The following is a 217,775-nucleotide window of genomic DNA, read 5'->3' on the forward strand; positions in this document are numbered from 1 at the left end:
ACATTAAAGCGCGTATTAATGAATTACAAAGAATAATTTCCGATGAGATAACTCTGTGGAGGGACAGCCAATGGGAGGCTAAAGTCTCCCAGTTCCAGGTGCAAGATGGTAGAGCCTGGAGTATGACAAAGCGGTTACTTCACAAGACAGATAAAATTCCTCTATTACTAACCCACACTGGAGTCGCTTATATACCGATAGATAAAGCTCAGGCATTCGCGGACACATTAGAAGAAGCATTTAAACCTAATATCGAGCCTTGCGACCCAATATTTAATGCAAAGATATATAGGAAATTAAGAATAAAACTAAATCAGCCTATAACTTCAGAGCCTTGCCTAACTCAATCGCAGGAATTTAAGCAGGCTATTAAAACGTATGAAACCGCGTAAAGCTCTGGGAATAGATGGCATACAGGCAGTTGCCCTTAAGAAACTGCCTGATGAAATTCTAGAGTACTTAGCTGAATTAATAAATGCCATGTTTAAATGGCAATATTTCCCTTCACAATGGAAACAGGCCTACGTAATTGTATTTCATAAGCCTGGTAAAGATAAAACAATGCCACAAAACAATCGGCCAATTAGCTTATTAAGTATAATGTGAAAGGTAGCTGAGTACATAATTTTGCAACGACTCTATACTCATATTAAAGAACACAACATATTGCCGAATGAACAATTCGGATTTCGCAGCGCGCATTCCACTACGCAACAACTAGTACACATGACGGAAGAAATAGTAACAGCGTTTACATGGAACAGTTATAATGTAGCAACGTTTCTAGATGTAGAGAAAGCTTTTGATATAGTCTTCCACGCAGGCTTAATCTATAAACTATACCAAGCCGATTTCCCAGACTGCTATATAAAATTATTAGCCTCGTATTTAGCCAATCGCTCGATGACAATACGGTGTCTTCTTCTGCAAATGTAGACGCACTAAAGCGTCATAACGAGAAAGGATTTCAGTGCTGCCAACAGCACGAAATTTCAATGCGTACTCTTAGCCACCCACGTACTCTTACCCACCGTTATCCTATGCTCCTCAGCAGAGAACTCTAGTGAAATAATCACAAGCTTTTTGTATACTCTGGTGTGTTCTGGTGGATTCTGTTGGATTTGAGTGATTCTGATTGCTTTTGTTGTTTCCTGGAGTTCTCTTATCACGTAATTACACCAGTCCGTGATAACGTTAGTTCGACCACAGACAACAATACTAGCGCTTTCCAGCAGTGACCTTGAACCGAGCCCTTAAATTAGTGACATTGTTGACGTGAAGCAGAAGCCGCGGCCTTGTAACGCTTGCTCCAGTCCTGTGCGACCCACCGGCGAGCTCAGACCTAGTCTCATGGAGCGGCCATCATTGTCTTGCCTAAACTGATTAGTAATTGCCTTAGATTTTTTCTTATTTCTGGAATCCGACGCGAAACTCGCAGTGTTCTTTTTGGAGTTCTTCGCCACGCACCGTAGGGCTTGACAGAAAAGTACCACGCTTATGTGATTGGTGATTGGCCAACATCGGTGTGTGTGTGTTCCCAAGTGTTTCACCAGCACGGACGCATGCCACGCGTGCCGGCCACAAAGTGCCATCGTAACCATCCAAATTATCTACAGTTTTATCTAAGCGTGAGGAAATTTTTGCAGTTGTACTTGTAAGTAAGTACATGTGGGCACTGTCAGGTAGTAGTGATTATTCGCATAGGTAATATCTTTATAAACATTATGGGAATCTATATTTTATCACATGTTAAAAAAAAAAAAAAAAAAACAATATTAATGCTCAAGTCCTGTCGCACACACCGCTTTGAAGAAGGCTTCCTTATGTTTAGTAATGATATTTAACTTAATGGGGCTTATAACTATAATTATTTCTACAATGGTAAAACCATAAGTAATCTTTATTTTACAACAAAAAAACTATCATTTGGGTTGTACTTAATGTATGATAGGTGGGCCATGTCTTAAAAAGAGTTTTGGTAACACATAAAAATTTAAAATTTTCAGCTTTTGTATAAAAGTTCAAAGTTTTAAAATGTTTATGAAACCCTAAAAAACTTAAGTTAACCACGAATTTATGATTCTGGCAAATGCAGCTCAAAACCGTTAATGCGTATGAATTGCACATATCACATAAATTTAATCTCGACAAACGATCACTATAATAGCACACTAGCAAACAAAAAAAAATGAAGGCAGCCAATATGGATATCGAGACATCAAACTGGTAGGAGTAATATTTATCTTGTTATTAGGAGTTGGGATCTGTCTGATGGTAGTTACTATGGAGAAAGGATATGATGACTTTTTTTTAGAAAGTGCATTCAACTGGAATCTAACCGAGTAGCCTACTCCAAAATCCATGGAATATTTTTTTTATTAAATGTTTTTATTTTTTTACTGTTTTTTTTTCATTCGCCTCGATGGGCTTGAAAAGGGACTACGAACATAATGGCCATCTAAATTTTTATTTAAAATGTTTTCCCCCATTTTCAAATCAATTTTTTAAACATTTTTCACGGTGTTATGATTCAACTATAAGATGATCTCAATTCTTTACTATTCTAAGACAGGGTGATAGGGGGCTCAAGACTAAGAATGAAAGACAATTCAATATAGAGACTTGATTTACTGTCAAGTACCGTTACAGTGTTAGCTGTCACCTAATTCCGACAATGATCGGGGAGCCTCGCTACCACACCTCGGCAGGTTCCTTACCCACGCTGTGCTGGGTCGCGCTCGCGGCAGGTTCTCGACGATGGACTGCGGCGGCCGAGGACCACGGCGCTCCGTGGTTCCGATGTCACGACTTCAGCCGTCCAGTCGCCGGTGACCAGAAGAAGCCCCTTCTCGACGGTGGCTGTCGTTTTTATCCTTCTGTCCGCGTCCGTGTTGATGTTCCGTGTTGTCCCTCTTTTCTCTCGCAGCGGCGGTCGGCCTTCGGCGACCCGCGCCGCTGTTTCGCTGGCGGTGTTGAAATTGCTGACACCTCGTGTTTGACTCAGGGCGAGCCTCGAAGCCGCTTGCCAGAGTGCTCAGAGCGAGTCATAACGGATAATTTTTTGTTCAATTACCATCATTATCGAATCGTATACTAAGAACGCGATGACGGAAGACAGGTTTTTACTATGCCGTTATTACCATTTTATTATAATTTTTGTACACTTTACATTTATTATATATAAATTTTTTAAACTCAAAATGTGACTCATATGTCGGCTGTTTTCTGGTAACATGTGGATTTTTGAATTTTTTATGCGTTTAGATGAGACATTTTCTCTCGTAAAGGGAATTTATCCCTTGAAAATGGCGCAGTTTGAACATTTAAGTTTAACTCACTTTAACTCAATTTAAGTCACTATTTGGGGTATTTCGAAAGTCAAGGTCATCCAGGTGACTTTCACTTCAGGCGAACTCTTGGCACTTGAAGTTGTCAAGTCAATTTGTGGAATATTGTGGCTTTTTAAAGTGGATTTCATTGGTTAGTAGGAAGAATATTTGTCCGCTTTGTGGATTTTTCAAACTACCTGCATATTTGTGGAATATAACGGGATATTTCCCTCGACGATGGAATATTTCCTCAGAAAGGGAACTTTTCCCTTGAAAATAGGACATTTTGTGATATAATGAGAAATTTTAAGGTGTTTTACTTTGTTCCCTTTGCTAATTAGCATATTTCCTACACACTTCAGCGCCTGTTATCAAACATACAATTTCTTACTACTGATACGATGATAATGATAGTGACGTAAAAGCCGGTTATAAAACAGAAAACAAAAATTTCCTAAATATTGGCAGTAAAAGTGTAAAGAATCTACAGCAGCAGAAACATATTACACATCGAGAGACAATCCAAATGGATTAGTTGATAGGCTAACTTGTAAGACATTTGCTTCTCTATTTGCAGGAGACTATTCTTGCACAGACGAGATATCCTCCATGCTTGAAGTCCTGAGAAAAAACGGGATACATAGAATAAAATTTTTAATTTGTTTGATCTAATGCTTATTTTTTGAAAAACTTAATAAAATAATTTAAGATAAAATATTTATGACTTGTATTTAATATCTAGCATTCTTGGTACCTAAAGCGGCCATGGAATATATGAAACATTAGCATACCTGGTTCTTCGAGTTAACAATATATTGTAAAGTTTAAACTTGATGTAGCAAAATTCAATGTTGGAAAAAAATAGTGCTATGCATGTTTGCAATAATCAGTCCTGCTTGTAATTACTGTGATTTAATTAAATATATTTTATGATTATATAAATATTTGTTGGATACTCTGGTTGAACGAGATTAGTGGGTTACAATCATATGAGGATTGTCGGGATACACTGATTGGCTGTCACAAGTAGGATATTTCAAGAGAAGATCAGAAGGATACGTTGCTGGCTTGAGCTCAGTAAGATATTAGAAAAGGAACACTGGGATATCCTGCTTCGTCGATGTCAACGGGATACGGTTGGTATGATACAGTAGGATTTAATTGGCAGGATACAATAGGATACGATAGCATACAGTAGTGTACGATCGGCAAGATACGATTGGCAGATTACAATAAGATGTGATTGGTAAAATAGGATTGGTAGGGTACTATTGTTTCAAGCGCAAGCAGGGCCGCGATGCGCCCCGGGTTTCGATGCTGGCTGGTGTCAGGCGCGTGTCAAGTAGCCCCCACTGACGTGGGACAGGCTACGCATTCCTGGCCGGATTACAAGAGTCGTCGCTACCCCCTCCTCCTCTCCGCTCCCCGCGCGGAGCCCTGCCTCGGCGCCGGACAGCCTTTGGGAATTTCGGATACCATCGCGCGAGCTGCCGATGCCCTTCTCGACGCTTCGGGCGTCGGGTCAGCGCAGGATGACGCGACTGACCCCAGCCGCGCTCGTTACTTCTAGAAGGGCGCCAGGGTCTATATAAGCCCGGACACCGGCCTCCGCGACAGTTGTTCGGAGAGTTGGAGTGAGCTCCTCGGCGAGGAGAGTTTTGGGTGGCGAGAGTTCCGAGCGAAGCGTCGAGCGGATCCTCGGCGAAGGTAAATGCGACGGCGGCGACGAGAGTTCGGCGACGGAGGTTCACGAGGAGTGCTGCGGCGAGAGTTGCGCGAGGGGTGCGGCCCAGCGAGGTGTGCGGTGTGTAAGGACTTGAGCTACTGAGTGCGAGTTATTGATTAGTAGGCGTTTTAAGTAAGATTATTTATTAGTGGGTTAAGTATTAGCAGCCAATATAACTGTGCAATAAAAAAATATTTGAGCTATCTCTATACGAACCCAGTTCTTCTCACTCAACGATTATTATTAAAATCTATCAATTGCCAGCATACGATAGGATACGTGTAGTAGGATACGATCGGTAGGATACTTTTGGCATGATTTGACAGGTTACGGTTGACAGGATACGATAGGATACGATTGGCAAGATACGAGGATAGAATCAATGATACGTAGATTTATGCTAAGTAATGTGCCTATAATTATTAATTGTTCGGTGGAATCTTTTTAGGTTTTTAATAGTTTCTATATTAAGCTTAAGCATGTTCACTGTAAGACTCTTTGTTCGAATATAATTGGTGTATAATCAAATTTTTTTTTCTGTAATTCGAAGATTTTTAAGGTAAATACTTGCAATACACCTTATAGTAATCGTCAAGTATATCAGGTTTACGCCTTAGTATTTGAAAGATGTATTTTAGTAAGTGTTTGTCATTGGTTTTTACTTGTATGTATTGCATATGTAGTTAGTATTGGCAAAGAAGACCTTGTGGTTCGTGGATGCTTTCCCTATATGCTTGTAGTAATAAGAGCACAGAATATGGCCTACATTATAGGCATAGTGATATTGTGTAGCATATTTATTCAGCTGGTCAGATGTTTAGTAAAGAATCCTTGTTTGTGCTGATTATTTTTTTTTTTTTTGCATCGAAGAGGATTGAACCAAGGACGGGAATCGATTGAGTGATTAATATATCAATAAATATTGTTTTTCTTAATTAGAATTTTTTCATATTTCTAGATTAATAATGTATTTCAAAATAATGAGGGCTGACAAGATAGCAGATGCTACAACGGTTTGGTTGTTAACTTTACTCCAATATAGTGGGTAAAAATTAAACCAATATGGTGACAGTGCATTCTAGGAGACTACATGTACGATACATGACACTAGTGCTTCTAGTAGCAAGTATTTAAAACAAAATTGGCGGCTCGGCCTCCAACAGGTGCTGCTATCATTCCTTCATATAAAGAAATTACAAGTCCGAATATGTGTTATTTTTAGACAAGTCTCATTTAACTTTCTATATACGTCTCGATGGCCGTGTGGTCAAAGGCTTATGTTTTCTATAGCAGAGTTCCAACCGGTAATGGTTCGAATCCGAATCCAATTTATTTTGTATAAAAAAATAAATATTTATAACAACACTGTTATGAAATGTAACATCGACTGTTACATGCATAAGACAGAGCGACACTTGCGCTCTCTAAGAAAAAAATAACAGAAACAAAGATGGCGAACAATACATGATCCAATATGGCGATATCCTGCAGAAAAACCAATACAATGAAATTATGTAATCCAAGATGGTGGTTGTATCATAATAATTCAAAATGGCAGAATCCCAAACACACATATGTGGTATCTGTGCATAGACATATGTTTTCTGTTGAAATCACATTTCTTATAATTTTTTCCTGATATCCGGAGTACTTTTTTATAATATACGGTGTACTTAACACTTATTTTTTATTGAAATTAAATATATAATTTAGATGTGCAGATTTATAAATGTATATCCGCAGACACAAGTGCATGCCATCCGCTTCAAAAAATTGGTAGCAATGCCGCCACTTCAAAAAGGAAACTAACCATAGTAAATAATATAGTTCCCTTTACAAAAATAGAACGCTTAGTTAAAAATAGACTATGTTATTTGATTTATGACGGAATATAAATCAAATGCATAGAACCGAACATGGCTCTTACGTATTTCTTTTTATATAAGAAAATAAATTTTTAAATATTAATTAAAACATATTGCAATTTTTTTAATATTCAGGTCCAAATTAGGTAATAATGAATTTTTGCATAAAAAATAAGGTATAAAATTATTCCTTCGTGAAGCCTTCGGAGACTTTGAGATTTACAAATAAATTCCAGCTGGGGGATACACATTTTCGAAATACGATGGTACTAATGCAAGCATTATGTGCTAATATACACGCAAGTGAAATGACAAACTGAGCCTTGTCAACAATGTGCAACTAACTTTTTTTTTTTTTTTTTTTTACAGATATTTAGAAAAACTGGAATCGAATCGAAAAATATTTAAGCTATCATTAACCCTAAATGCCATTCATAGATTCCACTGAAATCATTTACACTAGTAAATAAAGATATATTTACCATTCATAATTTTATGAGTTTCAAATATTTGTGTACCCTCAAGTTTCCTATCCCTCCATTTGTGAAGTTTCACGTCTACCGCCCGTGGAGTTTTTTTAAACAATAAAATCACTTTTTTGCCTTGCTACTTGAGCTTTGGAAACAATAATGCTGTCTTTTGGACATGACTCGGTGTTTATGCTTCTATTAATTCGGAAGAAGAGGGGAGAGATGAATACCATGCGGTTAAGAACAGACTGGCAATATGTCTGAACGTCCATACAATGAATCGTCACATATTGGTTTACGTATACTTACTGTCCCGCGAATAAGTAACCTCTTGGCACAAATTACCGTTTTACCTAGTTTTTATATTATTTATGAACTGATGGGTTTACCTAATTTAAATTTATTTTCCTTTCTGTACTCTCCAACTTAAACTTTTTTGGACTGGTTTCCGTTTGTGTTCCCAGCACCTCGAGCGCATGATACAGGCGTATCTTGTTTGGTCAGCAAGGCTCGTCGATTTTACCTCGCTTCTTGGCTCCACTTCAGATGTAATATCTCTAATGTAGAGTAGGTATTTTACTATCAGAATAATGTAAGTCAAACATTATTATTTTACAAAAATAATTTATAATTAAAAATATTTCAATTTTTCTACCTGTGGAATAGTCAATGTTTAGTTAAGAAAACTACTTAAATAGCACCCTTTTGTACCTTGAAATCCATATTTTCCCGGGGGAGGGCCCCCGGACCCCCCCCCCCCCCCCGATAAAGTTTTAGGGTGAACGGAGTTGTTGCTTCCCCTCACGTAAACCTCACGCCTCGCCCCTGCTCTAGCCCGCCGTGCCACGGCCGAGACTTGTTCTTAGAGTTACTACACTTGTCAGCCTCGTCTAAGGCACGAGCTTTCTAAGATGTCGGCAGGAGTCGGCGATTTTCAGTCAGGTGTGGAAGATCTTGTTCGCCATCACCAGGACACGCCGGAGAGGCCAGTTTCGCCAAGTTCCAACTACCCCAGCATCCCCCCTTGCCACCTGTGTTTTTTGCTGTGCTTCCTAGAACCAAGTGTGACTTAATCAGTACTGCTGATGCCTACCCCAATCTACCACTCCATTCTACGTTCTAATTTTTGCGGCACAAATTATCTCTATCCGAGCACTAATTATTTACAAATTATTATGTTGAATTTCGAAAGTGTGGTCGCCAGCTGTCAGTTTGCTACAAACATATCAAGGGCTATATCTCCTTTGTTTACATAGCACAAACTTTGAAATTTTAGCATTGAGCAGCACAAATTGAGCACTAATTCGGGATATTAAATTGATTCCAGAATTTTTGTATTTTCGAAGAATGGTCGCCAACTTGACGTCAAGTTGGCGACCACCTTACAATATGCTATAACTTTTTATGTAATGTAGCACAAATTCCGTTTATAACGGCAAAAATTATAGCACAAATTGAGCACTAATTGTGGACATATTTTGAACGCCAAATTCAAAAGTGTGGTCACCAACTTGACATACGTCTCCGTTCTGGGACCACCGAGTCACCCAGGTTAAACTCGTGATCTGGTGGCGGCATATCCAGCCTCTCCTAGCTGTTTCACAAAGCAAGGAAGATAAAAGAGACACAACTGAATGCTATAATTAACACACTTTTTTTTTAATCAGTGAATTTTGCTGTATTTTTCGGCAAACTAACTACCTAAAAGTCGTTAAAATTTTGAAAGAAAATGTTGGCTACCTTGATTTTTTTTTCGTTTGTTGCTGGGAATATTCACCATAAATGTTTCAGATTATTTATTTTCCAATACCAAACAACCAAAACACAATGTTCAAGTGCTTTATCTTTTGTTTCAAAACATAAAAACTCCATAGCCGCAAAGTATGAGTGATGAAAATCATAACTTCAGTTTCAGTTGCAAAAAAATACATACGTTCACACGTCTGCACAGGTGCACACGGCCACCATGCTTATTTCATTGCTGCCAAGATAATTCAACACTGTCACAAATTATTTCAAAGTAAAATTGTTTGCAATTATAGCTACTCAGTACGCCACTCCGTTTATACACCATTCCATAAATTCTGAACTAATACTGTCTGTTAAATTACTTTTTTTTTATTTAAGTCATTATGTTTTTGTTTTATTTATATTTAATACTTAATTTTTGATGTTGGCATTTCTCAACCGTACGATTTTTTTAATGGCCATATTTCGCCTGTACAGTTGCACCCCCTGAGCTGTCCGGACTAGCACCGGAGCTGTATCGCCGCTCACCAAGTGCAAGAAAATGGCGCCTTATCAAGGGCGTAGAAACCAGGGGGGGGGGGGGGACAGGGGGGACGTGTCCCCCTGAACTTTTTTGGTGGAGGGGACTGTCCCCCCCAACTTTCTAGACCGTGATATTTTTATTTTATATTATTCTCCCCAACTTTATTTGTAATTTCTTCACTCATCAAATTTTATCTTAAGGAAACAATAAAATTAACATCGATGTATCCAATGGTTAGATACAAAAACTGCTTAAAAAGCGGTATTTTGCACTTTTAAAATCAAAATTTTCCGGTGGAGGACCCCCGGGGGAATTTTACATGACATCAAAATCATTGTTTGTCCCCCCCAACATTATGAACACAGCTACGCCAATGCGCCTTATACATTACTGCTGCTTTTCGGAACGGGCAATAAATAACAGCACTAATCACTAAATGGAATTGACCGCCATGTCTGAGAATATACGATACGCGGAATTACCCGCCACGCGATGATGAATTAATCACTAAGAAATCGTCCAACATTTTTATATGCAACCACTAAATGATCCATATATTATAGAATAAGTGATTAAACGATTTATTAGGCATCTGTATCGCATGTACATTAACTTTGCAGATTTTCTGCCGAATAGCCATAAAATATTACTGGCGTTCGATAGTCCGCCAGAATTTCTTACCCGTCACGGTCAGGTACCGAGAGTATGGTTTTTAAAAAACCAACGATAGGCGAATTAAGTTGTTTAGTGCAGGAATGGCTAAGAAAATTATTATTTAGGTTCTAAATAATATTTTTATATGATTTGCAAAACGGATCATAATGTTATCCATACAATTGATATGATTTGATATGTAAAAAAAAAGTCTAGTTTTCTTATTTTGGCACTTTAGAGTTGTACATAATTTTTTTGTTTTCAGTTGACACATTTTAATGTGATGATTGGTCCGCTGTGAGTTATTAATTGTAGTTAAAATTCTTAAGGGCATCTTAGCTTCTAAGTTGGAGCAATTTATTGGCAATTATTTCATGACGTTTAAGTTTATTTTGTTGCAGCTATTCAAGTGGCTTACCTCTACACAGAAGTCTAATGGCTCCACCAAAGCCACCAGTCTAGGTTGGATACGTTGCTCAGTTACATTTAATAACTGTACTAACACATCAACCAAGTAAGAGGATCACGATATTCTCTTATCTAAATATCTAATTACCCTAATTACAAACTTAATATAGTCCCCCACACACTTTCTAAAGTATACTACTACACCTCAAATCGATTTATTGAAGTTTAAAGATTGTGTAGATTCATAAGAACACTTATGAAAATTTTAAAATAAAAACCACATACCTACCGATATATTTTAACTAAACGTAATGTTTCGTTAATCATAAAAAATGATATGCAACTGTTTATGTAATTCAAGAATTAGTTTATATGATAAATTTGTAACTGCCTTGTTTGCAGTTTTTAAGTGGCAGTTTGCTACGATATACATGGCTACATAATTTATAAAACACAGTGTGATTGGTGATTTTCAAAACAGTGACCCTAAGTGTCTTTTGGTGTGGTGTGAATGATTTATCAGCCAAATTTTTTTTTTAAAATTTTACTTAAGTTTAGAGATTGACGCAAATAAACCATAAAGTAGTTGAGAATAGTAAAATTGTTGGCTGCAGAACCATTCTATTCTGATTTATGCATTAAGTTACAATTTATATCTAGCTTAAATCTGCATAATTATAGCAATCACTTATAACTTCTCTGACTTGTTTTGTCACGCGTATTCTTCTCTTGAGACTTGTTTTTTGACGAGACGCGAATTTCCCCCCCCCCCCCCCCCAAAAGGTAGTAATGAACACATCACACAATAAAAAAAAAACGGGAAGCTTGCAAGCTTTTGAATAAATCTGAAATTTTAAATCTATATTTCAATTATCACGAAATATGTGTAGTAAATTATCACCTTAATAATATATTACGTTTAACTGAATACATAATATTTATGTACAACAATATTAAGGAATTCATTAAAACCCTCAGAAGTTTCCTTTCTTTTCGAGCATCAGTGACTTAATTTTCAGCATTAATTTCATCCATCTCGACAGCTTCACGCAGAAGCTTAACGCAGAATTACATTTTTTTGTGGAGGGGGAGGGGAGGAGGAAATATAACTACTTTGCCCACTGTTTGCTTTCAAATTATTTTCTTTTGTTATTGGGAGTGTAGGTTTTTATAATGTTTTATTTCTGAAAAAATGGGGGGGGGGGGGGAAGTTAATATATTTTCCTTCCTTGCGTACGCCCTGGCTTTGCGTAACAAACAACACAAATACCACCTCCATGCATTGTCCATTTGTTTTTAGTGTTGATAGCTTCATCATAATTATATTCTAATTACAAAATGACATCGAGGAAGATTTTACAGAAAAACTTGGCATACGAAACTGTCGAGAATGAACGATAATCGATATGTAACGGAAATTTAAGCACGTAGAAAAAAAAAGATTTTTCTATCTTCACTTCTTTAAGCTATGCGTTTGCATTGTGTAGGCTATTTGGTAGTTAAAGTCACTGATCAAAACTTAGAGTGATGAAGTTGTAAGTGTGCGAAGGCCTTGGGCAGGTCCGTTAATAACCGCTATCTGCTCGCTCTGTCCAAAGATATCGCGACACTGTAAACACAGGAAGACATAACGTCCGCCCAGCGCCGGCTTCAAGGAGTAGTGGTCGCGAGGAAGGGGCCCCTCTCCCTCCCCTCCACAACCCTACTCCCCTCACCGGACGGACGGGGTGAAAACAGGAAGTGACGCTCGCGCGGCCGAGAGGGGGGTTTTGATCGCAGTTTTAGTGGCGCGTGCGAAACCGGAAGCGGCGAAGTGTCCGCTCGCGCCGCTGCAGTTTCCGGGCGCTGCCGCTGCGCTGCCAAGGAGGAGGACTATTTGCGGATGCGTTGAGTCGAGGATGTTTTTTTTCTGGCCGCAGTTTCCCGCGCGAACCAAACGATCAGCTCTAATGGCCGATCCACGCCGGAGCCCGTTATTTCAACTGTATGGTATCGATACGTTCAGCTATGGGTCTCCCATTAACTCGTGTGGCGTCAAGCTCTACTTAACGTAATTAGAATAGTTAATCCAACTTCAGTGTAAGGTAAAGGTGACTTGCGATAAACAATAATAGATTAGGTGAGATTTTTTTCATTTGTTTTCATATTTATTTTAATTTTAACCAATGTCCCCTGGTAGGTACTTGCTATGATGTAGTTTGAAGGTAAAGTTTCATATTTTTGTAAATATTATTTTTTTATGCTAGACAGTATGAATAGGTCAAAATACTAACCGAAACTAATAAAAAAAATATCTATGGTTTCTAAAAAAAGGTACAAAATAAGGTGTAAACGGTTAAAGATATGGGTGTATTGCGAGGTTGTGTATGGAGAAGCTACAATGCAAATGTAAAAACTGAATACATTTAAACTACGCATTTTCAAAAAAAACATCCGGAATTGACACTTGAATTCACTGTGATTTGAGTAATGATTTCGATTAAAAATCTACGCAAAGTTAACAAAAAATTAACATAACTGTTCTATTTGGTGAACTTCATTGTGAATCACCCTACCTCGGGGGCTGGTTTTACCTTCCCCAGTCCCCCTCCCATTCCTATCTCAATGGGCCGGTGTCAACATATGTACAACCTTTCGGTAACCAAAAAGTAAAATCACTCACATATTGCTCTTACTTCTCAGAGCCTACGAGTTAATTATGGAAGAATGTGTTGTATAATTGTGGTCCATAGATCACGTGCTCAGAATATCTTATGATGTTATGTTTTATGGCACGTATAAGTTGTAACTGATTCCCCACGTGTTCCTTATCCAGGCATAGGTTGGGATAGGAATAATCATTGTTTGGTATGCATTTTGTTGAAGGAGCTTACAGGAATCGCTGAGCGTAAGTGTCATGTGTGCACGATCTTTTGTTTGATCTACCTCTACTGCTGTAAAGAAATTTACATCTATTTTGTGGTTACCACCAATCATCTTTGGCGATTGACATCAAACAGTTTTTGTAATCTCCATTAGTAGGCTTATCAGTGACAGCAAGATACTTCTGTCACTAATAAATGTGTTTGTTGAGGCACAAAATTACTTTGCAGGGGTGACAAAATATTTGGTAGGGTCTTTCTTAATAAAAAAAATGTAATGGCGGTACAAAACTGACTTCTCAGTGATGCAATGTTAAAAAAAATAATGGATTTTAAACTAAGCATGCTTCTACATAAACGAAAGTTTCTTCGTGGTACCACACAATTGGATCTTCGTGGAAACTATGCCGGATCCCAGCTTCACAGTTATGTGTTTAGTTGTAAACGGGGTAAACAAGTTCGTGGAAGGAAGAAAATAACTTTTGGCTGCAGTCGTAACATGTTTTGAATTAAAAAATATATAATATGCGAATTTTTGCGAGTTCATGTGCATCGTAATTTAACTCAGCACACTTAAATTTACGAAGATCCCTGGATAATTTGTAATCTGTAGTTTTCAATAATTCGAGGTAGAAACCTTTTAAAGTGTGCTGTAAGCTATTATAATGATTCTTAGATTACTCTGTATTTTGATCTGTAGATGATCATCGGATAATTGACCTATATTTAGTAAAATTTAAGAATTGGCTTCCAAGATTTTCGCACAATGTCCTGACTACATGCACTCTGCAGGTCATATCAAGCTTGAATCAAACATTTTTGAGGTTTAACTTTTACTTACACTCGCAATCTTAACAATAAGTTGCACTAGGCTCACCAAGTTGACTTGCCATTGATTTTTAAAATTTAAAGTTTGATGCAACCTCTATTCAAGATTGCATGAGTCTGCACGCTTGCAGCAAGCTGGACGCATGGAGATTAATAAGCTTGATTCAAGTTTGATCCAAGATTATAGCAGGCTGGTAGAAGTAGGTTTTCTGCAAGTTTAATCTATTTATCTTAGTACTGTAAAAGAGCGTAAGATAATAAACTAAGTCATATTACTTTCAAAACAATATTACAAAAAGTAAATTTCTTAAATCGTATTCTAATTCAACATACCCAATTATGTCGTTGATTATACCACAACACCGACGTTTATTTTACGATCAACCTCACAGAAATTTGACATCGCCTGAGCACATTTAGCAAAAGCAGTTACCATTGAATGCATTAGTCAAATATAATAGCAACTGGATTATCTTAAAGGCAGCTACAATATACGAATTTCAGTGGACCAAGTAATAAGATGAATGGTGTGAGGCAGAATATAACTATAATGAAATTGGTATCGAGTGAGAATGCGAGACTTAAATAAAGTGTGACAGCTTCCTTTAAAGCTGAATGAGTGCCCTTTGGCCTTCTTATTTGTCCTCGTGACTTGAGAGGTAGCTTCTCCTCTCAAGGCCACGAGCCTAGATAAATTAAGCAGGAATCAGTCTTCCGACCGTCCGTCAAATCACGTGACCTAAAGTAAATGCGAACTCCTGAATAATTATGTCCGTCCGTCAAAAGCTCACCAATATTCAACTTCCGACGAAGGTATATATTTGCGAATTTATGCTTGTCAACGTTCAGTATCTTAGAAGGTTTTGAAGTTTGTTTTTTTTTTTTTCAAACTGTTTCCATAATATTTTAGCTTGGTAGGGCGTGATTGCAACTTTAAGGTGCACACGTGTTCTGTGCAGGTACGTATAGGTATTCACCTTAAAAGCTGATGTGATGCACTATTTTGTTCTACAACACTTTCCTTCATATTGCACGTTTCCAAACACAAATATTTCTAATATCATAAGAAATATTTACATACTATTTTGATAAACACATATAAATATACATGCTAATTCAAGAGATATATTGCCAACCTCGATGTTTTTAAAATGTGTGCATTACGAAGTCGACGACAAGGTCACGAGAGAAGTAAACACCAACAGCGCAAATTAGGAGAATTGAGAAAGGTAATTTTGTACGCATTGAGTAAGATACATTTTTTACATCTGCCAGAAGTTAGGCCTATAAATGGACAACCGAAAAGCAATGAGCCAGACAGGTATTCGAACTCGCGATCCCCGAAATGACACCTCACTCTGCAACCTCAAAATTTGTAAGTTACCAACACTCAGTCTAAATTCCGTCAACCTAAACGTTAATGATGATGATGGTGATGATGATGATGATGATGATGATGATGATGACGATGACGGTGACCCCAGGCAACGCCGTGGTGTTGGAGGCCGAAGTGCACCTGAGGTTTTCATGGCAGAGTGCCTTCCGGGTCAACACAACACTCAGTCCTCACACTAAAAGTAAAACTACCTTTTAACACTTATTTGAAAACACCAACCGAAACCATCCAGCCCAGAATATTTCAGTCAAAGATAAACCAGCTATAATATTTCAAGCCTAAAACTACACAGCCAAAATTAGGTAACCTGAAATCATCCAGTATAGTTTTGAGCTAATACGTTTAGGCGTAGTAACATATACCACGAATTCTAAACCAAACGACTTACGTCAAGATGTTCATTAGTATATGAATAATGCAACAAAGAGAACAGGGACAGGGTGGTGGTACTCACACGAGGTGATTGACTAATGGCCTTTTTGCACGCCGCACTTGTTGAACTGCGCACGCTGGAGTCTCGCTAAATGATTCTCGCAGTGCGATTGAGCCGCGCGCTGTCAAAGCCTAGTGAAGAACTCCACTCTTACGAGTCCTCTCGCAGTAGTAAGTCACAACTACAGCCCATAAGGCTTCGGCACTCCGGTCAATATTTTTGACCCCTGTTAACAATATTACTGTTGGAGCGTTCAACACCCATATGGTACGCAACATAACACATACCTCATTGTTTTATAACGCAGTTGTGAAACGTATACATTAAAACAATATTTATTTTGTTAGGTTACCTGACAAGTAATTACGAAATTAATATCTCAAATTCAATGCGAATGAATATACTTCATAAATACCCTAAGAAAATGTTTTAACATTTTATAACTTTTTTTATTACTGCTAAGTATTCGGTCACAAGAAATCTGTACCGAATAGTTTCTTCCTTCTGATTTTGCAGATTGTGTTTTAAAAATGCCGCTCTTTTAATAGTTTTTTAAATTTAATTTTAAGACTTTAACTTTGTTACATAAATCATGTAAGTATGAAATAATAAAGTGTAATGAATTATTACTGAAAGGACGTCCAGCCGGGTATAATGCACAGAAAATGAAGATATCTTACTTGACGCGTGAGTACGGCGCGCGGAGAGGAGTATCTGCTCTAATGAAGCTCTTTGGACGCTCCCTACCGGGACAGAGTCTAAGTTCCTTGACAAGTTTGGCGGGCGGGCAGCACAAACCGGTGTCAGTGCCGTACTCTCTTCCTTCCTCTTCATTCTAAGCGCATACGCCGGCTAACTCAGGTGAGGAAGTGATTACAGACAGGTGTGCGTTGAAAGATTTCCGCCAGCAATTTCTCGCCGGTGCGCGCTTCGATTGTAACCTGCGTATAGTTGTCGGCATCCGGTTATTCAAATACACGTTCGCTATGGACGGGACAAGAAGAGCTCGTATCATTCAGAATCGATAACATTTGAATACGAACAGTTCTTAACTGTGTAGGGGTAGTGCTCAAGGACTTTTACCTGCATGACGGGTAAGTGTATTTAAATATTTTTCCCACGTGGAAATTTAATTATTTTGCATGGTGGTTGTGGTTCATAATCATTATTAATCTGTATGCAGCTTAGCTAATTAAAAATATAATTAAAAAAAAAACAGGGAACAGGCTATTTAAAAATGCCTTGTTAAAATAATGCCATATTAAATTTTGGCTTAGCTAGTTTGAATAACATTGTGAAGCATCCTTCCTTGCACGGATTCTACGGCGTTCTAAATGTTATGGTTAAGGCTTCATTGAAATTTTCTTTTAAATACTAGTTGTTGAACTCATCTCGGTATGTAGCGTTTCAAAGGGTTATCATACACTGAGTCTCGTAGTTTCATATTACTGTATGTATATGACGCTACTTAAAATAACCGATACCCGCTAGTAAGAACCATTGATAGGGAGTCTGACGTCAAAAATACATGCTCTACATACTCGCGTAAATTATAGCTGAGTTTCAAAAAGAATTAATTTTAATTTTTTATTTTTGGGGTTGATGTGTTATTTCGTTTTTCAGATACCAAACATACACCTTTGGACAATTATGTACACTGTTATTTTCTTGCACTATAGTATTCATAGTAAAAACAAAATAAAAATGAATGTAAGAGAAAAATATAATTTCATGAAATTTTTTAACATAATTAATTAACTTCCTTTATTGAATAATAATAATAATTTTAGATGGATTCTGTAGTATATTTTAGAAAGTTTTAAAATTCGATATGGAAAATATTTTCATTTTACATACCAAAATAGTACATCTAATGATTGTAATAATCATGAAGTGAGTTAAAAAAAACAAACGCTAAAATTAAAACAATGATTATTTTAGTAAAATATATATTATTAAATATCAATCCACATTTTATATTTTAGATGACTTGTACTGACATGCTCCGTACCTTTGATGTTAAAGTACCTACACATAGAAACGCTTTCCAAATGCAATATTTTCTGTTTCTGTTGTATGAACCAGCTTGTTAGTAAATTATTTTGGGACGTTCTAAAATTCCGTACGTAATTTCCAAAAACTTGAGCGTCGACTCATCCTCAGTTGGAAGTAGGAAGGAAGACGAGACGTTCGAAGTTATGTACGGTTGTTGCACAGGCAGCAGTATTTTTTTTTTTGCTCCTGAGAACCGAGGGTGTAGGCGGCCAGGCTGCTCAGGTAGAGCCGCAGTCATAAAGCCAAGCTGGAGCGGTCTTTTGTGCGGCGCTCCACCAGGACACCTCGAACACAGGTGGTGTCGCGTTACGCCGCGCGCAGCCGTAGCCGTAGCCGTAGCCGTAGCCGTAGCCGTAGCCGTAGCCGTGGGACTTGATGCCCTCGGCCCACCTAGGGCAGATCCAGGGGAAGAACTAATTAAATTTTATGATACAATTGTAGTTCATTTACAATTTAAATATTTAGTACGGTTTACTTGTGGTTGTAAAAGTCTTATTATATCTATAACACTGCAGTAAGTTTGGTAAACTATAATAAGGAATTAGGAGAAAATCTGAAAATTATTCACGTTTCGAGGGGCCGGGGGGGGGGGATGCCGCTCTGAACCCTCCCCCTTTTCAGGATCCACCGTCATTTTATATTTACGTTGAACACATTTAAAACTTTAAACGTTTTGATTGGCTGAAATTAAAAATAAAAGCGTGGTAATATATATAGCATACATTTTGCGTTATATTAGTTGCCAAAATTGCATTTTAAACGTTTTTTTTTTTGCAGAATGGATATTAAGAATAAAAAGGCGTAAATAACAGAAACTTTATAGGTTTAAAGGAAATGTTACTGGATACTTGCTATTATGGTTTAAAATTTTTTGTAATATTATCTAGCATTTTAAATAGGTACTCGAAATATGTGCAAGTGGCATTATATTTAAACCTGAAACGTTTCAGTTATTTATTCCATTTTATTCTCCTTGTTGGTGATGTCCCTAAATATATATAATTTCGTGAGAGCTCAGCCACTCAGAGAGTCTACAAATTTAACCGTGTTTGACGTTAACATAAAACAATGATCTCAGACGGGACAAACCCCCTTAATATGCAAACATACTCCATGGTTTAACACTAGAATGTTCGCTTTTGGGGATGAGTGTACGGAGGATGTGAGATTGCGAGAGTGTGAGATGGCGCGACGGTGAAAGGCTGGACTCGCGCACTCTGGAGGGACCGGGTTCGAATCCCTGCCTATCCACACTGGTATATTTTCCCCTGCCCTCCCTGACATCACGCCAGGTTGGGTAAGTTCCTTACAATACGCCAAGACCGATCACTGCGCCAGTTTCCCTTACTTGCACGTCGCCCGCGTTCAATTGCAATGCATTAAAAAAAAAATTATAATTCATTTGTGAGCTGTCACCCTCTTCGCACTACAGTATACACTGACAACACTGACACCTGGGCTATTGGTTCACGCTGTAAATTTCAAAAGTTGTTTATCATATTGTTTGCGTGAGTGTGAGTGGGGCTAGTTGTATTTCGGCGAATATTGCAGAACCAATTTGATTTAAATATTATAAAATTAAAACATGCACTGATACGTTTTATATTTACTTCTAATTTGGAATATCACTTACGTGATAAAATAAACATTTAAAAATTACTTGATTTTGGGTGTTTAATGTCTCTAGCCAAAGTAATTTGAGCAAACTAGTATTTCGAAATGTATTCCGCTCTTTAGTTCTTGGCACAGAACGAACTATATTTTAAAACGAATCAAAGATGTATTTCAATGGAATAATTTTTCCTGAGTCTTCGAACCACTTGATGTACATACATGTGAGTCATGCCGGGGGTTTGCGGTTGGGATCGCAAATGAATACCCTGAACAACTGCTCCTGCGAGATTCTGTAGACGCCATTCGTCAAACTTGAAGAACTGTGGGCTGAAATAATAGGTACGTAAACATTGATGCTACTTTGAGGGCTTGTCAACGTCTTCGATTTTTTGACATGAATTTCCGACAGGAATATGAATGGCTTTAATCTTGGATTGGGTTTCACTTCGGCCGAGGATTCGACACCGCTTAAAACCCGTAAACTATGAAAGCTGCAGAGTTGAAGTTAGTATATCTTAGTAGAACAGACTTTGCCAGTGGTCAATACACATTAATCACCTGGTTTAACATTCGCAGTGATGATGCAATGAGCATTGGAGGAAAGCGTCGAATTGAAATCAGTGAGAGCTGTGACTCCAAAAGTAATAGACTGATTTGCGTGATTTAAACTTTAATTTGTTCGTGAGTGAGCACTGAGTGATGCTAACTATAAATTTACTAACTTTGGTTTTGGAACCATCAATCGCAAAATGCCTAAGCGAAAATGGGTTGTTGGAGAAAAGAAAGAAATCCAGCGAAGTAGTCCGAAAAGAAGCAATTAAAAATGCAGACAAGTGTCGTAGGTATCGAATGAGGCAAAAAGCAGCCGAGAGAAATGAGCCAGTGGGGCAAAACGAGCCCCCGAACAATATGCGCAATTTGCGCTCGAGCGAGTCTCAGCCGTCTAACTCGCGAGAAGCTACGGGGAATGCAGACAATTTGTTTGGTAATGGAAGTGAATAATCTCTCAAATTATTCGGATGTGTATATGAAGTCAGTTGAGCGAGTTGTGAACGATGGGCCGAGTTTGTCGCGGTTTGGATGTCGCAATTTTTGGTGTTGCAATTTTTCTGGCGTGCACGCCCGACCGTCAAGTAAGACGCTCATCGAATTTACGGCGAAAAATAAAGCAACATTATTTGCGTTAAATTATTTTATTTATTTCATACCCAACATTCCCATCCAGCGCGATGGAAATTCAAGAAACAAACCCCTGGCGGCTGTAGTCCAGAATACAACCTACCCATAATTTTTCGACGACAGCATTTTAGTGGGGCACGAATCATGCACGTGGCCTGGCAAAGCTGACCCAGCCAGCCTGGAGACAGGTGGAATGGCTTCTTGTTCCTGCGAGTATCGAACCCACCGAGCGGGCTCGACCTAGTGGCGTAGCTGAGAAGATAGTCCGGGAGAGACCCAACCGGTGTGAAGCATTACAAACCTCGTAATCTCATTAAAAATAATGAGACCACATATTAATATAAGAGCCTAATATATTTAAATTGGGATGGCTTTTTGATAAAAATATTCTCTATGTCTAAATATTTGAACCTTTTAGGAGAATTTTAAGTGTTTTTTGTTTTGTTTTAATAAATAAATATTGGGTCTCATGGGAATAAATGCCTTAGCTTTGCTGCAATTTACATTCCCTAAGAGTGTAACATGTCAAATTAAATATCTCACTCAATAGATTTATTTGTTGTACACTCGGAAAAGGACTAAGCCACTCGCTCCACCCGCCCCGACCTCGGGCTGTGAAGTCAGAGTGGAACTGTTTCCACTGGTTCTCACACGAATTCCAATTCAATGATGAGGCGACATAGTCGCTTTTTCTACGCACGGAAACTCGGCTACATCCCGTCCCGGACCGGCCAGAAAACACGACCAAGGCGCCGGGACGACGCTCATTGGCCGAAGGCTCGACCGGGGAAGCGGCTGCATGATCTGGCGCCAACATCAGCCCGAATCGATTTGTTATTTTCCCCTCCACACAGAGTTATATCAGCCCTCGCTCAGCCAATCAAATTATTAATTTTCTGACTGCTCTGGTGCAACTTATTTTAACTTTCAGTTTTTTTTACAACGATCAAAAATTTCAAAATATTGAACGGCTGGAGGCTGTCGGTTGGCATTTATCCGTCGCGTGGGACTGCGTGGGCCCGCGGTTCGACAGCTCTGTAGTGGTTTGCAGCACTCGACCATTGTTCGCTCTGAGAGGGGTGGGGGCGGGAGAATGCGCGGGAAAACCACTCCCACCGCTGCAGGCAGGGGATCGAACCCTCGCCTTCCCACGCGACTTACGAACCCCTCTCGCGAGAGCTGTTGCTCATTAGGTTGATTTTGTCTTTCCTTTTATCACTATCGTTACTAGGGCTATTGAAAAGGAGAGGGGGGGGGGGGGGGGGTGCGCAAAATTTTTGGGACCCGGGCTTCGGGGTGTCCCGGTTGAGTTTCGAGATTAGTTTTAATTCTTTTGTTTACTCCGATATCACAAGTATGATGATAGTATTTATGGGAAACCTTACAAGTTGTGCAATACACGCATACAACGTTTACATCTGTGGCCACGGTAAGGTTTACAATTTTAAAAAAAATATGTTTATTAAATTGTGGAGTTTCAAAAGTTGTAAATTAAATAATAAAAGGAGAGGGATGAGGTGGGGAGGGACAAAATTATTTGCCCCAAGCCCTTAGTTTATCACGTCGGCCCTGATTGTTACCAATGGTTAAACTCATCGGTAGTCTGAAACGTGAACAATAAAATTAAGGTGATGAATGCTATGATAAATTTTCTGCATTGTATTCGGTATGCTTACTGTCGTCGTTATTTTGGCTTCTTTACAGCATTAGTTGCGGTAGCCCAGTCGGGTTAGCATTTAACTTTACAAAAATTCTAAGCTAAAATTTTATCACACTACCCTTTAGAGGGTCAGATGTAGTCTAAATTCAAAATGGCGACCAAATTTGGCCTGTGCGTTAGCCGCCATTTTGAATTTAAGTGGGAATTGTTTTTGCTTTATATCTCGGCCAACTTTGCAACAAAAATGATAAAGACTTAAATGGTTGTTAATTCCATTCTTTACATTTTATTCTTTGCAATTTTTATTGTGCGATCAGTATTTTCCGAACTAAGAGGGAAAAACGTGGCAAAGTGTAGTTATGGATTTATCTCGTTTATTACTATCTTTATGTCCTAAATGTAGACAAAGAAAGTTGTATGGAATTATAATTCTTACAATTTAAATCTCTACGATATTTTTCCTCGAACCAATATTTAAAGTTCTAAGTCTGCGGTAAAGGCACAGAGCGACGTAACAATTGTATTTTGCGAACTAACACCACAGGGGCAGATTTCTGGGCGCGTTTTTTTACGTGCTATCTCCAGTAGGCCTAATCCACGTTTCATAGCTTGCAAGTTCTTTGCATTTTTTCCATAACTGGATCGCATCTCTCATTACATATGGAGCAATAGTATTTAAAATCGAACGTTGGCAGTACCTGCAATGCAACTGATGATGTCGTTGATGACGATAATGTTGGTGATGGTAATCGAGATGCGTCGGTGTTTCGTCTACGTATGTCCGCTAGCCTTTTGTTCGCGTAACTAATTTGGCACGCTGGGTGCATGACAACACTGTCAACAGTTTCAAGCATACGCTCGTGTTGTTCATCACCGCGAATAATACTTGCTTATAAAAGTGACTGAAAAACACGGCGTTTCACTGTTACGACATTATTTTCACTAGTGGTTTCTCCACACACAAAACAAATCTCCATTTTGCTTGCAATACGTCTACTCAGTGGAGCATCGATCGACAAACTAAACCTTTTTGGGTCGAAGGGTCCCTGAAAGCTCATTCTTGTTTGTCGCACACCTGCTGGTGACATCAGCGTCTAGGGTAAGCTGGTCGCTCAAGTCCCGTTAGGGTTGCCATAGGCGTAGGACCTCAAATATGTACTGGTTCTAGGAAAACAAATTTTGAAATCAAAATTGTAGGAATTCTAGTTTGTATATGTACATTTAGGTCCTAAAATTAATAATAAACGAGATTATTCGATAACTACACTTTGCCACGTTTCTCTCCCTTAGTTCGAAAAATATTGATCTCACGATAAAAATCGCAAAGAATAAAATGTAGAGAATGGAATTAACAACAATTTAAGTTCTTACTATTTTTGTTTAAAAGTGGAAAATGGTCAAGATATTAAGCAAAAACAATTTCCCCTTGAATTCAAAATGGCGGTTAACGCACCGGCCGAATTAGGTCACCATTTTGAATTTAGACTACCAATGACTCCCTAGGATGGTGAAATAAAATTTTGGCTTAGAATTTTTTAAAGGTAAAGCCCTTTTTTTTTTCTAACCCGACTGGGCTAAATGTCAAACACACCCACACACCCACACAAACCACACACTCACATACACACAAACACACAAACACTAATATATGCCTAGTGAAGAAACGCAGAAGAAAATAAAATATTGGACTACTTAGGTACTTGAAGAACTTCTCGCGTAGCTGTTTGGCTATCCTGATTTCGGTTTCTGGGAATGTATACATGGAAACGGAATGTTTTCTCACTTTAGGTGGCTGTTGCTGGTTGGATTCCATATTTCCTGAAATTGATTGTTTTTGAGGAGACGTGAAACCAAAATTAAATACTTCAGCAGGTCATTCAGTACTCGCCAGTGATGTGTAACATCTAAACTATCGTGACAAACTTTGTATTAACATACCACACGTATTTTATTTAATACAAACACTTGTAAAATTATTGATTTATATTATACGGTATTATTTTACAACATATTTATAATGTATTAAAAAAGCCTCATGGCAAGGCCCGGCGTTGTTAATGACTATTGTTAGCGGAACGAACGGTAAACAGCTGTTTTCTTTCTCTTTCTCCCCCTTTCTCTCTTCTTAAGCGCCATGAAGTGTTTGCGCTCTCTGACTCGCTGCAGCACAGGCGCCAACTGTAGGCCGTTTCTCCCTGCTTCCTGTTACACGTTTCCGTCGCATTCACTGAATTACTCCCACAGACTGTCGTATACCGAGAGCTAAAATATTACACTTAAAAAAACTAACGCCACTATAAAACAGCAGTGACACTTTATCACTCTATACGTGCTAAGTCGAGCTCCTTACTTGGGTACAGGCTATAAATGGTCTTCATTATGGTGTGTTAAATAATTAAGTATATATATATATATATATATATATATATATATCACACAGTTGTACTATATAAAACCATCAGTATTTATATTACACTATTACTGTACATATATAATAACTCGACATATCCCAAACACCACCAAAACCTTTAAATGCTCTTATATTCTAAAGTTTTAGTAGTAGGGAAAATACTGGGAAACTATTTCCCTGTTTAAAACAGAACTATATTGGTTGTTAAATATAGAACTAAAATCACTTTTGCATTGGAGTGATTCATTGGTTCTTTGATACCATTTTGGTAATGGGCACACTACAGAGGAGTATTTTAAAAATCTTAAAATTGCTGTAACTTTTTAAGGATTCATTTACGTGATAAACTGTAAAAATATTGTATTACATGTTGTTTGTTACGGTTATTGTGCTGATATTTGTTTTTAAGTATTAATTATAATTATTGTAATGTTTCATACTAAAGTTGTCCCAGTGTTATAGCGAGCTACCCATCATTAAGAGTGTTGATTTAACCTAATTTGCAGTTTAACTTCTCCTAGTTGTTTCATTATATTTTGGTAATAATTCAATCATTCCTTCTTTGTGATGGGCCTGCACTAGGCACACATTCTTCTTGAATTTACTCCTGAACACAGTTCGACAGGTAGAAATTATTTCATCCAATATTTTTCATGGAACTGTTTCTCTTTGGTGCCGTACTCAGTTTTCAATTAGAAGTTTCTAGTAATAGTGCAGTTTAAGGAAGCGTAGAAAATAGTCGCTTCTTAGCCAAGGACATCGGGCAAGACGTCTCCCGTGTGTGGGGCGGTCCCGATTCCCACGGCACCAAACACAGGAGTCAAGCAGATCACACAACAAATGAAAATTAATTATTTGTCTTCAACATAAGTTAAATTACAGGACTTCTGTCATTAGAAGCTACATATTTAGGGCGTAACAACGTTGTTGTAGTGAACTTCCGCGTCTGGAGTTTACGATACTCCAGTCTGTAATGCTCATCCTGTCGACGAAGATTTCACAGCTCTGCCGAATCCTGAGTATTTTGCAGCACGTTTGTGTGTTGGAAGTGTTTTCCAGTGTTGATCCATACAACTCAGAAATTCACACGCAAATCTTGAAGTATTACTAAGCATTCCAGGATAGCTCACTTAAATACTATATCTTAAATAAACTGAAATTTCAGTTATTTGCATGAATTAATATAAACTTATTGCTACTTAAATTAAATAATTCTAATATTGTAAGAAACTATGTGTGTGTTTTCTATGCACTTTCAAAGTAAATGTTTGTTTCAACTGAAATAATAATAGTTATTATTTGTCACATTTACTTCATTTATTACTATATTCATAATGATTTAAATAAATGTGATTTTGATTTCTTGGGTTTTTATGAGTTCATTATGTGGTATTGTAATTAATACTGCAAAAACTATACTCAACACATCACCTTACTTTCAGCACTTTATTACAACGATACATTTTGTGGGCTGGCATAGGCACATTGGTAAGAGATTCTTCATATAGCACGCATATTTCTGCCAGTTACCGCGCAAGTTAGGCTAATTTTTATTTATGTCCTAAAATTTTTCTCAAAGTCTGTGTATTTGATGTATTTAGGGTAGTTTCGGAACAGTTACGATGCTTTGGTGTGAACCGAACCATATCCAATCCAACCCAGGTTAGGCTAGGCTGATCTTTATTTTTTTCCTACAATTTTTCTCAAAGTTGGTGCATATGATGCGCTTCTGGTTGTTTCGGAACAGTTATGTTGCAGTTCGTGAGCTGGTGTAGGTAGGGTCGCTTAAAAGAACAAAAAGTAAAGCACTTGATGCGTTAAAGGTGGTTTTGGAACGGCTATACCTAATGCTTTGGTACGCATGGTTTAGGCAATTTGATTAGCAAAGATGGTTTCATTCTGTTATTCCATGCAATAAGACACTCTACTCAAAAATGTACCAAAGGTCGGTGAAAAAAAAACTTATGATATTGCTAAGCGAAAATGAATCAAAGCACGGTATTTTTCATGCAAACAAATGACAAATAAATATGAAATAATAAATGAAACATGCATATCAATGTCAGAGTCTAAAAGAATAAATAAAATTTACTCGTGACCCAAAAAGGAATATAGGAACGATATGTTCAAATCAATGTCATATAGATAGGTCTGGCAACTTACTTTCATTCTCTATCCGCTTAGTGAAGCTTACGTTGGCCCGAGAGCTAACGGCACTAGTAGTAGTTGAACCCACTATTGACATTGTGTTAAATGGGAGTTTTGTATAAAAATGGGAATTCAAACCGTGTTTAAATATAGGTTAGGTCTAACTTGTAAATCTTGGTCTACACACAAAACAACATCTATGGTAACAACACACGAGCTAAAACTTCAACACGCAATCATTAGAAATATATTCCAGGGTAGTTTTACTATCATTAAGTTTAATTTGGCACACCAATACTTTAGGTATATAGGAACCCTAATTTTTTTAGAATGTGACTAAATATAGATTTATGTTGCTACACGTGAGTTCGCCATTTTGTCCCATATTTACGCTATTTGGGGAAACATTTTCCCTTTTTAAAACCGAACTATATTTATGTTTCAGAGAATGGCTTTATTAGTTGTTAAAAATAAGAACTTAAATCACTTTTTCACTGGAGTGATTTATTGGTTCGTTGATATTATTGAATGTACTTATATACTTTTTACTACTGGGACCACTTTAGAGAAGGAATTATTTTAAATCTTAAAATGGCTGTTCCCTACTTCCATTCCATTTTCACGAAATTATCCCTACCAAATGTCGTATACAGAGAGATAAGATGTAAACTAATATAAAAAAAAAGGGGCGAATCTTTCAGTTCTCGTTAAAGATGTGGCACATTTAACCTCGGTAACGAGCAAATTCATGTGTTCTCATGTTGAAAATACACCTATAATACGAAACTCAGGCACTAAATTTTAACGTAGAATTCTTTAAAATAATACTTAGCGTGATAAATATACACAAATTGTGTTTTCAACTACATTTCTGGACACGAATCACAAATAGTTTCCGCACCCGCCGCTAGAATTCGCTGCCGAAATAGCTACGCCGACTATCGAATCATTCCATTTGCAGAGCGAAATTTTAATCTGTGTAACACAGGCCAACAAGATTTTATATTTGGTGCCTAGGATTTTGGAACTGATTTTAGGTATATCTGGGGCACTGAATCAAAACATGAAATTGGGGGTTTTCCCCATCAAATCTAGTTTTTGAGATAAGCAAACCAAGATGGCGGGCGTAATGAAACATGCAACATTTATAAAATCCAAGATGGCGATCATAACAATAAGTGCAACAGTGGTTTTAAAATAATATTTTATTAAATTTTTATTATTTAATTTGATTTATTAACTTTTTAATGATTTTTAAAATGTTTCCCAATTTTCTAGAATAAAATTTACGGATTTTCAAGATGGCGGACATGACGTCATACTAGGTGACAAAATATATACTTTGAAAAAAAATTGGTGGGGGTCAGTCTGCCTGCAGCCACCATGAGGGAAGGATTGGTAGCCATTTTTATTTTGTTTTTGACCTCACCGGGTTTGAACCGAGGTCTCCGATCTCCATGCCGAAAAAGTATATTTGTTAAATATATATATATTTTAAATTTTATTAATTGAATTGTTTTATAAATTTAAAAAAAATCATTAAAATCGGATAATAAATAAAGATTTTCAAGATGGCGGAAATTGAAACGGTGACGTAATAATCCTAGATGACGTCATAGGCTTATCGGAGGCTGTAGACATGTATGCTTAATCCTCTTTTAGGATTTTGTGTTCTTTCTAAGGCAAAAGACTTTTGAGGTTTTTCGAATTCGCAATTTTTGAATTTTTTTTAGTAAGAAAACGAGAAATTTTTTCCTCAAAACGGTAATTTTTGAGTCATTTTTGAGGAATTTTGTGGATCTTTTGATTCCAATATGGCCGCCGTGACGTCAGAGCAATCGTCAAACTCCACGGCACCGGCGCCACAGCCTGAAGCCTTGCGCAGGACATACCAAGACATACCAAAACATACTACTGCCCCATAGCTTTGGTCTTGGAAGGAGATCGTGAACGTCAAAGGGTGATTTGTGCGGACTTAAAAGTGGTAAACTTTCTCTTCGGACAGCAAAGTGGCCCCACCATATATCGTTGTTTCTTGTGGCTCTGGGATGGCAGAGACAAAACACACCACTGGGTCAGACAAGAGTGGCCTAAGAGAGAATACATGGTCGATGGAGAGAAAAAAAAACCGTTTTTAACGAACCCATAGTTGAAAGAGAGAAAATTATCTTTCCTCCACTGCATATCAAGCTGGGCTCTTGATAAGAACGTATAATGCTTTGCATTTATAAAAAAAAGAGGGGGGGGGGGGAAATTCCTCACTTGAATAAGGAAATAATTAAAGCAGGATTATTTAACGGCCCATAAATAAGAAGATTAATAAAGGACCAAGCCTTCGTAAATTCCATGAATGAGGCTGAGCGAAATCTTCATTTGTTGCAGTTGTCGGAAATTTTCTGGGCCAACGAAAAGCAGAAAACCATGCTGAACTTGTAAACGATTTGCTTAAAAATTTCAAATCCCTTGGGTGCAACATGAATATTAAGGTGCACTATTGACGCAGTCACCTGGACTGTTTTCCTGAAAATTTAGGAGATAGCAGTGAGGAGCAAGGTGAAAGATTTCATCAGGATATAACAATTATGGAGGAGCGCTATCAAGGAAGATGGGATACGCACATGATGGCAGATTATTTCTGGATTTTAAAAAGGGACTGTTTCATGATATATTCAAGAAGTTCACAAAAAAGAAGCTTCCGAAGTGTTTAGTGACTAGTTGGATCCATAGATTAATTGGTACTATCTTTTTATATATAATATTAGTATAGACTAATAATATTTGGTTAATATAATTATATTTGTAAACTATAATGATTTTTGTATTGTATAATGATATTTGTACAGTATAATAATATTTGTGTAATTTAATAAAAAAAATCATGTTTATTTTTTAGATTTGATTCATGGATTTAACTTAAAATAACGAAAATGTACATTTCACTAAAACGCTATATCTTAGAAATTTGACCTCCTAGGCAAAAACTAATGCCATATTTAAAATCAGAGCACCAAATTCATATGGAATCAGCTCCAAATACTCCGGCACCAAAACTATTGTTGGCCTGTTTAATAAAACGGGTCGGATAAAAGCAAAAAAAAATACTTAAAAAAATACTAACCCCGGCTTTGGACCTGATTTTCAACAAGGTATTGTATTAAAATTCTGGTCATCTTGTTAAATCATTAAACAGTTAATACTATAAAGTTTCCCCTTGTATGTTGTGAACTTTGGTTTGCGTCATCCGCCACGGATGGCAGCACCGAGTTTTCACATTTCCGTTCCATGCGACTTCCGTTCCATTCACGAAGTTATTCCAACCAAATGTAGTATGCCGAGAGCTAAGATGTTACACAAAAAAAAAAATGTAGCCTGGGTGTATCTTGGCACTAATCTGAAACGGCATTTAAAAACAAACGGCTGTCGTATCCGAGTAATGAGATGACTCACATCCGGACAGAGAAGCACTCGACTAAATAGTTCTGCGGCTGCCGCTAGATGACACCACAGAGCGTGAGTCCACGCGCGAGTTTCATTGTCAAATAATGTCTCGCTCCTTTGCGTAAATGTCGACAGCAAAAACCTACCCAACTGTACAGTTTCCCTCACCCACCCTCGTCCAAAAATGAGTCGATGGGTCGGGGGGGGGGGGGGGGCTGAATTCTCCAGCTCTTCCCGCTCTCGCTCTCTCTCTCTGTCTACCCCCCTCCCCCCCACCTTACCAAAATCTCGACTTCAGGGCCATTAGCACTCACTCAGGGCTTTGAATATATATACTGTATAGAAGTCGCCAGCCCAGGTTAAAATTTCTAATACGGTTTTGAGGTAGTTGGTTAATTCACCGCCGCAATCGCCACCATCTCTAGGGCATCGACTTGTGGTGGTCCCTAGCGGACAAGTCTCGAACTCTTCAAACACCCCTTCCCCCTCACGTTGAACGACCATGAGCTGCAGTGAATGATGGGTGGGGGGTGCGGGGAAAGACAGCAGGCGACAGTGCTGAGTTCTAACGTGTAAATAACAACTAAGACGATACAGGGCGTTACGGCAGCGCATTGCAGCGGTGAAGTTCCCAAGCTGCTCATCATACGCTTCTGAAAAACGTAGAGTAAATCCTATCCACTCGCGACTTCTATACAGTATATATATTCAAAGCTCAGGGTCTGTAAGCAGATCAAGATGGACATTACAGAGGTAAACAGCCATGAAGTACCTTCATGTATAGGTATGATCGGGAGGGGGAAGCAATCGCAAAACAATCTAAGCTTTTTGGCTATAGTGTGTTCAAAAAATTTTTTACAGTTGTATTTAAATTTTTGCCGTACGTTCTAGAAAGTGAAGCCTTTTGCATCAATTAGCAATTTATAATACGACTTTTAACGTGCAAGCGATCATGCTATCACTTAATTTTTTTTTCTCAAGGGTTTATATTTACAAATTTTAAACAATTATTTGTAATAAAAATCTCATCGTCGTTACTCTAAACTTGATTTTAACTTGAAGTCTTCGTAAAAAAAAAAAAAAACAGTTTGAAAAGCATTGCAGAGGTTGTTTTTAAAGGAATTCTACCAATCACAATGCAGTTCATGTCACGTGTCGGGCTCTTGTGTGGTCACACTCAGCGCTGCCAGGTCACACGCAATACCCAAGTGCCTTTGCGAGCGTCGCGTGACTTCACTGCCAACGACGGGTCTTCCGTTTTACTGCCGCAGTACCCTGTCATGGATTGTGTGTGCGAGTCTGTATGTGGAGTGAATACAGAGGCATGGAACGCAGTATTTGTGGCCGACATCTACCGTGCCTGCCAACACGTGACTCGTGTCAAGGATGTATGCCGATAAATAGAACGGCGGGAAAAGGGACTTTTCTTTTGCATGTAAACATTACCACTGCGACACCATTCAACCATAGTTCTTGTCACTACTTTTTAATGTAATTTAGCAAAACATTTTCTTCAGAATCAGAACATATTTTTTTCTTATGACGAGGTTAGGTTTGTATTGAAAGGTCTCACTCCAGAATTCAGGAATTGCGAAATTTGTCTTGAAAAAAAAAATAGCGAATTAAAACTTGCATACTTTGCAGGCTTCTCTAACTGATATTTTCGTTTCAGGAGGTGCCAAAACCGCTTCTACAGCCTTTCTCATAGCATCTCGATCAATCAGAGTTCTCTTAATGCCACGCCTACTGCTTGGCATAGCGATCTGCAGCAAATAAAAGGACAGCATTGTACCTTGCAACTTGTTCAATGGTACATGATGATGTGTGTGCCCAGGTACTAGATGTTGCGAAAAACTTTAATTATATTGTATGAATCTACTCACCTCAAGTTCAGTAGCATACTCTGTGTGATTATGTTTTCAAACAAATATTTGTTTTCGGTAATAAAATTGAAGAACGACGCAGGAAATATTTACTTTTGATACTTCAAAAACTGTTTCAGCAACACAACGCATTATTTTCCTGTAAAATGAAACAGAATTGCCCTCAGAGACACCTAGCATCATTCTTCACAACCTACTAATGGATATGGCTGGCTAGGTTGCAGCACTTCCTACAATCCGCAAATGTTCCAAGATTCGCTATGGTTAATGTACAACAGTCTCCCGTACTACTTCAGGTAGTTAAAAGAATCGTTTCCAAAAATTAACTTAAAAAGCAATGTTACACGTCACTACCATAAATTAACTAAAGACAAAATGTATTTTAATTATAATTTTTTTTAAAAATCTAATAGCGTTTGAAATTATTTTAATACAAAATATTTAAATAAATAACAAATACTAAAGGTATATATGATGTTATTTTACTGTGTAGGAAGAGTCATAATTGACGTCGGATAATGGGGTTTAAAATCATAGAAAACGAACAACAGGAAACGTTAAAGTAATTGATTCATTTGTTTATTATTTTGCAGAAAAAGTAACGTACTTATGTTGAAAGTTTGAGGAAAAAATTGGTATAAATTAATTTTCATTTTGGTTTATTACAAAATTTTAGTAAATTATAAAAAAAAAAGTGCGCCAGTTATTACTAACAGTATATATACTGAAACATTATGCACTACGCGGCTGACTGCATGATTGCGCTTTAAATGACATTTGAAAGCTAAACAAACGACACGGGTACCATAGCTAATAAAGAAATAAAATCAGTGCTGATCCTACGTTTGAGATGAAACAGCGGAACGTTTTCTCACGTAATATATTTGAATAGCTGGTTTTACCTTCGCTTTTATGATGGCGGGAGAAAATTTAAATCAGGGAGTTTTGGGTGTTAAAACCTGTAGTTGAAATTAAAAATGGCGCACACATTCATGTCGGACCAGTTATTCGTATACCCAACATACCCTGGCTCTAAAGTTTCCTGACGGTTAAAAATCTGTACCATGGAAGAAAGTGTTTCCCTCCATGGGAAATTTCATTTTATAATTAACTATTAAAGTCAAAAGAGTTGCCTGTTTTTTGTAATAACAGGCTGTATTTGAAACGCTTATGTTACGTCACTTCTCATATTAGAGCACTTTATTTAAGCGCTGTAATTCTCGGGAATGCCTGAGCCAGCACTTGAAGAGTGAGGGATGGAGTCATGAACACACTCGTCACTCATTAAGAGAACGGTCTTCTCTATAAGTAAGAAAAACTGTTGCAAATGTACAGAGCTCCTGGAAAGTCAGAACCGCTAACTTCTCGCTTCCTGTTTAATACGAAAGAACTATGAGTCAAACTAAACTGTAGCATCTGTTAAATATTCTTGTACTAGTACTACACGCAGTAAAAACCTTCTGTGCTGTTACAAACAAAATATATGAAAGCGAGTTACTAACATATTGTTCAAAAAATTACAAGTATAATAAAGTAATTTTTTTTTCAATTCGTTGCTAAATGAATTACTTAAAATTATATTTTATCTACACAAACTGTATTATAGTCTTATACAGTCCAAAAGAGTACAATGAAAAAAAAAATTATATTTAGCGTCCCAAAAAAAAATTAGGGTAGCAAATTCCAAATAATTTGTTAGTACAAAAATTTTAAATGGATGTAGTACGAACTGTTAAAAAATTTACAGCATATTCTTCTCTGCTTAAAAATGTTTGGAGACTTGCTTTTTTGTTTGCGAAATTTACAAAATGTATGTACTAACTCACAACCTTCAGACTGTGAGAAAGGCTCTTACCGCATAAACAAAAGCGTTCGCAATGAGATAAATAATTCTTTAAGTTTCAAACAGTTTGTTTAGAACGTCCCGAACTTAAAAAAAATAAAATCGGACGAGATTTTTTTCACGCAACAAAATATGAACTTAAATAAGATATTTGATTCAAACCGTCAACTGCTTGTGGAATTGGCACTGTTAAAAGAAACGATGGTTGCGTCACTCACTATTTTCTTTAAATATAGTAACCGTACTCGCCTGGAAATTTCTCTGACCAAAAAAGACCAAGACAAGAAGAGACAATGGTCAGAGCTTCGTATGCAAAATGGCTTCCAGTGCACCGATACCACACCAATGCAACGCTAAAATGGCGCAGAGCCCATTGTAATGCTTACATATTTTTATTTTGAAACTTTTTCCTGGCAAGTTGGTTGATAGTCCCGGGGGGGGGGGGGGGGGGGGAGAAATTTGCCTTGGCCTGTGTTCAGAAACCGTTCTATAAGTTTTTGGGAGAGATTTGGGAAGTAATTTGGAAAAGAAAACCAGTTTTTCAAGTGCCGGGATTCGAATACGAGCTCTCTGGTTTGCGAGTCCAGTGTGTTATCACTGCGCCACCTCGCTTTGATCCATTATTTCGTTTAAGTCTTCACCGTTAGTTAATTCTTTGGATGCACAGACATGTCTGTGACGTCACGGTAGAGGCGGAGCTCATTTATGATAAAAGAAAATACAAGGAAACCCTAAAAATACGCGCGTCACTAGAAAGTACTTCACTGTTCGGACGTCGTAGAAGTGACTTTCTCGGATAATGTCCTTTACTTTTTTTTATTTTAGGAAAGACTCATAATTGGGATCCTAGAAGCTGCTAAAAAAAAAAAAAGTAACAACTGTTTCTTTTCATTACGTAAAATAAAACATGGCCTTATGAAAGAACGCGAATAATCAGACTTAGAACAGAGAAGTTGTTATATTGACTTTTCCGAATAAAGGACACATTTATTTTGAATAACAGTTTAAAATTTTTGTAAAAAATTAAAAGATTTCGCATCCGCTCTAAATGTTAATAATGACGGGTGAAATAAAGTAGAAAATAATGATGGGAACTACTAATACATACCTCTGACCTCTGAAGAAATTTTCCTGACTTTTTTTATCTATCTAAGTAGACATTCAATGATTTTAAAACTATATTTTCTCACTTTAAAGTTTAAGGTAATGTTAAGTATTTTTATGATACACTTCTTCGTTTGCACTAAAAAAGGTATTAAAAATAAATAAAAATAAAGGAACCATTATTTTGCAACTACAGCCCTTCCGTAGTGTGAATATCGGGACGAAAATATCCTGGGTCCCAGAATAAAAATAACCAGGGTCCCAGGTACCAACAACAATAACCTGAGACCTAGGTATCAACTACAACTTGTATCATAGGTACCATACAAAAAATCCTGTGTCCTAAGTACAAATAACAATAAACTGGGCCATAGGCACCAATAACAATAACCTGGGTCCTGGGTACCACCACCACCACCACCACCACCACCACCACCACCACCACCACCACCACCAACAACAACAACAACAACAACAACAACAACAACAACAACAACAACAACAACAACATATGCCCTAGGTATCAACAACAAAAACCTGGGTCCTAGGTTCCAACAAAATAACCTGTGTCCCACGCATAACTGTTCTTGTAGTACACGGAACCATTATTAACAATGGTTTACAAACTTTCTGTTTACAAATAACTTTGGTGCTGGTACTGGTGTTTGGTTACTGCCACAAAGTATTTTAGTAAAACGACGTGTATTTCTCAGTTAATTAAGTACTTTAGCTTCATATCACTCATTAAGGCAGCTTATGTAAAGATCAAGGATGTAAACGAAAATATGCCTATATTACAAAAGCATATAGGAGCACACATACTATGTATGCGCGTGTGTTTGATTTTAAAAAAAAGTTGCAAGGGTTGTTGGAATTACCTACATGCCTTCGGCCAATCGATTGAAAACACTAACCAGCCTTGTTTATCAGAGCCACAGGAACATTGCTAATTTGTGAGAGGAACCAATTCATGAGGGCTATTCTTTCTTTCGAAAAAAAAACAAATGTCATAAACTGGTTATTTCAGTGGATTAGTCTAATGATTTATTGAAGCATTACCTAGCGAGTGATTTATTAAATTAATTTTTATAGTTACACGTCCTGTTTTATCACATGTAGCCTCTACATTTTGGTTCACTTTTTACCATACAGAGCATAAACATATTTTTGAGCATATATAGAAGATGGAGTTATGCTCTATCTTTGTTTCATTACCATTGGAAATAATATCATTGTTACATATAATTCTATGAACTGAAATTATTTATGTTCTTCTATAAAACATATTAATTTTGTAGATCTATTGGGTGGGTTGGTTTTAATACAATGGGTAGTCAAGCAGCAGGGGTGTATTTGGAAATGGAAGGCAGAACACATTACCACCCCATCTCTTAGATCAAATTTTGAACGAGATGTACACGATCATTTGATTGCATTGTTTCTCGAACAGAATCTATGCTTTTCTGAAAATTATTTTAAAACAATTTGCCATTTTATGTTTTTAATAATGTGACATGGCATTCACGAACTCAATCACGCTATGTAGCGAAAATATGATGTAAAAATAATCCACTATACTTCATAAAACAATAGTATGCAAATTGCTTTCATCGATTTGTTTTTGCAGTTCTAATTCGTTCTATGTTGGGACCACTCTACTTTATTTGACCACTACGCTGCTATAAATTTCAGTATATGTATGGATTTTTTAACGAAGAATATATCTTAATTAAACCATGTGTTATTCGCAGTTCTAGATAACTAGAGAACTAGATTAGTCGGATTCCGATTAAGGATTTCTGTGTTTCATTGTGAACATAGAATACATGCGCGTGGAAGGGAAAGTTTTTTTTACTATTATTTAAGTATTTTCAGATGTTTTGTTAAGGGAGCCGCCTGGTCGGGTGCACGTGGCGCTAAGGGCGACACTGGCTCGCGCACTACACACCACTTCGCCTCTACGTGCCAGGCACCGAACTGGCCTGCAGTTTTCGGGTCGGTAACACGCGCCTCTTTGGGACTTTAACCTGTTACCCTGTAATTTTGTGCTGGAATATTTAAGATAAAAGCTTCCTGAACTTATGTGTACCAATTACATTAATATGTTAAAAAAAAAAAAATGCCCTACCTTGAAACGCCCGTGAAAAACTGTCCAAAAACTCTTTTTTTAAAATTAAACAATGAAACTAAACTTTATGGACAGACAAGTACAATGCCCCTTAAATGCTATTCGTAATCAGAAACGAAATATTGAGCAATTTGTAAATGGCGCGTAACACCTTGAGTTCTGCCCACCGTTAAGTGTTTACAGGGAGCACAACGTTTCCCCTAAAAATATCAGGAGTACTTCGTCGATATAGAAAGACATTTGCCCTGAACTTCGTTCGCCCTAAAGACGTTTGGCCTTCAGTATGTTTAGCTTGCTGCCTGTTTTCCTAAAGTCTTTTAAAGCTTTAGCTTTCCTATGTTGATTTTCGTTACCATCGAAATCCAATTGTCGCCTTAGAGGCGTTTGCTGTAATATTTATTTCGTAGCCTAAAATTTGCTCTAACGACGTTTATCTGGATAATCAGGTTTCTTTTAACCAACCCGGAAATCTATTCTATCACGCATTCGCTTTAAATAGGTGTGACGTAAAGTGTTCTGCGTTGAACATCATTTGCCCCAAAAGGCGTATCTGAAAAATGGTTAAAACCTTAGAGGACCCGCTAAGTCAGGGGTGTATCAGTTTTAATGAGCCGGGATGGTAAGTGCGACACTTGCTGGTGCTTCTAGCGCGTTATCGCCTCTAAGCGCAATATCTGAACTGGCGCACAGTCTTCTCGTCATGCATAGGGCGACTATGAAAACTGAGTGGTAACCATGGAATTATATGGCGGAGAAATGAAGATACAGATGTAAAGCAAGACCATTGAGTGCTTTCAAAAATCTGTTTTAGATGTTTCACACTTAAAATGTATTCCGAAAATACGCGTTTTAGTTATATTCACTCTTCGAAAAAAAAAATATGTGCGTGGAGTCCACGTGTGACAGAAGTGAAACTTCTTGCTTATTATGTTATTACGTAGAGACATGCAAAATTCGCGGATTCATTTCGCGATAGGCTAGCATCAAAACAACTATACATTCGTACAGCTTCTGCGATTGGTCCACATTTTATCCGGGGAACTGTGAGCCAATGGGAAACACTAAACCAAGAAAGTGCCGAATTACGGACAGCCTAGTTGAGACGTCTCACGCGTCAGTAGCCAATGAACAGGTGTCATTTCCGCGAGTATTTAAAGGACTGTGGAGATCTATCCTAGAGGTCAATGAATCCGCGAATTTTGCAGGTCTCTAGTAATTAGGTATAGGAAACGTAAATCTTTTTGGTGGAGGTCGCATAAAAATTGCAAGTATGCGAGCGCTAAATTATGCTATTGCCGAAGTAAGCAAGTTTAGAAAATATGCAAGTATGAAAGTGTTCAAGTTGCAAGTGTGCAATTATGCTACTTTATTTCTACCTCTCCTGCCGTCTCCTCCTCTACCGGTTCCCCCGCCACGTACCGAACTATTCCCCTCATGCGATCGGATTTATCGTAACTCGAAAATTGTAGCCCCCTCAGCAAAGACGTTTCACTTAAAAACTAAATACGTAAACGGAACTACCCATCCGCCCTCAGCGTATAAATGTTCTGCACGTTGAGTGTGCGCCCGGGGAACTTGGTCGCACCATTGAATATATATAATGTAAGTTATATATATTCAATGGTCGCACTAAGGCCCTTTCTACCATGGCACGGAAACGGAGACGAATCACGTAAACTGAAACGGATATCCACGTAACAGAATCCCCACAACAGCACGCAGATTGAGACGGAACCGTATGGATTAGCTCGGCGATGCTGAGCTCTTCAGTTTACTTTGCTCCGTGCGAGCAATAGAAATCTATTATGTACTTGCCATGTTCGTGTTCTAAATACGTTGAAATTTTTTTCAATTACAAGAATATCTACGTGTTCTATTATAACTTTGTCGTTTATTTTTGACGTGACGTCTAATAAATCGATGAACGCCGGCTGCACGCACGAAAAAGGATGACTCATTGTCACGTTACGCACATTGTCCCGTTACGCTTTTTCCCGTCACGCTCATTGTACGCTTGCGCCGCATGTATCTCTCTACCACTCGATTGGAACAACCATCGATTTGACTTTTTCGAGACACATTAAACTTGATCACTCCCATTCGTTTCTTACTTTTCATCGTCCTATCCTTAACAGAATAACACAGATTGGAAGAAGTTAAATAGCAAACATGTATAAAAGTTATAGTTAAAATAATCTCTTCGTTAAAGTAATAAACATATTTGAATTATGGGTGCAAATAAAAGTAAATTTATCAATAATTTTAGATTTCATTTCACTTCTTCTTTGTATCCATACAAAATAGTGATAATTCAATACAAATTATTCAAGTTTATTCATAAAAGTATGCAATCATTTCATTAATGTTTTGTCATGACGTTGTCACGTTAAACTATCGTCCGTAAACCGACTTTACAGACAACCGATTTTTTTTTTACTATGTAAGTAAATTCAGTCAGCGACAAGATCTCAGAACATAATATATTTTGTAATTGAAATTAACGTTTCGTAATAACCTTGAAAATTCTTAACATCCTCAATTAGAAATGGCCATGCAAAATGTAAAGCAATCTTCTTCAATGTTTTTGCCCACCTCAAATGTCCTCCAAACACCGAAGAATGGAAATACTTCAACACAACCGATCGTAACGATAAGGGAACTAGCACCTTTTTTGCTCGTCCTGTCTTCCCCGTATAACAGATTAGCCCATTATGCATACAATAAGGAATGGTATCACCATTAGAAAATTTTTTGGGACAATTCTACACAAAAGGGGTCCTGCGCTTGAGCCTCTTTCAAGTTGACGAAAGTTTCCGGAATAACCCGCAAGGCCGACACCTCCGCTACATTGACATCATTGGCAGAGTCAACCTGGTAATCTTCCGGCTGATACATGCGCGAAAGTGCATCTGCAACCACATTATCAGCTCCACGGAATATGATGAATTTTGTACCGAAAACGAGAGAGACATTCGTCAGGATCCCGTGGCATCGCGGAACGGGCCGGAGGGAGAGTGTTAGTGCACGAAGTGGACACAGGCCGGGCGGGTGGCGCCACCGCGCGCGTGCGGACCGGCACGTCTCGTGCCGGGGTCGTCGGCCCCTGGGCGGGGGGTTTCGGGACCAGAGGCGCCGCGGCCCGCATGACTGATCGCAATCCTCCCCCCCCTCCCCCCCCCTCCCCCCCCCCTCCCATCATCCTCCCACCCCTCCCATCCTCCTCCCACCCCTCCCCGGGCCCATCAGCACACACGAGCACACTCGCTCGCGACCGACACCTTTTAAATCATCTCAGCGTTTCATCGTCCATAGGCGCCAAGAGTGGCGGTGCTGACATTGTAACTATAAAATTGTTTGAAGTACCGGTAAAAACTCTTCAAATTCTAAGATACTTAACTTTAATTATCCTCATTTACAATATAATATGACTATAACATAAAGTAATCTCAAAAATCTAGAGTTTTTTTTAAGATGTGTAAATGTTTTAGCTCTCGGTGTACACAGCATTTTCAGGAGTAATTTCATGAAAGTGGAACGGAAGTTGTTGAACGGAAACGTGGCAAAAACATGGTGGACCCACGTGTAGCAACAAACACTCCCCCCCCCCCCCCCCCCCCATTTGGCACTTTCGTAAACATTGGGGTACATACCAGACGTATTGGTGTGTCAAATGAAACTACCCTGGATTATATTTTGGTAAACTAAAATAGTGGTAGTAAAAAGTAATCAAAAAATTTAAATTACCCAATAAAGTTGCCATTACAACTATTATAAAACGTATTATCCTTGATTATTCTCGACGGACTTGCTAGCCGAGGGGCAAAACGCGCTCTTTGTAGGTTTAAAGGACGAGGTTCAGATTTCGTCAGTGGAAATTTCGTTAAAACTTTTTAAATGTCTTATAATATAATATAATATAATATAATAATTTTGAATCAACTCAATAAAGTGAACGTTATTTGTAGGATGTATTTACAGACTGATTTCAGTCGTTTAAGCAAAATAAAATTTACAGGAATGTATGTACTTAATGTTATAATAGGTTGTTTAAAATGCTTCAGGTTAGTACTTTAGTAATGTCATAGAAGTATTAATTCTAACGTGTGCGGAAACTTTATAGTATTAACTGTTTAATGAATTTTAATATTATAGACAGTGTTTTTTAAAAAAAAACTTTGTCGAAAATGAAGTCCAAATCCGGGATTTTACCTTTTTTTTCTTGATTAATCTTAAACGTTGAATCAGCTAAGTAAGGTTAAGGTTTGTTTGTAGAAAGTATTTCAGACTGATTTATGCCGTTTAAGCAAAAACATATATGCATACGTATACTTAGTGCTGTAAACTATATTTTAAAATGTGTTTTAAAATGTTTAAAATTAATTCTGTTTTTAAGTATCTATTGGACTGCAACTTTTAATTTGAAAAAATCTAAAGATAGCACCATGTTTGTAATGCTTTAGAGAACCAACAAAATGTTTAATATCTTTGACGCCATGTTCGTCACAACACAATTTTCCTGGCTAGTAAATTATATGTATTTTTGAAGTTGCTACTATATTCAAGTTTAGAACATGAATTCCAGGAAAGTTTCACTCTCATAAAGATTTACTTTGACATACCAAAATGCTTAGTACATCCCCAGATGATCGCGAAACATGGGAGGGGGGGGAGAGGGGGGGAGAGGGGGGGAGAGGGGGGAGAGGGGGAGGGAGGGAGGGAGAGGGGGAGAGGGGGAGGGAGGGAGGGGGGGAGAGGGGGAGAGGGGGAGAGGGGGAGAGAGGGGGAGGGAGGGAGGGAGGGAGAGAGGGAGAGAGGGAGAGGGGGAGAGGGGGGGAGGGGGAGAGAGGGAGAGGGGGAGGGAGAGAGGGAGAGGGGGGAGGGAGAGAGGGAGAGGGGGGAGGGAGAGAGGGAGAGGGGGGAGAGAGAGAGGGAGAGGGGGAGAGAGGGGGAGGGGGAGAGGGGGAGAGAGGGGGAGGGGGAGAGAGGGGGAGAGGGAGAGGGGGGGAGAGAGGGAGAGGGAGAGGGGGGGAGAGAGGGAGAGGGAGAGGGGGGGAGAGAGGGAGAGGGAGAGGGGGGGAGAGAGGGAGAGGGAGAGAGGGAGAGGGAGAGGGAGAGGGAGGAGACACCTATTCAATGTCTATAAAACTAAGTTTTTTATGAGAGCAGATTTTCATGAAATATATCATGAAATCATTCAACGATAAAACCTGTTTATTTAATTAAGCGGACGGGTTCGCCCCAAGGAGAAATTAACGCGGCGAGACCTCGTGGACATAGAGAAATGACACACTCACTATTTATGTGTCTATGAAACATGATGTTTTTCTGCAATTTAAATTGTAATATACATAAACGGTATTGAAAATTGAAACAAATATGGCGACACTACAAACTGTCAAGAGCTTTTTTTTCTTACTCTCTACTTAGTTCCTTACAATAGCAAAACGTAACGTAATGGCTTGAAAGATATTGCTCGGCAGACATAGAGGAATGACACTAACAGTTTGTATATCTATGACACACATTACATTTTTTAGTTTTTTCTTAACTCAGAATCGAGATAAAATATCCAATTGTGAATCTAAACCATCCTCGAATCCCCGTGAACTCACACAAAAAATTTCATCAAAATCGGTCCAGCCGTCTAGGAGGAGTTCAGTGACATACACACGCACACAAGAAATATATATATATATATATATATATATATATATATATAAAGATATACTGATTGGGTTGATTAGTTACCGTATTTGGTTCGATTCCTGGGCGATGCAAAATAATTTAATTTTATGTAAAAAATAATAAATTCAATAAAATATGGTGAAAAGTCCTAATAGAAGCATATTTTCCTAGCCAACCAGCCTCCAATAACCCCACATGTCCACCATATTGAAAATTCATAATAATTAAAATATAAATTCGGGTAAAAGTTCAGAATTCATCAAAAAAAAAATCACTTATTAATTTACTGATTGAATTATGGATCTCTGTCCGTGCTTCGATCCTTGACCGATGCAAATATTTTAATTTTATGTAAATATACTTATTTTATAAATCAGGTTCAAAATCCTAAAAGCAGCATAGATACCTTGTCTACCAGCCTTCAGTAAGTCGTTATGTAAGCCATCTTGGAAATCGTTTCCAATGAATTCACACTTCTTTTGTAGATATTGGTCATCTTTTGTGTTTATTGAATACATAACCTCAAACATTCTGATCAAATTGATTGAAACATTTCTTGGGGCACATGGGTTACAAGAATATAATGCAAACTAAGGCACGTGTAGTTATTTATGTTGAACTTTCATAAACTTTATGTAACAGCAAAACACATACCTATGCTAATACATATTTTATAGCTCAGTAGCAAATATGTAACAAAGCAAAGTAACATCTCGTTTTAAATTGATGGCGGATTTTAATGATTTACAAAACCATAAATATGCCTATTTCATGAACCTGCATGGTGTTTAAACACCTCTAGCTCAATGCTACTTCATACCATGACCAATGTATTCAAGGCATATCACTTTTGATTTCTTAATAATATTTCACTTGCAACAGTCTGGTTCACTCACTCCTTTCTTCCGCTTCATTAATGAGTCTCTGTGTCTGTTTCACTCAAATTTTATAAGTGTGAGAAACAACTTTATGCTCTACCACTGCAGTATTATTTAATAACTCTTAACTTTATAAAACTTTAGCTTACCAACTTTTTTGTGAGCTGTTTGTAATACTCCAGAAAATATACGGGGACAAGAACGAAATACCTTAGAATATTTATACAGCTTTAATGTCCAACAGGAATTGGCAGAATATCGCGGAATATATTAACATTGAATTCCAGCTGTACTTTCTAGCATTTTTCATAACCGTTTCATGTTACTATCCTATAAATGTTCCGAAATGAGGAAATTTACAGATATTATGATATTTATAACTAAAGACTGCCGAAGTGTAACATCACTAGAAATCATAGAACATACTAAACGTTACCTGTCAAAGATTTAAGATACATTAAAGGTAAAGGTTGTAATGTACATCAAACAAATGTTTTATCACTAAAACTGGGCCAACTTTGACCCACTTTTTTCAATTTTTCAAGTTTGATGCTTCTGATCTTTTGCATTAGTACCTAAAGTAAAATTTTCCAAAACATTTTTGGTGTAAAGGTGAAAGTATTGGGGATAAGTAGTTATGTCGGTTTGGAGTATTATAAAATTTTATTTTTAGTATACATATTATTTTTTCAGTGGGTTAAAGTTGTCCCATCATATGACAACTTTAGCCCACTATCATTTTTACTGAAGCAGTGAGTGTATTTTTATTAGAGTTAATGTTGTACAAATGGGGTTATGGGACAATGTTATTTAGAGTTATACTGAGAATATAAAACCAAATAAATGACAAAAAAATTTTTTTTGTTCAACATTTTATTAAGAAAAAACTGTGATTATCTAAAGAATACAAAAATCACATTAAAACATTAATTATTTTAAGTATACCTGTACCTTCTATTGATAACTAATGCAAACATATATCCAAGCACACTTGTTAGTCACCATGAAAAATTATTAGGTAACATATGATAAACACTTTTACATAGGCAGTCAGAGTCAATATGAGGACAAAACTCTTTATGAAGTGAAAGTGTTTAGTTGAGGTACAGAAAAATATCCCCTCCTTATTGGCACAGGCTCACGTATTTTCAATATTATGTCATCAAAATCATAAATCATTATGTCCTCTTTACCATTGACTGGCCATTTCCAAAATTTCATAGTTTTTTCCATACACGTCACCTTAACTTTCATGATTCTACTGGCATCTTCTATGGGAAAACCAACAATCCTGCCAGGATAGAGTTCTCCATTGTATGTGACTGCAACATAGTCACACTCACTTAGTTCTTCCTTCCATGATTAATTTTTGTGTGGAGTTAGGCACTCAGAATCGGAATTAGGGTTTTAAGATTCCAGATCGTCACTTGTGGAATCGGAAATGTCAAAACTGGATCCCTCATCAGATGAGGTAGAAATGTCTTTCCTTGGCCTTCCCCTCTTTCTCTTTTGTTTAGGTTCTGAGGCGACTTGTGTACCATTACCCACGTCTGTTGGAGTGATTCCTTTACCAGGTTCAATGTTTACAAGTTTTCTTTTCTTTCGAATCGAAGGTGTGGCGTCTGATCCCTTACTGATTACTGTTTTGAGGAATGCTTCAGTGAAAATCTCAACATTCACAGAACTTTCATCACCTGGCAATCGTTTCAAAACATTGGTGGCATCAAGAGGATGAATGCCGCAACTTTTGAAACCTGAGACTAAATTTTGCCCCTTGTCTTGAACAGAGACTCCCAAAAGTTTATTCAGCAATCTAGGGAATACATCCTTCGGTAGAGTTTTGAAACGCTCTCCACTAGGAGTTTTACGCCATTCATGTAGAATTTTCCTCCATTCTGTCTTCAGTGGATGAAAGAACGCCACATCAAGTGCCTGTGTCAGATGGGTGGAGTGTGGGAGCAGGCAAACAAAGACAATGTCATTTTCTTGGCAAGCTGAAATGACTTCCTTGCTAATGTGAGATGCTAAGTTGTCTCCTATCAGTAACTTTTTTCCTTCTTGTCTTTTGAGTCTAGGGAGCACAAGATTGAAAAACCAGTCTTCAAATGATCCCGAGTAAAACCATCCACTCTTCGACCTATTAAATCGTGCACCTTTCGGACCCCCTTCCATCCATGTGTCCCATAACTTTTCTGCCTTGTAGACAACATATACGGGCAGAAGTTCCCCATTAGCATTTCCACATAACATAACTGAGATGGACGTTTTGGAAGAATCCACTACTTGCTCAACATGTTTCATTCCGCGCCTTGACAAAACTTTTCTGCTTCCTGGGTCATCAGTCAGGTTGGTTTCATCGTAATTCCACATATTTTCAGGTGGAATGCCTTCAGCACTTTTCTCCAGATTTGAAAAAAAAAAAGAGTAATGTCTCCTTATCTATACCAGCCCGGTCTCGCTTCATGTTTGAGGATATGCGGCACGTTAACTCGGGGTGACGTTCCAGAAAGTGCCTTCCCCAGTCATAACCTGGTAGGTTGTCACGGAACTCACAAACATTTCGACCCATTTTGTATAAATAAAGTTTGACAACACATCTTAGAGCATATTCTGTAATGGGAAACCCAAAATCACATAAAATCGTAGTATGTTCAACGAGTGTTTCTTCCTCTTCTTCGGTTAGTATTGGCTGCCTGCCTGGTTTTTTAATGTGCAGACCTTTCAGTTTGTTTTTAATTGTGCTGCGGGAGATGTTCCAAAACTTCTCTGCTGCCCTCTGAAAAAGTCTACCTTCCCTAATATCTTCCAAACACTTATGTAAAGTATCTTCTGTATAGTCCTGATATCTACGACTCCCTATCTTTCATCTACTTCCTTTTCTCGCTGTTCTCTTAGTGCTGCTTGTTTGACTCCCTGAAACATCTAAAAAAGCAAAACTTATTTAGCATAGTTTGGCCTCAATGTAATATAAAGTTTTCTGAAACATTAAAACAGGAAGAGTGACAGATGAGCTAATTTTTTTTCAAAGGTGCAACTTTAACCCGGGACAAAGTTGCCAAAACTAACCTCTAAATTGACATTTGATATTACTATGAGCAAAGTTGAAAAAAATTTGTACAATTAAGCTGATATTGAAATGTTCCTGTAAGGACATATGTATAACGAAAATAATCTTACACTTACCAGAATTTTCAGACTAAAATCAAAATACGCATACCACAAAGTTGTGCACTAAATAATTCTTCATGAAACAGCTGATTCTTTTGTAACAGTGCTACCACCTCAATTGAAGTGGTACAAAAATTTCCTACCTACATATTTTAAACAGTAACATAATGGGAAAGAAGTCTAACTAATGTTGGACCTGTTATTTTGAAAAACATTTGTAAAACAAAATAATCAATCTTTTTTCTCTGTGTGGGAAAAAGTTGACCTCAAGGGCCAAAGTTGGCCCAGTTTATGGTATATTAAGTTTGGAATGTCATGGATTCAAACTTTTAGTCCCTAAACCTTATTTATTTGCTAAAACATTTATATTATACCTCCAAGCTAGCTTTCTGTTTTTCCTGGTACCTCTGATCTTCTTTATGTTTATCCGTATGTTAAAAGTCTTTCAGAATTATTGGTATACGTAATTATGGCTCCAACAAACTTTTTTATTAGCAGGAACAGTTTTTCGATTCAGCAAATCAAATTAACTACTACCCCATTATTCACAGCCTTGAAGAGTTGTGGGAAGCCGACGTAATTTCAGTTTTCTCAGTCATATTTATTTGTTGAAACAGTTTAAATTTCTTCTTAAATTAAAACTTTTGGAGCCTCGTGGGTACATGGTTTTGGTTGAACCAAATAAATTTATTTGAAGGAAGAGTCATGTAGCATTTCCAACCCCGCTCACTAATGTCTGCAGTCTGGGAGGGCCATAATTGTGGCTCCTTCAGAGGTATTCACACTGTGGAAAATTTTCACCTTCAAATCACTAAGAACGCTGGTTACAAATTATCCAGGGATCTTCATAAATTTACAGCTATCTTTGAAAATATGCGGACACTGAGTTCACTTACTTTTAATATAGATCCAAACGAACAGTCTTCTTTTGTCCACCTTTCTTCAGAACGAGTCAAATAACCCAGGAGTCGGAAAAGGCGTAGTTTGAATACGGAGATTCAGTTATCTGAAACTGCTGCGAGTTGTGAGAGCGCGCGTGTGAGTCGGGGCGCGGCGCGTGTGTGTGTCGCAGGAGATGATGCTGGTGGCAGTGCTGGTGGTGCTGGCATGGCCGTCGCGCGCCAGCCTCGAGTGCCGCGCCAGCCGCCAGTTCTGGGACCCGGCGCGCCAGCTGTGCCGCGACTGTCGCCTCTGCGCCCCGCCCGCCGTGGTGCTGCGGCCCTGCGGCGTGCAGCGAGACGCCGTCTGCGGCCCCGTCGCCGACCTGCGCATCCGCTGGCCGCGCCCTGAGACCTCCCGCCAAAGGCCGCCCGAGCGCCCTGAGACCTCCCGCCAGAGGCCGCCCGAGCGCCCCGAGACCTCCCGCCAAAGGCCGCCCGAGCGCCCCGAGACCTCCCGCCAGAGGCCGCCCGAGCGCCCCGAGACCTCCCGCCAGAGGCCGCCCGAGCGCCCCGAGACCTCCCGCCAGAGGCCGCCCGAGCGCCCCGAGACCTCCCGCCAGAGGCCGCCCGAGCGCCCCGAGACCTCCCGCCAGAGGTCGCCCGAGCGCCCCGAGACCTCCCGCCAGAGGCCGCCCGAGCGCCCCGAGACCTCCCGCCAGAGGCCGCCCGAGCGCCCTGAGACCTCCCGCCAGAGGCCGCCCGAGCGCCCCGAGACCTCCCGCCAAAGGCCGCCCGAGCGCCCCGAGACCTCCCGCCAGAGGCCGCCCGAGCGCCCCGAGACCTCCCGCCAGAGGCCGCCCGAGCGCCCCGAGACCTCCCGCCAGAGGCCGCCCGAGCGCCCCGAGACCTCCCGCCAGAGGCCGCCCGAGCGCCCCGAGACCTCCCGCCAGAGGCCTCCCGAGCGCCGCGGGAAGACGGGGGACGCGCCCTCGACGGTGCCGTGGTCCGCGGGCAGAAGGAGGAAGAGGAAGCACTCCGCGGACGGGAAGACCCACGGCAAGCGCAAGCCGCACCGGAGGAAGCACAAGAGCCGCGCCGGCGCCCCGGAGGCCTCGTTCCTCAGGACCCCGGAGGCGGCGGCGCGCCCGGAGGAGGACCCCGGGAGGCGGCCGCCCCCGGACGCGGCGCGCCGGACCGAGCGCCTCTCGGCCGCTGAGGCGCTCGTGTGGGACGGCCAGGCCTTCGCGCTGGCGCTCGCCGTGTTCGCGTGCCTCTTCTTCTTCCTGGTGGCGGCCGTGTACTCGCTGTGCCAGGCGCGCCACTGGCGGCGCCTCAAGAGCAACTTCGAGGCAGGTGAGTCCGTCAACGCGCTCATGTACACTCAAGTAATTCTTTCGAAACTTGTTGCCCAACATGTTTATGCAATCCTTTTTTTAACATTTTTTTTACTTACCATATTCATGCTGCATTCTCGTATCTATAAAGTATAATTTAAACTGTTTTATGTGTAGGTGTTTGGTTTAACCACTTAACCTGTTCAAAGATTACAATCAAATATTTATTTTTTTACTACAATCCAGTATAAATATATATAAGTAGTATGTGAATGACGGTCCTGAAACAGGCGTCAGGCGGTGGATTGTGATTGTCGGTCCGCCATCTTGGATTGTGATGTCACAGTGGCCATTTTTGACTCAAAATTCCTCAAAATTCATAAAAATTGACTCAAAATGACTCAAAATTTCCCGTTTTCGAGGGAAAAATTCCCATAGTGCAGTAATCAATTATTATTATGGAGGCATCCGCCATCTTAGAATTTGGTCGCCATCTTTAAATCGTGTAATTATTTAGCTCGAAACTCGGCAAAAATTCCAAAATTCACCAAAAAAATCGGCAATCATTTTACAGAATGATTCGATCAGTTCCAGTCCTTGGTTCGATACTCGAACAATGTAATAATGTTTAATTTTATGTAAAAAATAATAATTTCAATAAACCATTTTCAAAATTCTAAAAGAGACTTTTAATCCTCTACTACCATCATCCTATAAGACATCAAGACCATCATCTTGGAAATTCGTAATTATTATCCTACAAATTCAGGTAAAAGTTCAGAATTCATAAAATAAATTTCCAATCAATATCCTGATAAATTAGATCGATTATGGTTCTTGGTACGATCTTGGATAATGCAAAAAAAATTAAATAAAACATCAATTTAACATAATAGTGACAGGTTCGAGGAATTAAACACCGCAAGTTCTTTTACAAACATAATATTTATTACATAACTAGCTAAACCCGGCCACGCTTTGCTGTGGCACAGTTTAATATTAATTCATTGTTTAATTTAATATTTTACTGTGCATGGCTGTGGAATGTAATAGAAGAAATAAAAATGTGTTTAGCTTAAATATTTTTATTGTAAAGCTAATGGAAGGACTACATTCCTTGTTTTCCCATTTTTTGCATAAACATATAGATCAGATGGTTTACCGACTCTGGAGCACCCGACATATAACTGTCCATGAGAGAAGCATTCATTTTCTAAATTCAAACCGCACACTTGCAAAGATTGTCCTTGTGCTTTATTGATGGTCATAGCGAACGCAAGGCGTATTGGAAATTGAAGTCGTTTGAACTCGAACGCCATATCTGTCGGAATAAGTGGCATTCGTGGAAGTAATACGTCTTCACCTTTATGAAGTCCAATCAAAATTGTTGCTTCAATAAGATTATCCATTAATTTTTTAACTACTAATCGTGTACCATTACATATTTTAGGCTGACAGATATTTCGAAGCAATATAATTGGCACACCAATTTTCAAATTCAAAATATGTGGTGGTAATCCTGGAACATCGAGTGAATTGAGAAATTCCGTTGGAAAGTTCACTGCTTCATTTTGGTGCACTACTGAATCAATAGATTTGTATGTCATTGTTTCACCTTCGATTCTGTTTATAATACTATTGTTCATATCGTGTACGTCAACATTTTTAGCCGCTAGAATGGCTCTTTCGCTCAACCATGCATGATTTTTGAATTTTGTTTCGATGTTTTGGAATACCTTGTCTACTAATTCCTCTTTTGAATCTACGATGTTGCATAAATCAGATGATAAGCTGATTTTTCCTGTTTCTGGATTTGTAGGTACAGTGCCGTTACCAACTTCAATTAATTGTCTTGAAAATATGACTGCTGTTGGATCGTTCTGAAGTTTAACTCGCATATTCGTGGTTAAATGCATTTTTTTTACTGTGCTCCAAAAATTTGAATATTTTTTAATTTAAACGTATTTTTATCAATAGAGTCGAAAGAATATACTTTCAAATTAAATAAAGTTTTTTATTCTTTCTTGAAATATATATATATATATATACATATTTGTGTAAATTATAGTCGTAAAGGGACAATGGTCGAGTAGCCTGATGTGCTTGAACTTCGACAATATGGTACAGCATCGTCGAGCGTGGTCACAACTAAGTTAGGTGACCATGATATTTAGTTATAGAAACTTTTTTTTCCGACTTTTCCGGTGGATTTTCCCAAACTTTTATTTCATATAAACACTCTTCTGTTAAGATGCAATGTTCTGTAAAAATTTCAATCCAAACCATCGTATACTTTCCGAGTTTTGCGGCCAAATACATACGGAAGCTAAATTTTTATATATATAGATTTCTATTCTACTACAGGAACACTTACGAAATCTAACAATCTTATAATCAATCATTTAGTTCCGCATCGGTGTGAAATGACTAATTCTTAGCTCCAAGCGGTTTATACTAGACAGAGACCAACCAGAACCTTTACTGACATAGTTCTCCTCTTCTTGACAGAGTTTCTGGATACCGTTTTTAACAGTTGCTTCACATCGTCAGAACTGTAAATTACTGCAGCCGATGTCTTGAATGCACATTTCTTCAATTTGTCATATAACGGATATGGCTTTCCATATATACAGTCAAACCACAAGTTATATTTCAAAGGTCCGTTTGTTGCTACGTCATCAGTAAGCTGATTGATTATGTCCTGTCTGATATAATCAAGAAAATTACAAATGTCTTTCGTCTCACCTAACGTATTTAAATAATAGTAGTCTTTCAACGTTCCACGAAATGCAGACTGCGCCAAGTAGAAGCCATTATCGTTTACTTCTAATGCCCCTAACACAGTCTTAGGTTTAGTTCCATGTTCAGACGTCATAGCAATCGGTTGCTGCGCATCTGTTTTTTTGGTTGTACGCTTCCGTGTCTCCAATCTAAAGCAAGGAGTCGAAATGTCGGCAAGTAGTTCAGCAGTAGGCGCACGGACTTCACCTTTACATTTTTTCGCATGTCGGCGCAAATTATCAATTTGAGTAAACCATTTAAAGCACTCATCACAGCGAAACTTCATGCGAGAAGGATTCTTCATACATTCACTCCTCTCATGTCTACGTGCATCATGGTAAAATGCGAACGACGCATCACAGTATCTGCAAGGATGCCAAGTTGAAGACAAACCCGAACCAGTTGACGATGTAACTGTGGTTGTACCATTTCCAGGCATACTCTTATGCACATCGATGCATCGTTGTTGCACCGATACCTTTACTTTCTGACGCTCTGCAGGACCTTTACATGTCGCCCAGTGTTGCTTCAAATTAGCATTTCTTGTAAATTGCTTGCGACACTTAATACAGCCAAACATTTTACGATAAGGGTTCTTAGCACATTCTCTCTTCTCATGTCGACGAGCATTGCTGATGTTTGAGAAAATCTTGTCACAGTAACGACATAATTGTTCATTAGTTGTTGAGGATTCGTCATCCATTGAAGTCTCCATCGAGAGCGAAACAGCGTTCGTTGAGGTTTCCTGTACTCACAGCACTACCGGTATTAAAGTCTCTTCTGCTGGTGGTATCATGTCTGTCGAAGTCTCCTCCAGTATCGTCGTCGCTGACGTCAAGGTTCCCGTAAACGATGGTACAACGTCCATCGAGTTCGTTGTTAAAGATGGTAAATATGCCATCGAGTTCTCAAGAACAGGTATTTCACACGACTTATGCACCAGCTGAATCAAACTAGGTGATCCTTACACAGTCGACGACAATAACAAACTGAGCGGTCTGCTGTCTAGGACTCGCTTAAATAAATGCACCGGATGGAATAATACGCTAGTCAAATCAAGAATCATTTACTATAATACTAGAGTCAAAACAACATTTAAAATAGAAGCACCGACAACGAAAAGGCAGCACAGTCATCGAAAAGGCAGCACATTTGGAAGCACCGACAACAAAAAGGCAGCACAATCAACGAAAAGACAGCACATTTGGAAGTACCGACAACGAAAAGGCAGCACCGTCAACAAAGGGGCAGCTCATTTGGAAGCACCGACAACGTAAAGGCAGCACCGCCAACGAAATGCAGCACCTCCAACGAAAAGGTAGCACATATGGAAGCACCGCCAACGAAAAGGCAGCACATTTGTCATTGGCTCCAATATTCATGGGCTCCAATATCAATTGGCTCCAATTGCTCCAACTGCACCAGCAGCGTTATGTTATAAGATTACAATGCTACTTGCTTACGTAGCTTCAAGTCTACGAGGATACTTGGATACGTGGCTACAATTCTACGAGGTCCCAAGACATAATTACTACACGACTTCGAGTCATGAGGTTACGATACGTGACTACGAATCTTCACGTTTACGAGACTGCGAGGCTACAGAGCTACGAAGCTTCTAGAACACAAGTTTATGTGACTGCGTGTTAACAGGAATACAAGTCTGCATGAGTTCTTGACTACGAAGCTACTCGTCTACAAGGCTCCAATTGCCGCATCTGTCTTCGACGGAATTTTCTCTTTTGCTACATCTGTACCATCAGCATTATATTATATGATTACAAAGCTACTTGCTTTCTTAGCTTCAAGTCTACGAGGCTCCAATCCATCATGACTACGAGACTACGAGCCATGGGGTTACGAGACTATGCGATTGCAAGTCTTCAAGGTTACCTGATCGCGAGGCTATAGGACTACGAAGCTTCCATAACACGTGGTTACGAGACTGCATGACTAATTGGCCACGTGGCTACGAAACTTCATGTCTCTAAATGACTACAATAGCACCATTCAGTGGACTACGTGACTACGAATATTCAAGTTTACGTACCTGCGAAGCTACAGAGCTACGAAGCCTCTAGAAATCGAGTTTACGTGACTGCGAGGATACAGTACTACAAGTCTGCATGAGCACTTGACTACGAAGCTACTCGACTACAAGGCTCCAATTGACGTATCTGTCTTCGTCGAAATTTTCTCTTTTGTTCCAACTGCACCAGCAGCATTATGTTATGAGATTACAAGGCTACTTGCTTACGTAGCTTCAAGTCTACGAGGCTACTTGGATACGTAGCTACAATTCTACGAGGTCCCAAGACTTCATGACTACCCGACTTCAAGCCATGAGGTTACGAGATTACGTGACTACGAATCTTCAAGGTTACGAGACTGCGAGGCCACAGAGCTACGAAGCTTCTAGAACACAAGTTTACGTGACTGCGTGGATACAGGAATACAAGTCTGCATGAGTTATTGACTATGAAGCTACTCGTCTACAAGGCTCCAATTGCCGCATCTGTCTTCGACGGAATTTTCTCTTTTGCTACATCTGTACCATTAGCATTATGTTATAAGATTATTAGGCTACTTGCTTACGTAGCTTCAAGTCTACGAGGTTCCAATGCATCATGACTACGAGACTACGAGCCATGAGGTTACGAGTCTATGCGAATGCAAGTCTTCAAGCTTACGTTATCGCGAGGCTATAGGACTACGAAGCTTCCATAACGCATGGTTACGAGACTGCATGACTAATTGGCCACGTGGCTACGAAACTTCATGTCTCTAACTGACTACAACAGCACTATTCAGTGGTGAGAGTTAATTTATCTCATGCAAAGGTACTTGCTGCAAGTAGTTCCGCTTTTCAACATCAGATGACGTCACATGTTGCTTGCAGGTAAATAATATTTATTTCTTTTATGCGGGATGCGGGATGCTCACTATCGATCACATAAGAAGGATGGCTTCGATAGTCTCCAAAGAAGGAAGTTCATCCTTCCTGTTAGTGCTTCTCAGATTTCACACGGTCCGACATCTTGGATTGCGACGTCACGGCTGCCATCTTGGATGGCTGTGACCTTGAACTTTGACCGAAACCGCGGGAATGATCGCAAGTACATGGATTAACCATCAAAATATTGATAAGAATAATCAGAAGCACACGGAGAAAACCACCATAATATTGACATGAATAATCAAATGCACTCGGAGAAATCCGCTACACGTTTTCTTTGATATCAAAAACTTACAGGGGAAAAAAGATTTAAAAATAAAAATAATAAAAAATTTAAAATTACTAACATACATAAAATTTTGGCTTGTACTAAAACTTTATATTTGTTCAACAATGAGAAGTTCACAAGCTAGCAGAATCTGTTAATGGATTTTTGTAATTTTAAATTTTTTATTATTTTTATTTTTAAATATTTTTTCCCCTGTAATTTTATGATATCAAAGAAAACGTGTGGCGGATTTCTCCGAGTGCATTTGATTATTCATGTCAATATTATGGTGGTTTTCTCCGTGTGCTCCTGATTATTCTTATCAATATTTTGAATGTTAACCCATGTACTTGCGATCATTCCTGCGGATTCGGTCAAAGGTCAAGGTCACACCCATCATAAATGGCAGCCGTGACGTCGCAATCCAAGATGTCGGACCGTGTGAAATCTGAGAAGCACTAACAGGAAGGATGAACCTTCTTTGGAGACTATCGAAGCCATCCTTCTTATGTGATCGATAGTGAGCATCCCGCATCCCGCATAAAATAAATAAATATTATTTACCTGCAAACAACACGTGACGTCATCTGATGTTGAAAAGCGGAACTACTTGCAGCAAGTACCTTTGCATGAGATAAATTAACTCTCACCACTGAATAGTGCTGTTGTAGTCAGTTAGAGACATGAAGTTTCGTAGCCATGCGGCCAATTAGTCATGCAGTCTCGTAACCATGCGTTCTGGAAGCTTCGTAGTCCTATAGCCTCGCGATAACGTAAGCTTGAAGACTTGCATTCGCATAGACTCGTAACCTCATGGCTCGTAGTCTCGTAGTCATGATGCATTGGAACCTCGTAGACTTGAAGCTACGTAAGCAAGTAGCCTAATAATCTTATAACATAATACTGATGGTACAGATGTAGCAAAAGAGAAAATTCCGTCTAAGACAGATGCGGCAATTGGAGCCTTGTAGACAAGTAGCTTCATAGTCAATAACTCATGCAGACTTGTATTCCTGTATCCATGCAGTCACGTAAACTTGTGTTCTAGAAGCTTCGTAGCTTTGTGGCCTCGCAGTCTCGTAAACTTGAATTCTAGAGACTTCGTAGATCTGTAGCTTCGCAGTAACGTAAACTTGAGTCACGTAGTCCACTGAATGGTGCTATTGTAGTCATTTAGAGACATGAAGTTTCGTAGCCACGTGGCCAATTAGTCATGCAGTCTTGTAACCACGCGTTATGGAAGCTTCGTAGTCCTATAGCCTCGCGATCAGGTAACCTTGAAGACTTGCAATCGCATAGTCTCGTAACCCCATGGCTCGTAGTCTCGTAGTCATGATGGATTGGAGCCTCGTAGACTTGAAGCTAAGTAAGCAAGTAGCCTTGTAATCATATAACATAATGCTGTTGGTACAGATGCAGCAAAAGAGAAAATTCCGTCGAAGACAGATGCGGCAATTGGAGCCTTGTAAACGAGTAGCTTCGTAGTCAAGAACTCATGCAGACTTGTATTCCTGTTAACACGCAGTCACATAAACTTGTGTTCTAGAAGCTTCGTAGCTCTGTAGCCTCGCAGTCTCGTAAACGTAAAGATTCGTAGTCACGTATCGTAACCTCATGGCTCGAAGTCGTGTAGTAATTAAGTCTTGGGACCTCGTAGAATTGTAGCCACGTATTTTTTTTCCTCGTAGACTTGAAGCTACGTAAGCAAGTAGCCTTGTAATCTTATAACATAACGCTGCTGGTGCAGTTGGAGCAATTGGAGCCAATTGATATTGGAACCCATGAATATTGGAGCCAATGACAAATGTGCTGCCTTTTCGTTGGCGGTGCTTCCAAATGTGCTACCTTTTCGTTGGCGGTGCTGCCTTTTCGTTGTCGGTGCTTCTAAATGAGCTGCCTTTTCGTTGGCGGTGCTGCCTTTACGTTGTCGGTGCTTCCAAATGATTTGCCCCTTTGTTGACTTTGCTGCCTTTTCGTTGTCGGTACTTCCAAATGTGCTGTCTTTTCGTTGATGGTGCTGCCGTTTTGTTGTCGGTGCTTCCAAATGTGCTGCCTTTTCGATGCATGTGCTGCCTTTTCGTTGTCGGTGCTTCTATTTTAAATGTTGTTTTGACTCTAGTATTATAGTAAATGATTCTTGATTAGACTAGCGTATTATTCCATCCGGTGCATGTATTTAAGCGAGTCCTAGACAGCAGACCGCTCAGTTTGTTACTGTCGTCGACTGTGTAAGGATCACCTAGTTTGATTCAGCTGGTGCATAAGTCGTGTGAAATACCTGTTCTTGAGAACTCGATGGCATATTTACCATCTTTAACGACGAACTCGATGGACGTTGTACCATCGTTTACGGGAACCTTGACGTCAGCGACGACGATACTGGAGGAGACTTCGACAGACATGATACCACCAGCAGAAGAGACTTTAATACCGGTAGTGCTATCTGTACAGGAAACCTCAACGAACGCTGTTTCGCTCTCGATGGAGACTTCAATGGATGACGAATCCTCAACAACTAATGAACAATTATGTCGTTACTGTGACAAGATTTTCTCAAACATCAGCAATGCTCGTCGACATGAGAAGAGAGAATGTGCTAAGAACCCTTATCGTAAAATGTTTGGCTGTATTAAGTGTCGCAAGCAATTTACAAGAAATGCTAATTTGAAGCAACACTGGGCGACATGTAAAGGTCCTGCAGAGCGTCAGAAAGTAAAGGTATCGGTGCAACAACGATGCATCGATGTGCATAAGAGTATGCCTGGAAATGGTACAACCACAGTTACATCGTCAACTGGTTCGGGTTTGTCTTCAACTAGGCATCCTTGCAGCTACTGTGATACGTTGTTCGCATTTTACCATGATGCACGAAGACATGAGAGGAGTAGATGTATGAAGAATCCTTCTCGCATGAAGTTTCGCTGTGATGAGTGCCTTAAATGGTTTACTCGAATTGATAATTTGCGCCGACATGCGAAAAAATGTAAAGGTGAAGTCCGTGAGCCTACTGCTGAACTACTTGCCGACATTTCGACTCCTCGCTTTAGTTTGGAGACACGGAAGCGTACAACCAAAAAAACAGATGCGCAGCAACCGATTGCTATGACGTCTGAACATGGAACTAAACCTAAGACTGTGTTAGGGGCATTAGAAGTAAACGATAATGGCTTCTACTTGGCGCAGTCTGCATTTCGTGGAACGTTGAAAGACTACTATTATTTAAATACGTTAGGTGAGACGAAGGACATTTGTAATTTTCTTGATTATACCAGACAGGACATAATCAATCAGCTTACTGATGACGTAGCAACAAACGGACCTTTGAAATATAACTTGTGGTTGGACTGTATATATGGAAAGCCATATCTGTTATATGACAAATTGAAGAAATGTGCATTCAAGACATCGGCTGCAGTAATTTACAGTTCTGACGATGTGAAGCAAACTGTTAAAAACGGTATCCAGAAACTCTGTCAAGAAGAGGAGAACTATGTCAGTAAAGGTTCTGGTTGGTCTCTGTCTAGTATAAACCGCTTGGAGCTAAGAATTAGTCATTTCACACCGATGCGGAACTAAATGATTGATTATAAGATTGTTAGATTTCGTAAGTGTTCCTGTAGTAGAATAGAAATTATGTAATAAATATTATGTTTGTAAAAGAACTTGCGGTGTTTAATTCCTCGAACCTGTCACTATTATGTTAAATTGATGTTTTATTTAATTTTTTTTGCATCATCCAAGATCGTACCAAGAACCATACTCGATTGAATTTATCAGGATATTGATTGGATATTTATTTTATGAATTCTGAACTTTTACCTGAATATTGTAGGATAATAATTACGAATTTCCAAGATGATGGTCTTGATGGCTTATAGGATGATGGTAGTAGAGGATAAAAAGTCTCTTTAAGAATTTTGAAAATGGTTTATTGAAATTATTATTTTTTACATAAAATAAAACATTATTACATTGTTCGAGTATCGAACCAAGGACTGGAACTGATTGAATCATTCTGTAAGATGATTGCCGATTTTTTTGGTGAATTTTGGAATATTTGCCGAATTTCGAGCTAAATAATTACACGATTCAAAGATGGCGACCAAATTCTAAGATGGTGGATGCCTCCTTAATAATAAATGATTTCTGCACTCTAGCGGGTTGGAATTCAACTAACATGTCGTCAGCGCACTCTAGCAGGCGATAACAAGATGGTGTCTTCCAGCAGACGAAGACAAGATGGCGGACATGACATCATACTAGTTGATGATATATACCTTGTTATTGGTGGAAGGTCAGTCTGTAGGTGGCTTCTGTGGAGGAAGTAACGTTCGCCTTTTTTTTTTTTTTGCCCTCACCGGGTTCGAACCGAGGATACCGAGCTCTGTGCCGTAAATGTTTTTTTTTAAAATTTTTTTATTAAATTTTTAATAATTGAATTTTATTATTAATTTTAATTTTTTTCATTAAAATCGAATAATAATTTTAAGATGGCGGGCGTAACGGAAACTGCAACGGTGACATCATTATCCATGATGACGTCAGAGGCTTATCGGAGGCTGTAGACATGGATGCTTAAGCCTACATATGGACATTTCGTGGTTTTTAAGGCAAAACGACTTTTGTGGTTTTTCGAAATCCTAATTTTCCCTCGAAACGGGAATTTTTCCCCCGAAAACGGGAAATTTTGAGTCATTTTGAGTCATTTTTGAGGAATTTTGAGTAAAAAATGGCCGCCGTGACGTCACAATCCAAGATGGCGGACCGACAATCACAATCCACCGCCTGACGCCTGTTTCAGGACCGTCATTCAAATACTACTTATATACATATATATATATATATATATATATATATACATATATATATATATATATATATATATATATATATATATATACATATATATATATATATATATATAAAATACAGCCTTGCTTAATATTCGCAATTTGCTTCGACATCACGAGTATTTTAAACATTCAACTAATTTTTTTTAATTGCCCTATTAAGCGTTAGTATGATATTATATTGCTGTGGCCCGAACTGATGCCTCAACGCTAAGACGCAGAGCGGAGCCATGGGTCTTGGATTCGATTTCCACCACAGAATCATTTCATTTACACGACCCAGTCACGCCATGGTCGTCTTTCCACGGCGATGTCTGGGAATCCAACCAGCCTAAGAGCCGATCAGACTATCATTTAAGTGTTTTATAGCAGGGTTGGCTGTTTTAAACCACAATGGCTTAAACAATGGTTTGAACCATGGTTTAAATAAAGTGGTTTTTATCAAAAAAGCCAAATGTTTTTAAAAAATTATTTTTAAGTATATCTTAATACATTTTAATGAAAGGTTGAATTCCACTCTAAAAATAAAAATAGTTTGATCATTAATGTTTATTGTTATTTACGGGAACAAATAATTAATACTAATTAAGATCTTATAATTTAAATATCTGAATAAGTTGTGATTATACCCAGCTAAAAACTTGCCTAAAATTAAATTAATTATTAAATTGTAGGCAAAGGTTTAAAACGGTAAGAAATTTATAATTAAAGAAAGTTATATTTTGTGGGAAATCCCTGATACTACTGCAAATACCCTTTCTGTGGAAAACACCCCTTCTATGAAGAATCCACCTCCTGGTGAAAATACTCTTTCTGTTGTTAAGTCCCAGTCAGATGTGCAGATTTGCTGGACTTCAGTTCTTTTATGTTAGATATAACTTTTCTGGTTCAATATGAGTGGCAGAATGCGGCTTTCATTTGAACGTGCTGAGAACCAAAATAACTAATGTAATAAAAATATCTGGTTCTAACCAAAAATAACCTGGTTTAAACAAAAAATGGTGTTTGTTTTTTGACGTGACAACGTCTAATAAATCTATGAACGCCGGCAGCACGCACGAAAAAATGTCCCACTACGGATGTCCCACTACGGATGTGTCCTATTTGCTCATTGTACGCATGCGTGGCATCTCTCTTCATGCTCATTGTAGGGCCTACGCATGCGTGGCATCTCTCTTCCACTTGATTGGAACGACCATCGATTTGACTTTCAATCATATTTTCGTCGTTATATTATTAATATTATGTAATTTAACGATTGACCACCGATTTTCAGCACAATCGGTACAGTTATTTAAAAGTAATGTTGAATATTCAAATACGTTTTGAACCAACAATGGTGTTTTACAGTTACACATAATAATTCAAATTACAACCGGGATCTTTTGCACAATGTTTTAATAAATATTGTAACACATTATAAATAAGTTTGGTGTATTTGGGATGCGTATTTGTTATAAAATCGAGTTATAAAAACGAAATAATATTTTTCCCCTACTGTGAACAAAATTTTTATAAATTTATTTATAACATCTGAAACTATTAATTATCGAATATGGCCTCGTGGGTGAGCGATAAGCGGCGCTAGCTTCTAATTGTAAGGTTGTCGGTTGGAATCCCGGCAGGTGCGTAATTTTTTTTGTACTTGTAAAAATAAATACGGGACACGTAACATTTCAAAAGTAATAAATATATTTGAATAATTAATGAAAATAAAAGTAAATTTATTAATTAAATTGTACATTTCATTCCACTCCTTTGTATCCATACAAAATAGTGATATATCAATAAAAATGATTAAATTTTATTCATAAAAGTATGCAGAGGTAGATTTTATCATACAAAAGATAAAAAATTTAAAAAAAAATTCTTTCTCAAAGAGTATAATATTTTTAATGCCTAAATGGTTTGGTTGCAAAAACCTATTACGGCTCAGTCTCAGGACGAATATATTTCCCTTTCTTCTGGATCAATCATTTCATCAATGTTTTGTTATGACGTTGTCACGTTAAACTATCGTCCGTAAACCGACTTTACAGACAACCAATTTTTTTCTAAAAATTTTTTTTTCTTCAACTCTGTTTTAAAAACATATTTTTAAAAATAGGCATCAGTTATATTTGTAAATTTTCATATTATTGTTTTGTACTATGTACTTTATTTTAGTTGAAAATTGATTTTCTTCAGTAGTCATTAAAATAATATGATATAAAGTAATTTAATTTGACTCGGTCACAAACAGGGTTCAGGGTGAGGTGCCGGTCCGATGGATGACCATCTTGAATGACATCGAAATTGAACTTCGACTTTGATTCCGGCAGCCATATTGCATCCACAATCTTGGATTGAATAAAACTGTAAGGGGCCGGCAATTTCATTTTGCAAGCTTTAGGTTATTTATCTCGTTTCAGCCAGTTAGTGTGGTCACCAGTTGTTATAGTCCGCTAGTGGTTGACATCTTCGTTTATAGTTGTTTGTTCGTAGAGTTTGTAGCTTCGCTCTGGTCACATGTACGCAGTGTTGATACTTCATTACCTCACGAGCCTTAAAATGTACACTGTATTTAATATTTTGCATTAGAATATATCGGAAGCTAGGAGACTAGACCACAACAGATTGGACATTTGGTGTGAAAAAGTGACGCCGTTAACCACTCGGCGGGTCACCTACCTGCAAGAGCCGCGCCTTCTGATTGGCTACTGGCCTCGCGCTCTCGTCTGTCTGCCACTAGTGTTCCGCCGCGGGTCTGACGTCACACTCCTTGACAGTAGCGGATCCAGAGGGGGGGCTAAGGGGCTCAAGCCCCCTCCAAAAGCATCTGGGTCCACTATTGTTTTAGTGTTTGCCTTGATAAAGCCTAGCCTCAGCTGGGTCAAGCCCCTCCCAAACCAAAATCCTGGATCCGCCACTGCTCCTTGACGACACCGCGATGTCGCGTGCGGATCTGCTGTCGCAGCAGTGAGCTACCGGAGCCGTTCCGAGCCGCTTTGTCTAATAAGCCTTGTTTCATTATGTTAAACTTAATTTAATGTAGGTATAAATAACGTGCATAATAATACAATGCCTACTTTAAATCAGTGTTAGAAAGCAAAAATATATACTATATATAATTGTACTATTGTGCCAAATTGGTACTATTGTGTTTGGCCAGAAGTATCAAATAATTACTATTATATAATAATAAAACGGTGAATCACGTAGTTTTTATCAGCTAGTTGTTGCGCCACATTTGTTAAACACCCAAAACATTGGCGGAAGTGTAGTGTTTTGCATCGTGAAAATAGTTGTAGATGGCGAAGATTGTAATTCATTCTGTACTAACCATCATCAGACGTTTTCAATCACCATTTACGCAATTTTTTTGGGTGGAACAATATGGCGATGACGAGGTTAAAAAGTGACTTCAACTACATCACCAGCATGTCGTCTCCTGACTATTCCTATCTCCATGGTTATGAGTGCCTTTAACATGCGATATTCATCTGCCTTACACTATTAAAATATTTGTACTTTTTTACCAGAATAATCCTTGGAAACACATTTGCCAAAGATGTATATTTAAAACTGCAAGGCAGAGCTTTGTAAAATGGCCAATGGTACAAAGCTCTGCCTTAAAATTTTAAAAGTGATATCGTTGGCAACTGGGTTTCCAAGGACTTTCTTTGTGTAAAATGGCCAATGGTACAAAGATATGCCTTGCAATTTTAAAAGTGATATCGTTGGCAACTGGATTTCCAAGGACTATCTTTGTAAAAGTACAAACAATTTTTTTTAGAGTCTAGCTTTATTTTTTTTAGTGACCCTTGATAGAGACACCTATATGTTTCTCTTGCGAGAAGAACTTGTTGAATGATTAAAACAAATGATGGACGCGCAGGTTAAACATTGTCGGTTGTACTCACAGTGACGCTTACAAAGGCCCTCGACGCAAAACCGCGCGACTCGTTGTTCTGTCCCCGCGGGTCGCGACTCGTTGTTCTGTCCCATTGGCGTAGCTGTGTTCATAAAGTTGGGGGGGGGGGGGGGCATATGATGATCTTGATGCCATGTAAACCCATTCCTCTCCTACTAAGACGGGGGGTCCCGGGGTCCTCCACCGGAAAATTTTGACTTTAAAAGTGCAAAATAGCGCTTTTTAAGCAGTTTTTGTATCTATACATTGGATACATCGATGTTAAAATTATTATTGTTTCCTTAAGATAAAACTTGAGAGTGAAGTAATTACAAATAAAGTTGGGCAGAATAATATTATAAAATAAAAGTATCACGGTATAGAAAGTTGGGGGGGACAGTCCCCTCCACCCAAAACGTTCAGGGGGACACGTCCCCCCTGTCCCCCCTGGTTCCTACGCCCTTGTTCTGTCCCCGCGGGTCTGGAGCCGCGCCACCGAATTGGCGCGGTGTTGTCAGGTGCCGACGACAGGGGCTTAGCCAGGGGGGGGGGGGTTTAGGGGTCCAACCCCCCCCCCCCTTAGCCCCAAATCTTTAATTAAATTTCTTATTCATCACTCAAACAAATTTCATATTAAAAATTAATAAAATTTTTACCATTACAATATTTAAATTTAAGTACCGAAAACTGCTAAAATAGCACTATTTTACACCTTAAAATCCAAATTTTCCCGGGGGAGGACCCCCGGACCCCCCGCTTTAATACGGGGAGGGGGGGCGCATGCTTCTTAACACCCCCTCATACACAAATCCTGGCTACGCCACTGACCGACGAGCACGTCTCTCGCGGTTCTGACGGCCGGAAGTAGATCTCCGCGGGCACATCGATCAGAGCTTCCTCCGCGCCGCGATCTTCATTCCCGTCACGGGACCGCGGGACGCGGAGTGAGCGGGGAAAGCTCATCGCCCACTTACAGCGCGCCGCGCCGCGCAGCCCCGCGGAAGTTTCCGAAGGTTCCGCTCGTGGGGGTCGCACACTACAGACGCCGTTTCATGATTCTTCCGAACGCTCAGCTCCTTCAGTGTTGACCTAGTGCACAGGTGTATCACGTGACTGGTTTTTGTTTTAGATTTAGTTTTGTTATTTGTTTGCATGTTAGGTTTTGTTAATTTTAACGTCATGAGCAGAGGAGGAAGATTTGTTTTTTTATAATGTTTACTGGAATCGGAAGAGGAGAACAGACAAAGGCAGATGTGGATTCACCCGATTAACGAGAAGTGAGAAATAATACGGGGGATTCCATCACCTGTTTCCCGAATTTACTTAAAAGATCAGCGCACACTGTAGCAAGCCGCCGCGCCGCGCAGAAATATTCCGCTCCGAATTCTCCCGAGAGTTCCGGCGCCGGAACAATTCCGCGGCGGACATGTTTCTTGGCTGTCAAGATCATAAAAATTTTGAGAATTTTGAAATGTCAGGTAAAATTAATTAATATTTTCTGAAAGAAATGCAAACCATTTCTTGAAGTAGCTAGTGGCATTGCAGTTAATCCTAAAAAGTTTCAATTCTGCAATAAATTAAATTCTCCTTATTTGTACAATCCAAAAAGGTTAAAAATGTACCTTTGGCAGCTAATTATGCAAAAAGTATGCAACTATATATATTTTTCATTTCGTGAAAGTTAAACGATTGAAAATGTCTAAAAGTTGATCAGTGATTAATATAAATCTAAAATAATGACCTGGAACGGGACATACGCCCTTAAATACATGCAAACTGTTAAGCCGGTATTCTTTCCGGGGCTGCGCGGCGCGGCGCGGCGCGCTGCAGTGGGCGATGAGCTGAAGACGTCTGGGCGTCAGCCACCGGCACTGGCAGGGAGCATATCCCGGGTGTCCGCCGCGAGGGACAGTCCCTGGTCGGTCGTCTGTAAGGGAGCTCCATTCAACAGCTAATTGGAACACGTTATGCTAAAAAAAAAAGATCCACTTTTCAAATGATTCCCACTTCGGCGAGAGGTTATCTTCGATAACGTGTAATTTTTTCTTTCTTTCTTTCAAGACTGTGTATTTGCATCCCAGAGGACTCGGGTTCGAATCTGGGTTCGGCCATATTGATAACTGTTTCCCCCGTAGTTTTCCCCTGAATCACTCCAGGCAAATGCTGGCACTGTTCCATCACAACAGGCCATGTTATAGTCCATCTGCGACATCTCTGTTCTGTGAAGTTGTGTACTACCGTCTCCACAGACCTCGCCTGAACATTAGACGAACTAAAAATATTTCAATTTGCCCATGACTTCTTATAGTTGGTTTATAACTACCCAGGTTGCGTCTAAATCAGACTTTTCCAAGTGTTCCAACCTCAGAAATGAGAACAGCAGGAATTTTGTACCTTGGGTGTGACCGAATCGTTGAGTGAACTGAGCAATTTGATTGGAGAAAGGAATGGTTAATGTCAACATCATTATACAGTTAAATATTGAAATCAAATTAAGAAAGTTGTTTCAGTCAAATATTTTCTATGACACGTTTTTATTTTGGCAAAATATTTAATCGTCTTAACATGTTTACTTGGTAGAAGAAAAATAAAATAACGGCCATATTTAGTTTATTCGAATTACATTTATGTCTGTCTTCCAGAACTTAAACTAGCTTAGACAAGGGTCTATTTATGTTAGTGATGCGGAATCATACGTGCGATGCTCGCTGGTGGTTCTAGCGTGGTATCGCCTCTAAGCGCAGGGCTTTTAACTAGCAACGCAGTCTTTACGTCGTGCATAGGGTAACTACAAGATTTGTTCGGTAATCATAACATTATATGGCGAAGAAATGAAGGCAAAAGTATAATGCAAGGCCATTAGTGCTTTCAAGAATCAGTACCGGTTACTTCACAACTAAAAATTATTCTGAAAACGTGTTTTAGCCATTTTCACTCTTTTAAAAATACAGTTTAAAAACGAAATACGGAAACAGAACTACCCATCCCCCCTCAGCTTTTCGTAAACAGACCTCACTCGGATATCTTGAGCAGTTTTTAAATTGCGTGATTTTCTTCTTCTGAAACTCTTCACAACGCAAGAGTTTCTGAGTAGGCAGGGCCCTTAGAAAACCCCGGTTCGCAAAAATAGGTGAATTTAGAAAAAAAACTGAATAGACTAAGGACAACATAGCAGTTGTGTGACAGGTTTACGAGGTAGCACTTACCAAACTTCAGTATCAGCTACGGAATGATCCGCGTACAGGACATTCTGAACCATTGCTTGTAATGGCTCCATGTGTTGCAGTGAGTTGCGTGCCTCCTTCAATCCGGATTCTTGTTGTCCCTACGTTAGCGCACTGCAAGCGTCGTGAAAACGGACTTTTGGTTCCCACAACAATTTTTTTTTCCCTCAAAAGGTTCCTTGTCTGGTGGAATGTCGCCCTAGTGTTGTCTCACTCGAATGAGTGAAGAAGTGAAAGTCACTGTGAACCAGGCGAAGAAGCGTGGTCGAGGCACTCACAAGCGAGTTAGGATAAACGGTGGGCCGATGTTACTGCTGCTGCTTTTGAGACTGGATCGGTTTGTGCAGAAATGGTTACAGTCACTAGACGTTCTATTGGCTTGGAGGGAAAGAGTGAACTTCTAAATGATGTATGTCAGAATAACACTTGCTAATAATAGCATTTTAAACACCCAATGCGTGTCAAAAATTGAACTGGGGTCAAGTTAATTTCTCACATAAACCACATTTTAACATAAAACATATTTCGAAGCTATCTACATTTGGCCAAATTATTTAGGCTGAAGACTTTGCTACAATACTGAGCATATCTGGGACGAACTTTTAGTTTGTTCCAGAAGTTTATATACAGCACATCAATATTATGGTAATCGTTAGCTCCAGTGAGACGCAACACGTTTTAAAGAGAGTTTCTGTTTCTGTTTCTGTTCAAGTTATCGTTGCCCGGACCGGTCTAATGCAACTACCCTGTGTTGATCATTTCTCCCTACCAAAACTAGCATACCATTAATATAGCCCATATCAACCCAATTCTGCTTCACATTTTAAAGCTATTGCCTACCTTTAAAGATCTTCTTACCGGTTACTTAAGGAAAATACCCCGGCATGAATTAAAAATTGTCCAGATAGTTAATGCCTACCTCTTTTTCCCTGTAAACATCGCCAGAAACTTATTGTACCCTCTTCACCATATTTCATTACTTCTTTTCAAAACAAAACTAACCTATCCAAAATGTATTCTTATCCTTCCCTTCCACTAATCCTAGCTACGATCATGGTCGAGTCTTTCATTTATGCAACTAACTACACACTAAATTATTCTATTAAATCATTCTCGTACTCCTACATTTATGTAAGATCAAATATATTTTCCTTGGAGGAGCGCTTTATGTAAGTAGTATATAATAGCCGGTCCGAGATCAGGCCTCAGGCGGTGGAGCCGGGAGCCGGTGTCCGCCATCTTGGATTGTGACGTCACGGCGGAAAAAATTCCTCAAAATTCCTCAAAAATGACTCAAAATGACTCAAAATTTCCCGTTTTAAGAAAAAATTTCCCGTTTTCGAGGGAAAAATTCCCGTTTCGAGGGAAAATTTCCCGTTTTAGTCCTTAAAAATCCCAGCAGCTAGAAATGTCCTGATAGAGGCTTAAGCATCCTTAACTCAAGCCTCAGTTAAGCCTCTATCAGGATGTGACCTTGACCTTTGACCTTGACCCCGACGTCCATCTTGGATCCACCATCTTGGATGACGTCATTACGTTTTCTCGAACATTCCGGCATTGTGTTATCCGCCATTTTGAATTATGACGTCACCGTTGCAATTTCCGTTACGGCCGCCATCTTTAAATTTATTATCCGATTTTAATGAAAATAATGTAAAAATTATAAAAAAATTAAATAATAAAATTTTTAATAAAATATTAAAAAAACAAACATTTACGACACGGAGCTCGGAGTCCTCGGTTCAAACCCGACGAGTGCAAAAAAAATAAAAATGGCGACCGATCCTTCCCCCGCGGTGGCTGCAGGCATACTGACTCCCTCCACTTTTTTTCAAAAGCATATATATATATATATCGTCAGGTAGTATTACGTCATGTCCGCCATCTTGTCCTCGTCTGCTGGAAGCCATCATCAGTGTATCGTCGGCGAGAGTGCGCTGATGACATGTTAGTTTAGTTCTTATCCGCTAGAGTGCAGTAATCATTTATTATTGCTGTGACACCAGACATCTTGTCATTTGGCCGCCATCTTGAAAATCCATTATTATTTAGCTAGAAATTCGGGAAAAATTCCAAAATTCATTAAATAAATTTGTAATCTATATACTGATCGATTAGGTCGACTAAGGTCCTTGGTACGATCTAGGACGATGCAAAAAAATTAAATATAACATCAATTTAACATAATAGTAACAGGTTCGAGGAATTAAACACCACAAGTTCTTTTACAAACATAATATTTATTACATAATTTCTATTCTACTACAGGATCATTTGCGAAAGCCAGCAATCTTATAATCATTTAGTTCCGCAGCGGTGTGAAATGACTAATTCTTAGCTCCAATCGGTTGCTGCACATCGGTTTTCTTGCTTGTACGCTCACGAGCCTTCAACCTAAACCGAGGAGTCGAAATTTCTGCAGGTAGTTCAGCAGTAGGCACACGGACTTCACCTTTACAGTTTTTCGCATGTCGTCGCAAATTATCAATTCTAGTAAACCATTCATGACACTCATCACATCGAAACTTCATGCGAGATGGATTCTTCGTGCATTTGCTCCGCTCATGTCTTCGTGCATCATGAGCAAATGCGAACGACGTATCACAGTAGCTGCAAGGATACCGTGGTGATGAAGACAAACCTTTCAGACCCGATCCAGATACTGACGTTGCCGCAGTTGCACCATCTCCAGGCATACTCTTATGAACATCAATGCATCGTTGTTGCGCCGAAACCTTTACTTTCTGCCGAACAGCAGGACCTTTGCATGCCTTCATGTGCGTTTTCGTATTATCTTTTCTGGCAAACTGCTTATGACATTTCTCACAAACAAACATTTTACGATATAGGTTCTTGGCACATTCTCTATTCTCATGTCGTCCAGCATTGCTGTTGTTTAAGAAAATCTTGTCGCAGTAACAGCACCGATGTTCGTTAGTTGTTGTCGATTCGGCATCCATTGAAGTCTCCATTGATGTCGAACCAGCGTTCGCCGAGTTTCCCTGTGCAGCCAGCACTAGCGGCATTAAAGTCTCTTCTGCTGGCGGTACCACATCTGTTGAAGTCTCCTCCAGTGTTGACATCGACGTTGCCAACGGGATCTGCTCCACCATCGTCGACGCTGACGTCAAGGTTCCCGCAGTCGATGGTACAACCTCCATCGAGTTCGTCGTTAAAGTCGGTAAAGATGCCATCGAGTTCGCAAGAACAGGTAATTACGTGATTAATGCACCAGAAGAAACAAACTAGGTGATACTTACACCGACGACGTCAGTAACAAACTGAGCGACCTGCTGTCTAGGACTCACTTATATACATGCACCATATGGAATAATACGCTAGTCAAATCAAGAACCATTTACAATAATACTAGAGTAAAAAAAACATTAAAAATAGAAGGACCATCAACGAAAAGGCAGCACATTTGGAAGCACCGACAACGAAAAGGCAGCACATTTGGAAGCACCGACAACGAAAAGGCAGCACATTTGGAAGCATCGACAACGAAAAGGCAGCACATTTGGAAGCACCGACAACGAAAAGGCAGCACATTTGGAAGCACCGACAACGAAAAGGCAGCACATTTGGAAGCACCGACAACGAAAAGGCAGCACATTTGGAAGCACCGACATCGAAAAGGCAGCACATTTGGAAGCACCGACAACGAAAAGGCAGCACATTAGGAAGCACCGACAACGAAAAGGCAGCACATTTGGAAGCACCGACAACGAAAAGGCAGCACATTTGGAAGCACCGACAACGAAAAGGCAGCACATTTGGAAGCACCGACAACGAAAAGGCAGCACATTTGGAAGCACCGACAACGTAAAGGCAGCACATTTGGAAGCACCGACATGGTAAAGGCAGCACATTTGGAAGCACCGACAACGTAAAGGCAGCACATTTGGAAGCACCGACAACGAAAAGGCAGCACATTTGGAAGCACCGACAACGAAAAGGCAGCACATTTGGAAGCACCGACAACGAAAAGGCAGCACATTTGGAAGCACCGACAACGAAAAGGCAGCACATTTGGAAGCACTGACAACGTAAAGGCAACACATTTGGAAGCACCGACAACGAAAAGGCAGCACATTTGGAAGCACCGACAACGAAAAGGCAGCACATTTGGAAGCACCGACAACGAAAAGGCAGCACATTTGGAAGCACCGACAACGAAAAGGCAGCACATTTGGAAGCACCGACAACGAAAAGGCAGCACATTTGGAAGCACCGCCAACGAAAAGGCAGCACATTTGGAAGCACCGACAACGAAAAGGCAGCACATTTTAAAGCACCGACAGCGAAAAGGCAGCACATTTGGAAGCACCGACAACGAAAAGGCAGCACATTTGGAAGCACCGACAACGAAAAGGCAGCACATTTGGAAGCACCGACAACGAAAAGGCAGCACATTTGGAAGCACCGACAACGAAAAGGCAGCACCGACAACGAAAAGGCAGCACATTTGGAAGCACCGACAAAGAAAAGGCAGCACCACCAACGAAAAGGAAGCACATTTGGAAGCACCGACAAAGAAAAGGCAGCATCGCCAACGAAAAGGAAGCACATTTGGAAGCACCGACAACGAAAAGGCAGCACCGCCAAAGAAAAGACAGCACATTTGGAAGCACCGACAACGAAAAGGCAGCACCGCCAACGATAAGGCAGCACATTTGGAAGCACCGACAACGAAAAGGAAGCACCATCAACGAAAAGGCCGCACCGCCAACGAAAAGGAAGCACATATGGAAGCACCGACAAAGAAAAGGCAGCACCGCCAACAAAAAGGTAGCACATTTGGAAGCACCGACAACGAAAAGCAGCACCATCGACGAAAAGGAAGCACATTAATATATCATTGACTCCAATATTCATTGGCTCCAATATTCATTGGCTCCAATATTCATTGGCTCCAATATTCATTGGCTCCAATATTCATTGACTCCAAATATCCATGAGCTCCAATATAAATTGGCTCGAATAGCTCCAAAAGGTTCCATCAGCCTTTTGGCTCCAACAGTCTTTTGGCTCCGATAGTCATTGGCTCCAATAGTCATTGGCTACAATATTCATTGGCTCCAATATTCATTGGTTCCAATATTCATTGGCTTCAATATTCATTGGCTCCAATATTCATTGGCTCCAATATTCAATGGTCCAATATTCATTGACTCCAATATTCATTGGCTCCATCAGTCATTGACAACTACAGTCTTTTGGTCCCAAAAGTCTTTTGGCTCCAAATATATTAGGCTAGAATTCTTCGAGTCTAAGAGACTATGAGACCACATGGCTACGAGTCTAAAATGATCTAGCTGGTTACGAGTTATACATGGCTTGCGAGGCTACAGAGCTACGAAGTTTCTAGTACACAGGTTTACATGACTGCGAGGATACAGGACTACAAGTCTGCAAGAGTACTTGACTACGAAGGTACTCGTCTACATGACTCCAGTTATCGCATCTGTCTTAGATGGAATTTTCTCTTTTGCTACATCTACACCATCAGCATTATGTTATAAGATTACAAAACTACTTGCTTACGTAGCTTCAAGTCTACGAGGCTCCAATACATCATGACTACGAGACTACGAGCCATGAGGTTACGAGACTATGCGATTGCAAGTCTTCAAGGTTACGTCATCGCGAGGCTATAGGACTACGAAGCTTCCAGAACGCATGGTTACGAGAATGCATGACTAATTAGCCGCATGGCTACGAAACTTTATGTCTCTAACTGACTACAATAGCACTATTCAGTGGTGAGAGTTAATTTATTTCATGCAAAGGTACTTGCTGCAAGCAGTTCCACTTTTCAACATCAGATGACGTCATCTGATGTTGAAAAGCGGAACTGCTTGCAGGTAAAATAATATTTATTTCATGCGGGATGCAGGTTGTTCACTATCGATCGCATAAGAAGAATGGCATCGATAGTCTTCAAGGAGAAGGAAGTTCATCCTTCCTGCTAGTGCTTCTCAGATTTCTCACGGTCCGCCATCTTGGATTGCGACGTCACGGCTGCCATCTTGGATGGGTGTGACTTTGACCTTTGACCGAAACCGCAGGAATGATCGCAAGCACACGGATTAACCATCATAATATTGACAAGAATAATCAGGAGCACACGGAGAAAAACGACACATGGTTTCTTTGATATCATAAAATTACAGAAAAAAATATTTAAAAATAATAAATTAATAAAAAAATTTAAAATAAAAACAAAAAATACATAAACAGATTCTACTAGCTTGTAAACTTATCATTGTTGAGCAAAGATAGAGTTCTAGTACAAGCCAGAATTTTATGTATTTTTTGTTTTTATTTTAAATTTTTTTATTAATTTATTTTTATTTTTAAATATTTTTTTCTGTAATTTTATGATATCAAAGAAACCATGTGTCGTTTTTCTCCGTGTGCTCCTGATTATTCTTGTCAATATTATGATGGTTAATCCGTGTGCTTGCGATCATTCCTGTGGTTTCGGTCAAAGGTCAAAGTCACACCCATCCAAGATGGCAGCTGTGACGTCGCAATCCAAGATGGCGGACCGTGAGAAATCTGAGAAGCACTAGCAGGAAGGATGAACTTCCTTCTCCTTGAAGACTATCGATGCCATTCTTCTTATGCGATCGATAGTGAACAACCCGCATCCCGCATAAAATAAATATTATTTTACCTGCAAGCAGTTCCGCTTTTCAACATCAGATGACGTCATCTGATGTTGAAAAGCGGAACTGCTTGCAGCAAGTACCTTTGCATGAAATAAATTAACTCTCACCACTGAATAGTGCTATTGTAGTCAGTTAGAGACATAAAGTTTCGTAGCCATGCGGCTAATTAGTCATGCATTCTCGTAACCATGCGTTCTGGAAGCTTCGTAGTCCTATAGCCTCGCGATGACGTAACCTTGAAGACTTGCAATCGCATAGTCTCGTAACCTCATGGCTCGTAGTCTCGTAGTCATGATGTATTGGAGCCTCGTAGACTTGAAGCTACGTAAGCAAGTAGTTTTGTAATCTTATAACATAATGCTGATGGTGTAGATGTAGCAAAAGAGAAAATTCCATCTAAGACAGATGCGATAACTGGAGTCATGTAGACGAGTACCTTCGTAGTCAAGTACTCTTGCAGACTTGTAGTCCTGTATCCTCGCAGTCATGTAAACCTGTGTACTAGAAACTTCGTAGCTCTGTAGCCTCGCAAGCCATGTATAACTCGTAACCAGCTAGATCATTTTAGACTCGTAGCCATGTGGTCTCATAGTCTCTTAGACTCGAAGAATTCTAGCCTAATATATTTGGAGCCAAAAGACTTTTGGGACCAAAAGACTGTAGTTGTCAATGACTGATGGAGCCAATGAATATTGGAGTCAATGAATATTGGAGCCATTGAATATTAAAGCCAATGAATATTGGAGCCAATGAATATTGGAACCAATGAATATTGCAGGCAATGATTATTGGAGCCAATGAATATTGTAGCCAATGACTATTGGAGCCAATGACTATCGGAGCCAAAAGACTGTTGGAGCCAAAAGGCTGATGGAACCTTTTGGAGCTATTCGAGCCAATTGATATTGGAGCTCATGGATATTTGGAGTCAATGAATATTGGAGCCAATGAATATTGGAGCCAATGAATATTGGAGCCAATTAATATTGGAGCCAATGAATATTGGAGTCAATGATAAATTAATGTGCTTCCTTTTCGTCGATGGTGCTGCCTTTTCGTTGTCGGTGCTTCCAAATGTGCTTCCTTTTCGTTGGCGGTGCTGCCTTTTCTTTGTCGGTGCTTCCAAATGTGCTTCCTTTTCGTTGGCGGTGCGGCCTTTTCGTTGATGGTGCTTCCTTTTCGTTGTCGGTGCTTCCAAATGTGCTGCCTTTTCGTTGGCGGTGCTGCCTTTTCGTTGTCGGTGCTTCCAAATGTGCTGTCTTTTCTTTGGCGGTGCTGCCTTTTCGTTGTCGGTGCTTCCAAATGTGCTTCCTTTTCGTTGGCGGTGCTGCCTTTTCTTTGTCGGTGCTTCCAAATGTGCTTCCTTTTCGTTGGTGGTGCTGCCTTTTCTTTGTCGGTGCTTCCAAATGTGCTGCCTTTTCGTTGTCGGTGCTGCCTTTTCGTTGTCGGTGCTTCCAAATGTGCTGCCTTTTCGTTGTCGGTGCTTCCAAATGTGCTGCCTTTTCGTTGTCGGTGCTTCCAAATGTGCTGCCTTTTCGTTGTCGGTGCTTCCAAATGTGCTGCCTTTTCGTTGTCGGTGCTTCCAAATGTGCTGCCTTTTCGTTGTCGGTGCTTCCAAATGTGCTGCCTTTTCGTTGTCGGTGCTTCCAAATGTGCTGCCTTTTCGTTGTCGGTGCTTCCAAATGTGCTGCCTTTTCGTTGTCGGTGCTTCCAAATATGCTGCCTTTTCGTTGTCGGTGCTTCCAAATGTGCTGCCTTTTCGTTGTCGGTGCTTCCAAATGTGCTGCCTTTTCGTTGTCGGTGCTTCCAAATGTGCTGCCTTTTCGTTGTCGGTGCTTCCAAATGTGCTGCCTTTTCGTTGTCGGTGCTTCCAAATGTGCTGCCTTTTCGCTGTCGGTGCTTCCAAATGTGCTGCTTTTTCGTTGTCGGTGCTTCCAAATGTCCGGCCTTTTCGTTGATGGTCCTTCTATTTTTAATGTTGTTTTGACTCTAGTATTATAGTAAATGGTTCTTGATTTGATTTGCGTATTATTCCATCCGGTGCATGTATATAAGCGAGTCCTAGACAGCAGGTCGCTCAGTTTGTTACTGTCGTCGACGGTGTAAGGATCACCTAGATTATTTCATTTGGTGCATAAGTCGCGTAATTACCTGTTCTTGAGAACTCGATGGCATCTTTACCGACTTTAACGCTGAACTCGATGGACGTTGTACCATCGTCTACGGGAACCTTGACGTCAGCGACGACAATGGTAGAGCAGATCCCGTTGGCAACGACGACGACGACGTCAACATTGGAGGAGATTTCAACAGATGTGATACCACCAGCAGAAGATAGCTTAATGACTACTGAGCTGGATGTGCAGGAAACCACGACGATCGACGATACGACCTCGATGGACACTTCAATGGATGCTGATTTGACAACTAGCGAACATCGGTGCTGTTACTGCAACAAGATTTTCTCAAACAACAGCAATGCTCGCCGGCACGAGAGGAGCAAATGTGCCAAGAACCTATATCGTAAAATGTTTGTTTGTGAGAAATGTCATAAGCAGTTTGCCAGAAAAGATAATATGAAAACGCACATGAAGGCATGCAAAGGTCCTGCTGTGCGGCAGAAAGTAAAGGTTTCGGCGTAACAACGATGCATCGATGTGCATAAGAGAATGTCTGGAAATGGTACTACTGTTGCAACTCCTGTATCTGGATCGGGTATGAAAGGATCGTCTTCATCACCACGGTATCCTTGCAGCTACTGTGATACGTCGTTCGCATTTTCCCATGATGCATGAAGACATGAGCGAAGCAAAAACGAAGAATCCTTCTCGCATGAAGTTTCGATGTGATGAGTGCCTTAAATGGTTTACTCGAATTGACAGTTTGCGACATCATGCGAAAAAATGTAAAGGTGGAGTCTGTGCTCCTACTGCTGAACTACCTGCCGACATTTAGACTCCTCGCTTTAGATTGGAGACACGAAAGCGTACAACCAAAAAAACAGATGCCCGGCAACCGATTGTTATGACGTCTGCACATGGAACTAAACCTAAGACTGTGTTCAGAGCATTACAAGTGAACGATAATGGCTTCTACTTGGCGCAGTCTGCATTTCGTGGAACGTTGAAAGACTTCTATTATCTAAATACGTTCGGTGAGTCGAAGGACATTTGTAATTTTCTTGACGATATCAGACAGAAGATAATCAATCAGCTTACTGATGATGTAGCAACAAACGGACCTTTGAAATATAACTTGTGGTTGGACTGTATATATGGAAAGCCATATCCGTTCGATGACAAAGTGGAGAAGTGTGCATTCAAGACATCGGCTGCAGTAATTTACAGTTCTAACGATGTGAAGCAAACTTTTAAAAACGGTATCCAGAAACTCTGTCAAGAAGAGGTGGACTATGTCTGTAAAGGTTCTGGCTGGACTCTGTCTAGTATAAACCGATTGGAGCTAAGAATTAGTCATTTCACACCGCTGTGGAACTAAATGATTATAAGATTGCTGGCTTTCGTAAGTGATCCTGTAGTAAAATAGAATTTATGTAATAAATATTATGTTTGTAAAAGAACTTGCGGTGTTTAATTCCTCGAAACTGTTACTATTATGTTAAATTGATGTTATATTTAATTTTTTTGCATCATCCTTGATCGTACCAAGGACCTTAGTCGATCTAATTAATCAGTATATTGATCGGAAATTTATTTAATGATTTCTGAACTTTTTTCCCGGATCTCTAGCATTAAAATTACACATTTCCAATATGGTGGTCTTGATGTCTGATAGGATGGTGGTCGTAGAGGATTTAGAGACTCTTTACGAATGTTGAACATGGTATATTGAAATTATTATTTTTTAAATAAGATTAAACATTATTGCATCGATCGGGTATCGAACCGAGGACGGGAATCGATCGAATCAATATGTAAATTAATGAGTGATTTATTTAATGAATTTTGGAACTTTTCCCGAATTTCTAGCTAAATAATTACGGATTTTCAAGATGGCGGCCAAATGACAAGATGGCTGGTGTCACAGTAATAAATGATTACTGCACTCTAGCGGATACGAATTAAACTAACATGTCATCGGCGCACTCTGGCCGACGATACAATGATGATGGCTTCCAGCATCGAATACAAGATGGCGGCCATGACGTCATACTAGATGATGATAAAAAGTGGCGGGAGTCAGTCTGCCAGCACCCACCACGAGGGAAGGATCGGTCGCCATTTTTATTTTTTTTGCACTCGTCGGGTTCGAACCGAGGACTCCGAACTCCGTGTTGTAAATGTTTGTTTTTTAAATATGTTATTAAAAAAAATTTTATTTGATTTTTATATAATTTTAAAATTTTTTTTCATTAAAATCGGATAATAAATTTAAAGATGGCGGCCGTAACGGAAATTGCAACGGTGACGTCATAATTTAAAATGGCTGATAACACAATGCCGGAATGTTCGAGAAAACGAAATGACGTCATCCAAGATGGTGGATCCAAGATGGCCGTCGGGGTCAAGGTCAAAGGTCAAGGTCACATCCTGATAGAGGCTTAACTGAGGCTTGAGTTAAGGATGCTTAAGCCTCTATCAGGACATTTCTAGCCGTTGGGATTTTTAAGGACTAAATCGGGAAATTTTCCCTCGAAACGGGAATTTTTCCCTCGAAAACGGGAATTTTTTTCTTAAAACGGGAAATTTTGAGTCATTTTGAGTCATTTTTGAGGAATTTTGAGGAATTTTTGCCGCCGTGACGTCACAATCCAAGATGGCGGACACCGGCACCGGCACCACCGCCTGGCGCCTGATCTAGTACCGGCTATTGTATACTACTTATGTAATTATTATTTTAGAGTATAGCAAGGTTTTTTTTTTAATTTAACGAATAAAAAAATATTTAATATCATTAGCTGTTCTCGTGCTAATGTTTTCGCCCGTGTTTCACAAGGCACTAGGTTATCTGTTTAGTTGGTTTTCCTTGAATGTCGCGAGGCGGGAAGAGTGGTCGCACATCGGCCAACAGTAGGCGTCACTCATGCGGCGGCGACAAGACAACCACAGAACAAGGAGGGAGAGGTACCAGCGTGACTTACAGAGGAAACCGAAACAACGTTTACGTGACATGTGACGCTATCTGTTGGGTGGAACCATAACTACTAGCGACAAAGAACAAACAAAGAAGAATCTAAAATGTTAGGTTTATAATGTTTATTTAACTACTTGAAGACTAATTCCTTAGTAACAGAAATTTAAATTGTGCGAGAAACGGTTAGTGATGTTTTGTAATAAAAAAAAGTACGTTCTTTATAAATTAGTAGGAGATTAAAAATTTCTGGTACGCCACAGCACAAAATATGTGGTTACCAAAATAAGGTGAATTAATTTTCACAGGTTTGTTTGCCTGATAAATAGCTGATGCATTACGTACTTCTCACAATCGGTGTAGCTATTATGTATGTTATATATTATGACTGCTGCTATCTAGCGGATGGTTCCAAAACTTCATAAACAAGGTCTCAGTCTCGACAGATATAGTTTCTCCTCCGTGAGGACAACTAAGAATATTTTGATCTTACTCATAAATCATTAATCATGTTTTCAATGAAGATCTGTGTTACTCAGGTTCTAGTATTTGCGCGGCATGCAAAACAAATTACCCCTTGGTGCATTTATAGCTTTTTTTTTGGGGGGGGGGGGGGGGGGGGATTGGGTTGCTACCCACGTCTGCCCCGGGCGAAGGACAGACTACACTGTAAAAAAATGCGTAAATTTACATATTTAGTGTTAGTGTATTTTTAAATTTTTGTTGTGTAATTCGGGAAAAATCACATAACGTTAGTGTATTTTTATTCATTTCTTGTGCAAAATTACTATTACACCAAATGTAGGATAGTATTTTAAAAACTAAACATTGGCGTAATAATACACATTTGCCATGTAAATCAACGATTCATGTGGCAGTTTTACAAATACAATGTTTCAGTAAATATTTATTCATATAAATTAAAATAACACATTATGTTGTGATAATAACACATCAACGGGGTATGTAGTATGTAGTTTTACACAATCAATATGCATTTTAAAATATTATTAGGAAATATAAAATTTACTTACTTTTATTCCTGTGTGCCTATCGGGCAACATTCCTAGTAAAAAATTACCACCACATGATCACGCTGGCCGGAAGATGGCGTTCCTTCTAATGCAAGACCAAAGATGGCGGCCATGAATACCCAGTTTTTTTTTAGTGTATCTCATCCTTAGATTACAGTATGAAATTTAAAGAGCATTTAACCTCTCTTTCCAATGCACGACATCTGCTGCTAACGCTGTCCTTTCCTGTTGCCAAATATATAAAAAAACATAAGAATTTCAAACTCAACATTAAAATGTTACAAAAAAAATATTTTTTAAGGAAAATTTTGGAATGATAACTTTGGGAGTACATTTTTTCCGTTGTATTTTATCAAGTAAATCACCTGATAATATTTAATTCTTGCTTCTAAGAAACGTAACTAATGACGCCATCTTGGCTTCAAACGTTCCCATTTTTGTCATCATTTATGCTATACCTTTCAATTTAAAAAGAAATTGGCTCTGTTTGACCATTTGACACAATGTATTGAATGCCTTGTTATTTATTGAAACCGACTGCTACAAATCGTTTCCCCTGTGAAATAATAATATTGACATATATGAGTAATATTTGTTTAATATGTATACAACTGTAGTAATATATCAAAATACGACACTATTTAAAGGTCTGGTAAATATTAAAAAAAGTAAAATTAAACAAAAAATTCTGACACCCGTGGGCGCCATTTTTTCTGACTGCAATCTGAAGCCTGTGTCACGATGGAAGGTTTCGTGCAGGCTCCGCTAGAAGCTTCCGGCAAATCTGCCAGCCAGGCCTCAATAGCAGCAGGCTGGGCGTTTCTATGGTTCAATTACCTGTCACACAATGTTTCCCTTTCAATCCACAAGCATCTACAATAAACAAGTGACTTTCATTTATTTTGGGAATGTGAAGATACTTTTTTTTTGTACGAAAACATAAATATTTACGAAAAAAAAGTACAGATTTACGTATTTTGGAATTTATAAACACTTGAATCATTCATTTTAAAGCTTACTGCTTGTTAAGCTCAATCTTTATATACGTTTTTGTGTTCAGTATGTAAAAATGAATTTTGTGTGGTGCTTGTTCATTCAAAAAGTCTGTTATGAATTTGAAAATTGAGTCTTATAATCACTATAGCACATAAAAAAAAAAACCTTTTAACGGAACAAAGCCTGAGTAAACATTAATTAGAGAAGAAAATAAATTGGTAAACATTTCTAGAGTAGTGGCTTCTGGGACTACATACAGCAACTATAATTTTTTGTAGAATTGTTTATTTAAAAACATTTTTGGTGTGCGTTATTTTCAAGTTTAAAGTTTGTATACCTCCATGGCAAGCTTTATTTGTTTCAATTTGAATACACACACATGTTCGCTTTTTTTCAAAACAATAATCAAAACATCTCAATCCCTCCAAAATAAATTACTGTTTTTAACAACACTGCGGCACACACTACCACACTTCATTCTGATACAGAAACTTCCTTTAAAACGGCCAGCCAACACTGTGCTAATTCTTCCACAGAACCATCCATTCATTCATACCAGCTGCCATGGACTACCATGCAAGGACACATCCATCGTGTGATAGGGCTTTAAGCGTGAAACAGACTAAATAGTACAGAATTCATTAACTCTACAGCGTATAAAAAAATTTAATTAAAAAAAAAAAAAAATTGGTTGTCTGTAAAGTCGGTTTACGGACGATAGTTTAACGTGACAACGTCATAACAAAACATTGATGAAATTATTGATCCAGAAGAAAAGGAAATATCATATTCGGCCTGAGACTGAGCCGTAATAGTTTTTTGCAACCAAACCATTTAGGCATTAAAAATATTATATTCTTTGAGGAATAATTTTTTTAATGTTTCTATCTTTTGTATGATAAAATCTACCTCTGCATACTGTTATGAATAAAATCGAATAATTTTTATTGAATTATCACTATTTTGTATGGATACAAAGAAGTGAAATGAAATGTACAATTTAATTAATAAATTTACTTTTATTTGCATTCATTATTCAAATATATTTATTACTTTTGAAATGTTACGTGCGCCGTATTTATTTTTACAAGTTCAAAAAAAATTTCGCACCTGCCGGGATTCGAACCGACAATCTTACGATTAGAAAATAGCGCTGCTGACTGCTCAGCCACGAAGCCATATTTAATAGTTGATAGTTTCAGATGTTAAACACACACACACATATATATATATATATAATTATATATATATATATATAAATTTTGTTCACGGTAGGGGAATAATATTATTTCATTTTAATAACTCGATTTTATAACAAATACGCATCCCAAATACACCAAACTTATTTATAAGGTGTTACAATATTTTTTAAAACATTGTGCAAAAGATCCCGGTTGTAATTTGAATTATTATGTGTAACTGTAAAACACCATTGTTGGTTCAAAACGTATTTGGATATTCAACATTACTTTTAAATAACCGTACAGATTGTGCTGAAAATCGGTGGACGATCGTTAAATTACATAATTTTAATAATTCAAACGACGAAAATATAATTGAAAAGTCAAATCGATGGTTGTTCCAATCGAGTGGAAGAGAGATGCCACGCATGCGTACAATAAGCAAACAGGAACATAATGTCCAGTGGGACATCCGTAGTGGGACACTTTTTCGTGCGTGCAGTCGGCGTTCATCGATTTATTAGACGTTGTCACGTCAAAAAAAAAAAAAAAGATTTGGGCTCGGTTCGTCATAGTAAAAAAATTGTATTAAAAACAAAATTAAAAAAATACTTAAATTTTTCTTACCCAGACATTGATTAACTAAGCGAAATAGAAAGCGGAAAAAGGAGGCGTGCAGCAACAAAAAAGAAGCAAACAAACAAACGAGCGAGCGGCAAGGTGGTGCGGCAGAAGCAAGCAGGTCCAAGTGCCACAGTAAGTATCAGGCGGCCAGAATATGAAAGGAGGTTGTGTGAACTGGTTTGCGCCGTACCTCCGCGCGTTTCATGAGCGCCTAATAGCCCTCCTAGGGCGGAGGCAGCGATGACGACGGACGAAACGAAGCGAACGAACGAACGAACAACGAACACTTTTTATTACTTGTCGATTCAAAATTAGATAAAGCATTCGTTATTTTAATATGAGTTGATTTAAATACATAAGCAATTTCTCCTTATTTTCCATAGGGCTTTGGCAAGCTCCATAGTGCTAAGAAAATTCTATTTTCCGTAAAACCTTTGATCTGTTTTTCCCCCCTAGTAACTCAACTATTTATTTATTTATTTGCATTGCGGATACCATCCATCATGCATAAATATAATAAACTAGAGACCCTAATATCGCTTTTAATCGTGAATGTTCAAAAATAAAAAATCTAATTTTGTTTTTATTTGTATTGAAATTATGACACAAAAAAAAAAAACAATTCTGTGATCCGATCGCTACCAAAACTTCATAGGATCACCTGCTGGGCTAATCTGAAGATTGACGGAAAATTTCATCAAAATCGGTCCAGCCGTTTTGGAGTAAGTACTTAGGAACATACATACACACATTGATATATATATATATATGTGTGTGTGTGTGTTTGTGTGTGTGTGTGTGTGTGTGTGTGTGTGTGTGTGTGTGCGCGCGCGCGTGCGCGCGCGCGACTTTCGGATATAAATATAAAAATCGTTTTTATGTCCATACAAAATACACAAAATCTCTTCTTTAAAGACTTACAAACATTATTAAAATTGAAAACAGTAATTTTATAAAATGTAAGTGAAAAAATGATATAATATTACGTATACAGTACACTCCCGATTATCCGCGAAATTAAGTGGCAGGGTCACCGCGGATAGTGAAAATCGCGGATAATCCGCAAAAGAGCCGAAAATGGGAAACAAAAAAGGAAACATTAATTTCAACTTAAAAATCTAAACATTTATGTACCTTAAAAGTTACAATTAGCAGTTAATTTTTGTATTTTACTGAATAATTAACATACAATACATTTCAATAATGTAAACATATAAGTGCTCAACCATACGACTAGAAACAAAGTGCGACAGAGACAAAAATAGCAACGCATGCCAGCCTACTGCGTGAGTTCCGAGAGGGCCTGTGGCGTTTTACTGTATACTGCACACAATACACTCGTCAGTAGAGTTCAAATTTGCTCACTTGTAATAAAATACAGATTTACATATGTGCCGTATTTTTTTCGTTGCATGCGCGGATAATAGGGAGTTTACTTACTGTATTGTGAAAATGGATCTTATATTTTTAATACAAAACCTTGCATTGTATTTTACGTGTCCATTAACGATACGTTCCGCAGTTCAAAACCCAATAGAGTAAACTTAATTTCATCATAAATATCATAATATTTCGAGTTTTTTCTTTGTGTCTAATTGAATATTTAATTTTATTTCAGCAGTGTGTTTTCTAGTGAAGGCCTCGGACTTTGCTGGGCCCTGGGCCAATTAATTTTGCGAGGCGCTAATCTTTTTGAGAAAGTCTTACCTACCCGAAAGAAAAGGTGTGATTGGCAAAGAGATAATTGGGTTGGGGGGGGGGGGGGGGGGGAAAGGGTCGAGAAAAGTACAAATAAAAGTGTGTTTGTTTTGAATTAGCCATACCGGAACTTATATTTCGAAATGTATCCAATTAATTTCACTATCCAAGTGCGCATACATTCATCCGACATTTTAAATTTATAATAAATCACAGGATATGTTGATATTGTTTCCTGATAAATTGTACTCGATTTATTTTTAATAAAATTTGCTGTTCAAATTCTAGTGTAAACGCGTCATCAGACCTGTATGAGTCAGTCTTGAAAGTTTTTCTAATACGAAATCATGAAAACTCAATTGAAATAACAAAAAAAAAAGTATTGTGCAGCACATTAAATTAATTGTTAATCTATATGTATATAAATGGATGTTGATATATGTGAGATCAATAAAATCCGACCTCATTTGAAAGTTGGCATAAAATAAGTGTTTTTTTTCATGGATACGGTTTTTATTCTATCCATTTTTTTGTAACTCTCCACTAGATGGCGATGCAGCGCATGAAATTCTGACAATATATCATTCTGTGTTCAGCCCGGGCAACGCCCAGTATTACAGATTTAATTCTTCATGTTACCATTAATATCCACATTTCTCCAAAGAAACCAGACAAACCAGGCCAATTAAAGTAAAAGGTCTCGGCACCGCCAGTAGTTAGGTTATGTCGGTCCGAGCGCAGTGGCTGGTGGCATAGGATTCAGGATTGGTGACCTTTGACCCCTGACGTCATTTCCAGCCGCCATCTTGGATTACATCATTTACAGGACCTCCTTCACCTCCACCACCACCTCCTCCTCCTCCTCCTCCTCCTCCTCCTCCTCCTCCTCCTCCTCCTCCTCCTCCTCCTCCTCCTCCTCCTCCTCCTCATCCTCCTCCTCCACGTACCGGTAATGTTATATCTTGCTGAACTACTTGTATATCGCTATATTGAGAAGTAGATACATTGTTACATACGACGTACGGGTAATTGGAGGAGGTGGAGGAGGAGGAGGAGGTGGAGGAGGAGGAGGTGGAGGAGGAGGAGGAGGTGGAGGTGGAGGAGATCCTGGAAATGATGCAATCCAAGATGGCGGCTGGAAATGACGTCAGGGGTCAAAGGTCATAACAGTGACGTCAGGGGTCAAAGGTCACCAATCCTGAATCCTATGCCACCAGCCACTGCGCTCGGACCGACATAACATAACTACTACCGCCCCTGGACTGTTAACAATAAATGTCAAGAAGCCACAAAGTATACGTAATATTATCATTTTTTAACTTAAATTTCACAAAACAACTTATTTTTCAGTATCAATAGTATTTTTTTTAGATATTTAAAGAAGATTTTTTGTCAAGTTGCATGGATATTGTTCCTCTAATGTTTTTAAAAACCTGATTTATGTATTTGAACCAAAAGTGACTACATGTAATGGTATCCGCAATTCAAATAGTCATATTCGGTTGTTTTTTTCCAGCGCTACGGCACGTGCCAGGGAACTATGGAAAGTCAGGGAAAATTGCTTATGAATTAAATCACATACAGCGTGCAAAAATAATGTTCTAATTTTGATTCAATAACATGAGCTCTCTTTTTTTCATGTGTTGTTTTCAAATGTTTGAACTTAAACGATTGAGTCATTTCATTAACTGTTAAAATGTTTCGTCGGCGACTGTCGGTTCCGGGGCACATGACGGCCCGCAGCAGAGGGCGTGTGAGCGCAGTTCTCGGAAGTAGCGGTGCGCGGCGTCTGGCGGCGCGAGGCAGTCTGGACGTAACCGCCATTGTCTCGCAAGGTCGGAATCCGGGCGGCCGAGCCTGGAGGTGTGTCCGGCGGCATTAAGGCCCTGCCACACTGTCAAACCCTCCCCTCGCTTACAACACATTCCACAACTTGCCGTGTCAAACAAGTCTGGAACGTCACTGGCGCATGGCGATTTTCCATCCGATATTTTGAATACAAGACGGGTTCTAACATGTATTGGATGCAATCAACCAAATTTAAACCGTGCCCAGCGAAAAAACGGAAATCACACCCGTTTCCGCCACAATGAATATTTAAAATGGCGAATAACACATGGGCGATTGAAGAAGTTATAAACGTGAAATAACTACAATTAGGTTAATATAAATGCTGTATACGAAAAAAAAAATTACGTGTAAAAGAGAAATTAAGTTTCTGTAACTCTATAAAATCACTGAAGATTTATTTTATTCTTTAACGAATATTACTATCGGTTAAATTCATACAATTTTTTTGAATATACAAATAGCATAACAATTTTAAAAACTTCCATCGAAAACTGTGATTAATAATTTAATTTAAATATTAATTTAATTCTGAAAAGTTTTAGGTAACTCATATCAAATAAAAACTTTGTTAGAGTGACGTGATAAAAAATATATGAGGTTATCTGTCCAAATTTAATTGATGGAGAAAATTGGAAGCCATTTGCCATCCAATACTACCCCTCCAACTCTATTGTCAAATATAGTTGTAGACGAATACAGTACGTCCATAAAAGAATGTCCCGGTTATAAAATTTAATAGTATCAACTGTAAGCGTTGTAGTGTGTTCGTTCAAAATTAAAGAGTAACTTAAACAATTTTAGATAAGCGCATGCGCGAATACTCCTTTGTTGTTTTCTCGTTTTCAGTGTGAAAGAATGACTCTTTCCCCAATTAGTAGAGGTTGAACCTGTAAACTTTATTTGGCCACAGGATGGAGCCAATCACCATAGCAATCTCTTTGTACGAGAGTGGTTGAACGTCTAAGTCCCTGATCGTTGGATTGGTCGTGATGGTCGAGACTTCAGAGCTCTTTTTTCACTGGCCTCCATGTTCACCTAGACATAACACCATGCGATTTTTTCTTTCCTTTGGGGCTTTATAAAAGATCGTGTCTACGTTCCGCCGCCACCTAATTAATGATTTGCCAGAGTTGAGACACATAATTGAACAGGCTATTGCTTCAAATACTCCGGACGTGTTAACCAAAGTGTGGGAAGAATTGGATTTTAAGTTGGATGTGTGTGTCGTATAGCTAAAGGTGCACATTTGTAAAAAAAAAAAAAAAAAGGGCTAGGTTAGTTTTAGTTTACTTCCAATTGGATGTATGATTTATTGTAAACAGTCTAAATCAAATTGTTATAATATACCATTGAAACTGGGACGGACAGGGAAGAACCGATCCAGAAGTGCGCTCCGACTGATCTGAACACATTTTGTAATCAAACGTGTCAGTCAATCTCGTCAACAACTGCACATAACTGTACTTAAAAGAAGTAGCCTGTCTCATACCTTTTTAAAATTAACAACATGCTAAGATTGCGACAACAAGAAACATATTTAAAAACTTGTACAAATCTATTTCGATCAGGTGGAATACACGAATGCTTAAAAAAAAAAAAAAAAAAAAAAAAAATATATATATATATATATTATACCCTTGGGTAAAAGGAAGGGCATAAAGGTCTGTTCAGCAGAAGAGAAAAAACTAAAAAGACCCTCTTTTATCGTTGAATGAACCAAGAATTAAAAAATATTTAAAATTAAGCTTTTCTCTAACAGTCGAGGAATGCACCACACACAACTCAGTATAACTAAAAGCGTGGGGTGCTCTCTTCTTTAATTTTCGAAATGACTTTATCCTAAAACTGTCGTAGTGACTACATCCTAATATTTTCGTAATAACTATATCCTAAAATTAGTAATACAAATTTAAGATAAATGATATCCAGTATTCCATTACTAATTTTAAGTTCATTATTGTTTTTAATTTTATATAATAATTTTCGTAATAACTATATCCTAAAATTTTAGAAAAGACTATATCCTAAAATTGTCGTATTGAGTATACCCTAAAATTAGTGATAGAAAATATATTACAAATTATTTTATTAGTGATAAAAAATTTAAGATAAATTATATCAAGCACCCAAACACTACTTTTTAATATCATATTGTTTTTAATTTCATATATTCATTTTCGTAATGACTACATCATAAAAATAGTGAAAGAAGATTTAAGAGAAATGATACCAAGCACCTCACGCTTTTAGTTACTCAGATTTGTGATGCATTATTCGGCTGTTGGACACAATCTTAATTAAAAATTTTATTTTTTAATTGTTTGCTTATTCAATGATAAAAGTTTTTTTAGTTTTCTTAACTGTAAGTTTATTTGATAATTTTTAGTCTCAAAATAAAATGTCGCCATGTTTGATACAGTCGTCAATACCCATTTAGTAGTAGTACTTCATTGATTACCACAGCACATTAGTACTACCATAGAAATTCAGACATTAATAAATTAATAAAAATTAACAACCATTTTTTTAGCTTACCAGTTAAAATATATATCACGAGATTAAATATGAAACGTTTATGGTTTTGAAAAACTAATTTAAAGGAAGATTTATCTAAATTTGTGAGTTCTAGGAAAAATGAAATCTCTTGACCGTCTTTCAAGTATATGTCTATAGGCTTGAAACGCGGCAGAGATGTCTTTATATTATATACACAGTAACTGAGCACGGAGTTTTCCTATTCTCAGCCTCCAAGGCGGGTTACGGGAGCGTTAAAGATTTTAGGGCTTGAACACCTCCCCCGACCTATTGGATCGGAAACACTCCAAACCAAAAAAAGAATACATTTTTTAAATGTTCGAAATTTAGGGTCATTAACCCCTCCGAGGGGGAGAAATTCAAAACCCGGGCATATTTTCCACCATAACCCGACTTCTAAATCGAAAAGAATATATTTTTGAAATTCTCGTAGCTAATTTAAGGTTCTTACCACCCCCCCCCCCCCCCCACCCCCACCCGCCATCACCACAACCCCGGGCACATTTCCCACCATGACCCAACCTTTTGGATCAGAAACACGCCAAACCAAAAAAATAATACTTTTTTAAAAAATGTATATTTAGGGTTATTAATCTTTCCTCCCTAGGGGCACAGTTGACCCCGAGGCAAATTACCACCATGTCCCGACCTCATGAATACACAAAAAGCATGGTTATTACCCATAGCTCGAAATTAGGTTTTTTTGACCCCCTGACCCTCCCCCCTCCAACTCCGCCTGAACTCTTAGGTCTTAAGTTATCAAAATATTATATTGGCAGAAGTTCTTTATATGTGTGCAAAATTTCAACACAGTGGGATGTCAAAAAGTGGGTAAAAATTGAATGGAAATATTTTATTACCTAGTATATTCATTCATCATTCATATATACAGGTCAAGCTAATAAAAGCATGATAAAAATACTTCGTTTCTCCATACACACGATACCTAGAATGCTAACAGAAAACTAGACAACGCAGTTGCCGACAAAAGCAAGCATATCGGGGTAGAAAACAAATGTTGTCCATTTAACCAAATACTGAAAATACATTAAAATTGAAGCTGTTTATTTTAATAGTTATGTAACCTGGTGAATAATTTTTAAAAAATATTTTATCCTCTATACTTCACTTAAAGAAGTTGGTTTAGTATTTACAAACAAATACAGAGCGAAATTAACTAGATTGAATTTTCCTTTCGTTGGTTAGTTTCAAAATCTAGTAATTTAAAGTAAAAATGATACCAGAGATTTTAGGTTTGCTTTAATGAACTTTATTAATTACATATTTATAATATTTCTTTAATCAGACTGCTCACATAGGTAAACCACATTATTAATTGTGCTAATTTCATTGTAATATTTCAAAAATTTACATATGTTAATTGATTTCTAACTTATTATACTAGTTTGAGAAATTGTAACTAACAGTTTATTTTACCAAGTGATACAAGTAAACATGTATAGCATAAGATTGTAATAGTTCCCATTGTAAACTTAAATCAGAAGTAAAGAAAAACCGTCTCGCATATTCGACACACCAATACGTCCCATAAAAATTACAAATATTAATATATACGGGGTTATATTGTGACACGCGTATCTACCATCTTGACGGCTTTGGCTCGTGGATATAACAGAAAAATAGAAAACGTACAAATACGGGCTTGGCTAAGACTTCGGGTAAAAAAACTTTTATACCCTTGGAAGGTATTTGGAGGTATATTTAACCTTGATAAAATTAAACTCACTCCTTTCTACTTCAATGTAGAACGTATTATTAAAATTTGTGAAATATGCACAAATATTTTTTTAGTGAAGTTTATGCCAGCTTTCAAAATTCTTGTTTCATTAAATTTAGTTATAATTATGGACTTCATGAAACCAGACATTCCCGTTTTTACTTTATAATAAATACAAATGTTATATTTTTTGAGACATTTCCTTTATTAAGAATGTATCTTACGGATATAAAATTTCCTGTCTTCCATTTTTGTCGATTCAAACAACTTAATGAAATCAAACTCATTTAAGTGCAACAAAAAAGTTACATCAAAATATTTTAAGTATTTTTTTTAATTGATGCCGGAACAATCAAACAAAAAATATATTAAAAAATTTCTAAATTAGATAAATAATCATTTAAGTTCCAAATAATGTTGATATCCGTTTCCATTATTTTTTTTTAATCCATGCAATTTACAGACTGTTTACACTAAACGATCATATTATTAGTATTGATTACAATTCTTGCATAGTCATTTACTCAGACAGAATGGTAGTTGATAGTGTTCTACATGTATTCTATAAACATAATTTTTTTACATAAATTATGTTTTAACTTAATATATTCTTCTTACATTTAAGGTCTAGGTAACGTTTTAGTTGGTTGTGAATGATCTTGGTTGTAATTTAAATTTTTGTGTAGTGCTACTAAGTATTACGCACTTTCAGTAATCATTAGTGATTTAGATGTACACTTATGGAATTAATTAATTTTATTTATGTATTACGGAAACATAGAACCTTTATGATCTGTTGGTTCTATATCTATAGCAGATTTTTTAAACCCTGTTTGTTTTGATCCAGATTAGGTGTGATAAAGAAACAAAGCATGCAAAGGTTCCATGCAGTATCAAAAATATAAATTCTGGTATATATTTTAGAGCTTTTTTTTCACATTACTTTTAACGTGAGCATTTTTAAAAATAAGTATTTAATGAATGGTTAAGCTAATTACTGTATAAGCTTGTAAAATATACTTAGTATTACGTGTAACCTTCTTCGTGTTTACTTTACACGTGTCTTATTGCCTGCATAAATGTGATTACTGATGGGCGTGTCTGGCTGTTCGCATCACTGTTTGTGACATAATTTCTCCAAGCAAATGATGAGATACTGCTAAATTAATATTTTTTTTTTTTGGTACGAATGATGTTCAAATACTTCTTTTGCAAGAAAAGAATGTTTTTCATAGGGTATATTAAGAACTGCAGTATGAACTTGCGGACTTTCATTCTCGGATTTATTTTATTTTATTTTTTTACTTATATATTATATAGTCTTATGTTTCGATTCTGTCTTTTATATCAGACGATACATTTTCTCTCAAATGATAAGGCTTTGTGTGCTAACTAAAGTAATATAATGAAGGGTATATATATTTGACTAGAGAAACATACGTTTTCATGTAGCCCAGGAATATTGATGTATACAACTCGTTAAGAAACATATACATGCTGGTTTGTATTAAAGTTACTGTAAGGCCACCGGAAAAAAAATCACCCATTCTTTATTTTATTCCATGCCACAAGTCTTCTGGTATCAGCTTATTTTGAATTTTCTTCTAGCTCTTAAATTTCAAAATGTTGTACGTAACTAGCTATATGTATATTAGTTACTGAAATTAAATGTTTTGCCTTTTTATTTCATGATATTTCAATGATAATTCAGTGGCTTGGGGCTTTCCTGAAACAGAAAACAAAATATTTACCTTTATGTAGTTACAAAAATTCTCAGACATAAAAATGTGGTTTTGTGCTTAAAGAAACACATAAATCAATCATTTTTGAAGTTAAACACTCAAAAAGGGCAAATATTACACAAGCTGTTTACGTAATGTTTATTAATAACATTGGATCTCTTCTGCCTCTTTCTCACTCATTACGTAATTGGCTTACGTCAATACATGTGATTCTCTTCAATATCATAATGATTTTTTGATAATTATATGGTAATCAATTATTTTCTTTGCTTGTCTGATGTACTTATTTATTTTTAGCTCAAACCGAGCGTTATGTAATTTTTGAAGTTTGATGTACTGCTTGAGATGCGAAGCTTCACTAAGTCTTTTTTGAACCATCAATCGAGATTCACCCCCAGAAATAAAAAGAAAGTGATAAAAACTTTCCAACCTAATAATAATCACCAAATTACAAAATAAATCATAACCTTTGTATTTACAGTCAAAAAGATTAATTCCTGATTACATGATAAAGCAATAATTCATTATGACAAGAAAATAAATAAACTAAAGACATTTTAACATTAAATGAAAAAAAAAACAATATGGTTTAGGTTCAGAATTGCAGTACAACTTTAACATACTCGAAAAAAAAGTGTGTATAACTTAACCATAACACAACATTAGACAAAAATCACGTGGCAACAAATGCAAGGTCGAAGCATTAAGATCCAGGCAACTGATAGGCGTAAAAACAGGATAGTGGTTGTACAAAACTAAGAAGCTACTACGACCGCAAAGAAGACAATCACGACGAATAGTGAATAAAACTAAGTTTCAGGAACTGTTAACTGACCCTGTAGCGCATCCCGTGGCAAGAAAATTGGGATTAAGGATGTTTTGCGCCTGTTTTCCAGAATTACTCATAACTGTACCGAGTTGATTTTGGATTCACTTGTGATTGAACTTCAAGTTTAAAAGAGTGCGTGGAATCTGACTATAGATCTACATATTCAGGAATGAAAAAAAAAAAAAAAAAATACGCGAGAAAAAATTAAGATCTGAAAACACATTCCACAAACTTAATATTTAAGTTTTATAATCAAATAAGCATATTTACATGTTTAGGATATGGGCAAGTGCTAAAGAAACATATCCAGAGCAGTGTAGCTGGGTGGCACACACAGACATTCTTTCGATAGCTTCTGTAGAGATAAACACTATATAGTCCTTGTCGACTAAACAGGGGCCATTGTTTGAATTTTCTTTCCTCAAATATTTTTTTCCCCCCTTAGAATATATTTCCTCGAGTACCAAATATTTCGAGTTCTTAATATGTGATGGTAGATGGGTACGTAGATGATGGTTTGAGGGTGCAATTAATTGGTTCGTACCGACCATGAACCATTAGCAGGGGCAGGCATTTTTCACGAAAAGATCTGAACACTTATTAGACTGCAACAAGGTATACCCGAACCTGTGGATTCGTCCTTGTGATTGGCGGTCGTCTGCGAGAAAAAGTCGTTGACTTATCCGACCGAGCCACTCAGGACGCGTTTGCTTCCGCACTGAATCACTGTGATTGGTGTTGTTACAATCGGTATGTACCTAAGAGAAACTCACCCTATCACGAAACACAGACGATGCTACAGTGTTTTAACTTTCATCTAGTCTCGAAATCTGTTCGCGAAATCTGCATGGCCCTAACCATTGGCGTAGCTGTGTTCATAAAGTTGGGGGGGACAAATAATGATTTTGATATCATGTAAACCCATTCCCCTCTTACTAAGTCCGGGGGTCCTCCACCGGAAAATTGTTATATTAAAAGTGCAAAATAGCACTTTTTAAGCAGTTTTTGTATCTAACCATAGGATACATCGATGTTAAAATTATTATTGTTTCCTTAAGATAAAATTTGATGAGTGAAGAAATCACAAATAAAGTTGGGCAGAATAATTATATAAAATAAAAATATCACGGTCTAGAAAGTTGGGGAGGACAGTCCCTTCCACCCAAAAAGTTCAGGGGGACACGTCCCCCATGTCCCCCCCCGGTTCCTACGCCCCTGGCCCTAGCCATTAGTTACAACGCACCACGTGGCTGTGGTGTTTTGGATCGCCCGGTGGATGTGCGCGGTGGTTAATATGCACGGGTCGCTCGCGGTTGGCTCGGGCGGGCCTGCGAGGGGCAGACGTGCCTGCAATCCAGGCCATGGTCGCTCTCCCGCGGAACCACGAGCCATTGTGCTGCCTGTGAGGGAGAGGGGACGAGGGAGAGAGAACTGATTGGGATGTCACGCGCTCGACACACTACGCTTCTGCTAGTGCGAGCATTGTTCGGAATCAACCTTCACAAAATCACTGGTCAGCAAAAAAAAAATTTTTTTCGACGTCCTGTTCGCCCATTACAGTTTACGATAGTCGGTCGAACTCTCTTTAAGTGTGACAAAATAACACGTCAGGTTTGAACCGCTTGTAACTACGAGACAAAATGATGCTTTAACCAAATTTTTGGTTGTGCCCACAGCGGATAGTTTGTCGCGCAGTATTTTGTTTTGCCTGTGACGTCATCGTACCAGTGTCAGGAGCATGCGCGTGATTGTTAAGTTTTAGCTTTGCAGAGAGTTATAAATCGGCGTAGCGTGCGGAAACGCGTCTAGCTAGGACAGTGCATCAAGGAGATTGATTTAAGTTACGTATTAATACGATTGTTTTGATTTTGTCCCGACGTTTTCACGAAAAACCTACGGCGTGGAATATAATTTTGCCCCCCCCCCCCTTTTTTTTTCCACGTAAACTATACTTGTTGTAGGCCCTCTATCTATACTGTAAAGTTGGAAACGAATTGTGATAAGTCCTGCGGAAGTTCCATGTATCAATCATGATTCGGCTGATTGACCAGGAGATGGCGTGACTAGGACGCACTAGGCGAGAGCATTCTGCGATGGTTCACCGTTGCCTTCAGCGATTTGGAGGAGAAAGATGACGCAACACTCTGTCATGGACCCTGAAAGGGAATTACCCGAAAGTGAAATTTCCAGACGCGACTCTGGTAGCTGGGACCCTGGATTCAAAAGAATGGAAAGAAAAGAAAAAAGAAAAACTAACTAGAATTAAAAAATTAACAGCAATTTAGCTACTTAAGTTTAGAAATATTTTGGATTTTTTTTATTGTAATCCATACTGGGAAACAATGGTGTATTTCCTCCATATTACAGCCCCCCTACTCAGAAGCGGCAAGAATTGTGTTTCCAAGTTCATTCTAGGTTTCATGCCTGTTTGCACATGTGTTACTGTAAGTATGTTTTTCATACAAACTTAAAATGTGTATTTCCTGTATTTATTAACATTAATAATACATATTTATGCCTTGTCTTAACTAAATCATCAAACAATGGACTTAAGGACGAAGTTTTAACACAATTGAATAAAAATAAACAAAGTATAAGATGTCCAGTTTTCTTTTCTCAAGCAAAATCATTACTTGAAAATTTTTGTGTAAGTTGTAGTACTAAAAGTCTACTAGTCCCTGAGATTTCAGTGTGATAAAAAATTTTCTTTCAAAAATTCCATTATAAAGAATACTTACTCGTAAACTATGAGGTAATGGTTTCACTGGACCTCCTTCACAAGATCCTGGCTACGGCATTGCTCGACCACCGGGCGAACATGTCGGACAGTATTACTTCACACACTCAATAGCAGCTGTAAGTCAGTGCGACGACGACCTAAACACATGGGTATAAATAATTAGTAGATTCCCGGAAATTTCGTGGATTCCTCTGGCCTCAGGATAGAATTCAAAGTTATAGGTGTGCTCGACCCATGTTTACTTTCCCATTGGTTGATTTCTTAGCGAGAATATTTTTATCCTTGTTATTTGGCACTACCTGATTCGTTACTTCTCTCCTAGCTGGACATCGTTGGCTCACGGTCGTAAAGGGGCGTGTCCAGATAACTGCGGTCCAATCATGAACACAGTGCGACTGTGTGGAGGTTTGCATTCTAGCTTGCGACTAAATGAATGCGCGAAAATTCCGTGGCTGTAATAATTAGGGAATCCGACATGCGTAGGGCCAGGAAAATTTCGCGAAAAAATCTGAACGCCTACTAGACTGCAACAAGGTATACCCAAACCAGCGGTTTATTCCTTGTGATTGGCGGCCGTCTGCGAGAGAAGTCGTTGCCTTGTTTCCACGAGCCACTAAGGACGAGTTTGCTTCCACACTGAATTAGTGTGATTGGTTGTTGTAACAATAGACATGCACCCCAAAGTAACTCACCCAATCACGAAACACAGACGATGCTACAGTGTTTTAACTTCCAGCTACTCTCGGGATCTTTTCGCGAAATTTTCATGGCCCTAGACATGCGTAATTAGGGTGTCCGACGAAAAGGATTATGGGTTCAGACAGGATGTGTTTCCAGCATCAGTAGGAGCTACAAGCAGTGTCTGTTGGACAGCCCGTCGGGAACAGTGCTGAAATGTGCCTTCTAAAACAGCAACAGGACTTAGTTTGTAATTTCCTACTGTCCGTCATCGTCTTCGTGCAGGCGGCCTCTGCGCACGTAGGCCCGTGGCACGTGTCTCTTCAACAAGTCCGTGAAACACCGGGCGGAGGAACATCGTGGACGGTGGCACGCCGAATTCATATTGCGCGAAAAGATTCCGAGAGTAGCTGGAAGTTGTAACACTGTCGCATCGTCTTGTGTTTCGTGATTGGGTCAGTTTATTCCAGGTACATGTCTACTCTGTTGCAACACCAATCACTATACCGGCAAAATTCGCGGATTCAGTGACCTCCAGGATAGACTCTACTACACTCTACACACTCGGGCAAATGCCACCTTTTCATTGGCTGCTGACTTGTGAGTCGTCTCGACTGAGTGTCTGTGATTGGACACTTCTTTGAGCGAGGGTCTCTAATTGGCCCTCATTACTCCAGATTAACAGTGAACCAGTGGTAGAAGCAGCGCTAAGTATAATTATTTGAATTGTAGCATATCACGAAATGAATCCGCGAATTTTGCAGGTCTCTACCAATCACAGTAGTTCAGTGCGGAAGCAAACCGTCCTGAGTGGCTCGGTCAAACAAGGCAACGACATCTCTCTGACGGCTGCCACTCACAAGGAAGAAACCGCTGGTGCGGATATACCTTGTTGCAGTCTAATAAGCGTTCAGTTTTTTTCCCCACGAAAAAATGCCTGACCCCTACCGACGAGTCGCGATTCAGCTTGGAATTTGGTAATCGATGTGTTCTTGTCTGGAGGGAACTTGGAACACGAAACAACCCAGCAAGGATCTTTTATTGACCTTCTAATTATTCCCGTCTGATCCCCTAATTATCAAAGGTCCAATGGCACAGTAAAATACAGAAACGTACAGCTATTTATGTCGAGATAACACATATAATTGTATAGATGACAATTACACGTTATTGATGCCTGTTTACGAATTGTTATTCCCTGCAAACATTGGCATGAATGGCATAACAGTATTTTGATTCATTACTTTATCGTGACATTTTATCCACATTATATAGTCTCTCTCTGAAAAAAGCATCGTTAAATTCTTTAGAGAGCAAAATGTATCCAGGCAAAAATAAGTATACATATATCATTTTTAATTGTCTCGTGTTCCAGAGTGCTGATATCAAGCGACGTGCGTGATGTGTTGCGACTCGGGGTCGATGTGGCAACCGCGCTTAACTTGGGACGAGGTTTTTGTGTTACCAGATAAATGTTAGGCTCTATTTGGTTATAAATTGCATGCGTACAGACACTGTATTTTTATCACGCCTTGTAAGGATATCAGTACAACTACTATTCACCGCGACAAGCAGAACAAGATCCCTATAAACGCTACACATGTTGACTTGTTCTCCTAGGAGCATCATCATAGTGAAGAAATAATTTGTTCAAATAATCATGGATCGTTTTGAGTTTGAGTTTATCGGAACAGCCTCGGCTGCTGTAGTTAGTACTATGCTCAAAGGGCGTGTCCGACTGCAGGGCCAACCCGCGTTTGTAAATATACTCAGCGGTGCTTGTTTTCCTTGCTGATCATAAACCTTTATTGATAAATAGTTGTAAAATGGGGAAAATGGGGCCATACCAGTAACTTATGAAAAGTAAAAAAGAGTCAGGAAAAATTCAGGGAGGCCAGAATTAGTCACAAAAGGAAAGGAAATTTACTTTACATCTTGGAAAAGTCATGAAAATATACCAGTGATAGTAATTATATGCAAAATGTCATGCTCCAGTCTGCCATCACCTAGCAGAATTTAAAAGTTTTTTTTTCCAGATGGTATGATATTGCATAGTCATCAAATCTATAAAATGGCGTATGACATGGTTCTGTTTGAAACAAAGAAAGTGTAGAGAGACCTAAGCCAGGTGAAGGCTGGATTTTCTTTATTTCGTTGATTAAATTGAAAAAAAAAATTGTCAGAGAAACTTCAGTTTTGTCAGGGAAAGTCAGGGAAAAATCAGGGGGAATTTTATTAAAGATATGCGTGGAAATTCTCTGTATGTATTATTAAGTTGTGTACGCACACAAAAGGAACTTATAGTGGATATATATTTAGCAATTTATTCAGGCAAAAAATTTGACTATGAAAATTTTCCTGGCATTTTGTGAATAGCAGAAATAATCATGGAATACATCTAGTAAAATAATTTTTAACACCAACAAGCAATATGATAAGCTTATATAATGAATCACCTGTGGGAAAATAAATTACAAAAATAGTAACGTAATATTTCAATAACCTGTTTTGAGAATACTCAGCTTTGGAAATGGAATACTCAGGTGAAAAATAAACCAATTTTCTTTAATGGTGTGCAATAATTGAGGAAGGTAGGTATAACATTTTTCGTGTACTAACATACCTTTGTCCATAAAATAATGTCTCAGTTTTAATGGGATATAATAAAAGTTTAATTTAGACTATTTACAACAAATCAGAATCAAATTGAGGGTAAAGTTACCTAGTTTATAGTAAAAATATTAAAAATGTTCAATATGTGCACCTTGGTTATGTGACACACATCCAAACTAAAGTCCAATTCATCCCACACTTTGCTTAACAAATCCGGAGTAATGGAATTCTGTGTCTCAACTTCGGTAGATTATTAGGTAGCGGCGGGTCGTAGACACGATCTATCATAAAGCCCCAAAGGAAAAAAAAAATCTCATGGCGTTATGTCAGGGGAACGCGGAGGCCAGTGATAAAGAGCTCCGTCGTCTCGACCATTACGACCAATCCAACACGGTCAGGGACTTCGACGTTCAACCACTATCGTTCAAACGAAACGTACGTTGAACTAAAATTACAGATTCAGTCTTAGCAAATTAAAAAAAAAAGAAGCTTTACGCTTAGGAGTCGCAATTTCGCGTAGGTGGCGCTGCGAGCGAGAAAACAACTAAGCCGTACATGGCTCGCGCACGCGATTATCTAAAACCGTTTTAGTTTCTCTTTAATCGTGATCTGGAACCAATACCTACTCTACAAACGCTTACGGTTGATAGTATTAAAATTTTTTTTTTTAACTGGTACATTATTTTATGGACGTACTGAACTATTTTTTTTTTTTCGTTTAACGTCCCTTTTGGGCAAGATGGTTGGGACGGAACATGGAAGATGAAGAAAGTCCCGTGACAGGAAAACATCCCATTACCTGCAGGAGGTGATCTCAGGAGTCAGGTTGAGCGGACAGGGATTCGAACCCGGAGCCCGAGGGTCTGCCCACTGTGCCACTGGAGAGCCCGGAACTGACACGAGATGAAAAGAACCAGGTGGCACTTGGAAACTCTCTCTCTCCCCCCCCCCCCACCCTTCCCCCAACCATCACCCCTTCCTCAATCACGCGCACACATTCGATCGGAATCTCACAGGCGACTTCCCGGATGCCGACAGTACGCCGCCCGCCTTACCAACCAGCGCGATGAGGAAAGTGAGCCGCACTGGTTCATACCTCGTACAGTCGCGCTCAAACAGAAACGTACCTCGAGTAGTGGGTCGTTGACTGATGGCCTCGTGTCCCCCCCTCCCCCCTCCCGCCTTCCTTGGTTCTCCTTCAGCCCCGTACAGACTGTTCCACTAATCATCAGTAGGGACACCTGTATTTCACGATTTTTTTTCATGTCAAGGTATTTCACAAAACACTGTAGCTTTTTCTAAGAGTCATAGCAAATTGTGAAGGTGCAGCAGTACGGTGACCACATTCTCATTGGCCCTGTCAAAAGCGGGACGACACCTCTCACCGACCTCAGCCAATAACCACAGGAGAAAAGCTACAGTATTTTGTGAAATACCTTGACACGAAAAAAAATCGCGAAATACAGGTGTCCCTAATCATCAGCCTGCCAGCCACTGCTGAAGATGATAGGAGAGGTCGCATCGTGCACGAGAGTCGAGAATATTAAAACAATAATAGAATTCGACGGGTTTTTTTTTTTTTTAGGCTAGATATGTTCATTACGAAGACTTGAATGTACAGGAATAGTCAATAAAATGTACAGTTAAAAAAAAATAATATTGCAAACTGTTTTTCATTAAATAAGGGCTTTAAAGAAAAAAAAATTATGAAAAATACATTTGGCTCTAGAATTATAAATATCTTAGAAACGAAATATATTTAAATTTTAAGCTAATTTTAATTTATTGAAACATTATACTATGCAATTGTAAATCAAATCATTCAAATATATTATGTTTTAAGATTGGGTTATTATATAGGGTTTTCTTGTGTAATTTTAATAATTACAGCCAAATTACTTGTTTTCATATTTGTTTAATTTTTTTTCAAGACCTTATTTGATGAAAAAAACCGTTTGCAATTATTTCTTTAACTATACGCCGTATTCAGTATTTCTGTAATCCAGGTGAAAAATATCTAGCCGACAAAACCAACCCCATCCAATTCCGTCTAGTCTTTCAGATTCTATTATTGTTGTAGTATCCTCGTCACTCACGCGCGATGCGGTCCCACTGTACCGGCTACTGGGAGGAGACTGGCCACCCCAGTGTACCGGCCACTGGGAGGAGACTGGCCACTCGGCCACCCTGTTAGTGGCTTAGCGCCTCTCCTTGGTGCTAGACACGGCTCCTGGCCTGCTCCGAACTTTCGGGCGGCGTCGTACTTCCAGAGGCCGCCACACGTGATCAGTCGGGACTGTCAGTTAGGGCTCATCATTTGGAACTAGCTGCACAGTCGGAACTGCCGTGTGTGGACTGGTCAGTGGGAACTGGTGGCTTCCCTTCAAAACTGCCGTGGCGAGGGAACAGTCCAGACTGCCAGTCAAAAAAAAAAAAAAAAATCACTAATCTGCTGAACGTCGTGGCAGACGTTTTTTTAAAATATACTCTTAGGCTTTGCTATTCCCCCCTTTTTTTTCTAAATAAAAGTGCAACTGCAATTGCAACATCTAAACTTTCTTCCATGTTCTACGATAAAAACTACGCATCCAGCAGCAACAACGGCAACCACGAGACAGATTGGTGCGAGAGCAAGCTTCAGTCCGATACAAACTGTCGGTTCGGGCTGTGTTCGGTCCGAACTGATCGAGTGCGTAGGGGCCTTTATGCTGGAACCACGATAGCCGCGAAGGGACACGATGCGATTGGACGCGAAAATTTTCTCTAACCAATCACGGTCGACGCACACTTGAAGTCGGCGCGAAGGACGCGACAGACTTCCCGGTTAGAAATATTTTCTGTTTTCCGTCGCATCACGGGCGCGTCCTTATTCAAATGATCGTCCGGAATGTTGTTTTCGAAAGGTGGTTAGACTGGTGCGTTGGTAATGTTGTTATTGTTTGCGCATTTATAAAAGTTCTGTTCACTAAATTTATTTGTGAAATATCAGATTTATGTTCACCCAATGTGAATATTCCATAAAAAAAAAATTTACTTCAAAGCCTTTAAAACAAGACGATTAAAAGAAAATCGAGTGCGTCGAGTGTAACTTCTTACCTATCGCATCACTAACACGTAGTTTAATACAACACTTATTAAATAATTGAATATATTTTACACATTATTATTTCACAACGTATTTATAACGTATTAGAAATGCCACATAGCAATGCGTCGCGTTGTTCAAGACTACTGTTAGTAGTGGGACGAAAGGTAAACAGCTCTCTCTTATTTCTCTTTCTCCCTTTCTCTCTCTCTCTTTTCAAACACCATGGAAGTGTTTGCGCTCGCTGATACGCTGCAGCAAAGCGCCAACTGTAGGCCGCTTCTCCCTGCTTCCTGTTACACAATTCCGTCGCATTCGCTAAATTATTCCCACAAATTCCCGTTTACAGAGAGTCAAGATGTTACACATCACAAAACCTGCAAGCTTTGATGGCTGTTCTATGTTTGTAGCATATGTAAAGACAAAGAAAAACATTTTATAATTGATCATCAGTTTTTGTTTGTCCTGTGGGTAAGAACCGCATGTTACATTAACGCATCGTGCCCTTTGCATGTAACTATTTAATAGACGTGGTGCAAATGTCATGACAACGAATAAACTTTCTTTTCTTAAAAAAATTGGTTGTCTGTAAAGTCGGTTTACGGACGATAGTTTAACGTGACGTCATAACAAAACATTGATGAAATGATTGATCCAGAAGAAAAGGAAATATCATATTCGGCCTGAGACTGAGCCGTAATAGGTTTTTGCAACCAATTAAAAATATTATATTCTTTGAGGAAGAATTTTTTTTTAATTTTTCAATCTTTTGCATGATAAAATCTACCTCTGCATACTTTTATGAATAAAATTGAATAATTTTTATTGAATTATCACTATTTTTATGGATACAAAGGAGTGAAATGAAATGTGCAATTGAATTAATAAATTTACTTTTATTTGCATTCATTAATTCAAATATATTTATTATGTATTTATAAAAACTTTGTTCACGGTAGGGGTATAATATTAACACGATTTTATAACAAAAAATACGCATCCCAAATACACCAAACTTATTTATAATGTGTTACAATATTTATTAAAACATTGTGCAAAAGATCCTGGATGTAATTTGAATTATTATGTGTAACTGTAAAACACCATTGTTGGTTGAAAACGTATTTGAATTTTCAACATTACTTTTAAATAACCGTACCGATTGTGCTGAAAATCGGTGGACGATCGTTAAATTACATAATTTTAATAATTCAAACGACGAAAATATGATTGAAAAGTCAAATCGATGGTCGTTCCAATCGAGTGGAAGAGAGATGCCACGCATGCGTAGGCCCTACAATGAGCATGAAGAGAGATGCCACGCATGCGTACAATGAGCGAACAGAACACATCCGTAGTGGGACATCCGTAGTGGGACACTTTTTCGTGCGTGCAGCCGGCGTTCATCGATTTATTAGACGTTGTCACGTCAAAAACTCTATTCAGACTCACGAGGAAAAATAAACCTCCAGTGCATCAAATAAAAAAAAAGTTAATAAGTGTAACACCAGATAAAATAATATATTATACAATTTTTTCTATAAAAATTATTTTTTAGTCATCTCTCGTGCCGCCTGGTTGTCCCCCCCCCCCTTCCCGACCGTGTTGCCATGTATGGCTGTCCGTGGTAGCCTCAGTGTGTTTGGTGTTAGTTAGCTATGCATATGGACGCGACAGCTGTGTTGCCGGACGAGCTGTGGTCTGCGGCAGACGTCCTCGTTCAGGCGTCAGTCACACTCGGCGATTTCACTCTGCACCCGCCTCTGCAAGTTCACTCCTCGTGAACAGACTGGCTCAGTTCATCGGGCTGCTCGTTCGGCACCTACCCTCGGCTCTTCACTCTCACTCGCTAGGGGTGATGCGATGTGATTCGATTATCTCTTAAGTTTCTTTGAAATGTTGCGGCACAAAACAAAAAATGAATTTTTTTTATTTAAATAAAGTTATAATAAAAAAAAACGTCGGACAGAAAAGAGATGCGGGAATAAAATTTTGACCACACGTATAGTGCACACTCGTAAATTTAGTTACATTGCGATTAGTGAGGCAGAATGATAAGTGCATGGTGGAGAAAAGAGATAAAGTTGTGTGTTCCTGTTGTAAGTCCCTTGATTTCTTTCAGAATCTGTACCGGATATATAAGGCCTGAAAATTAGTGTGAAAACACGCGATTAAGCCATTTTCATTCTTTAAAAAATACGGTTGAAAAAAAAACTTGTGAGCGAGTCTTTCATTACTCGCCAGAGATTTGTAACATCTAACCTCGCTAACGAGCAAATTAATGTGTTTTCATGTTGCAAATACACTTATAATACGAAACTCGGACACCAATTTTTAACTTAGAATACTTAAAAATAATGCCGAGCGTAATAAATTACAAAAAAGTGTTTTCAACTACATTATTTATGGAAGCAAATCTAACGTAGTTTCTGCACCCACCGCTAGAATTCGTTGCCGGAGCAGCTACGTCGACTATTGAATCATTTGATTGGCAGACCGAAATAAATTTTATAATGGAAATAAACTAAAAAAATATTAACCCCTGGCCTTGTACCTGTTTTTGACATGAATTTTTTAAAATTAAATTACTGGCCAGCTGGTTAAAATTCATCAAACATTTAATACCTACTTTAAAGTTTCCCTTTGGCCTTGTGAACTTTGATTCGCGCCATCCCCCGTAGACGTCAGCACCGCGGCTACACGTTTCCCGTTCCATGCAGCTTCCGTTGCATTCACGAAATATTGCTCCTACCGAATGCCGCGTGTAGCGAGAGCAAAGACGTCGCACATCGAAACGAATTACGGAAACAGAACTACGCATCCACCCCAGCGCATTCTGAAAATGCTTTACGTGAACGGACTCAACTGTGAAGCTCTGCGCCAGGCGTGCGTGTGTGCCCGGGCGGGGGTGCGATTGGCAGGTGAGGTCGCAGCTGAGGGAAACCCCCCCCCCCCCCCCCCCGTAGCTCCACGGGCGGGCAGGAAGTGACGTTGAGGGCTCCCGGCCCGCCCCAGATACACAGCAGCTCCCGCCGAGCGGTAGCCTACAACTCACGTAGTTTCGGTTCCCTACCACGTTCGTGCAACTTCGGATTTCTCTCAAAAATTGAAATTAAAAAAAATCGAAGGGTTGGGTAAAGTTAGGTTAGGTCAGTCACAACATGCTTGAACTTCTGATTTAGCGGCTGAAGTGGCGTTAATACCAAAACGCCAAAACTTCGGAAATCTTCGGGAAATTCTTGCAGGGAACCGAAACTACGTGAGTTGTATGTTCCCCCCCCCCCTCCTCAACACCGAGAGCACCGTGGCTCGCCCACTGCCGGAGCGTCCAGGCGCTGCGTCTCGCTACGTGCACCGTTCCACTTGCACACGGGCGACCTTCTGTCGCGGCGACTGCACGACTGTCGCGTCACTTCTGTCGCAGTATCGAGATTTATTCCGTACAGTTGGCATGCCTCCCCGCACTCCTTGTTCGGAACGCACGTGCTCAAAGAAAAACAAATGAAGACAGCAATAGGTGTTTTCAGCGACTTATTAAAACCTTTTTGATAAATAAAATGATCTCTTTCTTCTCTTTTACACCCTGGTCATCTCAGTTTGTGAGAACACTCTTACATATATCTGCAACGGGTTGAAAAAATGAGGGTTGAAATTAAAAAATGAATATTAACTCCCTTAGTACGTACACTATCAAATACGTTCAAATTGTTTGTTATTCATTTGATTTTTAACTGAAACTTTTGCCTGAAACCATTTTTTTTAAGGCGAACCATTGTTACAGGATTTAAAAAAAAAAATAAAGGGTCAAAATTAAAAAAAAAATACGTAAAATGTTTACTATTAAATCCTTTCAGTTTCATTGTTAAATCTTACACTATTATCTACAACATTTGTTTGAAATAATCTTTTATACGCCCAACCATTACTGCAAGGGGTGGAATGAACAGGGGTTGAATAACAACAAATTCATAACTCCCTTAGTAGGCACACTATAAATGAGTTAAAATTGTTGGTAAAACTTATAAATATTATTAAAACTTTTGTCTAAAAATTTTTTTAATACAACGAACCACTGCTGTAAAGGGTGGATAAAGAGGGGTTAAAATATACAAATAAATTAATAAATACCTTAGTAGGTATACCATAAATTCCGTTCACACTGTTTATAAATCCTATAATTTTTATCTAAAACTTTTGTCTGAAACATTTTTTGATAATACAAACCATTCCTGCAAGGGATTGAAAAAACCTGAGTTTGAATAAGAAAATAAATAAAACTTCCCTACCGTGTAGTCTATCGAATTAATGTTTATATTTGTTTAACTTTTTAAATATTGTTGAAAACTTTTGCATAAAGTATATTTTATGTAAGAAACCATTACTGCAAGGGGTCGAAATAACAAGGGTAGAAAAAAAAATCATAATTTTTGAAAATAGATGTAACATCAAATCTATCATAATTTATTGTAACACTCTTTAACTTTTTCTAAAACCTTGGGCAAAAACAGTTTTTGATTAAACAAAATATTACCTTAAAAACAGGGGTTAAAAATAAAAATAAAAACATAAAACTTCCTTACTATAAAATTCATCGAACTTTAATTTTAACCATCTTAATATTACCTTAAACCTTTGTCAAAAAAATTATACGACCACGTATTTGTGTAAGGGGAAAAATAGTGTTTGACAGTCAGAACTAATTGCACAACTATCTTAGTACGTATAAAATTAAATCGTTAAGACATTCAATGCTGGACGCAATACGTTAAAAAACGTTCAAAATATTTTTGCTGCGTGGAATGTGAGAAAATGTTAAATCGATATTTTTTTGAATATTGGCGAACATATAGAATGTTAATTTACATTAAGTTTTGGAAATGTTCCAGGAGTTTATATAAATTTATAGAAGTTACCAAAACATTTCCAGAAGAAATAGGTACTAAAAAATCTACCAACGCCTGTAGGCTGTGCTGAAAAGGATTTTTTTTGTATGTAGCCTCTTTATTTTCATCCTGAATTTCTTTGCATGGTGCACGCGCATCGTAAAAATTTATTCCCATCAATTTTTCATAACTTCACAAAGGTATAAACTGAACATCTAACTATAATTTATTAGTTATTGAAATTAGTATGCAGAATATAGGCACTAATACATATTAACAATGCTAATGTTCTTAATGTTATTTGATGGTTTTGATTTTTCTTGTTTGTTGACTGAGGCTGGTATGTATAAGAGACCCACTACCTCCAACAGATACTGTACAATAAGGAACTTGGCCAACCTGGGAGTGACGTCTCTGGTCTCTGTTCCTCCTGACTTATGTGTGGAGACCACGTCTCGAATGCTTTGCTGCAGCCACCTGTAAGGGTGGCTAACAGCGGACTTGGGAGATTAGGCCCCGCCATCTTGGAATATTTATATATTTATTTTATAAAATTCTAACTTTGAATTAATTATCCAAATTTTGGCATGCCAAAGCATAAATCATATCTCCCAGACATTATATACCTTGTTGTGACCACATATTTACGAACAGGTTCTAGCCTGTAAGCGCCGCGAGGAAATAACGCATTACTTCACGCGGGCGACTACAAGTGTCATGATAATTCCACCAGTTCACAGGTGCTGACTTCAACAATAGCCAAAGATAAGTCCTATACCATGTCAAAAAAAAAAGCAATGAACCTTTATAGCTAGCGTTATCAAAATAGTTTGGATTGCAAGATGGCGAGCCATAATCCTCTTAACTAAAAACTATAATGTAAGTATTTTAAGAAGGTATTCAGGTGGAGGGAGGAACCTTAAGTGCTTATGAGGCTTGAGCCTGAAGTATACTCTTATAGGTACTTGTCCCTTGAAGTTATATCACGAGGGTTGACTGAACTGGAAGTGAAGAATGCAAGTATACAAGTAAACGAACATGTGAACCTTCTAGCTTACTTTGCGTGAAAGAAACTTGCCATTTTGAAAAAAAAAATAATTGTTAGTTACATTTGATTAATTATTCATGCAACGAAACACTTATTTTTTTACTTTGTATTTGACTGGTTACTTATAAATAAAATGAATTAATGAATAATATTTTTAACATTTTTTATAAGAAAGGTTCAACAAACGCATGCACATAAATACCGATCACAACACTAACAAAGGTAGAATCAGTAAGTTAAATTTTTGTCGATTCGTGTGGCGCTAATGAAGTGTTAAGGAACAACAGTTTTTAGTTAAACATTGTTTTTCCAATAAAACTTATTTGTTGGAAAAACTAAAGTAAGCAAGCTGTTTGGATGGCTAGTAGCGTTCGAAGCAAATCACTGAAACCATCAGGATTCGTCAAGTACACCACAAGGGCATTATATTTACTTACGTGATTTTTTTACACCCATGATATTACACTGACGCCGTTTTTACAAGACACAAAAAATAAGGGTTTAGGTGCTGAATATGCTACACCTACCTTAACCGTATACCTAGTGCACAAAACCGTTCCCAAACCCTTATATAAAACACGGCCTGTCCCTTATTTTTAGGAAACTGGTTTTGGTGTGAAAATTCCCCTCACTATGGGGGCGCCCTTGAGCTTCCAAAATGGTAACTATGGAAAACGAGAATGTTGAATAATGAACGTATTTCCACGCCCCCCTCCCTTGGGATTCCTAACGATTTCCTCCCGAGTCTTAAGACTCGATTTTACACGTCAATTTGGTTATTTAATTTTTTTTACACTTACTACTGACGTGTATCATCATGATGACTGCTAACATATATTCTTGTTAATTTATTCCGATAGCTATCTTGCGGTGCTTTATGGGTCAGAAATTTTCACAAAGAATAACTTGGCTACTAAAAATATTTTATTCGAGCTGTGAAATACCACGCAAGTGGTGATAACTATTGCTATATGACACGCACGCAGCGCTGCGAAGTCAACACAACAGCGTCGTGAGCGCAAAAACAAGAGGGACCGCGCTTCGTCGCGAGGCCGACCTCCGGCGCTGTAGGTAAAGAGGGTGGGTGCGAGGTTTGGCAACACACCGCCGCGGACCCCACGTCCAAGAAGGGGGTCTTGGAGAGGCCGAGACGACGGAGCTAGCCCACTCCCGCCTCGTCGAGAGCCAGCCGCGACCGCGAGAGAACAGCGCGATAGCAGAAAAATATAACACGTTCTAGTACGGTTTTGGCTAAGACTTCGGGTATGAAAATTTTTATACCCAGAGCCAGACCCCTTGGAAGGGTGCTGGAAAGTTACCCACATGGGAGCAGGCGCGCTAGCATAAAAATAACATGAAAACTGCTAAGAAAATGGGTATCGTGTGGGGCGGGCTTTAGGATCTTTTAAGCATGTGTGCTAGGCAGTACCAGACGGGTGACGAATTCGGCTCATGTAATTAATGTGTGTCAAAATCCTACAGCAAAGTTATTGTTGAGCCTTTATTTAACAGTCTTTGATGCCCCTCGAGGCCCCAGTAGGAAGAGAGGGTATAATACCAACAAGGTCAAGGCAGCGAAATGAATCTATGAATACTTGCGTGACTTTTTGCCGCGTTTGGATATAATAGTGATGAGAAGAAAATGGAATTAAGCGTATTAGAGAGTCTTGAGGCAAAGGGATGCACGTTCCCAGATCGCAGTGGACCCCAAGCCACTCAGGTATCGACATAGAGCTCACAATGAGTCATGCCGGGATGTTGGTATCCAACTCTTGGCCTTCACCCAAGGGGCGGCCACGTCGGCATGATTTCATGGTAACGAGTGAATCCGTATTTTAAATCAGTTCATGGCCTGCGCCATGTTGGTTGGACACCCGAAACATTGGCTGATGTTTAAAGTTCGCATTGTGGGAACAGTTTGAAATGACTGTGTTTTATATGGAAGTGATTGTGTTTGACGACGGAGATTCTGATGCGTACTTGCTAACCATCCTCAGGCATTATTTCCGAAATGTTTTTGGGCGTGGTAAAAATTGCAATGGCGAGGTTATGAAGTGACTTAAATTACGGCACGGCATGCCTACGGGAGCATGACCCGTCAGACGAGGACATGCTTCAGGCGCTGAATAAACCACGAGACCACACAACTTGCGAGTTCTTCCTGGCTCTCCGTACTGGACATCCGGGGCGGACTCGTCAGGGCTTCGCTCTCTGAAGACTTGGCGCCCCCTTGCTCGTCGCGCGGGACGACTTACACTCGCCGAGCAGTCCCCGCGCGCGACGACCAGAGGAACATGCCAGGAGCACGGATCTGCGAACGCCGGAAGTTAGCTGGAGCGCGCCTACCTGGGAGCCGCGCAGGTGTTGCGCACGGGGCACTTCCGGCGCGGTCCTTTTGTCGTGACCACCGAGACCTCCTGCGCTTCCCGTCGCCAATCGCCATGCCTTCTGGAACTGGATATCCTTCCTCCCTCCCTTCCCTTGTTCCTTCGTGCCTCCCAGGCCCAGCTGGCTGGAGATGGAAATAGAGGCGAAGAGAATGGATAGGAAGTGGGTAGATATTGAACCTAAAATTTGTTTCTCGGCTATTTATTAAAATAAAAAAAAATGTTTCTCTTAAGCAGAGATCACACATTAATACATTTTCAAAGACCAATTATTTTATATTCTATTGACAGTAATAACAGTAGTGAAGTCATTCTCGAAAATGAGCTGAATATTTAAAGGCAATGAATGAGTTCGGCCTCATATGTATTTTTTTTTTCCCTGCATCCTGACACCAATGAATACGCAGAGTGAGAAAGATAAAGTATCAGTCAAATACAAAGCACATTACCAGAATAGGTGTATGGTGGAATCGGGCAGCCACGTTCAGATCGTGACGTGTAGGCGTGAGTGTAAATGTCGGTGGGGAGGAAGGAGGGAGGGGGTGTGGTTTTTGCCCTCTGGAATTAAAATTTCCCTCATTGTGGTGGCCCCCCTGACCCTGCAAAATGAGAATGGTGAAGTTTGATAATAAGGCAGCTTACATTACGAGCCAAGGAAATGAAAGTTGGACCCAAAAACAAAGGCATATCCACACCCATTAGATTGTTTAAGAATCCGTTTCTACAATCTAAATAATAAAATCAGCTGTTTTTTTTTTTCCTTCAAGGTAGACTTAGATCAGATCCAACCACCAAACTTTCCCACTCTTTGATGGAAAGTGACTTAAAAGTTAACTTACAGAATTTTACCGAGTAATTCGAACTCCGAAATCACTCAAACAGAAAGTCACGCTGTAGTAAGCTCGGCACTGAGTTCGCCTTCTAGAAATCACGTGGAAGCAGTAAAACGTTTTATTGTCTCAGTAGGTAGGCGTTTGAAACAGTGGAATTGTTATCGTCGCAATAAAGTGTACCCTTTGCTGCCGGTGACGCAGTCATAGGTCAATAAAGGGGGAACACGGGTTTTATTGCAGGTACTTATTATTTATTGATGTTGATTGAGGCGTTAATGTGACTTACTGGCGCAGCAGCAATCGGAAGATTCCAATCAATATTTCTCAATCCTTGAGTCTTCTTCGAACCACAAGTCTGCGCACTGAATGGCGTGAAAATGTGTAAAAGATCATTAAAAAAAGGGACACTATTAGTTAAAAATTATTTAAATCATCACAAAAAAATATTAAAAATTGTTATAGTTTTCAAACAATATTCAATAATTTATAATTCAGCAAAACACACAATTTTCTCAGCCACTAAATTTTCCAGAATCATTCGAGATTAAAAGAGACTCCATTTTGTGACAATAAATACATTTAAACGATTTAAAAGTAATTCTAATTTTTGCTTACTTGAAAAACATTTCACTTCGTTCCAATCGTGTACAGCTACAAACACCTACATTTTTCGAAACACCCCCCCTCCCTTACATTAACATAATAGACCCTACTTACAAAAGTGTTTTACTGTTTTGGACTTCTTATCAATTTTTCAAGCGACGCTCACACATTTGCAAGCGTCGGTGAGGGTGGGGGAAGTGAAAATATGCATCTTGAATTCACTGAAAGATTAAAATTAATATGTACATCACACATTAACTAATTCATGCAACGCCACGATAACATATTACGTATTAACAAAAAGTTAAATATATCTGCATGTCTCCTGCGAATTCAAATACAATATTTAATTGAATTAAAATATTAAGACTATTAACAACAAAAAAAGTAGTTCTTTAACATCTTAAAAGTGAGCGATGATTGGAACATAGGATAGTAAAAAAGTAATAAATACAAATGTATATTCCCACGTATAAAATATATGAATACATTTTTACGTTAAAATATTGTACAATTCTATTACTAACAGCTTGGTAGGTACAATGGTAAGCATAATTAACTCATTTAATAATTAAAGTTGCAGTCGTTTTTTAGTGTAAATCGTTTAAATTAACCTTATGTATAGGGTACAAATAAAAAAAACTGTTCGAGGTAAAAAGTTTGTACATTATATATAATGTTATCACTGCTCTGGATTTTCGCCATTTACCTGACGTACATGGTATGGCTGTTTACATTATTTAAAAATCAAAAATATTGTTTTTAAAATTTTTATCTTCTTGTTTGTTCTTTTGTATATTCCAGAATCAATCGAAATATACTTAACGGCTTTTTATGAAAATCTAATTTTTATTAGTAGGTCTTTGGCTGACTTAAATCTAGGGTGTATATAATTACAGATTTCCACCCATAACGGTGCGAAAAATGGGTGAATATGTTTTAAAGGTAAATATCTAAATCTAATCAAGCACAAAAAATGATATTCGGCACCAAATATAAGCATACAAAAACTACTTACTATAAGTTTACCATTTTGCGAAATTCCAACCCCTAAAATGTGAAAAAAGGGGGGTAAATATGGTTTTAAGTCAATAATTGTTTCACTGAATATAGCCAAGCATTGGTAAACTGCTAAAAAATTTTTTTCCTTCAGAAAAGTGGTTTGCTTTCAGAATTACCAATGTTTTAACCAATCAACCAAATACAGCACATACGCTATAAATGGAATTTAAAGTTCAGCTCCAAGACTTTTTAATTTAGGGCAAATAGAGAGAAAATAAAACGACAGATTCTGATTTTAATGTTGCTGTCATTAGTGTAGTAAGCTGTTTGCAAGCACAGTAAGGACGCATTAAAAAAAAGTCCGTGTTACTCGAAGGTTAATATTCGTGTGTGGCGAAAAGCGTTGTAGACTCTCCGTTACCACCCGCGCGGTATTTCCCCCTCTCTCACCATTACTTCAGGCGAATTCGGACACGGCTTAGGTCAGAGGTCGGCAGACTTTAGAGTCAGCTGAGCCAAATATCAAGTAAACAGATTCTCCAAATTTTTAATAAGCAGCAACATATTATATTTTTCGGTAAGTACATGGGGTTTTAAGACGATAAAAAAAGAGTTTAAAAAATATTTTATTTACAAATTCAACATAGAGTATTAAAAATAAAGACTGTTGAGGAAAAAAAATGTAAATGTAAAAAAAAATATATGGAAGTCATTAGTAGAACTCTACTGAAAAAACAAGAATAACTAATTTTTTTTAAAATTAATTATTAAAAAGAAGCACCTGGGTGAGAGCGGTGGCGGGTGGTGCGACGGTAGGCGCGAGCGTAGGTTGTGGACATGCGCCGTGATTGGGCCGTTTCATTTGGTTCGTGTGATGCGGCAGCGCAGTGAGTCGTAGAGCCGCGGTGTGGCTACACGCAATCAGGAGCTGCAAGCGCAAGGGCGAGCGGAGTGGCCTCGCGGGCGGAGGCGAGTGCAAGCGCGCGGAGGAAGTGGCGGCGGCCTCAGGCAGGTCAGGTGCGGCGGAGGTCGTCCCCGGCGAGAGAGAGGTTCGCAATGGAGGCGGCGTGATGGCACGTAGCGCCCGTTCGCCCGAGGAAATAACCCGGCACGCCCCTCCATCGCCCGAGGCGTGTGCTGAGCGCCAAACACGGCCGGCTCTGCTCTCTCACGCCCGCCTCCTTCCTGCCCGCGGGCTCGTGCTGACCTTGGCACCGGCGCGTCAGCTCGTGCTCCGAGACCTCGCGGCTCTTGAAGTCCTTTCACACCTGGTATGGGGGTCTTGAAGTCCAGCTCACACTTTGTATGGGGTCTTGAGGTCCAGTTCATACTTTGTACGTGGTATTGAATTCCAGCCCACACTTTGTATGTTTGTATGGAGTCTTGAAGTCCAGCTCACACTTTGTACGTGGTCTTGAGGTCCAGTTCATACTTTGTACGTGATATTGAATTCCAGCCCACACTTTGTATGTTTCTATGGGGTCTTGAAGTCCAGCTCACACTTTGTATGGGGTCTTGAGGTCCAGTTCATACTTTGTACGTGGTATTGAATTCCAGCCCACACTTTGTATGTTTGTATGGGGTCTTGAAGTCCAGCTCACACTTTGTACGTGGTCTTGAGGTCCAGTTCATACTTTGTACGTGATATTGAATTCCAGCCCACACTTTGTATGTTTCTATGGGGTCTTGAAGTCCAGCTCACACTTTGTATGGGGTCTTCAGGTCCAGTTCATACTTTGTACGTGGTCTTGAGGTCCAGTTCATACTTTGTACGTGGTATTGAATTCCAGCCCACATTTTGTATGTTTGTATCGGGTCTTGAAGTCCAGCTCACACTTTGTACGTGGTCTTGAGGTACAGTTCATACTTTGTACGTGATATTGAATTCCAGCCCACACTTTGTATGTTTCTATGGGGTCTTGAAGTCCAGCTCACACTTTGTATGGGGTCTTGAAGTCCAGTTCACACTTTGTACGTCGTCTTGAAGTCCAGCTCACAATTTGTATGTTGTCTTGAAGTACATTTCACACTTTGTATGGGGTCCTGAAGTCCAGTTCATACTTTGTATGTTTGTATGGGGTCTTGAAGTCCAGCTCACACTTTGTACGTGGTCTTGAGGTCCAGTTCATACTTTGTACGTGATATTGAATTCCAGCCCACACTTTGTATGTTTCTATGGGGTCTTGAAGTCCAGCTCACACTTTGAATGGGGTCTTGAAGTCCAGTTCACACTTTGTATGGGGTCTTGAAGTCCAGTTCACACTTTGTACGTCGTCTTGAAGTCCAGCTCACAATTTGTATGTGGTCTTGAAGTACATTTCACACTTTGTATGGTGTCCTGAAGTCCAGTTCATACTTTGTATGTTTGTATGGGGTCTTGAAGTCCAGCTCACACTTTGTACGTGGTCTTGAGGTCCAGTTCATACTTTGTACGTGATATTGAATTCCAGCCCACACTTTGTATGTTTGTATGGGGTCTTGAAGTCCAGCTCACACTTTGTACGTGGTATTGAAGTCCAGTTCACACTTTGTACGTGGTCTAGAGGTCCAGTTCATACTTTGTACGTGATATTGAATTCCAGCCCACACTTTGTATGTTTGTATGTGGTCCTGAAGTACAGTTAACACTTTGTATGTTTTTATGGGGTCTTGAAGTCCAGCTCACACATTGTATGTGACCTTGAAGTCCAGTTCACACTTTGTGTGTGGTCTTGAAGTCCAGTTCACACTTTGTATAAGATCTTGAAGTCCTATTCACACTTTGCATGTGGTTTTGAAGTCAAGTTTGGTTCGAAACGAATTCACCACCCACATCTTCCCTTGTGGTGAGACCCATGGGAACTTGCAATAAATACCGCAATAAACTGTCCTGGAAACTCGGACTAGCTTGTTATCACTACTCTGAAGTTAGTGATATCCGCCGTGTACCTGTCGTACAGCAGCATCTCTTCTGAGTGGTGTCTCGCCCCCCCCCCTCCCCCGAGGCTCGGACGCACGCTGCCCACACAGTCGCGAGACGACAAAGGTGGTCTGTGAGGCACGCCGCGCCTCTTTGGCATGCATCTGCGGTGGCATCTCGCCCGTGTGTTGCTCCTCGCACAGTATCCAGCCTCCGGCGTGGCCTTGGCGCCGTGGGAGCTCCGCTTGGCCGTTAGGTCTGGAGGCGTGCCTTGGGTCATAACGCTCTTTCCAAACTCCTTTATTTCTCACTAGCCTATGTAGTTAGAAATAATTGTTTTCAGTATTGAAAAGAACATCGAATTTTTAATTTATGGATCACAACGCAAGTTCTGAACCTGCGCTTGCACCCTACCATCACACCGCCACACCACCACACACGCCGAAGTGTTATTTTATTTTAATAATTAAATAAAATAATTTAAGTTTTCTTGTTTTATCGGTAGAGCTCTACTAATGACTACCATTTTTTTTACATTATGTGTTATTACTTAGCTTTAATTTTTAAGACTGAATGTTGAATTTGTGATTAAAATATTTAAATTTTATCTTGTTTTTGTTATCGTCTTAATATTCCGTGTAGATACTGAGGAAATATATGTTGCGGCTCTCTAAAAAAAAAAATGTAGAATATGTTTACTTAATATTTGGCTCATCTCACTCGAAAGTCTGTCGACCCCTGATCTAGGGCCACACACACCTTCAGAGTGATTTACGCTTCATGGAGCTGATTTTGTTCGCTTTGAGCAGGCCTATTTATTCGCCAGTAGATTCACCAGTGAACTGCAAAAAAAAAAGCTTCGTATTTTATTCGTTTGCATCTAAACGAGGGAAGTCGCTGCGGTAGAATTAAACATGTAAAACTATACCGCCAGCGTAAACCGATTGAGTGGCTGATATCATCACTAGCTACACTAGAAGTGCTATGTCTACACGGTAGCTATTGAAACAGACTGCAACTGTGTCATCAAGCTAGGAACTGTGTAAATTTAAGAAATGCCCAGCTGTACATTTAATATTCTTGTTTCTTGTTTCTGAATTCGGAATGCCTCCAAAACTTCCACGTCCAAACCCATTTTGTTTTGTCCAAGAATCAAGAATTTGAGCTTGAAGAATGCAATCACGAAGCACAACAGTGGTATCATCATGGGAAGCCACCATACTATGATCATCTGTCCCCACTAAAACCTTTTTTTGAATGCGGACATCTTCTTACATTTGTAGCAGCACCGTCAAATGTTTCAAAGTTAGTGGCTTTATTTGCCAGTAATTCGCTCTAGGAGAGCGGTAAAAGAAGCCAGTGACCAGCGTCTAAAGCAGTACCGTATAAACCACCCTTCAGCGAGTCATTCCTCTTATTCTTCTGGCGAACTTGGAGCGTAATTCGCGCTGGTAGATGCTGGTTCTATCAAGCTGGTGAAGTAGGAAGTGTCTCACACATACAGGCACAACTAGCACTTATGTGTGCCATTTAAATGGTTTCATGCTTAACACCATACATAATTTTTTATTCATTATGATAACATTTGCGTTTTGTATTTTAACAGGATTTTTTTATTCTGGATATTGCTCATGGCCTCAAGCTGCCTATTAAAGATCATTCAGTTGGTATATTTTTTAAATTTAGTTTTACTATAAACATCTGTAAACTATCTTGCTTTGGACCTTCTCATAATTTCAAGAAAAGGGAAGGACGGGGAAAGTAGTAATACCAAAGTAAAAAATTAGTGTAAAGACTAGTTAGCTTTATTGGCTTTTTCTCAAAGTCTTATTATCTCTGAAATCAACAAAATGAAAACACTTCATGAAATTGTTAACATTTACTTTCAAGCAAAAATACTAAACTCACCAAATGCAAATGTGCTATTAAATAACTCAGATAATTTATCATTAAAACAGAGAATTCTAAAAATTACTTGGCATTTACAGGTAATTTTTCTGCGTCACTGTGCAACACACTTAATATTCTGCACATTTTAATCATACCCATCAATAACCATTAATTGCAAGTAGTTATATATATACATATATATTTACAAAGTTGCCTTTCAAGCACCAAGCCACTGTATGAAACACTATTGCTTGGCCAACTCACGCTGTACCCAAATAACATTATGTAAATATAAATAATGTCATGTATAAATATAAATACATTAAATCAGGAATTGATTAAAAATTGAATATTAAAATTAATAATAACAATCTCAATTGCCAGCCCTTGTACCAAACAATTCTTTTTTAGTCCTCTTTTTTACTTTATCGCCATAAATATTAATGAGCTCATGATATAGGTAAACCTCACTATAATGTCTTTCCAATAAGCTTTTACTTTATCACAAGACATATTAGAGAGCCCAAAATATAATGAATTCTCATAATACTGTCTTTCAAACGAATTAAAACGTTATTAGAATAAATATTATTGAGCTCTAGAAATTGGAAATTCTCACTGTAATTTCTTTCAAACAAATCATTAAAAAGCCTATAGTCTTGTTTGTGAGCACTTACTACTGGATAATTTCCACTCAAAAAATTTATTCTTTACCCATACTTCACTTTTAAACTGTTGTTCACAACAACCTTCTCATTAGCTTGCATTTTATAACCAACCATCAGAAAACGAAATATTGTATTTAACTAACATTTTTATTATTCAGCATAATTTTGAATCAAACCTTGCATGATAGCACAGATTTAAATATTAGTGCCAGCAGGCATTTATCTTTGTTTGACACGATATTCATGGCAGACATTAATTTTTGCAAACCAAATGCGATTGTTTCCTTTGATTGCAAAACTCAATGTCCTAACCACCAAAAATGTTTTGAGAAACCGACATAAACACATGGGGAGGGAAACTTACAGTTTAAATCGCTCGACAAAGTATCTCGCATGAAAAAAAATCATGCATGCATAATTATTCATTAGCTGTAGCTAGTGAACATGAGATGGTGGACACTGCAGCTTGCCATTTCGTTCCATCACCAACATGGTCAGCTGTTGGACACCACACTGCAACATTCCCTTTCGACGAAAACTCGAAGATGTCACAGCGACAAATAATCGGTGGACGATATTACTACAGCCCATTCTGAATTAATCCTGGACGCAGTAGCTATCACCATCCTTGAATCACGAACATTGTTGCCACGCCCAACTCACATGTTTTACCATACGACACTCCTATGTACAGCTTAACAATCTTCCACAGCATGTCACGCACATATTCCAGTGAAATTGCAATATGACAACAATTGAGCTTTGTGCGGACACATCCACACTCTTCGAGTCGTAGTCATCCAGTGTCTGCCCGAAGCAAAGCGCTTCCTCCGAAGCTCACTCGAAGACAAACCGCTTCACACTCACTGCAGCTGGTTGCGTTAAAGCACATCAGACACGCACCAAGATACGGAGAGCGCTCTATCGACCGTCAGGAAAACTACCAGAAAAACTTACACACCATCAAGTGGCACACCTCGCGGCAGTTAGCTCAACTAACAGGCCTGCCCGAGACCAGGCGCTTTCCGAAAAGTATTAAAATCCTTAATAAATCTATAAAAACACTAAATAAACGAGTTATAAAATCTGTTATTGTGAAATTGCTTAAAATGCAAATATCAGCGTCCAGCAGCATTATAAGAATGCCCCCAAGACGCTGGCAAAAGCTGGTGTAGAAGCTGGTAGCAGGTTCATTGTGAGGCAGGCCTTGGCTGCACACACAATAAGGTTGCCACGGCCAGTTGACTTTGACAAGTTTCACTGAGGCTTATTTCAAGCAAGTCAAGTTGGTGTTGCATGACTCACGGAGCTTGTCACTCCGAGAGCTAGTCGTGAGCGAGAATGCCGCGTGGCTGCACGCGAGCGAGTGGTCTCGTCGACATCGGGGTCATTAGAGACAACGAGGGTAGATGAGGACGGGGGCAGTGACGTCACGCATGGGTGCAGCAAGGGTCGGCGGGAGCATCACCCTTGCGGGAAATATGGTCTTGATCGACCACGACGGGAGTCAAGTCCGGATCGCCTTGGCGGGATAAGTTTTTTTTCTCCTAATCTAACTAAAATCTAAGTGTATCTGGGTTAGGGAAGGCTCTAGGTGCTTCCCAGGCCGAAGACTATGCGCCTAATCTTGTTGGGTTTCAGCCATTCAGAAAGGGCAGCATGCATCGTGTGCTTTGTTCGGGGATTGGCCAGCCGTGGCAACAATTGATGCCACGACCAGGGACGTCGGAACAGGGGGGCAGCAGGGGCGAGTCGCCCCCGTGCTGTTATGCATGGAGGGGGGGAGGGCGAGAGTAGCATTTCGCCTCCCTCCTTTTCCCAGAATAAATGTTTGGTCCTAGTAGTATTTTTCTCTTTTCTCAACCAGTAGTTACAAACGTTGCACTGGTGATCACATTGATTAGAAAATCAAATTTATAATCGTCAATATACTGTAAAATGATTGCAAATTCCTAGATGGTATTTTATTTAAATTGTACTACATCTACTGTCAGAGTAGTATTTAATACAACCTACGTCATCAAATTCTTGGAATGGTATATTTAATATTTTGGTTCGGAAACTCATTAAATAGCACAATTATGCATCTAAAATTCCCAATTTTTCCGGGGGAGGGCCGGACCCCCCGCTCTAGGACTGAGGTAAGTGTGATACATCTTTTCGCCCCCCCCCCCCCCCCACTCATGAAAACGTTCCAACGTCCCTGGCCACGACTAACTTCCCTATTTTAAACTCTACGCTATAACTAGTAAAGTTGGGCCCATGTAAAACCTGCATAGACACACAGGAAGGGAAATCCTGGGCTCATTCGCGCGGGTTTAAATATTGCAAGTATTAAGTAGGCAGGTTCAGTACAGGACCAGAAGAATGGTGCAGGAAGAAGAGTTAGTCAGGGCTGGGGTCGGGAGCTTAGGCCTTGCGCCCCCTCATTCGTGTTTGTGCGCGTCAGATTGGTACCAGTGGCGTACGCGGAGTGGCATAATGTGTCCGTGCTGTCAAGAAAAGTCACGTGTTTATAAACTATTGGAAAAGTTTTTATGCTTGTGGTGCATGAAGATTGAGATTGTGATTGTGATTGTTGGCTGGAAGCACATTGACATAGTTTTACTTGCAAAATTATTTTTAATTGACATTTGTTTCTCGAAATACAGAATTTTCTTTGTACTAACTACATATTTTCTTGCAGCTATTCGAACAAGCATGTTTTCCACAGCGTGCTTACGAACACACGCCACGTTGGTTATTTCCTTTTATTATTAATACTAAGTTGTAATTAAGAGCTATCAGAATAAGTTTATCACCGTAACTCTATCACATTGATTTTTTTTGGTAGCAAATTTCGTCTCCAGATATTTACTTAACATTGTTCTCGATCTGCAAAACGTCACGCAAGTAATCATAGTTACACTGTAAAATTTATATCGTACTTTCGTAAAACTGCAAAGCTGAGCATTGTACCATTTTTAGTTTTACAAATGATATCGTTGGCAACTGAGTTTCCAAGGATTTTCCTTGTAAAAGTACAAAATATTTCTAAGACGTACAATCACTTGCATGATTTTCAGATGCCATCAAACAACAGTGAACATCTGTTGTGATGAAACATAAAATGCAAAAGAGCTATCGTGATAAATTTTCCAGGAATAGTCCTTAAATTCTAAATATTTATTTTGACAAGTTGTAAATATAAAAAATTCACAAATATATCACATTGTAAACGGTTACATTTCCTATACACCTACAAAAGTTTCAGTTATTTATTCCATTTGTTTATTATTATTGGTACTACACATAACGTTAGAAATTAAACTTTGGCAGCTATTTTTGCAAACCGTCTACTGTATATACTATACACTATGTTTACTATATACTGCATTATATATATACTATATACGAGTAAAAGTATATGCATTTTTGGAAAGTGCAGCCTATTAAAAAAGTCTTAAGTTTAGCCGCGTTCAACGTAAATATAAAATAATGACCTGTAACGGGACTTAAACCCCTTAAAAATAGCAACAAGAAGACAATAAATTGACCAACATGGCGCGTCAGCAAAGTGCACTTGTTCGTGAGTTCCACAGTACTGTACTGCTAGCATAGCCACGAGGTGTCGAAGAGAAGGGACTAGGCGGAGACGACAAATATCCAGGAAACGAAGACCCACAAATCGCACAAGCCTGTGAAAAATTAGTCCAAAGCTGAATTTTTGCACAGTGCTAGATAGTCAACTGTACAGTGTGTACCGCGCGCCGTAGACCTTGTGCGTCACACAGGAAACATGTCATAAGTTCTAGATGACAGCATCTTACAGGCATCCATTAAAATGATTCCCATTAACCAAATTTTTACCTTCAACAATAAATATAGAAATTTTGTTCTACATGACCACGATGAAAATATTTTAAAGTTTATTACTAAATATGAAATATAAATCGATGCTTTTATTAATTATTATTGTTTTTTAAACCAGTCACGAACGTAAAATGCTGATTTACGTAAAATTGAAGGGCCCAAAGTGAAAACCATCTGAATGTTTTTGATTATTCCTTAAGCTTTAAGGCTGTGTAATTATAAAGAGTGTAGCGCAATTAGTTGTATCGCTGGAGCAGTCCGGACGCCAGAGTGTGTAGTCCTGTGGCGGAGCATCGGTCACAGCAAGCCGGCGAGACGTGCTCACACGCTGCCTTATGGCCAACTCCACGAGTTAGTGTATTTATTTGGTTTAGGGAATGCCGCAAGAATGAAAGTCTATTTTATTTAGCATATTCAAGTCAGATTAAGGCAACTATGGTAGTATTTTGATCAGTTGTCTCTTGTGAATAATTTTTGATAGCCTTTGCCTCCATGAAATTGCAATGCACTTTTTTTCTTTCAAAAAATTGTCAAGAAGAATACCCTGGAATCCATACATCACAATTATGTATAAAACTTAGGTAGGCTTTCCTTCTCATAAAGCACGATTTAAGGTATTATTAATTTGACTAATATCTGTTTGGAATGGGAAAACAGAATCACTAATGAGGTTTAAAGTCATACACTATATGGATTGACCATATGAACTTACATTGAGAATGAGGCATGATATCATATAAGACTAAGTTTTAAGTATGTAAATAATAAAAAATATATAGCTATATTAGAGACTAAAAACCATGATTGAAAAAAAACTACTTAAATTAATTCAAATTCTAATCAACACAATTAATCGGAAAGTTACTGACTAATACTATCACTTCAGTAACGTAGTCGGCTTGTAATTTATCTAGGCTATGTGGTCGATTAGAAAATCAAAAAACTGATAGTTCTCATAGGACCAACGAAGATATGTATAGCTTAACAAAAGAAAATACTGTTATTCTGGTGTAATGTGATAAAAATCAAACCTGCTTTTGCATCTCTTAAAATACCTAGTTGAAGCAATTTACTAACGATTTTCGACGTGCAGACTCATAAGTTTGTTTCCTGGGATCAAAACGCTCCAACACAAGCGACTGTAGCACGGCGACGTTCCAACAGTTCTTGCGATCCAAGCGATTATTGTGGACTATTAGCAGATTTCAAAGCCTGAGAAATATGCAGCAACTTCTTTTCAGTGACTTTTACGTCCAGCCATTTATGTTTATGTATTTAGCACTTTTATACTCGCAAATATGTAAAAAAAAACATATAAAACTTTATTGATTCATATTGCTCATTTCTCATACATTTTATAACTTTAACTCGAAGAGTAGTGCCTGAACAATATTTTTTTTATTGATTAACAGAGAAGTTACTATAGTAACTGCGTTTGCAGAATTCATATTTACAGCATGCTGTAAGGACCTACAATTTAGGAACTTGAACTGCATGTTTTCTGAGTTGCGCACAAGGTCTACGGTGGTAAACGTTTGATATGTTGCTAAGAATGGGCGTAAATCCGTGAAGTGGTGGCAAATAAAGGAAGGGGGGATCCACCCTGGAGCTAAGCAGAGCTTCTTACTGAGAGGGCTCTCCTGCGCTTGCAAAAGCGTGACTAAGAAATGTAGTTGATAAACATTAACATAGAAAATATTTTTTCAATGGAAAACCTTCTGTAAATATGATAGTTTTCTACTGATTGCATGAATTTAGGTCAAAACATGGGAATTGTACAACATACAAGCACCCTATCTGGAGATGATTCTAGGATCGCCAACTAGCATGATGGTAAATAACTATAAGACGAGTACACACACAAGATGGTGTCCTCCAGCAGACGAAAACAAGATGGTGGCAATGTCCTCTAGCATGTGGTAGCTACTGGTAGCATGCACTGAACACAAAATGTGTGATACATGATGGTCGTCAAGGTCAAAGTCAAATTTCAGGGTCAAAGTCAAATTTCAAGATAAAGGTCAAATCTCAAGGTCAAGGTCAAAGTTCAATGTGAACAGTCGAGGACAAAGGTATGGTGAACAGAAAATTATACTTACATGTCGTCAGCACACTATAGCAGACGAAAACAAGATGGTGGACTCCAGCAGACGAAGGCAAGATGGTGGTCATGACGTCATACTAGCTGACGATATATACCTTAGTATTGGTGGTGTGAGGTCAGTCTAGGTGGCTTCCGTGGAGGTAGGATATGTAGTTTTTTTAATTTTGCTCTTACCGGTTTCGAACCAAGGACGGTTATCGATCTAATCAATCAGTATTCTGATAAGTTAATTTTTTGATGAATTTTGAACTCTTTTTCATTAAAATCAGATAATAAATAAAGATTTTCAAGATGGCGTCCGTAACAATAACGATACAGTGGTGACATAATTCAAAATGACGGATGTGTTGTAAGACGTTTTTATTACTTTTGATTGTGAATTTCTTAAATATATTAATAAATTACTGGTTTACTCTCGTCGGGAATCGAACTGAGGACCGAAATCGTTTAAATAACTACACATTTGAAGTAGGCAACTTTTAAAATAATTTTTGGAATTGTTTCGGAATTTAAAGCATTGAAATTACGGATTTTCAAGATGTCAGTCGTATCGAAACATACATCGTTTTTTTAAAGATTTAATTAAAAATTTATTTAATTTTTTATAAATTTTAAAACTTTTTTCATTTAATCGGATAATAAATATATTTTTTCAAGATGGCGGACATGACGTAATACTTGCTGACGATATATATACCTTGACATAAGGGGTGGGAGGTCAGTCTGCCAGCGGCTTCCGTGGAGGAAGGATCGGTCGTCATTTTTTTATTTTTGACCTCACCGGGTTTGAACCGAGGACTCCGAGCTCCATGGTGTAAGTGTACATTAAATTTTTTAAAATAATTTTTTATAAAATTTTTATTATTCAATTAGATTGATTACTTATGTTTTTTAAAACTTTTCCCGATTTTCTAACATAAAAATTACGGATTTTCAAGATGGCGACCGTAACGGAAATTTCAACGGTGACGTCATAATCCATGATGGCTGTCATGGTATCATTATTTCTAGAAATGGCTTATCGGAGGCTTTAGACATGGATGCTTAAGCCGTTTTTAGGACATTGTGTTCTTTCTAAGGCAAAAATTATTTTGAGTTTTTTAGAAATCCTAATTTTTGAACTGTGGAATTTTTTTGAGAATTTTTGGCGGGGTTGTTTTCCAAAAAAATTGAAATTTGGGATAATTTTGGCGATTTTGGCTAAATTTGGGCTAATATTGGCTAATTTTGAAGGTCAAAGGTCAAGGTCATCCAATATGGCCGCCAAGGTCAAATTAATTCAAGATGGCTCTCGTGACGTCACAAATCCAAGATGGCGGTCGGCACCACGCGCCAGTGCCATGTCCCAGGCCATACCAAAATACACTACAACACATAACTCTTTCGGAAAACAAAACACCATCTTACCCAGCCCAATGTCATCATAACTATCTGTACAAAACTTCACAAGGTCCAGTCACTTCCCTTACACAGCAACATTCAACCAATTTGAAACAGAGAGTATTTACACAGACTAAAAATTACCAGAATCAAACTGTACATTTTTATACAGCCCTACAAGCAGCCAATTATCTGTAGATTCTGAAGATTCGGGTCTTTTACTTCTTTTTATTCAATAATTCCTTAATGATACCTAATTTTATTTTGCAATGTTTTGTAATAAGAATTTTTCTTAGGAGTTATATAAAAAAAACATTTACCTTTCTTTTTACCAAACCTGTTTTACATTTTTGTTTTCTTCACTTTTGTATTTGTTTATAAATAAATACCTAATTGCATTTTTTAATGTATACCTAAATGTCTTAAATACACTGTTTCTAATAGAAAACTGTTTCCTTACTTATTTTTCATTTTTATACCACTACATGGTAATAATTATGTCTGTGAAATGATGTACCTAGTACAAAATGAATTGACGTTTAAGTTAATTGGTATTTATATAGCTATGATGTTCACAAATTATTCTTGATATATTTAGCTCATGAAATTCCATAAAAAGCATGTTCATTAATTTTGCACATTTGTCTAGTCATTTTCTAATGCCATAACATTAATTCAATAAATACCTGATTGCGAGTGCAACCCGTTCCTCAACAGGTGTATATCGACGCATGCTGGTATTTTATACTTCAACATCACTCTTCAAAATCTGACACAGTTCTTTGAACGATGCTAATGACATTCTAATGCAGTTGAAAAAATTTTTTTATCGTCAGTTAAAAGTTGAGGAAATAAGGTAGAGAAAGCTCCTTCCGTCAGTCTGGCAGCTTTGATAAGATGCGTCCATAACTTCCTTTTCCTTGGTTTATTTTTCTTTTTACGGACACATCCCCCCACTATCAGTACAATCCAAATGGCCTCGAATTACACAGCGCAAGGGTGATGTGCTCGCTTCAACGAACATTTGGACCCTGGGTAATATCGAGTGTGACCTCCTCAGCAATCGGGCAACTATATAGTTGCTTTTCAGCGATATATATATATAGCATATAGCTATATCATATTGTATCCAGCGCGGCAACTGCAGTTGCCAGGTCTCGGCAACTCGTGACCGACCGATCGCTGGCAACTCAGTTGCCCGCGTGAAAGGGCTCTAGCGCTGCGAACTCATTTACAAATCATGAAATAGTGAACAAAAACAATCGAAAAACAATTACTTTTCCGCTACATATTTACTGCGCTCTGGTGAAGACTTTGAAAATCAGTAGATTCGGACATCGGACGACAGAGCTGTGAGACAGTGTGACGTCATTCACCGCCCGCAGATTCGGGCTGTTGTAGACGGGCCTTTACAGGCTCGTAACAACACGTCTACTCACCTACATCGTGGTTCTGCCTCATGAGATGCAGTTGAGGAGACCAAGACCGAGCTAAAATAATTTTTTTTTCCGACAGCCCTAAAATCGTTAATTTGCATTTTTAAATATTGGTAAAATTCTATGTCGCATATTTTCCGTAATATATAAAAAAATAAAATTCAGAATTGTTTTCGAACTCTAAATCTTTACACTATTTACCTTGTAAACGCGTTCTTACTGTATTCGGAGAAATTACCGTTTATAGGTTTAAGATCTTTAGGTAGCGTGTGAATTGATTAGGCCACCGCCATTTTTTGATTTAATTGCGTTGCCAATCATGTGGTTCTCTATGTATAAGTACGAGCATTTATATTTTGGATTTGAAATTTGTGACGCAGTTTAAGGTAAATAAAAATAAACACAAGCTTCAACCCTTCACAGGAATAATTTTAGCTGTAAGTTATAGAGGCGCGAAGTACTGACATTTAAGTGATATTTAACCTGTAACCAAAAAGGATTTGTCACTGTGTATTTCTAACTTAATAATTCCCTTTTCACGTCAGGTCTGCACGTAACAAGTCGGCACTCCACGCCTTAATATTGCTAAAACAATCCATGTCAAAGGTTGACACTTAGGTTTAGCTGTACAATATGGACCCACATATTTGTTTTAGATTTTAATTACCTTACCTACACTCAGTCGGAAAATCCAAATACAAGATATACAAGTAGTATATGAATGTATTTCCGGCGGCTGGCTTCTGGCTGTGGTGACTGTGGTGACACCCGCCATCTTGTATTTTGACGTCACGGCGGCCATCTTGGACGAGCGTAACGTGACAATGTGCGTAACGTGACACTTTTTCGTGCGTGCAGCCGGCGTAACGGGACACAGCGTAACGGGTCAACCCGTAACGGGACATAACGTAACGGGACACGTATATCACGGCGGCCATCTTGGATCAGCCATCTTGGATCCGCCATTTTGGATGATGTCATTTTGTTTTCTCGAACATTCCGGCGATGTGTTTTCCGCCATTTTGAATCATGACGTCACCGCTGCAATTTCCGTTACGGCCGCCATCTTTAACTTTTTTATTTATTATCCGATTTTAATGAAATTTTTTAAAAAAATTATAAAAAAAAATTAAATAATATAAATTTAATAAAATATTTATAAAAAACAAACATTATCGACACGGAGCTCGGAGTCCTCGGTTCGAACCCGACGGGTGCAAAAAAATTAAAAATGGCGACCGATCCTTCCCCCCACGGTGTGTGCTGGAATACTGACCCCCACCACTTATGTCAAAGTATACATATCTTCACCTAGTATGATGTCATGTCCGCCATCTTTAAATCTGGACGCCATCTTGAAAATCTTTATTTATTATCCGATTTTAATGAAAAAAATTCCAAAATTCATCAAAAAATTAATGTATTTGAATTCTGTATGATTATATCGATGTACGTCCTTGGTTCGATTCCCGACGAGAGTAAACGGTCGATCCTTCCTCCATGAAAGCTACCTAGACTGATCTACCACCAACAGTACCAAGGTTTATATCATCAACTGGTATGACATCATGTCCGCCATCTTGTCTTCATCCGCTGGAGTCCACCATCTTGTTTTCGTCTGCTAGAGTGTGCCGATACCATGTAGTATAATTATCTGGTCACCATACTTTTGTCCTCAACTGTTGACATTGATCATTGACCTTGGCCTTTGACCTTGACCTTGAAATTTGACCTTGACCTTGAAATTTGACCTTGACCTTGAAATTTGACCTTGACCTTGAAATTTGACCTTGACCTTGAAATTTGACTTTGTCCTCGAAATTTGACTTTGTCCTTGTCGACCATCATGGATCATACATTTTATGTTCAGTAGATGATACCAGGAGCTACCACCTGCTGGAGTATGCCATCTTGTGTGTGTGTACTCGTATTATAGAGTACATTTCCATCTGAATAATTTTATTCTAACCCGCTACAGTGCAGTAATCATTTATTACTGTGACACACGCCATCTTGAAATTTGGACGCCATCTTGAAAATCCGTAATTTTAATGCTAGAGATTCGGGAAAAAGTTCAAAATTCATTAAATAATTCACTCATTAAAGTAATGATTGATTAGATCGATTCCCGTTCTTGGTTCGACCCCTGACCGATACCAATCAACTTTAATTTTAAAAAATACCACAAAAGCGACAGGTTTGAGAAAATAAAAAACAACACAAGTTCTTTTAAAAACTTTTATTACATACATTCTAATCTACTACAAGTACATAATAAACACAGACAAAGTACTAAAGTCTTGTGAATTCCTCGATTCAAACAGTCTTCTTATTGTACGGACAAAGCCTTTTACATGACTTTAAATGTCTATCCGATCCGTTCATCACCGCAGCCAGAGACGGACTGAAGTTCATATCACCAGGGTCCCACTTATATATTCTCATTTGCTGGTACAACACACGAGTCAAAACAATAACCATGTTCATTATACTTCTCGGAGCATTTTTTATAATGAAGATGTAAGCTATCAAGACGTGAAATTAGTTTTTTGCACTTATTGCACTGAAATTGTATTCTTTTAACATTATTAGAACAACTGCTTCTTTCATGTCTGCGAGCATTTGAGGTAATAGTAAATGATGCGTCACAGTATTTGCACCGACGCAATGTATGCTTTTCATTAGTGGAAGAATCCATTGCTGACGATGAAACTTCGGATGATGGCGGTATCACATCTGTTGAAATCTCCTCCAATGTTGACGTCGTCGTTGCCAACGGGATCTGCACCTTCTCCATCGAAGCTGTCGTCAAGGTTCCCGTAGACGATGGTACAACCTCCGAGTTCGACGTTAAAGACGGTAAAGATGCCATCGAGGTCTCAAGAACAGCTAATTGACACGTCTTATGCACCAGAAGAAACAAACTAGGTGATCCTTACACCGCCGACGTCAGTAACTAACTGAGCGTCCTGCTGTCTAGGACTCGCTTATATACATGCACCGGATGGAATAATACGCTAGTCAAATCAAGATCCATTTACAATAATACTAGAGTCAAATCTACAAATTAAAAAAGAGGATCATTTGATCGAAAAAAAAAATTCGATCTCTCCAATATACGCCAGGCTCCAAGAGCTACAATTCACGTCATCAGATCCATCTAAATTTTGCTCCTATGCTTCAATTGACCATTAGCTACAAGTGCTCCAACAGATCCATCAGCTCCAACACGTAATGTACGCAATGTACGCACAATACATGCAATTTACATGCAATAAATGTAATGATCACTCAGTACACACAGGAAACGGAACGTACACACAGTACACACAGGAGACGGAACGTACACACAATACACACAGGAAACGAAACGTACACACAGTACACACAGGAAACGGAACGTACACACAATACACACAGGAAACGGAACGTACACACAGGAAACGGAACGTACACACAGGAAACGGAACGTACACACAGTACACACAGGAAACGAAACGTACACACAATACACACAGGAAACGAAACGTACACACAGTACACACAGGAAACGAAACGTATACACACAGTACACACAGGAAACGGAACGTACACACAGTACACACAGGAAAAGGAACGTACACACAGTACACACAGGAAACGGAACGTACACACAGTACACACAGGAAACGGATCGTATACACAGTACACACAGGAAACAGAACGTACACACAGGAAACGAAACGTACACACAGTACACACAGAAAACGGAACGTACACACAGTACACACAGAAAACGGAACGTACACACAGGAAACGAAACGTACACACAGTACACACAGAAAACGGAACGTACACACAGTACACACAGAAAACGGAACGTACACACAGGAAACGAAACGTACACACAGTACACACAGGAAAGGAAACGTATACACACATTACACACATGAAACGGAATGATCACACATACATTAGCGGAAACACACAGGCTTAGTTGGAAATCAGAATACAAGAAATAAAAACATTAAATTTTTACTTTCAATATTTAATTACTTCTCAACATTACACAAATACAAGTAAAAGAAACCATTATTGTATGTAGCCAGCTTTCCTCAGTTCTTTGAGTATGAAGGATATTTCTTTGATGCACGAATAGTTTTCTGCACAAAGCGAGTCATGTAGAAGTCTTAGTCGGTCAACCAATATGTTTGGATCTTTCCATGATGTGTAATCAATCTCTTCTACCACCATCTTACTTGCTTGTTTATTATAAATACTGTTAATATCACAATCGTCCCAGTGATCATAATAAGCATTATCAGATTTATTTTTTATAACACGACGTTTCCATCGTTTCGGTCTCAGGACTTCGCCACATTCTTCGATCTTGTCAGCTCTAGGTGCTTCATCACAGTCTATGCCTTTGTCAACAGCCTCAGAGTCACTGTAACAATCACTGTAGAAGACATCCTCTTCACCCATATTACCGTATGAATTCGCTATCGATGATGTCGAAGTGTCTTCATCGTCTTCATGCTTCCTTTTTAGGAGTCCATCATTTTTACAAAGAATGGAGGATCTACTGAATATAGGCTTGAATGTATTCTCACTTTTCACGGTGTTGATACTTCCATTAGTTTCAGTCTTCCCGAAGCCATTAGCATCCTTCAATTTATGTTCTTCCTCACAATCGGGTGAGCTAATACCATCACGCTCAGGACAAGGAAAATTATTGTCGTAATGCAGATCACTCTTCTTTAGTCTAGTGGATCCATCGGTGTCCTCTATGCCGTAAGTAGTCTTGACTTTACATGTTCTACCATGTCTTTTTAAGCTGTCAATTCGTGTTAACAACCTGCTACAACGATTACAGCTTAACATGTTGCGTACTGGGTTTCTAGCACAATCATTCTTCTCATGACGTCTAGCATTCCTTCTCATGGCAAAATACTTGCCACAGTATCTACAGCGGCTTCCTTCCGATTCAGCTGCAGATAACAAACCACGATCCATGGTAGCTTCTGTGACTAATGTTAGATACAAACTGTCAGTTTTCTCCAATTGGAACCATTTCTTAAATAGAGTTTTTGAAATGTTTCATCAGCGAAAGTTAAGTTATATAATGCAAAGAAAATTGATGCAAGTAGTTCTGGCTGTCGTCAACAGATGTCGCTACGTGTTGCTTGTAGGTAAATAATATCTATTTCATTAATGTGGGATGCGTAACGCTCACTATCGATCGCAAAGGGAGGTTGGCTTCGATAGTATCCAAGGAGAAAAAAAGTTCGTCCTTCCTGCTAGTGCTTCTCAGATTTCTCACGGTCCGCCATCTTGGATTGTGACGTCACGGCTGCCATCTTGGATGGGTGTGACCTTGACCTTTGACCGAAACATCAGGAATGATCGCAAGCACACGGATTAACCATCAAAATATTGATAAGAATAATCAGGAGCACACGGAGAAAACCATCATAATATTGGCAAGAATAATCAGGAGCACACGGAGAAAACCGTCACAAGTTTTCTTTGATATCATAAAAATATTAAAAATAAATTAATAAAAAATTAAAAATAAAAACGAAAAAAAAAAATCAAACATTCTGGCTTGTACTAGAACTCTATCTTTGCTCAACAATGAGAAGTTCACAAGCTATTTTATTTTATAAAAGAAAAAATCATAGGTCATAGACATACAAATAGTGAGTGAGTGTCATTTCTCTATGTCTGGACACACGATCATACACATAGTAAGGTCTGGCAAATTAATATTTTTCTCCTTGGTGAGACCAGTCCGCTTAGTGGAGCTCGCAGCGGCTAGCAAAATAAAGGCGCTAATAACAGTTTTGTTCTTAACTTCGTCAAAAGATAGAGTTGCCTTGAATTTTAAACGTACCATCGTTTGATGCGTTTGTCATGTCTTTAATTTTCGTTTGTTTGTGCCGTATGCGTTCCTATACCATTCATCCAATTGCGATGAAATTTTGGTGATTTGTTATGCGCATGCCCATGAAGGTTACTGAGACGGTACAACTATTTTTCAATAGTTGGAGCACGAATCTTGTCAAAATATGTGTTTATTTCATTTTATATATCGGCACTTCGTCTGTTTTTGTTGTATAAGTGCGCACGCATGACAAAATTTATTTAAATATAAAAGAGAGACAGAGATAGAGTGATATATATAGAGTGCGATAGAGACGGAGAGATAAGTTGAGATAGAGCGAGGTATAAACAATGAAATGGGTTAGATAAAGAGATATACCTATAGATGTATAGAGCTATATACAGACTTATATAGAAGATATAGAGATAGTGGGAAGTATATATGTAGATATAAATAGATAAATAGAGATAGAGAGATACATAGATGTATATAGATGAAGATAGAGATAAATATATATAGAGAGATGGATAGATTATTTGTAGGTTTATGTGGAACTACTTCAAACATATTACAAAACAAAACTGAATGAGGCATTGCAATGCAGGCCGAGCATTTGCTAGATAATGGAATCTTTTCAATATTAGTAATCTCTTATTTTTTAGCTTTTTTCTATATTGCTTTATAAAGTCTAAATTACATACAGACCAGCTAAATAACTATAAACTGGCAGAACGTCTGTCGGGATCTGAAAGTGATATAAATTAATTTTCACACTTGACATTCAAATTAAGAAGACAGTTACTAACTACATCTGATTTCGAAAAAGGTCCCCTTCACCCTGTGTTCAGCCCGGGCAACGCCGGGTATTGCAGCTAGTTAGTAATAAATAAAACTTAATAAAAAATTAATTGGACTATCCTTACGAACCCGTTAATCCCCCACTCGTAACATTTGGTGTCAGAAGTGGGATATCCCTTATTAATGAACTTAGCTTTTAAGTTGAAATTCAAAAATTTTAGAATTTTATAAATAAAGTAAGTGTAATGTAGTAAGTGTAATTTTAAATGTAATACATATATTTATTGCTAGTTTTTATTAGAAATTAAGGCTAGGTCATAAATGAAAATTAAGAGCAGTATTATTAATAAGTTATTATTTAGGATATTTAATTAGTGAAAATGGTAGAAAGAGAAAGCTGCTGAAGAGGTAAGTGTTGAGTGTTGCCATAGAAGTATTTAGAATGACATGAGAGCAATGAAAACCAGTTTAAAGATCTTCGGGAAAGAAATGAAGAACGGAATGTATATTAAAAGATAGAACTGCTGTGAAGAAACGAAGAGTGTGAAAAAGTGCTGTTTAGAAACGAGTGAGACGAAAAACTGCCTAGAAGAGTCGAAGGATGCCCGCCTTTTTATCTGTTCTTGGTGTCTTTACATTTCTTCTTGGCTATTCGTTTCTTGACTTTTCTTCTTCTCTTGATTGTTCATCTCTTATTTTTCTTTGTTAGTCTCCTGTTGGCCTTTCTTCACTTCAAGTTTCAGCTCCATGGCATTTTCCAAATCCTCTTGAGGGCTTTTCGTTTCATTTTTCATTTCATTCTTCCCCTCTTCTTGATTGCAAACACTCTTCATGAGCATGATTTAGGTAAACTGTATCTTGGGCCGATTTATTTTTATTTGATAGGCATTCATTAGAGTAACATTGATCAGACTACATAATCATAAATTCCACAGTCAAACATAGGTGGAGGAAAAATTCGTTTATCATCTGGCGTCTGGATTGTTGTGACGTCTTCAGATGGTTGGCGTGCTCTGAAGCCCGCTTTCGCTACGGTAGTGAAGGTAAAATCTCGAATTTCACTTTCCCGTAATTCGCATGTATTTTTTTAAATGTGTTTATTTATATTTACATATATTTAAAACGTTTAAATGGCCATTTTGGAATTCTCGCTAAAAAATTTAAAAAAAAAACATCAGCTAAAATCATAGAACCCAAGACGTAAACAGCTAGGCGTGCAGTCAGAACAATACGCGAACCAACACAGCTGCTGACCAGCTCGTTCGGCGTGATTCGTAAGCGTCCGTGTGCGCGTGTGTGCCGTTACGCGGACAATTTCGTGTTATTTATTCATCCGCGAGCGTGACCCGCCGCGACTTCCGCGTCGCTGCTGAACAGGTGGGTCCGTGGACGCTGCCGGTTTGGGTTGGGGGGGGGGGGGGGTCCTGGGTCCGGACCCTCACGCCCAGGATTTAAAAAAGTTGTTTAACTACGTATGTACGCGCGTTAGAGGTTATACTTCTTTTTTTGATTTAAAAGACACTGAATCATTTTGAAATTTACTGTAAAAAAATTAATTAAATTAGTACTCAGCATTTAATATTAATTAAGACATTTGTATAAAATAATATTTTAGCAATACGATAAACAAATAAAATGTATATAATTGCTTAAAGCATATAATCCATTAAAATGTAATTAAAAAAAGTAATAAATTTTTCCACTCCCGAGTTTTGAATCATAATCCTTGTTCTCGATATCCGCGCACTATAATAAATTTTTATTTTTTTTTTCTTATTTTGAATGTTTTGCTGGCTCGTAATTTTTTATCATCAGCCAGCCAACCATCCCCCTTTTTTACTCATGATTTCTTAAAGTTTGTTAGTTATATTGACTTTAACAAATTGGTGTCAAATTGTAATAATTGCAGATGTACACCCATTCCTTCCTCGATGCTCGAACCCAGAACCCTTCGCACCGCCAGCCGGCGTGCATCCGATTGCGCTACGAAGCCTGACGGAAGAATCTAATGAGAATATGTATCATAATTGTTGTAGTAAAAATACCACTCAGTTTTTTTTAAACTTGAAATTACTTTTCACTGAGACTATTTTCGTTTGCTAAACATATTCCGGGTAGTTTCACAATCATAATGTTTCATTTGACACACCAATAAGTTTGGTATATTCCCTATTTTTTATGAATATGACTATGTATATATGTGCGTTTATGTTCATACAGGTGGGTCCGCCATCTTCCTGTGAAAATTTCGTTGCATGGTGCGCGCGTATCGTAAAAATTCACTGTCATCATTTTTCCATAACTTCAAAAATAAGCTAATACAGAATATCACAATTGTAGCAACCTAGCTACATAAAGTTACAGAGACATTATTTTGGAAGGATTTTTTTTATCCTTAGTGGACTGCAATAATGTATACCCTCCCCATTATAGCTCAAGATGCCTGACACACGTAAAAGTGGTATGGATTATGTTTCCAAGTAGACTATACTGAATTGCAATGTGCACAAGGATTGGGTTAGAATTTATTTCATACAAACTTGTAATGGGTGTTTCATGTATTTTATGACAATATTATATATGAGTTACTTTAAATGAATTCTTCAACTTAAAACTAACGTATTAAAACAATTAAAAAAAAATTAAATTATAAAATGGCCTGTTACCTTTTCTGTAACCAAATCATTCCTTAAATTTCTATGTGTAAACGTTAAAGTTATAAAAGTCGTCTATTCCCGGGATTTTAGTGTGAAAATCCCATTTTCTTTAAAAGATCACCTATAAAGAAAACTTACTCATAAAAAATGATATAATAGTTAAACCGGACCCGCTCCTTCACACGATCCTGGCTACGGCCTCGGTGGGTCCGACAGCCAACACGACCCCGGAGACCCCTGCCTGTCTCTTACGTCATGCTGGGATCACGAGCAACACGACAGACCAGAGGCGGCTTCAGGAAGACTTTACTGGAAGGGCTGTATTTCAAAGAAGTAGACCTATGCAGTTATAAAAAAAAATACGTCAAATAATTCACAAAATTGATGGTCTCAGATACTGAACTTATTTTGTTTAATACAACTTTTGATGGAATAACATGTCAACAAATGAATATTTAAATAAACATAATTATGGCCTCTAAAATACAAAAATAATAAAGTAATTGGAGCTCGGGAAGGTCTATCGCCCATGCCTAACCCCCCCCCCCCCCTAAATTGTTCAAAATTTTGAGACTCACTTGCGACGAGAGAATGAAGCATCTGTGCTGCCAGTGCGAAAATAGCTTGTGTGTGTGACAGTATCTCCACTTTCTTTTCTATCTGTTTGTCTGTTCCGTTCAAATTTTTCAATCTATTTTAAGCTAATTTCCCGATGAGCTAGAGACTAGAAAACATTAATCATAGTTGAGAACTGGATGGAAATGCACACACAAAACTATAAAGCGAAAATAATTATTGAAAAAAGATTTTTTTTTAATTAACACGTTTTTAAAACGGACTAAAAAGGACAAATAAATTATCCTACCCCCATACAGATTTATAATACTTAACAGATTCCTAACCTCATACAGATTTATAATCCCATATAGATTGTCCTGAAAATTTTTGAATGTGAATTTTTAATACCTATGAAAATACTTGTAAAGTTAAAAACGAAAATCCTGGGGCACATGCGATCGGTAATAATAAAGAGTATAGTATGTAGCTTTCGTTGAGAAAACTCACACAAAAGTTCATATCATTTTCGGAGCAACAAAATTGTTAGTGACTTGGCTGAACTATTCATGCATCAGTTATTTGCTGCCCTCTTATGTTTGATAATGTGAACCAGACGCATCAGACACGTAATATGTCACGCTGCTACAAAAAAAAAAAATAATCAGCCGACATGTACATGGACATCGCGGTCAGACTGCTCGGACAGACGCGAGTGTAGCAGGGCCTTAACTCCTGTGTGATGGAAACCCAAAGCGCTGGCCGCTGGGTGTGCGGGAACAGGAAAGGGAAGGAAGGGGTGAGTGGGAGGCTGAGGCGTGGGTTCCGATTTCCCGTGGGAGCAGATGTTGGTGGACCTGTACCGTTCCGAACCTAGGGTTGGCAAAAAGATGTTGGTGGACCTGTACCGTTCCGAACCTAGGGTTGGCAAAAAGATGTTGGTGGACCTGTACCGTTCCGAACCTAGGGTTGGCAAAAATTTTTAACACATCGATATACCGGTATTTCGATATATCGCTTGAATTATATCGATACCGATAAAATACAGGCCTGAAAATATCGATATTTTCGATATATCGGTCTATTATAGTTTACAAACCTTTACCCACACTTTACTTATTAAAAAATTATTGTTTGGATACATGTTGTATTGAGTTCTTGATACATCTAAGCTTATAAAGGAATTACTTCATAAATGTTTAGCTATTTAGCACCACCATTTTATTATTTTTACCCAATTAATTTAAAGATAATTTTAATAACTTTCTTACTTGAAAAATATTTTATTATATTTTTTTATATTATCGGAAACAAATATCAATATGAAAAAAATTCTGCTCTAAAATATCGATACCAAATTATGCACATAAAATATAGATATTTCCGATATATCGTTGTCATTCCTATTCGAACCACAGAGAAAGTTTAGAGAGACAGAGACGGCACTTCCATGTTGTGTGAAGTTTCTTATTGGATAGTATCTTTTGGGAATGATGGAAGGGTGGTAGGTCTCCGTATACGAAGTCAGTCAATAAAAACTAAAAACAAATTCATTAAATAATATCTAAAATTGAAGCATTTTGAGATGTAGTCGATTGTATCTATATACAGAATTTTGTCCCAATTACTGTCAAAATCGCTATAATGTTTCATTGCCTTCCTTTTGTCATAGTAATACATAAAATTTCTACATTCTCGAAAGATTTATACTTACGGCCATGCAGGGTGGCATTTTTTTTTATTTTACATAGGATAATTATTTTATCAATAGTCCCTCGATTTGGGAATATTTTTATTTATAACTCACCCCCTAAATCTTTTCCGACCTAATTTCCAGTTTTTAAACTAATTCAATTTGAAGGTTTTAAACGTGCGCCAGTCTGTAAACATCTCTCACAGAACTTTAATTAAATTGTAAATATGTGACCATTATTTTGCATTGTTGTATAAATGTCCAAAACATAGGTGTTAACTTTGATACACTAAAAGTGAATATATTTATAACCATTAAATATTTAGGTAAAATTCTTACGTCGATGCTTTTCCGTACAAAAAAAAAATCCGGAAATGGTGTCATTCAGTACTATAGGCGTTCATAAATCCCTACTAATTTCTGAGAAATTACTGTTAATTATTCACATAAAAAATCCTGTGCATTTAGGTAGCCGCTGCCATTTTGTGCTTTAACTGCGTTGTCGATCATATGGTCTCCACATGTAAGAGCGTGTATAAGTAGTATATGAATGTATTTCCGGCGGCTGGCTTCTGGCTGTGGTGACTGTGGTGACACCCGCCATCTTGTATTTTGACGTCACGGCGGCCATCTTGGACGAGCGTAACGTGACAATGTGCGTAACGTGACACTTTTTCGTGCGTGCAGCCGGCGTAACGGGACACAGCGTAACGGGTCACAACGTAACGGGACATAACGTAACGGGACACGTATATCACGGCGGCCATCTTGGATCAGCCATCTTGGATCCGCCATTTTGGATGATGTCATTTTGTTTTCTCGAACATTCCGGCGATGTGTTTTCCGCCATTTTAAATCATGACGTCACCGTTGCAATTTCCGTTACGGCCGCCATCTTTAACTTTTTTATTTATTATCCGATTTTAATGAAATTTTTTAAAAAAATTATAAAAAAAAATTAAATAATATAAATTTAATAAAATATTTATAAAAAACAAACATTATCGACACGGAGCTCGGAGTCCTCGGTTCGAACCCGACGGGTGCAAAAAAATTAAAAATGGCGACCGATCCTTCCCCCCACGGTGTGTGCTGGAATACTGACCCCCACCACTTATGTCAAAGTATACATATCTTCACCTAGTATGATGTCATGTCCGCCATCTTTAAATCTGGACGCCATCTTGAAAATCTTTATTTATTATCCGATTTTAATGAAAAAAATTCCAAAATTCATCAAAAAATTAATGTATTTGAATTCTGTATGATTATATCGATGTACGTCCTTGGTTCGATTCCCGACGAGAGTAAACGGTCGATCCTTCCTCCATGAAAGCTACCTAGACTGATCTACCACCAACAGTACCAAGGTTTATATCATCAACTGGTATGACATCATGTCCGCCATCTTGTCTTCATCCGCTGGAGTCCACCATCTTGTTTTCGTCTGCTAGAGTGTGCCGATACCATGTAGTATAATTATCTGGTCACCATACTTTTGTCCTCAACTGTTGACATTGATCATTGACCTTGGCCTTTGACCTTGACCTTGAAATTTGACCTTGACCTTGAAATTTGACCTTGACCTTGAAATTTGACCTTGACCTTGAAATTTGACCTTGACCTTGAAATTTGACCTTGACCTTGAAATTTGACCTTGACCTTGAAATTTGACCTTGACCTTGAAATTTGACCTTGACCTTGAAATTTGACCTTGACCTTGAAATTTGACTTTGTCCTCGAAATTTGACTTTGTCCTTGTCGACCATCATGGATCATACATTTTATGTTCAGTAGATGATACCAGGAGCTACCACCTGCTGGAGTATGCCATCTTGTGTGTGTGTACTCGTATTATAGAGTACATTTCCATCTGGATAATTTTATTCTAACCCGCTACAGTGCAGTAATCATTTATTACTGTGACACACGCCATCTTGAAATTTGGACGCCATCTTGAAAATCCGTAATTTTAATGCTAGAGATTCGGGAAAAAGTTCAAAATTCATTAAATAATTCACTCATTAAAGTAATGATTGATTAGATCAATTCCCGTTCTTGGTTCGACCCCTGACCGATACCAATCAACTTTAATTTTAAAAAATACCACAAAAGCGACAGGTTTGAGAAAATAAAAAACAACACAAGTTCTTTTAAAAACTTTTATTACATACATTCTAATCTACTACAAGTACATAATAAACACAGACAAAGTACTAAAGTCTTGTGAATTCCTCGATTCAAACAGTCTTCTTATTGTACGGACAAAGCCTTTTACATGACTTTAAATGTCTATCCGATCCGTTCATCACCGCAGCCAGAGACGGACTGAAGTTCATATCACCAGGGTCCCACTTATATATTCTCATTTGCTGGTACAACACACGAGTCAAAACAATAACCATGTTCATTATACTTCTCGGAGCATTTTTTATAATGAAGATGTAAGCTATCAAGACGTGAAATTAGTTTTTTGCACTTATTGCACTGAAATTGTATTCTTTTAACATTATTAGAACAACTGCTTCTTTCATGTCTGCGAGCATTTGAGGTAATAGTAAATGATGCGTCACAGTATTTGCACCGACGCAATGTATGCTTTTCATTAGTGGAAGAATCCATTGCTGACGATGAAACTTCGGATGATGGCGGTATCACATCTGTTGAAATCTCCTCCAATGTTGACGTCGTCGTTGCCAACGGGATCTGCACCTTCTCCATCGAAGCTGTCGTCAAGGTTCCCGTAGACGATGGTACAACCTCCGAGTTCGACGTTAAAGACGGTAAAGATGCCATCGAGGTCTCAAGAACAGCTAATTGACACGTCTTATGCACCAGAAGAAACAAACTAGGTGATCCTTACACCGCCGACGTCAGTAACTAACTGAGCGTCCTGCTGTCTAGGACTCGCTTATATACATGCACCGGATGGAATAATACGCTAGTCAAATCAAGATCCATTTACAATAATACTAGAGTCAAATCTACAAATTAAAAAAGAGGATCATTTGATCGAAAAAAAAAATTCGATCTCTCCAATATACGCCAGGCTCCAAGAGCTACAATTCACGTCATCAGATCCATCTAAATTTTGCTCCTATGCTTCAATTGACCATTAGCTACAAGTGCTCCAACAGATCCATCAGCTCCAACACGTAATGTACGCAATGTACGCACAATACATGCAATTTACATGCAATAAATGTAATGATCACTCAGTACACACAGGAAACGGAACGTACACACAGTACACACAGGAGACGGAACGTACACACAATACACACAGGAAACGAAACGTACACACAGTACACACAGGAAACGGAACGTACACACAATACACACAGGAAACGGAACGTACACACAGGAAACGGAACGTACACACAGGAAACGGAACGTACACACAGTACACACAGGAAACGAAACGTACACACAATACACACAGGAAACGAAACGTACACACAGTACACACAGGAAACGAAACGTATACACACAGTACACACAGGAAACGGAACGTACACACAGTACACACAGGAAAAGGAACGTACACACAGTACACACAGGAAACGGAACGTACACACAGTACACACAGGAAACGGATCGTATACACAGTACACACAGGAAACAGAACGTACACACAGGAAACGAAACGTACACACAGTACACACAGAAAACGGAACGTACACACAGTACACACAGAAAACGGAACGTACACACAGGAAACGAAACGTACACACAGTACACACAGAAAACGGAACGTACACACAGTACACACAGAAAACGGAACGTACACACAGGAAACGAAACGTACACACAGTACACACAGGAAAGGAAACGTATACACACATTACACACATGAAACGGAATGATCACACATACATTAGCGGAAACACACAGGCTTAGTTGGAAATCAGAATACAAGAAATAAAAACATTAAATTTTTACTTTCAATATTTAATTACTTCTCAACATTACACAAATACAAGTAAAAGAAACCATTATTGTATGTAGCCAGCTTTCCTCAGTTCTTTGAGTATGAAGGATATTTCTTTGATGCACGAATAGTTTTCTGCACAAAGCGAGTCATGTAGAAGTCTTAGTCGGTCAACCAATATGTTTGGATCTTTCCATGATGTGTAATCAATCTCTTCTACCACCATCTTACTTGCTTGTTTATTATAAATACTGTTAATATCACAATCGTCCCAGTGATCATAATAAGCATTATCAGATTTATTTTTTATAACACGACGTTTCCATCGTTTCGGTCTCAGGACTTCGCCACATTCTTCGATCTTGTCAGCTCTAGGTGCTTCATCACAGTCTATGCCTTTGTCAACAGCCTCAGAGTCACTGTAACAATCACTGTAGAAGACATCCTCTTCACCCATATTACCGTATGAATTCGCTATCGATGATGTCGAAGTGTCTTCATCGTCTTCATGCTTCCTTTTTAGGAGTCCATCATTTTTACAAAGAATGGAGGATCTACTGAATATAGGCTTGAATGTATTCTCACTTTTCACGGTGTTGATACTTCCATTAGTTTCAGTCTTCCCGAAGCCATTAGCATCCTTCAATTTATGTTCTTCCTCACAATCGGGTGAGCTAATACCATCACGCTCAGGACAAGGAAAATTATTGTCGTAATGCAGATCACTCTTCTTTAGTCTAGTGGATCCATCGGTGTCCTCTATGCCGTAAGTAGTCTTGACTTTACATGTTCTACCATGTCTTTTTAAGCTGTCAATTCGTGTTAACAACCTGCTACAACGATTACAGCTTAACATGTTGCGTACTGGGTTTCTAGCACAATCATTCTTCTCATGACGTCTAGCATTCCTTCTCATGGCAAAATACTTGCCACAGTATCTACAGCGGCTTCCTTCCGATTCAGCTGCAGATAACAAACCACGATCCATGGTAGCTTCTGTGACTAATGTTAGATACAAACTGTCAGTTTTCTCCAATTGGAACCATTTCTTAAATAGAGTTTTTGAAATGTTTCATCAGCGAAAGTTAAGTTATATAATGCAAAGAAAATTGATGCAAGTAGTTCTGGCTGTCGTCAACAGATGTCGCTACGTGTTGCTTGTAGGTAAATAATATCTATTTCATTAATGTGGGATGCGTAACGCTCACTATCGATCGCAAAGGGAGGTTGGCTTCGATAGTATCCAAGGAGAAAAAAAGTTCGTCCTTCCTGCTAGTGCTTCTCAGATTTCTCACGGTCCGCCATCTTGGATTGTGACGTCACGGCTGCCATCTTGGATGGGTGTGACCTTGACCTTTGACCGAAACATCAGGAATGATCGCAAGCACACGGATTAACCATCAAAATATTGATAAGAATAATCAGGAGCACACGGAGAAAACCATCATAATATTGGCAAGAATAATCAGGAGCACACGGAGAAAACCGTCACAAGTTTTCTTTGATATCATAAAAATATTAAAAATAAATTAATAAAAAATTAAAAATAAAAACGAAAAAAAAAAATCAAACATTCTGGCTTGTACTAGAACTCTATCTTTGCTCAACAATGAGAAGTTCACAAGCTATTTTATTTTATAAAAGAAAAAATCATAGGTCATAGACATACAAATAGTGAGTGAGTGTCATTTCTCTATGTCTGGACACACGATCATACACATAGTAAGGTCTGGCAAATTAATATTTTTCTCCTTGGTGAGACCAGTCCGCTTAGTGGAGCTCGCAGCGGCTAGCAAAATAAAGGCGCTAATAACAGTTTTGTTCTTAACTTCGTCAAAAGATAGAGTTGCCTTGAATTTTAAACGTACCATCGTTTGATGCGTTTGTCATGTCTTTAATTTTCGTTTGTTTGTGCCGTATGCGTTCCTATACCATTCATCCAATTGCGATGAAATTTTGGTGATTTGTTATGCGCATGCCCATGAAGGTTACTGAGACGGTACAACTATTTTTCAATAGTTGGAGCACGAATCTTGTCAAAATATGTGTTTATTTCATTTTATATATCGGCACTTCGTCTGTTTTTGTTGTATAAGTGCGCACGCATGACAAAATTTATTTAAATATAAAAGAGAGACAGAGATAGAGTGATATATATAGAGTGCGATAGAGACGGAGAGATAAGTTGAGATAGAGCGAGGTATAAACAATGAAATGGGTTAGATAAAGAGATATACCTATAGATGTATAGAGCTATATACAGACTTATATAGAAGATATAGAGATAGTGGGAAGTATATATGTAGATATAAATAGATAAATAGAGATAGAGAGATACATAGATGTATATAGATGAAGATAGAGATAAATATATATAGAGAGATGGATAGATTATTTGTAGGTTTATGTGGAACTACTTCAAACATATTACAAAACAAAACTGAATGAGGCATTGCAATGCAGGCCGAGCATTTGCTAGATAATGGAATCTTTTCAATATTAGTAATCTCTTATTTTTTAGCTTTTTTCTATATTGCTTTATAAAGTCTAAATTACATACAGACCAGCTAAATAACTATAAACTGGCAGAACGTCTGTCGGGATCTGAAAGTGATATAAATTAATTTTCACACTTGACATTCAAATTAAGAAGACAGTTACTAACTACATCTGATTTCGAAAAAGGTCCCCTTCACCCTGTGTTCAGCCCGGGCAACGCCGGGTATTGCAGCTAGTTAGTAATAAATAAAACTTAATAAAAAATTAATTGGACTATCCTTACGAACCCGTTAATCCCCCACTCGTAACATTTGGTGTCAGAAGTGGGATATCCCTTATTAATGAACTTAGCTTTTAAGTTGAAATTCAAAAATTTTAGAATTTTATAAATAAAGTAAGTGTAATGTAGTAAGTGTAATTTTAAATGTAATACATATATTTATTGCTAGTTTTTATTAGAAATTAAGGCTAGGTCATAAATGAAAATTAAGAGCAGTATTATTAATAAGTTATTATTTAGGATATTTAATTAGTGAAAATGGTAGAAAGAGAAAGCTGCTGAAGAGGTAAGTGTTGAGTGTTGCCATAGAAGTATTTAGAATGACATGAGAGCAATGAAAACCAGTTTAAAGATCTTCGGGAAAGAAATGAAGAACGGAATGTATATTAAAAGATAGAACTGCTGTGAAGAAACGAAGAGTGTGAAAAAGTGCTGTTTAGAAACGAGTGAGACGAAAAACTGCCTAGAAGAGTCGAAGGATGCCCGCCTTTTTATCTGTTCTTGGTGTCTTTACATTTCTTCTTGGCTATTCGTTTCTTGACTTTTCTTCTTCTCTTGATTGTTCATCTCTTATTTTTCTTTGTTAGTCTCCTGTTGGCCTTTCTTCACTTCAAGTTTCAGCTCCATGGCATTTTCCAAATCCTCTTGAGGGCTTTTCGTTTCATTTTTCATTTCATTCTTCCCCTCTTCTTGATTGCAAACACTCTTCATGAGCATGATTTAGGTAAACTGTATCTTGGGCCGATTTATTTTTATTTGATAGGCATTCATTAGAGTAACATTGATCAGACTACATAATCATAAATTCCACAGTCAAACATAGGTGGAGGAAAAATTCGTTTATCATCTGGCGTCTGGATTGTTGTGACGTCTTCAGATGGTTGGCGTGCTCTGAAGCCCGCTTTCGCTACGGTAGTGAAGGTAAAATCTCGAATTTCACTTTCCCGTAATTCGCATGTATTTTTTTAAATGTGTTTATTTATATTTACATATATTTAAAACGTTTAAATGGCCATTTTGGAATTCTCGCTAAAAAATTTTAAAAAAAAACATCAGCTAAAATCATAGAACCCAAGACGTAAACAGCTAGGCGTGCAGTCAGAACAATACGCGAACCAACACAGCTGCTGACCAGCTCGTTCGGCGTGATTCGTAAGCGTCCGTGTGCGCGTGTGTGCCGTTACGCGGACAATTTCGTGTTATTTATTCATCCGCGAGCGTGACCCGCCGCGACTTCCGCGTCGCTGCTGAACAGGTGGGTCCGTGGACGCTGCCGGTTTGGGTTGGGGGGGGGGGGGGGTCCTGGGTCCGGACCCTCACGCCCAGGATTTAAAAAAGTTGTTTAACTACGTATGTACGCGCGTTAGAGGTTATACTTCTTTTTTTGATTTAAAAGACACTGAATCATTTTGAAATTTACTGTAAAAAAATTAATTAAATTAGTACTCAGCATTTAATATTAATTAAGACATTTGTATAAAATAATATTTTAGCAATACGATAAACAAATAAAATGTATATAATTGCTTAAAGCATATAATCCATTAAAATGTAATTAAAAAAAGTAATAAATTTTTCCACTCCCGAGTTTTGAATCATAATCCTTGTTCTCGATATCCGCGCACTATAATAAATTTTTATTTTTTTTTTCTTATTTTGAATGTTTTGCTGGCTCGTAATTTTTTATCATCAGCCAGCCAACCATCCCCCTTTTTTACTCATGATTTCTTAAAGTTTGTTAGTTATATTGACTTTAACAAATTGGTGTCAAATTGTAATAATTGCAGATGTACACCCATTCCTTCCTCGATGCTCGAACCCAGAACCCTTCGCACCGCCAGCCGGCGTGCATCCGATTGCGCTACGAAGCCTGACGGAAGAATCTAATGAGAATATGTATCATAATTGTTGTAGTAAAAATACCACTCAGTTTTTTTTAAACTTGAAATTACTTTTCACTGAGACTATTTTCGTTTGCTAAACATATTCCGGGTAGTTTCACAATCATAATGTTTCATTTGACACACCAATAAGTTTGGTATATTCCCTATTTTTTATGAATATGACTATGTATATATGTGCGTTTATGTTCATACAGGTGGGTCCGCCATCTTCCTGTGAAAATTTCGTTGCATGGTGCGCGCGTATCGTAAAAATTCACTGTCATCATTTTTCCATAACTTCAAAAATAAGCTAATACAGAATATCACAATTGTAGCAACCTAGCTACATAAAGTTACAGAGACATTATTTTGGAAGGATTTTTTTTATCCTTAGTGGACTGCAATAATGTATACCCTCCCCATTATAGCTCAAGATGCCTGACACACGTAAAAGTGGTATGGATTATGTTTCCAAGTAGACTATACTGAATTGCAATGTGCACAAGGATTGGGTTAGAATTTATTTCATACAAACTTGTAATGGGTGTTTCATGTATTTTATGACAATATTATATATGAGTTACTTTAAATGAATTCTTCAACTTAAAACTAACGTATTAAAACAATTAAAAAAAAATTAAATTATAAAATGGCCTGTTACCTTTTCTGTAACCAAATCATTCCTTAAATTTCTATGTGTAAACGTTAAAGTTATAAAAGTCGTCTATTCCCGGGATTTTAGTGTGAAAATCCCATTTTCTTTAAAAGATCACCTATAAAGAAAACTTACTCATAAAAAATGATATAATAGTTAAACCGGACCCGCTCCTTCACACGATCCTGGCTACGGCCTCGGTGGGTCCGACAGCCAACACGACCCCGGAGACCCCTGCCTGTCTCTTACGTCATGCTGGGATCACGAGCAACACGACAGACCAGAGGCGGCTTCAGGAAGACTTTACTGGAAGGGCTGTATTTCAAAGAAGTAGACCTATGCAGTTATAAAAAAAAATACGTCAAATAATTCACAAAATTGATGGTCTCAGATACTGAACTTATTTTGTTTAATACAACTTTTGATGGAATAACATGTCAACAAATGAATATTTAAATAAACATAATTATGGCCTCTAAAATACAAAAATAATAAAGTAATTGGAGCTCGGGAAGGTCTATCGCCCATGCCTAACCCCCCCCCCCCCCTAAATTGTTCAAAATTTTGAGACTCACTTGCGACGAGAGAATGAAGCATCTGTGCTGCCAGTGCGAAAATAGCTTGTGTGTGTGACAGTATCTCCACTTTCTTTTCTATCTGTTTGTCTGTTCCGTTCAAATTTTTCAATCTATTTTAAGCTAATTTCCCGATGAGCTAGAGACTAGAAAACATTAATCATAGTTGAGAACTGGATGGAAATGCACACACAAAACTATAAAGCGAAAATAATTATTGAAAAAAGATTTTTTTTTAATTAACACGTTTTTAAAACGGACTAAAAAGGACAAATAAATTATCCTACCCCCATACAGATTTATAATACTTAACAGATTCCTAACCTCATACAGATTTATAATCCCATATAGATTGTCCTGAAAATTTTTGAATGTGAATTTTTAATACCTATGAAAATACTTGTAAAGTTAAAAACGAAAATCCTGGGGCACATGCGATCGGTAATAATAAAGAGTATAGTATGTAGCTTTCGTTGAGAAAACTCACACAAAAGTTCATATCATTTTCGGAGCAACAAAATTGTTAGTGACTTGGCTGAACTATTCATGCATCAGTTATTTGCTGCCCTCTTATGTTTGATAATGTGAACCAGACGCATCAGACACGTAATATGTCACGCTGCTACAAAAAAAAAAAATAATCAGCCGACATGTACATGGACATCGCGGTCAGACTGCTCGGACAGACGCGAGTGTAGCAGGGCCTTAACTCCTGTGTGATGGAAACCCAAAGCGCTGGCCGCTGGGTGTGCGGGAACAGGAAAGGGAAGGAAGGGGTGAGTGGGAGGCTGAGGCGTGGGTTCCGATTTCCCGTGGGAGCAGATGTTGGTGGACCTGTACCGTTCCGAACCTAGGGTTGGCAAAAAGATGTTGGTGGACCTGTACCGTTCCGAACCTAGGGTTGGCAAAAAGATGTTGGTGGACCTGTACCGTTCCGAACCTAGGGTTGGCAAAAATTTTTAACACATCGATATACCGGTATTTCGATATATCGCTTGAATTATATCGATACCGATAAAATACAGGCCTGAAAATATCGATATTTTCGATATATCGGTCTATTATAGTTTACAAACCTTTACCCACACTTTACTTATTAAAAAATTATTGTTTGGATACATGTTGTATTGAGTTCTTGATACATCTAAGCTTATAAAGGAATTACTTCATAAATGTTTAGCTATTTAGCACCACCATTTTATTATTTTTACCCAATTAATTTAAAGATAATTTTAATAACTTTCTTACTTGAAAAATATTTTATTATATTTTTTTATATTATCGGAAACAAATATCAATATGAAAAAAATTCTGCTCTAAAATATCGATACCAAATTATGCACATAAAATATAGATATTTCCGATATATCGTTGTCATTCCTATTCGAACCACAGAGAAAGTTTAGAGAGACAGAGACGGCACTTCCATGTTGTGTGAAGTTTCTTATTGGATAGTATCTTTTGGGAATGATGGAAGGGTGGTAGGTCTCCGTATACGAAGTCAGTCAATAAAAACTAAAAACAAATTCATTAAATAATATCTAAAATTGAAGCATTTTGAGATGTAGTCGATTGTATCTATATACAGAATTTTGTCCCAATTACTGTCAAAATCGCTATAATGTTTCATTGCCTTCCTTTTGTCATAGTAATACATAAAATTTCTACATTCTCGAAAGATTTATACTTACGGCCATGCAGGGTGGCATTTTTTTTTATTTTACATAGGATAATTATTTTATCAATAGTCCCTCGATTTGGGAATATTTTTATTTATAACTCACCCCCTAAATCTTTTCCGACCTAATTTCCAGTTTTTAAACTAATTCAATTTGAAGGTTTTAAACGTGCGCCAGTCTGTAAACATCTCTCACAGAACTTTAATTAAATTGTAAATATGTGACCATTATTTTGCATTGTTGTATAAATGTCCAAAACATAGGTGTTAACTTTGATACACTAAAAGTGAATATATTTATAACCATTAAATATTTAGGTAAAATTCTTACGTCGATGCTTTTCCGTACAAAAAAAAAATCCGGAAATGGTGTCATTCAGTACTATAGGCGTTCATAAATCCCTACTAATTTCTGAGAAATTACTGTTAATTATTCACATAAAAAATCCTGTGCATTTAGGTAGCCGCTGCCATTTTGTGCTTTAACTGCGTTGTCGATCATATGGTCTCCACATGTAAGAGCGTGTATAAGTAGTATATGAATGTATTTCCGGCGGCTGGCTTCTGGCTGTGGTGACTGTGGTGACACCCGCCATCTTGTATTTTGACGTCACGGCGGCCATCTTGGACGAGCGTAACGTGACAATGTGCGTAACGTGACACTTTTTCGTGCGTGCAGCCGGCGTAACGGGACACAGCGTAACGGGTCACAACGTAACGGGACATAACGTAACGGGACACGTATATCACGGCGGCCATCTTGGATCAGCCATCTTGGATCCGCCATTTTGGATGATGTCATTTTGTTTTCTCGAACATTCCGGCGATGTGTTTTCCGCCATTTTAAATCATGACGTCACCGTTGCAATTTCCGTTACGGCCGCCATCTTTAACTTTTTTATTTATTATCCGATTTTAATGAAATTTTTTAAAAAAATTATAAAAAAAAATTAAATAATATAAATTTAATAAAATATTTATAAAAAACAAACATTATCGACACGGAGCTCGGAGTCCTCGGTTCGAACCCGACGGGTGCAAAAAAATTAAAAATGGCGACCGATCCTTCCCCCCACGGTGTGTGCTGGAATACTGACCCCCACCACTTATGTCAAAGTATACATATCTTCACCTAGTATGATGTCATGTCCGCCATCTTTAAATCTGGACGCCATCTTGAAAATCTTTATTTATTATCCGATTTTAATGAAAAAAATTCCAAAATTCATCAAAAAATTAATGTATTTGAATTCTGTATGATTATATCGATGTACGTCCTTGGTTCGATTCCCGACGAGAGTAAACGGTCGATCCTTCCTCCATGAAAGCTACCTAGACTGATCTACCACCAACAGTACCAAGGTTTATATCATCAACTGGTATGACATCATGTCCGCCATCTTGTCTTCATCCGCTGGAGTCCACCATCTTGTTTTCGTCTGCTAGAGTGTGCCGATACCATGTAGTATAATTATCTGGTCACCATACTTTTGTCCTCAACTGTTGACATTGATCATTGACCTTGGCCTTTGACCTTGACCTTGAAATTTGACCTTGACCTTGAAATTTGACCTTGACCTTGAAATTTGACCTTGACCTTGAAATTTGACCTTGACCTTGAAATTTGACCTTGACCTTGAAATTTGACCTTGACCTTGAAATTTGACCTTGACCTTGAAATTTGACCTTGACCTTGAAATTTGACCTTGACCTTGAAATTTGACTTTGTCCTCGAAATTTGACTTTGTCCTTGTCGACCATCATGGATCATACATTTTATGTTCAGTAGATGATACCAGGAGCTACCACCTGCTGGAGTATGCCATCTTGTGTGTGTGTACTCGTATTATAGAGTACATTTCCATCTGGATAATTTTATTCTAACCCGCTACAGTGCAGTAATCATTTATTACTGTGACACACGCCATCTTGAAATTTGGACGCCATCTTGAAAATCCGTAATTTTAATGCTAGAGATTCGGGAAAAAGTTCAAAATTCATTAAATAATTCACTCATTAAAGTAATGATTGATTAGATCAATTCCCGTTCTTGGTTCGACCCCTGACCGATACCAATCAACTTTAATTTTAAAAAATACCACAAAAGCGACAGGTTTGAGAAAATAAAAAACAACACAAGTTCTTTTAAAAACTTTTATTACATACATTCTAATCTACTACAAGTACATAATAAACACAGACAAAGTACTAAAGTCTTGTGAATTCCTCGATTCAAACAGTCTTCTTATTGTACGGACAAAGCCTTTTACATGACTTTAAATGTCTATCCGATCCGTTCATCACCGCAGCCAGAGACGGACTGAAGTTCATATCACCAGGGTCCCACTTATATATTCTCATTTGCTGGTACAACACACGAGTCAAAACAATAACCATGTTCATTATACTTCTCGGAGCATTTTTTATAATGAAGATGTAAGCTATCAAGACGTGAAATTAGTTTTTTGCACTTATTGCACTGAAATTGTATTCTTTTAACATTATTAGAACAACTGCTTCTTTCATGTCTGCGAGCATTTGAGGTAATAGTAAATGATGCGTCACAGTATTTGCACCGACGCAATGTATGCTTTTCATTAGTGGAAGAATCCATTGCTGACGATGAAACTTCGGATGATGGCGGTATCACATCTGTTGAAATCTCCTCCAATGTTGACGTCGTCGTTGCCAACGGGATCTGCACCTTCTCCATCGAAGCTGTCGTCAAGGTTCCCGTAGACGATGGTACAACCTCCGAGTTCGACGTTAAAGACGGTAAAGATGCCATCGAGGTCTCAAGAACAGCTAATTGACACGTCTTATGCACCAGAAGAAACAAACTAGGTGATCCTTACACCGCCGACGTCAGTAACTAACTGAGCGTCCTGCTGTCTAGGACTCGCTTATATACATGCACCGGATGGAATAATACGCTAGTCAAATCAAGATCCATTTACAATAATACTAGAGTCAAATCTACAAATTAAAAAAGAGGATCATTTGATCGAAAAAAAAAATTCGATCTCTCCAATATACGCCAGGCTCCAAGAGCTACAATTCACGTCATCAGATCCATCTAAATTTTGCTCCTATGCTTCAATTGACCATTAGCTACAAGTGCTCCAACAGATCCATCAGCTCCAACACGTAATGTACGCAATGTAGGCACAATACATGCAATTTACATGCAATAAATGTAATGATCACTCAGTACACACAGGAAACGGAACGTACACACAGTACACACAGGAGACGGAACGTACACACAATACACACAGGAAACGAAACGTACACACAGTACACACAGGAAACGGAACGTACACACAATACACACAGGAAACGGAACGTACACACAGTACACACAGGAAACGGAACGTACACACAGTACACACAGGAAACGAAACGTACACACAATACACACAGGAAACGAAACGTACACACAGTACACACAGGAAACGAAACGTATACACACAGTACACACAGGAAACGGAACGTACACACAGTACACACAGGAAAAGGAACGTACACACAGTACACACAGGAAACGGAACGTACACACAGTACACACAGGAAACGGATCGTATACACAGTACACACAGGAAACAGAACGTACACACAGGAAACGAAACGTACACACAGTACACACAGAAAACGGAACGTACACACAGTACACACAGAAAACGGAACGTACACACAGGAAACGAAACGTACACACAGTACACACAGAAAACGGAACGTACACACAGTACACACAGAAAACGGAACGTACACACAGGAAACGAAACGTACACACAGTACACACAGGAAAGGAAACGTATACACACATTACACACATGAAACGGAATGATCACACATACATTAGCGGAAACACACAGGCTTAGTTGGAAATCAGAATACAAGAAATAAAAACATTAAATTTTTACTTTCAATATTTAATTACTTCTCAACATTACACAAATACAAGTAAAAGAAACCATTATTGTATGTAGCCAGCTTTCCTCAGTTCTTTGAGTATGAAGGATATTTCTTTGATGCACGAATAGTTTTCTGCACAAAGCGAGTCATGTAGAAGTCTTAGTCGGTCAACCAATATGTTTGGATCTTTCCATGATGTGTAATCAATCTCTTCTACCACCATCTTACTTGCTTGTTTATTATAAATACTGTTAATATCACAATCGTCCCAGTGATCATAATAAGCATTATCAGATTTATTTTTTATAACACGACGTTTCCATCGTTTCGGTCTCAGGACTTCGCCACATTCTTCGATCTTGTCAGCTCTAGGTGCTTCATCACAGTCTATGCCTTTGTCAACAGCCTCAGAGTCACTGTAACAATCACTGTAGAAGACATCCTCTTCACCCATATTACCGTATGAATTCGCTATCGATGATGTCGAAGTGTCTTCATCGTCTTCATGCTTCCTTTTTAGGAGTCCATCATTTTTACAAAGAATGGAGGATCTACTGAATATAGGCTTGAATGTATTCTCACTTTTCACGGTGTTGATACTTCCATTAGTTTCAGTCTTCCCGAAGCCATTAGCATCCTTCAATTTATGTTCTTCCTCACAATCGGGTGAGCTAATACCATCACGCTCAGGACAAGGAAAATTATTGTCGTAATGCAGATCACTCTTCTTTAGTCTAGTGGATCCATCGGTGTCCTCTATGCCGTAAGTAGTCTTGATGGAATTTCATATTAATATGGGGTTTATATATTAATCCAGGTTATAAGCTAGCTGTATGCCAAATTTCATTCAAATCCATTCAGTAGTTTTTACGTGAAAGAGTAACAAACATCCATCCATACTTACAAACTTTTGCGTTTATAATATTAGTAGGATAAATACAGCTTGAATTTAATCTAGGTCTCTTAGTCCAATCTCTATCCGTAAAACCAGTATCTCGTCGATCAATCACACACTAGCCTGCACGCTGGAGCTCAGCTCGACAGTGGCTCGCTCTGCCAGTCTCTGTCCGCTCACCACAGTCCTCGACGACTACCTCACCACTCACCCACACCGCGCCGCATCACCGTCCCGGACAGTCGCTACTGTCGCCCCGACAGTAGAGGCTCTCGAGACTCATGGGTGGGTCGCCCTCGCTGGTACCGCTACCAGAGAGACTCTTCCCCGGTAGCCAGACCTTCAGCCGTCCAACAGTCGCTCCGTTTGAACGTTTGAACGTTTATTAACGAGTAGTCATTGTACGTGAATACATAAACAAGATTTCACAGACTAAACTGTAAACTAAATATCATAAATATACGAAATATAATTATATTATATACCAATGCACCAGTTTAACAACAGTAGAAAAATTATATTGCTCATGGAAATTGAAATACTTTCTAATCAAGAAGTCTGTTGAGTCCACGGATTTGGTCGCTGACGTCACGGTTTGGGTAGAGAAATATTGTGTTAGCGTCGCATCCACCGTGTCGTGTCCGTGGACGTCGCTTCCAGCGTTACCCGAAAAAGTTACTTAATATTTACTATTTACTTACTCGCTCCTATCGTTACGTTACCGGCCAACGCGGGGTGGTAGTAACAAAAGAATAACCCGCCCTATTGCAGGTGAGGGCTCCAGGAGCCGTATCGCACGGGTCTGTCGCCCTGTGCGGCGTGCATTCTTACTCGTCGCAACAAGCAATCACTTGCATCGGTAGCGGACGGCTTCAGGAAACCGTACCTGGAAGCCTTTAAACAAATCTTCGCGCGCCGCACCTAATAAACATCATCACGTTTCGCGAGTCCAGTAACGAACGAATTCGAAAACAAAATTCAAAAAGACTACAAATGTACACTTATCATCCAAGGCTGATGCACACTCTCTTCCATAATCAGTCTGCAAACTCTGCCAATTAGAGCAACGGGCAGGCAGTAAGACTGAAAACTGCTTACACTGGGATTCGAGCCTGTTTTCCAAATCTCGCTCATTTTATTTCCTCCCACTTCTCAGCAGCGAGCGCATGGGTTCGAGTCCCGACCGCGACCTCGCCGAAGAAACCATTTCAACAACACTTTAGAAGTAGCTCAATATCGTCCTTTTTCTCGGACATCCACTCATAGACTTTACTTGACAACAAGAGGCAGTGGGCGGCTCTCCGCGGCCTGCAACTCCTCCCGGGTCCTTGGTTCGATTCTCAATTCTAGCACACGGACCACGAGGTAGCACTAGCTATGGTAACAATACAGTTGGTGGCACACTGTGTCTCAGTGTTGTGTGATCAAGCAAACAGTCTGAGAGATCTCCTCGAAGATCAGTTTGCGGAGAGCAAACGATTGTCTCGACACGGCCTCGGACTACTAACGTGTCCGGCCTTCGAAGGGCCACGGCACCGATTAGAATTTGATCCAGTTATGAGGGCCTGAAGAGTAAACGCTGACCACAGACAGTTTTATCGGTCTGTGGAGGGCACGAGATAGTTTGATTGTTGAATCTAAGTCCGTCCGTGGTTTACGAAAGAATCCAAATTATGTAAAATTAGTCACAAATTAAACCTCCAGCAGCCAAGTTTTACGAGCGGCCATTTTTAAATTCAAATGTGGTTCATCTCGCAACCACAGTCTTGTGATTTTACCCTGTCCTAGCCGGAGCAAAGAGTAGAGTAGGTCAAATGACGTAACTGACGGCATTCCTTAGGAAAGGATGGGTTACAGTTTATGACAGTTCCATGAGTCGAAGGAAGAGTTATTGTAGTTTTTCCATTAACAGTCTGGAAAGGTTGCGGGTGAAGAATTCCGTGTGCTGTGACAGTATATTTTCCTTGGTTTCATTACTCAGTTCGAACACTCGGTGGAGACGCAAAGATTTCTAACCAATCACGTTAGACACATTTACGACGTCTCTCGAGAAAAGTGACGGGCGCGACAGAATTCCAGATTAGAAATATTTTCTGTTTTCATCTCATCGCGGGCGCAGCGTTACTGAAATGCGTGACAGAATTATTTTCCTCGTAAGATGGTTCAACTGGAGCGTTCTTACTGATTTTATTATTTTAATGATATTTTAAAAGTTGTTTTACGTGAAACTTTTTTCCTGCGAGGGTTATAATTTTCAAACGTTACGAAGATTCCGATCGCATGAGGGGAATTGTTAGTTATGAGGTGGGGGAACCGGTAAAGGAGGAGAGTGCGTCAGCGGCGACGCCACTCCAACGCATGAACTAGCGGTCGAATGGGTGTTAGCAAGGGAATATGTACACAGCGTAGCATGCTGTTTGATAGTTGTAACGGCCGGATGGGGAGACGGCAGGGCAGAGGTAGAAATGACGCAGCAGTGAAGCCACGGAATTCTCGTAACGCTGCTTATGTTTGTCTATCCTCAGTTTTCGTAACAGCTAACGATTGTCGCTGCATATTGCTTTTATTTAATTTAAAGTATCTACAATTCATTTATTAGTGTGGAAAAGAGTTATTGATTTGTGCAATTAACTTAATAAGTATAATTCCTTTTTATGTAAATAGTGTGACTGAAAATGTAAAAAAGACGCATGGACTTAAGAGGTTATCTTTATAAGTGTAATTTATTTTTGGTATGCGAACACTGTGATTTGAAAAATCCAAAGGACTTATAGACTTGTGAGATAGATTTGCAAAGTGTAATTTATTTTCGATGGGGATTTTTTTGTTCTTTCATTTTATTCTGCGGGAGATCGTGATTTAACATTTTACTTAAAAAATAATTAAATAACTGAATCAGATAAAATATATTATCAAAGCCACATTGGAATAAACCGCCAAAAGAGGCGCCAAAAAGTGCCAGTGAACATATGCCAGAGTACAGGGCACGAAAAAAAAAACAAAAAAAAAAACAAAGCATTTTGTTTTCATTTGAGGTCATCCTCTCATCCTTACTGTTCTCTATTATATCTTGTTCAATAAAAAAATACTAATATGTTTTTCTCTATATCTTTACCTAATAAGCAAGACGTTTTACTTCTGCATTGCGTGGACTTCACGCACACTTTTTTTAAAAATAAATATATCTGTGAAATTTTAAAAAAAAGTTTTTTTACAGTTAAATTTTTATTAAATAAGTTACTCTCTCAAACATATCTATTAATACAAACCTACAAGTCTTGAACGGCTGTCGTATGTTTTGGATGCGAATGTACAAGCAATAAACATTTTGACTTGATGTAAGTTTTTGGACATACGCCATTGCTAAGCAATGGCGTATGTCCAAAAACTTACATCAAGTCATGCACTCCCATTGCACAAATCTTTTAAAGATAACAATAAACATTTTAATGTAAAATCGTATGGTTTTGTTTGTCGTGCGGGTGGAAACCATAATTTGGCTGTCGCATCGCCATCTTCGCATCGCGCCGTCGCGTCGTTGTTATTCAGGCATGGACTCCCCCCCCCCCCCCCCCCCTCTTTCTACCTGTGTCGACGACCGCTCCATCGCCGTCTGGACGAGGGATAAACTCTCTCGGCGGGCGGTAAATCACGCGGGTGGCACCCACGCCTTGCCGGTGTCAGGCTGGGTTCACACTTGAAAGACCTAGACCTTGCGCACGACTAGTGCCAGGTCGGTTCACATTTGAAATCTTACTGTTAGTTTCAACCAATGAAATTTTGCGATGCATCCGATATTGTTGCCAGTTTTAGTAAGTAACTACATTAACTATCAAATGGATATCCCATGAATTCTGACCAGCAATTTGTGAGCACATTTTTTTTTTCATCACATAAATAATGGTTTTGTAAAAGTTTTAGTTAACCATTCTAACCATAAAACCTTTTTTTATTTACAATTTTTGCAATTGACTTATAAGTAATAGAATTAATTATTTTTTTAAATATGGAATTACCCCTGAGCACTGTATTACCTCTATAATTTCTTGCCACAATTATGATTGATGAATGTAAACAGTTCTCTCGTCCCGCCAAAAAGGCTTCCTAATCTACCCTCATTGGTTGTTGCTCCATGCGTCGTAACATAAATAAAATTTATTAATTTCCCTTCAAGGCGCGTCTTCCGTGCACACGACCGTCCTATGCGCTTTTGTGAATAAGTAGGTTCGAAAACATGGCGGTCAAATCTTGTGCGCATGACCTACTGATACTGTTACTGTTATTTTGACATGAAATTCCGACATCGGCTGAAGATTCACATCGGCTGAAGATTCGACACCGCTTAAAACTCGTAAACTACTAAAGCAACAGAGTTGAAGCAAACATATCTTAGTAGAGCATTCTTTGCTCGTGGTCGTTAAGTATGACTCGCCCGGTTAACATTTGCAGTGATGACGTAATGAGCGTTCGTGGGGAGCGTCGAATTGAAGTCAGTGAGAGCTGTGACTCCGGGCGTAATAGACCGATCTGCTTGATTTAAACTTTAAGTTGCTCGTGAGTGAGCACTGAATGGTTCCAGTTGAGTATAATAACTATTAAAATACAAACTTTGGTTTTGTAGCCATTAATCGCGAAATGCATAAGCGAAAATGGGTTAAGCTGTAGAAGAGAAAGAAAACAAGCAAAATTGCCCGAACTGAAGCAATTAAAATGCAGAGAACTGTCGTAGCTCGTAGGGAGGCAAACAGTAGTGGAGAGAAATGAACCAGTGGGGCAAAACGAGCCCCCGAACGAGGCGTTCAATGTGCGCTCGAGCGAGCCTTAGTCGTCTGCATCTCGAGAAGCGACGGGGAATGCAGACAACTGTTTGGTAATGGACGTGGATATGCTCTCAGATGATTCCGACGTTGATATGGAGTCAGTTGAGCCAGTGGTTCTAAACGATAGGCCGAAATTTTCGTTGTTTGGTGTCGCAATTTCCGATGTCCCAATTTTTATGGTGTGGCTGCCAAACCGTCAATAGAACGTTCATCGAGTTGACGTAAAAAAAAAAGCAACATTAATAATTTTTTATAATTATTTTAATTATTACATACATAATATGCACGTTCGGCGAGATGTAAATTAAAACAAAACACTGGCGACTGTAGTCCAAATTACAATCAACTCAAAATATATTCAGTTGTGCGCCCGGCTTATCGCCAGGCCGAGGCGAGGTCCAGGTACTCGCTCCAGCTGTGTTCTGCGCGCAGGCAAGGTGAAGGGTCGGGAGAAGGACGCTGCTCTCGTGGCGCTGTTCCGCGCCTGCGGGCAGAGGCCTCCTACACCTTCACAACACTCCCACACCACGCCTCCTACACATTCACAACACACCCACACCACGCCTCCTACACCGTCACATCACTCCCACACAACGCCTTATACACCGTCACATCACTCCCACACAACGCCTTATACACCGTCACATCACTCCCACACCACGCCTTTTACACCGTCACATCACTCCCACACCACGCCTTTTACACCGTCACATCACTCCCACTAAACGCCTTTTACACCGTCACATCACTCCCACACCAGGCCTCCTACACCTTCACATCACACCACACCAGGCCTCCTACACCGTCACATCACTCCCACACCAGGCCTCCTACACCGTCACATCACTCCTACACCAAGCCTCCTACACCGTCACATCACTCCCACACAACGCCTTATACACCGTCACATCACTCCCACACCACGCCTTTTACACCGTCACATCACTCCCACACCACGCCTTTTACACCGTCACATCACTCCCACAAAACGCCTTTTACACCGTCACATCACTCCCACACCAGGCCTCCTACACCTTCACATCACACCACACCAGGCCTCCTACACCGTCACATCACTCCCACAAAACGCCTTATACACCGTCACATCACTCCCACACCACGCCTTATACACCGTCACATCACTCCCACACCACGCCTTTTACACCGTCACATCACTCCCACACCACGCCTTTTACACCGTCACATCACTCCCACAAAACGCCTTTTACACCGTCACATCACTCCCACACCAGGCCTCCTACACCTTCACATCACACCACACCAGGCCTCCTACACCGTCACATCACTCCCACACCAAGCCTCCTACACCGTCACATCACTCCCACACAACGCCTTATACACCGTCACATCACTCCCACACCACGCCTTTTACACCGTCACATCACTCCTACACCAAGCCTCCTACACCGTCACATCACTCCCACACAACGCCTTATACACCGTCACATCACTCCCACACCACGCCTTTTACACCGTCACATCACTCCCACACCACGCCTTTTACACCGTCACATCACTCCCACAAAACTCCTTTTACACCGTCACATCACTCCCACACCAGGCCTCCTACACCATCACATCACACCACACCAGGCCTCCTACACCGTCACATCACTCCTACACCCAGCCTCCTACACCGTCACATCACTCCCACAAAACGCCTTGTACACCGTCACAACACTCCCACACCAGGCCTCCTACACATTCACAACACACCCACACCAGGCCTCCTACACCGTCACATCACTCCCACACAACGCCTTATACACCGTCACATCACTCCCACACCACGCCTTTTACACCGTCACATCACTCCCACAAAACGCCTTTTACACCGTCACATCACTCCCACAAAACGCCTTTTACACCGTCACATCACTCCCACAAAACGCCTTTTACACCGTCACAACACTCCCACACCAGGCCTCCTACACCTTCACATCACTCCCACACCAGGCCTCCTACACCGTCACATCACTCCTACACCAAGCCTCCTACACCGTCACATCACTCCCACACAGGCCTCCTACACCGATTTAGTGTAAGGTTATTTTTCGGTATCTGTCAGAAGGAGGAGAAAAAAAGGGCACTTTATCGGATTCCGACAGAATGGGAGGAAAATGTTTTAACTGGCATGATTGAATTCGAAGTAATTCATGCTATCACTAACACGTCATTACATTTACACCATCTTCGAAAGGACAAACAAATTGTGTTACTAATTAAAAGTGTTGTATAGATGTGCAACGTGAACCGTCACACACAGTAATAATTGTTCAACAACAGACCGTGACATTACATCACATGGTAATGCACGTGCGTTCTTGCACGGAATCACTCGGGGTATCGACTGAGTTATCATTAATTTGATTCATGCCATGGTGCTGGGGTGATTCCTATAGCTTCCAAAATATATCTAACCTATTCGCAGTTTTGTTTCGTTGTAGTCGCAGGTCCGTCGGAGGAAATAAGGGCCCAAAGGCAAATTAATTTTGCGGTCATCCATCGCCGTTACTTAATGAAAAAATTTTCAAACACCACGAGTCTTTCAGTTCTTGCCGGAGATATGTAAACATCTTAACATCGGTAACGAGCAAATCCATTTGGTCTCATCTTGCAAATACACTTATATTTCGAAAATAGGACACGACGTTTAACGTAGAAAGCTTTGTAATAATGCCGAGCGTGATAAATATATACGTAAATTGTGTTTTTAACCACATTTTTGGACGCGAATCACACTTAAGTTTCCGCACCCGAAGCTAGAATTCGCTGTCGGATAAACTACGTTGGTTATCGAATCATTTAACTGTAATATTTAACTGTACTTTGAAACGGCTTCAACAAAAGCGATAAAGACTTTACAAATTTCTAAATATTTTATTCAAATACTATCCATCTTGTTAAAAGGTATTAAACAATTAATATTTGTAGGTATTATTTTGTTTTTGTGAAATTTGGTTGGCGAAATCCGCCACAGATGGCAGCACCATGGTTAAAATTTTTCGATCCTTGACTTCCGTCGTATTCACGAAATTACTCCCACCAAATTCTATAATGAGAGCTAAGATGTTACACATCAAAAAGATCTTAAGACTACAAACGTTACCATGGCCATGACTGTAAAGGTGATCTGCGCCCTTTGCATAACTAGTGAGGTTTCCTATGGATTATATCAGCAGTAAACTTGTGATGTTCGTCCTATCATAGTTAAGTATCAGGTGAAACAGAGATGTCATTCCCATGTTGTCGAGAGTTCCTTATTTGAAAATCTCTTTCGGAGGTGGTGGGTCTCTGTATAATACTTACCAACCTGAGTCAGCAAAGATGAGAACCAAATCTACAATTAAGTTGTGGGAAAATAAGCATTTTAAGTAAGTATGAAGCTTTGTCTGTATTCTTCTCATTTATGCCAGTTACTGTCGTATTCGTGTTAAATCTTCAGTGTTTCCTTTTTTTTCATAATACATATATATGCATATGCTCAAAAATATTTATTTACTGCCAAGTAGGGCGGCATTTAATTCGTTTTAAAAATATCTTTTAATTCATTTATAAAATATCTTTTTAATAAATAGTCCCTCGTTTTGGGGACATTTTTTGTTTATGACACGTACCCAACATCTTTTTCGTTCCAATTTAGATTTTCTAAACGAATTCAATAAGTACTTTTATGTTTCTAGTTACAATACCTTCAAACGTATAGACTTGCGTTAGAATATAAGCACCTATCACAAAAACAAAAACGTAAAAAAAATAAGGTGTAACAGCGAGACCTCTGTTTACAACGGTTTTACATATTTTCACAACAGAGATACAACGTAAAGAATTTTTGGTTGTCGGAAAGCAATTATTTTCGCAATAAAAGTTGGTATTTAGGAATTTACTTCAAATGAGAGCTTCATAATCCCTATCTAGCAGGAGCTTACGGGGGGGGGGGGGGGGGGGCTAAATTGTATCCCCTTGGAAAGGGTACCTTTCAGACTATGGTGGCGGTAGTGTAGCTGGGTAGGAACTGGAAAGGTACCCTTTCCAAATTCTTAAAATGTTTCGGTTTTAATGCAAATATGCACTGGAAAGGTATCCCCTCGGAAAGGGTACCTTTCAAGATTTTCTGTACAATGACACAGCAGAAAAAAAACTGGAAAGGTACCCTTTCTGATTTCCTAAAATGCATATTATTTTCTGCTTTAAAATTCTGAAAGTTATCCCCTTGGAAAGGTAACCTTTCCAGTTTGCGACATTTTTGTGCTCGGAATGGTTAGGTTAGGTTAGTTTAGTTTAGTTTAGTTTAGTTTAGGTTAGTTTAGTTTAGGTTAGTTTAGGTAAGGTTAGGTTAGGTTAGATTAGGTTAGATTAGGTTAGATTAGATTAGGTTAGGTGAGGTTAGGTTAGAGGGGATAACTTTCACGATTTTAAAGCAGAAAATAATATGCATTTTAAGAAATCGGAAAGGGTACCTTTCCGGTTTATTTTCTGCTGTGTCATTGTACAGAAATTCCTGAAAGGTACCCTTTCCGAGGGGATACCTTTCCAGTGCATATTTGCATTAAAACCGAAACATTTTAAGAAATCGGAAAGTGTACCTTTCCAGTTTCTACCCAGCTACACTACAGCCACCATAAGTCTGAAAGGTACCCTTTCCAAGGGGATACAATTCTGTCGTCCCGAGCTTACGAAGAACTAAAAAAGGCGGGAGGGGATAGAATGACTATCCGCGTTGTATTGCATTAAAATGGTTTTCTTTTGTTGGAGAGCATGATAGGTATTGTTAGGAGGGGTTTGGGGGTAAATGCATCCCCCGTATAATCACCCCCTCCCTGCATACTCCGTTACTACCTAGTGTCAGTTCCTCAGCCCCGTGCTGTTGATGGCCCTGCGTTGCCGTACCACAATAGCGGTACGAAAGGCTCGCGCATGGTACAGGTACCACAATAGCGACACGCGTGACAGCCACTGCGTGACTCGCGCGGTAAGCGAGCCTCGTCCCTTATGTGGTGCAGAGCGCGCTCGCAGCGACGTGCGCCGGCAGCGGCGGTCGAGTCAACTACCCGGCCGGACCGCTGCTCGAACAGCGACCACGAGTGTTTTCCAAGCGTCGCGGCTTGTCTCCTGCGAGAAGCGACCACACCGTGCTGTGAGGAGCAGCCTTATTCCAGGAACCGATAACAATCAGTCTGTGGAGGTTGGCGCCTCCCTGTAGCTGACAAGATGACAGCAATCTGTGTGCACATACTGTTAACAGAGCTTCAGAAGAACCTACGTGATTTAAAAACTAATGAAGGTTTTTTTAATGGGGCATATATAAAAGGTCTATTTTTTTGAAAAGCATTTAAGCTCGTGTCGAGGTTAGATTGGTAGTACTGTGCGTGTATTTGATTTTCGATCTGTTACTTTTAAAGAGTTAAATTGGTTGAAAAGGCTGCTTTCAGAACAACAATTAGGTATGAATCTCCCGCTAGTGATTCTTGAAAATACTAAAGGTACTTTAAATACACAAGTATCTTCATTTCATCGGCATAAAATTGAATGGTTACCACTCAGATACCACACAGTTTCCCTATGAAAGACGTGAAGAATACGCGCCTGTTATTCAGAGCCTTGCGCTTAGAGGCGATACCGCGTTAGAAGCACCAGCGAGCATTGCACTTATCATTCCGCCTTACTAAAACCAATACAACCCTCGCTAGGTGGACCCCAAAGTTTCCAATCCAAATTAAATTTTCTTAGCTGTTATATATATATATGTATATGTATATGCATATATGTGTGTGTGTGGATTTGTTTGTGTGTGTGTGTTTGTTTTTGTGCGCGCGCGCGTTATGCCTTTATAGTTACGCTTTTCGAAAATAATAAAGAATCTATTTATGATGGAACACCAAACGTCTGGGCAATGCCTAATTGAAGAATGGTCTACAAACACTGCAAATCTTGTCGCCGAAGTAAAATAATTTAGGGTAACAGCCTTATTTCCCATACATTTTTGTTATGCGGAGGGATAATGTTTTTAAAATACTATTATTAATATACATGTCAAAAGTAACGAAAAATTTCGCTTTGTTGTTCTAATCTATAACCCACCGGTTCCACGAAAAACAAGTATAGGTAAAGTTAGAACGTAATATTTCGACATCTTGCAGATATGCAACACTCACAATACTCAGTTTAAATAGCTGCCTAAAATGAGGGATACTGACTGTTCAGTGATATACTCGCCAATGAAGTTATTTCGAAGAAAAAATTGAACTAATAATTAAACTGAAACACTTGCAGACGTAACTTATAGCCCCTTAACATGAATGCTCAACAAAACCATACGTGTAATCAAAAATCATACTTGAACACTTCATTTGTGAGAAAATATTTTGTCATAAAACATAACTTTTTAATTAAAGGATTCAGGTACCACAGTTCACAAAACTCTACACGTAAAATGTGATAATGCATTCAAATTCTGGAAGTTACTACGTCACAAGACACAGTCCCTGGAAACAGATGTCCCATTTACTGCCGGAACTTGTACATATATGATAGCACTGACGGGCACTGAGAAGTTGTGTTTATGTTGTAATTGCGCGCAGGTGTTAAACGTGCTGCCCGACTTACATGTTTAAAACGCAATCTTCACTAATGGCAACTTGGTGACATATTCATATCAGGTTTCTATATAAGTTAAGAATTTATTCTGTTCGCAGATTTAAAGATTACACAAACGCCTTCCGCTAGTTCTTAAAAATAATAACTTGAAGCTATTTCAGCTAAAAATAAATTTTCGAACCTTCCTAAAATATGATTTCTTGTATGGCAAAATATGCAGCACTGTATTTGTGCGTTTTCTTATGGAAATGTGTGTTAGAACCTTTTGCAGCGATGTTCGCATCTCAGACAGGCGACACTGCAAAGAAAATGTTTTAGGAGATAGTTTAGAAGCGCCCGCCATTTTTCGAGTTAACGGGAGGAACGTTTCACAAACTAATGATCTGTAGGAGGCGTTTCGTTGTCTAAATAACGGCGCCGTTGCTGCCATCTGTCTGCGGGTAATGGCTGACCCACTTCAATTTAGACAAGTGAGAGCGTTTTATTCCCGAACACAGGCTGGGCAAGTAACAAGTGACTGTGAGATATTGTCCAGTTAGGTTCTTTTTCTTTTGCCTTCCGTATAGTTGGTAGCAAGGTCATTAAAGACGAACACTTACTTTCAAGTCATGGGAGAACTATAAGCCATTGCATATGGCATATATTAGGGTCCAGCCTTCCCGGAAACACGTACCATGCTCAAAGCTTCAGAAAAAAACCACGTGATTTGAAATATGACTAATTTATCCGAGTCGTGTTTGTTTATGTAAAGCATTTAAGAATTCGCGGAGGGCGATTAGTAGTTCTGTTTATTTTTTTCGTTTCTAAACATATTTTTAGGGAAGTGAAATGGCTAAAGTGAGTGTGTTTTAATATACTTTTTAGTTCTCAAGGGCCTTTGCATTACACATTTAATTTTCATTTCTCCGTGATATAATTTTATGGTTACCACTCAAATCTTATAACTATTCTTCGGACGATGAGAAGACTGAGTGTCAGCCTTGCGCTTAGAGGCGATACCTAACTAGACGCCCCAGCGAGCGTCGCACTTATCAGCCCACCTCACGAACACACATACACCCAGCACTTGTATGGAGTGAGTTAGGAAACCACGAGACAGAATCAGGATGAATAACCGAGATTATAATACGAGAGTAATTTTTTAACGCTGCGCCACCTCACTCATTTTTAAGTCTTTACTATAAAAAAGAATTTACATAAATAATTAAATTAATGACTGACAAACTTAAATAGATTTGTTAAATGTTAAATAGCTATGTTTTATGCATTCTTACAAGCTGATGCATAATGGATTCATCAATAATTATATAAATAATGAAAAAAAATAATTCTGTTAAATTTCGCTTAAAGCTTGGGAAGATCTTTGTTATCTCAATATAACACGTATTCCTGAAGAAAATAATGTGTGTGTAATTTAAACTGGCTCTTCACACGTTGTGTTTTTTTTAGTGTCTATTATCTGGACAGTGAAAAATGGTTAAAACGGGATGTCTGTGCAAACCTTTTTAGTCAGGAAAAAGGTCATATACAGTATTCGAAGTTGTTTACATGGATGCAAGGTGCAGATAAATTAGTTTTACCCGTTATTACATAGCAATAAAATGTCAGAGTCCTTCTTAGAGTCTCACACAGGCGTGCCACGGCGCCGGAATCCAGGCGAATCGGAGTTGTTGTACCTTTTGAAACAAACTATTTGAAAATCCTGAAATACATGATGCCCATAAAAATTTTCCAGTTTAAATGGTATATTATAAGAGTTTAATTTAAACTGTTTACATTTAATCATACATCAAATTGAAGGTCAACTAACTTAATTTTTCTTACAAATGTTCAATATGTGCACTTTCAGTTGTAAGGCAAACATCCAACCTAAAGTGCAATTCTTCCCATTCTTTGGTTAAAAAGTCCGGAGTAATGGAAGCAATAGGTTTTTCAATTCTGTGTTTCAACTCTGGCAAATCATTAGGTAGCGGTGGAACGTAGACACGATCTTTTATCAAACCCAAAAAAAAAAAAATCTCTTGGCGTTATGTCAGGCCAGCGAAAAAGAGCTCTGTAGTCTCGACTATTACGACCACCACACGATCAAGAAAGTCATTATCACGCTCAAACACTTGAAGTATAAAGTTAAAACGAACATCTTAGTCATTTGGCCTTAAAGCATGCATTAACTGTAACCGTTATGGACTATGCGTAAACAACGTGTTCTTTAAACTTTCCACATGGTCATCTGTAGCAACTGAAATTCAAGACATACTTTCCAAACAGATTTCTTAGGACTACGCAGGTATGATGCTCTGACACGGTCAACATCCTGTACAGACACGTTTGGTAGTCCCGGGATTTTCCCTTTACAAACACATCCGGTTTTTCTAATTTGACTATACCATCGGCGAATGTTTTTGCCACTTGGGGGATCACTGTTAAACTTTAAACGAAACTAAGTTGAACTGAAATAATAGTCTACTCTTAGAAAAGGCTATATACTGGGGCCAGCATATAAATTGTTGGAGCTGCTACAACCTAGGAATTTGAAGTACTTCGTTTTTAAAGTGTCGTTATCCCGGATTTAAAACCTTCCTTCAGGTATGAAAAAAAGACTCCTGAATTAGGTCGAGTCCGAACTGACACAGTTATAGAAATATTTGCCGACCAAAAATGGTCTTCACGCGAGTCCATCCAGTTCTTTGCACGTAGAGGCGAAGAGGCGTGTGGTTCGTTGGCCACTGTCGCCTTTAGCGTTTCCTCGATTCTAGACTTCAAACGCTCGGCCAGACGCTTTATGCTTATTTATTTACATGACTCGTCCGGCCAACCAACGAGACACGAAATTTCGATAAGCATGTCTCCGGTCAAAGACTCGCGGAAACAAACATGCTAGAATAAAAGGGATTTGGTTATTTAAAATGGGTTCAAGATCGATTTCTGGCAGAAGGATAAACACCGCAGAATCGAAATAAACCTTGGTGGCACGACGTGGAAACAAAACCCAACAGTTTGTTCCCAAGGGAAAGTGATTTCGTTCGCGCAACCGACGTTCGTAACGGGATTGGTTCTCCATACGTCGACGCCCCGCGTAGTCTCAACAAGAGTGCGGTTAAATAAGCAGAGCGTACAAAACATTTGTCCGCAGGCTTCATCCTCATCGAACTGGCGTCAGATTGTTCATACGGGTGTACAATAACGATGTGTGAAACGGCGCTCACTTTATAAATAAACAGAACCACTGAATTATTCCTCTCCTTCGCTTGAGTGTTGACCACGCGCTGAACATATCAACACGCTGAGCAAGTCGCTAAATTATTTCATCAATGCTGTCATTGTTTTGTCCACATGATCGGTTTAGTCCATCATTGGGTTCTTATGTTTGTCGCTGTGTTTCTTTATTATCTGTTCCTGATGCAACTGTCTCGTCGTTGTTAGCCTGTTGTGTCCGACTGTGTTGTAATTTTATCTGACTGATTCCTTCTACGGAATTTTCTGTACTATGATTAAAGTTTGCTGACATCGGCTGATTTTGGCTTGTTTTCTGCGTTTTTGCATATTAATTTTTTTGTGTGTCCGTTATTGGGGTTTCTTATGACATAAAATATAACCAGCAATCGCGTTTGTCCGAAACGAAATCTTAAGCCAATCTTCCCCATTGCAATAACCATCCAAAGAACGTGCCTTTGTTCCAGTCAATTTAAGTTCGATTTATTTTGAAAATTTTCCGCACATCTGGCTGTTTTAAAATGTTTTAACTGTACTTCTTACCTATGCGTCTTTCGCTAGCAACAGTAAAACAGACGAGAACGACTGGGAACAAAAGTTCATTACTTTGAATGGATGATATCGGAAGTTCTCGTGGCCAGAATCATTAAGTCTATCCGTGCTCCAACGTACTATATCCCAAGCACACTCAAAATTATAATACATAACATCTAGACCTACTATGTTAGAGCCATTTCTCATGGCATTATTTTTTTGAAATTTTGTCCCTCACAGCCAGTTTACCTTCAAAACAGGCAACAAAATAACATGTCAAAATGTCAGAAAATAATTATTTGCAGGATAAATGTCTTTAACTTATTATATATGTTCTAAATTTATCTATAAAATATTTTAAACAGAGAGTTTGAAATTGTTTTTTTTTGTTTGTTTTTTTGCTAAAAGTTAACACCCAGCCCCCTTGTCCGATTTCAAACATAATTTTGATGTTTTAAAAATAAATCATTCCAGATAGACATATTTATATTATGTGAGATATAGCTATATTTGTAAATAAAAAATAGATAAACCGCCACCAAAATTAAATACTTTCTTAGCTTACGTTGAGAAAATAGTTACAGATATATTTACGACATCATAATGGTAAAGGCTGAGCCTACACCATTAGTCCCAGTACCTTGTAATGTGGACGAAACCTTCCTTACATTATGTTTACGGCCATTAATAAGAACGTTTTCATAATTATATCCCGAAATTGGTTAAATGAGGGGGCGGAGCTCAACTCCTAACATTGGCAGTTAGTCCTAGAGCATCTAAATCTGGAGGACATATTTATTATATAAATAATATAATTTTGTTAGCATTAAAAATATTTTTTTTAAAAAATTCACCCCTTTAAAAGGTGAAATGGGAGTTTCAAAGTTTGTATGGAGGAAAAAAATATGGTCCTATAGACTTGAAACTTTATAAAAATACTGTAGAAATAGATACATTATAAGCCTACATGTTATCTAGTTTTGAGAAATGAACCCCTTAAGGGGTGAAATAAGTGTTAAAAGTCTGTAGGGAGAGACGAATAATTTGGTCCTGCAACTCAAAACTTAGTGAAAGTAGGTAAAAAAAAAAAAAAATTATTTACTAGTTTGTTTCGAAATCAAGTTGTTTGAATGTTGGTGCAATATTTATAATGGTTGAAATATTAAATGGTACTATACTAATGAAATTCGGAAAAAAAATATATAAAAAATAATTAAATATTAAGTTTAGAACAGCTTGTTTTAAGCATCATTTGTAAAGAAACGCATACATTGTATATAGTTCACATCAGCTGATTACGATAGTTCCATTGACACATCTTCAAGCCTTTGATGGAACAAAGTGCAGAAGACAAAAATAAATCTATGCAAATTATTCCCAACTTCACAATTTTCAAGGCCCAGATATATTTTTTTGAAACTTATCCGAGGGACAGACACGCACGAAGAAATATAATATTTTTTTTGTTACAAAATTCTGTATATTTTATTTTTCTGTAAAATAAACAATCATTACGATATTTGACTTGTGATGAAGTAAAGATATTTATTTATTTATAAGAATATTATTTTATCTAAAAATAATATCTTGGATCTAGAGAATTATTTCTGTGAAAGAACGGCTAACGTGTGTGTATATATAACTATAGGCCTATATACAAACACATACACACATTATATTTTTTAATGTTTCTTTGAGAACCGTGTGGTTTCTGAACACTGTCGATGGCAACTTGTTCCATAGGTACGGACACAAAGACGGCTAATACACAATAGATTACCTAATTATATTTCTTTGTTGAAAGATAGTTTAGGTGGAACGTAGGCAATGTGGCGGGCCACCCGCTGATCGCCATTGCCCTCTGCTTCAGATGGAAGCGTGACGGATTAGGAACGCACACAACGTTCTTATTGCGCTGAGCGTAGCTGGAGGCCACTCGCAGCTGGTCCATGACCCCCTCCCCTCTACCCCCGCCCGTCATCCACAGCAGGGTTAGGGCTCAATTACTCCCTGAGCGGACCGGATGTGGACAGAGCGGCTACAACTTGACCCAGCCAATCAGCTGGCCGGGCAAAAAAAAAAATTCTCGTTAACGAGTGGTAGCAGATCTCGACTGCTGGCGCACGCGCGTGATGAGTGTGTGTGTGTGTGTGCGCGCGCGCATGAAAGGGAAGCGCTGCCACTAGTTAGTTGGCTAGTAAGAGAGATAGTCGCTTGTAGCAACATACATACCGTGTTCATTCGCGTTTGGTGAAGTGGGTCTACTGTTTATCCACACAAATAATAAAGTGGTGACGAGGATATTGTTCGTATGATGTGTAATTTACCAAGTAGTTTCTGCAATAAAAAAAAAAAAACACCCCAACACGAAATATCGTTTCTAAGGCAAAGAACGTGTCAGTATTTCTGTCTGAAATACCTCATAACCATAGATATGCCGTAGCGTATCATACTAATTATCTGAGCTATAGTACCTAAACGTCATTGTCTACACGAAAGAGAAAATGTTGTTTGAATCTTAGTAATGTTGTTTTTAATTTTCAGTTAATTTTTTTGATAACTTTTATTTAATTTTTACAAACTAGAGTTTCCCACGACTGTGTTCACGTATAATTTAGAATTAGATGTTGATTCATAGATATATGATCATCAAGTACATTTGTAAAAATAAGTCAACTTTGCAAAATTCCAAAACTAATTAGTCGCAGGAATATTAAGGAGTTTCTATATGCACGTTTTCATAAATAACGCAAGTTTTTCTAGATCAAGACCAATGAATTACAAAAAAAAAAAAAAAAAAAAAAACGAAAACAGTTTCTGCCATCTTTTGAACTTTTTATTTTTTTCAGCAAGGATAGAGTTTTAACAAAAGCCAGAATTTTTTGTAATTTTTATTTTTTTTTTTAATTTTTTGCATTTTTTTGTATTTTTTTTGGTTGTGATTCACTAATCTTGATTTAGGAAAACGTGATTTAATTTCTTCCGTGTGTTCCTAATTAGTCTTCTCAATATTTGGTTGGTTTTATCCATGTGTTCGTGATTATTTCTGCCAATATTTGGTTGGTTTCTCCAAGTTCTTCTGGTCATTCATGACGACTCTTCTGTTGGTTTTCTCCGTTTGCTCCTGGTTATTTCTGATGAATCAATCTCTGTATGAAACATTTTTTACTTAATGAGATATGTAGTTTTATTCAGAGTTACATTTAATTAGTGAACTTCTGTTACCAAAACAGAACTTACAATCACTTTATCAGGTGTAATTCAAACAAAAAATAATCATGGATCCTGGTTCGTTGCCGGCAGTCGTATCAAAAGGACACCGCTGTAGATTCTGCAGCAAGAACTTTTTCCTGAGAAAGAATGCCAGACAACACGAGAAGAATGACTGTGTAAAAAACCCATTACGCAAAATGATAAGTTGTGTTCGATGTAACAAGTCGTTTACGCGAAGAGAGAGCTTGAAAAGACACGGCCGGACATGTTAAATAGAGCCCGCTTACAAGATACAGTACAACGTTGGATCTACTATTCAAAAGAAGAATATGCTACATGAAAACAATAATTTTCCTTATCTTGAACATGAATTAGCTCTCCTGATCTAGACAAAGAATTTAAATTGAAAGATGCTGATGGTTTAAGGAACACTGAAACCAACTGAAGTATCATCACCGTGAAAAGTGAGAATACATTCAAGCCCATATCAAGTAGATCCTCCATATTTTGGAATAAGAATGGACACAACAAGGAAGCTTTTAGACGATGAAGAAGCTTCGACGTCATTGAATTCGAATTCTTACAGTAATCCAGGTGATGACTTCTACGATGATGTTGGTGACAAGACCAAACACTGTGATGAAGCACCTAAAGCGGACAAGATCGGAGACTGCGATGAAGATTATTATTATTATTATTATTATTATTATTATTATTATTACTATCAGGCTTACGATGATTACTGGGACAGCAGTGATCTTAAAATTTTTAATAATAAACATTTCAGGAAGATGACAGCAGCAAAATAGATCGATTACACATCACGGGAAAACAACATATTGGTCTATCGTTCGAGACTACTGATGGCTTCGCTTGGGGTAGGAAACTACTCTCATCATCTCAATGAGGTAGCCTTCATAAGAACTGAGGGATTTTGCTTCCAAATGTGCTTCCTTTTTTTTTTAAATATGCTTCCAAATGTGCTTCTTTTTTGAATGTGCTTTCTTATTTTGGATGTGCATTGACAAGACTATAGTGAAGGTATGATTGGTTTCGTGGTTCAGAGATGCCTGGTCTATAAGCCTGACATTTAACATGAACTGTTTAAAATTCTCGCCACGTATCGAAGAAAAATACCTCTTGGCTGCTATTGGGATGTGTTTGACCACATACTGGATGCACCTGGCTACCAACTGGTTGTGGCTGGCCACCTTCTGGAGGTGTCTAGTCAACAATTGGATGTGTCTGGCCACTGACTGGAGGTGTCCAGCCAACATCTGGATGTACCTGGTTAATCGACTGCCATGTATAACTGCCCTGAAAACGTGCAAAACACTCTCTTTGCCTTCTAAGAGGACTGTAAAAAACGAGAAACGCTTATAAATTGCTTGTTTTTATACTAGTAATAATAATATATTAATATGTTTTATTTGTAATTTAGTTTTTTATTCCTCCAACCTGCCGTTTTTTGGTCATTTTACTTTTTTTGCATTGATCAAAGATCGAAATAAGGTGATCGATTTTTTGATTTTTTTTTTTTAATTTTTCCGAATTTCAAGCATAATAATTATAGATTTATAATATGGCAGACAAATGTCAAGATGGCGGTTGTCACAATAATAAAAATGATTCCTCACTCTAGCGGGTAAAAATTAAAATAATATGGTGACAAAGCACTCTAGCAGATGACGTGTGTACTCAGTGACACTAGCACTCCTATTAACAAGAATTGACAAAAAAAAGATGGTGGCAGCACTCTCTAGAAGAAGCCGTGTTTACTGCATGACACTAGCGCTCTTGGTAGCGAGTATAGAAAACAAGATGCGGTTCTGTCTCGAACAGGAGATGCTATTATTTCTTCAAATTAAAAAAATTACAAGTTCGAAGGTATGTTATTATTTAATATACCTTAATTAATTCTCAATCTGGTAAATGAATCGATGGCCGTGAGGTTAACGGCGTACGTTTCCAAACCTACAGATATTAACTGAGTAGGTTCGAATCACAGCACTTCCATTGTGTTTTGCATAAAAAATTAAATTTAATAAGTCGATAAGGACCACAACAGCTCTGACAGCTCTGGTAGGTCATGGAACATCGATCATATGTAATGAGACAGAGCGATGCTGGCGCTCTCTAGGAGTAAACAACAGAAACAAAGATGTTGTTATCCAATATAGCAGCCTCCAGCAGAACAGAAAAAAATATGGCGGAAATGACATAATTCAAGATGGCGGCCTCCAGCAGACGAAAACAAAATGTTGGACATGTCAATTGAATAAGTCTGTGACATCAGGTCCATGATGGCAGCTAGAACTAAAATTTCAATGTTCTAGAATCAAAAATGGCGGCCTCCAGCAGACAAAAACAAAATGGCGGACATGATGTGAGAATTCAAAAAAGTGGCTGTGAAATCAGATCCAAGATGGCGGACATGTTATTAGAATTCAATATGGCGGCCGTATCGCAAATTGAAACGTTCTAAAATACAATATGGTGGCCGTAACGAAAAGTGCAACTATTACATCATACAAGTCCAACATGGCATGCATAACGAAAAGTGCAATGGCGGATCTAATATGGCCGTCGAGGTAAAGGTTGGAAGTCAAGGTCGAAATTATCCAAGATGGCCGCCGTGACGTCAGGGGGGTCGTTATTGACCCCACCACACACTATGCTCCAGCTCCAGCAGCAGTATGCCCATTTACATATTACTCTGGTTAATCCACTGTCATATGGTGATGCCCTGAAAACACTTGTCAAGGCATGTTAAGGACTCGCTTTGCATTCTAAGAAGACTGTAGAAATCAAGAAATGCTTGAAATTTGCTTATTTTTCGTAGTTGTGTAATTTACATAATAAATATTTTATTTATAATTTGTTTTTCACGAAACTGTAATCTTTTTGGTAAATTGATGTGATATTTAAATAAAATACATGTTTGTATTCTCGAATGATTGAAATAAGCACTGTAATCTATCGAATCAATAACTATATTAAGAAGCGATTTATTTTACATATTTTTTAAAAATATTTTCCGAATTTTCTATGTCAGTAATTATAAAATTTCAAGATGGTGGCCAAGACATCTGATACGATGTTGGATGTCTAGGTAATAAATAATTACTGCACTTTATCGGGTAAAAAATTAAACTACTATGGCGGCAGCGCAACCTAGCAGATGGCATGGATACTAGGTTGACACTAGCACTCCTTGTATCGATTACTGAAAAACAATATGGCGGACCAAATATGGCTGCCATGACATCGTACTGACAAACATAATATCTATCTTGGCATTAGTGGTGTGAGGTCCGTCTACCGGTGGCTTCTCCATTTTAAATCGAATGACCACACCAGGTCAAACCGAGGGCTCCATGACATAAGTACGTTTTTTAAATTGCATTTTTTTAAATTATTCATATGAATTTTAAAACTCTTTCAAATTTATTGGATTTAAATTACGGATGTTCAAGATGGTGGACGTGACGTCACTATTCAAATAACGGAAGTTTCTAGAATTTTATTTAAATTGTAATTTGGTATTTTTTGAAATTTTTTATTAATAATTTACTTGTTTACTCTCGTCGTGAATCGAAACGAGGACTGGAATTGATATAAGAATATGAAGTAAGCAATTTTTTAAATATAATTTTTGGGATTTTTTTTTAGAATTTTTTGGTCAAAAATGAAAGAATTTCAAGCTTACGGTCAAGGTTAAGATCATGACTTCGGTGGCTTAGGATGGCTTGTAGGTGGGGATTTTAAGCCGCTTTTAGGAATTTTCGTTTTTCGAAAAGCAAAAATATTTGAGTCATTTCATATTTCAAATTTTTGAAGAATAAAACGTGAAAATGTTACCTAATGACGTGAATTTTTCGCTATACATAGGGAAAGTTTGTGTAATTGAGAGGAAATTTGTAGAAATTTGACACCAAGATGGCCATCGTAACGTCAGAATTTAATATGGCGTTCGGTTCTTCGTTTCCTGACCCTGTACCCTGGCGCCGGGGGAACCAACATAGGTATACATTTAAAGGATGTTCATAATTTTTTTTGGCGAAAACTGATTGTAAAAATATTACAAGTGTATGTTTTTCAACTGTCCACAGAAAACTTTATTTGGCAAAATTATTTTACAGTTGCACACTGCCTTGATATACATTCGTGACGTACATGTCTTCAAGTTTGCAAAAAAGCACGCAAGACCAGGTAAAGTGCAGTTTCGAACTAACCGGCAATCTCAGATAAGCCAAATCTCGAACAACTCTGAAAGAATAAGAGAACGGTCTTAGATTCAGTTTGCCTTGTGGTATCAATTTTTGTGGTCATGTTTTTCCAGCTTTTCTGCGGTTTATATTATATTCACGTTACTGCATGATTCGCCCCAACAGCAAATTATATCTTTTAAGTTGTTATTATTATTTTTTAAGTTCCCGACAACGACTAGTTCATTTTCTATGTCCTCAAACAAATGTTTCAACAGCCCTTGCCGGTATCGGTGCTTTAGGTGGCACCGATGATACGGATCCTCGGTTGATCGAAGCTCGGGTAATCGATACTCTACTGCAAATTCTTCAGAAACGAGGAGTACGTGAAATGTAAATGCCTGTTCGACAGCTGGCAGGCTTGCACGCAGCTCGCAGGTCATAGAGGTCAAACCAGCCGCGCCTACACGGTCATTTCTTTTTGTTAATGTAACTGAAATAATCATGTAAAATTATAGATATTTGTGAATTTATAAAATTACATGAAAGCAAGTATATCGCTACAAAAAAAATCGCAGTGATGTGTTCGGATTCTTGTCCGGGCATTTTTCCTTTGCGTTGTCCTAGTAACTTAATTAGTTAGACTTAGCCTATTTGAAAAATCCGTTCCCGAAATAGCTTTCCAGAATTAACTGTTTACATTAATAAGCACAGTGAAACAAATTTAAGTCTTAATAATATTTTTTCCATTATTTAAAATTATGAGCCAATTTTCGTATGCGCCACAAAAATGTTCATTATTGTTTCCAAAAACAATATATGCGATATTAACGTGTTGTACAAATTAATTTTTTTTTGTAGTATTACAAACTATTTCATGGCAAATGGTTTCCATAGGACTCTTATGTAAAAGTACAAAATGTTTTGATGAGTTAACATCTTAACTCTGGGTATACGGCATTTGGTAAGAATGGAAATGTGTAACCACGGTGATGCCATCTGTGGCGGATGTCACCAACCAAAGTTCAAAAAGTCGAAGGAAAACTTTATAGTATTTAATGTTAAGTGAATTTTAACAAGATGGGAAGTATTTTAATAAACTTCATTTTCAAAAATCAGGTCCAAAGTCGGAGTTTAGTATTCTCCAAGTATTTTAAGCTTTAGTCGGAGCCGTTTCATTATATATGTAGTTGAAAATTTCGGTCTGCAAATCAAATGGTTGTATAGTCGACGTAGCTGCTCCGGCAACGAATTCTAGCGCCGGGAGCGGAAACTGCGTGCGATTCGCGTCCGCACACTACAGTTCACGCAGACAAAGGGGAACGTTATTCCTAACTCCACACCGTCGGCTGACTGCCTCGCTCGCTTTTCGCAGCGCCGCACAACGTGGCTCACGCAAAAAAAAAAAAGATAAGAAAGAAGGCTCCTAGGGTAAAAAGAGTCGAGTGAAATGCTGCAGTGCCGCAAAACCCCACTACATACCAACTACTTCCAAATTTCCCAGTTGGCAGTCACAATCAGCAATGAACATTTTAATACTAAAGTAGCAAACGTAAAACATAATGAGGCGTTAGGCAGGACGCCTCCAGACCTAGCCACCTTGGGACAGAAGAATAATATTGCCTGCACAGTGTACAAAAATACTCAAAAACTTGTGGAAAGCCATTTGTTAGTAATTTAAAGCCTGTACTAACTGATTTTGAAGTCCGTGTGGTACTTATGTCTTCACTTGTGTACTCTTTAACGACGGAGGTCACATCTTGTGATTAATAAGTGAAAATACGCCCCGCCATATTGGATATTTGAAATTTTTTGTATAATTTAATTTTTTAGGAACTTATTATAATTTATGGCATTAAAAATTAACGCTTAATTGACATGAATGTTTTTTTTTTCTTTTGATAAGCCACAGCTTGCATAGATCTTCAATAATATATTTTACGGCTTCACGTGGCATATGTCCTAACTATACTAATGCACGAATTCACTGATGTAATCATTAATAAATTTTCATATATTGCCATTAAAAAGCTAATATTTGGTCGATAAATCTAAACGAACGTAAAAACTTATTTAATTCAATCGGCCAAACCAACTAATTTTGTGCGTGGTTTAACGTAAAAGCGCATAGGAAAAGCATTCCCACATTGATCCGAATATATTTTCCATGTATGTCACATGTTTTATACTAATTTTCTTTCTAGGCTCTTGGATATTCGTTGTCGTCTTTTGAACCACCTATTGGAAAAACTGGGTACAACATGTTCAATCTCTTATCACAAACTAAAAATTATCTTAACTGAACTCGGGATTCTGTGTCAAAAAAGTAGGAAAACAAATTTATTTTATAATTATTTTATATTTAAAAAAAATTGTAACACTAATTACTCTTTTAGGGAAAGTAATGAGTGATTTAAATAACTAAAAACGATGTTGCAAAACTGTTAAAATTATTATTCATACATATTTTCGTAATTTACTGGAAGTTTGACGTAGCACAAAATGTGTAAATGGAACTGCACACTTAAAATTATTATTCATACATATTTTCGTAGTTTACTGGATGTTTGACGTAGCACAAAATGTGTAAATGGAACTGCACACTTAACAATCTCGTTGAACCTAATTCTTAAGTTATTAAAGGTGTCTTAAAACACAACGAAAATCATTTGATTGGTCATTTCTTGTCCGTGCACTACAGATGGTCTCACCTAACAACGTGGTCTGAGCGTGTGAGGAGCCGAAATAGATCCTAGGAACTTCAGTAACCAGTTCTGGCGGTCGTTACCTCGGAGGGTAGTGTTCGAATGGTAATGAGGTATTGTTTTCTTGCCACGTAGACACAGAAAATGAATTATTCTGACACAAGGAAGAAAATAGTTATTCCATGAAAGAGAGGGGTTATAAGGTCGAAAGCTACGGAGATTCATCTGTTTTGGTTCTTCTGCCGTTCTGTGAGAAACATGTACTGTTTTAACTTATGAGGAAGTTTAAAGGCCTTCTCTCACTTTAGTTTTGCTATGATGGTTTGAATAAGATAAAGATTACGCAGCCATGACAATATGGTGGGATCCCCAGAATTAAAATGATTTCCGGACCAACTGGTTGTTAACACAGTGCCCATAATTTGTCATTCAGAATAACTAGACCTTGATAACAAAGCAATCAGAGCCACTTAGTATACTTTGGTAGTTTAGTTTTTGTGAATGGTTTACGTAATGGGTATTGGCTCCATCTCATTTTCTTAGTCATGTCTTATCTCTTGTTTAAATCAATCTTCTGCCGAGAAACCTTTAAAAAAAAAAAAAAAGATAAATTACAGTTTCTAATGCAATAAACTCTAAAGGAGTAAAGTAAAATTTCTGTCATTATTTAATGTTAGCAAAATAGGTAAAGGTTTTCAATTCACCCCCTCCCCTAAACTTTATATTGGAAGGGATACATATTTTTTTTTAGAGAAGTTGGAAGATAGAAAACAAAACTAATAGTACCCAACTTACTTTTCACTGAAGCAGAATTGATATTTGAGTGCTCTGCACAATCATAATGTGTTTTCAGTAACCATAAAACTTTCGTTCAACAAATTGAATAAATGGTGGTAGATATTTTTAGATTAGAGCATACAGAACAGTGTCGCTGTTGGCGTGAGCAATGGACCTAGTATCACCACGCGTGCGAAACTAGCAACCATTTGCGGCGAACACTAAAATCAAAGATGGCAGGTCGAACGAGAGTGAGCAGTAGAACATTTCAACTCTCCAGCACACGCCGTGTACAACACGTGACACGAGCATCCACAGGATTAAATATGGCGGTTGGACCGAGCGTGAGTTATACAGCAGACGATACCGGCGCACTACAGCGGACGACATGTGCAACACTCGACACTAGCGCCCTTAATACCAATCATTTAAATCAAAGACGGTAACTGGTGCTCTCTGGCAGATTGTGTGTGTAACATGAGACATTTGCACCACTAGCATAGAAAAAAACAAAATCAAAGATGGCAGCCCGCAGCAGGTGGAGCTATCCATTATCAATATTCAAAAAATTGTCTTGTCCACCTACGAATTTTTTTAATGTATTTAATTTATTTCTTCGTTCTGTAAATCTATCGATAGCCGTGGGCAAAGGGATCACATTTTCATGCCAGAGATCAAACCTTTCATACTTTAAATATATATTTTTTCAGGAATCCGGCAATAATATGAAATATTATGTGTCTATTAAGCATATAACAACACTTCTAGGAAATTGAACATTACCCTTATATGCACGAGACAGCGGCGAACAAGCGCATTCTAGAGACAAACACCAGAAACGAAAATGGCAACTGCGTCACAAGAAAAAAAATAACAAATTGCTAACTTCATGTCACCAATATTATGGTGGTGCTGACGTCATAAAAGATTGCGGCCTCATTGGAATCAAACCTCCCAACTCTGTGTTCCAGAAACTTCGTAATTATTCTACGTATCGCAGAGCTAAAACATTAAGGCTCGTATTATTTTTTTTTTGTGTGTAGTTATGATCGAACGTTCATATATATTTTTTGATAAAAGTGCTTTTTGGAATAAGTGGCTTGGAACAAACCCTCCTCTAAACGTGGCCGGTGAGGTATAACTAAACGACTTTCACCCAATTACAGCCGCTGGAAGGTTCCACTGCAGGAGGGCCACTGTTCTCTTTGGCTAGGAGCGGTTATCTTGTAATGCACTCAGTGGCGCACCCAGGTAAGAATTTTGGGGAGGACGAGTGACCAAATTGTTTCAAGTGATGTGGAATACCTTCCAGTGAAATGGGTAATCCGAAATTTTAACATAAATAATAAAAACATGCGAGCGAAACTTTTAGTACTCGCCAGAGATGTGTAACATCTAACCTCGTTAACGAGAAAATGCATGTGTTCTCATGTTGCAAATACATTAAAAATAGTAATATCGGACACGAAATTTAATGTATAATTATTCAAAAGTATGCCAAATGTATTAAATATACATGCAAAGTGTGTTTTTAAATACATTTATTGACTCACCCACCTCTAGAACTCGTTACCGCAGCAGCTACGTCGACTATTGAATCATTTGATTAGCAAACCTATTTTTTAAACTATGTAATGAAAAGGTTCCTATAAAAGCGAAAAAGACTTGAAAAAAAATGACAAAACCCCGGCTTTGGACCTGATTTTCGACACGGCATTTGATTATAATACTGCACATCTTGTTAAAATTCATTAAACAGTTAATACTTTAAAGTTTCTCCTTTGGCTTTGTGAACTTTGGTTCGCTCCATCCGCCACAGATGGCAGCACCTTGGTCACACATGCCCGTATACCGAGAGGTAAGATGTTAACACATTTAAAAAGAAGTATTCTAAACGTCTATTTAGTCTCATTTCTGACGTCTAGAAAGGTGTTTTTTTAAAAATTAGGTTAATCTGATTTTTAAGAGAACTGAGTAAAAAAAAAGAGTTCATGTAACTCAGTACACGTTATAGACGTAAAACTTGTATGGAAATTAAAACCTCTACTTGTAAGTAAGGGGTAAAACGGCAGAGAGAGAGAGAGAGAGAGAGAGAGAGAGAGAGAGAGAGAGAGAGAAAAGACAATAAAAAAACTGCGTGTTACTGTTTCTTCAAACAATTTTGCCATTTGATACACGCAAAACATCTGGAGGAATTATGAAATTCATAACAGTTAGCGCTATCTATGCAGAAAATGCAGGGACTGCCTCAACAACGCTCTCTACGCTGCTGGTTGAACAAGGTGGAACGCGAGCGCGCTGGTAGCAAACATAAAATTCAAGGCACTCACAGCTGATTGTATAGGATACCTATATCTATTTTCAGAAACAAGTGAATACGTACACTCTCTGTCTTATTCTTTATTCTTTTGTTCATCTGTCTCTGTCTGTTCTATTTGTTTTGACAGGGGACGAATCATCGCACAAAGAGGAGAAAGAAAGCGATCCCAGCAATTTACATACCTAACTTAGGACTCTCTTGCCATCTATTTCGCCAAGTACATGTTCTCTATCCTTTTCGCGTCGGAAACATTTCGCAACAAATGTTTCACGAAAGCAGTTTAATTAAAATTAGGCCTTGAAAATTTTAATCTCATCGCGCGCAAGGAAGTTTCAAATTCAAAAACCTGCGCACAATGCAGTGGCACCAGAAGATATAGTATAATGCATTGTGTTGTCATCATTTGTGGGTTTTTTTTCGTTCTCTTAGTACATTTTTCTTTGTTTTTCTTTGTTTGTTGACCATATTCCTGTTACGGAATATTTTGTGGTGCTCATATCCTTGTTGACAACAGCAATTGTTTGCTTAATTTTGTGTGTTTTTTTGTCTTTTTTAGGTATTTTTATTTATTTATTTTATTTTTTAGTTTTTCTTCAACAGAAAAAGTTCTTAGCAATGGCGTATGTCCAAAAACTTACATCAAGTCATAATGCATTGTTTGCAAAAATACGTAGAAGCGACTGCAGCTGACGGCGTGGAAGGGGAGGGGTGTTAATGGCTGATCAAGGAGAGGGGTGGCCGGTGAGGACCGCCGCACGGCCGGGGAAGGGCAGGGCGCGGGTCCAGCAGCGGACAGAGGAAGCGAGGCGGGTCGCCGCAGCGCGCGGCCATCAGCATGCAGCGGCCGAGCACGCAGCTGCCGGAGGGGTCCATTGTCTTCCCGCGATGGCCGGGGACAAAAGAAGGTACACGCGCGCGCAAGCACGGCCCGCCGCCGCCGCTACGCCTCGTGTACTACAGCAGGCGTAGCACCCGCCATCGGGCAGCGTTAACCCGCGGCCGCAGGGTGGTAACACTTGTCCCGCGCTCGGCGGATATGGCGCGACCTCTCTCTCTCTCTTACCCCCCTCTCTCTGGCTCTCTTGTCTCCTCCTCCTCGTACACGGGTTAATGAATGGGCCCTCCCTCCTACACTACCACCAACTTCCTTACTACCTCTTTTTTTTTTCTCCTTTTCTTTCCGCCTCATTGCTTCACCGGAGCGCAACAACGTCTCAAGTGCTGCGCAGGTGTGTTCTTTCCAATCGTTCGTTGAAGTCTCTGAATTCAATGTGATGTGAGCCAGCCTCTACGGAATGGAGTCGCGGGTTTGAGTCTGTCATTGCAGGTGAATAATTTTTTAGAAGCAGTTGCAAGCAGTCCCCCCAGTTCAGCTTCCTGTCATAAGGCATCTGGAATAATAAAACAACTTATGAACTCATACATACACTGTTAGAAATTACAGTAAGTTTACGGGATTTTCCCTCAAATAGACGAAGTTTCCTTCGTTATTTCAGATAACTGGACTTTCATAAAAACTTCGCCGTATTTCCCTTGCCGAATTCTGTTTTTAAGGTGAAACACACACGTGAAACAAGTAAAAGAAATGAGTGTTTTTGCAGGAGTCTAAACAGGTTATTGAATTTTTGCATATATACCTCTTGCGGTATGTTCAACGAAAGTGAACTTAGTAACCGTAAATTTACGAACATAATGGTAACTTTATGAAGATCTCTGGTTAATTTTTAACCAGCGTAATTCCTAAATGTAAGGTAAAAATCTTTACATAGAATAATTAAAAATATTTTGTAGTTTGCTGAACGTATTAAAATTTTGTTTTGCTATTCGTACAATTTACTCCGATGTCGTTTTTTCCTTAAAAGGCAAGGGAGCAGTGGCTGTTTCGATTGTAACCCTCAGCATGAACATTTGTAGAGGCATATACTTTTCGCGAACTAATCTGATGGCTTATTAGACTGCAATAATGCATGCCGGTGCTAGCGATTGTTCCCCTGGAACTGGCGGTCGCCTGCAAGAGAAGCCACTGTTCTGTTTGGCCGGGCCAATCAGGACGCGTTTGCTTCCGCACTGGACGGCTGTGATTGGTGCGCTGACAGAATACATGCCACCTGAAATGAGCCCAGACGACCGCCAAAAACACAGACATTGCTACAAAGTTTTGATACACGGCTGGCGTGGAAATTGTTTTCGGAAAAAGTGCATGGGACTATTTGGGTCGCTCACGAGCGCGGTGTCGATGTGGTTTGGAGACGACTGTAATATGTGAGTTTTTACACGTACAGAAACAAATTCTCAGTACCTTTGTGCGACCTTAAATCTACCTTTATGGTGTCCTTGGAGCTGCACTTGCAGACTTAGACAAGCACAATGACGCAACTAATCCTTGAGCAGACAATGTGTCGTGCATCGTACGGAAATTGATGGTTGAGTATGAATATCAGCGGTTGAACTGCAGTGTCAGTGCCGCGTGGGATGGAGAGGGGTGGTGCGGTGGGGGGAGGAAGATGAAGACGACGTAAACAAACTGGACGCTGAGTCGTAGCGACTCTTACCTCACCATGACTGAGCGAAGAGTATATGTCAAGGTCTCTTTCATGTTGGCACAACTGGAGACACACAGCTGTGGAGATATGTCACGCATAGGAAAATGTTATTTCCATGTCACTTTACATAGTTAAAAATACTCACTTATTTGTGATTATTCTCGTACTTGAACTTATTGTGAATCCGAAATTTTACATCACGTGGCTGTGTTGTAATTATTCTTTGACACTAACTGAAACTGCATTGAATAGTTATAAGTATTTGCAAGTGTTTATACATGTTAATGTGCATACAAATATAATATCTTAGAAATTTCTCTGCTTTTAAAAATTGCAATAACAGTTATATTTGGGATGTAATTTATTTGCCTCTGAAACATTTTTTTTCATAAACATTAGAGTAAGTATTGGTTTAAAATATACGTGTATACGTTTGTGGTAGTATTATATATTCTTGCGTCAGACGCATGCAATCAATGGTAGTAAATGAATCCGCCATGTGGTGGGCGGATACTACACATAAAAAAAATGTTATCTACTTTTATAAAATATTCCTTTGCCAACCAGATGCTAAATAAATAGTTTGTAATATTAAACGAAAGTTAAAACAAAATTTTATATTTTAATTGATATTTCCTTCAAGCATAATTATGGTTAAAAAAAATTAAAAGCACCTTAGGATCCTAGTCTACCAGCCTCCAGTAAGCCGATGATGACATATTGTCCGTCATCTCGGAAATTCGTAATATTTAACCAATAAATTCTAAAAAAAATCTCTTAAATCTAAAAAGAAATCTTCTCTTAATGTAAGATTATTTCGAAAGATTTTCGTCCTTAGGTCGATCCTCGACTAGTGATAGACTAACTAAAACTTAAAATTAAATTAAATTCTGTTTCCTATTACCTCTCGAAGAGTTTATTAATCATCTCTACGAAATGCATCTATATACAAGATACCTGTCCGACGAAATAAATATGTTGTCGCTGCGCCTACCACGGAAGTCTAAATTTTCTTTACATTGTTTACCTTCCAACCAGGACTAGTACAATGTTAGACATATGGGCTAAGTGTCTCCGAACCAAGAGGCATTTTTCGTCAGTACTCAACCAACATTTTAAACCGATCATGTTCAGTGTCAGGCGTATAGACCCGGCATTTCCGAACCACGAGGTGAATCATGACAAGAGTACAGACTTATCTATGATCATTAGACATCAAAAAGTAAGCACATTAAAAAACGAAAGCACGTTCGACAAAACAAAAGGACACGCAATGACCACACACCAAACACGTAATGAACACGAAATACACACACTGGACACGCATACACATAGGACACGCAATAGACACAGTACAAACACAGAACACGCAGTGGACACACAGTACTCACACAGGATACGGAATGGAAATGCAATGTACACACATGACATACGATTGACATGCAATGGACACACAGTACACACTGGGCACGCAAGGAACACGCAACGATCAAGCTATACATACACTGGACATGCAATGAACACGCAATGAACATACAATACACATACTATACATGCATTTGACAAAAAGGAAGCACATTTGGACAGAAATTCAACTTGTTGGGATACGATCTTGCCACATTAATACGATATCATCACAAGAAAACGTTCTCGTCACAGGGAAACGAACTTATTAGAGGGATACATTTTTGTCAGAAGATACGTTTTCATCAGAGGGATACACTCTCGTCAAAGGGATACGCTCTCGTCAAAGGGATACATTCTTGTCTAAGTGATACAATATCATCAGAAGGATACGATATGAACAGTAGGATACGATACTACAGACTTAATAACGTACATTAAACATAAAGGGTGTACAGTTTCACGAACATTCAACTCAGTAGGATGTGGTCGTCAATTTATGGTTGGCTACAATGCCTCCAATTGTCTTTGGCCATAAAAGTCTTTCCAAAATTCATCGGCTCGTAACGTCTTTGGCAACAAAAGTCTTTGACTCCAATTGTCATTGGTTCCAAAAGTTTTTGGCTCTAAAAGTCATTGGCCCCAAAAGTAATCGACTCCAGTTGTCTTAAGCCTAATTTTTTCAGCAACACTTGGCTACACGGTCATCCAGTGCGGAAGGATACGCGTCCTGAATGGCGGGCATATATGGCAAAGACTTATCTTGCAGACGGCCATGAATTACAAGGAAACAATATCTAGCGAAAGCATACCTTATTTCAGTCAAATGAGCGATTATATTATTTCACGAAATATACTTGGCCCTACTTATACGCCTTATCAAAGGGGATTTAAATAAGGCAGATAAAAGTAGCGTGCTCCATGTTCTTACTGGGGATTGGCTAACTATGGTAGCAATATATTCCATGATTAACTCCCCTGTCTTGTGAAGTTGGGTCCAAGTAAAACATTCATATATCTGGGGTCGATCATGCGGTCATGCGGAGTCATTATGGCATGCATCAAGTTTGCAGGTTTTGTCATTACTTGTGTTTAAGGGCTATTTCCGAAAATTTAACTCGATACCTTCCTTACGTTTTTTGTTCTGCCACAAATATTTTCAACAGATATAAATGGCTGCAAAAGGCGCGCAAGTCTTCGTAATGTTTATTATCACTTGTGCGATTTTTACACACATGATGTTACACTTATAGAAAATATGCCGAAAAAAAATTGTGGCAGATAATAAATGCTAAGGAGGTATAGATAAGTAAAAATTCAAAAGACAAAAAAAAAAGATGGCTTGTGAGACCGAGCCTTGAGGTGGATTAAGCCTCGCCATCTTGAAAATTCAAATTTTTGTTACCGCTTTCAATAAATCTGCAGTGATAAATATATTTTTTTGGTTTTACATGTCATAGTACTTATCTTTGGCTACTTATTGAAGTCAACTCTTGTGAACTGGTGTGATTACCATGTAAGTTGTAGTTCACAGAGTAGAGCCTGTTAGTAAATATGTGGTTGTAACAAACAAGGTACAGAAAGTCTGGGAGATATAATAATTTATTCCTTGATATCTTCATATACCAAAATTTGGGAGGGATATTTCAAAATAATTACAATAATAGCAAAAAGATGAAACACCTTCCCCCCCCCCCCCCCTCCTTTACCGTGATGGTGGGTAATCTTCGTGGACAGGGCAGAATATTATCTTTGAAAGATTTGTGCAATGGGAGTGCATGACTTGATGTAAGTTTTTGGACATACGCCATTGCTAAGAACTTTTTTTCTGTTGAAAAAAAAAAACAAAAAAAAACTAAAATATAAAAAAAATATTTCTTTATTTTTTTTTAATTTTTTTTAAATTTTTAATTTTTTTAGTTCTTTTTTTTTTTAGTTTTTCTTCAACAGAAAAAAAGTTCTTAGCAATGGCGTATGTCCAAAAACTGCCATCAAGTAGGGCGGAACAGTTCCCGCGCGGACAGACGCGTGGGACGCCCGCAACGCACGGCGCCGCTCGTGTTGCAGACGTGGAGGAGCTGTCGGCGCAGCTGAGCCTCGCGGCGACGGGCTGCGGCGTGCTGCAGTCCCCGGGCCGGGCGCCCGCCTGCCCCGCCGACCAGGGCCGCTGCAGCTACCTGGAGAAGCTGCTCGGTGCGATTATTTTTTTTTCCTAGCCTAAGTTAATTCTAAGTGTGTAGGGGAGGGTCCAGGTTAGGGGAGGACCTAAGTGTGTCTCAGGCCGAAGCCTATACACTCTACCATGCGGGTTTTAAACCATGCAGGACAAGGGCGCGTGCATCATATGCTTATTGGGGTTTATTGGCCAGCCATGGCTGCGATTGGCGCCATGACTGACGCCCCATTGGTCGCCTAGCTTAAAAGCTAGCTAAGTGTGACCCAGGTAAAACCTGCATAGACACAGGGAAAACCCTGGGCCGGTTCATGCGGGGATCAATTAACATGCATTAAGCAAGCAGGTAACTACTGGACAAGAGGAAGAAGGGTCCAGGTAAGAAGAGTTGGAGGGGCTGAAAATCAACCTTGGTGGAGTTGGGTGCTTGGGCCTTGCGGCCCGCATTTAAGTTGGGAGCTCCTGGGTTATTATTAGCCAGGGGCGCATGCGCCCCCAGGGGTGGGCGACTTCACGTCAGCCCAGCCACAGCTGCCCAGGCAGCCACAGTTAAGACAGAAGCGGGCAGACGAGCCAGTAAACCGGCTCGAACTGCTGGCTCTCGGAGCGAAAGGCAGCCTGACGTTGCGCCATCTTCATCTTCCTTCTTCAGGTCAACAGCAGTACTTTTCAAGCCAGGGTGGGGGGAGGGAACCTACCTCGCCACCCAAAATCCCCGAGACGGTTTAAGGTCGCGCCGCTCGAGGCTACTGCTGCCACACCTACAGCAGCCCCAGCTGAAGGTTTCTGATGTCTTCCTTCAGAGTTCCGATGCATTTCAATTCCGTTGCGCGCGCAGCAGTTCACAGCTCCGCAAGTTCCAGCCCGCAGTTCGTCTACACTTCGCATTTTTTCAGCACATCGAGCTCCCCTGCGGGCCTTCGCCGACGAAGCTGCTTCCTGCCACGCGCCGAGATGCATTCAGGCTACCTTTCACACCGACAGCCGTAATAACGACTCCGCAGGCCGGCCATTGGTCCGCGGACTGCTATTGGTTATTCACAGCCACCCCAGCGAGATTGCAACTCTCGGGCTGGGCTCCCGTATCCGCCACCCGCGGGACGCGGTCGGTAGCAGTTGGCGCTGCTAGGCCGCCCCCAGCCAACACCACCGAGACTCAAGGCCTTCCCACCCTGTCGCCCGAAGCCTGTGACGTCACGGGTAAGAGGCCAAGGGAGGGTTGGTTGGGCAGGCTCAGGAATGTGTAACGGTCTGTGCAGCTACTTGCCTTGACCGTAGCAGGGGTATTTCCGTGGCGTGTTGTACGTTACTTTTAAATACTTTCGTCGCGAGTGAGCATAATAAATGTGTCATGGTATATAAGTGTTGTGTTCCACAATGTCGTGGAAATTATGAAGGTGGTCCGAAAGTTCACGTCTTCAAATGAAAATAGTAAAAATGCGTTGTTGAACACACGGGAACACTTCATAACCACAAAATATTCCAGGGTAAGTTTATGCATTAACTCTTTACAGTATTTATTTTCCAATAGTGCTAATATTCAGTTAGGTATTTTGCAGTTTGTTAGTCCGTAAGTGTTTTAATCAATCTGGTTTTAAATCTATAAAACATACAAAATGCGTAGACAAATGGAATTACATTAAAATAGTATTCAGCAATAAGCATGATTTTGTAACATTATCTTCCGCATATTAAAATTATTCATTAAAACGCACTTAATAAGTAATAATAAATAATATTACGCCATGTCCGAAACTGCATATTTTGTATAAAAGTCATGTGACCCAATTTTCAATAAAATTATATGAAGACGCATTTTAGGGTTTATTATTAGATATCTTGTATCTAGAGATGTAAATAAATTGAAGTAATCTCATAACTCACGCTGTGTAATTGTTAACCTTTGGAATCACGCGAAGATATTGTAATATGTTTAAAAACAAATAATTACTTGTAATGGTCGCAAGAAATATTTTTAATAATTGGTAAATATTGCAGTTACCTTATATACTACTCATCCTTAGAAATCAATTTTAACATTTGTCGTAATAAGTCAATTTTGAAGCATTTATAAACTTAGTTCATTTGTATACTTGTATATGATGTATGGAAATGTTTACTGACGATGGCCGAGTTTAATTACACTAACATTTCTATACAACAATTAATCATTTCGATCACTGCCTTAAAGTACGAAGCATTAAATTCTGAATTCGTAGGTTTTCTTATAGTGGTTATGTTTTTGTTCTAATGAAAAAGATCTCTATTGATAACAATACTATTGCCCACATGCATACAATATTTCTGAGCCGGATAATATCATATATATTTTATATAAAAGACAGCAGAATCCTTACACAGGCTGCACAAATACATTTTGCCATGCAAAATTCATCATTGTATGTTAATATAAGCTACATAATTTGCTATTTTATACACGTGTTCAATAATTCATGTCAAGTTAAACTACACTCCACGAAATTGTTCTAATTGTAGGAACTGCCAAAAGTATACTTTATACCCAGCATATAAATTAAACATGTGTTATGAGAAGCATTTAAGTTACTTTTAATTTGTTTGTTCTCACTTCCCTTGATACTTGTATAATATTTGTATCGGTTTAGTGTTTACAGATGTGGTTTCTGTCAAAAAAAACAACACTACATTTTTTGCTCCGGTGTGTGTGTCAAGAAAACTATTTAATTATTCATATAAAATTTTTTTAATGTTTATAAATACTACTTTGTACGGAGTATACCAAGACAACTACTGCAATGTGTATAATAATCTATTATATCCTCTGCTGATTTAAGTGAACGTAGTTAAATTTCGTTAGCAATTATCATAATAGTCGTGCTTGATAAAATTTCGTTAAGACTAACATAAGAGTAGCGGCGAAACGCAAGGGCGGGAGAAACGCGTTCACATGAAGAAAGCAACGTCCGCGCGCCACGAGCCTACTGCCTCCTGCCTGTGACGTCACGGACATGTTGTAAGGCCTTGAGTTTCGGTGGTGTTGCCCCAGCACGCACACAAAACCCACACGCACTGCCAGCCTTCGGTTACCCAATAGGTCGCAGGGAACTCCCAGCCAACAGCCCGCGAGAGAGATGCGCACGCCCCGAGAGACGACCACCGACTGCTCGGTGCGTTCCGCCTTTGAATATACATACTGTATAGACAGAGGTGCCCCCCCCCCCCCCCCCCAAACATTATGACTCACCCCCCCCCCCTAACCTAATGATGTGCCCCCCCCACCCCCCGAAATTTTTTATGCCATTTTCTCAATGATTTACTCAATGATTTTATAATATTATACTTTTTTAGAATTATATTTTATCACATTTTGCATTAACTAAAACTGATTTTCTAATAATAATTTTGGTCATATCAGGTAATATTTCCATCCTGAACCGACAGATGCCAAACTGCTTTTGTTGAGGAAAGAGGGGGGGTTGCCAATTTGATTTACAAGATCCCTTTCAATTATCAAAGCACCAGAAACTTATTTTCACATTAGAAGCTATAATTACGTAAATAATATATACATTTTTCTCGTCTTTTAATCACCCCCCCCCCCCACCCTGAAATTTTAATGACGCAGTCTGCGTCATTACCCCCGCCCCCCTCACCACTGTGGGCACCCCTGGTATAGAAGTCGCCAGCCCAGGTTAAAATTTCTAACACGGTTTTTGAGGTAGTTGGTTAATTCACCGCCGCAATCGCCACACATCTCTAGGGCATCGACTTGTGGTGGTCCCTAGCGGACAAGTGTCGAAACTCTTCAAACACCCCTTTCCCCCTCCCGTTGAACGAACTTGAGCTGTAGTGAATGATAGGTTGAGGGGGGGGGGGGGGTGCGGGGGAATGACAGCGGGCGACAGTGCTGCGCTCTAACGTGTAAATAACAAACTAAGACGATACAACGCGTTACGGCAGCGCACTGCAGCGGTGAAGTTCCTAAGCTGCTCATCATACGCTTCTGAAAAAACGTAGAGTAAATCCTATCCACTCGCGACTTCTATACAGTATATATATTCAGTATATATACGCGGGCTCGTGCTGCAACCACGGTAGCGCGACGGCGACAAACATTCACGTCGTCGAGCGGACGAGATGGCGCAAGCGACACAGTTACCTGTCCAAGACTTTTTTTTTCTGTTTCCATCGAGTCGCGGGCGCTAATGCGTATCATAATTTTGCTCTCGAAAAATTATTAAACTATTAGTTTTTTAAAATAATTTAAAGGTTTTTTTTTCCTTCTAAATTTATCTGTGAAATTTCTGAAATATGTTTGCACACTTTTTTTTTTTTTTTTTAGGATTAAATGTTTGATTTGAAGTGAACTATTTACTGTCTCAAACATACATATTAAAAAAAAAACGGAAAAAAAAATGATGCTAGGTACGTATGGAACAGCAGGGAATATTTTATATACAATAATTTTTTTTTTTTTTCGCCGCACGGGTAACCACCGTATGTTCGCTATAACGTGATATTCTGCTGTCGCAACGCCATCTTCGCATCGCGCCGTCGCGGTATTGTGATTGCAGCAAAAACATCATGGTACACGCCTATCTGTGGTAACAACTAGATAAATACTTGTAGTTTCCACTGAGTTTGCTGTGCCGAATAAAGCTGGACTCAAAACGATCCGTCGCGTCCCTCCGCTTCTTGTCCGTCTCGTTCAATGACGTGATCTGCAGCCAATCATAACGCCCGGAAAATTCCATCCGTCTTTCCATCAGAAGCTTTCGAAGGACGATGAACGAAAGTAGGTATAACCTCTAATATTTTTGCAAGGCATTGATGGCATCTTTTACTGTTTGAAAGGTTTTGAAGTTTGTTTATTTATTGAGCTGCTTCTATTATATGTTTTTAACTAGAAGTGAAACACATTTAAAAGTTTGATATTTGATATATATTTTCAGATATACCGTACGTAATTAATGTCTTGGACAATTTTTATAATTAAATATCAGAGTGAAAATATCTCCTTTTATTATTTTTTAAGTGCTTAACTTACATGCTCGTAAATTTAACCCACATAAAGAGAAATGACCACCATAATTTAAGCCTTCTAGTCAGTTGGCAGCATCCAAGTGAAAAATATTACGATGGACATGCGGATCTTGTAAATCGGTCGTTTACGTGATGGATGAACTGATGGCGGACTGACGGATGTCGGACGGACACGACGGATCGTTGATAGTCCACCTTAAGGCAATCCCGTGGGCACTTCAGAATTATTTTATTGTCACTATGTTATGTAAGTACCCCGGAGGTAAAGGACATTGTCATTGTTTTTATGAAATAGATTTGGCACAACAAAAAACATTTAACTATTTATTAAAAAAAAAGAATATTTTCGTCCAATAAAAATACTAAGAATAAAAGTTTAAAGTTTCACAAAGCAATTCCTATTTATAGAAAAGAAACCTGAAAATAAATTTTTAAAAAGATTACTTTTTCACTAGGTAATGAAAAATTGCAATTGTGTAACGTAATGACCTTTATCTTTGGGATGTATATAAGTAGTATATAAAAGGGGCTCCAGCGCCTGGTTACTGGGTGAGGATGGCGAGAATGGGGTCAAAGACCCACCATCATGAAGTGACTGTTGTACTTTTCGTTACGGTCGCCATATTGATTCCTGACATCATGGGGCCATCTTTGATGACCTTGACCTTGACCCCGAAAGCCATTTTGGATCCGCCATCTTGTATTTCACAATTTAGTTTTCTCGCAATTTTGTATTATAGAACATTCCGACATCTTGGAACCCAATGCCCCAGTCTCTAATGTTACACTTGTCGTTACGGCTACCAACTGGTACGTATGTGTATAGTGTCATAGTGCAAATTGATAATCCATTGATAATCCATTTTAAGCTAGAAAATCGGGGAAAGTTGTAAAATTCATAAAAAATTATATAATAAAATTTTAATATCAAAACTTAATTACGCTGACATCACCATTCCACTGTTTGTTAATGCCGCCATCTTAAATAACATTTAGTTATATGTCAGAATGTTGGGAAAAATCTGAAAATTAATGAAAAAAAATTCAATATTATTATATTAATTAAAAACCATCACGCCATTTTTAAATCGGTCCACCATCTTGAAAATACATTATTTGGAAACTATAAATTCAAAAATTTAGTTAATTTAATTTCGATAGTAAAATCAATTAAAGAAGGACTAGTTTTGAACCCGGTGAAGTCAATCGAATATGAATGGCAACGGATCCTTCCTCCACGAAAGCCACTGGCAGACTTACCCCCATCACTAATGCCAAAAAAGATATTACATCAGCCAGTAAAACGTCATGGTGGCCATGTTGTTTTCGTTTGTAGGAGGCCGCCATCTTGTGTAAGACATTGTTTTCGTTAACTAGAGGGCACTGCCCCCATATTTTAATTTTTTCCCGCTAGAGTGCCGTTATTATTTATTGCCAGGGCGCACACCATCTTACCGACTTTTTGGCTGCCATCTTGAAACTCTGTAATTATTATGCTACGAATTCAAGAAAAATTCTAAAAATCATTAATTAAAATATTGATTGATTCGAACGATTCCTGTCCTTGTTTCGATCCTTGATTTATGAAACAAATTTTTTTTTTTTTAAATTTCCACAAAACTGATAGGTTGAGAAATAAAACAACAAAATTACAAATGAAAAATTTATTACTAAATATATACTCTATTACAAGAACAACAACCAACAAATTATTGGAATTTCTCAATTTCGGCAGTCTTCTTGGAGAAAAAAGCAAGTCATTTACATGTCTTGACATGTCTTTTCAGGGCAGTTACACATGCCAGTTGATACCACATTTTTCACATAGCACAGAGAAGTAATTTTTTATAAATTTTAAATTGTTTCCTTAATTTCTAGCTTTAAAACGGATTTTCAATTTGGCTGACCAATTTCGAAATGACAAAATATTTTCTATAAAAATTTTAATAATTAAATTGTTTATAAATTTTAGGATTTTTCTCAACTTTATAGTATAAAAATTACTGTTTTTCAAGAGGGTGGCTGTATAAAAACGTTTAATAGTGTCATAATTTTCAATATGTTGGAATAGAGTTTGTTACATTAAAATTTTATTATATAATTTTTTAATATAAATTTTAAGATTTTATGGCTTAAAAAATATGTATTTTTAATATGGCGGTCGTAACGAAATTTGCAAAATGACGTCATTCTCATACCAGTTGGTGGCCATAACGCAACGTGCAACGTTAGAGAGTGCGGCATTCGATTTTAAGATGGTGGAATGTTCTAGAAGGTAAAAAATACAAAACTGCTGATAAACAAAATGGTGGAATACAAGATGTCGGATACAAATTGGCTGCCAGGGTCAAGGTCCAAGTCAGAACTCAAGGTCATCCAAGATGGCCCTCGTGATGTCAAATTCAATACGTTGACCGTAACGAAAAATGCATAGGTGACAGCATCATCATCCAAGATGGCCAACGTGACGTCATGATGGTCTGTCATTGATCACATCCTCGCCATCCTTACTCAGCACCCAGGTGCCGAAACCCCTTATATATATATATATATATATATATATATATATATAGGTTCAGAATTTAAAAAAAAATATTTTTTTTTGCCTTCCACAGCACTTTTTTCCCTTAGTGAGGGAGCTGTAACACAAGTTGAGGCTTGTTTAGTATTTTGAAAATCAAAGAAAAAGAGAGTGAGAAGAGAGAGAGATAGAGGGAGATACAGATAGAAAGAGAGAGAGAAGGTAATCCAATACCGTGCCATTTTTTTATACCTTTGTATAAACTGAAATTGTAACCGAAATTTAGACAACTCGCATGGTGTGCGCACTCTACAGATGAATGTCTGGCGTTTGAGCCGTATGTTAGATTATTTATTCTCCTTCAGGCAGGTTGGACTGACATTTTCTGAGAGACAGATATACCTTACTCTCTATACCAGATGACGGATATTTTTCCAGAGTAGTGTATTTACTGTAAAAATCAACAATCTTTTTTACACATAGCTAGGTTCTTCCTTCTTGTTGCGGTGCTTAGAAACATAGACAAATATAAATAAAATAAACATTTTTGCTTCTCAGGCTATTGTGATTGTTTGCTGCATCCAGTACCTCACCTGAAGGAGAGGCCATATTTAAGGACTTGAATCGTCGTTAAATCTTGTATTTTGTTTTCTATCGTCTCACTTAGTTTTTTGCTAGTATAAGTCCTGTCTGTTTGGTTTTTTGTCATTTCTCCTATGGTCTTGTCTTTCTGTTTTACATTTGGTCCAATTGTTTTTCTGGCCCTTGTATGTTGTATTTTTCCATTGTCCTGAATTTTCCTGACAAGGATTTGAAAACCTAATTAGTGTTTGCTATTTACATACTCGGTCATTGTGGATTGTTCTGTGATTGGAATGTTTTATATTCTGTACCCTTTGGTTTTGGTCTTATTGTTTTATTGGTCTTTGTTAAATTTGAATTTTTTTTTAGGGTGGAGAACGTCCACCCAAATTCAAGTATTTTATACAATGGTAGTATCAAAATGCGTAGTATCTCGTTACTAAGCTTTTATTCAGAAAAATGCAACAGGTATGTTAATCTTGTTTATTTGACTGTTGCAGCACACAAGCAGGAACGAGAACAAGCCAACGTGTACATTGAGCGACAAGGCAGCTTGAGAGAGACGACGTCACCGCTGGCGATCAAAAAGGAATGAACTCGTCAGCTTTAACAACGATTTTCACAGTACAAAATATTTTGTCAGTTCCTGCGTGTGCACCATGCCATGTAATTTAACCAGGTACAAATTCTTTGAGAGGTATTTATAAGGCAATAACGGGGCGAACTGTATTGCAGCACGAATTATTATATTAAGTTACAAAATAAGTGATTGGTGACACATCGGGAGACCCTACTTGTGTGGACTGCGAGCAATTGAGACATGAAAAGAAACAATACTTACCACTTCATGTACTGCTTAGAAGTTAAAAAATACCTGTGTTGATCAAATTAAGTTTTAATGAACAAGTATTTTTCTATGAGATAGATATTTTTGTAAATAACTGCCGGAATCAATATGGATGTATTAAAAAAAATTATTGGTGTTCTAAATTTAAATTATGCAAGACTTTTTTTTGTAATTTAAATAATAAAATGGTTTCAGTAATGAAGACCACTGACTGAAAAAAATTATATTATAGTTATACTAAATGAGCATGTTTAATGCAGTTTGTATTCTACCTCACATGCAAGCGTTTCGAGAGGAAATAAGCCACTTAACCACTAATAAGAGTACATTACATTTTGTTTTGCAATGTATGAATAAATATTATAAGCTTCTTAGTGTGCCAATAAAATAAGATAACTTAGTTATAATTTCATCATCTGATCACAATTTTGTAAATACGTTCAATACTTAGCCTAAACAACTTTTTATGTTTGACTCTCAGTTTAATTGACTTCCTTACCTTACTGTTTGCTTCAATTATTTGTGTTGCATTTATATGTTGTTGTTTATTATAATTTTAGATACCTATATTTTGAAAATAGTTGTTTGATAGGATTGAAATATTGTATAGGGTTCTAAGTTGATTATTAGTCTGAAATTGTACCACATTGCTCAGAATTGGCTATGTGTCATGATCAATTAGTTAACGTGACTGTATAATTCATGCTATACGAGTAATGAAAGCTGCTGTAGTTTATTCGGATTCAACATATTAGATACATGTGCACATCATATGGGTTATGTTTCTAAAGGTGAAAAGAACTGGGTACGCGTCCATTTAGCAATGAGGCCGAGTCAGTGATAGTCTGCTATTATTTCCACTACATTTTCTCTAAAGAACATCAGTATTCCCTATAATAAAGTATGTACGTTCAACTTTGTTCTTGTTATGTAGAACCATGGGATAGTCAAACACAACAAACAAGATAGTGGTTTTAAAGCCATTTGTTAGGGTTGAGCTGATAAATATATATAAGTATATAAGTTACAGATATAATAAATAGTTCTAAATATTTTGTTCCTTATTCATAACTTTGTAGATATAGTTTTTTTTTCATAATAAATTAATGTGTTATATTGTGATTAATACCGAATGGACAAAACAAAATCATGATATTGATTACTAATTACATTTTCCGTGAAAACCTTGAGTATATGAGAAATTACATGACATGCAAAAGCTTTTGCATAAGCCTACTTACACCTCTACAATAATACAATAACAACTCAAGTAAAGGAGTGTTGAAAGATTTACATGTATATTTGTTGTACTTACAGAACTTTTATACAATTATGTATCTAAAAAAGATAACGCGATTCTTTTGGATTTATTTTCAGTGAGTCGCGGCCCCTCAGTTTCCTTTCAATAAATTAAAAATTTAACCATACAAGTTGTACAGAACTGTACATGAATAAAATTTTCTTTGAAATATGTTACACTAATGGAATCCATGGTACGTCCACGCTTTCAATCAGTGATTTCGATGTAGGTTTACTTTGAAGACACGCTACACTTAAGTCTGTTTTAAAAATAAGAAGAAAACGTTTAAAAGCAAAGGGCCTTTTTAAACCCCTTTCTACCTTTCAGTTACCTGCACAAAGGCAAGTGCGTGGGCTACAAAAAAATTTCTAAAACATAAAATTACACATACAGCCTGAAGAAATTGAAACTTGAAAGTTATATTTGAGTTTTTTTAGTTATATGCATACTATCTCTCATTGTACAGGACAAGCCCGTCCACGATGAGAGTGCTGCTATTTATATACAAACTGGTAAAACACTGACCACAATATTCATGAACTGTGTTAACATAAATATATTTACCATTGTATTCACTCAGTCTGCATCCCGGTATTGTATGCCAAATACTGGTACAAGTCTTCGTACGCTTATAAAAGTTAATATAACAATATATTCTAAGTTAATAACATTGACATACACGTATATTCTTACCAATATGTCTGAAAGATAAATATGCTGGCACAAAAGTGTATCTTAAAAATAACCTATGTAAGTTTTTCCTTACTATCTACTGTCGTAAACCTTGCTTAAATTTATAGTTGGCATTAAATTAGGGCTGTTACGTTTGGTTTAAAATTCGTCATGTTGCGTTATTATTCTATGTTGAATATTTTATTAGAATACGTAAATGAAAAGTATCGATCAGACATAAAGCTGCAAAAAGCTGTACTTGAAATACTAATATTTACCAAATCCCAACTTTCATCAAGAGTTTTAAATTATAATAACTCTAAAATTTTAAAGTTTAAATCTTTTGTAAGTCATTTATATATTTAATTGAAAAAATATCTTATTACTTTATTCAAAAAAATTATGAGTAAACATGTGTTAATGAATAAGCTTGTAAAAACATTTAAATATAATACGCAACTTAAGCTTTTTTCCAAAAGTTGAAATAAAAAAGTGATAAGTGACGGTGAATCAGTAAATATACAATGTTCGTTAAAACCAATTCTCTATAGAATAATTTTTCTACCTTAATACCTATAATATTTTTACATTAAAATAACTTAACAGCCATCCTAAGTTATTGCGACATTGTGGTAATTTTGTTTACTAGCGGAAATTTGTATATCTCACCGCTCAGTGTAAATATGAAATGGTTTTGACTTTAGTTAAAACAATTATGGTAATGGGAAACCAGTGTTGTAGTATTGGCAGAAAAATATTTCTGGAATGAAATATTTATTTCCATGCCAAAATTATTATTTTGCTGGTTGTAACCTTAATTCTACTGACAATACGTATTGCAACATACAATTATGCATTCAGTTATCGTGTAATGAGTGAACTAAAAGCATTTAGCGTGTTTTAAGTAGTATAGTTTTATGTATTGTGTTTTATGTAATATATTACAATTTAGTTATTATGTTTACTTCCTTATGTAAATAAGAGTGTACATAATTTCAAAACATTGATTAAAATAAACATGTTTATATTTGTTATGTTATACTATGATCTTGATGTGGTAATTTGTGTTGATAAAGCCAGAGTTATAAAATGAATAAAATAATGTACTTTGTAAAAATTTGACTTTGACCGACATGTTACAGTATTTGCCATTCAGGAATAAAATATAGAGATAATTTACCTCAATAAATTATTAAATGTTTTTCTGTCTTAATTATCCCTAAGTTTAATTTGGCATAGTTTATATTTTTCATAACATAATTCAGTTGAACATTGAAATGTTTTTCTCGATATTACATTGAGGGTACAACCTACAATAAATGAACGTCAGTAGTCAACATATCATGAGAAAATACTAAATGTGTTAATTCCTGCTTATGTCAATGTAAAGATAAACCAAAGTGTAGCTCACATGAAATGATAATTTAGTAGTTATTTATTGAAACAACATTTTGACAAATGAAAAATATATAGTTATGTTTTAAAATAAATGTTTATTACTATTATGCGCAAAAATATTTAAATGATTAAAAAAACAATATATTCGCTTTAATATAATTTATTTAAAACAATAATTCTCATAATTCTTCGGTCAATTATTTTATCTTTGCATGATTTGGTCACATTTATTGTTCTAAATCGATAATGTTAAATAAAAAAACCTATGATCATATAAAAGTGATTTTATTTTTAACATCCAAATTTTTCCACCTTTAGATTTTTTTAATAACTTTATTTTATATTCTTGTTGGGAATATTTTTGGTCTTTAACAAATAAACTCAAGTACCTTTCCAATATTTTAAGTTTTCGTTTTCTCAACTTTTATTTATTATAAGAATTTATTTCCCTTTGTCTTCAGGATTATCACTTGTATTTAACATTTAAATCTAATTTTTCATATTCATGTAAAAATGATATGTTTTATATAGTCTATCATTCATTTAGTATTTTGATAAAATTACTAATTTTCACTTATATAATAATTTTGTAACAAAAGTGAATAATTCTTCTAAAATTTCTAGAATTGATATTGCAACATAGATAGGTTTATTACTTTATAATTTTTTCTTTGTTTGTATGAATAGTACATAAATATTTGAATATAATATTGTGTTTTCATTTTTTGGATCACTGACAATTTGAAATACTGTATTTTATTTGTGTATATTTTATATATTTATATATAAATTATATTTTTTAATACGCCACGGTTTTAAAACGTAATAAAAATTAAAAAATAATTTCTCCTACACCCATACAGATTTAAAACCCCATAGAGATTCCTATCTCCATACAGATTGTCTAGATAATTTTTGATTGAGAATTTTTAAAACTTATGAAAATACTTGTGAGTTTTAAAACGGAAAACGTGGGGCGCATTAATTTTTTTATTGTACTGCAAATGATAAGGACTGTTGTGTGAACTTTCTCAATGACAGCTATTCTCTACACTCCTTACTATTATCTATAGCATTGGACCTACGTTTTTCGTTTTAAATCTTACAAGTATTTTCATAAGAATAAAATTTATTACTCACAAATTTTCAGGAAAATTTGTATGCTGTTATAAATCCGTATGGGGGTAGAATAAATTATTTTATACCCTTATGTCCGTTAAAAAAATCAAGGTGAATAAAATAAATATTGAAATGATTATTTTCAGCTTTTAACTCTTGTGTGTGTGAAAATTTCCAATCGATTTTTAAACATCTTGACGAGATTATGACAGAGACATTTGGAAATTTCATTTTTATTTCAGTTTATTTTCACCTGATCATATCTGCAATATATATTACAAAATTTGTACCAACATACAGAAAAGAAAGCGAGTAAATAAAAACGTGGTAGTAAAGGACAATCGTTTGCTTTGAGCCGTATTCTCTGACACGAAGAAGAAATGTCTACTAAAGCGGGGAGCTAAAATCGATGAAATTGGGCAGGTCTGCAAAATGAAAGCTGTCTTCGAGAAAGGTTTCACTGCGAATTTTAGTCATACATTTTCCGTCTGACCTATTTTAATGAACCGGAGCCGAGGAGCTACTACCTCGAAGATCTGGACTACATGCCTTATCGCGGTGGCTTTCCAGCTTACGATGCATAATGACATATATTATTTGGCGACGGGGATTTTTGAACGAATAAGCGGACATTAATTTTGCAAATGGAGGAACATCTTATCTCGTTTGAATTTGTGGCTAGCTGATGCAAACATAAAAATCAAGCTAATTGACTTGTGTGTATACTTGCAGCAGAGTATAATTTACCAGGAGCGTACACAGAATTTATTTTCCGGTTTTGTTTAAAAGGAAGGGGGAGGGATATATCCTCTTTTACTGCTGTTTATTTTCATATTTTTTTCTCTGGTTGGTTGCTTAGTAAGCCCCTGAGTATGGAGACCTTTAGCCTATATGCTTTTAACTGGTCCCATTATATTTTTTAAGTATGCCATGTAAATTATTTACCTCATAGTAGAATAAATACTTAGTCGGGTAGTTGCCATGTATAAATCCCTTGTTCGCAAGGAGGATGTATGCTCGGTGGTGTAAAAGTGATTTCACATAGAGCTTAACCCAGCAGCTCGGATTTTTATTATAATAATACATTTTAAATAAAGGTTTTTAAGGATAAAAATGTTTTGTATGCTTTGACCAGATTCGAACAGAAAATTTAAATTGATTATCGATAAAAAAATTTTAATAATTCGTTTATTTACAGTTATTTAATTTTTTCTCAAATTTATTGGCAGAAATTGTATATTTCCAAGAAAGCGGATGCCGATAAGGTAAAATACGGAGCCGGACAAATAACACGCCATATTAACTTTTTAATTTTTCTTAAGTGTTAAGGAATTTATTTTTTATCCCCGAATATACAGTTTTATTTTCAATGATTTTTAGTATGACAGCCAATATGGCAGACAAGAGTGTGGGTGCTATGGTGTTCCAACAAATATATACTGTTGTTGGATGGTGATCAACACTAGCATAATCTAACATATGAAAATACAATCCAAATTGGCGGCCAATTTGGCTGCTGTAACAACACATATAAATTAAGGATAACCCAAATAAATTCTCGTAAACCGTCAGATTTGTAATATTATAGAGGTTTTATATTAGATACAGAAGAAAAATGATTTCATTACAATTACGAGAAAAGGTATGTACAAATACACACACACACACCAATACACATATATACACATATACAAATACACACACATACACACATACACACATACATATATATATATATATGTGTGTGTGTATAATATTAGTCATTTTGCTGGTGGAAATTGTAGAGTAATGTCATGTCATTATTTTTCCTTAGTGCCTCCTTTGAGCATCGAACTGAGAAACCCTAAAGTCAATGACGAAATAGATGTTTTACTAAATATTTTGTTATAGTTTTATGAATTTCTAAAGTATTTTTAATAAGTGACATATCCAAGATGGTGTTGAGCACAAGGTCACCTGGAATGGCAGCCATCATGTTCAAATTCAAGAATGCGTCATATATATCCAGACCCTGCATCCAGTTTCAAGACAAGCTAAATGATAGTCATATTGGTGAAGTCCTTCAAGACAGCCACTTCATATCCATTTCTTTGCTAACATTAGATAAGTCCGAAAAAAAAAATATTTATATATTGGCCAACTTTAAATTTAGTCTCGACTTTTTGTGAAATCATGTTTAGGTATATTTTTTTCCAAACAAATGTAAAACCCAGTGTGTTATATGTTCAGTTCCAGGGCAGTAAGGGACCGGAAAGTATTTCAACGCAGTGCACCATACATCTTATGTAGGAATAGTAATGAAAGTCAGGGTACATCATAGATAGACATAAGACTGACGTAGTCACAATAGCAGCCATTATACATCCCTAACTGTGCCATATGCATAAACCAGTACTACGAATAAAAAGGGTGAAACCAGCAAATACACACCAAAAATATACCCTCTCGACAGGTATGTAAGAGTAAGAGCTTAAATAAACTCTATTAATTAACATAATGACATGCCCCTCATTAAAAGTATGCCACTTCACTGTAGCAGCGTCGCATAGGAGCGACAGGCTCTAGTCCTCCTTCAGGCTTCCCACAGCCAATATGGGTCACGCCTGAATTGCGCGGTGGGCCGGCAACCCGCTGAACAGCACGCCACAGTAAGTTGCAGTCATCCAAGGGTGTGATAGCCTTTTGTGGAAATGGATAGAGAGACCTCGTGATCTTGTCCCAAGCACTGCAGTTTCTTAAAAAAAAACCGGGTTTACCTAACTTAGTGCAGATAAACGTGTATTTTTAAAAACTGTTAGATGTAGAAATATTTACAACGTATGGACAGACAAAATCAAAATATTTTATGTATTCTTTCATGTGACACATATACTTAGGCCGATATTTCAAGACACAAAAATAAGGATCTAAATGTTGAATATGCTACACTTGTACCCTAATCATACTCCTAGTGCACAATAAGATACGTTAGTCCCTTATTTTTAGGCAACGGATTTTGGTGATCCATCCGTTGTCGTTCTGTTTTCCAAATTACGCGCAAGCGCAGATCTCACTTTTTCGTTGATTTCGTCCTGATGACTGAACCGCAACTTTCGTCATTAAATCGATTATAGTTTATTTTGTGATCAATGGTCATAAAAACAAATCATCGCAATTTAAAGTTCTTGAGAAAATTAAAAGTACACCATATATTTCACGCGATAGTGCTGCTATTTATAGCATATTTGGCGTAGCAAGTGTATCAATGTTTGCCAAACGTCCGCTAGAAAGCTTTGAAATCAGTGTCTAACCTCGCGCAAGGCACGGTTTATTAAAACGGTTGTTTTTTCGTTACTTAACAGGGATTGGGTTTGGAAACGTTTTGGAATAAGGTCTGTGAGTCAGGTTACGGTTGTATCCCAATAAGGTTGTCCTTATTTGCTACCTTAGCCGAAAGTCTTGGAAAACCGCCCTGAATGTATTGTCACTGGAGTTTTAACACTTTGCACTCTCTTTTTGACGAACTCTGTCTCTTTCGTCAAACGAATTAGGACGTCATCCAACAGCTTCAACCAGTCCGTTGGGAGAAAACAAACAAGAAGTTGTTGTTATAACAATTAGTATATTTTTCCCAGAAATAATTTTTTATTTTAATTTTTTCTCGTTTCTCTTTTTTATACTCGGAAAGAAGACTCGGATGATTTTTTTCTCGAATCAGTAAGTGTGAATTTAAAATGTGTTCTTACAATGAGGTACTGTTTGTTGATTATATATTTTGCTGTTAGGTAAACATATAGGAATAAAAATTGATTACATCTAAATTTATATTTTAAGCAATTTTTCAAAAGAAGTTAAGTAACTAAAATTTGGTTGAACAATTTATTAATATATTCAAAATGGAAGGTATTAAAATTATTTATAAGACGTGTTTGGAACCCTATAAAACGTGAGGAAATTATAAATTCAGTTAAGCTTGAGTTGTACAAAAATGACCGCTTGGATTAATTTTGTTTTAAAAAATTAAATACATACTTGGATATTATTAATATTTTAAAAAAACTGCAGGTTGTAATAATATTTATGTGTATTATGCTCTTTAAAAGTACAGTTAAACTATTTGTGGGCCAATGATGATAAGTATGAATATATTGGAGGAACTAAAATTATTTTCAAACATACAATTTATAATACAATTTTTAAGTGGAAGTGTTCAGTTTAAATTTTATCAAAAATTGAGCGAATTATTAAAATAACTGTGAAATAATTTAGACAAACTTAAACAATGGTTATTCATAAAAAAATCGTGGTTCAAACATTATTAAAATATTATGTTTGTTTCACATTTTATAAAATATACCGTTTAAACCTCAAGCTAAGGCTAAGTATTTGAAAACGTATTTTCATAAACGCGTTTTTTGGAGAAATTGGATATGCATATAAAATGTAAATATTAATTAAACATTAAGTAAAAGTGTCTGGAAGTCATATTCAAACATATGAAATATTTGAAGTATTCCATATAAGATCTAATACTTCAAATACTTGATACATGTTATAAGGTAATATTACAAGATATTCTAATTACATTATTAAATTAAGAGAAACATGTTTGTTGTAATTAAAACTATCCCAGATATTGCTAATTATGTAATGTCCGATATAAATTCTTGTCAAACAACACTCAATCATATTCGTTTTTGTTAGTAAAATATATAGTCGTTTTAATTTAATAACACTGTATTCATAAAAAATTATAGAGCAAAGTGAAAAAATAAATAATTTGGGAGGTTTTTATTAGTACTTACCTCTCTCTGTGTATCTATCAGGATAGAATTGGGACTATTGTGTAGTGTAGGTATTGTTGTTAATGTGAGAAATAAAGTAATTCGTATACAAATATTATGGTGTCGTGTTACATCCATTAATTTTGGTGTTCTTTTATGTTATTAACTTTATGAGGTTCAGATTTAACATACAAATATCGGACAAAAAAATCACTATGGCTTTTAATATAATAGTTACGAACGTGAGTTGCAAGAGCCCGACGCGCGCCAGGTGTCTGGTGGCACTGTATGGCCACTGACGTCACGTGTTCATTCTTGCGGGGATAACAGTGGACCGGCCTAGCTGCCACCCTTCCCCCCCCCCCCCCCCCCCCCCCCGTAATGCTCACTGCTTTCTCGGCGCTGTTGTCTATTCCTCAGCGGCCTGGGAATTCCGCGTAACGTGAATGAGCGCATTATTCTGGAAACTTCGAGCGTTGGTTCGGCCCCTCGGTTCCAGAATGACTGCCAAGGGCATAAAAGCGCGACGCCTGCCTCCGCGGGAGTTCAGAAAGTTCCGAAAGTGTGAGTTGAGAGAAGTGCGACGTCGGAAGAGGGTGAGAGATCCCCTCGAGAGTGACGCGACGCGGAGGGACGGGATCGAGAGTGCGGCGACTGAGTGGCGCGAGACTGTGTGTGTGTGTGTGGACGGGCGCGAGGTAAGGGGTGAACCACTGCTGAGCCTAGCTCCAGCGAGGAGTGCGAACTGTGGACTGAACAGATATTTAGCGATTAATGAACGGACATTTTTTAAGTATGAGTGATTGTTAACAGACATTATGTGTGGTGATTTAATTAGTAATGTAAACACTAGTAGCAAAATATATGTATGCAAATTAATTGGGCTATCCTTAAGATCCCGTTTTACCCTTTTGTAACATTTAGTGTCAAGAGAGGGGTAGCCCTAATTAAAGGATATTGGAATAAATTACATTTAATTAAAATAATAATATGTAAAAAATTAGATTTAGATTTTTGAGACTAAAATTAGTGTTAGAAACTGTAGTTGGTTTTGAGCTTAGTAGTAGTAAAGTTAGTGTTAGTTTTGAGTAGAAACTTAGATTGGCTTGTAGGTGAAATTATGGTATAGTTCATAGGACAATAAAGATAGTGATAATAGTGAATGTATACAAGGAAGATGGCTGCCGATGAACTTAAGAACATAATGGCATTCTTGGCTGAAATGAAGAGTAACAAGGAGAAAATGCAGATTAAGCAGGATGGAATGAAGAGTAGCCGGAAGGAAATGAAAAGTAATCAGAATGAAATGAAGAGTGCCCAGGAAGATCTGAAGAATGAAATGAAGAGTGTCCAGGAAGATCTGAAGAATGAAATGAAGAGTGAAATTAAGAGCAGCCAAGTAGAAATGAAGAATGCCATGAAGACTGAAATTGGGGACAAAGAAGAACCAGGAAGAGATGAAGACTGCCAAGAAGAGATGAAAAGAGGGCATAAAGTAATGAAGAAGATGATTGACAAAACCAGCATCCATTTGAAAGGTTAAGTGCAGAGTTTGGAGCAGCATCTGGCACAACAAGAACAGCAATTTACCAGACCGAAACAACAGTTATTTCAGCTTGAATAAGCAACCGAACGGCGTGTAGAAGCCGTGACATATTGCAAAACATAACACTAAAAGAAAATGCATAAATATACAGTTCCAGGTAGGTAGGTATTACATGTATGTAGTGCAAAAATGTTTTCATTATTTCTATGCAGTTGAAATAAAATATTAAAATTAAAGTTTTAGTAAGTATATGTACCTATGTAATAGCACAACCTTATGTTTACAAATAGTACACACACGCGAACTACAAACTAGTTTTACTCATGAAAGAATCACGAAAGTGTTTCTATTGCAACATTGTAAGCAAGCGTAACTACAATTAATCATCAAGAAAATCAATAGACGCAATAAAGCGAGATGTCTCTTTAGTACAAAACAAAACTACTTAGAGCTGAAATTTCGGAAGTAGCAGGCTTATGCATAAAAGCCAGTTCATATTTATGAGTATCGGCTATGCCGATTCTTATCTCCTGTGTTAGTTCAGTCGGAAGATTATTTAAAATTACCACTTTAAAATGCAAAAATAGTAAAACATACTCTCATTTCTTTTTAATTTAGATATCTTAATCTTCTAAATTTTAAGTATCATTAGATTATCTTATAAAAATACAGTTGTCCATAAACCAATGTCCCAGCTATAAATTTAATAGTATCAACTGTTAGCGTAGTAGAGCGTTCGTTCAAGGTTACAATAAAAGAGTAACTCAAACAGTTATATATAAGCGCATGTGCAAATACTGCTTTGTTGTATTCTCGCTTGCAGCGCGAAAGAATGGGTCCTTCCCCAATTATTAGAGGGTTAAAATGTAAACTTTATTTTGTAACAATATGGCGCCCTTTCCATTTAAATCTCTTTGCACGAAAGTGGTTGAACGTTGAAGTTCCTGACCGTTCGATTGGTCGTGCTGGTCGAGATGACAGAGCTCTTTTTCACTGCCCTTCACGTAAACCTGACATAATGCCATGCGATATTTTTCTTTGGGGCTTAATAAAAGATTGTGTGTACGTTCCACTGCTACATAATGGTTTGCCAGCATTGAAACACATAGTTGAAGAAGCTATTTTTTCCATTATTCCGGACATGTTAACCAAAGTGTGGGAATAGTTGGACTTTAGGTTGTACGTGTGCCTTATGAATAAAAGTGCACATATTGAACAACTGAAAAAAAAACTAGATTAGTTTACCTTCAATTTATTTATGATTGGTTTTAAATAACCTAAATTAAAAAGATATAACAAACCATTTAACCTTGAACATACTTTTATGGTCACTTAATAACACGTAATCATACTTAAATTTCTAATAGCCTTTTTTATACCTTAGTGCTGCAGTATTCAGCGTTGCCCGGGCTGAACACAGAGAGACATTTTGTCCGCGAATTAAAGCATAATGAATAGCGCTATATGACAGTGTGGTGGACATAGAGAAATTATACACATTATGATTGTATATGTATAGGCTTATGATTTTCTGTTTACCCATGGCAATCGGTTCAACGGTTTAGAATTTGATGCGCTGCAGCGCCATTAAGCGGCGAGTTACAAAAAAATGGATAGCATAAAAACCTTCTCCACAAAAATACACTTCTAAGTGCCAACATTCATGGCTATCGGTTAAACGGTGTTCGAATTTACTTACGTTATACATACATACATACCAACATCCTATTATATAACAATATAGACTACCAGAACCCAGTATTCATTTACCTCTATTTATCTAAAATAGCTTGTTTGTAGGTAAGTAGTATAGAAATGGTGCTCCTTGCACTGGTGACTGTGCATGGTGTGTGGTGGGGTCAATGACCGACAGCTCTGACGTCACGGCGACCATCTTGGATGATCTTGACCTTGACCTTTTAACTTGGCCATGACCCCGGCGGTCATTTTGGATCTGCTATTTCGTTTAGCGCCATTTTGAATTCTAAAATATTCCCCCATCTTGGAATCGAATGCCCCACTCTAAACATTGCACTTTAATTACGGTTGACATGTTGAAAATCGGCATTTTTACCCGATTTTAATGGTAAAAATTAGAATTTATAAAAATTAATCAATTAAATAAATGTAAAAATGTATAGAATTATGAATTCACCATTGCAATTTTCGTAATGGTCACCATCTTGAAAATTCGTGATTTGTATGCAAGAAAATCACGGAAAAATGTTAAAATAAAGAAAATCACCTGAATAAAATTTAATACAATTATATTTTAAAAACGCACTTTCAACATGAATTCCTCGGTTCAAACCCGGCGAGGTCATTCGATAAAAACGGCGATGGATCCTTCCTCCACGGAATCCACCAGCTAACTATCCTCCCACAACTAGGACGTAATGGCAGCCATCTTGTTTTCGCCTGCTGGAGGCTGCCTTCTGGGATCCGACATATTATTTTCGTCTGCTAGAATGTGCTGCTGCCATATTAGTTTAATTTATACTTGCTAGAGTGCAGGGATCATTTATTGACAGAGCTCCCATCATCCTGTCACCCGTCTTGGCCACCATCTTGGAAATTTGTAATAATTAAGCTAGAAATTTGGAAAAAATCCCAGAAATCATCAAAAAATCACTTTAAAATAATAATTGATTCGATCGATTGCAGTTCGTGGTTCAATCCCTGACTGATGCAAAATAAGATAATTTAAACAAATATTACCAAAAGAAATGACAGTTTAGAGGCAAAAACAAACAAATAAATAACAAATAAAAAATACTAATTTCTAATACAGGAACAAAACAAGGAGATTACCAGCGTTTCTAGATTCCTACAGCCTTCTTAGAAGGTGAAGCTGGTCATTACATGCCTGATATGTGTTTTCAGGGCAGTTCTGCATGGCAGTCGATTAACCAGGCACACCCAGGTGTCGGCTAGACACCTCCAGAAAGTGGCCATGCACACCAGTCGGTTGGTCAGGCATGTCCAGTCAGCGACCAGGCACCACCAATTGTTTGCTAGACACCACCAATTAGTCGCCAGACACATCCAGGCTGTAACAGCCACGTCTTGATGTAAGCTATTCATGTCAATTTGGTGACCATGCACATCAGTCATTTGGCTAGGCACGCACAGCCAGTCGGTTGGAAAGATTATCACGTCCAGTGGGTGGCAACGTATGCCAAGTCGGTTGCCAGTCACGTCTATTAGGTGGTCAGGAACGCATGTCCAGAAGGTGGCCAGGCACATCCAGTCAGTAGCCAAGACATAGTTTTCGTCTTGACTGGCATGGATAAGAGATATGAGGTATAAGTCCATGTGTTGGGCGTCTGTTCTGAAGTTGAAGTCAACTGGTTGGCAATCGGATAGGGGAAAAAGAAATCGTAGCTGTATAAAATAATTTGATGTATATTTTTTTAATAGCCAGGAAGAATCGAAAATATGCCATCATGAAGTGAATATTTCCAAACATGATAGCAATACATCTTCAAAGAATTAGCATAAAACTTAATTGCAACCTAAGGACAAATGCGACAGAAAACTACACTCTTGTGAGACACTGAGCGAACAGGAAGGAACCAGTAATATTAGTTAGAAAACAAGAAATGAACAAACACGTACGTCACCAGCGCTGGTGACTTGCGGGACTCTGTGTCGCCTGTTGGAGAAGCGAGTCTCACCAGTGCGATACAATACTTACCGGTTTTAAAGTGGGACTTTGTTTACAGGTGAAGTATTTTCGGCACTGTGCAGTAACTGATTATTTATTCAACACATGCCATATAAAACATTATCAAACATCTTTAATATTTATGTTTGTTTACGTAATAAGTATGTATTATAAGTGTTAGAAATAATAATACATTTTAAGCAACTTATTTATAGTATTTTATTTAATGCTTTAATAAATTTTCAAGGTTTAAACTTCCTTGCTGATTCATTCAAAACTGGGTGATGTGGCCAACGACACGCCTTTGGGAGCCGTTTTAGAGAGTTTGCCAGGTCTTATACTAGACGATCGGATCACAGTGAAAATAAACCGTTGGACTTTTAACTCACGGTGACCAGAGCTTATGGTAGCATGCAGATGTAGCATTGTGCTACCAGGAGGAAGGAGGCAAGCCAAGTGTGATCAGGAGGAGCAGTGTCATGTTTACATCTGCAGCAGCTGTTCTTTATTTCAGTAGCATCTGTGAATTTTGAGCTGGACGATAAGCATTTACTAGCGCAGTGAAAGATTTAATAGCATATGGTCCCTGCTCATTTAATGGTCGTATCTTAACTGTGGAGTGAAATGATCCCAACGTAGAAAATATTTAGTGGTCAGTATTTAATTCACTTAAGATACTCATTGCATATCAAAGCTGGAGTTGTCGTTGGTAATTTACAACTAGCAGAAAACTACTGTATAGAAATATACACTTAAGTTATATATTTCAATATGTCATCAGTGTCTGCATATATATATATATATTAAAAAGGTTATTACATTTTAGTTCGAGTTACAATAAAACTTAATTTATATAAATTTATATTAAGATCCAGAAAAAATAACCTTAAGCAACAAGTGCAACAACAAAGAAACCTTTACAATATGAAAATTCATATATACTGTTGAGATTAAAAAAATAAGTCAAAATTTTTTAAAATTTAACTTGTTATGCAAAAATTGTACACTTGAAGCAGCACATTTAAATCTATTTCTAGGAAACCAGTTTTATTTTAAATTATATAGTTATTGAAAGATATCATCAAATATCGTAATAGGACAATACGGGAAACCCTGACCAATTAGCGTTGGCGAAACGCGAGACAAATTGCTGTTTGTTTTTCGAGCTATTTTACTCTTCACGCCGCTATAAACTCAATCAATGCACTTTAACGCACTTAAAAGCGTAGGTACACTCCACACCGCCAGGTTCGCTGGCATCACTTGTCTCGCGCATTTCTTACCAGTCTCCCATACTGTCCCTATTACGGGAAGCCTACAACTCACATAGTTTCGGTTCCCTACCACGTTCGTGCAACTTCGGATTTCTCTCAAACATTGAAATTAAAAAAATCGAAGGGTTAGGTTGGGTTATGCCAGTCACAACATGCTTGTTTTCATTGGAAACTTCTGATTTAGCGGCTGAAGTGGCGTTAATACCAAAACGCAAAACTTCGGAAATCTTCGGAAATTCTTGCAGGGAACCGAAACTATGTGAGTTGTAGGCTTCCCTCCCTATTACAATATTTGATACCTACTGTTCTGTCGGGGAAGTGGAGCGGTCGAAAGAACTCTGGTTCGCTTCCAGCCGACACTTCCCCTCCAGCCGTGTCGACGCTTGCCCCGACCAGGGAGTGGTGCCTCGCTCGCCGGGCGACACCGAACACGCGGCTTGTAGTGCACGTCGCCTCGAACACACATCTTCGCTCTCGGCGACGACGCGTCGACGGGCGTGCGCTTTCTCCCTCTGCTTCGCCCGGTGGTTCGGGTCTCCGTCGCCTTTTCCCAACAGTGAGTACGCGTCCGTATCTGATGCAGCCTTATCCGATAGATCATTTAGTATGAAGGGTTGCATTTAGTCAGATTTATTTCAACGCCAACCAGGGGCACAACAACAGGGGGGGCAAGGGTATTTTGCCCCCCCCCCCTCTGAAACCTAGAAGTGGGGGCAAACGGGGGCAAAGAAAGTGCTGTGTAATCAATTTTTAGATAGTAAAATTGATTAAATAGCACCATTTTCCACCTTGAAATACAAATTTTCCCGGGGGAGGACCCCCCCCCCCCACAACCGGACCCACAGCTTCAATAGGGAAGGGGGGAGGGGAATTGATGATTCTTTATAAAAAGGTATATTGCTCCCCCCTTTGGAAATTTAGTTGTTGTGCCCCTGACGCCAACATAACCTTGTGTATTAAAATATAAATTCATTTTCGACAATAATTTTTGATATGTAAACATCTCAGTTATCAATATAGTCGTAATTTTGAGAATGGAACAGAAATGCGGATAAAAGGTGCTCTTGCGCAGAAGTATCAGAAACCTCGAAAAGATGGCGGACCAACGTAATACATTCGTGTGTATATATAAGTAGTATAAATGGGCCTACTGCGCCATGTTTCAGGTTGTGGTGAATATGGTGCCGACCGCCATCTTGGATTGTGATGACACGGTGGCCATCTTGATAACCTTGACCTTAAAATCTGACAATGTCCTTGACCTAGAAGGTTTACCTTGACTTTGACCTTAACCGTTGCCCTCAGTCGCCATCTTGGATTCCACCATATTGTCATCGAGCCCCTCCATCCCCGAACATTGCAATTTTCGTTATGGTCGCTTTCCTGAATTAGAATAACATGTCTGCTATCTTTTTTGTCTGCTGGAGGCTGCCATCTTGGATGTTGTCACGACCACCATTTTTTTTTCTGTTCTGACGAAAGCCGCCATCTTTGATTCCGTCATCTTGGTTGTTGGTGTTTGTTCTTAGAGAGCGCCAGCATAGCTCTGTCTTGTGCACATTACCTGCTAATGTTGTTGTGATCCTTATTGACACACTAAATAAAATTTTTATACAACATTTATAATAAAACCAAGGCGATTCGAACCATGACAGCTTGGACCTCTAAGTTTAACAAATATATATATACGTATTTGAAAGCACCACCATCGATATTGATACAGTTCGGGACCGAGAATTACTTAAGATATATAAATGTTAATTCACATATTTAGACTTGAAAATTTTTAATGTGAAGGAATAATAGAATTGCTACCAGAAACGCTATTTCACACTCATCCCCTGCTATAGAGCGCTCTCGCCAGTAACCGATACCAGAAGTGCAAGTGTCATGTGTACACACAACGTCAGCCAGAGGGCGCTTTCGCCATATTAGTTTCAAGTTTACCCACTAGAGTGTAGCAATCATGTACTACCAGGGTGGCTGCTATCTTAAAATTGGGTTACCATCTTGAAATTCTGAAATTATTTAGCTAGAAATTCAGAAAAATATTCAGAAATTTATTTACTGATTGTATTGATCGATTTTTATCGTTGGTTCGATCCTTAAATGATGCAAAAATCTTTATTCTAGGCAAAAATAATGTTAAAAATCCTAAAAACAACTTAATATTCTCATCTACAGGTCTCCAGTAAGCCGATATGGCCGTCATCTAGGAAATCCGTATTTATTGACCTAAAAAAACGGGAAAAATTTCAAAATAATTAAAAACGTATCTTGTTTAATATTAATTGATTTACTACACATTCGCCCTTGGCTTGATTCTCTACCAGTGATAACAGAAACTAAAGCTTAAAATAAATTTTAAATACGTAATGTTTCCCATTACCTTTATGGATTTAATTAATCATTCTCTCTACGGAAAATGACTCTATACAAGATACCTTTCGTCGAAATAACTACATTTTCACTGACCCATAAATTAAGTCTAATTTTTCGATACTTGGAATACCTTCCAACCAGTTCATGTACAAACTCATGCGTATAGGCAAAGCGTCTCCGAAGAAAGAGGTATTATTTGACGATACTCGACGAAAATTTTAAACAGGCCATGCCCATTGTCAGGCACATCCGAATCACGAGTTAAATAATGGCCTAATTACCTTATTGTCGATGGAAATTAAAATAAAGATGCAATTTTTTAAAAAAGGAAGCACAATCGGGGGCACACTCAACGAAAAGGAAGTATACCAGAGTCTAACCCAGAACATATACACACACAAAAAAAAAAAGACATCACCACGAATAATAAGAACATACCAAGCAAATCAAAACTACGAAGTATATTTCAACGAACATGATAAACAGGCCATGTTCAATGTCAGGCATATAGAAAAGTCGTCTCCGATCCACGAGACCAATCATTTCCTGAGTAAAG

At 38.3% G+C, this 217,775-nt stretch overlaps 1 protein-coding gene and 1 long non-coding RNA gene across 2 annotated transcripts; one reads left to right on the top strand and one right to left on the bottom strand.

Annotated features, from left to right (window-relative positions):
• The first annotated feature begins 17,028 nt into the window (after window positions 1-17,028).
• LOC134531709 (nipped-B-like protein) lies at window positions 17,029-202,747 on the top strand. The gene is made up of 4 exons (XM_063367528.1): window positions 17,029-17,103; window positions 48,508-49,669; window positions 190,021-190,146; window positions 198,752-202,747. Exons 2-4 carry the CDS (start codon window positions 48,511-48,513, stop codon window positions 198,844-198,846), a joined length of 1,380 nt encoding a protein of 459 aa, XP_063223598.1. The 5' UTR covers window positions 17,029-17,103; window positions 48,508-48,510; the 3' UTR covers window positions 198,847-202,747.
• LOC134531710 (uncharacterized) lies at window positions 91,456-100,552 on the bottom strand. Its single transcript, XR_010075069.1, has 3 exons — window positions 100,448-100,552; window positions 96,356-96,494; window positions 91,456-92,772 (listed from the first exon to the last, which is right to left on the bottom strand). It is a non-coding gene; the product is annotated as an uncharacterized LOC134531710 (long non-coding RNA).
• Window positions 202,748-217,775: the final 15,028 nt, after the last annotated feature.

The sequence above is a fragment of the Bacillus rossius genome, chromosome 5 (assembly GCF_032445375.1).
Source record: "Bacillus rossius redtenbacheri isolate Brsri chromosome 5, Brsri_v3, whole genome shotgun sequence".
Lineage (NCBI taxonomy): Eukaryota > Metazoa > Arthropoda > Insecta > Phasmatodea > Bacillidae > Bacillus > Bacillus rossius.

Coding starts and splice junctions, on each gene's coding strand:
- LOC134531709 (XM_063367528.1), top strand. CDS start 48,511: ATGATGCTGGTGGCAGTGCTGGTGGTGCTGGCATGGCCGTCGCGCGCC. Junction 49,670..190,020: donor CAAGAGCAACTTCGAGGCAG/GTGAGTCCGTCA, acceptor CTCGTGTTGCAG/ACGTGGAGGAGCTGTCGGCG. Junction 190,147..198,751: donor CTACCTGGAGAAGCTGCTCG/GTGCGATTATTT, acceptor TGACTGTTGCAG/CACACAAGCAGGAACGAGAA.